Raw genomic sequence first — 278661 nt, forward strand, 5'->3', positions numbered from 1 at the left:
CCATTTAACTCAAGTGTGTAGGACAAGGGACATGTCTAGAAGTTGCAGGACTCTGCCCCTCAAGGAATGCAGTTTGACACCACAGATTTAGAACATGTATGACGATCAAGTAAATTGTTGTTCTTCAGCTCAAAGTTATTTTCATCATTAATGAGGACCTTCAATCCTGAAGAATGCCAGCTGAACCTTCCAGATAATGATAGATTCTCCTTTACTGGGCTGTGTAGAAAACCCCTGCAATGGAATTTCCTTTGTGACATTGAGCCATCAGGACCATCAATTTTAAACTTTTGCATCCATCCATCCATTTTCTGTACATCCTTGTCCTTAGTGTGGTCGGGAAGGGTGCTGGTGCCTATTTCCAGCAAACGTGTCAGGTGAGAGGCGGGGTCACCCTGGGCAGGTCGCTAGTCTGTCGCAGGGCAACACAGAGACAGACAGGACAAACAACCATGCACACACTCACCTAGGGAGAATTTAGGGATACCAATTAACCTAACAGTCATGTTTTTTGGACTGTGGGAGGAAGCCGGAGTACCCGGAGAGAACCCACGCATGCACAGGGAGAACATGTAAACTCCATGCAGAAAGACCCCAGGCTGGGAATCAAACAAAGGACGCCCTTGCTGCCTGCAGCCTAAAGTCTAAAATCTCAGACTTTTCCTGTCTTTCTCACCTTCTTTGATGAGACAAATTTAACATTAAATAAGGGACATGTTGCTGCAATATGGCTGAATATTATTGATTATTCAGCAGTTTCGACTCTCTTCCTTTTGACAGAAACATCTTTTTATGTCTGTCACCACAGAGAGATAAAATGATATAACCTGGCACAACCCACTGTCTGTGCCAAATTATGTGTGTAATTTGAACACGTTAGGTTGGAGATTTTTCATTCATGTCAACTTTAACATTCAATTTAACCACTTGGAGGCATGCTATAAAATGGTTTATAATGCTTTGTGTAACAGGAAAAGATCTCAAGAAGCCAAAAGAAAAATTCCTCTTGGTCCAATGCAAAAAATTAGCAACAAAAAAAGAAAATGTGCTGTGCTTAGACCCTTTGCACAAATAGCAGTGTGGGAGGCAGGCACTCTGCGTGATAGAACATCTAGCTGGGAAGAAGCTCCAACATGCTAATTTAATGAGCTTGTTGGGAGAGCAAGTTCTAAGGTCTTTCGGCTGCACTTCAAATATAAAATGTAATTGCCTTGCGGTCAAAGTGTCTTGGCATTTTGTTTAGCGATGATTAGTGAAAAGTCCACAACAAAACACAGTTTTGGAGCCAAATTTATTCAAGTTGATGAGTCTTAGTAAATGTAACAGGAATACCCCTCCTCCAAGCCCACAAAGACACACATGCACACACACCCCTGCAAACACATGCACACCCCTTTCCCACTGCAGTAATCTGGAGGCTAAATCTGTCTCCAAGGTTGACTCAAAAATGGACAAATCTGTATGAGCCTTTTTTTCTTGGATTTTGAAGCAGATCCATGAATTATGACTATGTGTCATTCCTTACTTAGACTTTAGATTTTGAACAACAAACTGTGCTCCGTCTGTACTGTTACAATCAAATGAGTTGCAGAAATGGCAGGTTGATATTAGATTTAGCTTGTTAGCAGTAAAAAACAGTTTTAGAGAATAAACTTAACTACTGTTCATTTCTACAGTTGTCTACACTACTGTACCTTAAATCACTTCTTCTGTAAGATATGTTAGTGTTTTATTTTTGGAGGATAAAAATAAATATTTAGAAAAAAATGCTAAAACATTAATATGAGCTGAAGTGGTAAATGGCCTGCATTTTACACTACATTCACTTATTCACACACGGATGGTGGTAAGCTACACTGTGGTCACATTTGCCTTGGAGCAGAGTGACAAAAGCGAGGCTGCCACCGGCCCCTCTGACCAGGGGAGAGTGGACGCCCTGGAACAGCGTCCACTCTCATCTCAAACCCCACCCACCATTTCAAGGGTTTTCAACCAACCATACCACATCATTTACATTTTCACCAGAAACTTTGAAAAATATGGAAGTTATGATGTAGCACAGGTTTATGGGGTGTTAAACTGAAGCAGAAAATAAAGGTGCCGTGGTTGCTGTTACACAGTGTTGAAAGGTTAAGGAAATATTTTAAATCTGTATGACATTGGTAAATATCGGCTATCGACCCAGAAACCACATTTTCATATCGTTGCATTCATATTTAACACTTTAATACTTAAATTTCAAATTTCCGCCTGGATATTTTTGCTTATTTTAATTGTATGCAGTTCTTTAAATGTCCTGTGAGTAATTATATTTGCCTATTTATCCATAACAACAGGAACTTTCAATATCTAGCTAGTTATTTTCGTAATTTACCTGTCTATTAAGAGTGCCCCTCAGATTAGTTTCACTTCCTGCTGCAGTGGGCTGAAATTACCGTAATAGCCCAATATTTGCTGGAAAGCACAACATCTCCCCTTTCCCAAACCCTTGGAATTTTTCAGAAGTGTGGCGAAATTAAGATACTGCAAATTTGGCTGGATTGGCCTTTTTCCTAGATATTTGTAACATTTCAAATAACTGCATCTTTAATTAACTTCATATAGCTTATAGTTATAAGACACCTTTGCATGTCCACTTTCCTCAGATTGTTTCTGTTTTTGGGAGTGGTCACAAGTAGGTTTTGCAGAAATTTTTGGTTTTTTTTACATGACACATTTTTTTAAAATCAGTTTCTTGATGTGGTTCATCAGCACCTTCCTGATCACAACTGGCTCCTTGTTCCTGAGTTAACAAGTCTTCATGCAGAGTATGTGCAAACTGAAATGTCTCAGAGTTTAGTGCAGCCACATATGTCTAATTGTAGTCATACTGGTTTCGTCTATATGTGCCTGCATGGCCCAGTGTGCTCATACAGGGCAGGTAAGTTTCCCTGTGTGACGCAGCTCTGCAGAAACGACCCAGAGACCCACAGCCTCACATAGCTTCACATAGCTTCACACACTCCAGGGAGCAGCTTGCTTACTGACGCACTGCCTCTCCATGCCTTTGACTGTGTTACACAGAGATTATTTTTTTTATTGTTCAAAGAGATCTATTATTGCCATCAGGGTTTCTGTCTCATCACAGAAAGATATCAAAGGGAACAAAAGCATCTTACTTCTGGAGGAAACCAGCAATGTCTCTTGGGCCACTTTGAGAAAATTTTCCTGATCTTGTTTTTAAAGGTTTTGTGTGGGTGTGAGCTTGTGTGTGTGTGATGCCAAAGGGTGTGTGCTCACAATAGAAAAAAAGGAGCATGCATTTCTTTGACAATGGGTGTAGTAATGGTGTTTCACCAGTAGGTGGCGCATGGAGGCTCTGAGCTGCCTGTTGCTCTACTGTTTCTCATAAGCTGAGAGAAATCGGAGTAACACAGACTGCGTCTCCCGTGTGCTCATTTACATTTACGTTTTTCAGGTGAGAATAAACTTCAAGTTCGTTTTAATAAAGTACTTTTTTATTATTTGGTACCGTTCGAGAAATGTTTAAGGAAATGCGTCAAAGTGTAAAGATATCGTTGTATTTCGGAGCCAGCAGTGGCTAGAGGGAGTAGCTAACATGCCGTGATGCTAGTTGGTTAGCACACTGTAGCGGCAGGTAATAGCAGGATATGTAGATCAGGCTCCAGGGTTTATTTGTGTTCTAAACAATGTTGAACGGTTAAATTGTGATGTAATGCATTCACTTAATTAAAGTAGTTTGAATCCTAATATAATTATGCCAGTTTACAATAACTTTAAGATACATGCCCATTAAATATGTCACTGTGTGTGATTAAATATGCATATAAAGTGCAGTGAATTGAAGGTACATGTTACCTGAGGGAATTGGGACAAAATATGAGGTTTTTTGATTATTTCTGGTTTAAGGAAAGCGAATGTTGATGTTTATGTCAATGATGGAATATGTCTAATATGTACAGTAAATTTCTGAGTTATAAATTGGGCTGTATTGACAGTTAAATGAGCTGGTTTGTTCAATAAATAAGCTGAGAGAAATTGGAGTAACACAGACTGCGTCTCCCATGTGCTCATTTCCATTTCCATTTTTCAGCTTCATCTGCTGCTGACGGGTCCGGAACCCTGGTACCCTTACATGTGCTTTTGATGGGTGTGGGCACATGCCTGGAGTTGTTGTGTACTACAAAAATAACTGTACAAACAAATGACCAATTCCCATACAGCAGCTGTGATGGGGTCAGTCTTCCAACAGAATTCTGTTGATTCCAGGAAACACCATTTTCTAGGTGTTTCTGGAATCATGCTAAGGAAACAGAACAGGTGTGTTGGAGCAGGGACATCTAAAACATGATGGCCCATCACCAGCTACAAAGTACATGAGTTGGATACCTCTGTTCCACAGAAACTATTTTTTGCATTTATTTCCAGGAAACCTCAAGTGTAGCTTTGCTAATCCCAATAACTGTAACCAAACGTTCCATGCAGCACCAGCCTAAAGACGGATATTCATTTTCAGAAGCTTCTCATGAAGCATTTCATGAAAATGAACCACAATCTTCAATCATGATAATCATGAGGTTTGTAACTCTTTCTCTTACTGCAAAACATAAAATCATTGTATCTATCAACTTTATTTCTACAGCGCATTTAAATAACAAGGCAGTTCAAATTGCTTTACACCATAAAAAAACACAAAAATAAAATCTCATACAAGCAGCATACAGTCAACAATTGAGAAACCAGTGACAAACATTATATTTTGTTGAGTGTCATCATCAAAACACATCAAATATATTTGTCAATGTTTGATTTATTATGGTTCAAAAGGAACTCTAAACAGGTGGGTCTTAGCCTTAATTTAAAAGGAACTGTGTTTCAGGTGTTTTGCAGTTTTTTGGAAGTTGTTCCAGAAGCTGAAAGCTGTTTGGTTCTGGTTCTGGGGATGCAGAGCAGACCAGAACTAGAAGACCTGAGAGGTCTTAAAAGTTGAGACAACACCAGCAGATCTTCAATGTATTCTGGTGCTAAGCCATTCAGTGATTTATAAACTAACAACAATATTTTAGTAAACTTTCTGATCTCCAGGGAGCAAATGGAAGGACTTTAAAACTGGGTGATCTGCTCTGTCTTCATGGTTTTAATCAGAACATCAGCAGCAGAATTCTGGATCAGCTGCAAATGGAGGACTGATTATTTTAGACAAACCTGTGAAGGCACTGTTGCAGTAATCAATGCAACTAACAAAAGCATGGAAGAGTTTCTCTAGATCTTGCTGAGACATTATTCCTAAAATCCTGGAAATGTTCTTCAGGTGATAAACTTTGACTTTGTAACTGTCTTTATGTGGCTCTGAATGTTCAGATTAGAGTTCAGCCTGATCTCTAGTTGCCAGTTGTAATAACTGAAGCTGTGCGTTGTCTCTAGATCTGTAACTCTAGATTGTTCCTTGTTAGGTCTAAAGATAATAACTTCAGTTTTGTTTCTGTTCAGCTGGAGAAAGTTGTGGCACATCCACACATTGATTTGTTCTAAGCATCTATTCTGTGCATGTATGGGTTCAGTCACCTGGTATTGCAATGTAGAGCTGGCTATCATTCTCATAGTTATGGTAACTAATCTTATTTTCTGAGCTAGTGGGAGCATATAGTAATTGAATAAGAGGGGTCCTTAAAGTTCCAAAGATAATTTCTCTCATAAATCCTGCCTCTGAAGGTTTAGGACATCTGGAAAACCATTTATGTTGAGGCAAAGGATGAGAGCCATGAGTCATGTATTATGAACAGTAGAGCTCCTGATACCATCCTTGTGTGGGGTTGCTCCCAATCCAAAGAACTGGATGTATTCCCAATTCTGTCCAAGAACACTGTTGTGAATAAAGAGGGAGATTAAAATGTCTTCTGTCTCTTCTTCAACAAACCAGGAGCATTTGATGATTAGCTCTGTGTTTTCCAGCATATTTGAGCGCCACGTCTCAGGACAAAAAGCACAATGAGGCTCAAGGATCAAAATATTGAGAACCTGGACTGACAAACTATAGTCAGTTGTCTAAAAGCAGATGGAGAAAAAATGTTAGCAAACTATGATCAACTCTGAGCATCAAGAAAGAACACAGAGCATTCCTGTTTGAGCCCAGATTAACAGCTTTATGACACTTATGACACTCAAAGCAAGTTTCTGCTGTCTTGCATCTTCTATGCCAACAACAAGCTACAGTAAAATTTGCCTAGTGCAGCACATCATATAGAATAAAACAGAGTCCAAAATGTTTTCACCATCCAACAACTCTGAACAGTGTGAGACAGAATAAGTCTGACAGCAGATCTTAGTTTTTAAGCAGAAAATGCACTGGTCAGATCAAACAAAAAATCAATCACCTGCTCTGTGCATAAAATAGGTCAGCAGATCAGATGTATGTATGTGAATTAAGCTCATCGGTTATTGTCATGGCCTAAAAAGCATTTCAACACCTGACAATTTCTTGCATCAGTTCTTTCAGTCTGAATTGTGACTTTATTGCTCCTCTATTATAGAGGAGCAATAACAAATACAACCTGCTTTCCTATGAATGATCAATGTTCTTTTTTTAAGTATTTGTATTTTTAATTCATTTCTTATTTTAAAACTAATGTCCTCTAAACCAGTGGTCCCCAACATTTTTAGTACCGCGAACCGGTCAAGTCTTCGAAAATTCGCTGTGGACGGGGGGGGGTGGCGCGCAACAAGACTTCACACATTTGCTGCAGCCCGGAGTGGGGGCGAGGGGTTGCGCGCCGAGACGGAAGTATTTCATTATTTTTTCAGCGGCCCGGTACCAATTGGTCCACGGACCGGTACCGGTCCGCGGCCCGGGGGTTTTGGACCACTGCTCTAAACTATAGAAGCATCAAATGACATGTGCCATCATGTGAATGCAGAGCCTGGCCACACAGGAATGATACCTGCTGTGATATAGCTGTTATCTCCAGGTGGAGTTTTAGTTCCAGTAAGCCAGTCTATCCAATAACCTTTCTTTGCAATATATCCCTCTGGAGAAACAAATCAAGACGGCTCGACTAGAACAGTATTTGCTCACTTTCATTCTCTGAATGCACAAACAGCCACTGAATTCAACAAAATGAAATGAAAGAACTAAAATACAGAGTGTATTTAAGAGATTCCAGGCCCAAATCAAACATGGGGTTTCTGCACAGGAGACACTTTGAAACTTTCACTATGAACAAAAACATCTATTCTAAGTTTCAAATTACTGTCATTATGTGTATTAAGTTCACATGTGCCATTGCACTTTATTACATATAACCTATTCTATGGACTGTGGTTTAATCTGTTTGCACATGTGGATTTCTTGGATTTTTACCAACATCTGTTGCTGTTCTTTTCAGTTTTATCTCCTCGCTGCATATGACTACAAACAAGTCCATGTTTTTCTACTTTGTTTATTTCTTTTTATGCCAGAGATGATCAAACCTGTTTGTGTAGTTCCCACACAGTTTCACACTTGCCTTTGATTTGTTTTGTGCTTTTGGTGTGTAGGGTGAAATTGTAGCTGACGGTCGTCTCTGTGAAGGTGTAAACACCTGAGAAAAGCAAACATGTTTGTGAATAAGAACAGTAGCTGTTATAGATTGGCTGTATAGAGAAAAGTATCTGATTCATACCTGTAGATGGATGTCAGAAATGCATCATAAATAACACAGAAGAGATTTGATGCTCTGACATTTTTACCAACAGCGTTAATCTGTTAACACACTGCTCAAAGCAAACCTGTGGCGGTAAATTAAATTAAGCCTCATCTTGAGCAAATGCTACTTTGCAAACAACCTGTGCTTGACTCACTGAATGTTTCATTGTCTTACTACTGACTGTGTGATGATATTCTATAGCAAAGGTGCATTTGCCCTAATGAAAACAGGCATCTATTTAGACAACTCGTCAGTGTTGTATAAAGTACTGAAATCTCAGAGTCAAGTAAAAGTACAAGTACCTCTCCAAAATACGACTTTGGTAAAAGTCGAAGTCACTGACTGAAATGTTACTTGAGTAAAAGTCTTAAAGTATCTGAAACTTCTTGTACTTAAGTATGGAAAGTACTGTAAAAATGGATGTACTCAAGTAATGTAATGAAAAGTACAAGTAAAAAGTAAAACAAAGCAAATGCAGGTTGAATGACATTTTTTATATTTTGGTAAACTTGTCAAATACACTTAAAATAATGTACCCAACCAAGTGCAGGCAAAATCAAACCTGCTAATAGATATACCTGCAGGCATCATTTAGTTAGGAAAAGGGGGGGGGGGGAAGAAATGCTGCCCACTGACGCGGCTCAGGGATTACGTGATACGCAGCGCCGTGCGCAGTGCCCTACAATGCACTGTAAGCTATGTAATGTGTTTTGAGGCAATTGACCAAAATCCCGGACAATTTTTAAATTCCCCCCGGACATCTTTTTAGGTCTGAAGAGTAGGACATGTCCGGGAAAAAGAGGACGTCTGGTCACCCTATCACCAGCTGGTGGTTCCCCTGGAGCCGTGTCCGACGTAGTTGCAGTCGTTGTGGTCTCCGTCTCCTCCTCCATGTGGCTGTTCCTGATTGCGAGACTTGCTTTGTGTTTAATGGTTGAAGCGAAACAGGTGTATCCTATTGGTGGTGATGAACAAGCCCAGGCTAGTAGGCTACCGACTTTGTTCGGTAGCCTGCTTGCTACTTGCTAATCAGTAGGTGGGGTCAAAACACTTCGTTTCTCTCTCTCGCTTTTTTGTAACGAGTAACTAAACCACACATTGAAAATGTATCGGAGTAAAAGTACGCAATTAAGTTCGGAAATATAGTGAAGTAAAAGTGAAAGTCATCAAAAATTTTCATACTCCAGGAAAGTATGAAGTACTCCAAAATATACTTAAGTAAAGTAGTGAAGTATTTTTACTTCGTTACTATACAACACTGCAACTCGTATAGGCATCACTGATGATTTGGTAGTAGATAATTACACTCAGGTTAAAGCCATTTGTCTGCACAGAGCTTTTATTGGCAAAATCACACTTTTAGACATTTACAGTCACAACCACGCCTTGTGGGAATGAGATTTTGCTTTCTGCAGCATTAACAGATTGTAGGTGGTGATATATCAGATTAGAGATGTCCTCAGGCAGCCAGAACACACATTAATCCTGTAATGACCCCCGTGCTAAGCTGAACATCATTATTTTTCACATGACATGGAGCAAAAGTTGGCACTGTGTCGGATTGCTCTATCAGGTGTTCACATCTAAAGTGTTATGCCTCAGTATGGCGGCTTGGAACACTGAGATCTGAGGGAGTTTTTGTAGTTGCATAACCTCAAAGTCACGACTTTAAAAATATTTTACACAAAGTGGACAACAGGGCTGAGAACAGAGACCAGATAATAATTTTCACTTTTAAACATTAGAATTTAGAGTAAATCTTATGTTAAATAAAAAATTTTAACAATACATCTGATGAAGAGTAATTATATTCTTAAAAGCAAAGTAATTTAATTAGCGAGGGAAAGAATGAAGAAAGCACAGCAAAGCTTTAAACTGACATCACAAAATCTTGTGCCAGATAAATACATCCATCTTCCATATCTGCTTAATCTTTTTAGTGCCATAGAGGGGCTGCTATTTGTTTCCTGCAGTAAGAGGCTGAGAGGCGAAACACCCTGTGGACGGATAACAGGTCCACTGCAGAAACACAACCATGCATCCACACCAAGCATAAAAAGCATCAAAAGTAAAAAAAAAACAAAGTCAATTCACTCTAATCACAAAAATACTTATCAACTAATCCCAGTTATCAAACAATGAAGTCAAGTTCAGTTTATTGTTAAAAGTGATTGAGCAGCTTTCTATCCCAAGGAAAAGATACAATTATAGTAAAATCTAGACTTATTCAGTATAATCAGCCATCTGCTACAATCAACTGAACATTTGAGAAGACAGAGCATACACGCAAAAAAGAAACAGTGACACTGATCCAGGAGTGCTGTCTATGTTTGAGAAAGAGAAGAAGTTAATGACTGGAGGAGCTCCTTTAGCAGCATTGTCTGGGAGAAAAAAAAAACACATCTTCACAGATAAACTAGGATGTAGGATGAATGAGAGCAAATACTGTACAGTTAGTTAAAGAAAAGGCTCAGCTATTATGTGTCTATGTGAGAGTCAGGTTTGAACTCTGTAAGAAAACGCCAAGTGCATCACCTATAGAACGACAATATTAAGTTATTAGCAGCAGTAGCTCAGCTGATACCTCTCTCTAGGGAGGTGTCACAACTAAATAGAACACCAGAGCAGATGAAAATGCATACTTCACAGATGTGAAACATAATTCTCATGCTTAGGCCCACAGATTGTGTGTTTGTTTTTAAATGGCACCATTCAAGGCAACGTAGGATCAATGTATGACTGTAGCTTTAGATTTGAGTAAGAGAGGGCAGGAAGGAAGGCAGAAAGGAAAATAATAAGATTTTAAATGTATAACTACTGTCATCTCTCTTACAAACAAACAAAACTCATTCTACATTTTTATTATTATTTAAGTATAATTTCATTGTTCAGAATTCAACTTCTTCATTTAAGACATACAACACAGGTAAAGCATAGCCGACAACTATTTTTCTAACCCCCCACCCAAAAAAATGCAATGTTATTACAGAAAGCTGATTATGTGACTTGATTTTAAATATCATGTATGAAAAAAGATTTTTTTATCAATCCCTGTAAAAAAGTCTTGGAGGATTTATGCCATCAAGAGAAAATCTATGAATTCTTCAAAGACGGTTTGGAAATTGCATATTTTCATATTTCCATATGTTTTCCTCTGCATAATGCCATCATATCAGTCAAGGAATCTGCAAGAATTTCAATGTGCAAAGAGCAAGAGAGGCAGACACATTCTCTAATCCTGACACAACTTCATGTCCCATTCAACAGTGTTTGATGTATTTGTAGGAAGAACTCATCAAAATAACATCTGGAACATTCTCATCCATAATCATAAGCTATGGCAAGTGACTAAAACAATAAAATGTCACGATACCACAACAGGCTTCTCTGACTGGCGGCAAGAATATAAAACTATGAATGCAGAAAAGAAATCTGAGAATCTGCAATTTCACAACATGTTGACACTATCTTGATTCTTGTCTGACTTGGGTTATAAAAACTTCTTCCATACAGCCAGCAAATATTACAGAGCTGGTTTATTTATGCTGCTTCACTGCATTTTAATGAGAGTTCACTCCTCATCTTGTCTGCACAGTTTTACAGGCGTTGACATGTCTGATAGGTGGAGCTACTGACAGGAGCTTTTGCCAGGGGCAGCTGTACAGGATCATTACACTGAGTGAAGTCTCAAGAAATATCTTTCATGGCTGCTGGATTGTTGCAGAACTCTGAACACTGCCAATGCCTGTGGTAAATCTGCTCCCAGAAAGAATTGGTGAAGGCCACTCATAAAGACTTTGCAAGCCCTTCTTGATGAAAGTGACAGACTTTGGATAAAAAAGCATCTTTGTCAGAGGAAAAATTCAAGCTGATGGAGAAGGAAAATGATGAAACAAGAGCATCTTGAGAGATGTGTGAACTGAGTCATTGAGCTGGCACCATGAAGATATGAAACTCCATGGCTACTTCCATGAATCATTTTTTTAACAGTTGCCCATCTGACCTGTGTGCTTGAGGAACCACCACTTTCACAACTTTCATTTCCCTGTTGCGTTTATCTGTGGCATTTAAAATAAGAAAATATGTAGTTCAGGTAACATATATCAAAACTGCAATGTCAGATGTTAAAACCATTCTAGTCTAGATTGCCTGTTGTATGACGTTTAATTTGTCTCCTTGGGATATCATAGAGTTTGACTGCATATTTCAGTTCAGGTTCATGCATAGTCCTTCAACTAGGTCAGCAACTGGTAGTTATTTAATTTTAAGTTTAGTTTAATTTGATTAAATCTTGTTATTCATGCTAAATTAAACAGATTAATAAATAGTGTCATGAAGTAATCATTTTCTAATTTATTTGGCTTTTATTTATTGGCCTGCTGGGCAGAGGAACTGCTGGCTAGCTGGATTTTATTAATTTTATGCCCTGTGATGGACTGCTGACCTGTCCATGGTCTACCTCACCTCTCACCCAATCAATCCTTGACATAGATCCGACTCCTCCCCGACCTTCATAAATTATGAGCAAGGAACCTGGGAGATGATGGATAGATGGATGAATTGTTTTTTGATTTGAAAACAAGAAATCAACAACAATATTTTCATTACAGATGTAGACTATGAAACTGACATGGACCCAAAGGTTTGCTGAAACTAATCACCACAATTTATCAGTTCTGATAGTTAGATGATATTGTTAAGTTTAAAGTGAAGACATCTGGGGATAGATAGTTAATAATAGGTACCCATAAGTGTCTGACTGCCTGAATTGTGCCCATGTACACCTGAACACTGCAGTCAACAAGCTCTTGCTCTTTAGTCAGAGTTACAACTGAGAGGTCCAAAACTGCTTTCTATGAGAGAAGTCCAAAAACTAGAACGTGAGGATTTTCAAGTCTCTGTATTATATGTTCAACCTTATTTACTATCTAACACCCCAGAATGCTGAAGATGAACAGTTCTAGTTGTTTGAAACAAGAAACAAGTGTAAATATTGTATATAAATATATAATAGATAAATACATAAATATTTATATAATATAAGTATTTAAGGGGAAATGTTGTACATCTTTGCTGCAGATATGTCTTCAGTTCTTTTTCATTGTATCAATCAGAATTACTGTCTGAGTGTCAAGGACAAGCTAACAGGAACCTCCAGAGTCTGCTATGCTCCCCTTGTCCTGTTTCAGTTCAGGTAGAGAGAAATACTTTCAAAGTTTGTAGTTCTGCTTTTTTCCTTCCTTTCCTCTTTAATACCCAAATAATAAAACTCATGATAATATAACTTTACAACATAGACTTGCTTGCAACAGCGGAGCCTACGAGCTTCACCACCACAGAGATCGACTGTGTCATTGTGAAGTCCATCAAACAGACATGACAAACAGACAAACCAAAACAACAAATATATCAGAGTAAAAGTATTACTGATTAAGCTTTAAAAATTATGTAGCTTTATGTTATTAAAGCTATAGTTTAATCAGTAATACTTTTATAACAAATTTATGTCAGATCATAATTTCTTGGTTAATGTCAAGTTGTCATAACAAAGACATTTTGAATAATGTCAACTTTGCATTAAAAGTGTCATGATTTACTGATCATTTCACACTTTATGACAACAGTCATAAATATTCATGAACACTTACTCATGTTCATGACAGGTGTTATGTCATGTTTATGACGGTGTCATGACAGTCTTATTCACAACCCGTCAAATAAAGTGTTACTGTAATATTTCACAGACTGTGAACTCTCACACCGACTCTGCTTAGATCTGCAGTAACTTAAAAACAAAAGATTTTACATAGGTATTAAAATTTTTGCTGTCCTAACATAAGACAGATAATCTCTGAAATTTTTTTTTTACTCCTCTGCCTCCTCCTGGCATTCTGCAGAATTACTCCGCTCAGTCTGAAATATCTGAGCCAGCACAAAATAATGCCAGGCTCTGTTTTGTGCTGGCTCAAAACAGAGCCTGGCTCTAAACAAATATAGGATTGTTTATTTTGATGCAACCTGTATTTGACTTTGAATGAATGTTTCCTTTTTTTCTTGACATTATTTGATATATGCAGTGTTGTGAGATTTATTTGACTCAAGTATAATTTAGGGTACAGGCAACCTTACTGTTAAATATTATTTTACTGATTGCAGGTTTTTAGTAGTCCTTTTGACTGAATAGCTGCTGTATTTTGCCTGCAAGTATTTTGCATGTTTTGTCTAAATTAGGTGAATTTATTACCAGATCATTTCTTAAATTCTGCCAGTTCACATAGTAGCATTTGTACCTAAATCTAAAAATTAACAGCCAATCCAGGTGATTGGCAAAGATTTCTGATCGGCAGTGATCAGCCCTCATGGGTGATCGGTATCGGAATCGACATCAAAAAACCTGATCGGACCATCCCTAGTCTATATTTTTTTATCAGTAAACAGAGTTTTTCACATAACAGACTGGTTCAGGAAAGCATCAAGCTCAAAACTAAAAAAGGAAAAAACAAAAGCACAATTTTATGGACTGTGGAAACTAGAAGACATGACAGGACCTGAATTTCAGGTAACACAAAAAATATTGCGGGTAAAATTTGACAAGAATGGGGAAGGAGATGTAAACTCTTCTCGAGGGAAAGAAAGCAATATTTAAATAATCAAAGCAGTGATTTTACCTGTGTTTTTACTGACCAGTTCTGTTTTTATTCCTTCTAGAAGAGTGATTTTAGAGCTGCAACAGGCCATTTTTTACTTCTTGTGGGGAACCAAATGGGAAAGACTGAGAGGAAACGTCTTAACACAACCAAAGTAGAAGGGAGGCAGGATTTCCCTGAGAAAACTTGCTAAGCCCGGTGGTCGGGGCGCCGAGAATTTCCACTGGCGGTTCACCGTGTTTTTGTATTAAAAGACGTTAAGTAAACAGGAAATGTAAAAATATTACTGGATAATGATATGTTATGGGAAAACATTGCCAGCGAGATGCTATTTAAACCTACAACTAGTCTTAAAACAACAAATCAAAAAATCCAATTAAAATGAATATTAATTATTTGCACTTCTGTTTAATCCAGATTAAGTCAACTCCATAAAGCCCCAGAAATGCTCATATTGTAACACAGATATATAAATGTAGCATTTGTTTATTGAAATTATCAATGCTGCTAAATTTAATTTTATGGTCTCAGCATACATAAATTAAAAGATTTTAAATTGTTTAACATTTTAATGTAAGATTTTTAAGGAGCTGGAAAGTTTACTTTGTAAAAGTTCAAAGAACAATATTCATAGTTAGACTGTTTTGTTACCATAACTACAATCTGATGCTATGAGTTTAATCTTTGAGTTTGAGCTCTGTTCATTCACATATACAAATTAGTAAACTGCAGTAATAACTGATTGCTTTTTAGGCTGGCCATTTAAACTACTCCCCCTCTGTCAGATTTCACTAAATCTAACACAGAAGCTGTTAGAGGTGCTGATGTTTTTAGCAGCAAGAGGGGCCCCTAAGTCAGATTCTGCTCAAGGCGTTAAACAGCCTTGGACCGGCCCTACATGATGAGTTAAATCCGCTGCACTGCACAGAAATGTGCAACAAACGGGAGATTTAATTTAATGCTGCTGATGTGGCTTTAGTAGCTCTTCCATTTTGTGACTGTTGAGTTTTTAATATGAGTCACAGAAACTGTTTTGGTTGCTGAAGTTTATGGGAGAAGATTTTCAGATATACGCGTAGTCACGCTCATTACCTCTGGCTGACTAAGTGGAAAAAGCATTTCATATGGTTTGTTGCATCGTGTAACCGGAAAAATAATACCAAAAAAATTATAAAATAATATAAAACTAGCATGAAGCATGACTACGAGGAGAGCGTGAAAGCTCCTCAACAGGCTGAAGCTGAATGGTGAGTCGCAGTTAGCGCTGGTTCATTAACCACCAACGCACCGGCCAACCGGGAACACATGTAACTTTACAGGGAAGTCAGAGCCACACTCTGGGCAGCGTGTTGATATGTAAATGCCCCACATAATTCTTTGTTCACAAAGATAAGTCATTCTCCCAGCTCCCTCAACGCACCTCTGAAAGCGCAACTACAAGTTATTACTGCGGTTCACATAGAGCTGCGCAACCAGAGCTAACGAGGTAGATTTTAAACGCTTACCTTGATTTCTCCAAAGAAACATAATTTCTCACAGGAAATTGATGTAAATGTCTATACAGGTGAGCCTGTGTCCAGTTTGAGTGAAAGGAGGGATCCGCGCTGAGTGTGAATGCCTTTGCAATTAACTAAATGGTTTAATTTGCAAGGAGGCCAAACATCTAGGTGTTGCAGTATTTGACATGTTCTAAGGAATTATGTAATTTTCACAATAAAGCATAGAGACAGCTTCCTGATAATGAAATCACTGGGCATGTCAGCTCATAGAACTCTGAGACTGTGTGGCTCTAAGGACAGTCTGCATGCTGAGGAACAGCTTTGTAAAACCACGACCTGACCTCTGCTTTAACACACTGGATTCAGATGAATGTAGTGCAGCAAAAGCCTGTTAATCAGCAACAGCTTTTACACTGTAAACAAGATAAGATAATAATTCCTTCAAAGAGTAGGAGGATGACCTCATGAAATGGAGCCTGACTATATATGCATATTACACATGATATGACAAATCAGTGGGTGAATGTGCTCTTTGAGATTTCAATATAATGAGCATTATTAACAAAATTGATTATTATTATTATATGTTAGCATATTTAGCTACTTTGTCAATTGCTACGGAGAGAGAATAGAGATAGAAACATAACTAAATTTTTTTACATGGGAATTACGCTATAAGTTCCAAATAGAACTAATTCTACAGCTGCAGTCTCAGAAAAAGGTGGATAAATTAGGATCCTGCATTTAAAATACATGGCAACTAAAAGTTAATAGTGTTTATATGAACCATTAAAACAGTTTAGCTGATATAAAGGAAACAAAATAGCCCACTGTAGTATTCACATGTGACTCCATAGAAGAGCAGTTTGTAGCAGTCTGTAGGTTGAAGAAGTTTCTCATTCTGAGGCATTCAGTAGGGAATAATTACAGTGGGGATGATAGTGAGAATGTAATTGTAAGGAAAGAGCTTTTGTTTTGTCTCAGCAGAAAGAGAGCTTTGGTTATGAGGAGGATGTTTGATATGCCAGTGTCAGCTGGCTGTGGTGAAGAATCCCCAGTTGGGAGCTTAGCTCTCAATTAAATCCACAGCCGAGCACTTTGATGGTGGAGGGCTGCACTGTGAATTAGCCTCTGTGTGAAGCTTATGTAGCTCTGCCACTGGCTAAGTGCACTTCCAATGACCTCCCTTCTGTCCTTAAACAGAGACGGAGAAAATTAGAATGAAAAGCAGCAGTGTCAGTTTTTAAAACTATCATAGAAGTCTGCAAAAGTGCAGAAAATTACAGGATCCTTCATTCCTTTATCAAGTCTTAATACCGTACATCTGAAAACTTGTCATCAGTGAGTCAGCCTGACGGACCATTTCCTGCTGTGATGAGATTGAGACTCTCTCCCTGTAAAGTCATGGCAACATAACATAGCATCCTAGTCACAGTCACACATTATCTGTGTGTGTACTGTATTTCTACTTTCAGAGCCAATCCTTTACCTCTGTGGGAATAAACATCGCCATACATAACCTTGTAGTCCTTGACCGAAATGTATTCTATCACAGCCAAGCTTTTGAAAACAGCATAGCACAATAATAGCTGCTATCAAAGCAATAAATGCTTTATTAAGACACTGCTATTGATTTGTGGAAGACTTTGACTGTGTTGGTTCTTTATTGTTGGCCTTTGCTGGGGATCTGAGTTGGTTTTCAAATTACTTTTCAGCAGGAAGAGCCCACCTCTCTCTTTCCCTCCCTGTATGAAAAGACATGCCAAATGCTTCCAGCCTTAAATTACACCTGCTTGAACCTGGTTTGACAGGAAAGTCTTAGGCAGACTAAAACACAAATACTTTTCACAATTCTTGTATTTGGTTTGAGCTGCCTTTGTGTCAGGTCCAGTGTGACTTTCAAAAACATGAATTTCTCAGCAGTCAATGTGCTGAAAGAAAAATGATTCTTAACATAAAACAGATATTGAGACAGTATCCCCCAATACTTTTCCCAATTAATATATCTTCAAACTATGCAGAACAAAAAAGGAGAGAGTAAAATCTAAACCAGAGGGATTTGTGCCATTTGGTTTTTTGCCATTAAAAGGTGTCTTGTTATTGGATTGTTTTTAGAACTTGTTTTAAAAACAAGTTAATAAGATTGCTTCTGTAATCACATAAAAATAAACTTAAAGGTTCTTAGATCTTGTTCACATAAAAATAATGGTGACTTTTCTGGAACACCTCCAAAAGTCTTCTTAAGAAACAGAACATTGTTTTTTGAAATATCTTGATTTATACAAAGGAAAGAACCCAAAACTGTAATGTAACAATGTCTGGCCTGTATGCCGTGGTATATAGCAATCACTAAAATAAATCAAAAACAACAGATGAACCATGAAGCTTGCCATTCAGGGTGAATTCAAACCTACTAATACCACTCACCCATGAAGCCAAACCATGTTTTGTTTCAATGTCCACTTTAGGGTTGATTTTCATTGTGTTCTTGTCGTTGTACGTCCAAAACTTTTGATTTTACAAACAAATAAATTGTTTCGTTTTTAAAAAAAAAGAGGAATCAATGTAGGCCATGGACACAATATCACCGAAGTTAAGTTAGAAAAACACCAGAAAAAATCATTATAATTTTTTTTAAAATCAAATATCAATATTTGACACATTGTGCATTTAAATAAACTGGTTAATTATAATATCAGCAAATGAACATTATTGATTCAAATTCTAATGATGTGCAGCAATTTCTACCTTGACATAGAGAGAATCAGAATGTTGGACTGTAGATCCCACATTGGTGAAATATTACAGCAGCATACAAAAGGAATAAAGTGCCTCTGAATGACACATGGTAAAATTCCATAAATGAGAGTGCAGAGTAACGGCTTTCCTTTCATGCTTTGCTTCATCTATTCATGCAGATCAAGATGCTACCACATTTACCATGTAAGCAAATCAGTAGCTCTATGAATATTACTCTTCCACAGCATGTACCTACACTATATTCCCAAAAGTACAGTATTGGCTCACCTGCCTTGACTCACACATGAGCTTAAGTGACATCCCATTCCTAATCCATTGGGTTCAATGACATTGGTCCACCCTTTGTAGCTAGAACAGCTTCAACTCTTCTGGGAATGATGTCAACAAGGTTTAGGATTGCGTTTATGAGGATTTTTGACCATTCCTCCAGAAGCGCATAGTGAGGTCACATGATAACATTGGACAAGAAAACCTGGCTCTCAGTCTCCGTTCTAATTCATCCCAAAGGTGTTTTATCAGGGTAAGGTCAGAACCCTGTGCAGGCCAGTCCAATTCATCCACCCCAGTCTTTGTCATCCATGTCTTTATAGACCTTGTTTTGTGCACTGGTGCACAGTCATGTTGAAAGAGGAAGGGGTCAGCTCCAAACTGTTCTCACAAAGTTGAGAACATGGAATTGTCCTAAATGTCTTGGTATGTTGAAGCATTCAGAGTTCCTTTTACTGGCATTAAGGGGTCAAGCCCAGCTCATGAAAAACAATCTCACACCTTAATCCACCCTCTACCAAACTTTACACTCGGTACAATGCAGTCAGACTGGTACCGTTCTCCTGACAACCGCCAAACCCAGACTCATCAGATGGAGAAGCACAATTCATTACTCCAGAGAATGTGCCTCCACTGCTCTAGAGTCCAGTGGTGGCTTGCTTTACTCCACGCTCTGCATTGCACTTTGTGATGTATGACTTGGATGCAGCTGCTCTACCATAGAAACCCATTCCATGAAGCTCTCTGCGCAATTTTAAAAATTATGCGACATTTTTGTTTGAGCTGCATTTGTAAAAAGATGTTTGAAATAGCAGACATACAAAATTAAACATAAAAAAATAATAAAAAATAATTCAGGCATTTAAAAGAAATGATGTGAAATAAAAAATAACATTATAAACATCCTACAAGGCATGTTGGGGGTTTTATGGGATTTTCTTCTGGAATCAGAATGTTTGTGAGTGAAATCGGTTTGTGTGTGGTGTGTTGTAGTGATGGGATTTTCGGCTCCTTTTCGAGATGCGGCTCTAATGGCTCTTCTTACTGTGGAGAGCCGGCTCTTTCGGCTCCCAAACGGCTCCCGCCACATTATTAATTGAAACTATGTGTGATTGGTCAGATGTGTGGAGCACACGCTTGACATGAGGGCAGTGGACCGACCGAGGGAAAAAAACTCTCCGCTCTAGCACTGGCAGAAGAGCAAAACGCGAAGGAGAGGGAGAAGGAGGGGAGAGACAGCGAGGCACCGCAGGACAAAAAAAAAACGATGTGGGGAAAAACTATCGGCTCTGGCACTTGCAGGGCACAAGCACAACGACAGGGAGGCGGAGAGACAACGATATACTGTAGAAAAAAACCCGGCTCCCAAATAGGATCCTAAAACGGCTCCCATTCTTAGAGCCGGATCGTTCGCGAACCTACCGGGATAAATCCATTCTCCTGTCTCTTCTCTGGGCCTTTTCCCTTCCCAAAGAAACTTTCCAAAGAATCTGATCCGTTTTTTACTCATTTTGCTACTTGTGGGCTCAATGTTGGCGTGCAAGACGTAACCCATAGAATCCGGCTAAAATATTTTCAAAATAAAAGATTCTCCAGACCCAGATAATACATAATGGAAATATTGAATTATTTCTTGTGCGGCCCTATACCAATTGGTCCATGGACCGGTACCGGTCCGTAGCCCAGGGATTGGGGACAACTGGTATAAATGGTGTCTGGACCACCAGGGAAGCATTTGTCCTAACACCCTCTGTGGAGAGGACACAGAAAAGACAGGTTAGTCACTTCATCTCAGCACTTAACATATTAGGCCCAAACATTTGCTCAAGTTTTACAAACCAGTAGCTCCTTGCCCTGAGTAACAATTCTCCTCCTCTTCACTGGCCACCACCTCATGTGCAGAGCTCAGAACAAAAGGCTACATGCTAATCACTAAAAATACTCAATAAATATAGTTAAAACTTATTGTGTGCAAATTGTTATTGATGTGCAAATCTATGCTTAAAGTGCAGTGCTAAAAAAGTACTTATTAATAAAATGCAAAAATGCTCTTAAAGTGCTATGCAGTGGCTTAAGTAAAAGTAGTTCCAGTAATGAAGATCTTTTCATTACAGCACTACATATGATTCCATGTAATACATGAGTTTCACTTCCTGAAATGACTGGAAATAAATATTGCCCTTTCACTTCATATTATTTTTATATATAATAATGATGATAATACATAAAATTTTAATAATGCTTTTTACTGAACTTCTGGCTGTGGGAATGCGGCCGTGTTATTTACTGAGGGAGTTTACATCCGCCATTTTGATCGCTGTTTACATTCCCCCATCAGCTGATGCAGCGGTGGCCTGTGACGTCATCAGCTCTACCACAGCCAAACTCCAGACTCAACACCCGGACGTTGTTATTGTGTCTTGTCTCTTGTCTTGTCTTGTCTCTATGCTGTAACTGCGAAGTAATTTCCCTGCTGGGATGAATAAAGTACTTCTATTCTATTCTATTCTATTCTATTCTATTCTATTCTATTTTTAGGACACTCAAAGCCATTTACTGTAGTATAGTGTAAATAAAATTGATTTAAAAAGCGACAATGTGCAGTTCAAACATAAATATCACCATTTGATGCACTGTACCGCATTAAAGCAAAAATTAATTTACAACTACAGTCCCTTGACAAGTTACTAAAATTACTATACAATAATAAAATAAGACAGAAAATGTGTTTCCTTCTAATCATAGTACACAAACACACTGTCATACAGTTATGTTCCCTCCAATATATTCAAGTTAGACTTGAACATTTTCAGAGAGATGCACATTAATAAATTACAGCAATATAGCAATATTATACAGCACATTATATAATTTACTTTGTACTTGGATGCCTGGCTGTTCCCCAGATAAGTTCTTGCTAAAGCCTTGATTCCATACATCAACAACACTAATGTATCCAAGGAAAGAAACATTAATATTTTCTCTCAATTTTAAATTTTTAAGGTGCTCTTTATTTTCCAAACTCATGCATTTTAGTGTAGTTACTGAATCAAACCTGGCTTTATGATAGAATGGTTGTTTGTTTTACCACTGCTCTACTGGCTATCTGTCCTGCTTGCACCCCACCTCTCCCTTTGTGACTTCAGGGACATGCTCCTGTTCTCCTCTGACCATGAACAGGACAAAGTGGGTATGGAAAATGGATGGAAGGATGAATTACCTGACATAAAAGCTGACATTTTACAATATTGTGTTTTCTATTTTATTACTAGCTTTGAGAATCTCACACATGACTGTTGTTTCACTGCTGCCATACAGACTGCTTTTAAGCTGTGCTTTTTTCATCATGTTGAAAGCTCTCAACATTTTCCAGTAAAAAGCCCATTCACACAGTCTCACCTACATTTTTTTATGCCTTGAGTGCATTTTTTATGGTACACACAGATACCAATTATCCTGTTCAGCATGTAGGCCAAGGTCACTTTTACATGTGAACTGAAAAGCTGAGAATTGAAACAGTAAGCTTCTGATAGGTGGATAGCTTTCATACCCCATAACCTCCAGCTGCTTATAAAAAATGCAATCTCTACATGTCAGTAGACTTGTGACATGTTGGAGTAGGTATGTCTGTCCAAATGTGTCCTTAAAATTGTCCAGTCTTATCTCGATAAATGTTTGTAACAGTCCTGATAATTTGATTTTACTCCTATGCAATTCTACAAATGTTTGTTCTCAGAGTTAGTTAAGGGACAGTTAGAGATTCTTTACATATGGTGCATTTTCTTCCTGATGGGAAGTAGAGATGAGAAGAAATGTAAGTGGAAGGTCAAGTTCAAATGAGGAAGAAAATTGAAGCTTTTGTGAGAAAGTCTACTCCTCTGCTGGCACCTTTTTGAAAGTGTAATTGATCTCTTCCTCATTCCAAGGGCTGCAGAAAGTACTTTCAAATTCTCTGGTGCCTCTGAGATGAAAAATGTGTCTTTTGACCCCCAAACGCCAAACATTTCAGCAATCATAATAAAAAACAAGTAGATAACATGCTTGAAATGTCACATAATGAACCTTTTTTACCAATACTTGTAAGAAAGACAAAATAATACGTACAATATAGTAATCATTTCAGTTATGCCAAAAAATTTTTTTACTGAGATGCTAAAAGACAAAAATATGTCTCTGCTTTAAAAAAAAACCCTGTGCTGCTCTTTTTTAACAAAATATTGTTTTGTCAACACTACTTACTCAAATATTCTACCTTGATCTGGTTACTGATTTAAAACTAGATCTTTTCATCCACTACTTAATAGGCTTTGTTTTTTTCTGAGATGAAATCAAACTAAATGTTTTCAGTTTTAGGTCAGTTAGGATAAACAGAATTATTTTACTGCCAAAGAGACAGACATGTCTTAATGTTTCTTTTACTTATTTTTATTGAATAGTTTCCATACACTATTTTAGTATTTGGCAAAATTCGTTCTAAAACTTGTCAAATGTTTCCTTAGAGTTTTGCCAAAACTTTACCAGGCTGAACAGATCTGTTTGTATTATTTTAAAGCTTCAGTTATTTCAGCTAGAAATTAGATATCATACACAAAACTGGGTGTGTTGATGGATCAGACCTGAACCCTAAGAGCCACATAAAGACAGTAAGAGAGTCGGCCTTCTATCACCTGAAGAACATTTCCAGGATTAAGAACTAATGTCTTAGTTTATCTTTAATCACTTTGATTACTGCAACAGTGTCTTTACAGGTCTTCCTGAAAAGATCAATCGTCCAGCTGCAGCTGATCCAGAATGCTGATGCTGGTGTTCTGACTAAAACCAGGAAGATAGAGCACATCAGCCAGTTCTGAAGTCCTTCCACTGCCTCCCTGAAGATCAGAGACTTTAAAATGCTTCTGTTATAAAATAAATATTTATCAATAAAGTTAATGTATATTTGTTGATAATTAATCTTGATGATTTTGACAATATATATGTTTTGCTTGTTTTGTAATTGATTGGTGTATTCTTTAAAGGTGTAAAGCACTTTATTGTCATTAAAGCCCATTTGCTGAAATGTCCTATATAAATCAACAACCTGACTTGACTTTCACCAGCTTCTCAGAGCAGTTTGGTGAAATTTTCCAAACCTGCTGGGGGAACTGATTACATTTGGAGTTGGTTATTCTGAAAATGTAACTGGTTTCGATCACAGCATTTACAATGTAAAACCATGACATGGTTACCATTTGACTATCTTTAATGACTTTATCAATGTAAAGCAACCAGTTATATATAGTTATATATAGTTACTTAACATTTTTCCAGCAATGTGGCTCTTACAGAATAGCTGTAAGGGCTTGTAGGCTAAGCAGGCAACAGGGTGGCACTATGAGAATGTGTTGGATAGGCAGATGACAGGAAGAGATGTGATTTTCAGGTCTTGTAAATTAATATCTAAGGGTTGTTCAAAAGCCTAGCTTATTTTTACATGTTTGTTTTAAAGAAGTATATCATTTTATTTTTGAAATTATCACTTTTCTGAATTATTTTACAATGTACACTTCAAGGACATGTTTTTCATTGCATTGTGAGTTTTTCAAGCATCCATACAATTCAAGTTTAAAACAAAGAATTTATAGAACAAATTTAGAAAACAAAAATAATACATGTAATCAGACATGTATTATTTTTGTTTTTTGTTTATTAAATGTGTTCATTTTGCAAAGGAACAGCTAAGAACAATCTTAGAATTCCTTCCCCAATTAAAACAAAAATTTTTAGATGTTTAGAGAAACTGTTGTATTTCTGTTAATTATTACTTTCTGCTTATAGCAAATGAAAACACAACATTTAAGATTAGAATATTATGTCAGACCAATAAAAATATTTCTAATACAGAAAGACTGGCATAAGAAAAAGTGTGTTTAACACTTTCTTGTATAGACTATGACTGTACGCTGTGAGTTGAAATGATTTTAACATGTATCACAAATAAAATAGTGTGAGGTTTAGGTCTATAAAGAGAGTAGGGATTTAATACTTTCAAAGTATGAAATTATTTGTTCTTTTGTCTACATCTTCATACATTTAGCCACTATTGTTTGCCACTGCGTCTCAGTGTTTATCTAATCAGTGTTGTAGCTAGACAAATGTAATTATGCTGCAATAATGCACATTGACTTTCAATAGAATGTATTGATCTTCATTTTTTTTACTCGTGTTGAGTGTGAATAATAGAATAGAATAGAATAGAATTCAACTTTATTGTCATTGCTCTGTCACAAGTACAAGCAACGAGATGTAGCTCTGAACTCAGCACTGTTCCACAGTCTTCATTATATTTGCTTTCTTTAGGTTTCATTTTAAAAGAAGACTGTGGTTTTGTGTGAGCAAACACTGCCATCCGCTCAGCCACCCACAGTTAATTGCAGCAGATGAACCTCAGCTCTGGCTTGTTCAGCTTTGTGATTTTCAGCCAAGGTCGTTCCATTTCCTCTCTCTCTCTCTCTCTCTTAGTAATCTAAGATGGTGAAAGCCCAAGTATGACACACTGTGCATTTCTCTCTGTTTGACAGGATGACCCTGTGGGCAAGGAAAAGCTTCTCTGACTGGGGGAAGGATGTGACCAACGTGATATTATGACAAATCTCCCTTAAAAACCGGAGCATGCTTGCAATATATTACACTGCCAGGATGAAGCCTTGTGGCCCTAAATGGTTGCAGCACCTGCGTCCCCCTACTATCTCCATTACGTGCCTCAGGAACTGACTCGTTCTTCAACAACTACTTGTGAATATGATGCTGTATGAGTAACAAAACCGCTATCATTATCTTTAGTTTTAAGATAACAGACAGAGGTAGAAACAGTTCAGTCATTCTAATTATGAAATATGAACAAGAATTATTTTGTCCTACTTTATTTGAAATATTGATTTAGTTAATTTTCTCATAGTTATTCTCTTCATCAGTTGCAACTTAATATCAGTACTGCCTACAATTTACATAAAGCCAATCAGAAGTATGATATTAATTTAGAGATTAATTAATTACCGGGTTGGTAAAAACCAAAGATGATAACAGGGGATATTTTACATCCATATTGGTTAGAAGTGGGTTGAAAAGAATGCACTTTATGTGATTACATAAAGTGCATTCTTTTCAATAAGTGCATTCTTTTCAATAATACAACCAGGTGACTTAGTCAAGGATTACATTTTTAATTTTCACTTTTTAATATTTCCAGTAACTAATTTCTTCTGTTCCATAAGAGGAGGTGATGGTGGTTTTCCTGAGAAATGACTGAATTACCTCCAGAGTCCTGCTAATGATCTGATTATTTGACTCAGATGTTCAAGCAGAGACACATCTGAAACCCAGCAGGACAACAGCCCTCAGGCCTGGATCTGAGAACCCCTGCTCTACAGCAAGCAGTCAGGTCTGCAGAAAGCATTATCAGGGTGACCATCCCTCCATTCAGGACATGCACAGAACTAGACTCAGGAAAGGAGAAGCTAACGTCTCTGCAGATCCCAAACATCCTGGACACAGCTTGTTGGGATTTTTAGTTTGAGGTTGGTGCCTCTGAGCACTATTTGCAAACACCGACTGCAATGGAGGAGGTTCCTTCCGCCATGCCGTCTCTCTGATGAACACTTACAGTAACAGTCAGAATGTCCACGGCCTCATGTATAAAAGAGTGAGCAGCTCTAATACTAAAAATTGATGCACGGACAAATTTAGAAAAGTGCAGCACACAAACAAATTCAGATGTACAGTATAAAACTATTCGCATGTACGTACCTGCACACCTTTCCTTTGTTTGTGGGAAATAGAGCACAGCTGCTGGTCTATGGGGGAACTTCCATACTGGTCCGCCATGTCACCACCCATATATACATCTTAGTGTAAATTAGTATAAATACCCAGAAGGCTGCCAATAACTATGAAACGGTCCTTGCTTGTATCAGTATAAGTATTCATGATAATAATTCTTATATATCTTATTTAGGGGCGTGCTGTGGTGGCGCAGGGGGTTAGCACGCCCCACATTTGGAGGCCTTAGACCCGCGGACGTCGCGGGTTCGACTCCCGGTCTCGATGACCTTTACCGCATGTCCTCCTTCAAAAATGGTGCCGGCTCAGCTGGCTGCCTGCAGACGCAGCTCCTGTCGTGTGTGTGTTAATCTGTGTATAAAAAAATTCTTGCTGTAACTGTGAAATAATTTCCCTGCTGGGATGAATAAAGTAATTCTTCTTCTTCAGTGGTGCTTTCAGGGCACGTAAGGTCACCTCACAAAAAATAATAAATTTTACAGAAAAAATCCGTAAAGAAAAAAAAGAATAAAGAGGTCCAAGTGCAAATGCCTATTTGAACAGCATTAGCAGTTGAAAGTGAATAGTGTGCATAAGTTGCACATTTACAGAATAGCTGCTCTCGATTCATGAAAGTGCAGTTACAAAACTGGCGTGGCTCGACTGAAGGATGAATGTCTAACCTGTCAGCAGCTTCAGTTCAACTGGTAATGCATGGCTCCTTTTTTAAGTTCTGCACAGAGCTAAGCGCTAATAAACCATCATCAACATGTGCTAGCAGATCAATATGGTCTCTGATCAAATTATCCCTCCGAATCCTTCTATTGACGATGTTCTCCATCAGTTCCAAAAGGTTCCACAATTACACACCTTTGTTTAGCTATTCATATACATGTGTGATTGTCTACACACCTTGACCATCTTAACAATAATACAACCTGACCTGTTTGGAGTTAGTCTGCTGATATGACCCTGTTTTCTTTTTCAATGAGAATGAAAGGGTATCACAGATAACATGCATTGCTTGCTCTTCAGTGCAATTACATTTTATATGACACAAACTCAGGAAATGTACCACTTACATTTGTGTGAGGTTTTCCCATCCATTTATTTTTGAGATTTGCCTCTTTGTAGTTAGTTATTGTCCACAAAAAAGTTTGAGTGCCTGCCGCACATTTTCATGGCAGGTTAAACGTTTACCTATATTTATGCAAACCTTCAAGTCACATTTATTTTTATGCATGCAGACTTGTACTTAAAATATGGCTGCGCACATATTTTGTGCTCACGCATGCTTTAGACTTGAGTCCCCAGATCTATACCATGCATATTAGCACCAATTTAAACTTGACTTCGTCTTTTGTAAAAACACCGTATATATACATGTTTTTTTTAAAAAGGGAAAAACCATAAAAAATAAAACTAAGTGAAATTGTTTATGAATGTGATAAATAAAGCTGACTGATAAAGCTGGGAAAAGTTGAGTTACTAGTTCATAGCAGGGGAAACAGAAAAGCACACTAAACACACACACATCTGGTCACCAGTAAAGCTCTGGACCAGAACATTTCAGTCCATTTTTAAAACCCATGGAGGAACAGATATGAAGGTCAGCTAGGATAAACAAAAGGCCGATTAAAAACAAAGCTGCCCTGCCTCCTCACTGATTGGAGGGGAAGTCATATAAAAGTCCAATCACAACACAGAAGATACGTTTTCATTTCATAGTCCTCAGTAGAGGGTGCCAATCATGCATGAGAACCTCAGCCTGATAATCAGCAGCTTATGATGGCCCAGTCCTCCACCTGCAGCTGACAGCAGCATGGAGCAAAAAACCTGGACCTACTTCGTTGCAAGCAGGGCACAAAGTTACCAAAATGAACAGATAAATGGAAACACAAGGCAACTTTACTTATATAGCACCTTTCAGCCAGAGACAATTCAAAATGTTTGTACAAAAATATTAAAAACAACGTACAAGAAGATAAAAAAAGAAGAAAAAATCAAACAGATTAAACATAGAGTAAATATTAAAACTGTTAAATATAATTAGTGAATAGAATTAAAAATGTTAACACTAGGCAGCTGCAAAAAAAAAGAAAAGAAAGGTTTTTAAATTTGTTTTAAATAAACTCAATGTAGGGGCAGTCTTACAGTGAGCAGGAAGCTTATTCCAGAGTGTTGGAGTATAAAAATTAAAAGCTGCTTCACCATGTTTAGTTCTGACTCTCGAAATAATTAGTAGGTTTGACTCTGACGATGTTAAAGGTCTGAGTGGTATATGGGGTGGAAGAAGATCAAAAATATAGTCTGGGTTTTATTATGAAGTGCTTTATAAACCATTAATGACATTTTAAATTATATTCTTTGAGCAACAGGCAGTCAGTGCAAGGATCTCAGAACTGGACTGATGTGCTGATCTCTTTTTGTTTTAGTAAGGGCTCTTACAGCGGCATTCTGCAGAAGATGGAGCTGTCTTATTGTTTTTTATGATAATCCAGTAAAAATGACGTTGCAATAATCGAGTCTACTTAAAACAGAGGCATGAACTAATTTTTCAGAGTCTTGTGGGGATATCAGTTGTCTAATTTTAGCAAGATTTTTTAGATGATAATATGCTGTTTTTATGATAGATTTGATGTGATTATCAAAGTTCAGATCAGGATCCATGTTCACCCCCAGATTCCTGGCTTTCTCAGAGCATTTTAAACCAACAGATTGAAGGTGGGTGATCATTTTTAATCTATACTCTTTTGGTCCAAACACTAATACTTCGGTTTTGTTTTTATTTAGTTGGAGAAAATGTTGGCACATCCAGACAGTAATATGTTCAATACATTTTGTGATTATTTGAACCTGACTGTAATCTATTTGTGGCAGGAAATAAAATGTTCATTAATGTAAGTGAAAATATTATTTTCTACAAAATAATGGTTTGAGATTAACAATACTTATAATGCAAAAACATTGTAGACATAAGTAGGGAAACTGCCCCTATTATCTTTTGTTTTTTCTTATTTTTTTTAAGTTTGGAAACTGTTTTTGTTGGTATTAGGCTGCTAAAATAAATGAAACATTTTATGTAAAAAATTCTAATCTATAGCGGCTTGAGAGATTTATCACATTATAATTTGTTATGGTTTGTTAGTATATGGATTTTGATCCATATACGAACAACTTCAACTAATAACTAACTTCTGGCCTACAGGTCAACTGAAGGCCAGAAAGGAAAGAGCAAAAAACCTCACAACAGCTTCATTCATCCCTTAAAGCAGGGGTCTCAAACTCCAGGCCTCGAGGGCCGCAGTCCTGCAGTTTTTAGATGTGCCACAGGTACAAAACACTGGAATGAAATGACTTAATGACCTCCTCCTTGTGTAGATCAGTTCTCCAGAGCCTTAATGACCTAATTATTCTGTTCAGGTGTGGTGCAGCAAAGGCACATCTAAATGTTGCAGGACTGCGGCCCTCGAGGACTGGAGTTTGAGACCCCTGCCTTAAATGAACCAATGCTGTTGATTCTCACTGACAGGCCTGACACACATGTGGGCTTGTCATCACAATATTAATAGTGCTATTTACTTTAAAAATTTGATCCTGAGAATGTGTAGATATAGGGGAAAAATTATGGGGTTTTTTTTTAAGAAAAAGGATAGCCCCCCGCCCCCTGGCTTTTTCTGTTTTACTCATCTGCCACAAAGGCAGTGAATAGAGAGAAGCTGCAGAGCTTACTGCAGATGTTTCTGGTTAAACTTTCAGTCAGAACTTTTTCTACATGTCATGGCTCTCTCTATGAAAAAACAAAAACTTGATAGAACAACTAGATACAAAGAGATTGTAACCATTATAAGAATATCACAAAACACTTACTATTAACCATTATTGGCTCTGCAGTTAAAATCTACTCTGAAGCTCCTTATTGGTACTAAAGGACTACTTCAGTTTATGAATCTGTACAGTGCTCAGAACTTCAAATAATTACATAGAATTTGAATTAGATAACTCTATGCTCCACGTGGGATATATGTGTAAAAAGAGCACTTTTTAGCACAAAGTTACTGTTGCACAAAATAAATGTGCTGGTCAACCATGGAAAGGGGTGTTCTACACTGCCTACAGGTCTTCTGACGCATGGTCAAATTTGAACTCCCATTTATGAAAAGAAAAGTCTTATTAAAATATAATTTTATTCTCAAAATCACAATATCAGATACTGTTTTAGTCCCCTTTAAATGTACTAACCCAATAAAGCTTAAAGCTAAGAATGAATTTTGCTGTGGGTCCATTTAATAGCTGTTCTGTAAGTTCACTGCTGTTCTGTGCTTTAGACTGCACTCGATGAGACTCAAATAAACTGATTTCATTTTTACTGGACATAATTTCTTTTAAAGGTTCTGTGTGAGAAGTGGAAGTCAATGCAGACAGAGATGAGGAATGAAAAGGAAAGAATAACTGCAGTCAGTTCATCTATTATTAAATATGTCAAATGAAACTATGGGATTGTGATTAGGTATGAGTGCAGTGTATTAGAAAAGCCCTCACACTTTGTGATCCTGTGAGATGAAAGAGTGGAGCAGGCATCAGGTGGAAGTGTAATGGTTTTAATGTTTGTTTTATGGCGCAGAAGAAAAAGTGTGAGCTGACAGCTCCACACTGTGCTCTCAGCAGAGGGAGGCCATGAAGATGCTGATCCGCTTGCTCTCGTGTCTAATTCAGCTGCTCCATCCTGGAGAGCCCGATTGCTGTCGAGGAGCTGTGCAGATGTGACATGATTACTGAGATCTGGAAGAGCAAACAGTTGATGCTGCTGCAGAAAATTGTTGTTTTTTTGTTTTGTCTTTGGAAATAATTGGATAGCTGGAGGGTGCTTTGTGCCTGCAACAATATTTAGACTCATGTAGGAAGTGAAAATCCACCCAAGGTTTAACATATGCAGCTTGTTATAAGGTGTTGCTGTGATTTATGAGGTCACAGTCCAGAGAGATGTAGAAACACTCACCCATAGCAGGAATAGCTGACTGATGTAGTATTTTATTTTTTGCCTATTTTCTTAAGTTGAACAGAACGACAGGCCTCTGGATGTCTTCTTGCTTCCTTCTATGTGTTCAATTCTTTGATTAGTTGATTTTCCCTTGAGTTGATTTCACAACGGTAGAGCAAGTCTGAACTTTTCCAAAGGCTCTCTGTTAGAACCTAGTGGCCATTGTCAGCCAGAGAATGAAGTGAAAAGATTAATCAGGTCACAGCAGAAAAGGAGGGAACTTTTGTGAATACAAGATCTTTATTTTTCTAAAGTAATGTCATCTTGGCTTTTGAGAGGATAAAAGAGTGTTCTGACTACCTCAGTGGATTCCACTCTGTAATGACTACCACTTTCTTGTTCTCCATGAGGACATATTTCTTGAGCGAACTGAAATAGCCACATGATTAGAATAAAAGCATGAAAGAACTGAATTATATTTTCAGGAGAACAATAAAGCAGAGAAGAACAGGATCAGCAGAGAACGAAGAAACACTGGTTTCTTCTTTCTGCATGATTATGAGATCATAATCCATGCAATTAAAATGAAGTGGCTGACAATGTCATCAGAATGCTTTCTTTTCCTATTGTGAGCTTGCTGGTGTGCAACTTCTTGCAGTGTGAGCTGCTTTGATCCTTTCATGACTTTCAACTCAGATGAAGAGAACATTTAGGAACACTTGTTCCAATGAAGACAGCTGTAGATAATTTGAAAAGTCAATTTGCATATTATCTGGGTAGGATAAAAATATTAAAGCACATTTAATTTCTTTTGTGGCATTGGAATTCAGAGGCTTTTGTCCACTCCTCACTTCTTAAATGTCCCATTGGACGAAGTCTGTGCTTCTGTTTTCAAATCACCTGAATCTGTGACAACTTCCTCAGGACAGTTGTTCTGGAATCCTCTCTCTTCTATCAAACTACAGAGAGAATCGTCCTCTGATGCAGACGGTGTGGAGAATTTAATTTGGGAAACACAGGCACAGCTGAGAGTTTCTTTCTTGCAGATGATGGATGAGCGGGACTTTTCCAATGCAAAGAACTCTCACATTTAGGCCTCAGCACCTCTGCTGATAACGTCCTTGAGGGAAAAGTTCTCCTTCACAATCAGTGTCCAACTAGGCAGAAAGCAGAAGGAAGTAAGTTACAGTTCCATTTCATGGCTGTAAAGATATCTCCCCCTGAATTCAAGCATGGATGCTGTCATTAGATAGCCGTCTGAGGGACCATCTTGTTGCAAATATTTATGCAGCCTTCATTATCCTGGTTAAATCATGAAATCTCTTTCTGCGAAAAACACAAGAGGCAAATTAAAACAGCTTTTTGAAATCTCAAATCGGTATTATTGTGATGTCCTTCAGTAGACTGTTAATCTCTGTGCTACAGAGGAGGACAAATTATGTTTTATTCCCTGCTTCATGTAAGAATATTAAACCAATTTAAAGCTGCAGTGTGTCAGAGGATGCTGCCAGACACTTCAAAGAAACAACACACAGGGAGATACTTTTTAAATCAGCTTATACAATACTTTCTATTTTTAAAATGCTTGCAGTGAATTGTTTTGCACCCTTTAATACTTGCACTGTTGAACATCACACTTTTATATCAGCTATTCTTCATTTTTAAAGATTATAGCTACAAATCCCTGTCTTACTTCTAACCTGTGATAAAAGGAGCTCTGACTCCTGTATGATTCAGTTCTTTTAATGGCTGTAGTGTTTAGAAGATGAGATGAGAAAGCTTCCAGAGGTGGTTGTCTGGTGATTTTTTCTGATACTTTTTGCAAAACAAATGGAACTCTGGCTGTTTTAATTTTAATTCTTCTGATTAGATTAGTTCAGACATTTTAGCTTTTCTTTTTGAAAAGTGGTAAACTGCACACCATGCAGAGTCCTTCTGGCAGCACCGCAGGGGGTTCTCTAATGCTCACTTTGAGTGTAATGCTGTCTGAGTGCCAATCAGCATCTCTAAATCTCAGCCTTTGCTTCTGGTGTGAACAGAATAAAGTGTTTCCTTCAGATCATAGAGGAGTGTTTTACATGTGCAAGAGTCTAGAACTGAAAGGTGCAGCTACTTTCTCAGACGATGGAGGAGAAGAAAGAACATTTAGTGAATGGTCTGTGGCCCTTCGTTAAAAGGACCCAGGATTAGTTGAACATGTTGGCCTAAATATGTTGTATTTTCCTAGTAATTAAAGAATTGCTGTTTGTGACACTCCAAAACCCATAATTACTTCAAAAATGTACATCTTTTGTTAGATTTTTCACCCATGGAGGTGACCATTCTTTCACTTGATGGGTTGATGATGCATAGTGGCCCATTCTGTACTGGAATCTACAGATTAACACAGGAAGGCTAACTTCACTTGAGTTTTTGCTTATAGTATTGCGTTTCACTGGCATAATGTTAGATAATGCCACACTGTGTCACTGTTGGATGTAATTTAAAAAAAAAAGAAAAAGAAGAGGTTATCTTGGATATTTTCCTACATGAAAGAAAGATTGCAGTGCCAGAGCCGGAGTGGAAAACAACTCCCGAAGGACTTAATCTGTACATTTATCTCCATAATTGTTTATGGAGATAAACTTTGAGTCAATTGTAACAGCAAAACTAAGATGGCTCTAACAGGTGATCGTTACTTTAGCGAGCTAAAAGTAAATGCCATACAGCTGCTGAGACAGGCAGCACTCGAAGCTCTTCAAAATGCTAACAGAGCTATATTGCCTTCTGAACTAAATCTACAGATCTGACTGGATCTGTAAACTGTAAACTGTCATGATTCTGGCCATCTGCCTGCTTTGTCTTCCTCCTCACGTTTCATCTCTCCAATCAAGCTCATCTGGTTCACCTGGTTCTCATGTCATCCATCTGTTCACCAGCAGTTATAGTACAGACAGTGCCAGATTTTGAAAGCCTTCAGTGTGAGTAGATATCCAGCGTTGTCTCCTTTGTCTGACCACAATCATGACCACGATTCTTGTCTCCTGGATTGCCCTGTTTTGCCTAGCCCACACACATCGGATACTTCACTGGCTTCTGATTTCTGGACACGACCCTGTTTCTGCCTCTCAACTGCTGCCGCCTGCTTCGTCCCTGGATTTGCCTGCCTGAGAATGTCTTCACGTGCCTGACCTGTTTCTGTTAGTGATGGGCAGATGAGGCGTCACTGGGTGTGTGGCACATTTCCCAAACTGTGTCGACACTGTGCTGAGACTGTGTTGCTTTGTTACTCACAGTGACATCTGCTGGATTTAGAAAATCATTGCAGGCAAATTCAATAAAGACAGGAGAGTTAACCGGTTCCTCCCCCTCATGCCGGGAACATTGATGCCTCAGCATTGTGAAAGTGCTCCTGTTACAGTAAGACAAAACCTGGGAGCAAATACTACATTTTTCACCTGCAATATAAATACAAGTTTTCCCATGTAAGCCAGAGGTCTCAAACTCCAGTCCTCGAGGGCCGCAGTCCTGCAACTTTTAGATGTGTCTCTGCTGCACCACACCTGAATAGAATAATTAGGTCATTAGCAAGGCTCTGGAGAACTGATCTACACAAGGAGGAGGTAATTAAGCCATTTCATTCCAGTGTTTTGTACCTGTGGCACATCTAAAAACTGTAGGACAGCAGCCCTTGAGGACTGGAGTTTGAGACCCCTGATGTAAACTAACTCAAATATCACATGGAAAGGAATTTGAGTAATCCGAATGAAAAATGATCAAAAGTGGAAATGAGAATGGAATAATTATTTTCCATTATAAGATCAAAATGATCCCAGATGGGAGAAAACATCCTTTTCTTTGGTTGATCCATGCTGGTAGTCAAAAACCAATGCAAACCGAAGAACGCAAAGTATCTCCAACAAAACCCACAAATGTGTCGACAGTTGCTCCCTCATCAATACAATTTGGCGTGCTCACATCCAAACGAAACTGGAACAGTATTGGTCACGTGGTTTTCCCTAAAGTGATACACGTACCGACACAGGGTTTCATCTTGTTTGCTCGGTGCATGTGCCAAGGTTTCGGTGTCGTCTGTCCCATCACCAGTTTCTGTCCCCTGACCTCCGAATTCTGATTTCCCCAGGGCACATAACCTGCTACCAGTATTTACTCCCTGGATCAGACTGTATCTTGCAGAGGTGTTCTGTTCTCTACAACCAACCCCTGAGATGACTTTTCACCACCACTTCGCTGAGGAAGCAAGAACCTTCCCCTGTTCTCCTCAGCACTTTGAGAAAGTTAGTGGCTTTTCTTATCGGGCCTTTTGACCCCAAGAATATGAGCCACTAACCTGCTTCTCTGTCCTCGGTGGTTCCAGTCCCATCCCTGGTGGTTGCCTGTCCCATACACTCATTCTTAATAAGCCATTTGCTTTTCTATTGTGTCTAGTTGAAATTCCAGGTCCTCTGTTCTGAGCATTACATAAACAGCTGTTTCCGGACCTACACTAGACCCTATACAACACAGCTGTAGCCGAACCGGATACAGCTCTACAGAAGCTGGGAAAAACATCAAAGACAAGCAGCGCTAATGAAACTATTACAACTGGAAATGCTACAAACAACAAGATCCAGGTTTTACTTCTCCATGCTACACTGGGATGGAATGGGATGTGATCACAGAAGCGATCATGGATCTTATACATTGCACGGCAGTCGTTTATAACACATCTGAGTTACATTATGCTCAACTTTTAAATACTCTTGCACTATACAGTAAATAGGTTAACATCTGTCAATTTCAGATGTTAACCTATTTGCTCCTATTAGCTTTTTCCTGTTCAATAGTCTTATAACTTAACTTTGTAAAGTCAAATGAGCAGAATGAATGTGGAATGCTATGGACCCACTATTATGTAATTAAAGTTTAATGTTGCTATGCTCCTCTTGCAAAAGATCATCTACCAATGATCAGAGATGCTTTCAGGCAACAATTAAACAGAGACCTTCAGTACGCTTTTCCCACTGTACAGTAATTAGAGCTATGGGCATGTTTTTGATTTTTAGGACAGTAAGTCCAGTTGTACAAGCTGCTTTCCTCTATAGAACATGAAAGCCAGACAGGGCCATGGCAGAGGTAGAGAGAAAAGTCCATTTTTCTCTCCTATAAGAGACACAAAGGGTGATGTTAACAGCAGCAGTAGAGGAATGGGACTTGGATACAGCAGACTATTGGATACAGGGACTATTGGATACATAACAAAGACAATAATCATAGGAAATAAAAAATATTTTTCAATCATCAAATTACATTTATAAGAACTGGACAGTGGTTGTGATGCTGTCTGCTTCGTCTAATCGCAAGAAGGTCCAGGTTTTAGATCCTGATCCAGATGGATCTGGGTCCTCCTGCAGAACCCCAGGGGTTATTTTCAGTTAACTTGCATGACTCAAACAGCTGCTAAAAAAAGAAATTATGTAAACTTTCAGAATGATCCAAACTTTGTGGTGGGATTGTTTATATAATAGAAAGTTGTGAGATGCCTCACACTGGATACGGCATCAGCCCAAATCTAAATTCAGCAAGTGCAGAGGGAATAAAGCGTCTGAAAGCAAAGGAACAATATGTGTCGCAGCCTGAGGGAAAAGCAGCTCAACAACACATGGAATTCCACTGAGCTGCTTGGAAATCTGTCTCGTCTTCTTGCTCCTATTAACTTTTCCCTGTTCATGACACAGTGTGAAATCTAATTTTAACTGACTATATGTTATGTATTTCTGTATTTGCCTTGAAGGGTGTGTTCTGCTGAAATGATGTTCCTCTGTATAATGCTGTAATAGTTTTACAACATGTCTTAACGGCTCTTAGTGAAAACCTGTGCTGACGAAGAAAATGTCTGCTGAAGTTCAGAAGGCTTAAAGGTCATCCGTTCATCCGTCCATCCGTCCATCCAATCAGCAAATGAACCAAACAGAAATATTAAACCAATCAATAAGCCCAACTGACCAATAAACAAAAAGAACAGCAAACTTGATTAACTCACCAGCAAATCTAAATTTACAGTTGAAACCACAAATGTACACACAATGAATAAAAAGGAAAAAAAATTGTCCAGTTATATACTTGTTACTCTAGTTTATTTATATTTCTTAGCTCCAATTATTCTTTAGTGTTAGATTCTTTTCCTAGTCTCTCGTGTACTCTCCCTCACACCCTGTGGGCCATTTTCTCTCTCTCACAATTCATGACACTTTTTATCATTGTTGAATTGAACAAATGTAACTATTTGTAATAATTCTAACTGATGTAAAAAGAAGAGAATTGGGTGTGATTTAACTTCAGACAGTAAGAAAAAGGTATATGTTTCTTTTTATTCAGTGTATGTAAGCTTCTGTTTTCCAGTGTAATAAGAATTAACAAAAGAACAGACATTTGTACTGATGTCTACAATTTTATAGAAAATAAAAATAAAAATTTATAAAAAAAACATTTCTGCTTCTGAAAGATACCAAAAAAAGACCATGAGGCTCATGAATCATGAACGATTCAGGTCTTCAGGTCTGTAGCTGTGAAGTTTTTCATAAAATGAAAAGAATTTTAAAACTGAGTGGTGAACAGAGAATGCAAATGAATTTTGGCATAACTGTATGTGTACATGAGCAATAAAGCAGCAACGTGGGTGTACAGATAGAATAAGTGATCATGTTTACATTGTAGTAAAGGGAGTGTGTTAGATGAGTTTACCCCTCCAGTCATGAAAAGACCCATTAAGCACACATAAGAAATAATTATGGTAAAATAGTTTTACATCACCCACAATATTCTCACCAGGTGTTAAGTTTAAAAATCATCTTGTGCTTGTTATTCTGTTATTATGAATAACTTATCATGATGTGAGTGATTTATTTTAGACAAATGGCTCATGTTTGATGTTCCAAAGCTGTGTTTTATAGTCCTTAAAGTATCTGATTCTGTAGTTTTATCTAAACCTCACCAGTAAGCAGAAATGCTTTCAGGCTATGAATTTTGTGGCCTGCTTCACCAGTTCCTGGTAATTGTTCCCATAAATCCCTATTAATCTGTGTTTAGGTGTGAAGTTTTTTAGAAGAAGAAGATTAGATTTTCCAGCAGCACAAATCTGTTCGGTGCAAAGAGAGGAAGACATTCAGAACTGAAGTTAAACCAGCTGATCAGTCAGGACACTCAGCTGATGGCCTGTGACCAACCGGTTTAGAGCTGACAAAAAAGGGAAGTGCATCAGTCAGCTGTTAAACACAACACACAGAGCAGCACATTATTTGGGCAGTATGAGCAATCACAGACATCACTCCAAAAAGGACTGAGTGACCACAAATTGGCCATTGACACGGCTTGTCACAGCAAATCTTGGCAAGTCTGATAGAACAGACTGAGAGGAGTCTGCCAACACAGCCGGCATGCACAATGAAGGACTTTAGAAAAACAAAACTCCAAGAAAACAACATACTGTCACAGCAAAAATAAAGTTGGTTGAAACTCTTGTTGCTATGGAAGCAAAAGATAAACCAACTTATCTATTCATGGAGCAGTAATGACCAAGATTCTCAAATCTGTCTGCTGAGTTAATTAATTCTGTGCTCCTCCACTGTGGGGTCCTACCACACACACTTTGTATAAACACACAGATCATTTAGCTCTCACCATCAAAGCTTTTTTGTTTCAGGTCAGAATAAGTTTAGATTTACCTAAATTTTTTCTATTCTCTAAATACCAGGAAAATTACAGAATTCAACTTTTTAGATGCTGTATTATATAAAATCCACTTTTTTGAGCTACACATCATGTCATAATGTTATTCCCTCATCAAAGACACACCTGGAGTGTTAATGTGATTCTTTTATGCATGTTTGAGAAATCTTTTGATCTCTATGGCAATCATTCAGCTGTGCAAAATGCCTGGGTGGACCTACCACCATCTTTAAGGCCCAGCTCCTCTTCAGAGCTGCAGATTCCAAGCGTCAGAGCTCCCACCCCGCCCCCACCGACTCCCCTACTCAGTTTCTTCAGACTAGCCAGCAGCAATTAGCAAACACTTGGTGGAAATTAGACTCTGCTGATAGGAGCTACTTATCAGAGCAATGTTGGTAAAAATGTTATTAAAGGGTTAATAAAGGAGCCAAGTTGTGATGACTTCCTGAAGGCAGAGTTTCAGAAAGAGCAGGAGTTTTTAAATAGACAGAGGTCCAATTTCAAGGCATTAAATTACAGTCATTCAACTGATGGTAACATAGTTACTTGGTTATACTATAAAAGGGCTCTATGTACCTGCTAAACACACAATATCCCCTCTTGACAATGTATTCTTTCGGTTCACTTTTACAATCCAGAATTTCCCATAAAAGTATCTGATTTAAATGGAAGCACACCTGTGAATGTAGTTTGAGACAAAATCTCAAAAGCACTGCTTTTTTTAGTGACATCAAGAAAAAATAAATGTAAAGGAAATCAGCCTAGATGGTAGGAAGACCTCCACAAGTCCAGTTCATTGTATGGACCAGATGGATGAAGGTGTCATGTGAATGTGTTAAAGCAGCAAGGGAAGGTCTAACGCCCACTGTCTTTAGTAAGGAGACAGGTTCTGTGTCTCAGAGATGAGTGTGTATTGGTGCGAATCAACTCCCAGAAGCAAAAGACCTTGTAAAGAGGCTAGCTGAAGGGATTCTAAATACACAGAGAAATAAATCCTGTTTGGAAAGACAGCTAGAAAGAAAACCACCAGAAAGGCATTCAGCGAATGCCTTTCTGGTGGTTTTAGAAGAAGAGGATTAGATTTTCCAGCATCACAAATCTGTTCGGTGCAAAGAGAGGAATCTCTAGAGTCATCTCTAGAGAGGAAGACACTGGTTTGTAAATTAATTACAAACCAGCTTAATATAATAAGGTTTTAAAAGAATAAGCTGAGTGGCCATCACACAGCTCTGATCTTAATCCATAGAAAATATGTGAGAACGGGTGAAAAGGAATGTGTGAGGGAAATCTGACCCTGTCCACCAGATGTGACAGGAATGGGACAAAACTCCAACAAACTGTAGTGAGGGTTGTTGAAGGAAACCTAAAAAACATTATTTAAATTATAAAAATGTCTGGTTTTACCTATATATTGTCTAGCTCTATATTGTTCTTTTTATTTCAACTACACGTCAAATGCTCTCCTTTTGACATGTTGGACAGCACTGCCTGAGACACATTCAGTCATTGGTGGAATCACTCCTCTACCTCCAAGTTACTGGTTTCTCAGCCAATCGCTAAAACTTACCTCAATAATCTTTTGTTCAAAGTGAATTTTAGAAAACACTTACACACACACGCATATATATATATATATATATATATATATATATATATATATATATATATTGCAGAACATTTTACTCGTGGTTCAAACTAGGTTGTCAGAGAAGAAGATTTTGAAGCAAAGATTAAATAATCTACATGCCTATTATGTTTTGTTGTGTTCTTCCTCACTGAGTTATTGCAAAAGGAGATGATGTTGAAACTAAAGGTGAAATGAAAATGGATGGATGCAGCATCTAAACCAAAAGCATATGTATTTTTAATTTAGAATTGTACAACTTCCCCAATAGAATCAGGTCACTATGTATAATTCACAAGTCATAACTGTGTTGTCAGATGGAGTCTCTGTTTTTAATGATGCCGGTGGTGCCCCCCCCCCCCCCCCCCCAAAAAAAAAACAACACAAAACAAAACAAACAAAACAGAAAAATCCTCAGTAAGTGTCAGATTTTAGGCCTCAAAATGTTTTTTTCAAGGTTTTAATTTTTGCAGTTCAAATATTATTACCAAATATGTGAATATTTACTCATATTCAGGTACCTGTATCTCTCCTGGGTATTATCAAATAGCTTACAGGTTTTTACGTTAGTTTTATCCATATCTATAAACAAAAAGTGATTTCCATTCAGATTGGTGAAATAAGCATCGTACAATAGCTGGATGGGACCAAACTTTACATTTAAATACAAAGATACATTTGTGGTTTGTATTTATTTGTATTTTGAGCCTTAAAGACAGACATAAAAAGAATAGTAGTTTTTTTCTCAGCTCATAAATGCTCATATTGATATGCATTTATTGCTGTTATGTGCCTTTTATTAAAAGTGCCTTTTTGCCAATAAATACCAATGATCCTATCCCACATTTTGCTTCTGTTGTGATATGTTGCCATAGTTACAATCCATAATTAAGAACTGACAGTCACTGAAATGTTGAAGGTTAGCAATAGTAGTAAATGGTTTTGCTTCAGTTTTTGTGGTAACAATGTCTTTGGTTGAAACCAGGAGAGCCTATATGTTTTGTTTTTCCAGCCCAAAACACAGTAAATAGGTTGCATTCATGTACTTCAAAATAAAATCACCAGGTACTTCACTGTAAAATAATAAAACAGATCTGTCAGATAGGCTACAGGATAGTCATATTCAAAAAACTAGAATACTTGCTACATCCAATATTAATACTGCTGTTATGCCAGTACTTACCAGTATTTTACTTTATCAAATTATAAATTTGATTACTCGATTAATTGTCAGAAAAATCAATAGATTATTTAATGACTAAAATAATTGTTTACGGCCGCTCTACTTTGAATGAATCAGATGAACTACATGTGACAGGTCACAAGAAAAGGAGGAACAAGTCAGCAGAGGACTAACAGAGATAAAGAAGAAAAATCCTCACTTTCTGAAAAGTGAAAAAATAGTTTTTGTTTACAGCAAAATATACTTGTTCAAGATGAAGAAACCACATTATGCTTTAAATAGCAGTTTCAGAAGTTTTAAAATGGTAAACTTTGTATTGATGGCAGGGTATACAGGACAAACTATGTTTCATAAAATGTGTTGAAGTTTTAAAACCAATTTCTTCTGAACATATTTTAGAGGTGTGTTGAGAGCCATTTTACTGCAAAAACAGATCCACATCTGAGCAGTTTAACTGACCTTTCCTCAGCCATTCAAATGTCAAACCAGAGTCAGAAATGGTTCGAATATGTTTGATCTTTAAATAAAGCCTGAAGAATTAAGAAAGAACCTGACTTTGAGGTGCTACTTGTCAGGATGAACGAATGTATGTCCAGGCTGTTACACCCAGTTTGCTATCTCCTGATAGGTTTTCTTAATGCAATGCCTCAGGAGGAAGCGCTGCTGTTCTCTGTGGATCTTTGCCGTTGTTCTGTTTTTACAGCAGCAATGATTGGGCAGCCCGGTTCTCTTGTTCTGCCAATAAACCCTGAAACAGACACAGACGGGGGGAGGCAGTCAGGCAGGGAGGGAGGGGAGAAGGAGAGGGAGGTGGGCTGTACCTCACAGGGAGGAGGGAGGGCGTGCCATCGTGGGAGAGGTCTGCTTCTCCACACTAGACTCCCATCATCCCTCCGAGCTGGAGGAACAAGCAGGACCCTGTGTGCGGATTCTTGGATAGATAACAGCGCAGCACAGCCGGGAAGATGGATGTTCTGTTTCCTGTAGTTCTTCTTTGCACTGCGAATGTCCTCAGCGGAGCATCAGCCGCGTCTCACTGTGAGTATGGCACCTGTCAGCGCCGCGGCTACGCGGCTGGAGCTGCCGATGCTGCCGCTGGCGGGGCTTCACGCCCGGCTGGAGGGGCGCCGTGACCGTGGCTGATGCTGCTGGTTGTCATCTCTAGTTTTTGTTGTACATGTGAAAAAGTTGATGAGCAGTAGCGAGTGGATGAAGGTCAAGCAAACAGGTTTCATTCTGTTCCGCTGCTTGCTGCTCTCTGGGCTGAACAAAGTGCCGAGTGGCCGCAAAACATCCAGCTGGATGTTTTGCCGAGGTTCGGCTCCATGAGAGCGTCATCTCCAGACAGCCTGCAGCCCATTGAACACTCACCCAACACGGGCTGGCGGGCTGTTGAACTGCGCTAAGGCCTGTCTGCGCTGTGTTGTCCTGCTGAGGACGCAAATTTAACATGTTAAAAACAAACATTTTTTTTTTTAGCAAGCTTCAGTCCCTGCTCTGGTTACTTGTATGTTCTAATTGGTATGTTTCTGTTGCTTGAAGTCTAATTTGCAGTTATTGTTGGAAATACATTTAGGATCAAATTTGGTTGATGAGTTCTTGTTGAAAAGTAGGTCTGTTTTTTAAATGAATCATTTTATTGAGCTGGTTTTATAGCTAAAGTACATAGGAGCACAAACCTTCAGAAACTTCAAGTCACACAAAGTAGTCATCTTTCAAAATGTCATTCCATCTTAAAACCAGACTTCTGAGGCTTTGTCAGCTTTTTTCTTTATTTTATTGTTAAATCAAAGACTGGCTTGATTTAACAGAAAGGGGTAAACTAAGCTCAAACTTTTAGTTTCACAGTCAGCCACACCTTAGACCCTTTTTCAAAGTGGTAAATGCAGCATTTTGCTAATCAGCTGGTTAGCAAAATCACACAATGTTGTCCCGACAGATGTGATGTTTATACATTTTTTAAGACAACAGTATATTGAACATGTTATAAAAATGTTGGGGTGTGTGCTTCTACAAGATGTTTCTAGGAGGCTGTAATGAGAGTGAGTGTCTGCTTAAATATAAAATAAGACATTGTGTTGCCCACAGCCATATCATGTGGAAATTACAACATCTAGCTTTGGATCGTCAGATCCAGAGAGACAGCTTAGTGGAAAACGGTCAACAGAGATGAGAACTATGTTTATATTATATTTAGGATGTTGCTTTGGACAGTATGATAATGTCCAACATTTCCAGACTCAAAATCAAGAGTAAATAAAAACTTTTTGCCACCAAAGTCTGACTGCTCAAAGCAGCATGTTCACAAGTCCTGGTCAAATATGGACCAAAAGTTCCACTTCAGTTAGTGGAACAAATATATTTTTAGTCCTGTGCTGAGTTATTTATTTAAACATAAATGCTACTCTTTTGTCAGGAGTATTCTCAGATTTTGTCTTAAATTTCACTTTTTTTTTTTTTAATATTTTATTTGTATGTGGTTTATTTAGGCTTGTCACAATAATTAATAAATCAATTATTCACATGATAAATTAAAACAAGCTGAATATTTTCCTCCCTTTCTGTCATAAACTGGGTGACTTCAGTCTTCAGTCTGCTTTGATTTCATCCAGCCCATTTTTTGAAGGACAATATTGTTTACAGAGACTCCACTGTCCATTTCATTTGCTGTTTCTCTTGTTTTGTTTATTTATCTCTGATATTTAAAATGTCTTCCAGTTCCAGTGTTAAATGTTTACTAGAATTTAAAGTTTGTTGATATTTGAGTAGGCATTCTTGCATTATTTTACCATTACTATTATATTACTTAAAACGGTCTTAAAACAACTATCGCTTGTCGCAATAACAAATTATCATCCAGCAAAATTTGTTATTGTGACAGGCCTAAGCTTATTACAACCACTCACAACAAATCCTGTCAGAACTTGTCCTTTCTCAGAAACCCAGTGTGCCTAAAACCTCACGTAATCTAGAACATCCAAGATATGCTTAAAGCATTGAAAAGAAAAATGCATTCCAATGCCAAACATGTAATTTAATTTTTGTCCCTGCTCTAAACTAGAATTTTATTGTTTCACCATCAATTCATTTGTTGTATTGTTGAGCCTTGTACCAGTGTAATGGTGGGGTTACTCTGAGACCAGTTCCATGTTCACTAGTCCGGTAATCATTCCCTGTTTGAGTTCTTGATTAAAGTCATGTGTTTATGATTGAACAGACTATTTTCTATCAGCCGGAGTATTAATGGAAGCTGTAGAGGAGTTTGAGGAGTAGCTCTAGAGATGGACTGGAAACAGAAAAGATCTCATGATGAGTTGTCGATATGCAATGATAGGAAGAGAGTGTTGTATAGGGCATGGGAGATGGACATGTCATGATGTCCATGTTTTGACTATGTAGAACCTGGCTTGTCCTACGAATAGGGTAGTGCAACATGGTAGACACCATAACACAAGCCTACCAAAAATAAGCAGTTTTCAACTGCAAAGCATAATTTGTTATTGACTAAACCTGAACTTGCAAGGAGTTTGATTAAAAAAATATGGCAGTGGCAGTATCATGCTGAAGGGATGGTCCCTGTTATTCTTGTAGTAACACAGTTGAAACCAGTAAGCAGTATATCTTCTAAGTAGCAGAAGAATGTTTATTCTATCTTCCTATCTGTATCAATAGTACAATAAATGCAATAGATGGCATTATTAGAACTATAATAATCAGTGGACCTTTTTGGCAAAAGTTAAGGTTATTCCAGTTTTTCAGTATTATTACAATTCTTTTTTGTCATGGGTTAGACTTTTTTTTTTAAAATTGTGAATTTCATGGCTAAAAACTTTCTGTCAACCACTTTTCTCCATATGAGCACTATTGGTATGATAACAAACATCAACATGGTCACATGCTTATAGACATGTTTGTGAAACTAACATGTTGGGTTGTTGTTTTGAACTTTCAAGGCTGAAGTTGTAAATCTCAAACAATTGAAACATTTGTAATGCTTTGAATTACAGAATATAAAATATTGTCTAGTCGTGACTGTCTTTGTCCTTGACAGTCATCAAATGTTGGCTCAGCAGTGATCAGACTTGATGTGTACACAAATCAATGTAAAACACCACAGAAAAATTCTTACCATATTAAATAAAATAAACTGGATTGAGTTGAAATTTTGAATATGTTTAGATAGATTAACTCTGTAAAGAATGATACTAAATATAATTATCAAAATATTATCCGTTTTGCATGGTTTCATCAATACAAATAACAGAAATTTAAAACATTGTTTGCATTTGTTTTGTATCATAATTGCTACAATAGGCTTTTACCTTTCATTTAAATATTATAATCATCTTTCTGATTATAATCCATGACAATTTAAACAGAATATTGGCTCGTTGCATTATTTTTTTGTAAAAGGTACTTACCTTCTGAAATAGCAGCTTGCAGGACAAATAATACATATGCACTGTGTGGTTAAATGTGATGGAACTGGAGAAAACATAATCAGCTTTGCTGTGACAAAGTCACTTTTTGGCTGAGTGTTTACGAGAATAAATAAAACAAGTAAATTTTACATAACATTTTTACGTAAAAACTTTTTCTTCCCTTTGTTGGCCATTCTATAGAATGCATAATGTGGTGTATGGCATTTGAGCATTGGGTGCCCTGATAACTAATATATTTATATTTTTAATACATCATTTACCTCTAGCCCCATTAACAAGACTAACACGTTGAGCTGAGTTTTCTCAATGATAACAGTGAATGCTTAGGAATGAAGGAGAATTGACTCAACTTACGTTGCTGCCCTTTCATGTCATGTTAAAAGGTAAAAGGGGCTTGCAGCAGTAAATCCACCAGAGGCGTTGCCACCATTTGATCTGTTTGCCTCCCTGAACTATATGGTGGGTGTGACATCAGTGTTTAAGCTGGTCATGTTCAGGTGAGGAGCAGAGCTGAGCTGACAGCTACATTCTTCATCCTTGACAGTCATGTGCTTCTCAAATGTTGGCAGTGATCAGGCTTGACATACAGTGCTGCGATGTAATGCTGAGATACTCCTGGAGGTCAAAGTGCTGCTCTCATATTTACCGCTGGGAAAAAGAAGGAGGCGATAGAAGCGGTGTCACAGCTGCTCTGTTGGGAGGCTCAGACAGTGGCAGCCATTTCCTCTCTGAGGACAGCCCTTTGACTTTTTTATGAGATGATGACAGGTCTGTCATTGGATTTTAATGTTCAATGGGTCAGTCTTCAGCAGGAGTTAATTGGTGCTGTATTGGCATGGTTTCTCCAATTGCACGAAAAGAGTTATTTACAATTAAATCAGAATAACACTTTTCTTTGAATTATTGCATAATGACCATACAATCCGACCTTATTAGCCACTGTTGAAATGTATCTTGACAACAGCAAACCATGAGGTGCACTCCAGCAGCCGCAACAATAATAAGAAGTGATTATGTACTGCATGGGGTGAAAGTGCTTTTCTTTCAAATGTATTGAGTTCTACACAGCTGCTTCCGAGGCGTTTAATGACCCTGCTGCTATTGTTTTATACTGAATATTACTGAGACTACTGGATGGAGAACTGTAATTTTTTCATCAGTCACTAGACTAAAACCAGTGTAGGTTCTGTTTTAGATCTACCCCATCACACTTTCCAGTTACAGGACCACAGAGAGTCCAGGACTGTTCGGAGGCAGAAAACATCTGCACTCAATGTCCCAGTGCCACTCTCCTCCCTCTGGCCTGCAGTTCAAGCCTGTAAGGATCAGAGCTGTGTCTTCACTCTTCACCCATTCTTAAATTGTCTTTTTGTGGAATTATTTTTGAAAGAAGGTTTTGGTGTTTCTCTGAGAAGGGCGCTTAGAGAGAGTGATTGGGATGTATTACATCATCATAGAAATTCTGTCACGCTTGGGGTTTGTCGCAGTATTGTATGAGCATTGATTAGTGTGTTTAATGAGATAGACTAAGCTTGCATGATGTTGATTTGCTCTTCACAGCTCAGGCTGCTTTTTGTGGTGCCAGTAGGAAGTGGGAGCAGCTATTAATGGGAGCCTTCTTTCAGAGTTTTAATTTTGATTTTATGTTCAAATAGTGGCTGCTGATTTTGTTAATCCCATTTGATGAACTGTTTGCTGATGAGCTTGAAAATCATGTTTGAGTATAGATTAAAGTACCCAGGCAGTGGAACCCCGCGGGGCTCAGCAGACGAAGTGGCTGCAGGATGTACGGTGGCCATGTACAGCAGTCTTGAGTTTGATTCCCGGTCCGAACCAATTAAAGCATGCAGTGCTTCTACAGTGGTATTTTGGATGGACATTTAATGTACAATTTCTGTTATACAATTCAGCTGAAAAACCCAAAACAAATTTGTTATAGGTGGAATGTGAACAACTAAAAAGGTGCAAGGTTTTGTTGCATAAATATGAGCCCCCTCTAATGAATACTTTGACTCATCTTTTCATTCAGTTTATGCATCCGGTCTCTTCTGGTAGGATTATGTCAACTCCTAAAAATACAAAGTTATTACTTATTTACCATAGGCAAAAATTTTTGAGATGGAAACCTGGGGACAGTGTGTTCCATCATGATGTCTTTGTGTAGGATAAGTACCAGTAGTACTACAAGTTCTCCATAGAAAAAAAGGACAGTTGATCCTTTGTCTTTTATACTTTTGCTATAATATATTACAAAGCAGAACTCATGTTTGTACTATAGCATCACTTGTAGTCGACAGACTTTGCTTGCCTCGCTAAGCTTCTGTTGTTTATTTGTTTTACATAGTTTTTGTATAAACAATACACAAATAGACAGTGGTGACGGCGGTAGGAGTTCACCCTGCAATGGATCGCTGGTTAGATTCCCGGTGAGTCTGCCCTCATCGTTTGTGTCCCTGGGCAAAACCCTCCACCTGCTTTGCCTGCTGGTGTTGTTTAGAAGAGCTGATACAAAATGGCAGCCAGACTTCTGTCTGGCTGCCCAGGGCAGCTGTAGCTACAATCCAGTAGCTTGCTATCATCAATGAGCCCTTTGAGATTTCAATTGGAGACATAAAGGGCATTATAATTAAAGATGATTATTATTGTAGCAAAGATGCATTGAACTGGATGCACCAATCGTGCTGTCCCCAAGACATTTGCCTCGCACACTGGTCATATATCTCAACAGCTTTCACTCAACAGGGTCTACTAGCATTTAGATGCAAAACTGTCTTTTTGGAGAATACTTCATCAAGTATCACATGTCAGTTATAAAAGCCTCATCGCTCGCTCAACACAGACCTCTAAAATCACAATTATAGAGTTATAATTGGACATTTAGAGATTTATGTTGAGCTCATATATGTTTGTGAACAAGTAATAATGTGTGGCACATCCATATACATCCAATACACTTTTGCTAAACATGTCTTCTGACATGCATTTGGCCCTGTGTGTCCGCCCTTTCAACTTGACAAATTGTATCTGAATGAACCACACCACCAGTCAATCACAGACAGCTTGTTTGTCCAATCAGAGTATTGGTCCTTCCAAATGCTGCATTTGCTTGGATAAATAATAACCAATCACAACCAGCAAATCAAAAAAACTGCACCAAAGCAGACATTACTAAACAAGTCTAGATTTTAAGAAAACGCAACAAAACTTAAAAGAAAAACTAGCGCAGTTTTGCAGTTTTGTGAATATTAAGTGAAGAATAGCAATATTCATTGTTGTCCATTTTAGAAATGCTTATTTCAATTTATTCTACTCTTAAATGTGACCAACATTACACAGTTGATTAATTTTTTAGGATTTAACTAAAAGTTAATCAAGATTTAACTAAAGTTAAAGGGAAAAACTGTTTTATTTCATTTATTTGTATGTGTTTGCCTTTTTTAAGATTCCTGGTGTTTAAGTATTCTCAATAATGTCTCCCAAAAATACAAAATTATCACATCATATTTTAAAATTTCCTGTCAGCAGAAAACCACAGTGCCTTGCTAGTGAGCCTACAGCACACAGCCCACCGGCCGTGTACTGGCCACCCTACCAGCAGACCATTTATGTGGGGGAAACCTGCTGCAGTATATTTAACTGTTGGATGTGAGCATCTATCAGTGCTGCTTTAGATTTTACTGTAGTTTGATGCAGTTTCAGTTTACACTGTTTTATTAACTCTCTGCTTGGCAATAATTCAGACCCAGCAATATATTAAACTTTCATCTGGATTGTGTTGCATTTATGTGAAATCAAATGACAACATTTATATGTAAAAATACTATTTGAAACAACTTTGGCCTCGTAAGAGTGAGAACTTATCTACACCTAATGTTTGGGAGAGACATATCAAAGACTTTCTTTATTTAATCCATTATGTGAAGATTTCCTCTCATTACTGCCAAAATCAAGTCCCTTTAGTTTTGCAAACTTTGTCAAATGATTTTGGAGTTTTGTTTTTTGTAATCTTTTCAAAAACAAACTAAATTTTCACATCTCTAGTTCATAACTCTCATGTCACCTCCTTGAAAAAAATGCTTGAGCTTCGCTATATTTGGTAATATTGCAACTTAAAACCAACAAGGATTTAATCCGAAAAACACAAAGTAGTGTGTAATTCTAAAGAGAAAGGAAGATGTTTTTAATTTATTTTCTTTAACGATATCAACCCCCCTTACTCTGATAACCCTCACCAATTCTAAAGGGAACCAATAGCTTCTAGCCTCTGATTTGTAAGTACGTAGATTCAGACTTTAAACATCCAACAGATTAGTAAGGGCCTTGGCGTTACAGGCGGTCCTAGCCAATTTGGCACCATGAGTGAACCATTCTACCACCAACCCCCCCAACTCCATCAACAAAGTTGTAGACGGGGGAGAGAGGAGGAGGATGGGTGTTTTTCATAGGCACCGTTGACATTCAGAGTTTTTGTTACGGAGTTGCGGGGGATAAAACAATTAGAGGACAGGGGTAAGGAGGGAGGACACACTCATATTCTCCCACAAGATGCCGCCCTGGGCAGTTGCCTAATGTCGCCCATGTCATAAACCACCACTGCTTAGAGGTGTTTTAGAGCAGTGGTCCCCAACCACCGGGCCCAATTGGTACCCGGCCACGCAAGAAATAATGAACTACTTCCGGATCTTTTATTTTGAAAATGTTAAACCGGATTTTACCGGTTATGTCTTGCGCGTCAAAATTGAGCCAACTTGCAGCAGAATGAGTAACAAAACAACATCGGAGTACAGTGAACCCTCGCTATTTCGTGGTTCACCTTTCGCGATCTCGCTGCTTCGCGGATCTGCATCGTGCATTGTGTTCTGCATTCTGATTGGCTAAACAGTCTCTCCGCTTCTTCTCTACCTGTGTGTCAATAACCTTGTGGTATAATATGTACACATACATAAAACAGCTTGCCAAATTTAACATAATCGATGGTGGCATGTCGGTTTATAAGAATCTTTTTGCCCAGAAGAAAAAAGAGCGGCAACAACTACCGATAACTATGTTTTTCTCTCGAAAAAACACACCTGCACCGCGGGCTTTAGAAGAAAAACAAAAAAACGCTACAGAGTGCAGTCAGGATGCAGCGGCTCAGTCAGAAGAGCAGTGAAATACACGTGAGTCACTATTTGTCCTACTGTACTTTGTTTTGTTTTTTTTCATAATCTTTTTTTATTTTCTCCCATTCTAATCCAATGACTCAGGTCGCAGTGGGGCGGCGCTGATCTCCACAATTCGGGCACGGGAATCCACTTTCAGTTCATATTAAAATTATTATTTTACAGTACAGTAGTTATTTGTAAAAAAAAAAAAAAAAAAAAAAATTGTTTATACAGTACTTTTTATTTGTTAAACAAATGTTTGGGCCTGTAAAAAGGTTTTGTTCTTTGGTTTCAATGTATTATGGAGTATTTTATTGTATAATAATTGTAAAAAAATAAAGGTTAGTACTTCGCAGATTTCACCTATCGCAGGTTCTTTTTGGAACGTAACCCCCGCAAAAAATGAGGGGGTTAGCCCTAACCCCCCCCGCCCCCGACTCGATACTTACGGCACGTGCACCCCCCCCACTGTTTTAGAGGACATTAGTGACCAAACATTATCATGATCTTTAAGGAGCAGGAAAAATGTTTAAGATATTGTTTTCTGTAGGTCATAAAACAATATCCTAAACCTTGAACTTCTCACAGAGCTCTGTTCAATTCACCATCTGAATGTCAAAAGGGAAAAGCACAACTGGGACCTAAACTTCTAACCTTAAAACCCTGGAATTCATTATTTGAGATAAATCCCTAAAATACCAGAAGAAACAAGCAAAAAAAACTCCTCAGCACTTATCATAATGTTTGGTTTGATTGCTCCATTTTCCATTGAGCAAAAGTCTTGGTTGAATGCAAATATTTAGGGGTATGAACACATTCTCTGCTTGTGCAAAGCTGGTAGAGACCTAAGCCAAATTACTTTCAGCTATGATTTAATATACATGCATGCCACACTTTTTAGATGTTGATAATTTTTTTCTTCGTTTAACAATAGTATTCTACCTCGTGATGGTCTTTCACACAAAATATAAATCACTATTTTTGTGGCACTAATTTGAAAGTTCAGGTGACATAAATTATTTATGGTAGAAATCAATGTGAAGTCCAGACCTATTTTTTTCCACAAATAGATCATTTTCTAAGATATCAAATTATCCAAATAGATAATTTGATAATTAGTAGTACTTAACAAATATAGCAGATTATCTATTTGAAGATAAGATAGCAAATAAATAATTTGCTACCTTTTCACAGAAGCTAAAATGTTTTCTATTGAACATAAATATTTGTAGGAAACGTCTAGAAACATTGAGTTCTGTTTTAAAAATACTAAAATATAATTTTCCTTGACCCCGATAAATGACACAATCTCCTCTCAGTAATAAAAGATGCTAAAGGATTTGAAACCCATTAACACTTTCACATTTGAATTCAGTTAAGTACCAGCGACCCATGAAGTTACATTCATTTTTTGCAGCAGTTTGATGCAGGAAGGGAATTGAGCAGGTCAGTTTTATTCATGTGTCTTTTGTAAAAAGACACATGAATTCTAGTGGATTGTGTTCTGGGAAGTTTGGTGGCCGGTGGTGTCTGTTAGGAAGCGATGAGCTGCCTGTCGGGGTCAGAGGATCCATTCTGCCACAGCTCTGACTGCCTGTTTACCCACCGAATGTCACTCAGTGTCTGCTGTTGGAGCAGAGCTGGAACTTCCCTAATTAATAATGCCATTAATAATGTCTTTTTCATCTTTTGGAAAGTTTTTTTGTGTTAAATTTAAGATTATTTGATCAACAAAAGATGGCCAAAATATTGTGACAAAAAGTTGAAGCAACAAACTGTGGAACAACTTAGGTTATTTATATCGTGCTGGTTACATGTGATTTTAATATATTTATGGATTTGTAACCTGTTTATTGCACATTTATCAGCAACATTCCAAATCTCCTTCATTAATAAGGCCAGTGAAGGCACGGTGCTCAACCCACTTGAGGCCTGATTCGGGAGAATAGAAAGAAAAAGGCTTTCATTAGTGGCTGATGTGACACTCTTCAGCATGAGTCTGTGGGAGGAATGCTGCCTCGCTTCCAGTGATCTCCTCACTGGAGACCGCTTCACCAGCCATCTATTTTTTATGAGATGGAATCGGTTTCCGGGGTGGCAACGCACCCCCCCACCACACACATACATACACACTTATTTAAATTTTTATGCTTCAAGTTAGCTCAGTGAGCATATACTTCACTACTAATTATTTTCCATCTGAAGCACCGGGAAGGTGTTGAAGCAGAGCATGCATGCAGTTTCATAGGCGCAGCGGTGGGGTGTGTGCGCGTGTGTGTGTGAGATGGAGACGATGCAGCTGCAGATTCACTCACTAATGAATGTGAAGCAACCACTCAGTGAACTCCTGCAGCTGTACACTTTCAGGGCCTGATGAATTTATCAGATGGTAAATGAGGCAAAGCGGCGTGGCGTGGCGCTGCCTCTCCTCACGCTCACCGTTCCTTTGAGAGACAAAACCAACCGGAAGCAGCGTGCCATCGAAGGGAGACTGTGAATCCTGAAATGGGGAATGTTAAAATGCATGTTCACGTCACAGTAGGCTCATCAAATCATGAAGTGAGAGTTGTTTCGTTTCATGTGCTTGAAATGTGAATCTCTTGTTTAACTTTCTGCTCCTTAATCATTTAATAATTCTTCCCATTTCAACATTTCCTTAGATGTAGAAGGCAGGGAAAAAAACACTGGATACGACATTTTGCAGGATTTTGGTTACAGCTACAGAGCCAGGGGGCGGAAATAAAGTTTGAAGTATAAAATATTGAACCAGTAAAAGCCTTGAATCCAGGGGGAAGGAAAGGTTGAAAAATAAGCCCTCAGATGGGGACCTGTGGTGAATTGTACAGAAACAAATAGATAAACTGAGAGCAGAATGTAACATAAGTCACAGCTGAAAAATGACGGGCTTTGCAGGAATCCTGATATATTTTCAATAAAAAAATGGCTCTACTTTTAACTCCACAGCTTTGATTTGTATACAATTTGGATGAACAATACAAATAAAATAAATTACTATTTTTGTTTAATTTCACTATAGACTGAAAAATTACATAATCAAATATAAGAATATGTGATGTTTCAAGTAAAATAGGTACATAAGAAACTAAATTAATTTGTCCATTGACTTTTCTATAAATTAGTTTTCTAATGGTAATCACATTTTATGGTCAAAATTGCTACATGTATGTATTTCCTGTTTTAATTGCTGGGTTTCAGATGATGTAGCATCGACGTCACCCAATGCAGATGGAGGGCAAGAAGTAAATGCAGCCCTTTACTTCTGTTGATCCAGCATCAAAATACCTAAAGTCTGAAACATGTACAGTTATTCCAACCGTTCTAATAGAGAGAAAGATAAACGTCATTTTTGTGTTTCGAAGGTAGTTGGTCACAAGGGAGTTAATTTTAAGAAACTTACCAGAAAAGAGGATAAAAGTGGATCAACAATCTACGACTAAAAACAGGAGGTGCGGAAACTAACCATGCCAGAGTTTGCAGTGCCCACTTTCTAACAGGTAACGATCCCGTTGCTTAAATCGTATTTCCATACATTTTATTGGACAGTTACTTTGAAGGACAAGCATTCATATGTAAGGTAAATATATTATTTTTACGCCCTAGCTTTGTAGTCGCCAGAGTGCTAATGTTGTAAGCAGCTAATTCAGTGCCAAGTCATGGACGGAAAATATGTTTATTCCATTCGGCTTTCATGCGAACACTAACAAAAACTAAGTAAATTAAATATAACCTACCCAGCCATACAGTCACAGTAACCTGTGACTATTCCCCCACATGGTTCGTGTCTGGCCAGACACAGTCAGAATTGAACCATCCAAGGGCACTCACTCTCTTTGGCGTTAATCCACCTTCAAGCTGCCCGGTTTTTAAAACGAAAGGAAAATGAGAGACAAGAATGTTTCTTATACAGAATGAAAGAGATATTCATAGAGGACAGATGCATTAACATAATATGAAAATAAAGGTTAGCTCATACACAATTTTAAATTTTTCATCGGAAGAGAGAATTCAGCCAAAGAAAACATTTAAATTAAACAAACAAAAAAATTATCAAATGTTACCTTATAAATTATTTTTGTAATTTAGAAAAAAATTATGTTTTTATTTTTTCTTCTATCATATGTTTGTAAATACTAGTGTAACTTGTGCTTCAAAACCTTATGTACACATATGTATGTGTAAGCTAACAGACTGTAAACAGCATCATTCACACTTTGACCAACTCTGTTCAAAGCTCAGTTAGGTTCAGCTCTAATCTGTGAATCACCGCAGCCTTAGTCTATATGATTATCATTTTATTTTTATGTCTTCTCCTGTCTGTTTTTGTTTGCACATTGTTTTTTCAATCAAATCAATAAATCTAAAAAAAAGGTTTGATTGATTGATTAATATTGCTGAATTTCATAGAATCAGTTAAGATGTAGAAGGATTATTCTGCTCTGACCCCACATTTTATTTATGTTTTTAACAGCTTTCACAAATCAGTGAAATGTATTTTAAAATATATGTGTGTAGGGTTGAATAATTCAGACTCGCTTTGATCAGTTTGTTTGTTGTTTTAGATTGAAAACTTAAGTTTATCATATATAGTACAGATTCCTTGAAATAGTCTTTTAATCAAGTGCTGAATCTGGTGGCAACCTCAGCATTATCTCATTCACTTTTCTGTTATTGCTTAACTTAGTTGAAATGATACTGGCTTAGCAACTGCCATTCAATAAGCCTTCAAATATACTCCATGGTGAAACACATGGGCATTGTGTGAGGGTGTTATTGTTTGATTACTGAGCATTGCTGCATGAAGTCCTTCTCACCAATTATTCTCAGCTTTCTAGAAGGATCTATCCAAGGTGGAGGTCCATCAAGCTGTTCTTTTTCAGTTCACTTAAGCCTGATGTTTGAAGTGTGTTGGACCAGCACAGCAACCAACTGTGTAGTTTACCTGTCCAGGGGTTTGACTAGAGCTCCAAAGTGCCTGGCTTTAGGCGGCAGCTTGATGAAAACTTTTCAGAGGTATGGATAAGAAACCAGAGGTCAAAATAAAATTTTGACTGTGATCTGGAATGTGAGGATATGTGACTTAGAATGTTACGAATTAGGCTGTTGCTCATAAAAAAATCTGACTGACGTCAGTGATCTTAATTAATCCACAGCATGACTAAGGCAACCTTAAAAATACAATGCTGAAGTTTTCCAGCCGTGGTGTGGCGTTCACATGGCTGACTGCGGTCATCAGTGCTGGGAATCTCTGTGGTAAAACCCTGTTTGGCCTGCTTGACTTCCTCCTTCAGCTCTGCAGATAAAAACACACACAATTCTTTGTTGGGTCAGAGAAAGATGAGATGGAGCCTTTAGTGAATTTGTGCCCCTTTTTAACTTAAAATTGTTTTTAAAAGTTTCATTACAGTAAAATCCAGCATGTTTAAATCTTTAAATCTCCTTAACCTCTGTAAGCCTTTGCAACTGTTAATGCTCGTGTCCCATGCAGTAAGGGTGATTATCTCTGGTGGTTCTGGTGATATTGAAATGCTGCTGCTTGTTTTAGTGTAGACATAAAACATTGAGTCTTTTTCATAGCTGCTTAAGTGTTTTTTTTCCCTTTTCATTATTTCTACTAGTGACCAAACATAAAACCGGGTCATGTCATATCAATACTGTCATGTGGTGCAAAACCAAAGTTTGAAGTAAAAAATGCTCAAACAGAAGTGGACATGATGATGTCCACAGAAGAGAACCTGAGAGATTCCACCAACCTCTCAGGTTCAGTGCATTCAGCACAGCTGAGTTGGCAATTTTATTATACAGAAAGTATTAGTATGTCCTTTCTAAGGACATATTCTGATATGATCTTCCATGGTGTGATACACTTAGTAATACTCAGGTTATTAGATTAAGCAGAAGATATTACCTAATTTTTCAGGTGTTACATCTGTGAAAACATCTGCCTAACAGATGTTCATAAACAATGTGAATCAATCACCCTGCAGTGTCTGCTACATTATATGCCTGCTAAATGTTTTGCATGTTTCAGAAAATTCTTTACTATCTTTGCACCTCTTTCTGCTTGATAATTTCTCAGAAGGTTTTTGTTTTTCCACCTCAGCTTGTTTTTCCATCAGAGCCACCTGATCTTCACAGCTGACTCTGCTGACGGTTATGTGTTTAATGCGGTTTAATGGGTCAATATGCCAACTCACAGCTGCAACACCCTTTAGAGTAATGAGGATACTCCCACAGATCACTGATGCATAGAGATGAAGTGTAAACATTCTTATCATGGTTCTCTACCTTCAGCAAGATGTTGTGGAATTTTTTTATATTTAATTAAAAGCTGTGAAACAGCAATAAATTGAACTCTGGTTTGATTTGCCTTCAAAATGTTAAAAGATGAGAGAAAATGTGAAATTTGTCAGGGTTCCTGTGTGCGTGTGTGAGTGCGAGTAACACACCTCTTCGAGCGAGGATCTTGGAGGAGAGCCTGCCTTCACAGGTGGAGCTCATCTGCCTCATCAGAGTGCTGGGGATAAAGGAGCAGCAGAGCCTTCACTCAGTGCTGGATGATCAACGTCTACTGGTAGTCACTCTGGCCACCTCTTGTTGTCAGGCTATTTTAAGCTTTTTGATCAGTCTCTTGAGTGATCTTGATGACCTGAAGCTCATAGTCTTTGTGTTTGCTCCCTTAGGATTTGTCACTGGATCTTTCTAGAGGTATCAGTTCAACCATTTTCTCCTCCTGTGGAACCCACCAGCAAGTACCTGCCTGCCTGCTCCACTGTTTCCCCCCCACCCCCATCTCCACTCCGCTCAATCAGACCTCTGGCTATCGGTCACCACCTACCTCGCACTTTCCTCAGGAAGCACCATCACCACTCTGGACACAGGACCCTTGGGCACCTCTCTCCCACGCTTCACCAAACCCATTCGAAAGTAAGCTTTTTCTTACTTCATCTGATCAACTCATTACAGGCCACCAATAACCCCAACTCTCATTCCAGGTGCCACAGATTGCGTGACACTAACCACTCCCAGAAACATCAAGAAAACCTGTCAATTGTTTGTTCCTTTGAAAGAAAATAAAACCTATTCCTTACTTGGACTTGTTGATTCTGCATGTGGGTCAGAAGGTTAAATCCGAACATGTCAGAATCATCCAGCCAACCTGACCCAGCAAAACCATCTCTGGACCCTAATCAGGATCATGCTGTACTCGTCCGTCATGACTCTATGCTAAAATCTTTATATGAGCAACAAATAAATACAAACCTACGATTAGAGCAATTTTCTGAGATTCTCAAATATCTTCACCAAAAACTTGTTTCTGCAGGTTCCCCTCCCACAGGTCTGCATCCTGGCGCAGTTCTGCCTCCATCTCAAGCCAGTGCCTCCGCCAGTCCTGCACCAACACCCCCTGTCTCCGTACGTTTCAGAGAAGTCTCGCCACCTACTTCCGAGCCCTATTCAGGAGAGATAGGTAAATGTGGGGGTCAATGCTCCTTAGTTTTTTCTTTTTCACCCCAAAGCTTCCAAACAGATGCAGCAAAGATCTATTATGTCATTGGCTTATTAAGGGGAAAAGCACTAAAATGGGCGGAGGCCAAACTGGGACAGCAAGTCCTTTTTCAGGGCACTTATGATTCGTTTGTGTCCGCATTTAACCAGACATTTGGGTATACTGAATCACAGTCAGATATTACCCGCAAGCTGTGGAATTTAAGGCAGGGTCGTCAAGCAGTAGCAGATTTTGCCATTGACTTTAGAACCCTGGCCGCCTCTTCTGGTTGGAATACAGAGGCATTAAAAGGAGCTTTTCTACAAGCTTTGAATGAGAACATAAAAGATGAACTGGCTTATCGAGATGAACCAGTGTCATTGGAAGATCTCAGTATTTTAGCTATTAGGATTGACAATGGGATCAGAGATAGAACCCGATCCAAGAAATAACTGAGTTTTTACCCAAACAAGGTCGAATCCTATACCACCCCTGCAGATCAGAGCCCAGAGGAGCCTATGCAAATAGGAAGAACCAGACTCACCCCCGAAGAATGACAGCGTTGCATGAGATCTGGAGCCTGCCTTTACTGTGGTCAAACAGGACATTACATTGCTAACTGTCAAAACCTGCCAAAAGACAATGCCCATCATTAGTGACGGGAGGAGTGGTGGGCAACTCAAAGAAAAATTCCCGTCTTACTCTACCTTGTTCCTTGATTACAAGTAACCGTTCCTTTCAGACATTTGTTTTAATTGATTCAGGATGTGAACAAAACCTCATTGATGACAACCTGGTTAATCAACTCCAAATACCCACTGTTCCTCTTCCAGCCCCAGTCTTGGTCTCTGCACTGGATGGTAAATCCTTACCTGTCATTACTCATCGCACTATTCCCATTGAACTTTTAGTTTCAAGAAATTATCGTGAGATAATAACATTTTTGTATTTCCTTTACCTCAGTCTCCAGTGGTTCTAGGCTACCCATGGCTCATTCTCCATAATCCACACCTAGATTGGAAGAGCAGTCGGGTAGAGTCCTGGAGTACATACTGTTTATCATCATGTCTTCACTCTGCCCTTCCCCCAGTGGTTTCTCATCCTGCAGATGAACCTTCTCCAGCTGACTTGGCCAGTGTAACATCTGAATACCATGACCTTCACATGGTTTTCAGTAAGTCTCTCGTGCTCTCTCTTCCTCCTCACCGTCCATATGATTGTGCTATTGACCTTTTTCCAGGAGCACCACTACCCACCAGTCGTTTGTACAGTATATCCAAACCGGATAGGGAGAGCATGGAGAAATACATCAGCGAGTCCCTGGCTGCTGGCATAATTCATTTATCAACTTCACCTGTGGGAGCCAGGTTTTTCTTCATTGGTAAGGATGGAACACTCAGACCATGCATCGACAACCGGGCCTTAAACCAGATCACTGTAAAGAATAAATATCCACTGCCATTACTTGCCTCTGCTTTTGAACTCGTACAGGGAGCCACTATATTCACCAAACTTGATCTCCGTAATGCTTACCACTTGATCAGAATGCGAGAGGGGGACGAGTGGAAAATGGCGTTTAGGACACCACTCGGCCATTTTGAGTATTTGGTTATGCCTTTTGGCCTCATGAATGCACCAGCCGTATTCCAGTCACTAGTCAATGATGTCTTAATCAGTTTGTCTTTGTTTATCTTGACGACATTCTCATTTTTTCAAGATCTCTATAGGAACACAAGAGACATGTCCGCCTGGTTCTTCAGCGTCTTTTGGAGAATCAGCTGTTTGTCAAGGCAGAAAAATGCGAGTTCCACGCCTCATCAGTTACATTTCTTGGCTTTGTGTTGGGGAGCGGGCAGGTGAAGACGGATCCAGCGAAGGTTCAAACAGTCTTGGACTGGCCAACTCCCACATCTCGCAAGCAACTTCAACGGTTTCTGGGGTTTGCAAATTTCTACTGCCATTTCATTAAGAACTATAGCCAAGCTGTTTATCCCCTCACCAGCCTCATATCCACCAAAGCTAGTTTCAGTTGGTCACCTGAGCTGAACAAAGTTTTTTTAGAATTAAAGAGGAAGTTTGCCGCTGCCCCCATCCTCATGCAACAAGATTAATTAAAACAGTTTATTATTGAAGTGGATGCCTCTGATTCAGGGGTAGGGGCAGTTCTGTCACAGATTTCTTCCACTGATAACAAACTGCACCCCTGGGTGTTTTTCTCATAGTTTCTCTCATCAGCAGAGAGAAACTATGATGTAGGTGATGGAGAACTTCTGGCCATGATGAATGGCGTCACTGGTTAGAGGGGGCCGAGCATCCCATTGTTGTCTGGACAGATCATAAAAATCTTGCCTACCTTCAACAGGCCAAGAGATTGAATCCCAGACAGTCTTGCTGGTCCCTCTTTTTCTCCAGGTTCAACTTTACAATTTCTTACCGGCCAGGGTCCAAAAACACCAAACCAGATGCGCTTTCAAAACAGTTTTCTCCCGATCATGATACAGCTGCTTCCACCATCATGTGTTGTCGGAGCCCTTTCTTGGGAGATTAGAGACCAGGTACTGGCAACTCATCAGACCGAACCCGGTCCCGTTAATAGACCACCCAACCGTCTCTATGTCCCTTCATTCGTTAGAGCTTGTCTCATTCATTGGGGGCATACAGCAAAATTTTCTTGTCATCCCGGCATTAACAGAACAGTCTCTCTGATCAGACAAAACTTTTGGTGGCCATCTTTATATAAAGATGTCAAAGACTATGTGCTAGCCTGTCCCATTTGTGCTTGCAATAAGACCCACAATCAACCCCCCAGTTGGTTACTTCAGCCTCTTCCAGTTCCCAAACATCCTTGGTCACATATAGCTCTAGACTTTGTTACTGGACTACCACCTTCAAAGGGCTTCACCACCATTTTAACTATCATTGACCGTGTCTCTAAGGCTTGCCATCTTGTTCCCTTACGTAAACTTCCCACCGCCATGCAGACTGCTCATCTTCTAACCAAACGTGTTTCGTCTGCATGGTATCCCCACTGAGATCCTGTCAGACAGAGGTCCAGTTTGTTTCTAGAGTCTGGAAGGAGTTTGGAGCTAAGGTAACCCTCAGTTCTGGGTTTCATCCTGAAACTAATGGTCAGACTGAGCGTCTGAACAAGGAGCTTGATGCCACCCTTCGTTGTCTTTGTTCATCACACCCTTCATCCTGGAGTGTACACTTTGCTTGGGTGGAGTACGCCCACAACAGTCCCACATCAACAGGTACTGGCCTATCACCTTTTGAATCTTCCCTTGGTTATCAGTTGCCTCTGTTCCCGTCTGATGAACAACAAACACCCGTCACCTCTGTCCACAATCACCTCTGCCATTGCAGACACATCTGGACACAAACCCATGCTGCTCTCAACCAGGCAGCCGAAGGGAACCGCAGATGGGCTGATCGTAAGAGAACCCCTGCACCTTCATACTCACCTGGACAAGAGGTTTGGCTTTCCACTCGAGACATCAATCTCAAATCATCTAATTGTAAACTATCCCCTCGCTTTGTTGGTCCCTTTGAAATAACCTCTGTTCTCAGTCTTTCAGCCATACGCCTCAAACTTCCTGATGGGTTAAAGATCCACCCCGTATTCCATGTCTCTCTCCTTAAACCAGTCCGTTACAGTCCTTTTTGCCCTCCATCCAGACCCCCGCCACCCGCCCAGGATATTGATGGTCACCCTGCTTATGATGTCACAAGGATTCTGGCTATTTGTCGTCGGGGAAAAGGGTTCCAGTACTTGGTGGACTGGCAGGGTTATGGACCTGAGTAACGGTCCTGGGTTTGCCGCTCCTTCATCCTGGACCCTGACCTCATTAGAAATTTTGAGGCTTCTCGTGGGTCGTCTTCATCCCGACTGCCAGGGGGCGGTCTTTAATGGGGGGTAGTGTCAGGGTTCCTGTGTGTATGTGGGTGTGAGTAACACATCTCTTCCAGCGAGGATCTTGGTGGAGAGCCTGGGCAGCCTTCACAGGTGGAGCTCATCTGCCTCATCAGAGTGCTGGGGATAAAGGAGCAGCAGAGCCTTCACTCAGTGCTGGATGATCAACGTCTACTGGTAGTCACTCTGGCCACCTCTTGTTGTCAGGCTATTTTAAGCTTTTTGATCAGTCTCTTGAGTGATCTTGATGACCTGAAGCTCATAGTCTTTGTGTTTGCTCCCTTAGGATTTGTCACTGGATCTGTCTAGAGCAGGGGTGGGCACTCCTGGTCCTCGAGGGCCGGTGTCCTGCAACTTTTAGATGCATCTCTACTTCAACACACCTGAGTCAAATAATGAGGTCGTTAACAGGACTCTGGAGAACTTGACTGCACTTAGGAGGAGATTCAGCTGTTGGATTCAGGTGTGTTGGACCAGGGAGACATCTAAGAGTTGCAGGACACCGGCCCTCGAGGACCAGGAGTGCCCACCCCTGGTCTAGAGGTATCAGTTCAACCATTTTCTCCTCCTGTGGAACCCACCAGCAAGTACCTGCCTGCCTGCTCCACTGTTTCCCCCCCACCCCCATCTCCACTCCGCTCAATCAGACCTCTGGCTATCGGTCACCACCTACCTCGCACTTTCCTCAGGAAGCACCATCACCACTCTGGACACCCCTGGACACCTCTCTCCCACCCTTCACCAAACCCATTCGAAAGTAAGCTTTTTCTTACTTCATCTGATCAACTCATTACAGGCCACCAATAACCCCAACTCCCGTTCCTGGCGCCACAGATTGCGTGACACTAACCACTCCCAGAAACGTCAAGGAAACCTGTCAATTGTTTGTTCCTTTGAAAGAAAATAAAACCTATTCCTTACTTGGACTTGTTGATTCTGCAGGTGGGTCAGAAGGTTAAATCCGAACTTGTCAGAATTATGACTAAGAATTCATGTGTTGACAGTTCTTAAACACCAACTATTGAGTCTTCAAAAAATTAAACACAAAAATATAATTAAAGTAAATAATAATTTGCAATTCAATTTAATCTTTAAGTAATTAGCCAGAAGATCTTAAAACAAGTTCTGTAATAGTCACATTTAAAAGTAAAAAGAATTAAAAGAAATATGAACAAAAACGGGCAATGATGAGTAAGTATTTGCTCCGCATGCTTAACTAATCATACAACTTAAAGTATGGAGTTTTCTTGTTTCCTAAATCATGCCATGTTTTACTTCTGCAGCTTGGTGCAGTGTTTTGACAACAAGACTATTTAGAGAAATAATTTCTGGCTCATCCCTTAGGAACTGAAAAAAATCTATCATGATGAATGCGGCGCCAGTGGAGGCCTTTCCCTTTCCAGCTCCACTGGTCACATAGTGACGCTGCACCAGCTCCTAATCTATAGAGTGTGCTGCAAATAGCTGTATAACCTGTAAGTTTCTCTATTTATTTCACTGTTACTGGCAGACTTTTGAAAGGATTATAAACACCCACTTTGTATTGACTATGCCAATAAGATGCAGACAAAAATGTGTGGGGGCACATATAGTGATGGGAAAATTAGACCAAAAACTGGAAATGAGAAAATACTAATTGGGTGATAAATTTAGACCAAAAATTGTGGGAAAACTCTGTGATATACTGGATTTCACAGTTTATACATTTATATAATTAGATGTTATGCTTAGAGCTGCATGTTGGCACTGCATGGTTTGATATTGATTGGGATGCAATCAATGAATTCTAAAACGCATTTTATCCAACTTCTCTCAAATCCCAGCCTGTTATCTGAACAATCTCAGTGTCTTTGTTGCCTAAAGATAACTGGCAGCATCTGTAAGCGGAGCTACTTAATGTGGCTCTTTACACTGTGTTATTAGGCTATAACCACCTGCTGCTGGGCTGATTGAGGGCGGCTGTAGCTGTGATTAAGAGTGGAGCCCGGCCTGTGCTTTACTTGTTAGGATTATTGCTTTGACTGTGTGTTTAGCACGATATGGCTGTGTTGTCTGAGGGTTGTGACTGAGCTGTGTGCTTCTGAGCTCCTGCAGGGTTGTGCTTTAATGTGGTGTATGTACGGCAGGTTAAACTGTGTTTTTCCATGCAATTATGACTGTCAGAGTTATTATATAATCATATATATTTTACATATTCTGTCAAAAAAAAAAAAATCTGTTAAAGCAGCTAGAGGAAATGTCAGGCCTCAGTCTCCAACTGGCCTGACATAAGCTGTTGTTGTCAATAATATCTCTACTTGAAATGCTTTTTAAAAGCTTTTGTGTATCTTTACAATCTAAGATTACATAACAGTTGGAAAAATCTATCTATTACATCTTTTATGTAACAAATATTGCAATATCAATTGTGTTCTAAACTATTTGCTGTTTACTTTAGCTCATATTGTTTACTTTACTGTGAGCTCATATTGATGATGGCCACTATCCAAAACTCAAAAGCTCACGATGTGGTTGGAACATTTTGTTTTCCTTTGTTAATTCAAAAAGAACATAAATCAATTTTGAATATGACTCAATATTACATGTCTGGTTTACCTAAGTAACTAATGTGATAGTATGTAATTTAATTTTCAGAGGAACGGTTGTGTTGTGATTTAACATGTGCCCACCATACGTACACAGCCATATCCTGGGGACATTTCTACAGAAAACAGAGAGTAACTGTCTCAGAGAAAACATGGTGATGGCGATAATACAAGAGAGGGTTTTGGATCGCTGCACATTCTGAATGAACAATCAGCTGACCTTATTCATAGGTGAATAAGATCAAAATCTTTTCTACCTCACCTGGATCTAAAACTAAATTCTCATTACATGCCAGTTCTCTGGTGCTTTTTATAAAACCTATTTATATTTAGCTATGAGTGACTTTCTTTCATTGATTTTATTTGGTGCCACCAGCACAACAATTGACACACATCATAAAATGTGCAGTTTAGATGAAATGTGATTCTCTGGCAAAAGCTGTTCATGTTCAAATTGGAACTATTTTGCATGCTTGTGATCCAATCACTGTGTTTTGATGGCATTGTAATATGTGTGTGTAGTATGTATTCATTTTCACTGTGATAAGGGTGCAGTGTATCTGACCTTATGTTTTCATCATAGAATATCCTGGTGCTGTACTTACACACATCAAAGTTCCATTTTTGCTTTCGTTCAAATCAGGTCATAGTTGAACAAAAAAGTAACATTTTGGTATTTATTTGTGAAGTCTGAATCGACCGTATCGGCATCTGGGCATAATTTTTTGTTCATCTTTAATGTGGAGGGAGGACGAGATTAGGATGAAATCAAAGAAGCCTTCCTACTTCAAACTCCTTGAAGCTCGTTAGAACACATTAGTTTTTTGCAATTCCTTTAAAAATTTGATCACACAATATAAGAAGGGTTTATTTGATGTAATGCCAGCAAAGAGTTTTTCGCTGATTACAGAGAAAGCTATGAATATTTCCATATACCACTCCATCCATCCATCCATCTTCTTCCGCTTATCTGGGGTCAGGTTTTTAAGGTACACTTATGTTCACTCTAATGCAACTATCAGTTTACAAAGTTTCAGGATAATGTTCTGGCTGTACTAAGTTTTTTGGAGCAGAATTCATTGTGATGTTTAATAAAATTCATGATAAGATCAGAGATTTTGTTTGTGTAATTTAAAGCAAAATATTAAGTAAGTAGTTAATATAACTTGATAATGTAAGTGAAAATAATAGAAAAATGTGTGCTGTTTGACTAGATGAGGGAAGTTTTTTCTTGCATATTGTGAAAAAAATATTTGGCTTAAATTACAGAGTTAAGTTAAAACTCAATTCAAGATTAATGGACTTGTCAAGTTGTCTAAACAGTGTTTTTCACAACTTCATGAACTTTAATTTCTGAGTTAAAACCAAAACAATTTTCTTTAAATAGCATTTTCATGGCAGCAGGTGAACTTTCATTTTCAAGTTAAATCACCGTCAAATGTTTTACAGTGTGTTTGTTAAAAAATTATGTTTCTTTAACATTGTTTATCTATTGCTAGAGCAGAGATTTTGACTAAATGAAGATCAATTTTAATCTAAATCTCAGAGGTACATAAATAATTTTGGACGTAAATGGTTAATAGAAAAAATTGTATTGGTTTTAGCATTATTTTTATCATCACTTTTATTGTTATAATAAATGCCACAAAATATTTACATAAAAAAATTGCCTGCCTTTGTATTGAGAAACAGTTTTCTCAAGTTCTGATTCAGTAGAAGTCAGAAATCACACAGAGATCACATAATCATAGCATGACGGAGTGAAACAGAAGTGCATGAATGGACTTCACAGCTTTAACTGTGGACTAAAAGAGCATCTGCAGCTTCAGCTGTGCTAATAGCCTGTTTGTGCTGTTCTATAGTTTGGCCTTCTGAACATAGAAGTGTGCACAGTGTCACTCTGTAGTATCTGTCCACTAATTCTGTTAGCTGTGTCATGTTTGCTCAGGACAAATGGAACATTTTCTTACATCTCATTAAAAAGGTCTTCACCATCTTCAATCTCTTGAAGTTGGTGAAGAGCTCTCAGTGAATCTCCTCCTTATATTTTGTTAGGTTTGGTTTTGTGGTACTTTATTAATCCCAAGAAAATTGAGTATAGTCTGTTGTTCACACACATAGATAACCATCCATAAAAATACTAGATTAAAATGCTTCAAACATTATGAAATGCATAATAAAATAGTATAAAAATGACAACAATAATCTGAAAAATCCAGGTTTCTGAGATTAGCTAATCATCCTAGGTTTTATACTCCTTGTTAAAACCAAACCCTGCATTTAATCAAAAAGGTTGTTATGCATAAACATTAAGCCCAGTGCTGTAAGAAGCGCTTCATCACATAATTAAAACAACCAGATATTTGTAAAGCGAGCTTAAACCTCCACAGCAGTTCTTTATCCATGCTCTGTGTCTGAATGCAGTTCTGTTCAGGTTTCTTTGTGCTTTTAGCTGAGAGAATAATGTGCCTTTTAAAGAAACACTTTGGGATAGATGCTTCTTTCATATTTTAACAAAGCTCGTCCAGCCAGCTGATGCAGAGCTCTGATCGTGACAACCCACAGGCAGACGTAACATGAAGGTCACCTACACAAAAAGGCAGACATTCTTTAGATCAGCATAAATGTTGAAAATGGTTACGTGTTTAATTGTTGGAACCGATGCTGAACGTACAGCAGGGGTCAAAGGATGCTGCCACTGACTGCAATGAGAAATAGGACTTTTTGGAATAAGGAATGCAGAGGCATTGTAAAAAAGGCAGTTGTTGCATATTTTAATACAAGTGTGTGACCAAATTATTCTCTATCCTGTTTTGGTCTTTATTCGTAGCTAAGTTTATTTTGGACTGGCAAATGTACCTTAAATAATTAGAAGAACCTCACTTACCAATTTTTATCACGTAGACTTCAGCAGTAAGCAGTAAGTGTTTATTTGTGATTTAGATCATATTAAAATAAAGAGACCTGCTGAATCATTTTTTTCCTGGTTTGATCTGAAGTTCAACTTCACAACCAAATAGAGCAGATCAGGAAGATATGATTCATGTTTTGGATTCGATCATTTCGTAAATATCACAGATGTTTAACCTTAAGATCAGTTCTCAAATTATCGAAGATTTTGACATCCATGCAATTACAACATTTTAATGCTCAACTTGTCCAGGGTGGACTCCGCCTCTCATCTGAAGACCGCTGGACACCAGGACCCCTGCAACTCTGCAAGGACAAGCATGTATGGATGGATGGATGTTTTTTTTCCCAGTTACAAACCATCAGACTTTAGTTTAGTACTGAGATTTCTGACAGTGATCAGCATGATGTTCTGACAAATAGGAAAACAGCTAAGTCTTGTGGGAAACATCTTAAAACTCCACAGCAGTTCTTAATCCTTGCTCTGTATCTGAATGCAGTTCTGTCACAGATGTACAACTGTGTTGTAAATTGTTAATGCAAAAAAACAGATCATCTTAAGATCACAATTACAATCACATGTGGACAATTATTGACAGACTGGACACATTAAGAAAGGGGATTTTGGTTTCAACATGTTGGGTAAATCTGATTTTTTTTTCCATTTTTCAAGTTATTTTACTCTGTTTCACTGAAGTCGGAATATGTTGTTTGCATGTTATTCCCATTCACTTTCAACTGTGTTGCATTAATGTTAAAAGATTGTCTTGTATTGGGCAGAAAACCCCCATCTGTGAGAAACACTGCTCATCACTGCCAGTGATGAGTATCTAGGCGACATCTTCAACATATCCTGAAAACGCATGTTAACTTAACTTGAATGTCTACAAAAAAGTATTAACTTTGATGACCAATTAAAGAAACAAACAATATCCCAGTTTACCTCATCCAGATTATGTTTATGACACAAGCCGAGGAGAACCCAGAGAAGGGGTCTCTAACCATGAAAACTCGTTGATGCACGTAACAATATGTAACTGATTTTGCTATGCAGATTTGACCGAAGCACAATTTGTGATTCGTCTCAGTGTTTAACGCTGTGTCTAATTTCTGCAGCAGAGCTGTTCCCACAACTGCAGAGTTAATGACCACTCTGCAGTTTTATTCTTGCAGATCTTTCCACTCAGGTATTTACAAGCCATTTTATATTCCCAAGTCAGCAGTGTGCTGCATCACTCATAGCCGCTCCTACCAGTCTGCGATGAAGTTCAGTCTAACTGATTAAGGCTGACACGTTATGAAATGTTACGACAAATAAATAGCTAACAATTACACAAGATTACCATTTATTTATTTTTACTGGGTTCATATTCATGACAACTCTATTTAATAATCCTATTAATCATTTCATATTGAGATAATTTGACAAAAAATGAGCTCTAATGAGCAGAATAGTGTCATGTTTTATGTGTTTGCCTGTTGCTTTCTTGAAAAAGAAATTCTGTCCTTTACATATACAGTGCTCAAAAAAATAAAGGGAACGCTTGAACAACACAATATAACTCCAAGTAAATCAAACTTCTGTGAAATCAAACTGTCCACTTAGGAAGCAACACTGATTGACAATCAATTTCACCTGCTATTGTGCAAATGGAATAGACAACAGGTGGAAATTATTGGCAATTAGCAAGACACACTCAATAAAGGAGTGGTTCTGCAGTTGGGACCACAGACCACTTCTCAGTACTATGCTGTCTGGCTGATGTTTTGGTCAGTTTTGAATGTTGGTGGTGCTTTCACACTCGTGGTAGCATGAGACGGACTCCACAACCCACACAAGTGGCTCAGGTAGTGCAGCTCATCCAGGATGGCACATCAATGCGAGCTGTGGCAAGAAGGTTTGCTGTGTCTGTCAGCGTAGTGTCCAGAGGCTGGAGGCGCTACCAGGAGACAGGCCAGTACATCAGGAGACGTGGAGGAGGCCGTAGGAGGGCAACAACCCAGCAGCAGGACCGCTACCTCCGCCTTTGTGCAAGAAGGAACAGGAGGAGCACTGCCAGAGCCCTGCAAAATGACCTCCAGCAGGCCACAAATGTGCATGTGTCTGCACAAACGGTTAGAAACCAACTCCACAAGGATGGTATGAGGGCCCGACATCCACAGATGGGGGTTGTGCTCACAGCCCAACACCGTGCAGGACGCTTGGCATTTGCCAGAGAACACCAGGATTGGCAAATTCGCCACTGGCACCTTGTGCTCTTCACAGATGAAAGCAGGTTCACACTGAGCACATGTGACAGACGTGACAGAGTCTGGAGACGCCGTGGAGAGCGGTCTGCTGCCTGCAACATCTTTCAGCATGACCGGTTTGGCAGTGGGTCAGTAATGGTGTGGGGTGGCATTTCTTTGGAGGGCCGCACAGCCCTCCATGTGCTCGCCAGAGGTAGCCTGACTGCCATTAGGTACCGAGATGAGATCCTCAGACCCCTTGTGAGACCATATGCTGGTGCGGTTGGCCCTGGGTTCCTCCTAATGCAGGACAATGTTAGGCCTCATGTGGCTGGAGTGTGTCAGCAGTTCCTGCAAGATGAAGGCATTGAAGCTATGGACTGGCCAGCCCGTTCCCCAGACCTGAATCCGATTGAGCACATCTGGGACATCATGTCTCTCTCCATCCACCAACGTCACGTTGCACCACAGACTGTCCAGGAGTTGGCGGATGCTTTAGTCCAGGTCTGGGAGGAGATCCCTCAGGAGACCATCTGCCACCTCATCAGGAGCATGAACAGGCGTTGTAGGGAGGTCATACAGGCACGTGGAGGCCACACACAATACTGAGCCTCATTTTGACTTGTTTTAAGGACATTACATTAAAGTTGGATTGGCGTGTAGTGTTATTTCACTTTAATTTTGTGTGTGGCTCCAAATCCAGGCCTCCATTGGTTAATACATTTGATTTCCATTGATGATTTTTGTGTGATTTTGTTGTCAGCACATTCAACTTTGTACAGAACAAAGTATTCAATGAGAATATTTCTTTCATTCAGATCTAGGATGTGTTATTTGAGTGTTCCCTCTATTTTTTTTAGCAGTGTATTTTATAATCGACATATGATGCAAAATCCACTTTCTTAGCCCTTATACATTTTTTTGTGTACTTTGAGTGTCTAGGAGTGAAAAAAAAATGTATTTCTTCCTGGTGCTGCAGATGTCTTTAGATTTGTTTTCTGTTGTATTTTTCAGTCTGTTAATTTTTCTGTATTAGTAAGACCAGGTGATTGACGTCAGAAGGAAGACTATACCTTCACGGCCACTGAAGATCAAAGGGGAAGTGGTGGAGGAGGTGGAGGATTACAAATACCTGGGAGTTGTAATCGGCAACAGACTGGACTGGGCATCTAACACTGACGCTGTGTGCAAGAAGGGGATGAGCAGACTCTATTTTTTAAGGAAGCTGAGATCCTTCAATGTGTGCAGCAAGATGTTGGAGACCTTTTATTACAGTGTTGTAGCCGGTGCCATCTTCTTTGCTGCTGTGTGTTGGGGAAGCAGCATCAGAGCCAGCGACTCTAATAGACTGGACAAAATCATCAGGAAAGCTGGCTCTGTACTGGGACTAAGGCTGGAGTCCCTGGAAACTGTGGTGGAGAGGAGGACACTGAAGAAGGTTCTGTCTATTATGGACAATAAACAGCACCCTCTCCACCACATAGTGGACAGACAGCGGAGCACCTTCTCACATAGGCTGCTCCAGCTCCGCTGTCGTAGTGACAGATACAGGAAATCCTTCCTGCCACATGCCATCTCACTGTACAATAAAAGCTAAATCATTGTTCTGCACTAATCAGTCCAATTTTGCACAACTGCACTGTGGCACACTTGCTGTACATATATTTACATATACATACTGTATCTGCATTTTTTGAATTTTTGGAAGGACTGCTCTAAGCTGCTTTTTATATTGACAGCATGTTATATTTTATTTTGTCTACAATTGCTACTCAGTGGTGGTTGTTGTGTGTCTTGTCTCTATGCTGCTGTAACTGCGAAATAATTTCCCTGCTGGGATGAATAAAGTAACATTAGTTTTAGTAGTATTACTACTTAGTACTACAAAGTAGTAATACTACTAAGTAGTAGTACTACTTAGTAGTAACACTAAGTAGTATTCTATTCTATTATTCTATTCTATTAGCTGTGATGTTTTCTTGTCTGTTATGTCACTGTAATTGCTGTTTAACAGCTAAATAAGATCATGACTTCCAGACAAATCCGCCACAAAACCAAGTTTTGTGAATCTGCCATTTTTTGTCTTACAACAATAAGTTTGGAAACTCTCCCTTGCTTGTGTGAAGCTTTTAAGGGCGAGTGCTTCAGCAACGTCCATCAGTATCGAGTGGCATTTTCTAAAAAACTATGTTTGATAGTCACTTCTCTCTACTGAAACCAGGTACACAACAAACTGGTAACCTGCTAATAACATTAAAATGACAGCAAAACGTATTTCAGATATGAATTTTGTGTGTCAATAACATTCTGGCCATTGGTTTTATCGCAGGATTGAGCCTTCTGCTTCTGTTAGCACTGTATGCTAGCTTTTATCTGCTTCCTTGAGGATATAACTGTACTGCATGTTTTGGATATAATTATCTGGCTTTGTTTTTAATTTTTTTTTTCTTTGGAAACACAGAGAAAAATATGTTCAGTTATTAGGAAGTTGCAAGTAGACAAGTCAAAATGTTCAGTTCTAGCATGTATTAATGCACAGGATTTTCCTTACATCGTCCCCCGGCATCAGAGCCTCTTTGAAGATAAATTTTGTTTTCCTTGGTAATGCTTCCACATCAGTGTAGAAACTCTCCCTTATTTGAGTGTAACTTTCACTCAAACAAGGGAGTATCTCTCCGATGCTGATAGTGAAATGCATTCAGTGATCTTCTTGACACTCCCTTTAGCTAGCTCCTTAATTATATCAAAGATTTGTTTACTTCTTTCATATAGAATAGAATAGAATACAATATAAGTACTTTATTCATCCCAGCAGGGAAATTACTTCGCAGTTACAGCATAGAGACAAGACACAATAACAACTACCACTGGGTAGTAGTTGTAGATAAAATAAAAAAAAATACAAATAAAATATAAAATGCTGTTAATATAAAAAGCAGCTTAGAGCAGTCCTTGCAAAGATTCAAAAAATGCAGATACAGTATGTATATGTAAATATATGTACAGCAAGTGTGCCACAGTGCAGTTGTGCAAAATTGGACTGATTAGTGCAGAACAATGATTTAGCTTTTATTGTACAGTGAGATGGCATGTGGCAGGAAGGATTTCCTGCATCTGTCACTACGACAGCGGAGCTGGAGCAGCCTATGTGAGAAGGTGCTCCGCTGTCTGTCCACTATGTGGTGGAGAGGGTGCTGTTTATTGTCCATAATAGACAGAATCTTCTTCAGTGTCCTCCTCTCCACCACAGTTTCCAGGGACTCCAGCCTTAGTCTCAGTACAGAGCCAGCTTTCCTGATGATTTTGTCTAGTCTATTAGAGTCGCTGGCTCTGATGCTGCTTCCCCAACACACAGCAACAAAGAAGATGGCACCGGCTACAACACTGTGATAGAAGGTCTCCAACATCTTGCTGCACACATTGAAGGATCTCAGCTTCCTTAAAAAATAGAGTCTGCTCATCCCCTTCTTTCACATAGCGTCAGTGTTAGATGCCCAGTCCAGTCTGTTGCCGATTACAACTCCCAGGTATTTGTAATCCTCCACCTCCTCCACCACTTCCCCTTTGATCTTCAGTGGCCGTGAAGGTATCTTCTTCCTTCTGAAGTCAATCACCATCTCTCTGGTCTTACTAATGTTGAGCCTCAGGTGATTCTGGTCAGACCATTCCACAAAGCTGTCCACCAGTGTCCTGTACTCCCCCTCCCCTCCATCCCCTATACACCCGACAACCGCTGAGTCATCAGAAAACTTCTGTAGGTGACATGACTCAGAAGTGTGCTGGAAATCAGTGGTGTACAGGGTGAAGAGAAAGGGAGAAAGCACAGTTCCCTGTGGAGCTCCTACGTCACTGACCACCACATCAGACAGGACACTGCCCAGACAGACAAACTGTGGCCTGCCTGTCAAGTAGTCAGTAACCCAGGAGATCACTGAGTCGTTGACACCCATCCTCCGCAGCTTCTCACCCAGTAGCAAAGGCTGGATGGTGTTGAAGGCACTGGAGAAATCAAAGAATGTGATTCTCACAGTGTTGTGAGATATTGTGGTAGCATTAACATTTTAATAAATATCTGACATGCATGGACACTATAGTTAAATTCATATTTTAGGTAGTTGGTATGACTACCTACGTACAATAGGTAGGTAGTCATACCTACCTATTGTAGGTACCACAGTGTTACATAATAACATGGTGGTGTTATTATGTACAGTAATAACACCATTGAGATACGTTCATTTCAAATTAAGTTAATGTGTTAACTAGGGCTGAAACAATTCCTTGAATGATTCAAGTACCTCAATTATTAAAATTCCTCAAGGAAAATTTACCTGCCTTGAAGCTTCGTTAATTTTTGGCTTATTATTTAGCCACCGTGTTCCGGCTCACTTATTACTTGTGTTGCGCAGAGCTCTCACTTCCGCCTCTGAGTTGTTGACGAAAGCTAAGTGTTAGTGGCATAACGTCCAATTTTCAAGTTCGGCCCGTGGAGATTTTATTGATTAATGAAAATGCCTGGGTTGTCATCATTTTGGGGGTACCAATAAGAATCCTTAAAATGCTAACGCGATGCGTGGTGTACGGCAGCTTTTCTCCTTACGGAGCTGGTGGTTCAAAGCAAAATGCAAGAAGAGTGCTGCGGGAGTATTTATATAGGTGAGAAGATAGACTGAACACCACGGGCGGCAGAGTAGTTGATGCCTACAGTGTAAGTGTAACTTTACGGATGAACTACACAATAAATTTCATATATCCTAGTCTGAACAAACGGTTGGCGGAGCGCATTGTGGCGGTACATAGCTGGTAGATGAGTTTCTGAGTGTGACGAACGAAGGTGCTGTAAAAATCCCATATTGCTCCCCCTCGTTCTTACGTTTGTCCCCTGGTCTACCGGTTGTGTCTCCTTGGTGACCCTGTAATATGACCCCATCTTTCTGATGCTGATAATGAAAATCTGCTAACAGAAGCTGGTGAATGTATTTGCCCCCAGCCCACTCCCTTTCCTACTCCCAAAGATGAGTATGTAGAATATTCTTTGTAAGAGCATGATTCAGAGCACAAGCCAAACCACAGAGCCCCTCCTGCCACTTAGAGGTGGTCCTAGCCTGTTTGGCGCCCTGGGCAACCACCCCCAGCAGCGACTTCGCTGACTGGGTCAAAGTCTGGAGACAGAGTTAAGAGACGGCTACTTCTCTGGTTAGCAGTAGACTAACCAGAGTTAGTCTAAAGCCAGTGGTTTGATTTGAAGGATTACTAGAGTAATGATTAGCCTTTTGCATAGGTGCTCCACTAAATGTACTTACTTACTGTGTGAAACGTAATCCTTCTTCAAATCAAACCACTGGCTATGCCACCAGTTGCCATGAAGTGTTGGAGTTGTCTTACAATAACACTTAAGTGTTCTTGAGCTCATAGTCACAAAATTAAGGCCAAACATCTGCAGAGGGGTCAGGCGACCAGTGTCACATTGGTGGCATTTTGCTTGTTTTCTGAAAGTTTTATACCAGATGAAATGAAAACTATACTTTCTAAAATTTATTTTTCTCATGTTGATCTGGAAAATATTTTTCCACAAATGTATGGGGACCATCAAGATATTTTTGGACAATGTCAGTTGGACTTTGTATTCTTTTGGGTCAGCAGTGCCAAAAGAATGCAAACTCCATGGGAGTTCTGCTTCAGAACTCCCATGGAAGCCTGGTGCCCAGTCTGTTCTTGTTGTTAAATCTTGAAGGCTAAAGTTGAGGCCTGCTGTTCTTCAGATATAGATCTGGATTGTTTGTGAACTAATGAAATTGTCATCACAGTTCACCTAGAATAATTTTGATAGGCCAGACACTCTTTAGAAGTTGCTCTGCTTTCCGTGTAGTCCCAAACTCTTAGAAAAGGCCTCAATACATTTTCTATCCTGATGGATATCAATCGCTTTCACCAATTTATTTACTTCTAATTTGAATTGAACCCTTTTCAACTATTCTTAACTTGCTTTCAGAACCAGGCATAATGTATTGCCTTTTGAAGTCCTTCTTCATGTTGCCAGGCCGCTTCTGTTGAAGCAATTTCTTTTCTTATCATTCTTAACCCTGAAGTGAAACTGAACCAGAGATGTGGTTAATTGAAGTTAATTAATGAATCGTGATTTTTTTTACTCTGGCTATCTTTGTGTAATTTAAGAAGAAAATCTGAACCACTTAGATTATAAAATTAATCTGAAAGTGACACATTTCCACAGCACCAAATAACTAGAATTGTGTAAATGTTGGAAGAGATTAACCTGACCTGCTTAGAATTTCAGTCAGACACCTTTGCGTATGCAGATCATTACCTTGTCAAATAATGTTGATTGCATGGCTAAATGCTAATTGAGACAGACTTAATCAAGACAGGGGAGAGAACAACAGCAATATCGATTTAGTAATTATATATTCTGTCCGTGTATACTTAGATTTAAAAAAAAATGAAATATGTCATTTATGTTTATTCTGAACAGATTCTGATACCGTGTCTCCTGAACTACATGGCTTCTGTTGCTGCTTGTAAAATCATTTAAGGGCTGTTACAGATCCCAGAGAGGTAGCTGAAGGATGGCTTAGAAGTTAATCAGCACAGACCACAATAGTCAATATGAAAGAGAACAGTGGCAGAGTTCCACTAGTCTCAGAGGCAGCTGGCTGCTTAAACACACAGAAGATGTAGAGATGGAAAGATTCAGCAGAACCTGAGACAGAAAAAAGTGAAGTTATCAAGTTTAATTGTAAAAGCTGGAGATGTTAAAAATGACATCATGGACAGGATCTTACAGCATAAATTGCATAGTGTATTATTTTGGATTTGAAAGTCTGAAATTTGTGTAGTTAACTAGGAAGTGTGCGATACTAGGCATAAACAGAGTAAATATAAATTAAAATATTATAAAAGATTATATCTTAAAAAGAAACATTTTAGTAAATGTTCTGCTCCACCTTTAAATATAGGTGGAGCAGATAGTCATAGCATCTAAACTAATTTTGGCTTTTGATCTTATTTCACACCAAGGGTAACAGTTGTGAGCTCCATGTTCTTAAGCTGTGGCAAAGTCCCACTAGGGGCTCCTGCATCTTCTCAAGTGGATTGATCTTTGCTTCAGACAGAAGCTGCTGAAGAGAAGTACGTTAGAGAACATTTCCACTATAAACTGAAGCAAACATCAATCATCAAAAGGAAGCTACATTTGGACCATTGGATTGGAAATGACATCAGTCCAAACTCACCCATGTTCCAGTTGCAAGTTGAAACCAGTGGGATACACTAATTAACGTGACAAGCCAACTGCTACTAGTGGTATAAGTGGTATATGAGACATTACTGAGTTGATATAAGGCAGTTCTTTAATTGATCTTAAAGGTGATAAACGTGGAGCATTCTTCTATAGTGAATGGATATTGTTCCAGATGTTACAACCCCCACCTGAAAGAACTGCCCACAGGTGGCACATCTAAGCTTGTAATGCTGTTTCTTTAATCAGTCATTATTGTTTAATCTTTCTTTGTCTTTCTTGTCTGCACTGAGCTGTAAAACATTAAGAATTTTCCAGTGATTCAGTAGTCCAGAGGAAAATAAACCTGTTTTCTATTTTAGCGGCTTCCTGAACGAGGGCTAAATAATTCACATTTTTATCATCATTAAAGTCATTGATGAATTACGCTGCAGGCTGCCTGTAAATGCTGGCAGGTCCCTTCAGATTAGTTTCTAGCTTCAGAGAAATAAAGTGCTACAGTAAAGTGCCCCATGTTTCTCAATCATTTGTATTGATGTGCACTTCCTGAATTCCGCCGACGTTCAGAGCTAATTGTGAACTGATACCTCTGCTCCACTTGGACTATCGCTAAGCAGAGGTCACCAAGCTGCATAGCCTGTTAGTCCAAGCAGGGTATCATATGAAGCTTTGTCAATACCACACAGAGGTCTGAGGCTACTCTGATACCAGATACTATCTCTGTACCCTTTGATATTATTGACTCTGTGGTCTCTGTGTTGATTAACTTCTGCACCCTCTTTCAGCAGACTGCCTCTCTAGGCTCTGTCGCAGCTCTCAAACAACAACGCATTTAAACTTTAAACCAAGTTCAAAGTGGCGTGTCTCAGCTTTAATAATAATAATAATTCGTCTGTTTTATGTGGTTGGTAGTGTGATTTAGTTTCTGGTACTTTATTTTTATTTACTTTTAATTTACTTATGCAGCTACGGGTGGTAACGAGTAGTGGAACTTTAAGAGAGATGTTCTTCACATGCCTGAAGACATGCAGAATATATTTAGTTATGACTGCAACATGGGGTTTGACATGCTCTTAACATGCGGGTGCACTTAGTTTTTCACAAATTGCTGACTAGCCATGCATTTTTTAAAATTGAAAGTTGTGTTCCACTAATTTTTCACTTTCTTAAGGTCAGTGTACTTCAAGTTTTCAGATGCTCTCTATGGTTGACTGTTCTTGCTTTTTACCATAGTTTGTGACTTTAACATAAAAGTTTGTTGCTGTTTGTTTTGAGGGCCATTTTCAAACTCTATCTTTAAAAGCAGTTTAAAGATCCACATGTTTTGACATGTGGATAGCAGTAATGGCAGCTCCCATCTTAATTCAGCAATGGAGATAAAGGAAGATACAGATAAACAAAAAAACCCAGAAGAATCCACAACTTTTATTTTGAACAGTGAGGCAATAAGCATGGCAGCAAAGAGGGAAGCTCACATGAGAGACAATTGTAACAGCGGTGAAATAGACAATATGCCTCATATTTTAAGCCTTCAAATGCTGAAGAAAATCATGCGTATAGCTTGCACAAATATAAAATTTGAAGAAGACACATGTAGCTGAATAGACCTACAGTACATTCAATGTAAAACTATGGTAACAGTATCAAAAAAGAGAGCAATAGGTGTGGCTAAAAGTATTTTCACATTCTGTGAAAACATTTCTTTTCAAGGAATTACAAAAGCCTGTTTATCAGGAGCACAAACACGTTAACAAATTACAAGTACACAACGCTTAACACCAGCTTTATTCTACATGAATTAGAGCTTTTATAAACATCACATTTCATCAACATCACATAATGACATTAGACTTTTAAAATGCTTTTCAGGGCGCTTAAAGACATCAATGAAATCAGTCATTTCCGTTCACACGCTGATGATGGCAAGCTACCAAAGCTATTAAATATTACATAAGTGATATTTATTTTTTTCTTGTTATTGTAAAATAAATATTGTGTTTTCATTTTGGCAACAATTACCTTGCAGTAATTACCTTTCCATTATTATATATATATATAGTTTTTTTTAACTATGTAAAAAGGAAGGTGAAAACTACATACTAGGTTTAAAAGACAATATGAATGTCGTAAATGTAAAAGATGTCTGGATATACTTGGTTTCTAATGTTATTCAACAGAATATATTGAATAGTTGCAGAAGAAACAAATTCATGTTTTTGACATACGGTGTAATTCTGCTGAGTCAGCAACTACTGTGGGAGCTAAATGAAATCACAGAGCTGCTCTTTGTTATTCTGGAGGAAAACCATTAGAAGAGTCTAGCATGTGAAACACCTGCAGGTAGATTTACCCACAGCCTTAGAGCACGCTGGTTTGTATATAGAGCAGGGGTTCACCGATTTTTCTGCACCAAATTCCTTAATTTTATAAGATTGGTGATCGGCTGACACTTACACATGAAGCCGATCTTTACCACTAATCTTTATCTACCTAAGCAAAGGTCTAAAAATCAGCTACTGTGCTCTTCTGCGTTGCAGTGAAAGGTTTGACTGACCAACCCTCCACCACGTCATGTCTGCAGGTAACAATAGTGACTGAATAGTTAGTCACTTTCAGTCACTTTCTTGTTATATTTAGCAACATTTTAAACAAAAAAAATGGTATCTGCCAAAATTGGAATTGGCATGTCAGGCTTTTTAAAGAATCCGCGATGAGCAGATTACATATCAGGGCTGCAATCAGCCCTAAAACACAATAAAACTGTTTCTAATTATCTGTTGTAAAAATCTACAATTTGTTGATTTACAAGTTAGTAATCATAATGATGAACTTTTAAAAACAAAACAAATAAAACAATGTACAGCTCAAACATAGATGTCACCATTTGATGACGTTTTGTCATCAAATGGTGATGACATAGATGACATGCCTGTAAAAACATGTCATCTATGCAGATTACAGCAAAAGCAGATTACATCAAAAGCTGATTCACATCTCCTTGTTATAAAAGTGTAATGTTTTATTATGTATAATAAAACATTAAAATAAGACAGAAAAACACTGAGTTGCTTTATAATCACAATGCACACACATACACAATCATACAGTCAATGCATGCATACCTGAGCAGTTTCTAGTTATTTTGTAACACGAGGCATGAGTTTCAACAACTAGAGTTTAAGAAAAAATAAAATTACTTAACCCTTGCTGATTTGGTTTCTTGAGAAAATTCTAGAAAAACATGTGGCGACAGAACATATAGAGCAGTGGCCCCCAAACCCCGGGCCGCGGACCAGTACCGGTCCATGGACCAATTGGTACCGGGCCGCGCAAGAAATAATTAAATACTTCCATTTTTTGTATTGAGTCTGGAGGATCTTTTATTTTGAAAATCCTTTAACCGGATTCTATCGGTTACGTCTTGAGTGCCAACATTGAGCCCACAAGCAGCAGAATGATTTAGAAACAGCAGCAACAGCATCAGTGTTGATGCCCCCCCCCCCCCCCCATCCCCCCTCCGGTCTACAGCAAATTTGTGAAGTCTTGACCGGTCCGCGGTACTAAAAAGGCTGGGACCACTGATATAGAGTATTTGTCTCCTTGCAGATATATCTCTGTGTTTTTTTTTTTAGATGATCAGGTTTTTTTTTTTTTAGACAAAAAAACTGCTGGAATAGATACAAAGTGCAGTTAACAAATTATTTCATTAATTTACAGAAAATGTAAATAAATGAATGGCACTCTAATTAAATAATAAACTAAGTTGGATTAAACACACTTATAGAAAATCTGATTTCAATTTCACCTGTCCCACCTGGGCCTCATGTGGAATAAAAAGTTACTTAAATGGAACCTGTTTGACAACATGAAGTAGGCTAAACGATCTTAAAAAAGCAACATATCATGCCCCGGGTAATTCAAAAACAGATGAGAAAGAAAGTTATGCATGTCTGTCAGTTAGGGAGGAGTTACAATGCCACTTTAAGGCTTTTGGATTCTACCAATCCACATTGGGAACCATCAATGACATTGATTGACAAAAAGAGAAAACTTTGGACTATAGAGAGCCTTCAGACCTCTAAGTGAGGTCTCTTGTACTTTAGATATTTTTTAGAGCTGCTCTCAGACCAGTTGTTGGTGGAATCCTGTTTTGTCCACTTTTCCAAAAATACTCCAGGAGTGAATCAGCAAGTCATCCAGGAGGCCAGTGAAGGGCTCTAAAAACATCTAGCACACAGCCGGCCTCATCTTCCTCAATAACAGAGCTCCTGATTCAACAATAAGAAAGAGACTAGAAAATATGGACTTCATGGGAGAGTCTCAAGCTCAAACCACTGATGACAAAGAGTCTCACATTTCTCATAACCATCTTCATGACTCCAAGAGTTTAATCTTGGGATTTCCTTAATTTCTTTGTGTTAGATCAGTCTTGTTTCTGTTTTACTTTAGATCAGTTCGTCCTTAGTAATTCTAGTTTAATATATTTATTTTTTGTGTCTATTAATTTTTGTTGCCTGTATTTAATTATGTTTCTAGGTCTAGTTATTCTTTAGTGTTAGATTTTTTTGCTGGTTCCTCCTGTTAAATCCCGTTTCTTTGTTTTCCTGGGTTCCTGTGATTTTCTTTTTGCTTTTTCCCTGCTCTGGCTTCCTGCATTTCACAGTTCATGAAATGCAAGTTCAAGAAAATGCATCGGACCACTATAGTACAACTAGTTATTGAACAGAGAACAATACATTTACATTTTACAATATAACCAAGAACAAAAATTAGACTTTTTTATGGCCTACTTCTTTCTTTGTATTTTTTCCCTTTCAATCTGCTGGTGAATACAAATATTTTAATTAAATGTTTAAACCAAACACCATTAACTACCAGTGCTTAAAAGAACAGCCAATTTGAGACAATTTCTAAGTTAAATATATTAGAAATTGTATTGAATGTAGCATTTTGGTCTTCATTAAATAAGTTGAAAACTTTTTAGAAGGTCGAACTGCACTGATTGGTTAAATTAACAGGAAGTTTGTATAGAACTTACAGTGTTAATTGTTGGCAGCTGTGTTTGCATGATTAGAAGCTGTGATCTTTTACTAACTAGCTAACTTGTGATCAACCCCAGCTGCTGTCTGAAGAAACCCTTCCCCTGTTGGGCTTCCTCAAAGCTACCACTGAGAGCTCAACTCTAATTGGTCAGTAGTAACTTTAGATGGGTTTCATCCTTCCACTGAAGAGGATCAGGGCAGACTGTTCATTCTAACACTTCCTTTTGCCTACAACTATTACTTGTTCTACTTTTAGAACAATCCCTTTGGCATGTGTTTTTTTCATTTTCAACTGTTTTGAAGTCCAAGTGAAAACTCAAACTTCATGAGTTTCAGATGTAGAATAATCTTTCTGACTGTGGTGCCTAAAATATTCAATTATGTGCTACAAAAATTACTTTGTTGTGACATATTTGCTGCCTTTTTATGCAACAACATCACTTTGTATTGTTGGTAGAAGGTCTAAGTCTGGCAGATAAGAAACAGGATGCTTCTCTTCTTATTCCAACCTAAAGTGAAACCTGTCACTGCAGGCTTTCCTCTCTCTCTGCAATGTGTCCTTGAAGATAATTTGGACAAAGTTAATTACAGATTTTCATTCCATGTGACTGGTATCGATTAAATGATAAAGAAGAACACAATAAGGAGCCTGGATTTTCTCTAAATCTAAACATAATTGCAATCATTGATTTGGGAAATAATGACAGAAACCTTGTTTCATTTCCAAAACGAAAGCAGCAAACGATGAAAAGCTTCTTACTGACATGAAAGATAATCTTTGAAATGTTTCATGTTTTTCTATTGTCAGAAAATCCAACAGTGAGCAGGAATTGATCCTATTATCAAGGATTGCGTGTGTAGCCGAGTCTGATGTTTCAAGCTTATTGCTCTGTGCCGTTGAGCTCTGGTGTTATCATGGCAGATAACCAAGAATATACCCACAGACACACCCGTATTCAAGCACACACACTGCTCTATAAATATCAGAAGTGCAGAGGTACACAATTAATTTTTTTCTGTGCCTTATATATTTGCTTTAAAATTACATAAAAGAATGATTTATTTAGAAAACTCACTCTAGAATTAGTCTACTTAAATCTGATTTAAGTCCTGCAGTATTTTGAAAATAAAACACTAAAATAATTACATGAAATAATTTTATGGATATAGTTCTCTCCACTGGGCTGGACTTTAGGTTTAACAAAATGTAATGCACAGTGCTGGTTATCAACTGGATAAATTAGTTGAGGGTTTTCCATATATGGACCTGTCAGTCAATTCTGTCCTCTCTGAGCCAAATTCAGAGTTGGGGAAGGGGACGCAGTAAACATTTAGGCAATGGGTCAATGAGATTTATCCAACTCTGGGAACATTTTCATTAGATTAAACTGAGAGATTCTTTGGAAAAGGCTCTTCTCCTCTTTTTTTTACTTGCACTTTACTGTAGTGCCAGAATTTTCATAATCATGATTGAATGATGAAAACAAAAGAAGAGATCCTGTGAGGTCTAAATAAACAAAAAGAGAGAAAAAAAAGAACTTAAGCAAATTGTCTCATCTAAATTAGAAACCATTTTGGCCTTTTTTAAAATTAAGAATAAAACCATAAAATTGTATTATAATTATTATTATTGTAATTGGAATATGCTCAGACACGTCTCGTGTAAAAAGATTCCAAATATTATTATTATTGCTTTAAAGAAGCTGTGTCTGTATTGGGAAACATGGGACCAGTGTGGAGGGGCAAGGAGTGCACACAGTGAGCACAGTGTAATAGATAAAAAGGCCCTTTTTAATCAAACAAGTGTTTTTACACAATACATCTACATGACAGCATGATATTTGTATAGGCTATGTATAATATTCCACTGTTTTATCCACATGAATGTAGCATTAACATTCGTCCTCACCAACTTAAGAACCATTCAGAATTTTGAATTTCTTAACAATAAGCTCTAGCGTGTAGTCTTAGAAGAATTAGAAATCAAATTACAGTAGCTTGTACTAAATGTACATTTTCAATGGGAGACAATCGTAGTAAAAAGCAAAAGGACATACAGTAGATTGTCTATTTGATTTAAAATGTTAAAGATTTGAAGACATAAAAAAAATCAGACTTTTAAGAATTCAACCAATGCACAACCTTAAAGTCAAAGCTATTTAAAAACAAAGTCACAAAAGTGAAAGAAAAAATAGAGAAAACATCAAGAAAATTCTAAGGGATGAAGGAGGGCTTTGTCTTATACTAAGATACAAAAGGGAAAATCAAACTATTTTAAACACTAACCATTTCTGCCAGTGCTGTTTTCATAGCTAAAAAGAGAACACAAGGTGATTAGTAAAATAGCAGGAAATTGTTCCCATCTGCTGGACTTGATGGAAGCAGTAACACTTCTGTACAACAAAAAAAGCAAATAGCAAAATGAATAAATAATAATGAAGAGTGCTGCTTTGTGAATTCTTCCCTCAGTGTTTATTTCTTACAGCTGGATTCATCGTCTTCTAAGATGATAAATAACTCTGCCAAAGCTGAATAAATAAATTTCTGAGTCCAGATTCCAATGAAATACATAATCAGAAGTTTGTCATTTGTAAATTTTTGACTTTTGCTGCTTAAAAAAAGAAACAAGACATAAATACTCTGAGTCCCAGAGTGACAGATTATGTTTTCTTTTTCCCCCTCATGGTCACATAATGTTCTTTTCCAACAAACCCCTTCTGTACAATGAATTGAACATAATATGGAAAAGAAAATGATAAATTCTTAGAAATAGTGTTAATAATACTGAACTAATAAGGGACAACATTGCATTATACATAATGAACTGCAGTAGATGAGTTTTGTCAGGCTTAATGAAATTAGGGTGTTTCTGTTCTTGACTTTCATCATCTTTCATGAACCAAACATCTAAGACCTGGGTGCCACAAAATCAGCTAGTTTTAGATATACCGTGCTCATATCAAAATATTCCAAATGTAATTCAGACAAGCTTCCCCAGTTTCTCTGTTCCTTGGAAACATTGTTTTCCCTGAGCCAGAAGAGTGAGCAAACATCTTCAGCAGGAAACCAATCAGTTGCCTGACTACAGTTGACACGTTTCAGATTTCAAGAGCAATGAAGTGTTCTTCCTCCTCAACCTCTGTGCATGTATTATATCTGTCCACCCGGATATGCGCATGTGTCTTCATTAAGAAAAAAGAAAAAAAAAAGCCCCCCAAGATCAGAGCACAGATCTAGAATCAGCTTCAGAGGATTTGGAGTCGTTCCACAGGCTTTGGACCGTTGTGCAGACAAATCATCCTGCATCCATAAGTCATCCTGAGTGTCACAAGCTGGCCTTAGGCTTGGGAACAAATCTGTGATAACAACAGAGTCTGTTAACTTACTCCACTTACACACTGTTTTTAACCTATGGCGGAACATGAGAATGTTGTTGCTTGAGTTCTGCACCTTAAAGCTGTCAAAGCCCAACAATGTCTGATGTCTGACTGAAAGAAAGCTCACTTCAAAGGGAAGAGAAACTTAAAAAGATGGCTGCAGATTGAAAGGTGGGAGAAATGACTGAGAGTGTTTGAAGCAAACATTGGATCAAGGAGGCTAAGGTGCTGTGCCAGCACTTTCATTTTCCACATGAACACGTGCAACTGCACTTCAGCTTCAGTTGTAATTTGAGAAGAGGAAAAAACGGCATGATCCACTTTAGTCACACTTGAAATCAGGATTAGAAAAATCTCTTGGCAAAGGACGTGAGAGGAGTCAAGTCAGGTCGGCTGAGATTCAGCGAGACATTCTAAAAGCGCACCAGATCACGCTGTCACTTCTGCTGAGCTCTTGTCTGCCAAATGGATGTCCAATCGCAGCTCCAGATGTGCCCAGAATCCGCCTGAGCTCCAAGCAGAGAGACGCCCAAAAACAAAGGGTTGCCCCTCACTCAGCTACACGACTGATTGAGAAAGCTGAGGGATAATTGTAATCAGGCTGCTGCCAGTTTTCATTATGATCTCAGATCCAGGCCTTAATGCCGCTCAGACAAACTGGAGAAGGTTGTTATAGGATAGAAGGATCAGAGCGCAATAAAAGTGACGGCTTTAGATCACACTACTCCTAATCTGCTGCTGGTTGGATGTGATGTAATCGTACAATCTTGGATTAAGTACACACATTAACAGTAGAGGAGGCGGCATGTTTGTGCTGCAGTCTGTGAGGAACTGTAGGGGTTAACAGACTGTTGCAGGCGCCTGGGAACAGAGGAACGAAACAAAGCTGTTATTTTCCTTGTTTTCTGCATTTAAACTCCTCCACTGACAGGTAGAGGAACACTTTGAACTAATGTGTAACAACGCCTGGAACATTTTCCATAATTACTCTCTGCAGAGCAAGTCCCAGTTTGGCAAGTTACATATGCAACAATATTCAAACCGCTCACATCTGACAATAACAGGTTCTGAAATGCAGTGTTTGTTTTGTTTTCCAGATAATTGCAATGGTCCTCTCGCATCAGCATTACCACACTCATCGTTTCAGAGCTCATCTCAGTCCTCGGCCAGTTATTCTGCCTTCTACGCCAAGCTCAACAGGAGAGATGGTGAGTTCACACTGCTTTATTTAGAAAAAAAACAGTACTCTGAGAAATATCTGTCTATCCTAAATTTATTCTGGTGTCTTATAGCAACATTGTTTGAGAACTTAGGACTTATGTGCTCTATGAGATTTCAGTCCATTTCTCCTTGATCTATTTGTTTGTTCTAAATGTTTTTTATAGAAGAATATCTCTGCAGGTAAAAAGCCTTTGCACAGTATATTTTAAACATGTGTTCACTTGCAAACAAACTTTTTGATGACTCAGTTTTCCTGATTATTTTTGCTTCCCAGTTAGGCTTGTTTTAATCAGAAAACATGGATAAATGTTATTTTTTTCATGGTCTGCACATGTTCAGTGTTGCTCAGAGATTACTGGAACAGTGAGAGTCAGAGATCAGCATGGACAGACTGAAAGCACACACACATGCACCTCAGCTCAGTTTATTATTTAGGATAAGGCATCAGCACTAAACATAAAACTGTGAAGCCATCCGAGTCGAAAAGTAAAAACAACATAAAGTATCACCTGACTAGTCTTGAACTGATGTGTGCTTCTGGAACTCTGTGAGGCTCAACCAGGCTTGGTTCCTATAGGACAACCATCCACCTCATTGTCAGGTCAAACCACAATGCTGCTTAAATCATGATCCAGAGACAGTTTTATGTCAGGAGATGGACTGACCACCTGTCTGGATTGACCACCTCTCCCATGTACTACTGCTAGTCTCATTTGATAATCTTACCAAAAAAAAAAAAACTCTTCACTGGTGCCACATTTACTGGGATTCTCTTGCACTTATTAAAATGTATGTTCCACTCTTTTATGTTAAAACACCCACAGACTTTTTGCATTAAAGTGTTGTGGAAAGTGCCTCCACTGTATGTGATGATAGCTCAGTAAGTGGTGTGTATGTTGAGTGTAGGTGAGCGAGATGTGTGGCAACTGTCCTCCGGTCCGAAGGGGGGCGCTGTGTGCTGTAAACAAGAAGAACCAGGATGCTGGGGGAGCGAAGAAGAGACAGTATGTGGGAGGGGTGAGCGTAGCCGACGACCGGAGCAGTGGCTAAAGGAAAAAAACGTCTGTTAACTTTCAACTGTAAGCTGGCGCTATTAAAAGTAAACTTCCAGCCACCTTCGTGCCCCCGTGTGGTTCCTGTTCAAGGCGTATGAAGGAGTTAACCCCGAAGTAGACTTCACATCGGCCCTGGAGGAAGAACTCCCCTGTGTCCTCCGACCACGGTCAGAAGACTGAGCAGGAAAGGTTAACACTGGCGACCACGAAGGGACACGAAGGTGGCTGGAAGTTTACTTTTAATAGCGCCAGCTTACAGTTGAAAGTTAACAGACATTGTTTTCCTTTAGCCACTGTTCCCAAGTACACCTTGCTGCAGCAAACAGAATGGGGCGGTGGCGGACAACTGTCAGTCTCATACCTTATATGGAAATGGTGGGGACGGACCACTGTCAGTCTCATACCTTATATGGAAATGGGACTATTTCATTCCGGAAATGAAGGGGGCGCTAGTGACACTATTTCCTGTACCGATCGTATTATAATAATTATACTAATAATAACGTATTTTATTTGACAACGCCTTTTAAAACACCCAAGAACACTTTCAACATTAAAAATACAAATTAAATAGCAAAGAAATGGCTACAAAACGTGATATGTCACGTGGTATGTCTGTCACGTGGTAAGTCACTTTTTTATTTCCAAATCTTTATTAAATCTTTATTTAAAATTATATTAGTAACAAACAATCTAGAATAAGCAACAGTAAGGAAACATTATGGAGATGTATTTATCTATCCTTACACCCAATCTATCTCAAACAAAAGTAATAAAACATAAATCAATTTTTTGGAGACAAATGTACATTACATTAAGAGCACATTTATCCATCCATTAATTATCATGAATTATCCCTATAGTTGGGTCATGAGGGCTGCTGACCCTGGACAGATCGCCTGTCCATCGCAGATTAAGAAAACAGATATAAACAAATGAAGTTCAAATAATATATTTTGATGTTGTGAATGGTACTCTTAAAATAAATAAGTTACAATCTAAACTATAATAGCCTCTGGCTTATTAAATAAGAACTAGATGGAAAAGAGGTTTGGTTGGTAAAACATTTAGTCAACAATTTTGGCCAACTTAGTACGTCCATTCACAGCGCACCTTTATTGTTTACTTGCCAAATATTTTTCTTATTATTCACATTGTGAATATAATTTACAAACAAACCAAAGGACTTCTGCTTAATAGGATTTTATTGTTATTATTTTTGTTTTTGCAGAATTTGAATCAGGTGAAGCTAAAACTATTCCACTTGAGGAGAACAAAAAGTTGTTTTTTTTATCTTAAGTGTAAAATGTACTTTTTTTGGTACAGTTTTGGTTTAATTACTGCCCTGACCTTGTTCTTTCAACAGAATGTCCTTTTTAAGTCTTCATACTCCAGTTAGCGATTCATTGATTATTAAAATAATTGTCAGGTAATTTAATAATCTATACATCAGGATTGAATTGATTAATCAATTTAAGCAGTAATACCTTATAATCTGTTAAAACATAACTTTCATATATCAAACAAAGCCATCTTGAACCATCAGCATTGTACATAATTGTAATATGCATTACAATTCCAATATAATTCAAACGTTTATAACCAGAAGTAGACATGATGGTCATTTCATTTAGTTTTTGATCAGTAGTTCTGTAGGTTATTGAAGGTTTTATCTTTGGACAGTGCTGCATATGTGGCAGTTAGTGGTTGAAAGGCAAAAGATAATAAAAATTAAACCAAATTCCACTTTTATTTATAGTAGTCCAGATAAGGTCAACAAAACACAAAAACTACAACAGAAGTTTTCCTAAAACAAAATTTATAATAAGTGGAAGTTATAATAAATTTACTTGCTGAGGTTTTAGCAGCAGGCTTGTGGCTTTATGCCATTGTGTTATGTCTTTTGTCGTTTCATTGTAGTTTCTGCATTTGTCGATCCATCTGGGCCTCATTCATGAAAGGCAGATATGGGATTTTCATTATTCAGAAAATAACATAAAGAACATACAGCTGACAATGGTATATATTCATCTGTTCTAACAGTATTTTCTTGTGCAAATCCATTAGTATATGAAAAGCAATCATACATACGGCTTCATCAAAGTGAAACATCATCTTTGTTTTCCTCACATTAGGACTCCAGATGCAAATCTCACTGCTCTATGTAGGATTTAGTTGAAGGGCCCAGAACAGCTTCAGCGAGCGTAACATCAAATGATTTCAGGGAAGTTGCCAAAAGTGACAAACTCTGTTAAATAATGTTCTACAACAGGGAAATGCTCCATGGTTCATAAAACCTTTCTTTATTTAGCATCCCTTTGGGTGCAGTCAAACAGTCATTTCATTAACTGAGTAAAATGGCAGAAAGGTGTCTCAGTGACAGACATTATAAGAGCTCATGGAATTCCTTAAAACACTGAGGAAACGTTTCCTTTGACATAAAAGGAGGTCATGCTAGGCTGCCCTGTGTAAGAAGGAAACCGATTCTATAGCATGCATTACAACCTGACATTGAATGTTTGTGTGACAGGACTAAATTTACTATTTTTTTGTAAGGTGCCTTTAAATAATATGTGTTCTAAATTTGTGCATAAAAAATAAATTGAACTGGAAACTGAATCGTTATTCCTTAAATAGTAAAAAATAAAGACCTTCCTGTCTAGTAAACCAGGGAGTTGTGGTTGTTTTCATTGTTCAAACTGCCACAGTCTGCTGTTAAAGAGTTACTATGGCTGCCATCACCAACCCTGCACACTTTTTTTTTGTACCCAGATTTTGAGTGAGACATTACCTCAACAATCTAAGATAGTGCTGCTGTATCGACAGGCTGTTTCATTTGCTTTATCTTATGCTAGTGTTTGTATTTTTTGGGGACTCTTAACCAAACCAAAACTGTTTTCTTCATTGTTTGGATGTGCAGAGTTATTCTCTGTCCAGCAGTTTTTGTGACCAGTAACTGTATTAGCTGGAGAGTACAGATAAAAGCAGGAGCAGATGGCAGAGGTTTGTGATGCTCAAGTGCCTGAAATAAAGTGTGTTCAGGTAAAAATACTGACTTGGGCTGCTCTTATTAGTACTGTGTGCATTTAGTGACACTGTTCTTGGTATACTGTATATGTACTGGGTGTACTTCTTCTATTTTCTTCCCTCCTCTGATCTAATTCTCTCTCTATGTTAAATTATTCCCTGTCCTCTTTACCTTCCTTTTCTCTTTCCTTTCCATCTCCATGTCCATTGTTAATGAAATAAACCAAACTAAATTGTTTTTTGAAAGATGTATATCTTTCAAACCTGTTAGGCTTGTTTTTGGTGGACAACAATAACAATAATGTAAAAATGAAAATAATGCAATAAAAACCTAACTGCATGATGAGCTGAACAGGAGACAGAAACTGAATGCTTAACTTTTTGCCTCCCTCGATTATCATGGAGAGTGTTAAATTCTTAGAAAACGTCCACACAGCTCACTTTATTCTTACGTATAGCAAATAGAAATAATTTTGGCAATTCTAAATCAACGGCAGTGGAGCCCTTATTTGTGAGGGTTAGGGACCACAGATGCGCACAAATGGCTAAAATCTGCAATAATTTGAGAGATCCTCTATAAACTCTTAGAACTGCCTATTTTAATACCAAATACACGTTAATATGTGCGAGCATGCACAGTGGAGACGGTTTTAGTACTGCAGATGGCAGTAGGGCCACAGGGAGAAGTCAGAGGAGCTTATCTTTTTCTGCCTCATAATATACTGTCAGGATACAGTGACAGTTTTAATAAAGATGTAAAAAAAAAAACATTGTTTATAGAAGATACACACTGCAGTTCTAATAAAAAAAAACTGAATATAATGGTGGGATTTTCAAATTGTTTCACTGATCTGCTGATTTCCCCACATTCCCTTCATTCAAGCACAACATAAAATGCTAACTGTGTGTTCTTTCTTACTCCAGAAGCAGGAGGTTGGTCTCCAATGGTGACAGACCAAGACCCCTGGCTCCAAGTGGACCTCCGGGAGCAGATGGAGGTGATGGCTGTGGCTACACAGGGACGCTACGACAGCTCGGACTGGGTCAGCAGTTACCTACTGCTCTACAGCGACACGGGTCGCATCTGGAAGCAGTATAGGCATGAAGATGGATTGGAGGTGAGTCCACACTCTGACATTCCAGTTGAGATGAGTTGCCAATTTGGTTTTTCAAACTGAATATACCCAAAATAAATGCTGTTTTTTTTCTTGGGTCTGCTTAAACAGTTTGAGACTGATTCTGGGCTTTTTGCTGTTGATGGACGAGGTTAATGTTTTGGATAAAATGCCTCTGCTTCTTTGTCGAGTGTTAGTAAAAAAAGGTCAGTAGCACTTGTGCGTGTGTTCAGTACTTGTGGAGCTGCAGAGTTGATTAGAATAAATTAGCATAAACTCTGGGAGCAGGGAGCGAAGGGAGCTGGGCTCAAAAGGTCACTAACTGTTTGTATAATCTATAGAGGAATAGAAATGAGGAAATGTCAAGCTGGGGTTTGCAGGGAGCCGGTACTCGAACTACGCATGCCTTCACTGCTGAGCTAATCTCAGCACACAGGTCTAATTCCTTTGAGAAGGTAAATAACGTATTTCAAGCATGCCGGATAATTACTGTAGAAAAGGAGAAAAATAATAATATTCAACACTGGAGGTATTATACAGTGCTTTGAAGTATTCATACTGCTCAGACTTTACCTTGTTGTCAGGTTGTCAAATCTTTATGTGTCTTATTAGGATTATATAGGTTAGCCCAACACAAGCCAGTAAATAGTACATGCAAGTTAGGAACATTTTCAGGCAACCCCATAAGAGACACATTTGTGTGTGATGTTAAAGTGCAAATCTTCATTAAAGTATCCCAAAAGCAACACAAGCCAAAGATTTAACATTGACAGGAGCCTGTGAAGAGGGAGTGGCACGTGAAGTTACCAGACAGAGTGTATAGAAATTATCACAGAGATCTTTCAAGACAAGATGTACCAAATGTAGAAGGACCTGAAAGTAATATTATAATTGTGCTGGAGGGAAAAAATACTGGATAATTGCTGCTTTAAGAACCTAGAATGCCGTGCATGTTGGAGAAACAGCAAAACACGTAGTTCTCAATCTGAGGGGAGAAGCATTTTTCTCAGATAGAAAATGAAGTTGTTGGCTTTGAAGTTGGTATAATGAAATTCCACAGGTATTTATATGGTCACAAGTTCACCTTAATGGATCACAAACCTCATTTTAGTTCCCTAAATAGGAGTGTCACCTGTTGGTGTTTGATTTTAGCTGCGTTTGCAATCCAGTACAAACCATCTCTAAACATCAGCAAGGGAATGCTGATGCTTTATCCACACTACCAGTATCTAACAACAGTCTGTCTGACCCAGCACAAGGTTTAGTAAAGATAAAAGTGTTCTCCTGAAGCCTATTCTAGTAGTCAGCCCTGGATCAGAGTCTTGAGCGTGAGGTTAAGTGGTGTGGCATGTGTAAACACCCAGCCTAACATACCTGCAGCCCCTGTAGCTTCTGCTCTCAGTCCTTGGACAAGACACTCCACACACCTTGGTTGTATGCGCATGTGAATGTGTGTGGTTTGGAGTCCTCTGGACTAGATAAAGAAACATAATTTCTTCTAAGCTTTTATGATTGAGTTGGTAGGACTGTGTCATTTTTTGTATTTCTTTGGATCAGACATAGCATTGATTCTGGATTTTGTCATAATTTCGCTAGTTGAGAAGAATGTCACCACTCAGATAACTGGTAGAGGTGAGGAAACTCAGCATTTTTAATACTTCCAGTGGGATCTTGAACAAACATAGACTCGATAACAGATAGCTCTGGTAACTCAAATTACAGTAAACATTGACAAGGAACCTGCAACTCAGGATAAGGAAATGAAAGACTAAATACCTATGGAACATTATCAGAGAATGAGGCACAGCCGGTACCATCAAGAAGACTACAGTGGAATCAATTAACCAATAAACGAGAAAACACAACACACAAGAGGACTAAAAGTAACAAACAAGCAACACAAATCCAAGTCACCACAGATTTGATGTTCATATGCAGATTAAAACTCTATTTTTTGAATTTTCTCTGAATACGTTTGCTAATTCATTTCAAGCAGAGTGCAGTTGTGAGCGTTTGTTAATCTGTCAACTGTGGTATGGCATGCTGGCTGATTCTATGGTCTCCAAGAAGAATAGACCAAAAATTACACTTGGTCTTGTGTTGCCTGATATTGCATTTGTTTTTGTGCTCTTAGGGCCCCCTGCAGTATTGACAGCAGGGTAGGTCAGTGTCAGATAACATCCTCTCACTTTTTCCAACACTGTTCAAGGTGTGGGAAGTGTCTGCTGTCAACACAATTATTATGCTGCCTCTTTTTGTCCTCCATGTAAACTCCCAGCAGCCTGTTCATGGATGCAGTAGCTAAGAAAATAGCCTTATGTTGGCACATGTCATTAATTCTTTATTGTGTTTGCCCCAGTTATGTCAAAGGCTGCCAACAGGATGTTAAATTGTAATTCAGAGTGTTTTTCTACTTGGCAGTCCAATTAGCAGAATTGTAGTTGCCTACTGGCATGTCACTGCTGCACAGTGATTTTTTTTTCATTGTTCTGAAATTAAAAAAGCACAGAGATGGAATGGGGAACAATATGTGTAGTTCTGGTCTGGTCTGAATTATTTATTTTCCTCACCTATTTAAAAATAGATTATCTGAAATGCATTAAAATGTAAGAATCAGAAAGCAGGAGGCTAAAATAAGAAAGTTCTCACTTGCACCCAGGCTGGAGTTTTTTCCACGATCATAGTAAGATTAAAAACTATGCTATGTTCAGCTATACCTTTAAGATTAAACATGTCTGCTTAGCAGACATAAAGCTGTCACAGGTCAAGGGTGAACCAAAGGTAAATATATAGCCTCCGTCCTGAAAATATTCAGGAAAAACCTTTGGAGTTGACAACTGCAAGGTTTTTATAAGATATAGCATGAAGCTGTCAGACAAGGAACTATATGTCTTTAAAGGATGCCAGTCCTGAAAAACATTTTCATCATCCTTTTACCACTGCCTTTTTTAAATAATCTGTTAATTGTGTTCTTCAGCTGTAGCATTGTCTAAGAGAGCCACACAACACAAATCTGTGCAGCAATCTGGGCTCTATTTACAAGTGCGATGGTAACTCAGACAGAAAGTGACAGACTGTGTCACATCGGTCCACACTGCTCTGTGGCACCACAAGGGCAACACTGCAGGAGGTGTTGGTGCGTTTCTGCAGCTCTGTGTCAGAATAGAAGGAAGCACAGACAAGTGTTCCTGAATAAGGGGAAGGACATCACACGTGCGGGACAGTGACAGTAATAAGTAGCTTGAGTTCTTCTGCTAAAATAGAAGTTGATGTGTGAGTTGTTATCACCTGCTAAACTTAGAGATAAAGTTGCTCAGTAAGCAACAACTTTGTTTTTTTTCTCCTAATAATTACATGCTTGGAACAGATCTGGAAACATTTATTGGAAATCATGTCAAGCTATTGACTGGATGCAAAATTTATATTTGACCACAAAACTTGAATTTAAGCAAAACAAAACAAAAAATAGAAATCTGCATTGTCAAATCTACACTGCTTTAAAAATAAGTCTGTTATTAATTTTAATTACCGAAGTATGGTGCTGCTACTGGATTTGAGAATTTATTCCCACATTTCATTACTGGCTGTTATTATTGTACTACTTTCCTCCTGTAGTTGTAAAGATTAGTTTATGTTTCATGTACTTTACAATTCCTTACCAGTTTATTACTACATATCACATATTATTAACCCTTTGGAGTCTTGGGTCTAAATGGCCGTTTTGGTCTAATTTTGAATTTACCCTTATATTTTCACCATAAAAACTATTTACCTTACCTTGTTTGGTATCATTATTTTCAGAACATCCTAAACTTTGTGATTTTACAGTGTTTGTTTCATTTTGACAAAATTTATTATCACATTGGAGCAAAAAACACACACAGAAACATGGCGTCATGCCCGCCACAGGGCGGGCGTCGACCTCAAAAGGTTAAGTATATCAATAATAATAAAAATGTCAAGATACCACACTACTTATTTTACAGAAAAGAAAAAAGATTTTTTTTAAATTATGCCCATTTTCCATTGATTGTGTTGTTTTTTTCCTGTTTGGACCAGTTGACCCATATATGAAAAATTATATTGTAACCCACAATTGAATCAAAATAACCTGGAGCAGCCTTCTGTGGGTAGGCTCCTGCTTAAGTTACATGATTCCTTGCCATATGTAAGCCTGAGAATTTTTTAGGAAAATAATCTAAATCATCAACCACTGAAGTGAGTATAAAATAATCTAGATGTGTGTATCTAAAGGCAAGGTGTAAATTGAACAATGTAAAGGTCATTCAGTCCAAGTTAAATGTAACCAAAGAAATACATTGTGTAATGAAATATCAGTGAGTCATATGAAAACAGAGTGGAAGCAAGCTAAAGTTAGCCTAGTCTATCAGCAAGCATCTATCTGAGGAAAGATCCTCAGAAAAATTACATACTAATTTACTAAAGATTATTTTTGGCCTGATTCATCCCCTACAACTGTGGTTTTGTAGTTTCATATCGCAGCTCTATGCCTGGGGCGTGACATGAGGAACACGTCACATAATTGAGCAGCATTTACAAGTTCAAATATGTGCAGAAATTAATCAAATGATGAACTTAACAATTTAAACCAAAATCAAGTTCTGAATATGATCCATATGATCGCCACTTTTTTCAGCCTTTTGCTTCACATTGGCATCCATCATGGCTGCTTAGATTCATGTTGATGATCTGAAAAAATAAAGGTAACTATAACACTGCCTCTGTCTGAGCTGTGGTTTGTCAACGCTGAGATATTTGTAACATAAGCAAATTTGCATTGCTTGCTCCATTATGTATTTTTTCACATAAAATTATTATAAGAAACATGTTTTAGTGAAATCCTTTTGAATCTTGGTGTTTTATCAAATAATTGTATATTTGCTGAAAAGAAAATGCACTTCTGGCTATTTACTTTGATAATAAATACCTTTAATATTGAGATAACTGCAGAAACCAACTTTGAACGTTTCCCTTTGGGAAGACATTAGCAAGCTCATCTTATCTTTCAGTGTTCAGCAAGTAAAGGCAAACTCTTTGAAACATTATTAATATTATCCCGAATATTTTATTATGAGATGATAGATCTTTTTAAATTTTGGTGAAAAGTAAAGAACACGTTGACATTTCTCATATTGTGTGAAAATGTATTAAAATTCTTATGCAAAGACAAGATGAGGCAACATGTTTACACATTAGTGGTGTGACCTGGAGCTGTTGCCCTTTGTTACTGACTTCATGAGAGAGGTGAACTTCCTGTCATTTACTCTGCACTCATCCCGGCCAAGTGGTTCAGCAACCAAAGAAAGGCAAACATTTAAATCAGGTATGAGCAGCCTTCATATTTCCTGTAGTAAGTCAATGTTTTTACATTCACATGAGGGATGGCTGGCAGTGATATAAGCCAGTCTGTGTGCAGCCCCTGACGTGGCCTGACTTCGGCTCACACTAAGACCTTTTGACAGATTCCACCTCACAGTCGACTAAAGCTCAAAGGTAACAGCTAACCGTCAGCAACCGATCAGAAAGGAACTAATGAGATACCAGAAGCTGCTGACATTACTCTGAGATCTAAGGGTCCTGGTGCTGAGCCAAACAAGCCACATGAAGTATTTGGGAAAATGCTGCTTTATAATTATAATGATTATGCTTTAAAGCACTAATTAAATTAGTGATGGCAATTCATTTCCAATATCTGTTGAGTGTCTTAGACAAGTTAGGTTTACATTGATTTGAGATCGTTCTTCATAATGACAGCAATAATACTGATACACTACTACTGCTAACAAAAATAATATTAATAATGTTAATAACATTAGCAGTATTATTCTTAGTAATGATAATAATAGTGGCACAGTTCTACCTAGGAAGACCAGAACCAGGAGGCTTAGCAACACAATGGGTTCTGGTGCTAAGCTGTTCAGTGATTTATAAAGTAACAGCAGTATTTTAAAGTCTATTCTTTGAGTCAGTGGAAGGTCTTTAGAACTGGGTCGATGTGCTCTTTCTTCCTGGCTTTAGTTTAGTTAAGAGAACACCAGCAACAGCGTCCTGGATCAGCTACAGTTGGAGGATTAATTTTTTAGGCAAACCTGTGAAGCCACTGCTGCAGTAATCAATGCGACTAACGATAATCGCGAGTTTTTCTACAGTGAACAAACATACAAACGCCCCATGTCAAATATATGTAAGAGTTTTATGAACATTTGGGTTATGCAATATATAGAGAAACTGTATTTTCAGTAATTACTGATCTTCATATCGGCATTGATGACATCGTGGTATAGCCATTTGTAGCGGATTGACAGTCCTTTGACCATGATAAGGGTCAGGTTGAGGAATTTGCAGAGCATGCAAGTTGGCTTCTCGTAGGCAGTTATGGACAGCCTGATGTGTGATGAGTCTGTTGTGCAGACCAATAGTCTCATTAGCCGTGTGTGTTGCTGGTCTTAGCCGATCCCACAGATGGACGAGCCGGATGTGGCGATCCTGTGCTGGAGTGGTCACAGTGGCCGACGAGGATGAGGTCAGTTTGCAGTAATGCCAGTCTGTTGGAGAGAAACTCTTAAAAGGTCTATGGTCTGATAAGGGACATTGAGTCGTGCAGTTCCTGCTCTGGTGGACATCAGTGCATTAAACATGCGAATGGCATGCTCACGCATAACTTGAGACATCTGAGGCATTATGACTTGTGACAAAATTTGACATTTTGGGGTGGTCTTTTTTTGTCTCCAGTCCAAGGATTGTCCAGTTGTTGCTCATTTTGTCTGATCACCCACTGGACATGTCCCACCCATGCACTGGATAAAAGAAAACAACTCACCGAGTAATGCTCAGTGACAGGAAATTGGATTAAAAACTATACACAAATCAAGAGAAATATTACTTTTGTAAAATAAAATGTCAGCAAATGCTCATTTACAGTTGTTAACTCCACATGGCAACAATATTTAACATGAGGTGTTTATATTTTTGTTAAGTATAGATCTTATGGAGATAGTAGTCCTCTAATCCTTGGCTTTCTCTCCAGGTGATAGAAGGCCTACTCTGTAACTGTCTTTATGTGACATGTGATAACCCTAATCTAGAAGATAAAATGTTTAAACTGATGTAATGTCAGAAAGTAAAATAACCAGCTCTATTTATAATTAAAAATCTGGTTTCAACTTTACTTGAAAAAATCATTTTATGCAGGATAAAGGTTTGATTTGAGCTTGTTTATACTCTCAGTTGTAACTCTCGTTGCTGATAACTGTGACACCCACTGATCATGTGTTGTGCTATTAAAATGATTGTTTCACAAACAACTTACTTGCTTGTTTTGTCTGTTAAATCCAGAACAGTGTTAATATATTAATACTTTTCACCACAGTTCATTTTGAAAGGAATATCTTTAGAAAACAAAACTGAATGTAGTTTTGTCTGAATGGGAACATGCATAGTGTGCACCAGGATGCATGGGGAACTATATTTAACTATTTGATTTCTAATAGTGCTGTACAGCTTAAGTACATTTTTTGAAAATAGCAGTGCCCCAGTTTTAAACAATGCTTTAACCTAAAATCCTGTATAATATTTGCAATATCCTTCAGAGTTCATTAACTGTATGGTCTTTGCATATATTCATAGTTAGGAAGGGGGGTTGTGTTTCAGCAGGGAGTCCATATTATCCTTCATTATCCTAACAAAGTCTTATTTAAAAATCTCTTTTTAATGCAGCGGTGAATAAATGTGTGAAACAAATTCTCCTTCTTGAGGGGAATATTTAAACATTAATTTGCCTGCATGTTAACGATTCAGGTAGATGGGGATCTAACAAGGATTAAAATGTGTTTGCATGAGCACCAAAGAGTGATTTTATGCTGCTAATTTCCTTTATCCTTCTAACACAGTGGTAATGGTGCTCCTGACTGGACTACTGCTGCACAGCTTACAGGAAATTTGAGCAACCTTTTGGTCACTATATCTGATAAACACCTGATGTTGGCAAAATGAAGAGTTTGCCTGTCATCAATAAGCAGCATTATTCCAAAAGCCTATTCCGACAGAATTAGCCATTGTGAGTAGGATTGTTGGAACATGTTACTGGGTTTTTGAAGGATGAGTCACACCGATGTTTTTTATTCAGTGGTTTTTGGCAAGATCCTCATCTGATTCAGGGCTGCTAAATTTGATCATGAAGACCATTATGTAGTCTAGTTTAATAAAACTGAATCTGCAAAACACATGCAGTTCTTAGAAAGTGTATGTTTTTCATATGCTTCATTTTTTGCTTTTTCATAAACACAACCTGTAGGTTTCAAATTCTGATTTCATTTATCAAGGATAAGAAAAGCTATCCAAATCAACCTGAATAAGTAACTGCCATCCAGACTTTAAGACTTAATTTTAAATTACATTTAAGTTAATAAAAACACATACCTGGGGAGGAGATTAAAACAAATTAATCTTCTCTTCACCTCTCTCCCTGCACTCCAGTCCTGAACAAAAAAACAAAAAACAGTGTTGAAACAAACTGCGCTGGACCGGCATAGACTGGGGACATGTTTGCACCAAAAAGAATGACAATAAAACTATTCATAAAACCCACAATAACAGTTAAAACTGTTCAAAACTGCTACACAACACACAAACAAACAATAATGAACAACATGTGCCAGAGACCTCGACATGAACGACTACTTCCACACAGAAAACAAACATATATCGCAGCAGCAAACTTTCCCTTGACTTACCCTCAGCAGCGCAGAACAACGCTGTGAGGGTAAAGCATGAAAATCATTTGTTCCAAGCTTCCATCTACAACCCAGCACATTCACAGCATGATAGTCAATAATCATCTACTATAAAAATGTCAAAGCAATTTTCTGTAAAATAATAATGAAACCGTAACTAAAGACAATATACATTTATTGGGACAACCACTTGATTGAGAGATGTTTGCTGGTACCTGTCACCTCTTTGCTTGCCAGGTACCAGACAGTGAATAAAAGGCCACAATTACACTGCCTGGCTAAAAAAAAAGTCGCCACCTGGATTTAACTAAGCAAATAGGTACAAGCCTCCTATTGGATAAGTGCTGCATAGGCGATTATCTTTCAGCTGGCAACAAGTTATTTAACCCCAGCTGATGCAATGAGTAACTCCTCATTTCTTAAACAACCCTGGCAAAAGACACATCCTGTGGTCGTGGAAAAGACGTTAGTCTGTTTAAGAAGGGTCAAATCATTGGCATGCATCAAGCAGAGAAAACATCTAAGGAGATTGCAGAAACTACTAGAATTTGGTTAAGAACTGTCCAACGCATCATTAAAAACTGGAAGGATGGTGGGGAACCATCGTCTTCCAGGAAGAAATGTGGTCAGAAAAAAAACCTGAATGATCGTGATCGGCGATTACTTAAATGTTTGGTCAAATCAAATCGAAGAAAAACAACAGCAGAACTCAGGAGTATGTTTAATTGTGAACGCAAAAGCATTTCCACACGCACAATGCGAAGGGAACTCAAGGGGTTGGGATTGAACAGCTGTGTAGCTGTAAGAAAACCTCTAATCAGTAAGGCTAACCAGAAAAAAAGGCTTCAGTTTGCTAGGGAGCATGAAGATTGGACTCTGGAGGAATGGAAGAGGGTCATGTGGTCTGATGAGTCCAGATTTACCCTGTTCCAGAGTGATGGGCGCATCAGGGTAAGAAGAGAGGCAGGTGAAGTGATGCACCCATCATGCCTAGTGCCTACTGTACAAGCCTGTGGGGGCAGTGCTATGATCTGGGGTTGCTGCAGTTGGTCAGGTCTAGGTTCAGCAACATTGTGTGCCCAAAGAATGAGGTCAGCTGACTACCTGAATATACTGAATGACCAGGTTATTCCATCAATGGATTTTGTCTTCCCAAATGGAACGGGCATATTCCAAGATGACAATGCCAGGATTCATCGGGCTCACATTGTGAAAGAGTGGTTCAGGGAGCATGAGACATCTTTTTCACACATGGATTGGCCACCACAGAGTCCAGACCTTAACCCCATTGAGAATCTTTGGGATGTGCTGGAGAAGGCTTTACGCAGTGGTCAGACTCTCCCATCATCAATACAAGATATTGGTGAAAGATTAATGCAACACTGGATGGAAATAAATCTTGTGACACTGCAGAAGCTTATTGAAACAATGCCACAGCGAATGCGGGCTGTAATCAAAGCTAAAGGCGGTCCAACAAAATATTAGAGTGTGACCATTTTTTGGTGGTGACTTTTTTTTTGGCCAGGCAGTGTATGTTGCCGTCCACTAAGGCTGAGCTTATGTTGACAATGCTCCTTTAGTATCTTCACACAATCATGTGTTACCTATGACTGCACTTTGCACTATCCAACAAAACCTGGCATAAATTAAACAAATTTATCATCCAGCCCACCTTTAATACCAAGCAAAGAGTGCCACATTTCGAGCTGTGAGTGGGATGCATTGACTAATGACAAGTGGTGCTGTATCATAATCAGTGTCATTACTGCAAAGGACAAATCATGTATGTATTTGGTGCTAATGAGGGGAATGTGGTGGAGAGACATCCTGATATCTTGTTGTGGTCATGACGTCGGTAGCCACAAGGTCTGACACCAGTTCATCTCTTGGTTGTGACAACACAGTGCTATGCCAGTCACATGTCTTACTTCTCCTATCCATCACTCTGGCAAGAGAATGCATATTAACAAGAGAATGCATGTCCATGAATATGTGCCTGCGGATCACCTGCATCACGGTGAGGTCCTGCCAGGTCTAGAATAGTGAACCGACTTTCGTCATCGGAAGATGCTGTGACTGTATGACTCCATTCTGGACCAAGTCAGTGAAAGGCAAAATACAAGACTAAATAACACTTTATTAGGAAGGATGGATGAATGAATGTATGAATGAATAGATATTTACAAAAAGATTCCTTTTTTTGGCATTTTGTTTTGGCACTATTTTTAGAATACAGCCACAGCGTTTCCCCGGTGTATCATAAGCTTTAACCAGGCTTTACCTGCACCACCACCAGGCTAAGCATTGTTTGTTTATTTATACAATAATTTATACAATTTATACAATGGCCCTGAGTCCAAACTGACGACTCTGATGGGTCAAATTAGCATTCTTCTTCAATTGTAAATGTGGCCGTTGACCGTCAGGCCAGAAGGTAGGAGTGTTAATAGTCCATGTTGGGGGTGGGTATCTATGATACCTACAACTAGTCAGTTTAGTTTTGAAGCATACATGAAGTGTTTTTGGAGAGATGTGACCGTATGCAACGAAATTTCGTTCTGTATACACCCTGTGCATGCAAAATGACAACAAAGTCAGTCGAAGTCTAAGTCTAAGGAACAATTATGCAACTGTGAGATGCGTTGAGGCCATTACCAGAGTACTTATAAGGTAATGGCCTTATTTACAGAACAAAAGCAATCCTTCAGGTCATTTGGCCTATCTCTAGACTGCATAGGTAAATGTCAAAATGGACTAACTCCAGTACTTCCAGTAGTGCTGACTCTGTACTGTGACAGTTTTTAAAACTAGAACACCTCAAAGATGCTGTTTCCATGTAAGAATGATTTCAATTGACAGTATTTAATATTCTTCCAAGATTTTAGAAAGAAAAGGGAGCTTATGGATCGGCCTAAAATGATCAAGTATAAACGAGTGTAGACCAGGCTTCTTAATCTGTGTTGTCACGATGGCATGTTTAAAGTTTACTGGCACTATCCCATTTTCCAAACTGGAGTTTAGAATTTGGGGTATTGAAGACCTCTTTAAAAAGACAAGGTTGGACTGGATGATCGATGGGAGACCCAGAAGGCTTCACGTGACTCACTATTTCATGCAAAAAAGATAAACTCATAAGTTCAAACTGGCTAGAAACAACAAAACATGTAGTAGAGATTGAAGGGTCATTTTCACTCAGCTTGTCTGTGTTGGAACCTGGCAGCACGCATAACCTCAACTAGCTAGTTTTCAGTGGAGCCACAGAAGTACTTCAATATCTGATTTAAAACACAACGTTACTTTGTTACTATTCTCTGTTTTCTACCATTTCTAACTGACACTGCATTCCAAATGTGGTACACAAATAGACTTATTTTTCTTATGGATCTGTTTACTAAAAGGCCATTTCTGGCAACTCTGTCTACATAATATTCAAAAATCATCTTTTTGTATTAGACACCTCAGAGAAGTTCAACCAGTCCCGCTATTAGACTTGTAAAAATGTATCCAGCAAGATTCCATCAAGATGTGGCCAAATAAAGGCGTATGCTCTGTGCTTACTTCTCTGTTTACATACATATGTAATAACACAATATTATGCGTTAATGAGTTACTGGGCACATATCTCGTTTTCCTGGAGTGAAAACAAGATATATTGACACCCTCCTCCAGGTGTCATCATTTTGTCGTCACATTTAAGAGCGATATCACTTGTTTTACAGAAAATTGCTTCCACTTCAGTAATATGAACTACTTTATGTTGCTTTGTCCCATCAGACTCCAAAGAAATATGTCAAAGTTTGTGTTCAATAGTGCCAAAAAGTTGAAAACTTCAAAGCATGTGAATAATTTTTCAAAGTGAAATAAAACAAATAAAACAGCTTTAAGCTAAACATTATGAGGAAAACAGAATAAGTTCCCTGCTATGTGCATAGGCTGAAGAAAAATATGAGACTGTCAATTGAGACGTACAGCTGACTGACAACCAGGGATCACTCCAGAGTTTCCTCTCCCAGCGTGGTTCTGCTTTTGTTACGTTCCCTTAACGTGGTGATGCCTCAGGCTGTTTAACTTCCCACTAACCTTCTAGAACATACTGTAGCATCTTCAGCGCCAGGAGCAAAATCTGTCCCCTAGTGAATTGATTAAAATAAACGTATGTGCTTGTTCTCTATGCAGAAAAAGAGGAAAAGTGACACAAGGGAGCTCATCACGGGAGAAGAAGCATAAAGAGTCTTAATTAACAGGGAGGAACTGTTCCACAGTGACAGCAACATAAATAGAAATAATGAAGTCACCATAGGGTGAGGCTGTTTTGGTGGATAGGGGCCGAACCTGCTGCTCTGGCCCTTTGGAACAGCTTTTGGACCCTCAGGCCCTTCTTCACAGACTAGACTTGATCTCCCACTTGGAACACATGGCATGCTCTCTGCTGCAACATTTTCCACACAGACGTCAGAGTGGCCTGAGCTGCTCTGAGGTGGGATTTCTTTAGAATACGAATAACTCAAGATGACGTACATCTGAGTGTTGTTATTGAGTGAGTGAGTGCAGTCCAGAGTCAATTAGAGGGCATGTGGCTCAGATCCAGACACCGTGAGTTTAATAATGATGATCAAATAACAATAATGTAGACCATACAGAATGTAGTGAACTATGTAAAAGGTATTTTGGAACACTAGTGCTTGTCTTAAGTTTAGTGTAATGGACTCCCTGTGTGTCTTATGTGCGGTGTCGACATCCATAAAAACTTTTTTCTTTGCAAAAAGAAAAAATTGTTTCAGAAGGAATTCTTGGCATCATCCCATACTGTAAAAAAAAGGAAAAAAAAAGAAATATCTTCCCGTTTCAAAAATAGCTCTGTATGACAGGAAATCTGCATTCCAACTGAACTGGCCCACGACTATCCAGACACACAAACTTCTGCACTGCCTGGATTCACAAAAATCACATATAGATCTTGGAGAGCTAGAAGCTGCATAATATTAACAGGACACTTAGATCCTCCTCATGGCGAGCTGCATCAGATTGTGGAAGAAATTTGGTGCCCAGCTGAAGCCAGTTGCTCAAGTTAAAATAAATTGTGGCATATGCCAAGGTACTGCTTATCTCTGCAACTGTTCTGTCCATTTATCACAGATGATTACTGGCCCAGAAAACATGGGCCCTCTGATCAACCAATATATTGAACTCTACAGCTTGGCTTTTAAGTCAAATGTAAGAAATGTAAGCTTTTCAATATCTCAATAAAGGTTACCTAAAACGACTTGTCCAAAACAAATGCAATCATTCAAAAAATATTTTCTAACTAAAAGTGTTGTCAGGTAGTGGGAAGTTGACTAAAAGTTTGGCTTTATTGAAGAGCCTCCCACCTGTTCAATTCACTTCATGTCACTCTTTGTCTTCCTGGTTACTTCTGTGGTTCCTATGTAACACTGATTCATTCCTGAAAATGCCTGAAGTGCTCCAAGTGTTAGTAGATCAAATCACAGGCTTCTTCCTACCCAACTCTAGTTCATCACCATGTTTGAATCTATGATGGGTGTATCTGCCCTTGTATCTGTGCATCTCACCACATTTCTGTCAAATGTTGGTGAGATGGTTATGCCTGTTTCTATTTGTCCTAGTCTAGACCTTTCACATGTATCAACAAAGAAAAAGACTTTCATTACTTTTAGATGGTCAAAAAACAATAAACAGAAAAACTCACATCACATCTGGTTTAATACTGTGAACCCGGTTATTTTAGAGTTCGTTTTAAAAACCTGACTTTAAATTTCAATGTCCTTCTTGCTCCAGTTCCAGAAATGTTGAAGCCACATTCTCTAACTTGATTTCCCACATCCGTCAACCAAAATATACTTGTAGTCCCAAGATCCAAGTATGAAATTTGAGGAGATCAATCTTCCCAGATGGTTGAACTTTATCTGTGGAAAAAATTAGAGAACTTTTCAGATGGTTCTTGCAATAAACAATTCACCCATGTAATATATGCAAAAGCCAATTCTACTAAATACAATGTAAATGTGTGTAACTTCTGACTTTATAGTAAGCAGAAAAAAAATGCCCTTACTGACCACAAACGGGAAAAGATTAGCCCTTTTTAACCTCTGACCTTGAGAAAAAGGTAAAGATTTTATTATGTATTCATATATTTTCTTCAACTTTTAGCTGAAAGTTTCCTGTATTATTAAGAATTGGTTTGTGGCCAAGCCACTCCATTATCTTACTGTACTTCAACTTAAGATCATTTGTTGTTACCTTAGAAATGCTTTTCATGCCATTATTATGCAGTAAAATAAAATCAATGAGCCATATTTCTGGTTCTCTTTGAGGACCATACCCACTACACGGACACATGCACACCCCAATGCACGCACCCCCCCCCCCCCACACACACACACACAAGCACCGACTCCTGAAAAGAGTCCTTGTCTCTTAGCAGGAAAACAATCCCAAAGCATACTTTTTACCAGTCTGTTCTTGTCTGTGTGGTGTCAAATTCCACATTTATCTTCCTTCAACATTAAATTCTAAATTGATGCCAAAAATGTGGAGTTTTATCATATCACAGCATTTTTTCTCAAGGCTACCCTGAATTATTTACATGTTCCCTGGCAAATGTTTGCCATCCACCCCATACCTAGCAGCTATAATTGATGACAACATAAATTATTACCAGTGATTCTTGTGTTGTCACATGGATTATTATCGAACTTTCTGGTGTAGTTGTAGGAGAATTGTTCACTTTTCGCATAATCATCCTTACCCTAAATCAGTGGTTCTTAACCTTTTTTGAGGTACCGAACCCATCTGTTTCATATGCGCATTCACCGAACCCTTCTTTAGTGATAAATAAAATATATATTTTTTCCTAATTCAAGACGTAGGTATATGTTTTTTTGTGCACAAAATGAGCCGTGCATGAACGTCATATTTGCTCAAAGAACAAAACCACGAACTCACAGCAAGTTACAGTATTACTTTATTCTGGCCCCCCAAAAATATTTCGGCCCCATAAAAGAATTTCAGCCCCCCAAAATATCTTTTTACTATTTTACTAATTAAAAATAAATTTGGATTTTTTTCAAAGAATTAAAACAATTTTAATAACTTAATTTTTTTTATTTTAAATTTAATTTGTTTTTTGTCATTTTGAATCCACAAAATACTTTTTTGGGGCCAGAATAAAGTATTGCACAAATTACATACCTGCAAATCAGTGTGACTTCTGCTGATGTCTTTGGGAGACCAGTTCAGAGAGGCGTGGCTTCACCTTGGCAAGTGCATCTTCAGAGCAAAGTCTGTTCATTTCCTTCTTTTTTGCTCGACATATTTAGTATGGATTAAAATATTAAGAAAGAAACCACGTGACGTACAACTACAACAGCCGCTGACACTGCGTGCACTAAATTCCCCGCAGCACTGATTGGCCGAGCAATGTAACATGATCCTCTGCAGCAAGTGATGGCCAAGCGGGGCGTGTCATCATGACTTTACACAAGTGTGTCTTTACCTCCGTGGCAGAGGCTCCTCCGAACCCCTGAGACCGACTTATCGAACCCCTGGGGTTCAATCGAACCCAGGTTAAAAAATACTGACCTAAATTAATAAACATTTCACATTTATTTCAGTTTCTCGCCATCATTGGCCTTCCTAATCCCCGATATCCTAAAGAGAAAGGCGTAAAAAGAAAACGTCACTCCCAGTATTTGCAGTTAAACACCAGCAGCACCTGGTTAGTAGGAGGCAATCCAAGGCTGAGATCCTTTTTAAAGCTCTGCTCTGATGGAGCATCATCATTACTGAATTAAACAAAGTGGATGTCACTACCAGTTCCTGCTATCCTACTGCACTGCTCAGGCAGTTCTTCTGTTGTATTGTAATACCCTTTGCTGTACAAATATGGTCCTAACTGGACAAGTAAGAAAGAATTTCTGAGATTGAAAAAAATATATATTTATATCAATTTCAGTTCAAAAATACCTTTTTGATCCCAGAGGAAAATTAAATTGGGGTGCACACATATTGGAACATTGTGGGACAATTTCTTAGTTTTTAATGTTGGAGATGTTAACGATCCCAACTGCCACTCAATGACTATCAAGATAAATTGCATCACTATTTTCAGGTATTTTTCCACATATGGGTACACCTTAATGTTTATGATTGTTTTCACTTGATTTCATCAGGATTACTCTTGTTGAAAAATTAGATTTTTCTCACTCTTTCCTGTTAAAGTCTCTTCAACATTAAAATCCTACACTTTGTTTATCTTTCTCTTCTTCTGAAAGAGGATCTATGTGATTTTAATGTTGGAAAACTAGACCACTCCTCTGTGTAAAAAGACCTGCTGTTCAAATTTATATAGGTATAACTGATTCATTGTAGTGAAATTGAAAGATAATTTATTCAGCAACATATCTGAATACTAATTAAACTAAATCTGGTCTGACAGTTGTCATTCATTCTTATATATCACTATTTTTATGCACTGTAATTCTGAGACCAGAATTTCTGTGATCTGCAGTAAATCTGTGTGACCAGGGATGCTCTCTGTTCAGCTAAATGTTATGAAACAGATACACGCTCATTACTATTTTCATATATGACATTGTACATATATATATATATATTTCTCAAATGACAAAATTTCATACTCAATACAGATACTACAGAAAATGTTGTTCTTACTAGAATAGCACAATACCTGGAATTGTAATTATAAACAGAATACCAGTGTGTGTAATATCACAGCTACAAAAGCTTCAATGCAATACTTATATGTATTTAGTAAGGTTCATACATTCCTAATCTGGGCGTTAGTACTGTGTTTTGTATTAGTGTGAGCACTCACTGGCTCTGATGCCCACACCCAATCCCACAAGGAGAAAGTTTGGTCTACCTTTAAAGAGCTAAATTTTAAGCTTTTTTTAAGCTTAAAATCTTAAGCTTAAAAAAAAAACAGGATTTGAAACCGAAAAAACCCTAAAACCCTACTCTTCAGATTCAAGGGTGATTTTCAGTTTCAGATGTTTTTTTTTAGTTTAGTTTACATTTTTTTGTTTCTTTTGAACAAACTTTATGACCCCAATTTAGCTCCATGTAATTTTTCTTCCAGGACAAAATACACACCACTAGAAAAGACTGAGAGACATGGTCCCTCAGTGTTTTGACAACATTGAAGAAACAATGTTGTTTCTTCAACAACATTGTTGAAGAAACAATGTTGTTGTTACTTCAACAACAACATTGTTGTCTAACGTCTGGACTGAATTTCATCACCCTTGTCAACCTCCACTGGACGACACAGGAGGCTCATCCTATGACCATACACTGATAAATATACGTAGTTATTAAGCTCTGGTGTCCTGCATGTCTGTGAGTCCTGAATAACTGGTTCATTAGAAGGTCTCTTCAGAGATAGGCAATTCAGCCATTTGAATCACCCGTGAAGGAGTAAAAATACATGTAAAACTTTCAGGTTTACTCCATATTTTCTCCATCCTTGTGCTGTATGGTCATATCACACCCAGTGGTCCAGAGATGCCAAACTCCAGCCCTCCTGGGCCAGCGCCCAGCAACTTCTACACGTGTCTCTAACTAAATCAAATAATTAGATCATTAGCATTACTCTGTAGAATTTGACTACATGCTGAGGAGGCATTGCAGCCAATTGATTCAATGAGGTTGGATCTGCAGTAAGTCCTCACAGAAAATCAGCCTCATCCTTTTCCTGCCTCACAAAATTTCACTCATGAATTATTGCTAAGAATGCATCTTTTCCTTCAACTTTTCATTTTACTTATCCTTACGGCTGAATATTTGATCTGAAAATACTTTGTTTTCAATTTTAGTGGTTCAATGCAAGCTTTTAAATACCTAACAGCAGTTAAATGAAATTAATGCTGGAACTGCAGCTGAGTGTAGTATCCAGAGCAGACTGTTTTAATCGAAACACTGATGTGGAGTTTCCAGCCTTCACACTGAACATCTTAACACGCTCTTTGGCCTGGTTCATTTCCTTCAGAAGCATTCCACAGCAGAACTGAGGTAATGCACACACATTAACCACATAAGTAAAGCCCAGTGGCATTAGTTAATCCCTCCTGTGCTGATGTGACATATAGCGCATGTTGTAATAATGCCAGCTCTTCCTGTTTTAAGACTCTGCCACCAGGCTCCACTCAGCCCATGGCTCAAAATGGTGAAAGCAGTGGCATAAATCAGCGACAGCACTCTGCTGCTGCGTTGATTATCCAGTAAGAAGCTGGGTCCTGCTCTATTTAATGATGCCTCTGTTCCACAGCGCTCCACAAGCGTCTCACGGTCATTCCAGTTCCTTCCCGTTGTGTTCTTGTTGCCAAAAGCAAGCTGAATGATTTTTCCTGTCTGACTGTGTTGAACTATTCTATAAAAGCCTGAAGCCTCTCTGTCAAAGATCTATCATCTTGGTTCTTTCTTGTGCTTATTGATTTGATATGTCACCTGCCCAGAAATCGGTTATGGTGGAGCTAGTAATCAGTCATTTTAGAGGAGAGGCTGTTTGTCTCCGTTTTAGCCTCCATCTTTCACTGTGTTTCACTGTTTATGTCCTCTGGCGTTATCTGGTGAAGACTGGAAGTCAGCGAGGGGTGGAAAAAAGCAAAAGAAGAATGACATCTCATAGTTGTACTCAGAGGTCTTTGCTTTTAGCTCTGCAGGGAGAAAAACACAATATGAGAGCCCTTATTTTGCCTCAGGCTGCCTCAGCGGTCATTTCTCCTCCACCTCTCATGGTGCTGTTAGAACGAATGTTCTCACGTTTCTTCAGCACACCATCATTTTTATCACTTTACATCAAATAGTTTAGTCAAGAAGCAGAATCAGACATTGGCCTTGCCTTGGTCCTGTCATAATTATGTTTTATTTTTTGTTTTGGCTGGAGAAAGATTTAAATTTTCATTCTGCTTTTGTTTAGGATGCTCAGGAGATATACATTTCTTCACTCTTCTGAGACTTTTACTGTGCTCACCAGATCTAAGTAGACCATTGGTGGCTTGTTCTCTGTTAATACTACTCTATCCTCCCTCTTCCTGCAGAGGTTTGATGGGAATGTGAATTCAGAGACTGTTGTCCAGAACAAGCTGTCCCACCCGGTGAAGACACGTTTCCTGCGTTTTGTCCCTCTTGACTGGAACCCCAGCGGGTGGATGGGCCTGAGAGTGGAGGTGTTCGGATGTTCCTACAGTAAGTATCCAACACCCCATGGCTTGGCCTGTTCTCTGAAAGCACTCAGCACTGTGGAGCGTCCACTCCTGCTTAGATCATTTACCAGTGATGGCTTGTAATGAACATTTTCTCACCTCTTCCTTTTTAAAAGGCTTGATTCTGTAGAAAAGGAGATTTTTATTTTATTTCACTAAGGCTTACCACATCAACCGCAGGCAAGCACTGGAACATTTTTAAAGTGACTACCCAGATAGCACAATAGGAGTGAAACAACATTGAAACAATGTCAGGCAGAAATATTGAATCTACCTTGAATCTACGTTGAAGCCTGAAATTGAAATGAAATTGAAAGTGATCGGTAACTTACATATTGAATCAACGTTAGGGTTTCAATCATAGCTGATGGTTGAGTCAATGTTGATTCAACCATCATCTGATTGTGGATCTGCATGCACATTTGGGTCGATTTATATTGAATGAAAGCTAATTAATCAATGTTGATTCATGTACATTTTTTGGTCTGAAATGTCTTCATCATAACATACCATTAAAAGTTTCATCACTGGTATTAAACACACAATTTTATTGGCAGATGAGTATTATCTAGTTCATAATTAACTTAAATTAACATATTTCCAGAAATGTGTGTACACAAGCTTAAAAAAGACAGCATGGCATTAATATAACTGTCGTGATCTGTGTTTTCTGTGTGTTAATTTTGAGTTTTCTGTGTCTCTGTGTCTCCGTGTTGTCCTGTTCTCCCCTCGATTACTCCCAGGTGTTTCTCATTCCCTAATTGCCCCGTGTGTATTTAGTGTCACCTGTGTCTCTGCATCTCTGTCGGGTCCTTGTCTTGCAGTCGTCTTATGTGCGTTCAGTCCTTTGTGTTGTCCATTCTATTTACCAGTTGCTACCGGCATTGAGCCCTGGCTTCTGCTCAGTCGTGCTGCCTGGTTGTTTGTGGACTTTTTGGGGACATTCATCATTGAAATCATTTATTCATCCTACCTGGGTCTGCTGCTTCTGCCTCACCACCCCTCACCGCCGAACTTCATGACAATAACATTTTATTTAAGAAAACAGGGATAGATCTGTAAACATATTTGACTGGTTTTTGACTATCAGAAGTCTATTGTATGTGGAAGAACAGCATCAGTGAGGTTAAGCCTTGTACTGTATGAACCAGGGAAACGGTATGTGTTGGGGTAACCCAAGTTTGACTCTAGTTGGCATCACTTTGGTTCCTTGCGATGCCTTCCTCCCATTCTATAATGAAGCCACTTCTTGACAGTTTTGATGCAGTACTCTACAATCAACTTTGGGTCAAACTGCTGAGCAGCAGCTGAAAAACACAAAAATAAGAGAGAGGAAGGCACTGGTTAGAAAGATGATAAACATTAGAAAAGTTCTGAAAGACATTGAAATATTAAACAATGTTCTGGTTATATTTCTGAGAACAAACACGGACCGTATGGTTCCCCATTTACACTCACAGGTAAATTAATAAGGTTATGCTAATGAATATTCATGAATATTTATCTTAATATTTAATATATACAATTACATTTTCCTATCAAGCTGCAGCATAGTGTAACATTTATGATGCTGAATGTTAAAATGAGGGAATCAATATTCAAAGTAAAGGACTTTTTATCAGAAGACCCAAAGATAAAACTCAGGGACGATCAGGGTTGATTTAAGTCACAGACAGAAAAATAGTGCATTAGGTGATTTTCATTGTAGTTGGAAAAATGATTGACAATATGTACAGGATAAACTTCCATCAAATAACTGGTTCAATCTTCCATTAACCACAAACATTTCCAAATAAGTCGATGATTAAAAACTATGTGTTCCTCTGCAACCCTCGACAGGACCATTTCTTAAATATCAGTGTGGGGTATGAAAATATTGAACCCTGGGTGTGTTGGAAACTGTTTGTTGCAGGATTTTATTTAACTACATTTATACCTGCTATGCCCATTGACTTGATTTTCTATGTTTATGCTAATCACCATGTTTAGGCATTTAATATTCTCATTTTGCAAGTTGATTTTTATAAATATTCTCCTGCAACAGTGGACTTATTTTTTCCTGTCTGCTCCTGGGTCTGATTTCATAACAATTTATGCCATCATTATACTCCTCTGAGAATATTTTCAGATGGAAAAAAATATATATACTTAAACAGCAAATATGGGTTTATAGGGTATTAAGTTCACTGCTAGTTTTTCAATATTTTTGAAAACTGAGAGCAGAACAGGAATAAACATACCATGCATTCTAATAAAATACAGTCATTTCACTCTTGTAAAACACAACTGCAAAAGAGTCAAAATAAAAATAACAGTGTCTTAGTATTAGTAAGACTGCGCATTAGTGATTCCCTAATCCGTGATGTTGAGTCAAAAATGAAATCTAACCTGCTGTACATTTAGAATTTTTTTCTAAATAAATGAGGTTCAAAGAACCTCATTTATTTTCATAGGTTAAAACACTAAGCAGGTCTTCGCTAAGGTAGATTCAGGTTCAGATTCAGGCTCTGCATCAGAATACAGTCATATTCAGTGGATGTCCTTTATTAACCAGTTGATAAACATGTATATTGCTGCCTGGTTTGCCCCTTAATGCACTCAACACTCACTGCAGATTTGTGTTTAAACTACAGATGTTGCTATGAAGAAAAACTGCCTTTGTTTAACAAGGAAGCACATTTCTCATAAATAATTTAACTACAACTCATGGCCTTAAAAAAGGGGTCGCCTTAACCCAATACTTCCTGTCTTTGACAGTTTTTTTTAAAGGTGATGGAGAAATCTGAAGATCATCTATCATTTTGAAGGATTACAATTCACACTCTTTACCACTTATAGACATACAGACATTTTCAACTTTATGCCACTTCGGGTCACAGACCAGTGCAGCTGAACCACTGGTTTACATTCAACTGAATCTAGAATATAGCCTGTGCAGCAATCCCGGGTGAGACATTTGATTATGCACAAGTGGATGCACAGTTCAGGTCCATGAAGGACCAGGAGGAAGTTGTGGGCCTGTGCGCTCAGACCACAGCAGGTGAATCGTTCCCAATGGGAGTTTAATCTCAGTGTTTGTGTGCTGTTACTGAGGCCACAGTCAGTGTTTCTCTCACTGCAGAGAAAAACGTTTCATGTGTTCATTCAGTTGGATAGCACAATGTGGACTTGTTTGAACTGAATGGTAATTAAACTGAATCAAATTTAAATATCACAGAATATGTCAGTTTTATTTTAAAATTTGATGGATAAAAACGGCCATATGACTGGATTTTTTTTACTTCTTCAGTCAAATTAGTAAACAATAAAGTCTAGCCTAACCTCTGCCTTATACATAAGTATTACACTTCTGTCGCACAGTTTCCTATCTTTCCATAATGGAAATCTAAAAAGCATTTTTTCATAGGTGTAATCCAGGAAATGAGGGATTTTATTTAGCACATTGAGTCTTATACAAATACTTAAATATTTAAGTATATGTGCCTCTGTTGAGGCATTCCTATAATTAGTCTGTGTACAATGAGAACAATTTGGTGAAAGTCACTGCTATACGCTTCATCATGACTAGGTATATTACTTCCAGTGTTTCTGTTTTGTTTAATTTGTGTTTCCCAATTAAAGGAATAACTTACTGTAGGGATGATATTTCAATGCCTCTTAAATAGTCAGATCATTATTTATATTGACTTGCTTTTTAATATTATTTATTTTGTGTGTGGTCAGATTATTATTATCAGAATTAATCAGGCAGTAAGAGAGGTCTTTATTTTCTCTTTCCTTTTTCAGCCTCTTGCCTCAAGTGGGTAAACATTTTGGACAGTAAAACTTGACATTATGTAACGTTATCATTGGGTCATTGCTGTGGTGCTTCCATAGTGACGGCATGTGAGTGCTGCAGTGCTGATGTTGGTGCATCTGGTGGTCAAACACATCATATTTTCTCAAAGCAATGAAATTTAAAAGCTGTTGTGCAATCATGTGACAGAGGAATTACGTATAGATGTTTTGACTGATGTAACATTTTGCAAAAACATTTAATTGATAACTATATGAAATCATGCTATCACATTCTTTAATACTGCTCTTCCTGTCTGGAGAACATCTCCATCAACCTTTTCTTGGGAAAAATAACTCACTTTGTGACGTTCGGTTTGAACCTTTTCATGCGTACACACAGTAAAACTGCTGCAGATGTAAACAGTAAGATCCTTCTGTGATCTCTTTAATGTCTCTTTATCATATCTTCACATGCTTTCACACTGTGTTGTGCATACCTGATGTGTTAAAGACATAAAATCCACAAATGGAAGTTTCACACACTTGCGACCCTCAGTGAGTTGATGAATGTAATTTGAAACTGTTACACACTCCAGAGGTGCCACACAGGAAGTAGAAGCAGCAACACAGTACAGTAGCAGCGGCGTGCTGCTCCTGGAAGCAAATATGCAAATTGCTGCTTTTCTTGTGCACCAGCCTGTCTCCTGACTCATGCCCAGACAGAACACTGAACCCTGAAAGCAATCTGTGCATGTGTTTATAAGTGCTCAGCATGCTGGTTCCATGTCTTGCCCTTCATACTTTGCTTTATACAACTGCTTTTAAATGGAAAAAGTTACTGTAATTCTTTGAATATGATGGGTAACACTCATTTGTCATAATGTTTGTTTTATGTTGGTAAAGAATTCACTAAGATAACCCTCAACCTCTGACTGTAATGAAGTAAAAAGCGGTCTTCTGTGGCTGTGGACATTTATAAAGGGCAAGCGTACTTCCATTTATATTCTGAGCAGTTCTCAATAAGACATTTAATGGGGATTTACTGGCACACCTCTCCCACGCATTGTGAGGCGGCACTAACTAGATGAGCCAGAGAATTACTGCGCTGTGGAACAGTGTCAGAACACACCACAGTGAGCAGTTTTATGATAGCCAAGCGCCACATGGTACGGCACAGCATAGTTGAGGCAGACGGTTACTCTCTTGAGTGCAATTTTGTCTGCGTTTCTTTCAGGCTGCTGTTCCAAGCTGAGGTTTTTTCTGTTTCAACCTTACTATGAGAGGATGGCATGTCCTGTGGTTCATAAAGACAATAAACCAAGTTCAAGTTTGATAAGCTGCTGCCCTCTTGTTAGACTTCACTTCAATACATCTATCTGCTTCCACACTCAAACCTGTCACAATTTTCTCACTCAGTGTTTTTCTCCAAAAACATCACCTTGTGCATCACTCCTACTCAATGGAAAGGTGAAACAAAAACTAGGATTGTTCATATTTTTACAGTTGAGGGATTTTAAGTGATAGAAAAACATTTTATACAAAAAACACCAGCACAGTTATGTGTATGAGAAATGATAGACCTGTGCAGACTCTGCAATTAACTGGTGTACTATGACTTATGAAAGCTGAAAAATGGTATAAATAATTAACTATAGTTTCTTTCCATGAGTAATATAAAAGCCCTGGAATTTAAATGGAGTCAGAGAACCTGCTGCAGAAAGGAGCCTCATCAAATGCATTTTACAGTTAGGCCTGGTCCTGCCTAAAGTATTCATACCTTTTGAACTTTACATGAGAGTACATGGAAGTTGAGTGAAAGAAAAATAATTCATTTCATTCTTTTACAACTGAAAATTTAAAGGTTGTGGTGTTCACATGTTTTCAGCTCCTCCTACTCTGATGCCCCTAGGTGAAATCAATGGAAACCAACTGCTTTCTTGAATCCCTTATTTAAGAAACAGAGACCACTCAACATGTCTCAACGTATCTTCTATGTCACGATTTCAGAGAACAAACAGTTATGATTGCTGAGATAAAAAATAATCTGCCTTATCGACTTAGAAGAACTAAGGGAACTATTTTTTAAAACAGCAATTAAACATCTTCAAATTTGTAAGACACACGTTGTATTAATTGAGTTACACCTTAAATACGCTTAATTTTATAGTTTTGCCCCAAATGATTTAAAACAAATGGTGCAAAACAAATTCACATACCTGTCAGAAAAAAATAATGTGAAATGTTGGTGTTGGTTTGCTCTTTCTTTGTTGTTAAGTAATGTCATAAGTAGCTAACTGCAGTATTAATGTGAGAGTGAATAAATATACTTTTCGTACCAATTTGCTCTTTAGTGAACATTGTTTAGCATTGTGAAGACCAATGAAGACAATGGAAAATGTTTATTAATATGGTAATTGAAACCAGAGTTCTTATATTTGCATTTTTCTGCTGTGTTTGGCATATGAATTCAGTGAGGGATTATGGGTAAGATTTATGCTCATTGTTAATCATTTCAGTGAATTGCTTAGTGATGTTCTTTTAGTGATTACTCTGTTCCTGTTAGTCTAGTTTATGTGTCCATTAAGTGTTAGTTTGTGTTAAAGCATCCAGCAGAGTAACTAGAAGTGAGAGAGGTAGTCATCAGGAACACGGTGGGTTTCACTCCATTAGGTTTTTGAAAATGTAGCCTGAAAAATGCTATCTGATGGTTGATTCCTGGGTTGTAACAAGGGCTTCGCTTTCTCTCTGTAGCTGTGATGTGCTACAATGCCTTACCATCCATCCATCCATCCATCCATCCATCCATCCATCCATCCATCTTCTTCCGCTTATCCGAGGTCGGGTCACGGGGGTAGCAGCTTCAGAAGGGAGGCCCAGACTTCCCTCTCCCCGGCCACTTCTTCTAGCTCTTCCGGGGGAATCCCGAGGCGTTCCCAGGCCAGCTGAGAGACATAGTCCCTCCAGCGTGTCCTGGGTCTTCCCCGGGGCCTCCTCCCGGTGGGATGTGCCTGGAACACCTCACCAGGGAGGCGTCCAGGAGGCATCCTGACCAGATGCCTGAGCCACCTCAACTGGCTCCTCTCGATGTGAAGGAGCAGCGGCTCTACTCTGAGTCCCTCCCGGATGACTGAGCTTCTCACCCTATCTCTCAGGGAGAGCCCAGCCACCCTACGGAGAAAACCCATTTCGGCCGCTTTTATCCGTGATCTCGTTCTTTCGGTCATGAACCAAAGCTCATGACCATAGATGAGGGTGGGAACGTAGATCGACCGGTAAATCGAGAGCTTCGCACAGCGCCCACTTGACGGCAGACGCTGCAGCAATCCGCCTGTCGATCTCCCACTCTCTTCTTCCCCCATTCGTGAACAAGATCCCGAGATACTTGAACTCCTCCACCTGGGGCAGGACACCCCCGCTGAACTGGAGAAGGCACTCTACCCTTTTCCGGCTCAAGACCATGGCCTCGGATTTGGAGGCACTGATCCCCATCCCGGCCGCTTCACACTCGGCTGCAAACCGCTCCAGCGAGAGCTGCCTTACAATGCCTTACCATAGAATGGTAATAAGTATTTGTTCCATGAAACAAAACTGTTGCAACCAGAATTTCTTTAACTATACTGTGTGGAAATTGTTGAAAATCTAAGACTACTACTGCTAATTTGATTGAAACAAGTTAAGTAAAGCAAAATTCAGAGATTGCCTCTAACTTAAGTCAGCTAAATTGGAGTGACAAGGTAGGGAGACATAACTCCAAACTTCGGTCACTGCAGAACTTCAATCCATAAAAGCGGCATGTTGTACATTTTTTTAAAGGTTTTATTGGCTCTAGTGGCCTTTATTTGATAGTGAATTGACAGGAATGTGGGTAATGAGAGAAGGGGGAAGACATGCTGCAAAGGTCGCCAGGCATGGAATCGAACCTGAGACAGCCGCATCGAGGACTACGGCCTCCATACATGGGTTGTTACTTAACCTTCAGGCCTGGGTACCTGAAGGTGGAAGAATCTCTTTGGACTGCTCTGCGCTGAACCCCACAAATGTGGCTTGTATAGAAAAGTGGCAAAAAAAACCCAAAAAACTGTTCTTTCTGGAAGAAAATAATAAGAACTTCTGTTTGCATTTTGCAACAAACCATGAAGGGAGCACAGCAAAACGGTGAAAGCAAGTCAGATGAGAATAAACAGTGAACTGCAAAGCTAGCAGGTAGTGATTGCTTGTTAACTTGAGTTTTTGTGTGCATCCAAATGTAGATATGCCACAAAAGTTGTTTCATAGAGCAAACAGCATCTCTCTGCTCTGATGCATACATTAAAAGGAAAAACATGTCTATATTTACCTAATTATGTACATTGCAGCCAAAGCATAGTAACTCACAGATGTATAAACATTTCTGATTTGTAGTCCTGGTTGTAGAATACTTCAGTTTTGTTCTAACCTTAACAATTTGCTTCTAGTTAACAGAGCACACCCCTTCATACTGGTTCTGATTTTTCCACAGAATCGTATGTGGCCGATTTTGATGGCAGAAGCTCTCTTCTGTATCGGTTCAACCAGAAGTCCATGTCAACAGTGAAGGATGTTATTTCTCTGCGCTTTAAGAGCCACCAGGCTGAGGGGGTCTTACTGCATGGAGAGGGGCAGAGAGGAGACTACATCACACTGGAGCTGCACCGAGGAAGACTGGACCTCTATCTCAACTTAGGTGAGCTACGCCTTCTTGATATCGCTCCTGAAAATCACTTGTTTTCTTTCCTTTTTGAGTCCTTGTGGTGATTGTGGGAATCATTCCCTGAGATTGAGCTAGAGATTAGAAGTGATTGAGAGGATATGAGAACTTTATTTTCCAGGATGCCTCGGTGATTGAGTTGATGCTTTTTTCCAGCTTTTACTCAACATATAGAAGACCTAAAATATTCATTCAAACTGTTTAATCTAAAGACAGGAATGCAGAGATAAATTGTATTTTATTTTTCTTAAAATCTTCCAAAGGATTAAGAAAATAAACTGTATAACAGCAACGGTCTGTTTAGTTGAATAACTCTCAAACACTATATACAGTAAGTACACCCTGGAAAATTTCATGTATTGTAAATTTAAACCTTCAACATTTCTTGTCAGTGACAACTTCTCACTGATTTCATAAAGTGAAACTCAACTTTTCAGATAATGAAAACCTCAACAGTGTCTCAGAAAATTTTATTTTGCCAAAAAGCTATAGCCAAAGGCACCAATAGTTGGTTCAATGAACATGGTGTTACTGTACTTGATTGGCCAGCAGCCTGGCCTGACCTTTAACCCCATAGAGAATATGTGGATTCTCAAGAGAAAGATGAGAGACAGTGAAGGCAGCCATCACAGCAACCTGGGCTTTAATTACGCCTCAGCAGAACTACAGAATAATCTCCTCCATGCCACGACGCATTGCAGTAATTCATGCAAAAGGAGCCCCAACCAAGTATTGAGTGCTGAGAAATGAATTGACTTTCCAGAAGTTTGACATTACTGCTTAAAATTTCATGTCTTTATTACCTTATGTGATAATCTGGATGAAATATAGCCTCTGATAACACTGAGCAAAACAAAAAGAACAAGAAAAACAGTTGTAGCTTTAGCAGGTTCAGATTGAATTAAAAGTAACCATCAGTTAGTATGATTTGGTCTATACAACATTATTGTTGTATATTCATATAGGTATGCAATAAAGTCCAAAATTATTCATACACCCGGCAAACAACAATCAAGCTTCTTTCTGATGAGAAATAGGACTGGCATCTGTCCAAGATAATATAACAAAAATCTAATATTATTGTTCATTTACGTTCTATAAAATATTTATTTACATCCTAATAAATGTAAATAAATGGTGCTGACAGTTACTCAGTAAAAGTAAATGTCTTCATTTGCATTACAGCAGTTAGAAGCCTTGTTGTGTGAGCTGGGCACCTTTTCACATGTTTCCATCAGAGTTTAAAATGTTCAGCTGGCAATGAACTCCTGTTCTTTGAGGTTGGAATGCCTCCCTGCCATCACCATAATCTTTAGTTTATGGGGTGGATTTGTTGAACAGTGAGAAAGATATGCTAGTACAAAACTGATGAAAAATTCAGATTAAAAAATTAATGAGAGATTCTGTTGAGTACAATGTGGAGATTTGGATCAGATTCCCTTTAGGTAATTTGGCAGCCATACTGCAAGTTAAATATTATTTATTGTGTAGAATACATGAAATACAGTGTACATACTTTACTACATTACATTTACTGTACATTTTATATTGAGTATAGCTAGTTAATAGTACATAGAACTAAATGGACTGTGTATAAGTTTAACTCTTTAAATTGTATTGAGTATAACATGCTGGGTAATCAGGATTTAAGAAGCATTCACTCCCTCCTGCAGCTTTTGGATTGATCGCAGTGCATGATCTTAATTATGTAGATTGAATGACAGGGTTTCTTTATTACATTAATAGAATGGTTTATGATATATTTGCTGATCTTTTCTCCTATGTTTAACAGCTGTTGCTTAACTTTGAGAGGAATTTTGCATAAGTTGAAGCTGCTTTCCCACCAGACCCACTGAGCTCCTGCTGCTGTCGTCCTTTTTGTGCAGATGATATCAGGTCAAGGTTCAGCAGCCGCCGTGTTCCAGTTACTGTGGGCAGCCTGCTGGATGACCAGCACTGGCACTCTGCTCACATCGAGCGCTTCAACAGGCAGGTCAACCTCACTGTAGACGCCCACACACAGCACTTCCAAACCAAAGGGGAAGGACAGTCTCTGGAGGTGGACTACGAGGTGAGTTCTCAGCCAGATTGAATAACCTGACGAAAAGATGGAACAGCTGTGTAAATATTTCTCCACAGAGGCTCAGACGACCTTATCATGAACACAGACTGATGAGCAGCATTAGGGTGAGCCTTGCAGCATTGGAGCAAACAAAGTGTGCTCCACGAAATTGCTGGAAGCACTCCTTTAAATATAAAATTAGAAAAACGACATTTTGTTGTTATCGAACAATACTGCAAGCCTCCAAAGACTTTCCCATTGTATTTCGACCTTGTAAACAGAAGCACTTTTGTTGCAGAGCTTGAAGTCGCTGTCTGTCTCTGTCATCTCTGCACCCGTAGTCTGTCAGTACAGGCTGCACATCTGTGTTGGAAACAACAAACGCTAACCTTCAGACTATCGGTTACAGTCGCCGTGTAGAGTGAGATCTGAAGACAAAAACAACAGCAAGATTTCAAAGTTTACCATGTCAAAGTAAAGAGTGTGAACAACAGCTTGATCAGAGAATAAACAGGAACATTAGTGCTGTCAAACCCACTGAAAAACTCCAGGCAACTATGGAAAAAAAATTCATACAAAAGAAATGGTGCAATAATTCTGTTCAGTAACACAATCACTTATTAATAACAAGCAAACTGTGAAGAATGACTTTGAAACAGGCCTACTGCAACTTTCAGAAAATTACATTTAATCCTCTTTGGGCTTTTTTCCCCTCAAGATAATTAAAATTGGAATGTAAGACCTTAACTAATAATGACAGATAATTTCCATAATAAACTTAACTGCTTAATGGTAGAAGAAAGCTAAACATAGATTTGTGCAATTATTTTGGTGATTTTACAACTCTGACAAATGATCAAAGTTCTTTGTTGTGCACATTTCTTTTTTATAAAGTTGACCATTTTTCTGGTTGACCTGAACTGGTCTGCTCCCAGTCTGCCGTTCACACAAATAAATTCCACTGAGGAAACGAGGCCGTGGCACTGGTGGGACAAACAGAGGGGTTTCTTTCACCGCTCTAGCTCAGAGATGTGGGATCATACCCAATGTGTGAAAGTATGTATTCTGTCTGTGGCTTGACTCAGCTGATGCACACTGAACCATGAAATCAGGCTCAGAGCAGCACACCTTCAGATGCTGTGGTAAGAGGTGATGTTTTCTCACATCACCTCTCACTTGCTGAATAACTGGCTCAGTTGTTAAAGCACAACCTGTTAAGAATGTGTGTGTTCAGCATTCAGGTTACACTCATGTCACCTGAACATCACACACACTGTGGAGCAGAAAGAGTTTCATTTCAGCTCATTTTTGTTCTAAAAGTGTGAGCAGCTTAGTTTGTTCTTGTGGTGTAATCAATCTGCTGTTCTCCATCCTCAGCTGAGCTTTGGAGGAATTCCTCTGCCTGGGAAACCGGGCACCTTCCTCAGGAAGAACTTCCATGGCTGCATAGAGAACCTCTACTATAACGGAATCAACATCATAGACCTGGCTAAGAGACGCAAGCCACAGATACACAGTGTGGTGAGTTACACTTTAGTTTTCTTATGTGTTACACTATCATAAATAATGATCAATTCCTCTCTTTGAAGAGTTTTCCCGTTTTGAAGTCTTGTAGTAGAACTCAAGATCTGTAGCTAAAATCAGACCAATTTATGGAGCTGTTTTTGACTTTGTTGATGATCAGATATCAGTCCCTAGGTAAGTTCTTTATAAATAATGTTTTTAAGCTCACTGTCAATTTTATATCTGATTGCTGCTTCTCTTCAAAGAACTTATAAATGCCTTTAAAATGTCAGAAATATGAAATATCACTTTGCCATGTAAAGCTTATCTTGCAGTGCAGTTTTCAAGGATGGAAAACTGATGGTATGATATGAGAGACAGAGAGAGAGGACAAGAAAGAGAAAGAGAGAGAGAGCGAATGAGCTCATGTGTAGGCGAGAGGCAGAGAGTGGGCGGTTTTACTGGAGGAAAAAAAAAATCTGTTAACGATTTATTTTGGTAATCATATATAGCTCTCCAGTATAATTCCACAGGATGATGTTTCACGGCCACAGAACGGAGTCAGTTCTGAACGAACGTTTAGAGATGAACCCAAAGAGAAGTGGTGAATATTTACATGCACTGGCAAAAGATAATGATTATTATTTTTAGTTCATACCCTCACTTGGTGTAGGGGATATAAAAAAAATATATAAGGAAATGATCTTCAGTCGCAGCTTGTGACACAGGTAACATTTTACTACATGAGATGATAGTAGACTTATGCCATTTAGGTAAGGAGCAAACATGACAGAAACACAGCCCAAAATCTAGAGTAAGGCAAGTTGAGGCTTTTAATGTAGCACTATTCAAAAGACAATCCAAAGTGATTTAGAGGCCAGTAGAAAACATTATAAATGTATCTGTTTTCTATTATGAAGCCAGTAAGTATTTAACTGGTTATGTGATCCATTTTTCTGGTGCTGGTCAGAACTCTGGCAGCAGCACAGACTACATCAGCAGTGCTTCATAAAAGTCCTTTAGTTGGGCGTGCTGTGGTGGCGGAGGGGTTAGTGCGACCCACATTCAGGCAAAAACGTAGCCTCGACGCGGCTGTCGCGGGTTCGACTCCCGGACCCAACGACGTTTACCGCATGTCTTCCCCCTTTCCTGTCAGACTACTTTGAAAAAAAGGGACACTAGAACCCACAAAAAGACCCCTTGCGGGGCGATAAAATAAATAAAATAAAAGTCCTTTAGTCAACCAATGGAAAAAAAAGGATAAACCTTAGAGGAATAGTAAAGAGAGGACTCAATAAACTCACAGATTTACAAGCTGAAAAAAATCTCACTTTAATGAAGTACATTTGAAACTCGAATGCCACTGAACATTTCCAAGCTCAGTATCCTATTATTGAAGTTTTAAATACACTCTTAGCTCACACTCTGTTAACTCTACGTTGCACCTCCAGAATGGTTTGTAAACAGATATTAAAATGCAGTCAGACAAAATATAAAAAAATAAAAAAATAAACGGTTTTATATCTGTTGGACCTAAGAATCAACATGACATTTTAATGCCTCAAACATCAATAATCCTTTAGACGGCATGAATCCTCCCACAGCTTCTGCTGTATCACTATTTATGATACTCGTTCCTGAGTGTTTCTGAAAAACGCTGTCGGTGAGGAGTTTAATAGTCTCACTAAATTACAACTACCAGCACAAGCTACTGTCTTCTGATGAAGCACATTACCAATGCTGACTAAAGCAATGTCTGCATTTTAACAGATGAAGGAACAAAAGTGAAATTCTTTTCGGTCATGCTGAAACATCTGCATCAAAGCAAGTATGGATTTACAGCTTTTTTCAAGGCCATTACAGTTGCTTAATATGACTCCCCCTTTCTTTTCTTCACAGTCTGCCTCTTTTGAGACTGGAAACTCCAGAAAATAAATTATGAGTCCATGAGCGAGTATCAGGCTTTCCCAGTGGCATACATCAAACTAATTATTCAACCTTCAGTTTTAGTATCCAGGCCTACCATTGATCCGATCTGTGTTACGACCAGAGTCAGGTGGAATAATTTATGCAGATGTGAACATCTGACTAGTTAGCAAAGCTACAGTTTAAAAATCCTCCAATCAACAAATAGTGAATCACTGCTGATCTCTATTTTTTTGGAAAGCTTTGACCTGGCGATGCTTATTTTGATAATTGATATTGGAGCAGCAGCTAAACATTTATTTCTAACCTTGCTACCATGAGCTTTTATTTTAATTATAAGAGGAAAGGTGAGTTTACACATTTTAAAGTAAACACAGAATAACATAGTTGACATTTAAAAACTATTTGTATCTTGCTAGAATTATTTTAAAGAGCAGTCCCTGTGTGTATCTTGTAGAATATCTAGTTGTCAAACTTAGTCTGAAACTTCCAGAAGGCTGCCTACATTTCCAAACCAGCATGTTCCAGAACGGAAGTTTAAATCACTTCACCATCTACTCAAAACCTCAAACTCTCGGCATATGGGTCCACTTCAACCACAACAAATCATGACAGTCTGAATAAAAAAAGCAACTTATACTTTGAATTTGGTGTTGTAATGGACCTACATTAATGTGCTGAGGAGAACAAAATGAACATTAAACCAACTGATTATATGAACTTACATCAAACTTAAACTGTGAGCAGGTACCATGTCTTATATTTGAGCCATTGTCTTCTTTTGTTTTAAATTATTTCTGTTCCTACCCTTTAATTTTAATTGGTAGTATTTTACGTTGATTTCCACCATTATAGAACTCTCTAAAAGTTTGAATATATAAATTAAACTCCAAGCACACAGGGCTATCTAGGGATTGTGGAGTCTCTAACCATTCACATTATAACTGTAACTTCAGCGGTCATACTCTACTAGCTGGGGTCTGATCAGGACGGCTACTGGACACAAACGACCAGGAATTCAAAAATGACAAAACTCATTCATTATACAGTTAGTGAACACACCATAGTTTGGCTTAATAACACTGGTTTTTGTCTACAATGTTACTAGCTGAAGAAGACTATTGCTTCTTTCATTATCAGTAAAGTCAGAAGAAACTTCAAAGGAAATTGTATAACATGTTCAGACATAAAACCCATAATTATCAATTGCACTATCATGCATACCTGCAGTCAGAAGAAATGAAGCAAAATTGAAAGATTGCTTCTGACCTACAATGCCTATAAAAATATTCACACTTTGGATGTTTTGCCATTTCATTGTACAACTCGGATTAAAATTGGGCTTCTTTGTAAAAATCAAAACAAAAAAAAACCTTCTCTTAATAGAATATTGACAATTAAATGAAAATATGTTACATAATTAAGTGACTATATAAATATTCACTTCTTGCAGTCAGTATTTATTTGCCCCTCTTGCTCCATCCCAGCAGGGAGTCGGCGTGGACCGGTCTCAGTCAGGTTGCACTTTTCCTCCATTCTTGCTGCTAAACTCTTGCAGCTCTCTGAGGTTGGCAGAACTGTTTAAGTCCTACCACTAATTCTGTATTGGATTGAGGTCTGGGGTTTGACTGAGCCATTCCAGAGCCTCCGCCTTACTGTCTTAAAACCATCCCTGTGTAGCTTTAGCTGCCTGCTTCAGGTTGTTGTCTTGTTCTCTGAAGCCGTAGTTCTGTGGCTCTGGTGGTAAAGGCTCCCCATAAGCTGGTTGCCGGTTCAATCAGAAAAAAGGGTGAATGATCCAAAGGGGTTGAAATATACTTTTATGGTTGTCTGTAATATGACTTTGTGGGATACAAACTCTGTAAGACAGACTTGTGTTTGTTTCTGAGGCACAGCAATGATGTCCCTGGGTCAATTTGACCCATGCAGTGTTTAAACATGCAGTAGTGTCAGAAACCAAAAGATTCCTCCAAAACATTTTTGTATCTGATTATTAACTCCAATACTAACAATTTTAATCAATATTTGTGCAATAATGTTTTTTTTATTTCTCACAAATAAAGGATCAATGATGGCAACTTACTCATTTACTCATTTGGACATAAAAAAATAGAATTAACTTTTTTTATGTCCACTGGAAAAATCCTACACACAAAAAAACAATAATTTCCTTGAAAATGATCATTGTAAAATTCTTTATATTACATTTAGATTTATTTTTCAATGGGTGATGTTTATAATTGGACTTGAGACACATATTCTGTTCTGGGTCAAATTGACCTGCTGATTAAAATCAAGACAAATTAGTCATGCAGAGAGTATTTATGTTTTCCTCCAATTCTGCTGAGTGTCCACTCAGTGTGGGTGGAGTTTGCCTACGGGAACAGAGAAGACTCCCGTCAAAAGTTGTATGAACACCTGCTTTCTCGCAGTTTCCTAGTGAAGTAAAGCGGATAGAAAGTGGGCTTGCGTGTGGTTGGGTGTGCGTATATGTGGTGAAATATGGTTCAGAGCTGCAAGGAAAGTATACGTAGGGGGGTTTGCAAATGTGTAAAATGAACAAATGTTCAATTTATATGTAGAGTTCACCTATTAAGACAATTAGAAAAAGTTTCATGCAAAAAAATACTTAATTTTTTTAAAAAACTTTTAAACGGGTCATTTTGACCCGCAACATAACAGGAGGGTTAAATAAATAAGAACATTTATTAAGTTATCCAAATACATTTAAAGATTAAGCAAACCCAAAATTTAGACATTGATGTCTGTCAAAATGAGGAGTTAGAGTCCAATCTTCATGCTCCCTAGCAAACTGAAGCCTTTTTTCTGGTTAGCCTTACTGATTAGAGGTTTTCTTATGGCTACACAGCTGTTCAATCCCAACCCCTTGAGTTCCCTTCGCATTGTGCGTGTGGAAATGCTTTTGCGTTCACAATTAAACACACTCCTGAGTTCTGCTGTTGTTTTTCTTCGATTTGATTTGACCAAACATTTAAGTAATCGCCGATCACGATCATTCAGGATTTTTTTCCGACCACATTTCTTTCTGGAAGATGATGGTTCCCCACCATCCTTCCAGTTTTTAATGATGCGTTGGACAGTTCTTAACCCAATTCTAGTAGTTTCTGCAATCTCCTTAGATGTTTTCTCTGCTTGATGCATGCCAATGATTTGACCCTTCTTAAACAGACTAACGTCTTTTCCACGACCACAGGATGTGTCTTTTGCCAGGGTTGTTTAAGAAATGAGGAGTTACTCATTGCATCAGCTGGGGTTAAATAACTTGTTGCCAGCTGAAAGATAATCGCCTATGCAATACTTATCCAATAGGAGGCTTGTACCTATTTGCTTAGTTAAATCCAGGTGGCGACTTTTTTTTTGGCCAGGCAGTGTAATTGATAGAGTACTCGATTACTGAAATATTCTTTTTCAATACCCCTACAATAAAGTACCCTCTGATCTCTGGACAGCATTCTTTTTATACAGCTCTGTCCAACATATTTTACAGCATGAGCATATGATCACATTCACATGTTCCTCATTGACGCCTTATTTGGGTCCTGGGCTGTATCGCCTCTGGATTCTTCCTTGTGCCTTCAGGAAGACAGTATCCATACATGAACTTGTTTTCAAACCCAGTGTGTTTTGTGTGAGACCTGTTTCGCCGATCATTTCAAAATATCCTTTTGTGTGTCCAGACACTACATCACTCATAGCATGGAGACCTCAGGTTGGGTGTGTTACTGAGACATACAGACATAACCTGTTTTCAGACACTACAGGATGAATAGTATTTATATGCACTGTAAATCAGGAAGTGTGATTATTTTTTTTAACAAATATCTCTGCTGTTCATTCAAACTGAGACAAAAAAGCAGAGTAAGAGTTATATAACGAAGGCTCAACAGAGAGCAGCAAACATTCTTTTTCACTCTTGTAGACTTTAATGACAAAAATCATGATGAACAAAACTTACAAGTAGCCAGGAAAACTCAAATAGCAGGAAGGTCCAGGGACCGGGTATGTAGGATCAAACTGGAGGAACAGTGAGGAATGAGAAGAGAAAAGGTGTATGAATACTGGGAGAGTGAACGCTGGAACACAGAACCTGGGCTAATTAGCTAACGGGCTGCAAGTGTGTGAGAGAGGATGGCACCAGGGTGCAAGGGAGAGCAAACAGAGGGAATGAATCTGCCACGGAATAATGAGGGACAAACAAAAGCAAAAAGGAATCAAGGCTGATCTAATCAAGGAATAGAAGCAAACACAGAAACAACCACCAAAACTACTCCCTGACACAAACAGTTAAGATGTTGGCCTGGTGGTGGCACTATATTCAAATTCTGACTGGTATTTGCTGTTGTTTTCACATTTTCCCTTCTTCTGATGATTTGTGATTATCCAGACATTGAATAAAGATTGTCAGAGGCACAAATGGAGAATAAACAATCATTACAGCCATTGTAATCCTGGCTACTCTGTGATTAAGTTTGAGTGCATTTTGAGAGTCTCCTCCCACACCAATCAGACGGGTCGGTCGAAGAGCTACAAGCCACATCTCAAATGAGACACCCACAGCCTTTAACTGTTGCATTAAAGGCCTTTGCTGACTAGAAAGGCAGAGGTGGAGGAGACGGGAATGATGGAAGCTGTAATGGAATTTCAATGGGACCATTTCCCCGGGGCTGATGGGAGGGAATCACATTGAGAGTGAGAGAGTTGTGATTGCTGTGTGCTGCCCTGCGGGGTTGTGGGACTGATAGGAGTCTGACCTCAGCAGTCATGACTGGTTGGGTTTTGACTGCAGCCCGACACACAATTAAGATTATATGTATAGTGGGATTGGATGAAAAGCTGCAGCCCAGAGGGATGGTTTTGATTTCACAAGTGGACGATTCAGTATCCACGTCAGGATGGCACTGCATGAAAAGTATCAACCTCATCTGCATTCACATTTTGGTACTCTGTTGATGATTGTCTAATATTGTTAGACATTAGGGTAATGTTATGCACAACTCTGAATGTTTTTATTAAAACAATGTTTTATTTATGGATTCATCCTTTCAAAATCTGGGTCAAAACAACCACTGTGCATATTCATTCACATATTTTATTAGGAGGAACTTTAGTTTCAATCTTGTCTAAAAATGTCAAATAATCCATATAATTATCTCAGTTCCCACTTGTTGTTATTTTAATTTCTGTATCTCATATTGTGGTAGCCATTTTCTGTAATTATGTTAAACTGATCCCAAGTAATTGGACCTGGAAAAGATGTTTCCTATAATTAATAAAAGGTCATAGTTTTACAAGACATTTGCAGCCTTCGTCCTCGGCTGACACGTTGCTAAAGATGCATGTAATTCTCCTTTTCGTTTTTTCTGCAGGGCAACGTGACCTTCTCATGTTCGCCGCCCCAGCTGGTGGCCTGCACCTTCCTGAGCTCCAGCAGCAGCTTCCTGTCGCTCCCGTCTGCTGCTCCCCCCACCGGGGAATTCACTGTTCGCTTCCAGTTCAGGACCTGGAACCCCGACGGGCTTCTGCTCTCGGTGCAGCTAAACCCCAGCCCACAGAAACTAGAGCTGCAGATCAGCAACAGCTGGCTTCATTTGACCCTCCACAGCACAGGGCGACAGAGATCAGAGGTTTCTGCTGGTGAGTGTGAACACCAAACCCTCTCTAAATATCACCTGGTCCTTTGTCCTACAGTTTTAGGAATGTGTTCATAATTACTGAGAACAATTCTAATGAAATCCCCCTTAGAAGTTTGGGTTGTGTAATTAGTTAGATTTATGAAACATGTCTCTCAGGACTTAAAGGAAAACCTCTCTGAACAACTAATAAATAGAACATATTAAAATTCAGTAATATTTGATGTGCATAGAAAGTTGAAGTCATGCAAGTATTTTATTTGTTGAGATTTCTGTTGAAAAAGAAAAGATTCAGTGGGCTTATTGTTTAGAGTGAAATCATGCATTGATGACTCACTTTTATGATAACCAATCTGTGATATAATGTTCTACTGAATCCGTGTTACACACAGTAACATGGAGATGCGTTTTTCTGTATGAATTTATCACTGGGGAGGAATCTGGAAACACTCTGGATGTGTGTTGCTTCAGTTCATTTGAGCCTCTCAGACATGCTTTCTGCTCTCCCAATGTCCCACTGTAGCCTTTCTATCTGGCTGAACTTTAACTAGGCCATTGAAATACACTGTGATTCTGTATGTTTTCATTTATTCTCTGGTAGAGTTGCTGTTGTGTTTGGCATGATTGGACCAAGCTGTAAGTTGGCCTAAAATACTTAAATTCATTATAGATTTAGTGGTTTACTTAGTGTCTGTCAGTTCACCCCAAGCTCAATTACATTACTCAGAATTGCTTAAGAATTGGTTTAGTAGATTTCTGTCTAATGTTCATTGTTGTACAAAGTTTTTTGGTTCATTCAGGATCTGCTGTCATGTGCCTTTAAAGACAAAAAGCTGTCTGTCTTCTGGCAATCCAAACAAAGCCATACTTTTTATCATTCTGTCAGAAACTTGAACCTTTAAAATGCTAACTGAGATATGTAGTGTCTGACTGAACTGTTTGATTTTCCAAGGATCTGAAATTGACATGAATGTGACGAAATTAACTTTTCAGTTATTAAAATTATAATGCAAAAAAGTGGAAGGCTCCAGCTTTTGTTGGTTTGTTAACACATCCACAAACAGCCCCTTCTTTGGTGCATTTTGTTTAAAGCTTACTAAGAGCTTAAAACAAAAGTTTTTTGTTTTAAGCCATTTATTATGAGGGAATTCTGAGGGAATAAATATGTCCCTGAGATTTTTCTTTTAATCTGAGGGACATATGTTTGTAGGCATAAAGAAATATTATTCTGTAATCCCTTTGTTTTCTGTTGGATTCTAAGCTACCATCTCAAGAAACCGGCAAATTTTCCCTTTAAATCTAGTATTTGTTTTATGTAAATAGTTGCATTAACGTTTGCTGAAATGATCTGTCTGTTTCATGAATTAGAATTTATATAGCAGAAATTTAAAGATGACATAACATGCAAAATCCACTTTTTTAATCCCTTTAATAGTTTTTTTGCACTTTGTCTATGTGTGCAAATACTATACTTTCATTTATTCTCTCCTAGCCTAGGTTTCTTTATATTTTTGTAATGTTTTCTTGTCTATGATGTCACAGATTTGCTGTGGAAGTGCTAAACAAGTTTGTAACTTCCAGCTAAACAGTTTTGTGAATCCACCATTTTACTTCTCACAGCAATTTTGTGGTCTAAGTTAAGCTATGCCAAAGTTGCAAGTAGACAAGTCAAAATATTTGGTTCTGGCATGTATTAATGCATACATTTCTTTACATCATTCCCTCAGCATCACAGTCTCTTCGAAGTGTCTGGTTAAATTTTTGTTTTCGACAGAAATATACCCACATCAGAGTGAAAACTCTCCCGTGTTTGTGTGAAGCTTTTAAGGGTGAGTGCTTCAGCAACTTCCACCAGTATTGAGAGGGATTAAGTTGCAAGCTGCTAATAATACTAAAATGACAGCAAACTTTACTTTAGACATGAATATTGTGGGTTGATAATGATGTCCTGGCCATTGAGTTTGATAGTAGAGTTCTGCTTCTGTTAGCTCTGTATGCCAGCTTTTAGCTCCTTCCTTTAGGATATAACTGTATTTTTTGAATATAATTATTTGGCTTTGTTTTTGCCTTGGGAACACATGATCCAAATGCATTCAGTGATGTTCTTGATGCTCCCGTTAGCTAACTCCTTAGTTATACTGAGGCTTTGTTTGCTTCTTTCATATTGTAGCAGCATTAATATTTAAATAAGTATCGGACATGCATGGACATGCATGGATAGCTAAACTATAGTTACACTCCATGTTATAGGAGTTTAGCTCCTATAACGTGAGTTAAACTATCTACTATATTTAGAGAGTATAAATACACTAATAACACCATTATGATGCATTCATTGAATGTGTGGTTCTGCAGGTTGGTTGTTTTCTATCAGACTCTGGCTCCAACATGAACAAGTCCTCTGTTGTTGATGTGTTTAATAAACTTTGGAATAAAATGTTTCTCTGCTGGTAGATAATTGTATTGCAGCTATCAAACCACAAAAATGGGTGAACTGGATGGAGTGGAAGGTTCTGTTACCTGGACCTGTGACATAGAGTGAAATGTCTCATTACCATTTAAAAAGACAGTAGCAAAACAAGTAGCTGTAAATACCTCAGAACAGATAAACAAGAGTCTGTGGAGCTACAATGACCAGGAATTCAAACTAAAGCTCTGCAGTTCTACTTTAATATAGGCCATTAGAGAATTATTTACATGTAAGGAATGATTTAAAAGCATGATATATGCCTATTTTAATTAAAAAATGACTGATTTAGTATTAGTAGTGGGTTATAGGTTACATTTGTGGTCTCCAGTCTTGCTGAAATAAACTGTGAATCTTCTAAACTAAAGGTAATTTAACACAAGCACACATTGTTAATAAAAGTAATATGATGCAAATATTGATTCAATAATGTTTGCATCGCCTTAAATTATCACTGAACCTGATTTGTTTTACAACTCCATGCAGAGTTAAATGGATTTCATTCAGTAGTTTCATAAATATATTTATTTTAATTTTTTTTTCATGAAAAGTCTAAATCAGGTAAACAACTAAAATGAAGCTTCATAATGAATGCAATAAAACAACTGCTGCTGCTTGTATTTTTGAAGATCTGTTGTTACTGTAGATTGAATCTTGTTTGCCTGCATGGGATGGTGAGAATATGCAAAGCGAAGCTTTTGTAGCTGCCAGATGAATGCGTGGCTGAGATGTTAGGGAAGGTTGGAGCGTGCTGTCTCTTTGCTTTCCATGCTCATTATGAACAGAAGAGGTAACTATATCATAAAATGAAGAGGAACTAATGAGCCTTTCAGGTAGCCAAATGCTGGCTTTCACATTAACCGAGGCGTGTAGAAAAATAATGCTGTTTTTTTTTTTAACAGCTGCAGTTTTACAATGAGAGTGTTTGTTGTGGCTGCTGCAGCTTGACTCATGCATTCCAGTTCAAATATTTTCTTTTATATACAGCTTGTTGAAAATATTATTCAACTTTTAGTATTGCAATAAGATCCAACAATACTTGGTTAGCTTCAAAGGGAAATTAAATTCTGTCGTAATTCATATTATCCAGCATGGTCCACCCTGGTCAGCAGTCCAACACAGGGTAACATGGGCACAGACAGGATAAAACGCCAATATCCTAAAAGTCTTGGTTTGAGATCTTACCAGAGTACCTAGAGAAAACCAAAGCAGGCAAAAGGAAATCATGAAACTCCATGCAGGAAGATCCCAGGCTGAGATTAGGGCAGCACAGCCCTAAAATGATCATTAATCCACCCCTCACCCCTGGTTACAACATCTGACTTAAAATCAGAAGGTGATACTATTGGCAACCGGTATCTTATATGAGTGGATCTGGTCTGGGAACACTTTAGAATGAGCCGGAGAAAGAATATATGGGTTTCTCTCCAGGACCTGTTGCCCCAATCCATGGATGGGTGGTAGTGGTGGTGGGTGCACAATATATCATAAATTTATTATCACACTGTGATAACAATGCAATTGGACTCTCTATATTACTAAACTATTTGGAGATTCTTGTTTTTCAAAATGCAGCCAAATATTGTTTTAACAGTCCAGATATTTAATTTGAAACGACATCTTAAGAATGAAATGAATGGAAAGAGGAAAACTATTAGAGAGATTTTTTTTCCAAAATTAGGACAATGTTGAACTTTTCTTCAAATCCTCAACATCATCTGCTGAACAGTTATAGAAGCTCCTTCATTTTTCTCTACAAATGTTTTATATCAATGTAAATTATGAAGTTAGATGTTTTGTGATGGTTAAAGGTCAAAATGTGTTGGTGTGCGTTGGTCAGGTGACTCATGGTCAAGCTTTTTTGTACCATTGTACAAACGTACCACTGCAGAGAGAATGGGGAGGGCAGCAAAAAATGTATTAAGAAATTATGAGGAAGAAAACATTTTGAGTAAAATTATTTGCAATAAAGATCGCATATACAGTGACCTAGAGGAGGTTTTTCAGATATGCTGCAATCCGGCCATGTGTTGAAACATAGAGAGTATGGCATGAGGTGTGCATAAACTGAAGGAGGAATAGCTAATGTGAACTCAGGTTCAGGTAAAATATATATCTTATAAAGATTGGAGAAAGTAATTTATTGTATACATCTGACTTGTTTATATAGTGGATATATTGACATTCATTCTCAAGACTTGAGCTCAAAATGCAGCTTCAATTGGTTTCAATCCCAGCTGTGAGGATTGCATGCACATCCATATGAACATATTATCACAGTAAAGTCCTTTTTTACTGGTGCTTGACTCTGAGCTTCATTTTACTGAAGCAGACAAGGAGAGACAGCCTGATTCACAATCTGGAGACAATACAGTGCATTAGGAAATTTCACCTGGGGTCCATTATCATCTCTGCCCTCAAAGATTCAACAAAAGAAAAGCTTTTCTTACAATTACAAGGGAAAACATACCATCCAATCTTCTGTCTGGGGCTTCATGGTGCAGATAACATAGATAAGTGGGATCGTTTCAGGTAGTCTGACTTTCCGTAGGTCCCGGGCTGCCGGGAAATCTAGATTGAGAGGACATGCACAGCAGAGGAGCGGCAGCTTTTTTCTGTCATTTACCTGAAGCTGCATTAGAATAGCTGCCTGCACTGGGACACATCCATCTCCAAGCTGCAGCATGTCAGGACCCAGAGTTTAATAATTAGTCAAACTTTCACTGCAAATGAATTCAGAAAAGCTAATCTGATATAGGTTCGATATAAACTGCCTTGCTTGGAATTTGTCAATTATTTTTATTGGGACTGCTTAGGTACATTCTTGGAGGTCACAGCTGAAATCATTATTGAGCTGAAGCTGTGATAGCATCTTGGTTACAAATTCATTATCATATCAAACACACGTAGAGAAATCCCCTGAATCAGAATCAGCCTGACTGAGTGAGAGTGTGCTGCACAGACTTGGGGGGTAAATTCCTTAATTACAGCAGGATATTGACGATATGCTGCTGTGAGAAACGTGCAGGACTTGCAGCAGCTGGAAGTCTTCTCTGTGTGATGAATGTCCTGAAACATAACCTAACTGAGCTTTCAACAGATAAAACTGGACTCACAACCAGAATCCTACAGAGCATAAATGCTCAGTTAAACTGAGCAGACTGTCTGCTCAGTAACATTAAAAAATAAAATGTATAATCACTTCTACTTATAGCTTAGAGCTTCTAAAATGAGTGAAACTCTAGTTCTATCTGGTCTATGAAGTTGTGATATTTAGTCCTGGAAAAGTGTTTTTTTTCTTTCAGGTTCTGCTAGAGCTTAGAAAACAGAGATGTGAAAAATGTAATTCTCACCCTTTTCCCCACCTTTCCTTTGGATTTATGACTAGAGCACAAACAGCAATATCTGTCGAGATCATTAAACTGAGCCCCAGGGCTCACAGCGATCTTACATTTCATGTATGTTCCTTTCTAAAATTAAACTCTGTCTTCCGTTTGATCGCACCGCTTTTTCTCCAGTTTGATGGTGGGAGAAGTTGGCTCTCATGTGATATTTGTGAAGGCACAAAGGAAAGAATTTGACCAAAAATAGTGTTTATGCAAGAAATGATTTTTGCAGAAGAAATTATCTTTCAGCTAAATGAGGAGAAGCATAGAAAGATGGCATCCAAACAAGCTTTTGTTTTCTTCACTTTTTTCTGTCTGTTGTCAAGGACATCTTCCAGCTTCCTCTGCAGAGTCAACAATGAAAACTGGCATTAAAAAATGTCTGGACAGAAGGAAAGCTCTGAGATTAGGAGCTGATAAAAAAAAGCCCAAATGGTGGATTCTTCTTTTAGTGGGGGAGTAGCAGTCTGATTAGATCTGTGTCTTACACTGACCCTGCAGGGCTGGCTAGCAGCAGATGAAATGTATATGACCTGAGAGTGTGACAGGAAGCTCACCAGCAGTCCGTCATGGCTGCATGGCTTATTCACTGAAACATTGAATGGAGATAGGAGGAAACGCCTGTGGCGCTCACAGGCTTCCAGGATAAAAGGCTGTGCCGTTAGCGACAGGCATCACTGGAAATTCTCAAGTTCCTCAAGAGCCTGGACAGATGTTATTTTAGAGTAACTGAAAACAACTCCCAGGATGCATTTCTCCTAATCATCTGTCCCTGTTGAGCTTACAGGCAGGAGGGAAAGATAAATAAATAAATAATAAAGTGATTGGACCATAAAATAGTTTCATATAGAACTCTGCTCCTCAAGGCTTCAGCAACATGGAGCTGAAACCCACATTTCTGAAACATTGAGGTACTAACATCATGCATGTGATAAAAATTCATATTTATGCAAAGCATTGCCCCATAGTTCTGTATAATTTCTTTAATGCTACAAAAACAATGAGATCTTAACATCGTTTCAACTTGACAACAGCTTTAAATGTAAGTTTAGAACATGTTTTCCAAACATCATTAACAAGTTTTCAGATTCAGTATGAGAAAAAGAGAAAGTTTAAGTTCTTCTTGAATGTATATTGTATTTATTTATTGATATAACTGTGTAGTTAATGATTGGACACTATGAAGACTAGGAACTTAATAAAGAAAACAAACTTTACAGTAATCTGGTAATGGATATGTCAACACTTTTTTAGTTTTCATTAGTAGTTTATATTGGTGCAGTTTACTAAACCAGAGCACAGAGTTGCCTACACTCAGTGAAATATTAAATTATTAAAAATATCACGTTTGTTGTCAGTCTTCATCAAAATGTCATTAACTAGTAAATCTGTATTTCACTTTTTTTCATGGTGAAAATGAGTGAAAGTCTGTAATAGAAACCAAAGCTTTTTTCCAGAGGATACAGCGACTGCTGAAAGACCCTGAAATCCTGATTTCAGGAGAACAGGGTCAATCAAACAGGAGGAGAAAACTCTCTGAGATAAGTTCCGTAGTTTTCCCTGGACAGAGAATAGTAAAGTACAGATCTGTGCTGTTCTTTAGTTGCTACGCAGGAGTTGTTGTGTGGGAGTGGGGCTTTGGGGAGGGAATGGATGCATCATTGTGCACATAGAATAATCTGACCAAAATAGTTTGAGAAACTGAAAATATAACAATGTGACGCATGAATGACTGTGGTCTAAAAACCAGTCACTCTGAATTGGGTGTGATAAAAGCTGGGAACAATGAAATCTCCAATTGCTGTCTGCTTGTGGACCAGCTGGAAGAATTAAAATGTTAGAAACAGGAGAACAAGAATGCGCCATCAATATGAAAATCAAAAGGCTGTGAAAGCAACATTAGATGAGAACAGACTTATGTTGTGTCACCTCCGAATATTCAAGTTGCCCGTCCAAATTTCTTTCCATTTCAGTTAGATAGTTTTAATCTTCACGATTCTTCCTGATGTGTTTGTTTTTGTATCCTAGATATTGCAAATTCTAGATTACTTTGGACATTTACCCCTTCAGATGAAATCTGAGCAGCATTGTCCAAAGCTTCTTATGCATTTGGTGGCCAACAAGTTCTGTATAAACAGAACATCTGCTCTTCATTCTACATGAAAACTGTTGAATGAAAGACAAGAAAGAACTACAAATTAATTTTCAGTTGTTTGTGGGATGAGATTAGGAGTCTAAAAGATTTAGTTTGCTTTGGATTTTTTTTGTCTGTTTGAGTTTGATAGCTGGTTTAATTTGCCATAAAACATATGTAAAATTATTCATTTAGGTTATTGAGCAAAGTAGTGGATAAACATTTTACATTATACAGTTGAATTCACAAAACTGTGCTTTTTGCTAAATTTTCTTGCCAATATTTTATGTGTACTATCCACTTCATCTCCTCACCCAACGCAGCAGCATCATTGCACAATGAGTCCAAGTCTTGCTTACAGTGTTAATTCATTTCAACTTAATTTAAGAACAATTACATTTGCACAATTTATTATTTAACTTAGAGAAACATTTTGCAGCTGTTTTGTGTATAAATTGTTAGTGAAGATGAATTATAGCTCCTATTAGCAAGCAACAGGTTGCAATTTTACTGCTACCACCAGATTTCAGCAGATATATTTTTTTTTATGCAACCTGCTTGCATAAAAAGCAGGTTGCATAAAATCCAATCCTAATTTTGTCATTCACTGCTCTGTTTAGTGCGGCTGCGGCTTCCTACTTCAGGCTAAAAATCCTGATGACACAATCTGTAAATATACTTGATGGCAGAGTTGGTCAATGTTGTTTTTACAAATAACAACAGAAAGTTTTTTATGCTTTTATGTCTGAGAAGAGTGTAAAAATAAATGCAGTTGAAGATGTGGAAAGTACTGTGCTAACAAAGTCTGCATGTGGCGGTAGAGGCCCAGCACAATTTAGCTCTTGCTGTTCTACAGTTTGTTTATTGGTGAAAAATTGAGCCCAATAAAGAAAAGAGCAGCCAGCTTTCTGTTACCAACAGTGAAGGTACGGAATGCTGTGGGAATGCTTTGCTGCAGTGCTGGAGGCACTGTATGCATCAAAGAGGAAAGCCATGGGAGTACAAGACATTTCTGAGAAAATTGTGGTACAAAGAGTGGAGAAAAGGGGCACAGAACAAAAGATGACTGTATTAAAGTGAAATCTTTTTGAGAAAAACAAAACCCAAGCTGCTTTAGAAGAAAAACTATAGAAGCTGCCATCAAACATGAAAGAGCAGGTTGGGAGGTAGGGGTGCTCTCGCAGGTGCATCAAGATTTTACACAGCTGTAGCAGATGTTTAGAAAATGTCACTTTATGCCCGGATTTTCACCAGACAAATATGTTACTGGGCTCTAAACTAATGTCTTCCAGTGGTTGCACTGGTGGGCTGTTTCTGAGGTGCACCAGTAAGGTGAACCCAAATGTTTGATCGCATGGCATAGCAGTTTTACAGATTCCCGGTTTTAAATCACCATTTTGTTAATGATTAATCAACAATCTAGTAAACAAAGTTCTTTATTTGAATCAGAATTACTGAAAAAAATGTTTGACATTCTATGAGCTGAAATTTAAACATCTTGATAAATTAAATAACACTAACAAAGATAGAAATGCAAGTATTTTAATGGCTGAACATCTCAATCTAAACATACAGTATATGCTTTTTGATTGAATGACTTTGAGTCTAGATGTGCGAGAGTTAAGAATAATCTTGGTTTCACTTTATTCAGTTTTAATTTTATTACATTTTGGGATATTTACCATGACTCATTCATGTGGTCTATCTAGATACAAAAATCACAGAAATAGAAATATGCAGACGTTTTCAGTGGTGAACTCCTGCTCCTCTTAAAATTTGATTGGGTCACTCTGCCTGGCCACGTCCACCAAAGCTGTCAGTCACTTTGTTCATGGTGCACATATGAAGGTTAGCATTTCAAATTAGAACCTCCAGACTGAAGACCAATTAACACAACACATTTTCCTCTTTTTTAACTTCAGATGTTCATTGCAATTTAAGACTGCTTTTAGATAAAACTGCAAATTCAATATGCCACCCTTGTACTATCTGAGCCCCTGCCTGGCCCTGTAGGAAAAAAAATTCTGGACATAAGCTGGGATGTTTGTTGCTCTATGTTGACATAATTTGCATCTGATCAGTATCCCTTGAAACTGATTATACTCTGTTTTTAGGTCGCAGAGTCAACGACGGATTGTGGCACACAGTGAGTCTTGCCAGTAGGAATCTGCAGATCACTCTGAGTGTGGATGGTGAGCCTTCATCCAACGTTGAGCTTTGGGAACCGGTGGAATCAAGAGGCAGCTTCTACGTTGGAGGTTAGTGAGATTCCCTTTGTGTCGTCTTTCTCTTGAAATTCCAACATTGTCACTTACAGTTTTCTGTGACTAAAGAGGAGTAAAACTAAAGGCTGTTTCTTTCTTGTGTCACTTTCGTCAAGGCTGTCCGCCCACAGAGTGTCACATCCAAGCTCCTGCCTTCCAGGGGTGCATGCAGCTTATATCCATCAACAATCACCTGGTGAATCTCAGTCATGTGCAGCAAGGATTGCTAGGAAATTATAATGAGCTCCAGTTTGACACATGCAATATGAAAGACAGGTAAAGTAGTCTGAGTTTCTTTTCTAGACTTTAATTAATTGTGAGGACAGTTCTCAGAGGGAGCAGACAAAAACTTCCTCTCAATTGATGGCTGAATGTCAAACATTATCCAAGTTGGCAGAGCAGAGTCATTCATGCCCCCAATGTTAATTTGTGGATGGCAGTGTGTTGTTTGCAGCAAAGCCTGAAAGTGGCTGACATTCTGTCCTGTAGAGACAAACAAGCTGACTGGATCTTCCAATTAAAGTGCAACAGAAACCCGGCTGCACCTTCTCTGGCAGAGGACTATGCTAACAAGCTGCTCCCCACTGTCCTGTGTGGCATGCTCTCCCTCATTATCCTGCACAGCTGTGGGCCCTGGCAGACCTACGAGCTCCATAAATGTCTGCATGTGGAGGGGAACATTTATAGGAGCGAGGCAAACATGCAAACTGCCACTTTCCCTTGTGCATGCCCTGGGGAGAATTACCCCTTTGTCAAATTTCAGACTACCTACTTTTTAGACCAGATTGTTCGCAGTTGGAAGATATGCAAACATACCGGCAATGCCAGTCTGTCATGTCAGTACGTAAAGAGATGCACTGTAGGAAAAGACAGAATGATAGAGAGAGATGTTTTATTTTCCCAGGCTTAGCAAGACGGATGTTGTTTTCGGTCTTGTTTCTTCACACCTAATGTACCTTGGGATTAGAGAAAACAGAGAGTCAGGATTGGTGCTCCTACCTGAAACTTCAACTGTGACTCTGAGGGGATTACCTCTCTGGGGGATGTGCACAGTTTTCCTCTGAGCTGGAATGTTAGTGAATGACTGGCCCTTCAAATGATCAGTACCTGCAGCCCTCGGGAAAAGGTAGCAAACGTAAATACTGGAAAGAAATTGGGGGGGGGGAAATTCCACAATGGTTGTTTAGAAAAAAAACTCAGTTATTACAGTTCATGTTAAAATAAAATTATACATGTAACAGATGTATCATATTATAACTTATTTAAATAACAGATTCATCAGATGTATTTATTTAAGCCTTTAAATGACATGATTATGTTACAGTACAATGCTCTATAAAATATTCTTTCTTACAGATGTTTTCAGATCAAACCAATTTTAACATCAGACAATACCATAAGTAAAGAGTAAAAGAAAATCAGTTTTCAAATAGATATGTTAATTTAATGGGAACAGCTATTTACGTAAATTAATGTGACCCTTCATAATCATGATATACCGGATTTCTGGAAAGCTGAGTTCAGTTTCTCCAGGCACAACGGGTTCATACCAGTTCACCTGATCACTGCCTGACATCATCAAGTGAGCCATATGATCCCAAGAAACATGTCTTTCCCCAATCTAAAGAAATGAATGAACTGGAAATGAATGGGCATCAGTGAGGTAAGGATTACTAAACCATTCCAGATGCCCTTAGACTACAGCCAGTGACAGTGAGAACCAATATCCAAAAATGGATTAAATATGGAATCATGATGTACTGTATCTCCTAGGAATGGCCAATCTACCAGAATTACCCCCAGGGCGCCTCCACGATTATTCCAGGAGTTGGCAAAACATTAAGCAGAAGTTTTTGGACATGTTCATCTTATTACATCTGGCAGGAAACTTACACAGCATCTAAAACATAACATCATGTTGATGGTAAAACATGGTGGTGGTGGTGGTGTGCTTCGCTGTGAATTGCAGTAATTGCAGTAATTATTAGAACCAGGAATTATGTTCTCTATAAAATAATCTTGCAGCAAAAATTCCAGACATCAGACATTTGATCAGAAGTTTTTTTACCTTCTGATCAAAAACTGATTTCTGGAATCAGTACATTTGCGTTGTGGAGCGGGACAATGATCCAAAGCCCACTAGTGATCACCTCTGAATGGTTCAAAGAAAAACTATGCATATACTGTAGGTCTATTCAATGCTGAACTTAAATCTGATTGAGATGCTGTGGCAAGACCTTATCATTGCACAGGCTGTTCAATGCTCAAAACTCCCCAATGTTGCTGAATTAAAACTATTCTGCAAAATTCCGAAATGACCCCAATTAGCCTACAGGCTTGACAACAGTTGTTGCCAGCAAGTGTGATAGAACCAGCTTTTAGCTTTGGGGGGGATTTCACTTGGGGCCAAGTTAGTTTGGAAGGTTTTCTTTCCTTGAATAAGTCAAATCCTATTTCAAAGTTGTTATATTTATTTATTATTATTTATATATTTATTTAGTCTTTGATCCAAGGAATTTAGTAACGTCCAATTAAATGCTTGTAAAAACAATGCTATTCATCTACTTGAAAACTTAGTACCTTTAAGTCCGTCTATCAGTGTCTACCGTACTTGTTGGTGAAGGATTGTGTTGGAGCTGGTGACTATCTCCAGCAGTCATTGGGTGAGAGGCGGGGTATACCTTACACAGGTCACCAGTCCATCACAGGACATAGTCATACACCCACACTCAGAGCTCAGGGCAATTTTAAAATGACAGCTTAACCTAACAGTCATGTTTTGGACTGTGGAAAGAAGGCCAGAGTACCCAGAGGAAACTCACACATCTATAAGGAAAACATGCAAACATCATCCAGAAAGACCACAGACCAGTATTTGAACTCAGGAGCTTCTTTCTGTAAGATCTGACTCAAATTCAGCAAAAGTAAAAATATCTTTTCATCACGTTCAGAGCTCATGTACCAAAAATAGCTACATTTCCATTAACCATAGAATGACGCTAATTGAAATTATGAAAATAAATTTGCTTGATGGAAACATGGCAATTTTCCATCAAGTCTCATTTTTCATAAAACATTTTTGCGTTGGGATGAGGTGGTTTTTCAGATCAGTTTAGCAAAATAATGTATTTTGCTAAACTGCAATGGAAACACTTATTTTATATCACAGCCTTTTGGCATCATGACGACAACATGAGGAAATATGAGGGTGATGTTTTGTTGTTGTTTTTTTCAGACAATGTGTAGTCCACCACACCACAGAGTGTGCTAACATTTGATAACAAAAATTAAAACTTCTTATGTGAAACTTCTCCTATTAAAATTATTTGAAAGCACAAAAGCACTCCAGTACCTGTCCACATTCTCAGGCACGAATGACTCGTTCAGTATAAATTAAAATGTTAGCTATTGGAATTACACCTAAGAGAAATAAATATAATCAATGTCATGAATATGTTTGTATGTATTACATCTTAAGTAGGTGTGCACCGATTGCAGACTGACAGAGCTGATGGACTGCTCTATCAATCAAACCTCTTTCACTGGAGAGTAGAAGAGCACTGCGGTTGATTTATTTTAGAACTTTTCTGAGGTAGATAAGATTGGTGGATGAGATCAGCTTCACATGAGAGTATTGGCCGATCACCCAAAATTAAGGAAATCCGCACCAACAAAACGGTGCACCCCTAATAGTGCGTCAAAATAGTGCATACAATGTTTTTTGTTGCTTTTACTAACACTAGATGGTACATGCATATAGGATATAAACAGCACTGTCAGTTTATAGCCGGTGTGTGAATGATCTAATAAGATAAGATACGATAAGATTTATTGTCATTGTCATCAACAGATTACAACGAGATTGAGATTTGCTCAACTCGAGTTAAGATGCAGGTTATGTGTATATACATGATATACAAAGATAAAGAAATAAGTAATACAAAATGAGAAATAAATTTTAACAAAGTGGTGTCAAGAGCAGAAGTTCTTATGCCTTTGAATTTAGTGCCATGATTGCCATCGGGTAAAAACTGTTTTTTAGGCGATTTGTCCTGGTTTTTATTGCTCTGTATCTCTTGCCTGATGGCAGCAGCTGGAAGAGACCATGGCCAGGGTGTGAAGAGTCATTTAAAATGTCCAAAACTTTCTTGTGGAGCCTGGAAGTGTAAATCTGTTCCATAGTGGGGAGGGGGCAGCCTATGGTTCTCTCTACTGCCCTAACAACCCTCTGGAGCGCCTTCTTGTCCGCGGATGTGCTACTGCCGTACCAGACACACAGACTGTACGTGAGCACACTCTCTATGGAGCAGTGATAGAAGGCCTGCAGCAGGTCTGAGGGGAGACGGTTCTTCTTGAGTATTCTCAGAAAGTACAGTCTCTGCTGTGCCTTCTTCAACAGCTCCTTGGTGTTGGTGCTCCAGGTTAACTTGTCCTCCAACTCCATGCCCAGAAACCTGAACACTGGGACCCTCTCTATACAGGTCCCACTGATGGTGAGAGGCTGGATGTCCGTTTTGTTCTTCCAGAAGTCGATCACCAGCTCCTTTGTTTTGGAGATGTTGAGGAGCAGGTTATTGACTTTGCACCACTCTGACAGCCGCTTCACCTCATCCCTGTACTCCAGCTCCCCCTTCCCGCCTGAGATGAGACCAACAACAGTCGTGTCATCTACAAACTTTATGATCTTGTTGCTGAGGTGATTGGAGACACAGTCATGAGTGTAGAGGGTGTAGAGAAGTGGGCTGAGCACGCAACCCTGTGGCGATCTGGTGATCAGACTCAGAGCAGTGGAGGTGTGGGGGCCCAGTGTGACCCTCTGGGAGCGACCTGTTAGGAAGTCCAGCATCCAACTGCAGGTGGATGATGGGAGCCCAAGGTTTGCTAGCTTGGACACCAGACGTTGGGGAAGTATAGTATTAAATGCTGAGCTGAAGTCCACGAAGAGCATTCTGACGTAGCTCCCCTGCTTCTCTAATTGGGTCAGGGCAGCATGAAGTGCTGTGGATACAGCGTCCTCTGTGGACCTCTTTGCTTTGTAGGCGAATTAGAGAGGGTCCAGCTCAGCAGGCAGGCCAGCGAGGATGTGACTCTGCACCAGTCTCTCGAAGCACTCTCCCGAAGTTCAGGGTGTTGATGTTGGTTCTTTTCGGCAGGTGGACAATGGTAGAGGACTTTAGGCAGGGAGGGACAGTGGCTTGAGACAGGGACTGGTTAAAAATCTTTGTGAAGATTCCAGCCAGTTGGTCTGCACAGTCTTTAAGCACCCATCCCGACACACCGTCAGGTGCCGCAGCCTTCCTTGGGTTCACCTTCCTCATCACCTGCCTCACCTCACACTCCTCTACTGTGAGAGCAGAGCTGCTGTGGACAGGCAGCTGCGATGGAGCTGTGGTAGGTGTCTCCTCAAAGCGGGCAAAGAAGATATTCATCTCCTCTGCCAGGGAAGTGGTTCCCTCCGTGCATGGCTGGTTGCTGGATCTGTAGCTTGTAATGTGCTGAACACCCTGCCACACCTGCCTGGTGTTGTTGCTCCTGAGCTGCTTCTCTATTCTCCCTCTGTATGATGCCTTAGCTTGGCAGATGCCTCTTCTCAGGTTGGCTCTGGCAGAACTGTAGAGTGCTTTGTCCCCAGACCTGAAAGCAGCGTTCCTGGCTTTCAAGAGGCCCTGGTATGCTTGTCTGATGTTTGTGTACAGCTTGTCCAGAGTTTTATCACCCCTGGTTGTGCACTTTACGTGTTGATGGAATTTGGGGAGGACTGATTTCAGATCAGCATGATTAAAGTCCCTAGAGACGATGTGAACAGCCTTGTTGCTGATAGTATCATGCAGGAGTCCCACGGCCGAGCTAGCGTTAGCATCCGGTGCTATGTAAACCGCAGTGAATGGCGTTAAACTCACATGGGAGGTATCGGGGTCTGCATTTAATTGTGATGAACTCCACGCCACAACAGTGGCTAACAACTACTGTGGAGTTCGTACACCAGCTGTTATTTACATAAACGCATAGTCCACCTCCTCTTTTCTTACCGGAGCTCACTGATTGGTCCTGTCGGTGTGCTGTGTAGCCTGCTAGCTCGATCTCCCGGTATGGTTGGATTTAACCACGTCTACGTGATCAACAGAATGCAGCATTCCCAGATGAGGCTGTCATTTGCAATTCACAGCTTCCATTCGTCCAGTTTGTTAGCGAGAGACCTCACGTTGGAGACAAAAATGCTTGGTAGCGGTGGTTTGTGTGGCTGTTTCCTGAGCCTCGCTAACACGCCGCTGCGACGCCCCCTCTTTTGTTTACGATCTCTGCGCCGTCGCCTTGTCGTAGTTACTGGGATTGTAATCCAGGGAGAGCCCGGTGTCCGAGCAATATCGACCGGAATGTTGTTGTGGACACGGAAAAGCTCCTGTGACAGACTTCCCCCGATTGCTTGACCAATGGCCAGTAAATTTTGTCGATTGTATGTGTTTTTAACCGAGCAAAGTGGAAAAGACAAACTTCGAGTCGGTGAGCACAAAACCGCTGCGTCTACTCGCTGCATCAGCTGTCTGTTGATTGTAGCAATCCACATTACTAGCTGAAATAGAGGGCCTCAAAACCAAGTTATGGCTGATAGCTGATGGCTGATAGATGATTAGCACCACCATTATGAATATGTCTCATGTAGCTTTTTACATCCATCGCTGTCATGATTTTCAATGGGCTATCACGTCAACCAGCCTGTTCACATGTGATTTTAATTTAATGTCTTATTTAATGGAAACACCTCAAATGCAAAATTGTGTGTTTTCAACATTAGCAGAATGTAGACTAAGATTTGTGCACATTGTAATGGAAATGCAGCAAATATTTTAGAAGCTGCAGTTTATGAGGAAAGTTGTTTGTCTAATAACAGCAACTAAATTGATTCTTTGTTTTATCTGACAGTACACATGATGTTTGCATTTAGTGCAGGTTGTTAGCAAACTTTATTTTGGCATAATTTGATAAGACATGTATCATTGATAACTGGGCCTATAACATGTTTCACTTTAGCTCTAGTCAATCAAGTGAGAAACAAAATTTTCGTTCCCCGTTTCAGATCCTCAGTAATGGTGGAAAAAAATGAAGGCCTTGTCTGTTTCTTTCTTTCTGAGGAGTGAGCTCATGACACACAGACATCAGGCTGCAGCAGCCCTGACTCACTAGGAATGCCCTTGTGAAGGGTAAAGAAGGCTGAGGATCTAAGCAGGAAACCCAGAATCAATTAACAATATAATGTGCATAAACTACAGTTTTGAAAGCTTTATAAATGAAACGGATTGCAATGTAAGATGTTGTTGGGATCAGATTGACAAGTATGGAATTATGGCGTCCATATCTAAAAAATGAGTTTTTATTCAGTTAGTACTATAAATTTGAGAAAAAGCTAAACGTCACCTGCTATACCAACCTAAAGATCATTAATGTATCTGCTTATTACAACAGAATGTATACCACAACTGTGTTCACGCCAAGCTGCACAATGTTGTTCCTTATTAGATTCAATAAAAATGTGAAATAAGGTTTTCCTAATGGCTTACTTTAGTTGTGCTGCAGCTTAATCTACAGCCTCATTAATGTCTAATACGATGTTATTTGTCGACAGAAACTTTAAGTTGTTCGCTCTCAAGGGATCCCGAGCCATGATGAGAACGGACAAGGGAGAGTTGAGCCAGTAATTGTTTAAATCCACAGGGTAACCATTGTTAATCTGAGAACCACTGAGCTTCTGAACAAAGTAGATTTCTTGACAATAAAAATATTGAATATATTTTAATGGGTTATACAGAATTGTATGAAAACAAAGACCTGCTACAAAATATTTATATTCTATATAATGCTAAAATGATAAATTTGGGATCACAAATCGCCTAATGAAAATATGGACTGAGGGGAAAAGATTTACTTGACTTGAATTTACTGCATTCCAAATAATGGGTTAGAATAATGGATAAACTCTGACATTGTTCAGATGTAACATTCCTTAAACCAAACTCCAAGATTGTTACTTTCAGATCCTTACTTTTGAAAGCCTGATCGTATCTACTTACTTGTTGGACTGAAACTGAACTTAAAACCTTTAATATCTCTATCTTACTCTTTAGAATCATACAAAGTAAGATCAGCAGATATTCACGTCTAACATTTTACCAACTTTTTTAGTCAAGTTAAAAAATTTTCAAGATTTACTTTATTTGACTGCTAAATCAATGCTCCAACAAAAAACTTCCTTTTATTCAGCTTTAAGCCTTAGGCTTATGCAAGCAGACCACAAAAAACCTCCCACTCCTTCTGGATTTCTTGCTCTGTTTCTGTCTGTAGCTATCTAACAAACTGAACAGTCTGTTATTAAAATGTTACTGTGGCAGAAGAAGAAGGAAGAAGAACCTTGCATGAAACTCACTTCATTAGGATCATTGCTGTCACACTTTGAACATCTGCATTTGAAGTTTTCAAAATACAATTTTTAGAAGCACAGACATTTTGGGGGCAAATAGAAAAATTCTGCCACCTTAAAGTGATGGCTTCCTCACACACACCATTACACACCACAAATATACAGTACATCACTGCTACAACAATGCAACTACAAAACTTAACTGAATCAAAAACAATCTCAATCTATGCTATTCAAGCAATTCATTCACCTTGGGAGACTGAATGGTCGAACTTAAAGCCTCCCTTCCTGTTTTCACTATTAATTATTTCCTAATCATCTCCTTAAAGCTGCAATATGGAACGTTTATAAAAAGGTGTGTTCTTTACATATTTGTAAACTATTAGTATGTTGTGACTGTAAGGTATGAGACAGATAATCTGTGAAATATTACTCAAAATATATATTACCTCAATTCACGAAGAGAAACACATCATGTAGATCAATTACTGGTTATTTTAAGCCTTTGCCGTTCTTCTCTTAAGTGTGGAGATTTTCTGCTTACAGTTAATGAAAACGCTAACTTCAAGAATAGAATATTACATTGGACCGATTCAAAAATATTTTTAATACAGAAATGTGGGCTTAATCAAAAGTATATTTATTACCTGCTTGAAAGTTATTTTCCAAAGATTAGGTTTTTTTTGAACAAAGACTTTATTTTATCAGATCAATATTCAAAATCAATGATTAATACAATAAGTCAGAAACAACAATTTCCAATACAACCAGACAAACAGTTGAACAACAACAACCAAACAAGTCGGCGAGCTGAAGATCCAGGATTTTTTACATGGGGGATGAAATAAAGGAAAAATCTTTCTCGAGTGACTTTTGTCTTTATCATAACGGGGATATGTGTTAAATCTACCTATAAAATATGTGCCTGTGTGTTTACATTTATCTTACTTACTACAATATTAATTGGAAATATGTCTTCAAAGGGTTCCATCTTTTCTTAAATAAGTCAGTGGACAAGTTTATTTTTGCTGTTATTTTCTCCATCGTATAAGCGTTCACTAGTTTCTCTTTCCATTGATTTACAGTAGGGGGTAAAAGTTTATACCAACATACTGTTATCATTTTTTTGGCTACGAGAACAAGGATTCCAAACAAGTACTGTTCTTCTTTACTTAAATTATTTGGGGGAATTCCCAGAACAAAGATCCGGGGGTTCCAATTAATATAAGTCTGCAAAATATTTGAAATTTCCTCTCTAATTCCCTCCCAAAATTTCTTAATCTTTGGGCAATCCCAAAAGACATGAGTGTGATCTCCAATTAGTCCACACTGTCTCCAGCACAAATTTGATTTACCTTGATCAAATTTGGAAATAATATATGGAGTTTTAAAAATCTAACGATTATTTTCCAATAAAATTCTTTCCATGTTGGACTGTTAGTCAGTTTATGTCCAGTTACACACACTTGCTCTCACTCTTCATCTTCAATCAAAACGTTCATTTCTAGTTCCCATCTTTCTTTTATCCCAGGAGATCCCATCGACAGACATGATTGTAAGCATTTGTATAAATTCGACACAGTGTTATTAGATTTCTTTTCTTTGGTGATCTTTATAAAGAATAATTCTAAATCAGTAGGTCGTGACATAAGAAGGGACCATTCGGTGTCGGACATCAGGTAACTTCGCAACTGTAAATATCTATAAAAATCAGATGTGCTCAATCCATACTTCTCCTTAATCTGGCTTAAAGATTTCAGAATCTCCCCTTCAAACAAGTCATCAATAAAAATTAAGTTCTTGCTTTGCCAGGTTCGAAATCCTGGATCTTGTCGCCCTGGTTTAAAGTCTATTATATCCAAAATTTTTGAAGATCTGGATATAGATTGAGGAGCTTTCATATTTTTTCTAATCATGTTTAAAGTCCTTTGAGTGCTTTTCATCCATAAATTTGTAATTTTGTACTTGTGCCAGATTTCAGTCGAGCAGAATACAAGGGCCTGTAAAGAAAATTTAGGGCTTGCGCTCTGTTCCAATGTCAGCCACGTTGTTTCTTTATTCTGTGTTAGCCAGCCTACACTTGCATGTAGTTGTGCTGCCCGGTAATATAATTTTAAGTTTGGTACATTAAGACCAGCATAAGGTTTACCTCTGGTCAATTGAGTAAGTTTTATTCTGGCCTTTCTCTTCTGCCAAATAAATGTAGAAATCATTTTTTGCATTTTATTTAATTTTGTCATTGGAACCCAAATAGGAAGGGCCATAAACAAATACAACAATCTAGGGAGAATATTCATTCTGATTGATTCAATCCTTCCAAAAAAGGAAAGCGGTAAAATATCCTATCTATCTAAGTCTTTTTGAATTTGGTCCAATAGCTTCCCAAAATTTGCCTTATATAATTGGAAACATCCGTGGTAATATTGATTCCCAAATATCGAAATCCGTTAGGTGACCAGTTGAAATTCACTGATTTGGATAGTTCTGCGGGCCAGGAGCCTCTTAGCATCATGGCCTCTGACTTTGATTCATTAACCTTATATCCTGAGACCACACCAAAGTCCTTCAAACATTTTAAAATATTTGGTATAGAAGTTATTGGGTCTCTTATATACAGAATGACGTCATCAGCATACAGTGATAGTTTGTGAGTCCTGATTTTATCTGGTATGCCTAGAATTGATGAGTCTGTTCTTATTAATTCTGCTAGGGGTTCTATACTGATAGCAAATAGGATCGGTGAAAGGCAGCAACCCTGACGAGTTTCTCTTTTTAAGGGGAAACTTTCTGACATATAACCATTAGCGCGTACTCTAGAGGTTGGACTGGAGTACAGCACCCCAAACCAACTGATAAAGTTTTCATTAAAGCCCATCTTCAATAGAACCTGCTTCAGGAACAATTAATCCACCCGATCGAATGCCTTCTCGGCGTCTAGGCCGAGAAGCATGGATGTGTGAGGGCTTTGTTGACCAATTGAAATTATATTTAGGGTACGTCTGATATTATTTATTCCGAGTCTATTGGGTATAAAGCCTGTCTGATCAGGATTGATAAGTTTATTAATAATCTTTTGTAGTCACTTTTGGCCGAAATGGCACTTAAAATCTTAACGTCATTATACAGCAGACTTATTGGTCTGTAAGAGGCGCATTGTGTGGGGTCTTTACCTTCTTTGTATATGTAGAGCCCTGGAAATATGTTGAGAACGTGATAATGTTAAATTAGACTACTTTATTATTTTTTATTTCATAGATTTCTGTTATGATAATACCCCTTTAAGAAAGACACAATGCATGATGGGAGTAAAAAGTTCATGACCCGTGAATAGACGAGAAGACAGAAAACTACACACGCTGTATGCTGAACCGTGGATTTTGTTTTAATAAAGTTGCACAAAAGCGAAGACCTTTGAGTTTTTTTAGTTCTTTTTAAGGGTGCAACATATATGACCGAGATAATTGCTTCTGCCCATGTTTTAGGTGGATCTTTGGAACCTAAAGCATAATTAAACACTCTGTATAAGAGTGGGATAAGCTCAGCCTGGAAGCATTTATAGAATTCTCCTGGAAATCTGTCCGCTCCAGGTGATTTATTATTTTTAAGCTTTCCTATAACAGATTTTATCTCTTCTTCGGTAATTGTCCCCACTAATGATTTAGCCTCCTCCTCGTCAAGTTTATTAAGATTAATTCGTTGCAAAAATTGCCTAATTTTATTTAATTTGTTAGGATTAGTCTCCGAATTATATAGTTGTCTATAGTATTTTGAAAATGCATTTGCGATTTCTTTGGGATGAGATACTAGTTTTTTGGATACTGGGCACGTAATTTTTTGAACGGTTCGACTTGCCTGCGATTTTCTAAGTTGAAATGCTAATAGTCTACTTGCTTTATTTCCCTGCTCATAGTAATTTTGGTTTGTGAAACGTAAAGCACCCTCTGCTTTATAAGTTAGTAACTCATTCAAATCTTGTCTACATTTTCTAAGTTCCTGTAATACATTATCTTCATTTGTTCTTTTATGTTTAGTCTCAAGTTTCTTAATCTGTTCTTGTAAGTTTTCTTGTTTTTTCTCACGTTCCTTTTTAACTTTTGAAGAGAATGAAATAATTTTACCCCTCAAGTATGCTTTGGCTGTGTCCCATAGAATAGATGGTGAAATCTCGTCCTTATCATTAATATCTAAAAAGAACTTTAATTTGTCTTTTATATATCGGATTGTCTCCGGATTATTTAAAAGTGATACATTCAATCTCCATAACTTAAAAGGTTTCTCCAGGTCGACATTTAAAGACATTATCACAGGTCCATGATCTGAGATAGTTTGAGGTTCAATATGACAGTCCACCACTCTGTGGGTTGCTTGTTTGGGAACGCAAAGAAGTCTATTCTGGAATGGCTTCTATGAACCTTTGAGAAGTGAGTATAATCTCTGATCTTTGGATGTTTTGCACGCCATATATCAACCAGCCCCAACTCCTCCAATAGGCTCTTTAACACTTTTGTTTTTGATAATTGATATTTTTGTTCTAATGGAAATTTGTCCATGTAATGATTCAAGACACAATTAAAGTCTCCACCTAAAATAATCGTTCCTTTTGAATGACCTGCTAAAATTTGGGCTAGCTCTTTAAAAAAACCTGGATTATCCTCATTTGGGGCATAAATATTCATAATTGTAAGAGTGGTTCCTCCAACTGAACCAACAACCATTATCCAGCGGCCTTCTTTATCTTTGACTACGTTTTCTGCTACAAAGCATAAAGAATTATGAAACAGTATTGCTACTCCTCTTTTTTTGTAGTTTCCATAGGATGCGCTAAATGTCTGTCCCATCCAGTCTCTCTTTAATTTAGCATGTTTTATCTCATTTAAATGAGTTTCTTGTAAAAGCCCAATTGTACAATTCAACCTTTTTAATTGCGTTAGAATTTTTTTCCTTTTTATAACGTGATTTACTCCATTAATATTGTAAGTAACAATTTTCAAAGTCGTCATATTTATATGAAAACAAAAAAAAAGTTACATCCCTCCAGTAATATATTGATCTCTATGCAAATATCTCTAACAATCAAAATCAGCTCGCCGAAAAACAATGAACAGAATGAACAAGTAGTCAGATCTTCATCTTCACAGAACTTCCAAGTATTCCATGTGCTGCTCTTTTGGAAAACATAGGCAGCACACTCCTGATGTAAAATGGACAGGGATAATGGTCTCCCTGGGCGGAGTACACCTTGTGTGTAAGCAGTAGACCATATAGTCTCCTATTCTACTGCACTAAATGCCCAATAAAAAAAAAGGGAAAAAAAGCAAAAAAAGTAAAACACTCACTGCGAATACGCCAACCAATAGTCCATAAGTATTAATGTAATATTATACCTGCATGTCCTTATTTATACTTTTAACAAGATCCACCTTTAAATAAAATGTCGGCTAAATCAGGATAGAATCAGGTAAAACGGTACCGTCTCAACCCTGCTTGTGCTGATCCACCGAGTTTAGTATGACCCTGATGTCCATGTTATCCAGACCTGGATCGGCCCTTCCACGTCTCCCCTGGTCTGCCAATTGTTGTTTAGCAAATCTCTCTCCAGGACGTCCCGCTCATCCACCTCCACCGGGATCCCGAGTTCCTTCAGAGTGGATTGGGCCTCCAAAAGAGAGGAGAAGGTCTTGACACCCTTATCCAAAAACAGTGCAAGTTGAGCCGGGTATGGTGACTGTGCCTTTATGTTGCGTTCCTTCAGCTTTTTAACGACTTCACGCACTTGTTTTCTTTTTCTCTGTACCTTGGTGGAGTAATCTTGGTCAAAGAAAATGTTGTTTCCCCGAAACTCCACGTCCCGCTGCTTCCACGCAGACTGTAGTACCAGCTGCTTAACATTGGAATCCAGAAAGCGAACTACTATGGATCTCGGTGGAGAACTGTAGCTCTATGGGCTCTTTCAATGCAAATGTCCATGCCTTCAGGCAGCTTCAGCGCAGATTTTAAAAAATCTTTAATAAACGGGATCATCTCTTTTCCTTCTGAATCTTCCTTTATCCCATACACTCTTATATTGTTCCTGCGCATCCTATTCTCTATATCATCCAATTTTGCAGCTACTTTGGCGTCTTTTTTGAGTAAGTAAGCTAGCACCCTTTCCTGCTGTAGGCCACGATCTTCTGCGTTACTCACTCTCTCTTCCGCTGTGTTCAGTCTCTCTTCCAGTGAATCGATTCTCTTTTTTATTTCTGCAATCGATGCCTCCATCTGGGATTGGGATTCTAAAATGTCTCGTTGCGCCGTTCCAGATTCTTCTCGAAATTTGCGGAGCTCTGTTAGCATTAACAAGTCGGTCCCTGTTTCATTCTGAGTTAAGCTAGCATCAAGTGTTAGCTGTTTCTGTGTCGTCTTCACATCATCATTTTTCCCCATCTTCTGTTCTCTTCTTGTAGACTTTTGTGATGAGGTCATTGTAGTAGCGTCTTCTGGAAATGTAGGTGGAATTAAATTCTAATAAGAGGTAAATTAAGAGATATTTCGGTCAGTGCGTCGTCAGCAAGCGTCTCTACTCAGGCATGCCGGAAGCGGAAGTCCAAAGATTAGTTTTAAATGGAAATCTGACAAATGAGTCTCATCAGAACCCATATTTTAATTTATTGAATATGACAAGATATAGTCAAATCGGTTGTAGCAGTTGACACTTGCACTGAGCCAGGATCTGGTTCTGACTCTAGTTCTGGTTCTGCTGGAGGTATATTCATAGTCAATTCTAATTCACTCCATGTTACAATACAATGCATGTGAGTTCTCCTGGAAGGCGTGACAGCACCTATATAACTGGAGAGCAGTAGAAGAAAGTAGCAGATGGAATCTTAAAATGGGCAGATTGGGACTGATGTGCATAACTACAGAAATAACTTAGGATAGCTTAAGCCAGTCTAACTATCAGCTTTATTAAAAAGAAAGTTTTAAGCCTAGTCTTCAAAATAGACCAGGAGTCTCCCTCACACACTAAAACTGGGCGCTGGTTCCACTGGAGAGAAGCCTGTGAACTAAAGGATATGCCTCCCTTTCTACTTTAGAAACTCTAGGAACCAGCACTAAAGCTGCAGTCTGACAGCAAAGTGTTTCGTTAGGCACATCTGGAACAATCAAATCTGTGACATATGATGGAACTGATTATCAAGGGCTTTATGTGAGGAGGAGAATGTTAAATTCTATTCTGGATTAAACAAGGAGCCAGTGAAGGGAAGCTTAAAAAAAGGAAATATCAAATCTCTCGTTTTAATTCTCGTCACAGCTCTAGCTGCAGCATTCTGGATAGGCACGTTAGGCAGGCCTCCACAATATATCACAAGTATATGGCTATTACAATAGGACTATGAGCAAAATTATCACCACAAATGACTTTTTGGAATGCAGTAATTGTTGACTATAAAACTCCAATTACATTTACAGTAATTTATTCAGCTAGCTAGATATGATTTCAGGCTACTTTTACACAGCATGTGGAGGTGCTGAGCACCTCATGGAAACCAAGTATATTGTGTATTTATAGCCAGTCTTGGTCAGTCTGTCCTTATTGTAGAACATTCAATCTGAAATAAGACAAACAAAATGTATGTCTGCACCAACAATGGAAACCTGAAGGTAGTTTTTGGAATTGAGAGTGCTGTGAGTGGCTGCCACACAGTTCTTCATCCTCTTCCAAATTAATGAGAAGTGGACATTGTTTATGACCGACAGCTGAGCAAACTAAAACTCTTGCAACTGGCTGATATCGTTGCTGTTTGTAAACAATGAATGAATCTGAACTATTCATGGTCCTGGAAAGTTTTAGTTTAAAATGATTTCTATGTAATTAAGAAGTCTGCTTCTAAAAAAAAAAATAAAACAAACATCTGTAAAGTGGGCATTCATTTTGGAAATAAAACCTTTTTATTTAGATTATTTAAAAATTGCTTGTCAAAAGTCATTCATATCATTCACAATAATCTATGGGAATGTCTTCATATTCATTACAACAATCAAACCCGTCTTACAAAATCCCTCTCTGTCCTCTAAATCCACTAATCGGTCGTAACAGTTGATGCTTGCACTGAGCCAGGTTCTGGTTCTGATTCTAGTTCTGGTTCTGCTGGAGGTTTCTTCCTGTTAAAGGAAGGCATCAATGCTGCAAGGCAATTGATGCAATCTGCTGAGTTTCCTTAGATGCAAACCTTTTAATCTACTTTGACTAATTAATTGAGCATTCTGTACTGTTTGATAACTAATATGGAATTGGAATGTGTGACAGAATTGAAATTATTTTTTGTAAAATGCCTTGAAATGACATTTGTTGACACAATATAAATAAACTGAGCTGAACTGAATGTAACACAAAACCACCTTGCTGCATGTTTCTTTGCCATCACCCTAATCTTTATCTTCCTCTACAAATTCTCATTAGATTCACATTAGTTGCTCCAAAATTGCAATATTACTTCCAGTCAGAAGAAACATGTCAATCAAAGTTCTACACAGACATGTCCACGCCTTACAGGCAAAGTGAATCATGTAATCATGTGATTGCTGAAGCAGTAAAAAAATTAACTTAGCCAAACTGGAAACCAGTTGCTTCAAAACTGCAGTTCATCACCTCTGATTTGAAACACAACATAAATTGGATTCTGTAATTACACAGCATGGTTCAACATCACATCTAGCTTCCAAATCTATGCCTCCATTTTACATCATCCCCTGAACATGCAAAGATTTCAATCAATTAAGCGTGGTGTACCAATGATTAAAGACCCTTTTACATGGCAAAAGTTGTGATTTAAGAAAAGTGTAGATGTCGTCAGGAGACCAATAATGAACCCAAAACACTGCTGCAAAACTAATTCCTTTGACATTAAGCAGGTGTCTCAGTCTGGCTTTGTTTCTCATTTATTTGTCTGTCTGCACATGGCTGAATGAGCACCCTGCTGCTTCTCTCAAATGGTGTGCAGCAGCAGTCTGTACTCACTCTCATCAGTCTGTCCTTCTTCAGGTTCTAAAAGTAAAAAGTCATTTTTTGAATTCAGACCTTTAATTGATTTAGGACCATGACCTTACTTTAATTTTTGTGTTGATTCATTCATGTATGTGTGTGAAATCCTTGAATCTCCTGTGGCAAACATTCAGGGTTGCCCATATTTGTTCAAACTGTCGCCCTGTTGTGACATTATATGATGAGACAGATAATCTGTGAAAAGATTGAGCTCTTCCACCTCCTTGCTGGACCACTGATACGCTGTTCTGCATCAGAAACAACCAATCAGAGACTGGAGGCGGGTCTTAGCGCTATCAGTCACCATCGTTTGGCTTTTTTTTTTCTCCGAGGAGTTTTTGCGGAGCTAGTGGCTTGTATTTTTTTGACAGTAGGCAGACAGGAAGGAGGGTGAGGAGAGGGACCGGGAGTCGAGCCCGCGACGTCCATGACGAGGACTAAGGCCTCCAAACGTGGGGCGTGCTAACCCCCTGCGCCACCACAGCACGCCCCCGTTTGGCAATTTTTGTGTCAAACATGTTTGGTTTCTTTGTACAAATTTCTGACTTCACAATGAGTATCACATTTTTTCATCAGGAATATATGCTTTTAATCATGCCAGTTGTCCCTGCTTTTGCAAATTTGTCAGATTCATTAGAAAATGTCCCATTGTTTCTTGCAAATGTGTGGAAGTTTTTGAAGAGTTGCTTGACACTAATTTACTCCACTGTGGCAACATTATTTTTTTCTTTTATCTAACTATATCCCTAATACTCTATTGGATTAGATTATTAGGAAGGGGTGAAAGGATTCTGACACTAACAAGGTGAAATGTAATTTTTTTCCCTGTTTTAGTTCAGCCAAATGTTTTCACAACAGTAATTTCTGTGAGTTTATATCTCCATTTGATCTTTCAATACAAGGGACATAAAAACTCATGGTATTTGGGCTGCAATATGCTAATATCTCCTGATAAAAACACAAGCTGTTAAAATATGATAATTTTATATGCATTTGATTAGTACTTCTTAAAATGTAGCAATGTTTAACATCTTTTCACATTGGTGTCTGCCATTGCTCCTATACAAATGAAAACTCAATTGATAAATATTTAAGCACACAACTCTTATCTTAAAGTTGAATGTATGTGGCCCTGCAGTGTCCAGAGGGCCACATACATAGTTATGGCGGGCAGGATTTGGCCCACATGCCTTGTGTTTGAAAGCTGTGCTTTAAAAGAGATTAAATCAGGTTGTTTCTCTACCTCTCCAATGTCTCTTATTCCAAAATTAAGTGTGATACAATGTAGAAAAGCTGAGCTTCATCAGTTGTTTATAATAAAATCTACTGAATGTTGACTTAGACTTAGACTTAGACTGACTTTATTGTCATTTTGCATGCACAGGGTGTATACAGAACGAAATTTCGTTGCATACGGCTCAGGACAATGTTTTGAGGTTCCAATGTTGTGAGGTTACTCCAGAATAAAATAAAAATTAAATAATATGACGTGAAGAAAAGGACTACCTTCTGCACACAAAGCAGACAAGTAAAATATTCTCATGTTGGAATGTGCTTGTGTGTTGCTCAGTCTGATGTCCTGATGCTTTTTGCGTTGCTTGACTTTTGTTTAGAGACATAAATCACACTAAATTTTGAATCTAGTCTTTAAAAAATATGTTGAAAAACATTCAAGAAAAAACAAATGGTTTTACACTTTGGCCAAATTCACTGCACCAGAAATGTTGCATCCATTTTAATCACTGCTGCACCAGGAGGCCTCTTCAGTGATTGTGCCATGCTCAGCAACATTCTCAAAATGGCAGCGGGTTGCATTTTAATAACAGATGCAGCCTGGTGGTCCCAGCATACAAGACCTTCAGACTGACGAGGGATTAATCTTAAAAAATGTTAATAGTTTTTCAAACAAATGAGAGCACAAATACATTCCTGTGTGTGTGTGAGCAGAGCAGCAGGCTAAAGACAGCATAGCAGAGGCTGTTTTTTTCCTGTTGCCTCGTGTCTTTGCAACCTTCTGTGCCGCTGTGAGGACATGACATGTGAGAGTGATTACATCCCTGATATTAGCTGTCATTTCTCTTCTGTGTCCTACTTAATGACCCCTGAGTGCATGAGGAAAATTAACTTTTACCAGAGCTAATCTGCTCTTCTCTGATTCTAATTACACCTCAGTTTACAGCTAGCGTGTGCTTAAGTGTGCTGCCTACTGTAATTTTACGTCCTGTAAGGGCAGCCACGGACATAACAACAGAAAATAGCTTGATGGTAATTAAAGCGATTGTTGCAACCCTATCCATGTTGCGGCTGGCCCACTGTGCTGCAGTTAATAGGTGAGAGATAAAGTGTATGAAATTATAGATGCATGCTTGAAAGGCTGGCAATTATGTGAAACTCAAGGAGGCTTGAGGAAGGGACTATTAATCAGAAGAGTGCGGTGTAAATTTTTCTGCGGCAAAATCCCATTAACAGGCATTCTTTGAAGGTGACAGTGATGCTTTTGTGCTCAGAGAAATCGGCTTTTTCAAATTTCAAGGAAGCTGCAGGACCCGACACTCTTCACTCGTTTGGGATTTTTAATTTCAGCTCACAAAACATGAGTCATCAGCAAATTAACTTTTGGATATGTTCCAAGGCTCATATTCGTAGCAACAAAGAAGACAATAAAGAAGAGAATGAAATGGATTTTTCTTACCTGTCAGGCAGAGTGCTTCAATGGCCTGTGCTTCATTGTGTTGTCTGAAACAAACACCTGACATAGTCACTTTCAGGTTAATCGTAATCAGTTAGAGCTGATCCCCCCAAAGCATGAAAGCTGGGCAAACAAAGATCAAAGCAAATTAGGAGGAACCTGGAGATTTTTCAATTAGTCAGCTCAAAAGATATATATAATTACAAACTAGTCTGATAATCAATTAATTACAAGCAATAAAGCCAAGCTTTCTGCGGCTGCAGTTTTAAATGTGATAATTGAAGCTTCTTTGGTTTTTATGGCGTGCTAATTAAGATTTCTCTTCATTTTCAGGACTAATTAGGCAAAAACAAGGTCTCATTAGGATTGTATTTTTTCTTGTGCTCTGAAAGTAAAAGAGCTGTGAAGTGAGTGTGAAGTGTGGAATTAGTTTTGGTGCATTAAGATGTGGCGCTGCTCCTGTTTTCCCAGGTGCCTGCCCAACCTCTGCGAACATGGCGCCCGCTGCTCCCAGACGTGGAGTTCTTTCTCCTGCGACTGTTCGGGAACTGGATATTCCGGAGCCACGTGTCACAACTGTGAGCACTTTCATGTTTTCAGCACCGTCTCGAAGCCACCATTTCACTCCCCTCTCACTCCAGGTCTGCCAAGCCTTCTCACATTCAATTCAGTACACACATCCACCTGCCTGTCTCACCTGGAGCTTTCCTCGCTTTGTGTAGCTGAGAGGCGAAGCAGAAAGTTGTCCTGTTTCAGCTTGACATGACCTCACAATTCCTATCTGCACTTTTTTTCCTGCTCCATCCTTAAATAGCTCCCCACTTCAGACTGGCTGTGATTGTAGGAGTTTTTCCTTCCAGGTGTCATTTTTGACATTCCCTTGATATATACTGTGGAGTGTTGTTGGAGAGAGTGTGGATCCCCCCTCCCTGCACCTCCATCCTCTGCCCCAGAATGTTGATATCTTGTTTGTATGCAGACAGACAGTTATGGAGGAAACATGGCAGATAAGAGCATCTGCTGCAGTAACAATAGTTCCTTTCATCAAATTCAGCTTTTCTATCTTAAAATCAAAGCTGTAGCCTGGAAACCAGTGTACTTTAAACAGACCACCAGTTGGTTTTAGAGGAATGCTTTATTATCAGCCTGTTATTATTAGTCTGTTGAGTCTGTATTTTAATCCAACTGAAAGGTGAAGCAGCCATGCAGCTAACCAGGAATGTATTTGTTGCAGTTTTATCTCCAGTGTTGCGTTTCCCTTTTGCTAGGAGGCAGACAGTTGAACTGCATTCAGAGTTTCTCCTCTTTTTAATTTACACAACATACATGTTTTCTGGCACTGTGGACATTTATGGACAAATTATTTTAACTGCTTTAGGAGGAATCAAATCTGGTCAGTTGAATGTTTCAGAATGAATAAAACAGCTAGGACTGGATGTATCCTTCACTACATATAGATCATTTAAAGCAGTTTGTGAGCAATGACACATTCCTGAAAATACAGAAAATTCAACCTAATTTTAGAGTTCACTAATCAGGTAGTGGTGTAACATTATCTTTTTTAGATTTTTTAATAAATGCATAAAGCAGATAGGTCAAAAGACATGATATAGCAAATCATACATAAATCGTGCGATTTTAAACAAAAATTAACTACACCTTTTGAAAATAAAATACAATGTAATCTATTTCATTTTATTTTCCCTAACTATTTATAAATATATATATTTTTTTGTGCTAAAAGTTAGTTAAGATGAAAACATATAAGTAATAAATGCATGTGTGTTTTAAGTCTGTAATAAGCCAAGGGGTAAAATAAAGAAACCACAAATAAATTATTCTCAACATCAGCACAATTTGAAAAGATTAGCTTCTGACTTTGTTCCTCATTGCTAAAATCATAAAATATGATTAGCTGGGAAAGCAGAAGTGTCTTATACCCAGAGCAGACATCCCAGTATAGAGAAGCCGTATGAAATATGAATCTGATCTAGCGATTTTTCTTTCCCATGACCGTGATAGAGGTTGTACCTAACTCTACTGTGAAACACAGAGCCATTTTTTCTGTGAGCCGTTCACTGCAGCATTGTCAGGGTCAACTAAAAACATGAATAACTCAACTGGAGGCCTAATTTTTCAGCTGGTCTGCCATACTTACTGGCCCCATGTCTCACTGTGAGGAGCCTTTACGACTAAACTAAAAGGATCAGAGCCACACTACTTGTGTTTTACAACAAGGGTTTTTATTTAGCTTGTCTAGTTTATTCATCAGTATGGACAGTTGATTTTCCAGCATCCAGATTAAAGCTCCATGAGAGTCACATTTTAATTCTCTTCCATTAGAGTATTGAATGACCACTAGTCTGCTCTTTTTGTCCTTACTTCTGAATTATTGTCATTCTGTAATTCTGAGTTATTTGTTTATCTTAAACATTTGCTCTTGTTTGCATCCAGTTTAATGTATCTAGATATTTTCAAAGTTCAAAAATTTCAAAGGTTCAGAAGCCTTGTATTGTCATTGAGCAAACAGCACAAGATCCACAATGCATCACAATACAATAAGCATAAAAACATGATAAAAAGGAAAAAATATTTCTTTTTTATCAGACACCAATCTAACTGAACACCAACCGAAGTTGAAAGAAAACCAAGAATATCATTAGCTGTACAAAGAAATTCTGTCTTCAAAAATGTCTAAGGGGTCTGAATACTTTTTAAAGTCACCAATCAATCCTGATTTCATTAAAAGATAATGCGTTGCTGCTCTCTTGATTGCTGTGGATGATACTGTCTCCTAATTATTCATCATGTGTTTTGATAACTAGCAGTAGATAACAGTCTGTGTTCCATGGTTTGGCCAGCTTTGTTCATTCAGCCCATAAATGTGACCTGATCCCTTCACATAAAACACATTTCTGTCCTGCCTGTCAGTTCAAACATTTTAACTGCTGAAATTTGAAATAATTTTCAGCTGAAGTTGACACTGGATCCTATAGATTGACCAGAAAGCTTCTTGAGAGCTTAGAACCCAATCAGTTGAGTGCATTGTATAAATACAGATAGAGTTTGTGTGTTTGTGACTCATACAGTTCAGACTGAGGAGAGAGTGGGCTGATTCTTGGAGAAATGACTATTTTTGTTCTACTGTTCTTCCAGCTATCCACGAGTCATCCTGCGAGGCCTACAAGCTGAGCGGCAGCTCCTCAGGCTTCTACTTCATCGATCCAGATGGGAGTGGTCCCCTGGGGCCCACACAGGTATACTGCAACATGACAGGTGAGATCATGGTAGCTCTTGTCTTGTTAAGTATGCATTGTTCACACACAGAAAAGGTTAAAAAAATAAAAATAAAAAACTCAAAGAGGGCAGGAAAGATAAGAGCATCTCCTGGTAGAAACCTGCATTTGTCATTTGTGGTTTTATCTTTTCCTGCCATCTAAACTCTTCAGATCATCATGGCTTAAAGATTAATTAAACAACTTATCTTGCTCTGCATCCAATAACGTAAACTTGCTTCTGCTAAAAGAGCATCTTGTACAGTCAAGTGTCACTAAGTGTAACCATGTAGAAAAAGGTTACAGTTGCAGAAGCTTACAGATGAAAAGACTGCAGAGGCTGGGAACTGGAGTCGTTAAAGATGAAATATTTGACCTGCACAAAAGGATCAATCAGTTCTGGGAACTTCTTCTCCAGTATGATTATTTGTGTTCAAAATTACATTTTCAACTAATGATGACATAAATATACTGATGACAATCCAAACTGCCTACATTGTTACAGGCCTCATACATTTTTGTGATGCAAGCTGTGAAAGTAACCTGGTGACAAGTGAACTAAAGTATTCCTCATCAATATGAAGAATTGCTGTAAATTCATGACTCGTTGCAATCAGCTGGGTTTCTTTGGAGAGAAAACTTTTTTAGCTAATTTAAATAAGGAACTGAACTTGAAGCACATTTTGACGAGGAGCTATTGAAAATGTGACTGAACTGACCTTAAAATGATGCATTATGAATCAATGTCATATAAACCAACTGAACAGTATTAAATTACAAAGTACTTCTGCTTAGGGAAAAATAACCACCACATCTTAGTGACAGTTTAGGTCTCCTCTGGTTTTGGTCTTTGCTTTCTTGGTTCAAAACTACACATGGCTATTCTCTCTACGCATCAGCCTGGATTTTTTAGATTGAAAAAATTAAATATTATTGTTTAGTTATGTGGAATTATTGTCAAGTCATTTGAAAAATGAATTAAGTTGTGGTAATGGGACTAAAACTTGTTTCAACCTCCTTTTACCCATACTTGCTTTTGTTGCCTTACTTCATTCAGTTTTCTGAACTTGTGGAACCACTTTTATTTCTAGCACTTTTAGAAGTTTGAACATTTTACTTTGTGATCCCATCAACCAAATTATGTAATCCCTTTTATGGTCTCTGCATATATAGCATACTGTGCCTTTTTCCATATTTTGTCTTGTTATGTCCAACAGAGTTCATGATATTTAGTGGTGATTTTATGTGAAAGACCAACACAAAGCAGAACAAGTGGAAATAAAATCTAACACAGTTTTCTAAATGATTTAAAGTGTGAAAGCCATACCAATGAAGAAAGAAATAGTTGTTTTTATCTGCATTTATCAAAGCAAAGTTATGTAAAAAGTATTTACACTCTCCTCAGAGGTTAGTTGGATTTTTTTTTTATTGATATAATAGCAATCAAACCATTTTTATAATGGACGCGCAGGAGTTTGCAGATGTCCTCTGGTATTTTGATACTTTGTCTTTATTGATGAGCTCCAAGTCTTTGAGGATGAAAGGCTCCTGCTGCCATCAGTGTAGACTAATCTTTACTGCCTCCACAGACTCACTTTGACTCTGGCTGTTAATAAAAATACCAGTAAGAAGAAACATGTTGAAAACCTAAAAGACGAATAAGATTAATATAGTCAAAAATGTTCAGGGTTATGAATAATTTGGGCCTTAACTGATGGTGCACATCTACAGACAGACATTTTTGCCCTTTGCTCTTTAATAAATGGCTGTCTCAGTCAGAATGAATGGAGAAAGAACATTATCATCTCTGGCAAAGTCACTAATGATAAAGGAAGATAAAAGTGAACCTGGAGTCTTAAATCTTTGTATCGAAAACATAGTTTTACAGGAATGCCCTAACTGTAGTGTATGGGGTTTGCAGCTAATAGTTGCTATTTCAACATTTTCCCACCTGATTTGTGGTTCTTCAAAATAACCAAGAAATACCTGAGTGAAGTTGACCCCCCCCCCTCTACAAATCAAACAAAATTGGTGTCAAACCAATATGACAATATGTGCTACGTTTGTCCCGGTTTGTGCAGCAAAATTTTTTGTTTGTGCCGCTATCATTTTAAAGATATAAAGAAATGTTTCTAGAGGTTATGAAAGGTCAACCAGCCCCTGCTCATAAAAGTGGGGGGCCTGGTTGACCTTTTGACCTTTAACCATTCCATTAATCCATTAATATCTTCAAAGCCAAAGTGAAAACATAGCACAAATGTTTGACACCAATTTTGTCTGATTTGAAGACGGTCTGCGAAACTCTTGACAGCTTCTGTTATTACTGATCTTGATCAGTCTGTCAGTATAGATGGACGGTCATGGCTTGATAGATTTATAGGTTTGGCATACTCTTTGTTGAGAAGAGGTCTGTAAGATTGGCATATTGAAATATTTTGTTTTAGCCTAAACCTGTTTTAAAATTCTACCCAGCCCTCTCTCTGAGCTGTCTGCTGTCTTCCTTCATTATCATGATGCTGTCTCTTCTGATTAAAACATGAAATCCAGTTACTAAACTGGTTAGTTGTGAAGGCAGATTGTTTCACTGGGAGTAATTGAAGGAGATAATATTAAAGGGGGACAAAATACAAATAATTTTCAGAATTTTATCTGTGAAATTCTTGAAAACCATGTGTTGTTTCTTCCACCTTACAATTGTTCACTACATTATGATGGCAAAACATAGCACCAAGTTTATGCTACTACTGTCAAAAATTATGAGAAGTTTTAAGGGATATGAAAACTTTTCCAACATCATCTGACATCATCTGAGCTGTGACAGATGACAGACAGGGAAGCGCTGGTCTGTGGGACACATAGGACAGAATAGTGTGTCTAGTTCTGACACTCTGGTGACACTATTCATCACTTGACTGTCACAGCTTTCCCAGCTGCTTTGTCCTTTACAAGGTTAATGTACTGATGATGTCATCACAGAAAGAGCGTTATCATATACTTTGTGCTTTCAGTCTTCTCCTTATGAGTCAGAATCAGCCGACAGCAGATATGCCTCAACTTGACCTCAATTAAGAAATCCATTATACATGTAAATAGCTATAAGCCATACAACCTGATGGGAATAATTGCGAGAGGAGAGGGATTTTCTCTAAAGCAGAGCAAACACTGAATCCAAATAATGAAGTGATCTGTTGTGGGAACAGGACACCATCCTTATCAGCTTTTATCAGACAAACTTTCTATTGCATCCAAATGTACACCCCTTTAGTCACAGAAAGTCAAAGGGAATAAGTCTGCTGTCCAGGTTCTATTCTAAAGGTTATGTTCAGGGGATTAGATGTTTGCAGATTGAGGACAAAGAAGGTGGTCTGATTGTTGCCTGGAAACGAGTATTCATTTGATTTTCATTGACGTAAAGCAACAGATTTGTGAAATGTCACCATCAACACTAACAGCTCAGCCACAACACTTCACAGACACCAAATTCTAAACTTTGCAGCAATTACAACACACTGAACCAAAGAAATGTAATGATACAATGATAAAGGTTAAAATGAAAAACAGCTGCATGTTGCTAACAGTTTGGTAGATGTTTATTCAGGTTTTTTCACTTGAAAACAAATAAAATGAGGTGTTTATATAAACTGTGCAAACGTACACAAAACCTTGTACTCCTCACTCTCTGAACTTAAGTCAGGTTTAAATCTTCTTGTTCTGACATTATGCCTGTGTGCTAAATGTCAGAACAATGAGTGGGAGAATCCTTTTAAACAATTTGGGAAAGTCCAGATGATGATGTTATTGTGTTGTAAGCTTCTGATAGGTTAGTTCACAACATCTGAGTTAATTTCAGGCATAAAAGGAAGTGTGTTCTAAGGCACCATCACTCTGCTGCCTTGTGTGACAGCAAGAAACAATCAAAGGAAATCAGAAAAGAAATCAGGAATTGGACTGCTATAAGTCTGGTTCATCCTTTGGTGCACTCTGCAGATGACTGAAGGAACTATGTTTATCTTTCAAATAATTTTATGGAAGTTTCAACAGCACAGGAATATTTAGTTGTCATTGTGTTCAGAGAGAAGGAGACAGATTCTGTGTTTTCAATTTAGTGTAATTAAAAAGCGAAATGTGGACTGGGGCCTAAGGGTTAAGAATGACTGGTCTAACAATGAGAAATACATTGTTACATTACATTTAAATGTTTGGTTTCAACTTTGAGAAGGGTGTGTTTACTTCAGGGTGAAAGATTCCTATGTTTCCTACAGAAAAGAAAGTATGGACGGTGTTGTCCCACAACAACTCAGCTCCAGTAAAAGTTCAGAACTCCTCTCCCCAGAAGCCTCACATCATGAGGTTCAGCTACAACGCATCAGCCGACCAACTTCGCGCCATTGTGACTGGAGCAGAACAGTGCCAACAGGAAGTAGTTTACAACTGCAGGAAGTCACGTCTCTTCAATACAAAGGGTGAGTTAATTACAAAAGCAATTTGTTTACCTTTAAATCTTTGCATATCTACAATATGTGATTATCATATAGTTACATAAAATAATACAATTGTAAAATAATTCATTATTTTAGAATTAATACATGTTTTAAATTACATAATTATTATAAATTATGTATGGGAGATATATGTGTACTTTTCTGACGGAAAACACACTTTAGCCAATTCAAATATTTAAACATCGCCTGTAAAGACTAGTTGTTAAGTTGGGACACCAGAATAATTTGCTACACAAACAATTCAGCTAAATTAATATGGAAACATAGAAGTTTGGTTGCCATTTCAACTCTTTGCCAAGTCTCTGGAGACTCTTCCTCAGCAGTTGTTTCAGCAGACAGGATGTAATATTTCACGGAAGGAGCCCTGTTACATTATGTAGAATCATCAACATCCAGGGGGTGTGTGTAGGTGCTGAAATTGATTGAGCAAGTTCTGCTTGTGCTTTAGTGGAGCTGGAGAACGCCCATGCAAATTCAGAGGACATACAGACTCCTCACAGAAATCTATTTACCACATTTCAGTACAGAAACATGTTGACCCCAGCTATTTTCATTCTCTGTTCAAGTTCCACATCACTTTAGAAACAGAACTTACAAAATATTCTAAGTTCTGTTATCACTTGGTTTGACAAGACTTGAACTTTATATTTGATGTATAATTTTTTAAAACCAAGAACAAAGGGAAAGAGCTTTATCTATTCTTACTGCCTGTTTGGTCAATGCATTGTTATTGACTGAATTCAGCAGTTAAAATTGCCAAGTTTCAAATGGGCAAAAAGAGCCAACAGCAGTGAAAACATCAATTCTGAACATCTGGGCTTTCCAACTAATCCAGTCGACCTGTAATTACATTAAAATGTATTAGTAGCTGCAGAAACTCTGTACCAAACAATATCTAAACAAAATTTTGTCCAACCTCTGTTAGTGATGTACTTGTGCTTAGATACATAAAATACAAAGAAAAAACATTGTTCTTAACTGACTTCAGTAATAGTTAGCCTTCTGGATGAAGCTTAACTGAAGGCTAAAGCCAGCTACCCAATTTCAGCGCAACCCATTATTAAACATAATGCTCATGTCGGACAAAGATAACCTTTGAGTAGTAAATGAAGTTTCCAATTGTATTAAGGGAAAAGTGTGAACAGTTAATTGCCATCTTGAGTTAGGGTTTGGCCTAACTTGCCTCTGTTAAGAGAGTGGACAAAAACGGCTTCTATGCATGAATTCCACAGTCAGAAACCACTGCCAACCAAATACAAGACAAAGACCAATACTACACTTCATGAAAAACATATTGATGATCCAGAAGAGTTTTGGAAAATATTTTGTGAATATTCTGTGACAAAAGTTGATCTTTTTGGAATGTCTACATCCCGTTATATCTGATGTAAAATTAATAATTGATGTTAGTTTTTTGTCTGGCAGCTCTTCTGTTTAGGGCAATTACGTTTTCTCATGGTGTTGATTGGTTTGGATAGCTTTCTTGTCCATGTGACTAAAATTGCAATTTAAAAACTGTATTTTATACAGTACTTACATTATACAGTACAATACTGTACTTCTGAAAAAAGCTTAGGTTAGTTTTGTCTGATATTAAATTGTGTTTAGTAATCAAAAGTAAAAGAAGAATAAATCTATAAGGGGAATTGCTTTGTCATGGCACTGGAGCATTTAAAATTTGCAGGATAGCAGCTCTCAGGGACTGGTTTTAACTACTGCCTCCTGACCCCCTTCACACACACACACCTGCACACCCACCCCTACACACACGCACCCCCACACACGCCTGCACACAAACACCACTGATGGTAGAGCTTTTATGGAGTAGCTGTTTGGGTGCTGTTTATGGCCCTGCTCTCCTATCTGTGGTTGTAAACTGAGAGCAGTTGAATTCTAAGGCCTTTCATGTTTTCTTTGCAACTTTCAGTTACATAAGAAAATTATTTACATTAAGTACTTAACTTATGACTATGTCTCAAAGAAAACGATCCTGCCAGGGTTTAGCCTAAACCAGAGAAGGAGCTAACTAAAAGGCAAAGAAACAATGTAACAGATCAGGTCCAACAGAAGACCCAGTGTAAGTCTCTTCCACATTTATATCATTTTATGCTGATATACAACATAAAGAAAAAAGCAGCATTTTCATCTGCCAATAACATGACAAACGATGTGTTTCTTTTTCTGCTTTTGCATTACTGACTCTCATTTCTTACTTTGCAATGGTGAACCCAAGAATTTCATTCAGAGATAGAAGAGTGCCACATGCAGAGCCAAAGTCAGCATCGACATCACTTCGGAGTGAAAACGATGTCTCTTTTTTCCAGCTATTGTGCTTTTTGAGTTTTCAGACAGTCTGTAGTTCACTGCTGGGAGTTGTTGTCTTTTCAGAGGCCCTCCCACACGCTTGTTCTCTCCTCTCGTTACATTTCAATAATATATTGAGAAGCTAGCTGCAGTCTTTTTGTACTCATTCATCTGGAACAGCGCCGGCACCTTTGCTCCCAAACATCTAAACATTTTCTCTTAAATCATAAAACATTCATGAAGTCCCAGTTTCTGCCGTCCCTGTGTGCCATGTGTATGGAAATAAACAAGTTCATTATTGCATCGAACATCAAAGAGAGATTTGAAACAGCCTATTTTACAGCTGCATGAACACTTTCAGACATAGCCTGAATTTTTAATGCTTCTCTTTGGTGGTGGAATATCCACTGTGGATAAAGTCAAGTGAACCTTTGTTCCTAACTTTTCTGAGTGTCTGGATACAAACAATCACCCTTTTGATGAGAAGCAGAATCTGCAACATGTTCTAATAATTTCTTGACAAAATGGCACCTTTCATGCAAATTCAAAAGATAATGACAACAACAGCAGCTGTTCAAAAAAACCCTGTGGGATTGCAGATGTAGGCGTGTGCCAAGAACATCTGAAGTTCACCTCTGGTTGTGGAGTTTAGCTGTAGAGCATGTCTTTCCTGATTCCAGTCTTCTCTTAAACCTTCAGCGAAGTCATTTACATTCAAATCAGTCATTTTAAGCTCATTGCTCTTTGTCCTTATGCAGGAGCTACAATAAGCTGTGTTTGCTTAGAAGTAACTGGCTTTCATCATGACAACAAGAAAAAAGCCCATTGCTAACAGGGATAATTGCTTCTTGTCTTGGTGTCCCCTTCTTGTGTTGCTTGTTGTTTTCACACGTTTCCAGGAATAGTTTTCTTATGGTGATACATTCCCTGATCACAGCTAGCTGCATAGTTGGGCAAGTGGTACACTCTAAAAATGTATTAATTAATTTTAATAATTAATTATAAAATATCTGAATTAATTTTAAAAAATACAGTAATTAATAATATCAAATTCATCAGTGAATTTGGGGGTATGAAGGAGTTCTCAGTTGATAACTAAGGTCATCATTTATCCTACAAGAAGGGACGGAATAGACTATTAGAGAACAGGAAGCTTAGTGTTTGAAGCAAAATGCTGCAGATCTTCTGTATTTCTGATGTTGAGTGTGTCATCTCTTCTGCTGGCCTCAGCTGAAAGGCAACTACATGAAGTATAGGGTTAGGGCCCCTACCCAGGGCCAGCCCAAACCTTCGCGGGGACCTAAGCAAAATTTGCTTTTGAGGCCCTCTATTTCAGCTAATAAAGTGAATTGCTGCAATCAACAGTCAGACAATTAGATCAGTCGCAGGCCTGGTATGAATTCACTGCATCTCTGATAGTGCTGTTTACATTCTGTTCTATCTGCATGTATCATCTAGTGGTAGGAAATGTAACAAAAAAAATGTATGCTCTGGACTTAAGATGTAATACATATTCATGACATACTTTAATTAAATTCATTTCTCTTAGGTGTAATTTCAATAGCTTACAATTACATTTATACTAGGTGAGTCTTTCTTACCTGAGAATGTGAACCAGCACTGGGCTGATTCTGTGCCTTCAAATAATTTTAACATGAGAAGTTTCAAATAACTTCTAAGGTACAAGTTATGTAGCTTATAAGTTATGTCTTTGTTTTAGCCACATAAATGATTATGCTCAGCAGCAAACAGCATACTGCCAACTACAGCTTAGAGTAGTTCATTCATTTATTAATGCAGTAGACATGTGACCTGATGTAAAAACATTTTTGCTAGACAATGTCAAACATTGAGAAGTTTCAATTATTGTTATCACACACCCTGTCTTGAAGCCACAAAAACCTCAGAAATATTTAGGGCTAACCACGAGAATCAACTCATTTAAAGTTAAAACTCAATTTCACACAAAGACCATAGCCTAAATGTTTGGCTGTTGAACTGGACCGTTCAAGGTCACTATCAACCTACGTTTTTATTTAAGCAGCTCTACAAATCATTTTGATAAACCTTAAATTACCAAGAGACATACCTTTATCTTGGACTTTTTCTATTCTTCCCTCTTCTTTGCGTTACTTTTTTTTGCATTTTGCTTTAGATGGTGTTCTGTTGTAACCTGCTTCATGTTGTCACAAAGGTTTTATTTAAGAGATTTCTTGAATTACATGTCTGGCAATAAACAGCCAAGGTAGAATTTGTGAAATCAAACAAACTGAAGTCAGTCTATAATTTCTCTTGGAAGCAGATATGTCCAGAATTGTGTAATTCAGTGTAGTTATAATCTCTCCTAAAAGTTTAAAATAAATAATTTTAATACATCATCTTAATAATTAGTTACAATTTAATTAATTTGGTGAAATGAGTTCATTTTAAAAATTTGGTGAAATTGAATATTTTAAAGTATCTCTTGACCTATAAACTTAAAGAATCTTAAAGAAAATTGAGGTATTTTTTTTTTACTAATTGAATTGACTGAATTGTAAAAGTTTGTTTTGTTGGTGCATTGTCTGATGTCTGGGGTGAATGAAGTAAGCGTGTTTAGAAAGCTGCTTGTAGTAGTTACAGCATCTCTGCAGAAAATGGGGTCACGCAGCAGGAGGGTGACGTTAGTCTCACCATCCAGCAGTGCCTCTAGTACATATTTCTGAAATAATCTATTTCTTCTGCAGGTCTCTGAACATGCCCATGTTTTGAGTGTATTGCCATTTTCAAGCAGCTAAGATTCTGGTCCAGGTGAAATGAAGAAGAATGCAATGTTTTGTTTGTCATTGGCTTTCCAGAATAAGAGCCTCTCTTGTGCTGTGTATTCTCACCTTGTTGGTGCTGTGGTTGTGCTGAATGTTGATGCTGCCTGTGAGGCATCATGCATCAGTGAAACAGGAAGATGCATTTGCCTTCTTGATGAGAATAAGCTGTGTCAATATGAGCCAATTTGAGCAAGAGGTCGACCTGCCCTACAGGAACTATTGATTGTTGCCTTTTCTTATTTGCAGATCTGTCCGGGGTTTGAATTTTGTTTGGAAGCAAACAGAAGGACATGTGTTTGCAAAGGCAGGGGTTGGGGGTTGGGGGTTTTGTGATGCAAATGCTGCTGGTTAATCAGAGTTACTGCGGTAGCTCTAGATTTGAGTCTCTACTTTGCTTCTAATATAGACCTTAAAAAGCAACTCAAAGAGACATAGAAAATTATTTGGAGCCTCTGACTCTTCCATGACGTGTGCATCCCTACACAAAGCTTTGCTTAATGGAGCTGTAATATCTGCAGGAGGTGGGCACTGCAGCGGGTGACACCTGGTTATGTATTGTGACATGCAGCTTAATGGGCCTCTCTCTGCTGGCTGGCCTCTTTGAAATGCAGGGTCACATTGTGTGATGGATGATTGAAGCTGAACCCCGTAACACACAAGTAAGCGTGATAAGTTATAATTTAATAGCACAGGTGAAGCTTTACTGTCAATTGGCTGAGAGTTGAGGGAAATGGCTCATTTGGTTAATAGATAAAATCATAGAAAGGTAGTTCAGTTTCTCATATCTCCTGAGAAATGTTTGTCATTTTATGTAGATTCATGCTGTGTGTGTGTTAACACTGTTGTATAGGTAAAAGAGAAGTTTGTATTTAAGATCTTTTTGTCCCTAAATGACAAAATGCGACATGCCCAAGATGAACCAGATCACTGATGGAGACACTCATAAAACTAACAGATTAGATTTAAGAAATCTTATGTGTTTCTTATGGTAAACTAGCATTTACCATAAAGTTTGAGTCAAAACTTACATGTGGTTTTGTTAGACTGGATTTAAAAGTAACATCTCTATGTAGAAATTACAGTAAAAGGCAGGTTTGAAGAAATTTTTTAAACTCAAAAACATAAAAAATAAAGATTGTTCCAGTTTTATTATTTTTTTAGAATTTAGAAAAACACATCTATACGATCTATCAGACTTTACATGTTCTATCATCTAGTGGAACTTTCCTTTTCTATTGACATTTACAAAACAGCCCACAAAGAGTTTTGATATAAATTCACTTCAGTTGAGTTAATTTATTTAGCACCAGTTCCCCACCAATATTGTCTCCAGGCACTTTACAGAAAAGAGAATTTATTTAAAAGTTTATCCAACTCAATATATTTCGGTTTTATTTAACTAAATTCATTAAGTGTGTTTAAAATGACAAATTTAAGTCAGTCTTACTCAATTCATTAATTTACTTCAGATAAAGAAGTAAACTAATAAAGGATCTATCTTTCAAAAGTTTTTATTTCATTAACTCAGTCAGCCTTTATTTGAGAGAAATCAGAATGGAAAGTGGGTAATGAAAGAGAGGGAAAACATGCAACTAAGGTTATCATGGTGGGAATTGAACCAGCGATGGCCACATCAAAGACTAAGGTCCCCTGCACCACCACAGCACCTTGGTTGATACAGGCTCTGTCCCTGGTGAGGCCTGCGTCATAACGTAGGATACAAATGCGGCCTTGAGCTATATTGTTTCAAGAAAAGTCAAAGTAAAAAGTTCCTTTAAGTTAAAGATTTAATTAATTTTAAGTTAATTGAACACATGAATGTAAGCTGTCATAACTAAAGCAAAGGAATTGAGATTAATGTAAATAAGTCTATAACATGAATTACAACCCAAATACACTTTTGAGAGTACACTTTTTAGTTTAGAATGCACTTTTTAGTGGGTGTATAGGTGTGTATGTATTAGAGAGAGTTTGTGTGTGACCTTTGACCTGTTTTCTGGTATTTAAATGATTTTATAATTCAAGGGTCAAAAAAGACCCATAAGACAGTCTTTGTACACTAGTGGTGTACAGCCCACATGGAAACATAAACAAAAATAAAGTATCACTTTTTCTAATGATGGGGTTAATTTAGAAAAAGTCATAAAATTTTAAGTTGGAAAAAGTTAGTTTAAGGTATTTGTTCTGCAGCTAAAAATGGTATTGCTTCACTTTTGACCTGCAAGACAACACAAGGGATAAGCATAGTCTTAAAAGTAGACAGGTTGTCTGCCTACATTTAAATAACACTGTAACAATATTTTTTAACACTAACCATGTCTATATTTCTCTCGATAAAACACCTATAAAAAGTGTTCACTTCCTTGGATTTTTACCCTTTATTGTTCTTACAGATCATGACAAACAAAATTAGCTTTTTTAACAAATCCATTAATGTCCAAGTGAAAACAAGTTTCTAGAAAAATTATGACAATTAAATAAAACTATGTAGCATGAAATAAGTGATTAGATAAATGTTTACCTTCAACAGAAGTCCAGCAATGCAATGAATGTGTCTACAGTGATTGTAATATTGAGTAAAATAAAAATTAAGGTAGGTAAGGTAAAGTAAGGTAATCTTATTTATATAGCACATTTTCAGCAACAAGGCAGTTCATAGTGCTTAATATAGAAAATGTTACAAAGACATATGGAGGGTGTGCTCTAATTATAGAGGGGTCACGCTCTTAAGCCTCCCTGGCAAGGTCTATTCAGGGGTCCTGGAGAGGAGGGTCCGTCGGATAGTCAAACCTCGGATTCAGGAAGAGCAGTGTGGTTTTCGTTCTGGTCGTGGAACACTGGACCAGCTCTACACCCTTGGTAGGGTCCTGGAGGGTGCATGGGAGTTCGCCCAACCAGTCTACATGTGTTTTGTGGACTTGTAGAAGGCGTTCGACCGTGTCCCTCGGGGAGCCCTGTGGGGGGTTCTCCGGGAGTATGGGGTACCGGGCCCTTTGATACAGGCTGTCAGGTCCCTGTATGACCGGTGTCAGAGTCTGGTCCGCATTGCCGGCAGTAAGTCGGGCTCATTTCCGGTTAGAGTTGGACTCCGCCAGGGCTGCCCTTTGTCACCGATTCTGTTCATCACTTTCATGGACAGAATTTCTAGGCGCAGCCAAGGTGTTGAGGGGATTCGATTTGGTGGCCTTAGGATCTCATCTCTGCTTTTTGCAGACGATGTGGTCCTACTGGCCTCATCAGGTCATGATCTGCAGCTCTCGCTGGAGCAGTTCGCAGCCGAGTGTGAAGCGGCCGGGATGGGGATCAGTGCCTCCAAATCCGAGGCCATGGTATTGAGCCGGAAAAGGGTAGAGTGCCTTCTCCGGGTCAGGGGGGGTGTCCTACCCCAGGTGGAGGAGTTCAAGTATCTCGGGACCTTGTTCACGAATGGGGGAAGAAGGGAGCGGGAGATCGACAGGCGGATTGGCGCAGCGTCTGCTGTCAAGCAGGCGCTGTACCGGTCCGTCATGGTGAAGAGAGAGCTGAGCCATAAAGCGAAGCTCTCGATTTACCGGTCGATCTACGTTCCCACCCTCATCTATGGTCATGAGCTTTTGGTCATGACCGAAAGAACGAGATCGCGGATAAAAGCGGCCGAAATGGGTTTTCTCCGTAGGGTGGCTGGGCTCTCCCTGAGAGATAGGGTGAGAAGCTCAGTCATCCGGGAGGGACTCAGAGTAGAGCCGCTGCTCCTTCACATCGAGAGGAGCCAGTTGAGGTGGCTCGGGCATCTGGTCAGGATGCCTCCTGGACGCCTCCCTGGTGAGGTGTTCCGGGCACGTCCCACCGGGAGGAGGCCCCGAGGAAGACCCAGGACACGCTGGAGGGACTATGTCTCTCGGCTGGCCTGGGAACGCCTAGGGATTCCCCCGGAAGAGCTAGAAGAAGTGGCCGGGGAGAAGGAAGTGTGGGCCTCCCTTCTGAAGCTGCTACCCCCGCGACCTGACCCCGGATAAGCGGAAGAAAATGGATGGATGGATGGATGGATGGATGGATGGATGGATGGATGGATGGATGGATGGATGGATGGATGGATGGATGGATGGATATATGGTTCTGGAAGGTATACTCACTGTTTCATAAGTACTCCCGGGTATCATTACAGTATAAAGACTAAAGTACAAGCAATCATAGAAAAGGTTATTAAAAAAGTACTAGTCAGGAAATGGAGACTAAAAAGTCTCCAGAGGACGTTAAGAACCTGAAATTCTCTAGAGTTCAGTTGAATCATCATCAAGAAATGGAAGGAATCTGGTCCATGTGTAAATTTGATAAGATCAGGTCGTCCTCACAACCTGACTGACTGAAAAGACAGGACACCAGGTTACCATGGCTACGCTGAAGGAGCTACAAGCTTCAACAGTTGAGATGGAGAAACTTTTCAGACAACAACTGCTGGTTCTTCACCAGTCAGAACTTTATGGGAGAAAACGATTGCTGAAGAGAACTCAGATCAAGACTCAACTAGAGACTCCATGGTCAAGTGGAAGAAAGTTCTTTGGTTTGATGAGAGCAAAATGGAGCTTCTGGGCCATCAGATAAGAGGTGATATGTGGTGGACACATATATCACCTCTGACTTCACATCACCACAAACACACCATGACTGTGAACCTTGGTGGTGGCAGTATTAGTCTGTGGGGATGCTTCTCTGAAACTGGCCCTGGAAGGCTTGTAAAGCAGCAATATAGAGAAATCCTGGAGAACATTTAATGTTCATCAGCCAAAGAAGCACGACGTCAGAGAACTTTCATTTTTCAGCAAGACAACGACCTGAAGCATGCATCTGAAGCTACACAGAGATGGTGTGAGGATAACAAAATGAAGGTTCCAGAGTGGCTAAGACTTCAGTCTGAAAAAGAATTTGTGTCTGGAGTTGAACAGTTCTGTTCACAGCTGGAAGAGTTTAGCAGAAAGAATGGAGGAAAAGTGCAACCTGACGGAGACCAGTTCACACCGACTGCCTGCTGTGATAGAGCCAGAGGGGTAAATACTTAATGGTGACTGGAAGTGGGTGAATAATTATGCAGTTACTTGATTATGTTACATATTTTAATTTAATTGTCATTATTTAGTAGAAATCAGGTTTCACTCCGACATTAATATTTTGGCAGTTTTTTGGTCCTAATTTTGTTAATCATGATTAATTTGTAAAATGAGTGAAAGGGTGAAGCATCCAAGGGAGTGAATATGTTTATAGGAACTGTGTGTATTTCAATTAAACAATGTTGATAGTTTAATCAATATTAAAGAATGTTGACTGTTTAATCGAAACAACATGAAGCAGGCTCTTTTTGCAGACATATTAGCAAAGATGTATTGAGGTTAAAAACCAAAGATAGTTACATCATTTTAAAAGCCAAAGAAGAGGTTTTAGGATCGCTGATGTTTCTAAGTTAATGTTAAGAGCAGATAAATGTTGTGACCTATGTCACCAAATATGCAACTTTTTTTAAAATGTTGTTATTATTCCTCCAGAATGTTTGTTGTTCTCCTGCACAACTAGCATATTGGACATTGAGTCTGGTTCCTCCCTGGTGCCCATCGGCTATAAAGTCAGAATTCTGAATTATAAGAAATGTCAAAATTATAAGAAAAACAGTCAAAATTCTGAAATTAAAATGAGAATTCTTCTTTTTCCTCTGTGACCCTAATCTTCTTTCGTATGATAATCATAGCATTAATTGCAGCAAAAGAAAGTATTAATGGTTTTCAGAACTAAACCATTATTGAACGTTTAAATTAACCACTCTATTTTCTTGGAAATGTGTGATTTTTTTTGTGACAACCTCAAACATTTCTTTGGCTGTGTTTGTGCTGCAGATGGAAGCCCGCTGTCCTGGTGGCTGGATCGCCAAGGAGACAAAAGGAGTTACTGGGGGGGCTTCCTGCCTGGAGTGCAGCAGTGCTCCTGCAGCCTGGAGGAGAACTGCATGGACATGAATTACTTCTGCAACTGTGACGCTGACACAGACACATGGTATGCACACTACATTTAATATTTGCAGAATAAAGTCTTTTCTATTTTATTTTGATTTAAAATTAAATTTATTATTTTATTCTCTCATGTCAGACACGTTTTGAAAAAATATTTCATAAAAGCAGGTCTCACCCTCTCAGAAAGGAAACGTGTGACGACTGTCTTGTTTACAATCCATGGCTCCAGTCTTGTTTCTCTTGCAAGTTATCCTGACTGAATAAAACAGTATGGCTGTGTGTAAACGGCCACCATGATCAAAGCTGGGAGAATTCACTAAGTGACAGGGAAAAAGCTGCAGTGTCTCTTTGTCATGTTTAACATGGTAACACTAGACTATTCTTTATGAAGGAACAGAACTGTGTCTCCCAGTGGCTTCTGGCTGCAGCACTGTTATGTTCATACATTTCTGATAACTGGGATTTATGTAAATAAATTGGAGCAGAGAAAGGAGGCTTTGTGAACAGCATCTTTCACTGATGTGGCTCATTACCTATTTATCAGATTCTTAATGAATTTATTTATTAACTTCCATAATTATTAATATATGATTCTCATTCTAAACATGATAATAAACTCATATTTTATGTCATGGTCCATTATATTTAACACAGCAATTTGACAACAGCCTCTCTAATACAGCATCTTTGGTCTGAGTTTTCTTCTTGTTTAATTACTTTTTTTATTTATTTATTTTTTTTTTTTCAGTTTTAAGCTGACCAGTAAGTTAGCACAGTTTTGTTTGGAAATGTGTTTATTTGGCTGTTTCTTTAGACCTACCAGCTTTTCTTAATACCATGACATTTTCAAACAGCTCAGAAAAAATCCCTAAAAAGCAAAGAATGTCATCTTTTCCTGTTCAGTGGTATCCCAGGTTGTTGACATTATCCTGAACCACATTTCAAATAAAGCATCATGATAGCTATTTGGCTGATCTAAAAACTATGCCAGCCATAGCAGAATAGACTGGGACAAGATAAAAACAGAGAGTCGCTAACAGAAGAAACTGAGCAGCTGCTACAGTGAAAACCAGTCTGGTGTTGCAGCATTGAAGGATGTCCATGCTGGCTCAGGAAAAGTTTGCTGTTAATCATTGGATGCAAACAGCTGGGCTACATTACACACATCCTCCCTTACATATTGCTTTATATGATCAGCTCTGCTTGACTGTATTATATTGTAATTGCCTGTGTGTACGATTGGAATATATTTACAGATGTGCTAATAATCACATATCCTGGCAGAATTATTTTATTTTATTTTATTTTTCATTATTCTGATGCCTTTTCCTTTACTCATGGTTAGTTGTTGTGGGGAGTCATTTCTAATAAAATAATACTGTTTATAATCAAATAACAAGAATGAAACCTGATCACACCAAGATGATCCTTGTCAAGAGTGTACACAACGTAAAGTTTAACATCGAGTAATGCCCACTCTAACTTCCATACTAAAGTGTTGTGAGGAAGTTGTTGGAGAGTTTATTTTTGGGGATGGGAAAACTCTTCTTGGCAAAAAGCTTCCCGTTCCTGTAGGTCTCTCATGAGCTGCAGGTCTGACAGGACAGTGAGAGAGTAGGAACCTTCACTCCACCTGCTGTAGCCAAGGACAGGTTGACTGGGTCTTCTGTTTTGGGACCAATGTCTAGCTGGACAGTCCAAGAAAGTCCATGATAAGGCAAGATCATTTATTTGTCTCCCATGGGAGAAATTTGTCTTAGAAGAAGTCACATAGCTGCAGTACAACAAGGACAAAACAGTACTACAAAGTCAATAACAATAAATACAATAACAAGCACAAATGATTAAATAGACATATATTAACTTTACCTGAGTGAAGGTGGCACCCCCACCTTCTTCAAATCAGACAAAATTGGTATCAAACGTTTGTTCTACGTTTGTGCTGGTTTGTGCAGCAATTTTGTTTTTCCTTTGTGTCACTATCATTTTAAAAATATTAAGAAATGTTTCTAGAGGTCATGAAAGGTCAACCACCCTCCCAACCTTCTTCAAATCAGACAAAATTGGTGCCAATCAACTCGACTACATTTGTGCAGGTTTGTGCAGCAACATGTTTTGTTTGTGGTGCTTTGGCTTTGAAGACATTGGTCAAAAGGTCAAATCAACCAGCCCTCTGACGACTAGTTGACCTCTGACCTCTATCATCAGAGGGCAACCAGAATCAGGCTACTTTCAGAGCAGTAGAGCACTTATTAGCTAGTTTAAGCATTTACTATTGCTTACATGAAACCGCGCCATGAGAGAGTGGTATGCTCATTTTCATGACCATCCGCTGCTTGATGGTGCAGCCTTGCATATGATTGTGTTTGTTCTACTAAAAAGTGAACAAACTATCCATGTTTTCTGTCAAAGTTTGAGCAACAAAAAACAGGAGTCAGGAACTGTTTCAATAAAGTATTTTATTCGAGTAGTTTACTTTAAAAAAAGGCTTTGGGTGTTGGTTAATAACATTTTACAGTGTAAATGTAAAATATTACATTTTACATTTACACTGTAAATGTAAAATACACTGTGAATTATTGCGTGTATTATGTGTATGAATTATTAAAAAGTCTAATAATTCATACAAAGTTCAGTTTTGCTTAATCTACTTGACAAAATTAAATTCACTTTACTTGAATTTTCTTTTTCATGTAATGAAATAAGTACCTTAAACAAAGAACAGTCTTGCTTGATAAACATAAATTAATTATGCAAATAGTTGCCTTCATTTTTTAAGTAGATAGGACAGAATATTTTTTATCATATCGTTCTTAGATTTACATGATTATATATTTCTATAGCCAATTCATCGCGATATAAATTTAATCTGTTTGTCTTGTAAAGTGTGTTGAAATTACATCTTTTGTATATCTTAAGTGAACGGAACTGCACTGAATCACAGTATAGATTCTCAAAATAATAAATATGACCTTAATAATGACCTCCATATTGACTCTTTTGGATATGTGATGTTGTTCTAGTAATCAAAATGAACATCCGGATGAAGCATTTCATAATGTTCCACAGTCTGAGCTTGGTAGCAGTACCAAAAAGCAAATTAGCAAACATAAAGCACAAAAATGAAAGAGTGGAAAGATAAATCTCGCGCTCTCTTTCTGTCTGTGGTGTGGTCATGAACTGCTGCCCAGAAAAAATATATTGCATCAGTGAAACTTTCACCATTTGGCTAATTAGGCATTTAAATGCTGACTTGCTCAACAAATATCACAGTAAAAGCAGCCATGTTTCCCCACAGCCACTGAACATTTGCATTTTCTTTCTGGAAAGGTACCCGTGTCATGCTGCATTTGGGTTGAATCCTCTATTCACTCATAGCAGCTCATTTAGTCTTTTGATATGAGAAAATTCATTAACATTTTCATTTGACAGCGTTTCCTTTAAAATAATTAATTGCAGCACAAGTCAGATATAATGCATTACATTTATGAATTACATTCATTATGTTATGAAGGAATGGAAGTGAATAATTATTTCTGTGTTGATTGGAATGAAAGGTTAATTTAAGGTGCTGGGCGGTTGGAGCTGTTGTTTACAGCAGGGTAATCCTCTCCAAAGCCTCCCTGATTCCCTAGTGCTCATATTTTCACTGGCACTTGTTTACATTATGAAAGATTCATTTCTTTAACTATAGACTGTACATTCTATGACTGTTGAAAACAGTTGACAGTGTCTGAAGACATTGTTGAGCTAATATTTCTTCTGTTTCCCTGTCTGTCTCAGGACTAATGACACAGGCATCCTCTCCTACAAAGACCACCTTCCAGTGAGTCAGATTGTGATCGGAGACACCAACAGGACTGGATCGCAGGCTGTCTACCATGTCGGCTCTCTGCGTTGTTATGGAGACAGTAGGTGACCACCTCAGCGCTGCAGCTGCCGTGCCAGATTTGGTTGCAGATGGAGACAGATTTGAGACAAACAATGTTCAGACCGCGTCTCAGACTCGTGCTTTTGTGTTTGTCAGTGGATAAAGAGTTAAGAGTCCTTCTGCCGTTCTAACAAATCTAACAACAGACAGAGGAATATACCGTCTGAATCCCTTCTGATATATATATATTTATATACCGTCTGAATACATGTACATTCAGACGGTATACTCCTGTGTCTGTTGTTAGATTTTATATATATATATAAAATCACAATTTTAATGTTGAGTATCTTGACACTGAAGCAGGTTTTCTAAGTGCACTGTTATCCAATCATGTCCTTTCATGGGTTATGCAGGTCATGAAGGGCTTAGCACACTCTTAATTCTGTGTCTCACCACTGCTTTAAAACCAAGGATTAAAAATCTCCTAGTTCAAGAACATAACGCTAGATAGTTTTCAGTGAACACAGTTCACTGAACAGGAAGTTACGCTACAAAGTCAGGTCTGTGTAGGTTTTGCTAATATGGAAGGATATATGAGTAGCATATGCAGCAAACTGGAAAAAGTATGAAGTGTCTTGTTATGTCCAAAACACAAACCACATTTTCCACGGATTACAACAGCATGGCTGTGTCTTAAAAACTGGCCTGCCTGCATTTCACATCTGTCACTCAGGGAAAACATCTGGAGCATTATGGAAAAAATAAAATACCACAAACTGTTCAGCTGCTTAAATCCTGAAAACATTTTACTTGTAAACCTTCGACAGCTGGTCTTCTCATTTCTAAAACACTCTAAAAATGAGCTGATGGAAAACAGGGGTAAACATTATCCTGTCACAGTTTTAATAAAATGCTGGTGTGGATTCTCAGTCATCCAGGACACAACAATGCGAAGTGTTTACATAGAAGGCAGCAGGAGAAGCAGTTGCCTTCTACTCAAGCACTCAGAACATGCTGCTGGCATCTAAATCGAGGTTTGGAAAAACACTCGTCTTTGCAATAAAAATAAAAAAAATTCACAAACAGGTTTTTTTTAAATATATTTTCCATTAAGTATCATTTGAAAATAGAACATCTTGCATATAAATAATATGCACAGGATCACCTGAACATATTTAATCAGCTGATCAGGACTTGTTCTTTTAGAAGTTTGAGATGTAAAGTCATTTGCTCAGTGAGCGCTGATGGAACCAAACGATAAAGAAGTCTTTTCTTTGGCTGAACACGGCTCAAGGGAGAAGTTTGTACTGTTTTACTGTGAAGTATTTTTTAGATGACTATGTTTTACTTTTTTTCTGAGTAAAAATGTTAGTGCTGCTCTTACTTGAGTAGTCATTGTGAGTACTTTATCCACTTCTGCCATCAGCATTACAAGTTACAATCATTTAATCATTTATTTAACTTGGTTTGTTTACAAGAATAATAATACAGCACACAAATGGAGTGAATAAAAACAAGAACTGAACACATATTGAAATATATTGTAGATTATCTCTAAGGTTCAATTTTATGTATGCATCAAATATACACACACACACCTGCCCCCCCCCCCCACACACACACACACACACACACACACACGCACACACACACACACCTACACAGACCTCTATGTCTGTGAGTGAATTACACCTAAATTATGCAATCTCTGTAACCGTCAGCATGCATCTAACATAATCCTGGCTGCAGATTTATTAGAGCTTATCTCAGTGACAGTTTCCTGGCACTTTAATGTACAGACCACAAATCTAAAATAAGGAGCTACCTACTAACTACTACAGCACAGACCTGTCATGAATTGGACCCTGCTGAAACATCAGTATCACTACCTACAGTTAAATATATTTTACATCTCAACAGACTAACACACTGCTGCTTCAAAATCTCCTTGGAATTAGTCTTAAATTTCAGCTGCCTGCATAAACAGCAAAATAAGCAGACAAGCATTTATTTATTTATTTTACCAGAAGGATAAGGAGGATGTTTGTTGGAACCAGGGTCAGTATGGTGTGCCTGCATCCCGCTGTGGAAGTATTAAAATCATTTATCTGCCAGGCAGTTAGTAGTTCTGGTTAACTGCACAGCAGGTGAGTACTTGTGTAGATGTTAATGTACAATATATGGTTTGCTTGTACATACTCATTTATTATCGTTTGCCAAATATTCTGTAGAAAACGTTCAGTAATTTCAAACTTTTATTCACCGTCCATGTTTTAAAGATCACTGATATAAAATTTAACCCACCAGAAATGTGGTTTAACATACAGACAAGCTAATAAGTGATAGGAAGTTGACATCGGCTAAGTGTGTGTACCAAATTGTGAGTGTTTCAAAATGACTTACATATCTTATGTTCATGGATGAATGGATGGATGAATTGATTGATTGATTGATTGATTGATTGATTGATTGATTGATTGATTGATTGATTGATTGATTGATTGATTGATTGATTTGGACTCCCGTTTCATCTATTGTTTTTCTTCTCTTTCTTCTTCCAGAGTCTATATGGAACGCAGCGTCTTTCTACCAGGAGTCCTCCTACCTGTACTTCCCCACCCTACAGGCGGAGCTAGCCTCAGACATCTCCTTTTACTTCAAGACTAGCTCTCCCTCAGGAGTGTTTCTGGAAAACCAGGGCCTGAAGGACTTCATCAGGGTGGAGCTGAGCTGTGAGTGAATACTTACACCACAATGAGAGTGATGCAGTACATCATGAGACATCAGCCTGCATGCCAGAGTGTCCACATGTAAAGAATGGCCACAAAAGCCATCAGCAGTATACTTTGCTCTTCCTGGGGAGTACTGTAGTTGACAGTTCAATTTCCCAGAGACGCAGCCTGTCAGGTTTGCACAGCATGATGTAATCCCAGTGGCACAGTCAACAGCAATAGCTTGCTCTCATGCACATATAAAAGCTTAACGAATTCGTCTGATGGGTAAAGTGGAAATAAATTTAAAAAAAAAACTCTTTCAGATTTATTGCAACAAAACATTAAATAACATTATATGCTTACACAAAAGGTTTGAGCTCAACAGTAGAAATGTGCAAACACAAGTTAGAAGACAGCAGATGTGTTTAGCTCAAAACCATAGACAGTGCACTCAGGTGACTGTGGACTTCCTATTATTATAATCTGTTTTGTTCTCAAAACTGAGAGGGATGTTGTGTGGATATTTGGAGTCATTATGTATTGCTGCAGCATCAGACACATTGTAAAATATTGACAAGCTGTCAGCTAAGCCCCTTTGTAAATGTATGCGGGTCATCAAGTTTTCAGCAGCATTGTATCACGTTGCATCAGAAAGGCAGGATGGAGGAGAACATATAAAACCTCATATCACATTCAGTCTGATCTGACTTTGTGTCTCCCAGCTCCAACAGTGGTGACTTTCTCTTTTGATGTGGGCAACGGTCCGGCAGTCCTGTCCGTAAAGTCCCACCTCCCTCTGAATGACAGACAATGGCACTATGTGAGGGCAGAGCGGAATGTGAAGGAGGCCTCCCTGCAGGTTGACCAGCTGCCCCTTCGCCTCCTGCAGGCTCCAGCTGATGGACACCTCCGCCTCCGGCTCAGCAGCCAGCTGTTTGTTGGTAGGCTTTCCATCAAACTGATTTTTTTATTGCTACATTGGGGAAAAGCATTGTGTGAATGGCTAAAAGTTAGTATTATCAGCATTCTTATTTTGTAGGCTTCAGACATTCAGTTGAACATTTAGTTTTAGTCTAGCTGTGCTTTGTGACATGAAAATGTTCTCCTTTAGAACATTATCAGGAACTCGTACTAACAGCTAATATGCTATATTTGTTTTAAGTCACTTTTCTATCATCTATTTCTTTTGCATTACAAATGATGCAAGTAAAAAATTATTTTTTTTACTATGTATTTAAAATTTTCAGGGTTTGTTTTTATGTTAAATTATATGGTGATCTTGAGTGTCAAGAAAGGTGCCTACAAATAAAATTTATTATTATTATTATTATTATTATTATTATTATTATTATTATTATTATTATTATTATTATTATTATTATTATTATTATTAAGAGAGAAGGTAAAAAAAACTGCCAGAAACAATTTATACACTCTCACTAAAGGTGGGTTAGCTATTTTCAGAAAAGAGTCGTCCATCAGCTATTTTAGGGAAAATATTTGTTGATTGTCATGTGGTGCAGCAAGGGGACAACATAGCTTGCTCCACAAAGTTGTACAGTCATGGCCAAATGTTTTGAGAATGATTCAAGTGTTAATATTTACAAAGTCTACTGCTTCAGTTTTTATAACGGCAATTTGCATATACTCCAGAATGTTATAAAGAGTGATCAGCGTAACAGCAATTAATTGCAAAGTCAATATTTGCCTAGAAAATGAACTTTATCCCCCAAAACACATTTCAACTTCATTGCAGCCCTGCCTTAAAAGGACCAGCTAACATTGCTTCAGTGATTGCTCCATTAACACAGGTGTGGGTGGTGATGAGGACAGGGCTGGAGATCAATCTGTCATGATTAAGTAAGAATGACACCACTGGACACTTTAAAAAGAGGCTGGTGCTTGACATCATTGTTTCTCTTCTGTGAACCATGGTTATCTCGAAAGAAACACGTGCAGTCATCATTGCACTGCACAAAAATGGCCTAACAGGAAAGAAAATCGCAGCTAGAAAGATTGCACCTCAGTCAACAATCTATCGCATCATCAAGAACTTCAAGGAGAGAGGTTCCATTGCTGCCAAAAAGGCTCCAGGGCGCCCAAGAAAGACCAGCAAGCGCCAGGACCGTCTCTTAAAAGTGTTTCAGCTGTGGGATCGGGCTACCAGCAGTTCAGAGCTTGCTCAGGAATGGCAGCAGGCAGGTGTGAGTGCATCTGCACACACTGTGAGGCGGAGACTCTTGGAGCAAGGCCTGGTCTCAAGGAGGGCAGCAAAGAAGCCACTTCTCTCCAGGAAAAACATCAGGGACAGACTGATATTCTGCAAAAGGTACAGGGAGTGGACTGCTGAGGACTGGGGTAAAGTCATTTTCTCTGATGAATCCCCTTTCCGATTGTTTGGGACATCTGGAAAACAGCTTGTTCGGAGAAGACAAGGTGAGCGCTACCACCAGTCTTGTCTCATGCCAACTGTAAAGCATCCTGAAACCATTCATGTGTGGGGTTGCTTCTCAGCCAAGGGAGTCGGCTCTCTCACAGTCTTACCTAAAAACACAGCCATGAATAAAGAATGGTACCAGAATGTCCTCCGAGAGCAACTTCTCCCAACCATCCAAGAGCAGTTTGGTGATGAACAATGCCTTTTCCAGCATGATGGAGCACCTTGCCATAAAGCAAAGGTGATATCTAACTGGCTCAGGGAACAAAACATAGAGATTTTGGGTCCATGGCCTGGAAACTCCCCTGATCTTAATCCCATTGAAAACATGTGGTCAATCATCAAGAGACGGGTGGACAAACGAAAACCTAGGAATTCTGACAAAATGCAAGCATTGATTGTGCAAGAATGGACTGCTATCAGTCAGGATTTGGTCCAGAAATTGATTGAGAGCATGCCAGGGAGAATTGCAGAGGTCCTGAAGAAGAGGGGTCAACACTGCAAATATTGACTTGCTGCATTAACTCATTCTGTCATTAAAAGCTTTTGTTACTCATAATATGATTGCAATTGTATTTCTGTATGTGATGACAACATCTGACATACACACATGAAAACCAGAGGGCAGCAGATCATGTGAAAATATAATATTTGTGTCATTCTCAATACTTTTGGTCATGACTGTAAAGTTCAGAGTAGTAGTCGCCATTTATTTTAGAAAACTTGACAAAATCAGGAGCAATGACCACATGGTAAAGAATATTTAAACCCATGGAAGTGTTTCACTGCCCTCAGCTTGTTGGTTGCAGTAAACTGAAAGTGAAACTGATGGCTACACGTACTGTCTGACTTAGAGCATTAAATCGTAATTCCATAGTGATTAGACTTATTGTCCGCCACTCATTTGCTGTTGCTACTGTATTTTTATATTGGTGGTTGGAAAAATGACACAATCATGCAAAAATTCTGGAAAAATGAAATGTTTTCTATATATTGTCAACACTAAGACATGTGCTGTGCAGTTTGGTGTGTTTCAATTCAGTTAGCACTAAAATAAGGTGATCCACTCACCTACACTCTGACACACAATTAGTAGAGCCAGTGTTTATGTGACCCTGTCCGTGTGAGACGACACCTCGCTGATCCTTAGACTCTGCGTTGTGTTTTCTTTAATGGTGGTTGTCGAAAGGAAACTTGAGGCAGAAATCGGACACACATGGCGGTTGAGATCGTGGTTCAGACCGTTTATTCGGACCAACTGACAGCGCAGCGGCTTCGCCTTCAGAATTCACAGCAAATACTGCGTGTCAATATAAGTCTCATTAACGCAGTTATTATTATTATTATTTTTTGTTTAACAGATACAGCATATATTAAAAAAAGAAGAAAAAGACAAAACGATACAAAACTAACTACTTGGACATTAAAAGTAACATTTGGCTACATTGAGGAGCTGGCGGTCAGCATTGCTTACCTTCAGAATTCACAGCAAATACTGACCGTTGTACTGCCAGCGCACCGTAACAGTCGCCAAGTACGGTGTTCTTCAACGGACACACTTTACCAACTTCCACAACTCAAAGAACAAATCTAACATTTTGGTGGCATCCGCTGACATATTTAAGCCACTGCCCTACATCTACATGAGCTAATCAACCACCACTGTGTTCAGACGATCACTAATGATCACAATATAAACATCAAGATTGAAAACATAATAATGTAACAGGCTGAATGTTCTGTTTTGGGGGTTTACCTACTTTTTGTGTGGAAAATGTTTTTGTGTATTTTGGTGGTTATTCCTCTTGATACACTTGAAGGTAATATCTGCTCTATGGGCTCGTTGATCTGTTATCTGTTGGTTGCCATGGCAATGGGACTGCTTGTAGAGTAAAGCTGACACAGCCAGGAAAAGTGGAATAGAAGTAGTTTTGAGATGTTCTTCATTTGTTCTCGGTGTTATTTTACATTTTCTGTGGCACACTGCAGCTGCTGTAATATGGAGGACCAAACTAACACAATTATAAATAAAAGCAGAAATATATATATTGTGGTGGACACAAATGTTGCAGATTTTGTGTGTGCTTTCACATTATTAGTGCATGTTGCTAGCTGCTACATTGATGATGTGTATTTTGCTACCTACCACTGTAAACTTGAAGGTCCTGACCTTCAACCTCTTGCCAACATGCTTGCCACAGAAATGAACTAGCACAACTTTTTCTTAAATTGAAGTTATTTCAAATTATTTTTGTTATTAAGATTTACCGTCAGTAGTAAAAACAAATGAATAAATAATTCAGACATACAAGCATGCATGCAATTAGTTATTGCACTGATTACTTCAGAAAGGTGACAAGACTGCTCCCAAAATTGCCTAGATTTTCCGACATCTAGATCCACATAACATATATTTTTCAAATTACCGTCTGTTTGACAACAGCAATTTAAATGTGTTATTTAAATTAATTAATAATTTCTCAAAAGCAGTCCAAATCTACAGAAAATTAAGAAAAAATGTTAAAATCATCCAGGTCATGTTACAGATGTGTCTATTCATCTAAAGGCTAACTACAGAGAATTACAGCAGATCACCTTTTCACCTTTTAATCTTTAATAAAAAAAAAAATAAACATACCTTGAAAATCAATACCAGTGATGTCCAATGTAACATCTGAGACAAAAATACTCTGATTTGCAGTTATCTATATAGTTCAGGTAACCCTCAGCACGGCAGCAAACACTGCAGATACAATTTTGTTTTTCTGCAGGAATCCTCTCAGCCAGCCCCCCTCCTCCGATTGTCTTAAATAGAATACTCTGTGTGTTAAAAAGGGTCACCCAGACCACTAAAACAGACATCAAGGGTGCTCTACATGCGTTAAGTGTCAGCATTTGAGAAGTTGGAAATGAGAAAATGTTGGCATCCATTAACCTCTGTAACCCTGGAACTGCGGTATCTTTGTTACAAATTAACCTATTTCAATGCAACACATCAAGGTAGGCATAAAGTATTTAAGAGCACAAAATAGCTCAGAGAGGTGAATGTAATAAGTATCAGGTGTGATGCTGGAGGTCAAACAGGAGGTAGGAGAGAAGAAGAAAAAGTCCAGTTATTGCTCCAACCTGGAGAAAGAAGCAATAAATCAGAGGTTTTAGAGTTTGAGACTTATCAGCACAGTCTGCCACACTGAGGATGGTGCTAAGGAAAATGATTATTTAATGCTAAAATACACTTAATCTTACGACATCTGTAAAGGGATAGCCAACACTTTATTTGGAACAGTTTTCTGTGGAGCATGGGGGAAGCAGGGCCTTTTCTTCCCCATTGACACAACAGAGCAATAAATTTGCATTCCAATGGGAGTGGGGGCTACGCAGGTGTCTGTGAAATCTCATCTTAGGACGTTTGGCGCCAGGGATCTTCCGTATCAGGCAGAGATGACCACGGGGTAGTCCGCCCTCTGCTTAGATAAAAAACAGGCACCTTTGCTATAAATCAGGAAGTCCCAACTTTCTTTGGGGGCCTGAGGGAGTTCTAATTGGACGAAGAGCAGAACGCCTTTTTTGCATATATTAAATAGGGAAACACCCTTTTGGTTTATAGTTTCAGGTCATCACCGGAGAGAGAGAGTTTTTTTTTTTTTCATCTTTTCTCCACGTGGGCGCCTTTGTCTGTCTTATGTGTTTTCGTGTTGTCTGTTTCATGTTGTCTGTATAAAATGTATATCTCTGTACCTCTGCAGCTCTGTTAACGGATTCATGCGGTGCTTAGTATGAATTAAACTATGTGATCTGTGACGTCATTGTGCCTGCCGTTTCCTTGCCAGCTGTGACGAGATCCGCTCGACCCGGCTAACAGGAGGAAAAGGAGAGCCATGCTTTTCCAAAATTTAAGCTAACATAATAACTTTTCTCCTTAACAATGGACAGAAGAAACCCGATGAAGGCCGACCCAGTGTTTGGGTGAAGTTCCTGGTATTCTACTCAATCAGTGGATCTGGCTCTATAATTAATGATAAGTACAACAGAAGAAAGAAGCCGTCCAACTGCCTTCCGGCACTTAGTAATACGCACTGCAGCTAGTCTCTGACTTTGTCCATCTGCTGTTTGTTGCTGCTGATGAACAGTGGACAGATTGTGTTTTACTAGCAACAGCTGCTGCAACTGAGAAAGATGAGCTTTTAGAGGAATTACAACAACAAATCTGTAAGTCAAAACCACAACAGTTAGGACAAACATAACTGCAAGTAAAATACAGACTATTAGGAAGAAAACTATTAGTATTTTTGAATTTAAATCTGAATAAAAACTTCAGAAAGATTATTTGGAAGTGAATTAAATTACTCTGGTGAGCCTGCTTTCTTATTAATCAGAGAGAGAGAAAGAAGAGAACCAAAACTAGAGTTCTTACAAAGTTCATGATGCTTTTTAAGAACTTTCAGTTGAGAATCTGGGGGCCAGCGACAGAGGAACAGGAACCCTGGATCTGTAGGTTGACCGTGAGGCTGAAGGTACCAACGAAGAGGATTTGGTGGCTGTGTTTTGGTGTCCACAGGGTTGAAGTGCCAGACTTAGAGCTTGACGCCCGCAGAGCTGTGGCACTAGGAGAGCTTAACACTTGATAGCTGGCCTTAAAATGTCCCCCTTAAGACTGAGGTATGTCTTGAACCCATGTAGAGGCTTGGGAGCTGAGGTGAGTCTTGCTTGAGCCCCTCAGAGCTCTAGAGACTGGAGAGCACTGTGGAGCTCAGGAGCTAGCAATGCAGCTTGGAACCCTAGAACCAGTTCTACATAAGCAGCCACTGGAGAAACCTAGTAAAATTAAGTAGCAAAAAATAACGAATAAATAAACATAATTAGAAACACTAAGTACTGAACTAAAGAAAAAAGGAACAAAATCTAAAACCAAGTCAAACCCCAGATATGACACATAGGCCAACTGCATTTATGAAGGAGCGCTGATGTTTTAAAAAGCTACAGATTTTAATTAAAAGCAGTTAGATTATGTTACACAGTTTCTCTTTAATTTGTTGTGTAAATGCCTTAATGTTGTGCAACATTCGTCGAGGACTAAGACCTCCATACATGGGTTGTGCTTTATACCTGTGTCACCTCAGCACCCCTCTCTTATACTTCACAGAATGACTAATTATGTCACATATTTGAGAAACATAATATATCCAAAAAATATTATCTGATCAAATTAATATTACAATAAAGATAAATTCACTCTCGACCTTCATTGTGGTCTGCAGGTGTTGCTTGTGCATCAGAGTCACAGGAATACGAGAAACACAGTACAAAGGGACCAACTTGGGACTTTTGCTTGTAGAACAAAATGCATTTAATTGCATTAATGCCCCCCCAAAAAACCAAAACTTTAAGTCAGTTAACTGTAGACTAGCTTAAGATAAAATGGAGACTTGTTCTGATGTGAATGTGGTTCTGTTCATAGAAACGCTATGATTATCTCTTTGTCATGAGTCAGATGAGATAAATTATTGGTTCCAGCAAAGTAAAAGAATCCTCAAATAAAGCATTTGTACTTGGATGCATGCGGTATTGAATCAAAGTATGTTCCAACACAGAAGGAAAAGCACAATTATCAAAAACTTACTTTTCATAAATGAATCCAGAGTAAGTAAAGTGAGTTGTTGAGACTTTTCATTCACAAAGTCCAAGTAACTTAGTAAAAGTGAGTGTTGATAGCAATTAGATGATAAAACAATGTATTTAATTTTTAATTAAAAACAATGTTTGCATTTACAGTGTACTAGGAGAAAATAATTTTACATTATGCATTCAAAAGCCCCCCAAAAATTTACATTTAGAGACTAAAATACATTTAAAATTATAATAGCATGGAATTATAAATATGTAAATATCTAATTTGACAGTTGGAAGATGTAATATTGGATTTTATTTAGATGAGTAATAAGATATTAAAGTTACAGTAGGTGTAAGTCAATACACTTCATGCTAGGTGTGTCTTGTTTTAGCTATGAATTCTTCTGTATTATAAATGTTGAAGGTCACATCCACATCTGATTAGGTCCTGGCAATCCCTTCTAGTTTTATGTGGCCCCCTAACAGGCTGTGTAAATCAGGTGCCCCCTCCCCCTTTATTAAAAGGATGTAAAATTGATAATGATGTTCCATGGCTCTGATATTTGAGACATGATCTATATAAGTAAGAGAGAAACAAAAAGCAAGGTGGATAAGGTAGCTGTCTTTCTGTATTCCTCATGTGTCTCAGAAAAACGTAGCTCCTTTTATCTGTATGGGTGTGGTGGGAAACAAGAGGCTTGTAATGATATACCAATTTCACAAAATCTAATTTGTTTTATCGTCTTTTTTGTTTTCTTTTTCATTACTCCACTGGTTAAGATGCATGGCTATTGTCATTGATTTGTCACATATCTGCTGCGTTGTCTCCTCTGACATTTAAATGTGTCCTATTTAAGTGACACTCTTATAGGATGTCATAAAAATCATTCCCTTTCTTTTTAATAAAATCTCAATATAGGGAAGCTGCCCAAGGATCTAATAGCTCATTTACTTTAAAAATAATTTACTAAATATGTGAAAGGACAGATAGAGGTGACAGTCCTCTGTGGGTCTTAAAGATAATTTCCATAAAGCACAAAGGGGCCATTTCATTTTTATCTAAGAAAACAAAGATATAGTGCACAGAGCCATTGATCTTACAATATTTTTGCACTTGTATTTCAGTATGTGCATTTTGATATGGAAGATAGTGCAAACACAACCTGGAAGTAATATTGTAAAGCATCTGAGATTTATTTCATGGCTAATCAAACAAACTGAATGCTAGCTAAATAACTACTTCATGTGTGTGGTGGTAAATATGAAAAGACTAAGGAGATATGTGGAACACAAACCAGGAAGGCTGGTGGTGTAGCTCTACAGTCCCCTTGGGATGCCAGCGCATACTGTCTCAGACATGGTTCAGAATACAGAAGTGATGGAGAATAAAACGAGCGGCGCCAAGGAAAATAAACAAACAAACCAACTGGCTTCGTCAGTTTTTACAAGAACCCAAAAGAATCCCAGGTAACGGGCCAATGCCCCGAGTTTTCTGTTAACAGAGCGTGGACTCAAATGTTCTACACAGCAAGTCACCTTCCAGATCATTCCACAGTCCCTGACAGCTGTGATAAATCTAGCGTCACATTTGGTGTCGAAAAGGTACAAAAGTTAATGTTACAAACAAACCAGAATAAAGTGGGGATTCTATTATATGCAGTCATAATCATTAAATTCCATTCCTACTAGGCTTGATTGTCAGATTAAATGTAGGTGCTGAAAGTAAAACGCTTGAGGCAGGAAGTAAACATAATTATGATTGAGCCAACATGTCTGCACCGAAATTGCTATTCTATTGGACTGATGTAATGTTCTGTCATGTAATGGACCTGTGCAGGGTTTACCCCACCTTTCACCTTGTGACTAATAGCGATAGGCACCAACCTCCTCACTCCCACATGACTCATAAGGATCAGCAGGTACACTGTTGACCTGAAAGCAGCATCATTCATTATCAAGCAAAGTCATAAAAAACATAGAACAATTCTGACTAACAGGAGTGATTCCTACCACTAATTGTTCAAAGGAATCCAATTGCTAGTGAAAAACACATCAACACTCAGCAGCTATAACTTAGTTTCCTCTGATCATATAATGTTGCTGGAGTTGTTTTCTTTCCACTGGTATCTGCAGCTTTTCTTTTGAGTGACTAGGTTTTAAACCGCTTTCCCATCATTATTTTTAACACGATCCTTTGGTAAGCTAGCTGTAGCATCGCACTTTGAGCTCACATCTCGGCAAATAAATGGTTGTTTACTTGCAGTACCTCAAGGACCACTAGGGGCCGCCTCCCAGACCACCTGTTGTTCCGAGGTCCACAGATTGAGAAAGACTGGTCCAAAGTAATACCGCAATTTTCTGAGACATAGAAGTTTGGGTATGATTTACATAAGCCATAATCATAAAAATGCAGAAAAAAGGTTGAAATATTTTACTCTGTGTTTTTATTTCTAAACAAAATGGCTGTTTCACCTTTTGAGAAGACTAGCAAGAAATACTGCACCTTAATGCAATATTCTCTTTTTTAGATGTACTAAAATAGATCGATGTAATATTCTAATCTTAAAGGTTGTGTTTTCACTAATATAAGTCGAAGGCATCATATAATTTTTTAAGGTTTTACTGGCTCTAGTGGCCTTTATTTTGACAGTGAATCAACAGGAAAGTAGGTAATGAGAGAGGGGGAAGACACAGGGTAAATGTCATCAGGCTGGGACTTGAACTTGTGATGGACTCATCAAAGACTAAGTTGTGCTTTACCCCTGCACCGCCACAGCACCCCAACAAGATATGATAATAAACAGAAATAAAACTTTGAAGACATCCATTACTGCAAATTTAACCTATAATGTATTTCACTTAGTCATTGAGTAAATGAAATTAGCTTTTAAGTTACATTATAATCTATTGAATATGACTGTATATCTACATGATGATCAGTCAATATTTTACATACAGTGGATATTTCTTAGCATATTTGATCACTTTCAGAGGAGTTAGTAACAATGAGGGACCAGACCTTAAAATAAACTCCAATCTCAACAATCTCATAGCATTTGATCCTAGCTTTTTTATATAAATGTATTTATTTATTTATAAAAAAAAGACTTACATCACCATCTCATTCTGATTTACAAACAAACCTAAAGTTGTTTATACTGAAGTCACCACTAAGAATAGAAAACACATATAAATAGGTACAGAAACAGATGAACACATACTTAAGATTTAAGACTTTGTAGCAAGGTGAATAACAGGCCTGGAGGCAAACACATAGCAAAGTGGCTTTCCACTATCAAGTATGGGAGAATGATTAATACAGTAGCTGTAATTCTGGATATACCACAAGGGACTATATCGAGATTTGGTAGGCAGTGATGACCAGAATGTGATTACTGTTGTCAGGACATGTGAGAGGGAGCAGCAACAACAATGTAAAGATGAGCTGCTGAGTGGGCTGCTCATCCCATACAGAGGGACTAACAGCCTCGGCAAGAAAGAATCATATCATTTGTTTCATATTACACTTTCATCTTGAGCTATCCAAGAATGTTTGCTTACCTTTTATAAATCATTGTCCATACCAAAAGTAAAGAGGATGTGTTTTAAAAAGATACGTCTTCATTCAGATGGATGAAAATTTTACAATTGTGTTTTTCATTTATTTCTGTTAATTTATGTTTGGATAGTAGTGAAGAATACTTTAGAATACTTTTGACTTTCATCAGACCACAGAAAAGAGTACAACACATTTAAGGTACTTTATTGGTGTCAAAATGTATCAACATTGTTAACTTAGCTGTACCAGTCTTTTCCTGCAGCTGCTGACCCCAACAGCTGCTCCGAAACACATTCATGAGAAGTGGCGCAGAAAGCTGGGACATTTTTTCTTTGTTATGTTTCCTTTTTCTTTATTTGTTTTTGTGGGGCTTTGATTGTATATCAAGTCAAATTTTTAGGTTGGGTCTGCACCCAACCTAAAATTCTATTCCCAAAATGGCATTATCCATATTTTTGGATAAACGCATATCTTGTTAACCATCACAGAGTTTTTAGCAAATTCATAATAGTCTATGAAAGTACATGTTATTTTTTCATGTGTTTGTACAATAAAAATGGTGATGAAGAGGACAAAAGGTTTATACGAGTCACCGAAACAGCTGAGACTTAAATGTTCTAAAAATTCCCAACAGTTGCATCAAACTCCGTAGATTTGATGCAAGAGAAATGAAACAAAACATCCATTTGTCTCTCAGTAGTATCAGAAGCCTTTTTATCCATTCAGCCCGTGAAAAATGACAACTGTGGGTCATGCTGTAATAAGAATTCTGCTACAGGGACCTCAGTGGGGAGAAGGGTTAATAGCACTAAAAACAGCACAGACACACTGCAGCACAACCTGTAACACTGGTAGGTAGGATTCTACTTGAAAGAGTTTGAATTCAGATGAGGGAATGTATAATGAATGCATGCTGCAAATACAGGCAGAGCTTCTCTTCATCTGAAACAATACAGCATTTAACAAGCTTCATTTATCAGCCTTAAGGGATTGTGAAAGGAGATTATGCCTTTAGGTTTGTAATTTTTTTTCCCTCTCTCAGATAAATTACTATCACAACTGTATGATTTATTTTCCATCCAAAGTCATCAGTCTTCCATCTCTGGGAGGGAAAACCTGGAGTGAAGAAGTACAGTTTGAGTTTCTCTCTAAAACTGATGAAGGAAAATAGTCTGTACCATTAGTCTAGATGAGGTTTTTTTCCTTAAATGCCTAAAATGTTTCTCTAGTTTCATACTGGTTGTTTATGGTATGGAAGCTTTATAAATAGCCATAGCTATAAAGTTACTGCAGAATCATTTTTGTCATCTAAATGGTAATATGTTTTCAGGGGGAACAGCGTCCCAGCAGAGAGGCTTCTTGGGCTGCATCAGGTCTCTTATGGTCAACGGCATGACCTTTGACCTGGAGGAGAGGGCTAAAATGACCCCTGGGGTGAGCTCTGGCTGTCCAGGGTACTGCAGCGGCTCCAGCAATCTTTGTCACAACCGAGGCCGCTGCGTCGAGAAGAGCAACGGTTACATCTGCGACTGCTCACAGTCTGCATATGGAGGAGCCACCTGCAACCAAGGTGAGTCCCACTCTGTGAGTGTGTAAACAAAAGATACACAGTGTAATTCTTTTAATCAATTAAGGTTGATTGTAGCAAACAGAAAATCAATCACTGTCAAGGTTATTCCATTACAGAGAACCAATAGGAATACGAGCAATGCAAGAGACAATTAATACCTGTCCCTACTGCAGCGTGTGAAGGCATTTAAAATGCATTAGAACAAATTATCTCCTGCAGTATGGGCACAGCCTGCACAGACTGGAGAGGAGTAGGCTGAGCAACCTGCAATCTGACCAAGTGACAAAGAAAGAAAGTGAACACTCTGTGAGAACACAGATGAAAACTCCGCCTGAAGCTGTGGCGAACCACTCTGCACAGTTCCACTGTTTACTGCTGCTTATGAACCGAGATCTGAAAACAGCAGGAGCTTCAGCTTTTTTCAAAAACCTGCTTCTACCTCCATTTTTATAATACAGAGTCATAAAAAGAAGTAAATTAGAACCTTATTCTCTTTCCTTTTGGAGGGAACAGAAGATCAGGGCGATGGCATCAAAGAGAGTATCAATTTTGTAAAACAAACAAAAAAAAACCTGCTTGTGGTATGAACAATTTTAGCCCAAAACTTTACATTCTGTTTAGGAAATCCATGCCAAAACCTGTTTACAGCTCTGTTAATCACTAAGATATGATGCTTTTAAATGTCTTTCTAAATATACTAAAGATCAGACCTTCGCACAAACCAGAAGAAGGAAGATACAGATACAGAAATCTGATTAGTGCACTTCAAAAACTTATTTTGATATGTAGAATATAGGATGGCATTTTCTTGATTATAAATGACCAATGGTTTTCCTGTTGGGATGCATTGGGACCCCTCCTGGTAATCTAGAGAGTGTCATTACAGAGAGGGTTGTTTGAGTCTTTCTGTTACCTCGTCTGATAAGGGAAAGACAATGGTGATTATTGATTAATGCAGTAATGAAAATGAAGCACCATTGATCGTTTTGCATTAAATTTGAGCATACCATTAAAATGTATTTAGATCTAGATGGTATTTTTAGAGAAATCTAGTATGTATAATTTCCTTTGGTTCTTCATTGTACTCACCCTCCTCAGGGTACACTGAATTAGTCATAAAAAACTATTTAATAGGCAGGGAGTGTGTGGTCAAAATTCACCAGCACAGCAGATGGAATTGTGCCTTTCTGTGGGGCAATCTATGTAGATCTAAAAACAGGCACAGCCAAACTATTTCACTAGTGAACAAAGCAGTCAACATTGAACAGAGCAAATGAAGTATTGAGTCACCTGAACACCTTCCTCATCAACACAGGCTGTAGACAAACCTCACCAGCTGGTTCTGTTGGACCCAGCTGAGGTAATACAAGGATGTATTTGTTTATGGACTGCTGCTACTCTAGCTGTTTGGCTTACAATCAGACAATCATTTATTTTATTGAGATAAGTTTGAGTCAGGGGGTGGTGCACATTAATCAACATCATACAATATAAATTTGCCCAAGTTAGCTTAAGTAAGCTCATTTTCATCTGTGTGAATGAGACAGAATCATTAAAACCCAAAATAAGACTCCCAGCTGTACACTGTAAAAAAAAACGGCCTCATTTTACGGTATAAAACTGGCAGCTGAGTTGCCAGAAGTTTACCGTCTTTATACGGTAAAAGTCTGGCAACCAAAACTGCCAGTTTTTTACCGTATTTCTAAAATACGGTAAAATTCTGGCAACCAAAGCTGCCAGTTTTTTACCGTAATTCTAAAATACGGTAAAATTCTGGCAACCACAGCTGCCAGTTTTTTACCGTATTTGCTAAATGCAGGATTTTACCGTATTTTTGAAATACGGTAAAATTCTGGCAACCACAGCTGCCAGTTTTTTACCGTATTTGCTAAATGCAGGATTTTACCGTATTTTTAATATACGGTAAAATTCTGGCAACCACAGCTGCCAGTTTGTCACCGTATTTTGTAAATGCAGGATTTTACCGTATTTTTAATATACGGTAAAATTCTGGCAACCACAGCTGCCAGTTTTTCACCGTATTTTGTACATGCAGGATTTTACCGTATTTTTAATATACGGTAAAATACCGTACTTCCTAAAATATTTTAAAAAAAATAAAATGTGGTTTTGCCGTAGTAAATACGGTCATGCTGACTGAGGCATAATATCTACATGAGTGAAAAACACATCCAGACTGTATGATATATTGACATTTTATTGTAAACCCTCCCCCCCAAAAAAAACTTATGGTAAATTACTGGTCTCTGTTCCTACCAGAATTTTACCATACAAATTATAGTACAACAACCAAGGAAGTGTAACTTGTCAAGCATTTCTATACAGAAAGTTATAAAGAAAATAATTTCTAATTAAACAAAAATACAGATTACGAGTAATCCACTTAAAGAAACAATTTCTATTTAAAAAGTCAAGTTAAAAAAAGAACTGATTCTATTTTATGTCCAGTTTCCTCACGGTATTACTGAGATCTGGAAAACAAAAACAAAACAAACAGTATGTGTCCACATAAGAGATAACATATTGTAGAAGACAAAATGGTGATAAAAGGATTCTTGTTCTGGGTTGAGAGTCACAAGTCGCTGAGATCAGACGTTGCTCAGGATGGTTGTAGTCTTCCCAGTCACAGGTTGAAATTGAGACTCGCATGTTGTCAATCGGGTGTTTCCTCTCTGCTGGAAAACAAAAAGAAAAAGTTAGAAAGATGCACTACATGAACATCTTATTCGCTTAAATGTTTGTTTCACCTTTGTTGACTTGCATATGGACACAGGTACTTCAACCAGGTGGTGTGATCATTTCTGACTGAAAATTCAGTAGTTAAACCTTTGTTTGTTGTCAACAGGTGTGATCCTCTGGTCTGCAACCAGACAAAATACACAAACAAAAAACAAATAAAAACAAATATAACTGTTTTAGGCAATTTATGAAATAGATACTCACCATTTATCTGAGTCTCATGAAGGCCAATAGGTTGTCTTCAACCATTTATGTAAGTTACATTTCCTGCAAGCTAGCAGAAACAAAGCTGTAAATGTGAACACTTTTCATACAGGCAAACAAATTGATACAGCTGAGACAATTTATGCTAGGTTAGTTTTTCTCAGTCACTTTTGGTGCATTTCTCGAGTCATTGTTGGCATTTACAAAACAGTAAGCGCATTTCTCAAAACAATTTGTAGAAACAGGAAAAATAGCATTTGTTTGCTTTCAAAATCCTTAGTTCAGCTCTTAAAATCCTGTCTGTTAACATATCAGTGACTCAAAATAATAAGTTATAGTCTCTCTATGTACAGATAAGACAGTCAAATCGATTAGTCATGAGAAGAGACTACAAAAGGATCATTTACGCCAGTGTTTCTCAACCCTGGTCCTCAACGCCCCCCTGCTCTGCATGTTTTAGATGTGCCTCTACTCCAGAACAGCTGATTCAAATGATTGGATGACAATCAAGTACTGCAGAAGCTTGTTAATCATCCAGAGATACAATTCAGGTGTGTGGCAGAAGGGAAATACCTAAACCTGCAGGACAGGGTGACGCTGAAGACCAGGATTGAGAAACACTGATTTACGCTTTTGCTATAATTTATTCATGGACCATGCCATGGTGATTCAGAAAGAAAAAGACAGAAATGCAGAGAACAAAAAAAGTAGAAAAGGAGCCACAGGACAATCTCCTCAAGGAAAACTGTACAGTGCTGTAGAAATTACATTACATTTTAATTTCCATAGTCACTTTGTTCCTTAACTCCACTGAGGAATCTTTTTTCCTCAGTGGGGTTAAGGAATGAACAGTAGGGTGGGAGGACCTCCATCAGCATCATGTTGTGGGTCTCAGCCATGTCCTGATGTTGGACTGATGGAAACTGGCAGATGTCCTCAGCCTCTTCTGACTCTTCTTCTGCTTTCCTCCCAACTATTTCCTCCTCAGCCTCACTCCTCTTCTTCTCTCTGGCTGTTCACTCTGCCCAGATACTTGTTCATCAGTTCTCAGACATGTAACATTGTGTTGTGTTCTGACTATATAGAGCATAATGTTGCCAACTGATGGTTCACAAGATGCACCTCCAATCTGTTTCAGAAAACTGGTTGATCGTTGGTTGAGCTAATGGTTCATACACTGACCTGTTAGAGAAACTCAGGACTCACTTGGGAGCAATTTACCAATTCAGGACAGATTTAGAAAATAATAGAATATAAATTAATTAATATATGATTCACATTATGACAACTTTAAGACTTATGCATGTTAAGACTTACACAATGAACTGATGCTATTTTGGAAGTTGAGAATTCAACACAGACACGTTGTTGTCCTGTTGTCCTCATTTTCTGTATACACCCTTTATCCTCCGGGTCAAAATGACCCGTCTTCAATAAACCCCCAATATAAGCAGCTTAATTGAATTTTAAACACCAAATTCTATCTTGTATATTGTCACTCACCACAAAATGTGTGAATACTTGACTTTTCCCTCTCCACTTGAATTTCTATAGCTTAAGAAAAAAAATGTGCAAAATGAGTTTCGAATGCATTTTTATTCATCACAGTGACTAATTTTCTTTTACTTTTCTCCAGTGAACAAGAGGATGTACAATACAAAAATATGAAAAATAACATAACCCATTCAACTAATTGGCACATGTAGGGCAGTATGCAAGTGCACAGCCTTTGCAGATATATTTCTTACACCTGCAGCACACAGTATGTGTTTTACAGTCTGAGGGCAGAACTGACATCTCTTCCTCTTACTTGGCTTAGCTGAGGAAGTGGCTGTGGTAGATGGATCCTCAGGTTGATCAGGAGCTGCTGCACTCTGAATAGCTTTCACAACTGCTGCTGAGGCTTCTGTGTGGGGGACATGCTTCCTTCTTTCAATGAGTGGAGTTACAAGTGCCTTTCCTAGCTGCTCCAGGAACACCCTCTTCTTGTTGTGCTTATGAGACATCCAGGTTGGGTTGATCTCTATCCAAATCACAAAGGCATTGTAGGAGGACACATCAATGATGTTGTGGAAGATGACCAGGGGCCAGCGGGCAGTCATTCTTCTGCAGCTATATGCTCCAATCACCTTATCTAGGTTGTCCACACCTCCTTTGTTTCGGTTTTATTCCAGGATGATGATTGGCTTCCTGTCCTCACGGTCACTAATGTCGCCGTCTTTGTGCAGTGTGCTCAGAAGAACTACATTCTTGTTTTTCTTTGGGAGGTAGGAAACTAGAGTGGTGGTGGGTGTGAAGGCAAACTTTGAGGAGAAGACCTCTCTCTCCTTTGACCCAAGCAGTGCAGGTGGGAGCTCAGGCTTGTTCTTTTGAACTGTACCAACCATGGTGATCTTCCTCTTCAGGAGCTGCTGTCCGAGTTCATAAGAGTTGAAGAAATTGTCACATGTCACATTGTGACCCCTCAGTCCCTCTGTCACATCAAGCACAACTCGCAACCCCTGGTTCTTCTCTGGGCATCCACTGGTTGACTTCCCAGTATAGACTTGCATTTTCCAAGCATAGCTTGATTCAGAAGCCACCCATGACTTGATCCCATATTTTGCTGGCTTGCTGGGCATATACTGCCGGAAAGGACAACAACCTTTGGACAAAAGACATTAGCATCAGTGATTAGTATCAGTGTCACAGAAAACAGTCAAAGAAATCAATAGTGAAAATCACTTTTATTACAAATATGAAAACAGATTACCTCTAAATGGAACCAGTTGCTCATCCACTGTTACATCAGGCTCTGGATTGTAGAGGTAGGGCAACCGCTCCACCCACTTGTCCCATACCTCTCTTATGGCTGCAAGTTTGTCTGTCATACGTCTTGCTGGTCTTGATTCACGGTCATCAAATCGCATCAGTCTTGAGTAGGTGTGAAAGAGTTTGACTGGCATTGTGGCTCGGAAAATTGGCCTTCCACTCTCTGCTCACTTCTGCTACTGATTGATCTGAGACACAACTAAAACTTTGTAACATTTTATGGTTTGTAAATAACTCTGTGACCTTGATTTCAACTCCATTTGCCTCACGGGTCATTTTGACCTGAAGACCATCTTTGTACCTTTTTTTGTACAGCTTACATGGAAATGAGAATAAAAGCAACACTGAACTTTTTCTATTGTCTGGGCCAATCTAGGAAAAGTCTTAAAATCTCAAGTTAAAAAAATTACATTTAGGGGATTGTTTGGGGGGGGGGGGGTTTAACACAGTGGCGGGTCATTTTGACCCGAGGACAACAGGAGGGTTAACATATTTTGATCAAGACGATAAAAGCAAATTACAATTATAAAAGCATAGAAGTGTACATAACCAGCTACATGATGTACAAAAGCAAAACTTGCAAAACTAATTTTTTTGATGTGCAGAAGTGACACAGTAATTTGAAGATTGAACAGGTAGTTTTAAGAATTTCAATTCTGTTCTGAGAGATGCACCCAAACTGAGAAAAGCTGTAAAATATTAATATTTAAATTCTCTTATCTTCAAATCCTTCAACTGTCATGGACCCAGTGACTTTAGTGCAAGTATTTTGGGTGTGAGAGTCAAGAGGTCAAAGGAAAATATTAAATAATATCTCTGATGCCAAGCTTTATACTTCTAAGTATTACCAAAGTATTGAAACAAAAGCTAACATGTTCTTCAGAGATTTAACTTGCATGCATGAACATTTCACACTCAAAGTAATTCAAATTAATTATTGAACCAAACTTGGAAAAAGTTGCTTCTGCCATTAACAATAACTTTAAGCACATGTAGTCTGAAGTAGACCAGAAATATAATCTATGCAGCCGTTCCTACAGAAACATTAATGGAAGTGTTGCATCTGTGAAGATTAAATGTTCCATATAGTAAAAATATCTAGCTGCAGTGCATGTACATAAACAGCATGGCTCAGAAACTACACATTTCTTTGTCAGTTGGTTAAAGTTAGCTAACTTCAGTTGAAACCGTGAAAGGGACTCACCTGTGATGTGTTGCCCTTCTCCTCCTGAACGTGCAAAAATAGCAGAAATTTGATTTCAAAGACAGTAGCAGCATCTTGACAAGGACCAGGCCTACTGGGCTCTCAGCACCCTAGTTAGCAACCTTAGTTAGCACAGTGACTTTACTGTGTTGAGTTCAGGACACCACTACAGGAACAGAGTTAAAAGAATCTTGCTGCTGATGCTGAAGGATCAAGCAGCAATGCAAACTAGATAATTATTTGTTTACATGACAAATAACAGTCTCCATTTACTGTAAACCCTACTATTTATCACAATTACAAAATGAAAAACTCTCTAGACCAGGGGTCCCCAAACTACGGCCTGCGTCATTTGGTCTGGCAATGCCGGATCTGGCCCGCCTCCTCATACCAGAGAGCATTCAGTGTATTTTTTCATATATTGTATTTTCTGGTTTGTGGATTTCTCTTCAACCACCAGGGGGCTCTTGAGCAGATGTTAAACTAACTTTCCCTCAAATATATACTAGTCAGTCCCAGTCACCGTTTCACTCACGGTTTTTTCCATTTCCATTCTGGGTAAAAATCTATCTAAAAGCGACCGCGAATGTGTCGTAGTCAGCAACCCCCCCCCCCCCCCCCCCCCCCCCCCCCCCCCCCCCCGTCGACAGTTTCAAAAACAAAACACCCCCCCCCCCCCCCCCCCCCCCGCCGACAATAAGTTTCTAAGGTATCTTTCTCCAAAAACTAAGACCGGCCCCCGAGCAGAGAAAGGAACAGCTATGTGGCCCTCGCAGGAAAAAGTTTGGGGACCCCTGCTCTAGACTATTCTCTACTAATAGCACAATATTCAAAACCAAGTGTGGGATTTGTGAAACTTCAATGATGGGTGACTTTACAACTTGTATGATTTTGGATAACACTAGAATTGTTCTTTATTGAAGTTTCACAAATCAGATAAAGGTTTTACAAATCCCACACTTGGTTTTAAATATTCTGATATGAGTTGAGAATAATCTAGTCCAGATTTGAAGAGTCTAGGTGTTGTAGTTTTTTAGCTAGAGTAAATTAAAGATGCTGATTGCAGTGAAAAATTAGGTGGAATTGCCCTTTAGCCATTTCCCAAATTGGAAGCAGCAATTGGAAACCAACTTCAGCTTCATTCAAGCAAGAGGGGCTAACATACAGTTCTCTTAATGTTAATGATCAAATGCTCTCATAAATGATGGTGGCGTTGGCTGTAGGAGTTTGCTTTGCAATCGGTGGATCGCCAGATCGATGCCTGGTCTACTGCTGAGATTTCAGTTTGGTGTATTAAAGGCATTATTAAAAAAGAAACCAAAATATCACACCAGCATTCTGTTCTTTGTAAAAAATTATTTTGCAGTCTTGTTTACGCTTTTACATTGTAGATCTAAACATCAGCAAAATTTGTAATTTTGGCTGATTGCTACTGTTAAGTTTAGGGTAATTAACTGCTGGCAATATTACAATTTTTTAAGAACTTTACAATTACTTATATTTTTACACTATATTTCTGTATTTTCTACATTCGTGACTGTCACAATTATTTAGGATATATGTTTATTCAGTTATGATAATGCCATGTATTTTCTACGGCAGTATAATGCTGTGAATATTCTGGTCAGTAACTGCTGGCATTTTACAATTTCTTACCGTAAATTTACTGACTTTCTTTGCAGTTTCGACTTACGGTAGTTCCATGTAATTTCTACGGTAATGCCATGTTTTTGGATACGACGGTCAAACACTGTTGGTTTTTTACAGTTTTTTACCGTAAATTTACTGACTTTTTTTACAGTGTAGGATCAGTTCCTAGTGTGTACAGAAGATTTGTTGATTTGTTGCATCTCATCATGGAACTCCAGCTGAAGAATGGAAGACAGGAAATGTTCATTCACAACTCTGATTCAGGGGCTGAAAAAACCACAGTGACCAGCTAAACCACAATTGCACTTGGAATCACTATTGTATCACACCATTGTGTGGCATTGGGAATAACACTTCCCAAAGCTCTAATCAGATTTCAGTTTTTCCTTTCTTTCTGTCCTTACAGCAATCATCTGAAATTCATCTGAAATGCTGGTGAAATACTATGATGGCTGGTTACAGGAAGCCAGATATGAATGACTCCTAGATTAATACTTTTCTGCATCTGTACAATAAATACTAAACTACACAGATATTTTTAGATTACAGATATTTTAATCATATCATAACAGATTAATATTATATTAAACTAGGGTTGTCAGTGTTAACACGTTAAGTCATGCTATTCAATCTGTTAATATTACTATTATTAATAAAAACTTAATATTACATTACGTTACGTTACATGTTTGATTTGAGACCATGAAACATTTTTAGAAAACGTTCATACAGTGGTGGTTTTTGATATGGACTTCATGGGCAATCTGATTCAGGGGCTGAAAATTGCCCAGGATGACGTCATAAAGGGGTGGGGTACCAAGATCTAGAAAATGAACTGTCTTTCATCTCTCAGTTGACCTCTTAACAAGTTTGGTATTACTTGTTTGTATGTGTAGTGGAGTAAATTTACCTTAGTTGCTGTAGCGTACAGGGAGACTACATTACTTGATTGACAAAAATGTTTTAGAATTGTTTGCATTTGAATTGGTCGGAGTGAAGCAGGAGGGGCTTGCACAGCTGTGTGCTCATTTGTATTTCAAGCTTGCAAAGTTAGGCACAGCAATTAATCATGATTAATCACAGTGCCAATGTGGTTAATCTGATTACATTTTTTAATGGATTGACAGTACCAATTTAAACTTGAAATTAAATTATATCAGAATTATGTAGTGCTTTTGAAGACACTCAAAGATGCTTTATAATGAAACCTGTCATCATCATGATGATGGCAAGCTACTGTATTGTAGCCACAGTTGCCCTGTTTTTTTTTTTTAAGAATCCATGACAGTACTACTGTGTCATAAGTGAACTATTTTTAATTTACTTTAAATCAAGCAAACTAATATTGAATGAAGACATTCAAAGGGTAATGACCTTTAAAAATTTGATTCTTAAAAGTGATCTCAAGTCACTGTATGCTTTTATTTTACTGAGCTTTCCTTATTATTTTGCACACGCACACACACCCGCACACACGCATACATCAGACATCAGAGCTGCGGTTGCGGTAAAATCCCCCTTTCTTCATTTTGTTTCAGTAGTTTTGTGTGTATGTAAGGGTAGTGGTGTGTGTACAGCTGTGGCAGCCATCAGTGATGTGCAATGGGGACGCAGTCGCCTCATCTTTATCCATTTTACCGCTGTGTGCTGGCAGCAGGGACTATGGCACTACCCAGCCACTCTCAATGCAAATATGTTGTTGCAGCAATGTAAAGACAGCTGTGAGCAGAGTGTACCACCATACTCTCACTCCTACTCACCCCCACCATCCTTTATTCTGGAGAAAATACTTGGATTTGAAGATGGCATTTGATCTTATGCTTGAAAAACAAAAGAAATCAGTCACTCTGCAGCAGTACCTGCTTATTTTAGTGCAGCACAATGGCTCTGTGGCGAAGTCCTCATTATCATCTGTTTGAAGAAACTCTCTTATATGTGTGGAATCATAAAGTTTTAGGAGAACTTTGGGTTTCCTCTGTTTTTCAACCCTCCATCACAGTGGTTATATAACATCAACACAAGGAAGGCTGATCCTGCATGCTCTACTTTCAAGGCTTGTTTTAACGTGCCATGCTTGTCTGGGAGGACAGGCTCTAGAACTGTGCCAATTTTACACATCAAAGTTGTTTGTAGGTCTCAGAAAGTAGCACTGGATGAGGGAGAAAGAAGCTGTGTAAAGGCTTCTGGGCCCTCAGAGAGATCCGTCTGATAAATTGCCCCAAGTGATGAGACATGAAATACGGCAACTCTTTTGGATGTAACCAGGCTCTGCACGATGGACACTAATGTTGGCTATTTTAAGATTGTGAAATTCCCTCCAGTCATTGTGTGCTTTGTTTTTATAGCACTATGTCTTTCAAGAAATTTGTTGTTTGGGGTCTGTTGATTTATCCTTTGATGTAATTTAAATGGCCTGTTGTTTTTTATTTCAACTGTAGGTGCAAATTAACCTAGACTTTTGAACTCTGTGCTGATAACATTGCTGAGGTTTTTCTTCTTGTGTCCCTGCAGAGGTGTCTGTGTCCTTTGACAGAGATTCTTCAGTGACCTACACCTTCCAGGAGCCCTTCTCAGTGATGCAGAACAGAAGCTCTCAAGCTTCTAGTGCATTCACCGAGAGCAGGGCCAGAGAGGACATGGCCTTCAGTTTCGTTACCTCCCAGAGGCCGGCCATGCTGCTGACCGTCAGCACCTTCACTCAGCAGTACATTACAACCATCCTGGCCAGAAATGGTAAGAATGGATATAAAGAAACAAATTTACATCTGAGATAAATAATAGCAATGAACTATGGCGTATGAAAAAGTGAAAATGACAGTTTGGCAGTGCTATATCTTACAGATTTAAAGTCTGGACAATGTCTATATTTGTGTTTATCTGTCTGTGTTTCATTTTTTCTTCATAATCCAAAATGATACAGACACATCTAAATAATCTCTCTGAAAACACAAAAAAGTTCCCAGAAGGGATTGTTGGATTTGGATGTTTAATGCACAACTTCAGCAGGTCTGAGTCTCGCAGAACCTGCTGGGTTTTTACCCACAGTAATCTTATGAAAAACAGGAAATATTTAATGAGCGCTCTGCACCAGAGCATTATGTTTTTTTATTATTTGCCCAATTTTTTAATCATTCTGGAGAGTAAGGTTACTCCTGACTGAGTTTTCAGGGTGGTAAACAGCAATCTGCAGTGACTGTTGCTGGGAACACATTGTGTTTGTAGCCCTAATATCAATGGAATAAAACCCTTCTGTTCTTAGGTAAAGCATCCAATACTTTGCCAGGTGGCAAGATGTTAAGTGACCTGTGGAAGGGATGTCTCAGAATGTAGAGGGTGTTCTTTCAGAATTTTCTTTAAAAATTATTTAGTATATCCTTACTGAGTGATATAGGTGCTTTGGATGCTGTCAGTAGTACTTCATGTATTTACTAATCTGGTCCTGTTCAGAGATGGTAGTAACATGTTTTCTGATTCTGATAAAACTCTTTATCTCTGTTCAGTTCCCCACTTTATATACACACAAATACACCTGACAGAGTGAGCTATCAACTCAGATGTCATATGGGAGAAGGAGAATTAAAACTGTGTGACTTCTCAGAGTGCATTGCCAGTGCACATACACAACAGATTGTAACCCAATAAGCGTCACCACAGTGAAATAATTTGACAGCTTGCTGACACGGATCATCTGCTCTACACACCTGAATCTTGCACAGAGGGCTGCTTAATTGAGTAAACATGCATCACTGCTCAAGAGTTTCTATTGATACAGGGAAGACTGTACATTTTGGTTACCAAACTGGGTAACTTCCACTCAGAACTTGACCTGACCCTGCAGAGAAAGTTACCTGTGTCCTGTTAGTTAGTGATAAAGCTAGTCCCAAGTTGTCCTTCCTCATCTTTTTCCACTGAATTACAATTCCAACAAGTTTATAATAATTTCCTACATGAAACAGAAAAAACAAATGTATTGAATATTTTCTCAGAGAAGATTGATATTTTTTTACCAAGCGGAAGAATATGATTTTAGAAATGGTATATACAGATTTTATATTTTCTTAACTGGTAGACATTGGGTAGTAAATCTGCTCATGGTAAACGGACTGAACTAACTTGGTGCTTCTCTAGTCAATATCTAAAGTCTAACAGAGACTGCAAGAGGCAAAGCAGTTACACTAACACATCTGAGCAAGTGGAAGTGGAGCTGAAACATTAAATTCAGTGGTTGCCATGTTGGTGTACTTACAGTAGATGTCTAATGAGTTCAGGAAGAGTGGAAGGTATCAGCTGTCACGTCTTCCGTTAATCAATTGAAAAATGATGCCAAAGGCGGCTACATATTTCTTAATTTCAACAAAGATCCAAAGAATACCGGATCTGGCCAGGGTGGTGTGGGTCAGACAAACATTAGACCACAACCAGAAACGTCCATATTGGGGATCAAAATTACAGATCCATAACTGTTGCTTCCCTCCTAATCCTTCCCTTCTAACTCTTGTCATTTTTTCTCATTTTATCCATCTATACTTTACACTAATAACGCATAATCAACACAGACCACTGCTGATTGTCAACACTCATGCAGCTTCATCATGAAAATGATGTGAAAGCAGGAGTCTATTTATTGAAACTAGGATACAGTCTGTGCTGATGCAATATTGTCAGGAAGTGATAGAATCACTGTCATGTTAACTGGCTGTTATGTTGTGACTGAAATAAGCTGCATCTACATGAATAGTGACTAATCTACACTTCTCTTCGTTGATTTCTTAATTACTGAAGTGAGTAGTGTCTGTGTTTATATATCTTCAGCGTTCTGCTCCTGTGTGCACTGCAGCCTCTCACAGATGAGAAAACAAATCGACAGATGCAAAGCTGCCCAACATTTATCTCCTGCTGTCATATAAAGACCAGCAGCTCTCTGACCACAGACATTTCAATTCAAGTCAAGTGAAATAAAATACTATAATCACAGGGCAGAAAAGATAAACAGGTTGTTTGACATTTAAAAAGCTTCATGCAGTCGGTACATTATTGTGAAAGGTTAATGGTAAAGACAGTGGAGTCCTGCCTATATGATGTGCAGCAGGATTTAGCTCCTCACATTTCTCTAATGTATTTGCTGTTTTTTTTAACATGTTTAACATTAATCATTAAACATGATCCTAGTACAAAAAGATATTTTCAAATAATGACTTCATAAATTCATTTAAAAAAGCTATCTACATATTTCTAGACCTGTGTAAAAATGTAACTCTCCTGCTCCATTTGTTAAAGGGGCAGTATTTAAAATGGACTTTTTTGAGCTTTACATGATAATGTTATTTGTTCATCAAACACATACCTGGAGTGTTGCCTTGATTCTGTCAGGCACGTTTGAGAAATCCTTGAATCTCTCGTGGCAACCAGTCAGTCTCAAAACCAAGCATTTCCCTCTCCCATCCACGTCCCACATGGAGCTAAATTGGGACCATAAAGTGTTAACAAAAAAAGGTTTGAAACTGAAAAAAAAAGTTTTGAAACTAAAACAAAATTGCAACTGAAAATAGAAACTTGAAACTGAAAAAAATGTCAAAACTTCTTTTCAGATTCAAAGTTTTCTTTTTTAGTTTCAAACTTTTGGCCCTGGTTTTGCCTTAAGACATGATCTCGAATGACGAGGGAGCTCACTACAACAGATAGACAATGGCAGTTGCATTCAGGGACCATGGGAACTGGAAATGTCTTTCACACATCTTCCATATTCTATGTCACAGGTGTCAAACTCCAGTCCTCAAGGGCCGCAGTCCTGCAGTTTTTAGATGTGCCACAGCTACAAAACACTGAAATGAAATGGCTTAATTACCTCCTCCTTGTGTAGATCAGTTCTCCAGAGCCTTAATGACCTAATTATTCTATTCAGGTGTGGTGCAGCAGAGGCACATCTAAAAGTTGCAGGACAGTGGGCCTCGAGGACTGGAGTTTGACACCCCTGTTCTATGTGGACTAGGAATGCTCCGATCAGGTTGTTTCTGCCGATTCCGATACTGATGGCCCATGAGGGCCTCCTGTGATGATGGAATCATCATTGTGAATTCTGCTGTCTAGTTCAAGGGGAGAATATCCAAATATCAGTTTGTGATCTTAATCTGAAACAGGTCTACCCAGGAATGAGTCAAAAACATTCATTTGGATTTGGATTAGATGTATCAGAATCTGAACTTAAATCAATGCTGTGGGTTGGCCTGATATAGGTATGTAATACCAGAAAAGTCTCTAGCAGATAAAATGAATTAATTCTTTAAAGGGAAGTGGGCCATAATGTGTCCATAGTGATGTTAAAGACGCACTGCCAGTTATCAAAGTGCTTGGTGGCTTTTTTGAAATCACCAATTGTAGCATAACCAGTTACTAGATTTGGGAGGCAATACATTTTCCAAAAGGAACAGATTAGTTTGCATTAGTTTTCCTCTTAACATTAAAATCCTTATTTTTTATTTACTAATGTTTTCTTTGTCTAATATTAATTCTTGTTTGATGGTCAAAAGCATTTAGTTGAAACAGAAAGCAACATTAGAAATCTGAAAGGGAGAAAATCCTTTTTTTCCTACAGAACTTTTTTCATTTAAAAGCGAAAGTATACATTCATGGATCCTTTTATCAGGAGGATATCTGGAAGTGTGTGTAAACAAGACAATTTCCTCACAGAGATTATTCCAAGTCAGTATGTAAAGCTGTATACACCGCACTGCTGGGATTTCTAATCAGCCTCGTTGCTCCCGGTTCTCTGATTCTGTGTTCCAGGTTGCACATAATTCAGGATGCTGCTTCGGCTTCTTGATCCACAAGGAAAGCTGTTTAATCAAACATGCTTATGTCCATGGTTCATTAATTTTTAAAAGCATACTTTAAATTTAACACAAACAGTTTTGATAAGGCAGAGTGGCAAATATTCAGAAAGAAGTTACAAGAAGATTGTTACTGACTCCAGAAAATGTTTATCTCTGATGTGAGTTACAAACATGACGAAACTCTATTTTCTCTAGTCCAGCACAGCACAGCCAACCATGATGATCTAAAAGGTAAAAATAAAGCTGAATTACAGTGACTGGAACAGGTTGATGCTTTGGTCGAACAGAACAACTGCAGAGCTTTTGTGTTTGATGCCATTAAACTGTGCAGGTGTTTTTGATAGAGATGACAGAGAGTTCAACCCTGCTGTGACAGCTGGACCAGCATCCAGTCAGTCATTACGCTCACCCTAACCAACCCACAGCTTGTTGGTGCACCCTTTGGAAAGATGTACTTTAATTATGTTGCATTGACAAAACTATTAAAAATAATATAGCTGTATCTGGAAATGCCTGTGTCATGAAGGCCGTGTCTCATGCTGCTCAGAGCACACATCTTTTCTTTGATTTTGTCTCCCTGATTTTGAATTTTTACTCGTTGCTTATCACAAAAAATACCTTCACTCTCAAACTCAGACAAATGTGTCGTCATGGTAACCAAATGATCTTGCATAATTACACTGGAGATAGCTTCTTTGACTGTGAATTGGTCCACTTAACACTCAGAGAGTTCACTTGGAGGCGGATGGAGATAGTGGGGAAAATAGAATCCACTCAGTGTGGAAGGATCCAGCTGTAATCCTCCTGAACTCCAGTTAACACGATGGATAATCAACAAACAGAAGCCCATTCAAGGACACATGCAGAAGCCCAGAACCCATTCTAATCTTTATGTAATAAGTCAATACTGAAAGAAAAACATTTCTATGCTATCATAAAATGGAGGTGGTTTACATGCGCCATAAAGATGTTTGATGAGAAAACGGAGCTGTGGGAGAAGAGGGAGGTTGGCAGATTAAAAAACCTCTCTGGATTCATTTATGCCGCATTTCGTAGCATTGATATGTGAACAATCCCACCATGTTCAAAGACACAAAGAACTTTTTAATTTTCCATGAAGGGGTCATGAAGGGTTCTGTCATGACTGACAGAAAATAACAGAAGACCCAGATGATTTTAAAATGACCAGCTGACCAGCCTGTTTGTGTTTAAATACAGTTTTTAAATCATGTGTCCTCAGTTCTTTGTCTGTTCCTTCTCCTGTGTCTTCTTTTGAGATAAATAAATATGAATAATGAAATCAACTCTAGAATAACAAATGTGACTGGCAACTTGCTAATTATAAGCTGAAGCAAATACAACTTTTTCAACACGCACACACACCCATATAATATCTATCTATCTATCTATCTATCTATCTATCTATCTATCTATCTATCTATCTATCTATCTATCTATCTATCTATCTATCTACCTACCTACCTACCTACCTACCTACCTACCTACCTACCTACCTACCTACCTACCTACCTACCTATCTATCTATCTATCTATCTATCTATCTATCTATCTATCTATCTATCTATCTATCTATCTATCTATCTATCTATCTATCTATCTATATATATATATATATATATATATATATATATATATATATATATATATATATATATACACACATACATACATATATATATATATATATATATATATATATATATATATATATATATATATATATACACACATACATACATATATATATATATATATTTAATTCCCTTCTCACCCACCGCGGGTGGTTCTTATCCTCTGAGCTCGGGTCCTCTACCAGAGGCCTGGGAGCTTGAGGGTTCTGCGCAGTATCTTGGCTGTGCCAAGGACTGCACATTTCTGGACTGAGATGTCTGATGTTGTTCCTGGGATCTGTTGTAGCCATTGGTCCAGTTTGGGGGTGACTGCCCCGAGGGCCCCGATGACCACAGGCACCACTGTGGTCTTCACCTTCCAGGCCCTCTCCAGTTCCTCCCTGAGGCCCTGGTATTTCTCTAGTTTCTCGTGCTCCTTTTTCCTGATGTTGCAGTCGCTTGGTATTGCTACATCTATCACAACGGCTTTCCTCTGTTGTTTATCCACTACGACAATGTCTGGTTGGTTCGCCATTACCATTTTGTCTGTCTGGATCTGGAAGTCCCACAGGATCTTAGCTCTGGCGTTCTCCGCCACCTTTGGGGGTGTTTCCCACTTTGATCCCGGGGTTTCCAGTCCATATTCTGCACAGATGTTTCTGTACACTATGCCTGCAACTTGGTTATGTCGTTCCATGTACGCTTTCCCTGCCAGTATCTTGCACCCTGCTGTTATGTGCTGGACTGTCTCAGGGGCCTCCTTGCACAACCTACACCTTGGGTCTTGTCTGGTGTGGTATATCTGGGCCTCTATTGCTCTGGTGTTTAGGGCCTGTTCCTGGGCGGCCAGGATGAGGGCCTCTGTGCTGTCCTTGAGTCCAGCTTTTTCCAGCCATTGGTAGGATTTACTGATATCAGCCACTTGGGTTATTTGCTGGTGGTACATCCCATGTAGGGGCTTGTCCTGCCATGATGGTATCTCTGGCACCTCAACCTCCGTTCCCTGTTGTCTGAGATATTCACTGAGCACATTGTCTGTTGAGGCTTTGTCCCTGATGTATTTATGGATCTTAGTTGTTTCGTCCTGGACTGTGGTTCTCACACTCACTAGTCCTCTGCCTCCTTCCTTGCGGCTCGTGTACAGTCTCAGGGTGCTGGATTTGGGATGGAATCCTCCATGCATTGTTAGTAGTTTTCTAGTCTTAATATCAGTGGCTTTTATCTCCTCCTTTGGCCAGCTAATTATTCCAGCAGGGTATCTGATTACTGGCAGGGCATAGCTGTTTATTGCGCGGATTTTGTTCTTGCCATTGAGCTGGCTTCTCAGGACTTGCCTTATTCGTTGGAGGTATTTAGCTGTGGCTCCTTTCCTTGTGACCTCATCGAGGTTGCCATTTGCTTGTGGTATACCTAGGTACTTGTAACTGTCCTCTATGTCTGCTATTGTTCCTTCTGGGAGTGAGACCCCTTCTGTGCGGATGACCTTCCCCCTCTTTGTGATCAGCCGACCACACTTCTCTAGTCCGAATGACATCCCAATGTCCGTGCTGTAGATCCTGGTGGTGTGGATCAGTGAGTCGATGTCTCGCTCACTCTTGGCATACAGCTTGATGTCATCCATATAGAGAAGGTGGCTGATGTTGGCCCCATTTTTGAGTCGGTATCCGTAGCCAGTCTTGTTGATAATTTGGCTGAGGGGGTTCAGGCCTATGCAGAACAGTAGCGGGGACAGAGCATCTCCTTGGTATATGCCACATTTGATGGACACTTGTGCAAGTGGTTTGCAGTTGGCTTCAAGGGTGGTTTTCCACAGCTTCATCGAGTTTGCAATGAAGGCTCTCAGAGTCCTGTTGATGTTATACATCTCTAAGCATTCAATGATCCAAGTATGCGGCATTGAGTCATAGGCTTTCTTGTAATCAATCCAAGCCATGCACAGGTTGGTGTGTCGGGTTTTGCAGTCTCGGGCAACTGTGCGGTCTACGAGGAGTTGGTGTTTGGCTCCTCTGCTATTTACACCGATACCTTTCTGTGCCGTGCTCATGTGTTTATCCATGTGTTTGCTTATCTTGGCCGCTATGATGCCTGACATGAGCTTCCATGTTGTGGAGAGGCAGGTTATTGGTCGGTAGTTGGGTGGGACTGGACCCTTTGATGGATCCTTCTGGATTAGGATTGTCCGCCCTTCAGTTAACCATTCAGGGTGAGTCCCACTTTGTAGCAGCTGGTTCATTTGGTCTGCCAGTCGCTCATGGAGGGCAGTGAGTTTCTTTAGCCAGTAGGCATGGATCATGTCAGGCCCTGGTGCTGTCCAGTTTTTCATACCTGAGACTCTTTCTTGGACATCTGTCACAGTGATGGTTACCAAGGCTTGCTCAGGGAGGTTATTATGGTCCTCTCGTAGAGAGATCAACCACTGTGCATTGCTATTGTGGGACGCCTCCCTTTCCCATATGCCTTTCCAGTATTGTTCAGTCTCCAGCCTTGGTGGGTCTACTCTGTTGTTATTACCCTGCCATTGAGAGTACACCTTAGCTGGTTGAGTGGAGAAGAGCCGGTTAATCCTTCTGGATTCATTCTCCCTTGTGTATCTCTTTAGGCGGCTGGCCAAGGCTTGGAGCCTCTGTTTGGCAGTTTCGAGTGCTTCAGGTATGGGCATCTGCCTGTACTTTCTGGGTACTGGTCTTTTCATTGTACCCTTGTGGAGCTCTGACAGTTGGCTCACTTCCCTCCTTGATACCTTGATTTTAGCCTCTAACCGTCTTTTCCATATATATATATATATATATATATATATATATATATATATATATATATATATATATGACAGATGAGACACAGGTGCTCCAGTGGCCAAGAGCAGGAAGCTGATCTTCCATCTGCTGCCTGAACAATGCTGCAGTCTCCCCCGCAGGTTTGTGTTCATAGGCAAATGAAAAGATTTGACCTCTATGCTTTCGCTCCTCTTCTGCATCTCTTCCTTCATTGGATTTCTCATGGCCTTCAAATTCTTTAGCAAAAAAAAAGAGTGGGAAAAACCACTCTACTGTGCTTCACCAGAGCTATCACACTGTGCAGCACTTTTCAGAGGTAGGCTGTTGTATTTGTGATGCTAGTTACTTGCTGTCAGCCTAGTGTCCCAGCATTTTCTGTTTCTGACACATGACAGCCCTCGAAGCATTAAGCCGCCACTGTTTAAGCTGTATCCACACTCGACAGCATGATATTGAGTGACATATGTAGCACCTTTGTGCAGTTTTTAGCCACCCTCCTAATCCACTCTTGTGTGTTAAAGCAGAACACCCGTGTCCCTCAGGCCTCCGTAAACAGTGAAGGGCAAGAAGACACTTTATCCACGGTGACCTTCATCTGGTGGAGCACTCTCAGTTTCTGAAATGAATCACAACACAAAGCCCTTCACTTACACTCTGGGAATTGTAATATTGACCCAGCTCCACTTGACAATGCATAGCTTTCTGACTCTTTGATCTGGCAGCAGCTGTCTGAGTGTGTGCGTGTTAAAACCAGGAACACTGAGCACATATCGACTTGTTCAGTTCTGAAGTGAGAAGCTATGAGAAAAATATTTGTTGACTTCAAAATAGGTGGAAAGTATGATATTTTGCTTGAAGGAACACAAACTTATTCTGAACTCTATAAGTAGACAGTTCATAATAACACAGTACATGCTAAGGAGTTTTGGAAACAAGTCACTACTTTCTGTGGACATGTAGTCTGTAAGTTTAAAAAGCTAATAAGTTCATTATTAATGCATCTTTTATAAACAAGACAAATCAAAAGACTTTGCAAATGCACATAAGGCCAAAGGTCATATCAATAGGGGTTCATATTTCATTCTTCAACCTGTCTACTTTGATGCCAAGGGAAACCTTGATATAAATCAATCTCACAAAAAGAATGCCATCCTCATATAACATTTCTGTAAGAAATTTAAAGCTAAGTTTAAAATAAATGAGTTTTTATATGCAAAAGTCCCAAGCTGAAACCTTTAAATCGTGTTTCTGGTACACCCATAAATCTGATTCAATGGATGACAAAGCTGCTTCTCTAGGCCCACTGCAGAAAATCTTAGGAATTTTCTGCTGCTCACTAACCTCCTATTCTTTCAATGCTGTTTCAGAATGGTGAATCCTCAATTCCAAAGCCACCAAAAATCTCGATATTAGATATTGTAGAAATGGCTCTTACTGACTTCTGACAGATTTAAATTAATGAGACTCTAGCTTAGCCTGCCCATTTGTCCTTCAAAGGGTTAAGAATATTCTGAACTTCAGAGAGGAAGTTTTGTACCTTTCATAAGTATTTGTTAACGAACAGCAGATGCCTGTTTCCTGCATCTCAAAGGGTTTGAGTTTGGTGACAAATGAGGAACAAACCTGTTTGAAAGAAGTGTTTGAGAATCTAATTCTCTGAAGTTCAAAATAACACATTGCAGTTAGCACACTGAGTAAGATGATAAGTCAATTATGACAAGGTGCTAATGATTTCTGCAAAGATGTGCAACATGTTCATACATGTTTTTTTTCTGTTTTCTGTCTAGGAAGCCTTCAGATCTGGTATCATCTTCAGACAGAGAGAAGTCCAGATGTGTTCAATCCTACCCCCAAAAATCTGGCAGATGGGCGTCTCCATCGAATCAGAATCCACAGAGTTGGCAAAAACCTCTATGTGCAGGTGAGTAATGAGCATCTGTGTAGTTAAACTGCAGAGCTATAAAATAGAATCTCTCCTACTCAAACACTTCCTTCTCTTTTTACTGTTTCACTAGCAAAGACCACACCACAAAGATATATGTTTAAAGATTTATTGATGGATGAGGAATCAAGGGATGTATGGATGAAGGGATAGAAGGGAGTAATGATGAGGGGATGAAGAAATGAATTGTTAATTTGGTTATCTGGGGAGAATGATGGAGGGTTTAGGAGGTGAAGACTCTATATAGGGGTTTGGCCTTCGGGAAACGGTTCCTCTTATTTCCCCAAGCCTGCATAGGACCCCTCAGAGGAGACCTGCAGCAAAAAAGGTAGCAAAGCATTTTTTTATGAATGAAGAAGGATGAAATGAAAGAGACAAAGGGTAAGGGAGGGCGGGGTTGATGAAACGTAACAGACTGAAATGAGTGGGTGAGCAGATTATAAATAGGCTGACTGGAAAATTAGAGGTGCGGTTTGGGCATGGCCCAGCTCCCGAACTTAAGTTAACACATTAACTCTATTTGTCACACTTAAATGTTTCAGATCATCAAACCCATTTTAATATCACACAAAGATAACATGACTAAAAAAGCAGTTATAAATTCTGATGTCACAAATTATTGAAAAAAATAAAAACTGATTGCATTGCCAACAAGAACTGTTATCTTCAACTTTGCGATAGCCAGAAGTGAATCTTTTATGTCGCTGTGGAGAAATTTAATATAACTCTTCTTTGGGGAAGTAGCCAAAGAAGACTGTCAGCCAGACTGTCACACTGCCCTCAATAAGTTTGACTTCCAGTATGGTGTTCTTTTTTTGAAATGCTGTATCAGTTATGTAAGGTGTTATGGAATACCAACACATTCTCACTGCCAACTCGTCATATATTGACGAGTTGGGACGATTTCTAACCATGCGTCACATATTGACGTGAAGGGTACCCCCTTTGTGTCAATATGTGACGACCTGGGCAGGGTCTTTCAGCGTCACATGTTGAAGATTTGGGTAGGTCACATGTTTTACGTGGATTATTGAAGCGAAGGATTCTCGCAACCGCTGCCGACACTTCAAAACCCGACGATTTGGTTAGGTTTAGGGCAAAAATTACGGTAAGGCATAGGGTAAAACACCTCGCGTCACATATTGATGCAAAAGGGGTACCCTGCGCGTCAATATGCGACGAGGACGGACCGTCCCATGCGTAAATATATGACGAGTAGGGAGTGAGAATGGGCTGGGAATACACACTCTCCAAAACTTTCCACTTTTATCTTTATAGAGTTTTGGAAACTATTCTTTGCCGAAATTCTCCCAAAACTATTGGGGGTCATCAAGCTGTTTTTTTTTTTTTTTTTTGGAAAATACAACATGGGCCTTGGTGTTATAGAATTTTCCCATTGGTGCCATTTTTGCTTTCTCTTTGACCATAACACTGGCTTTATCTGGCCTTAACTGAAATCAGGCTTGTGATGCTTCAGATGTTCTGGGTTCTTCTATGACCTCCTGAATGAATCGTTGATGCACTCTTGGAGTTATTTTGATAGGTTTGTCCCTCCTGGAAAAGTTCTCCATGCCTTTTCCTTTTGTAAGTAATGAGTCTCAGTGCTGTCTGCTGGAGTCCTAAAGCCTTAGAAACAGTTTGCAACCCTTAGAGATTGAGAAATTTAAGATACCTTGATTATCATCTATTTTTATATATCTTAAGTTTGGTTTATGAACTTAAACCTCAAACTCGAACTTAAAGTTGTACTTAACTTAAGGCTAAAAGATCCTTTGTAGGATCTTTGCTGTCAGATCTGTTTTTAGTGGTTCTACTATAACGATTGTCTGGTTCTATGGGTTAGATAGTATTTAGGTCTTGGTGTGGCTAGAATGCAACAAAAATAGACAGTTTTTTCTTCATTAAATAAACTAAATAATAATAGCTTTTTAAATACATTATATTTTCCAGAAAAATGAAAATGAATTCATATTATGATGATCTGATATATTAAGGTAAATAAGTGAGAAAATACTAGTGGCCTTTATTTTACAGCAGTTTGACATTAATAAATGTGAAGAAAAAGGGGAAGCAAATGGCCTTTGTTACTGAGTTTTGAGAACGTAGCCTCAGTTTGTGGTGCTGCTTCTCCACCACTGACTCATGTGGTGCCTGGATGTAAAATCGACTTAGTTGAGAGTTCTACTATCTTTTTTTGTCATTCTCTCATCAAAAACTTACTGGCAGCGTTCCCCTGAATCTTTCATGCATGTTTGAGAATTATTTAATCCTCCATGGCAACCATTCAGAGGTGTCTAAACACTTGCTGATAACATGTGTTGCCTATTTATCCAAAGCCTCACCTAAGCTGCAGTCTCCAGTCAAGTTTCTGCCCCACAGAGCACCACTATCACACGATTCCCCCATTCAGCTCCTCCAGACTAGTGACAGCAGCAATTACCAAACACCTGGTGGAACTGCGAGTCTGCTGAGCTTGTCATGTTAACTACTTCTCAGCCCAATGCTCCTAAGAACAGTTGTAAACAGAATAATGTTGGAACATTGTTATGATTATGTGCTATGGGGGCGTGCTGTGGTGGGGCAGGGGGTTAGCACGCCCCACATTTGGAGGCCTTAGACCCGAGGACATCGCGGGTTCGACTCCCGGTCCCGATGACCTTTGCCGCATGTTCTCCTTCAAAAATGGCGCCGGCTCAGCTGGCTGCCTGCAGACGCAGCTCCTGTCGTGTGTGTGTGTTAATCTGTGTATAAAAAATTCTTGCTGTAACTGCGAAATAATTTCCCTGCTGGGATGAATAAAGTAATTCTTCTTCTTCTATAGAAGGAGTGTGTAAAGCTTCTTAAAGAGACAGAGGCCCAATTTCAAGGTGTTAAATTGCAAAGTCAAATTTCTTTTAAATCCTGTTTGATTTAAAAGAAATCAAACAGGATTTGAAGCTAACATGGTTACGTGGCTGTGCTAAAAAATGGCACTATGTGCCTGGAGAATACATAATACCGCCCTTTCAAGGTAGATGAGGTGTTGTAAAAATTACATGGGACCATAATCACACAATACAGAAAAAAAAAAATTCTGATTCAAGGCATTCAATATTCTTTGAAAAGTACTTCACCAAACTATTGTAACTTTACAAAGAAAACACAAATGGGGTTTACGTCATGTGGCTTTGAAGTCTTTATGTGTTTTACTACAGTCATTCTTCCACTCCAGGACACTCAAGAAAGTTTCACATTTGATTTTGCCCCTACGCCACAGGTTGCCCACTCGATGAATGGTCCTAGATTGGCTTTACAGGATGAATAGTCTGGTTGTCTTGTTCCTCACAGCTGGTGTCCTCCAGTGGGGTGTGTTGGCTAAATAACTCCACATTTGCGGATGTTATTGTAAATGTATATTCCCCAAGGAGATGTAACTCCTCATTCTGTCCCCAATCTTTCTGTCTCAGTCACCTCATGCTTAAAAATCACCTGTTCACAATAACTCATAGAATCTATAAAAAGCACAAATATGAATGAGCTGCCACCACTTAAAGAAAAACCTTAAAAGACCATCAGCAAGCTTGCAGAAATTTTGATTTGGACAAGAATGTGAGAAATTTCAAGAAATTCACAAACATTAGACATATCTTTATAAATGTACATTTAAATAGCAGAAGTGTCTGCTGTAGTTTTGTTCTGTTTTGTTCATTTGAAACTGATTCCCACAACATCAAATAGGACTAAGGTGGTAAATGAATGGCTAGGGTCCTTTCAACAGAATCTAATTGTATTGCTGTTGTTGAGAATTAATAATTCTGTTTTCCTTTATCTCTTTTAGCTATTTACATGCTCATACATACCTACATGCACTCACATATCAGACACATGCAAAGCTGGAAATGACACACCAGAGAACGCCCTCTTTAGGGTGTAGCTTAAATAGAGGCTAACAAAGGGAATTACAAACTGCTGTTTGATGCCATTTTGCTCTGCTAGCCCATAAGGATAGCATGAAAAATGGATCAGCTGTATTTTGGAATTAATAAATGGAATTCATGAATTCAACTCACTGACTCTTCTTCAGCCTCATGCATCAAGAACCTAATGGAGAAAAGATAATTGTCCACACCATGTTGTTTGTTAAGAGATTTCCTGATGATATCCAGGAGTAGCTGGACTTTGAGACTCACTAAGAATGTTTTCAGTTACTGTCTGCTGAATGAGAAGCAACACAGAATCCAAAAATGACTCAAGTGATTCTGCATAGGCCTACAAGATCAAAGTTGTACAGTAGCTTGCAGTAAAAGAAACGAAATAAATAAAATAAGTGCTGACGCAATTTAAACAGAGTGCTCAGTTTGAGTTTTTTCTGGTAGTTCTGTCATGATAGCAACTTTTGCTGTGAAATAAATTGACCCAGAAGTTATTACAATAAATAATAACCTTTTCAAGTAATATAATGGTAATGGCATAATAGTGCCATTCTCAAAAGATCAATAACCTTTAAATCTTAATGAACATTTAACACTGGAACTGGGAGACATTTTAAATAGCCAAAATAAATAAACCAAACAGCAGAAACAGCAAATAAAAAAATTTATAAAGTTTCTGTAAACAAAATTGTCCTTCAAAAATGGGCTGGTTAATACCAATATTTGCTGGTTCAATTCCCCACTCTGTCCGCCTCTGTTGTGTCCTTGGGCAACACACTTCACTCTCCTCTTCTGCTGGTGGTGGTCAGAGAGCCCAACAGGTGGCACAGGTGCATGGCAGCCTTGCCTCTGTCAGACTGCCCCAGGGCAGCTGTAGCTACTATCCAGTAGCTTAAGGTGTGTGTGAGTGGTGAGTTACTGAATGTAGTGCGAAGTGCTTCAAAGTCCTTTGGACTTGATAAAGCGCTATACAATACAGGTCAATTACCCTTTAATTTATCATGCGATTAGTTGATTTATTACTTATTGCGAAAGACTTAGTTGTTGCTTTGTTTTTACGGGACAATAAATGATCATTACCTTATTTAACCAGAGATTATAGCCAATTGGGTGGGTCACCAATATACAAAGACACTACAAACAGAATAATATCAATAATATGGTTATAATATATAATTAAAAATAATCAATTTAGACTTTCCAAAAACAATGTTTGGAGATGTTTGCTAAAAGAAATAAAAGGAAATTGTAAATTGTAAAAAATGTAAAAATTTTTCTTGGAATCAAATTCCAGGTCTGAGAACCTAAAAACAAGACAGTTTGACCTAAAACACCTTTCCTAAATTGTCTGACTGTCCGCTGTATTGCATGCAGTGTTTCATTCACTGGTCTCCTTCTTAGGGTGCACTGAAAGGGGAGCTGCAGCCCAACAACGTAATGTTTTCAAACCAATAATCACGATGTCAATAATATCTAAATTTATTTATTCATCTTTTTAACATTGTTTTACACAAGCTGAGTTTCAACATGTTTTTATAATATGTCATATGTGACGTAATGATTGGATCTAAATGTAACCTGACTGACTACAGAATCAAGTTGTTCCTAATAAATCTGAACTTGGACAATTTCTGAGTGTCTTTAAATCTAAGTTTACTCTGGACTCATTTATAGATTGATTTTTATTTTTTTTAACATATTTATTTTATATTTAGGTCATATTAAATTACTTAGAATATTACACTCATCTATGTAAAGAATATAAAAAATGTCAAATACATTTTATATCACGTATGATTACATTTGTATTTACTAATGTAAATACTTCAGAAATAACACTTTGGAATTTCCCCTAGGAACTTACTATTTAAATAGAATAGTCAATTCTATTCTGTTTAAACTTCAGTCTTTTTTAATCCATTTCACATGTTCTGGAAGTGTGTACCTAATATTAGCTTTGCACAAGGGAAACAAAAATAAGCTCGTGGGGACTGAAGTTCACTCATTAGCTTACCTGAACACACACAGTCCTGTAGCTGAGTGTGGTACAAAAGTATCTCTCGTCACACACTCTTTGCAAAGATAGACAGAATGAGTCCAAGTTGGATTTAAACTCACCACAAGCTCTTGTCATCTGCCTGAGGATAATGCTTTATCACAAGTTTTCTTTAAGCGTGTTTTCACCGTGTTTAGCTATAACCTTGCTGCTCCTGTCTGATCAACAGACTCCTCACAACATGACTGACCCAGACAGTGAAGATGCATTTGTCCTAAATTATTCATTCATCAGCTTATCATCGATTGTTGAAAGGAATTTTCTTCATAGCAGTTATCAAGATTGTTTTACCACCAACCCCAAGACAAGTACTCTGCAGCCGGATGACAAGATAAGCCACTGAAGGTCAGCTAAAGGTTTCCAGTGGGTGTCATGTTGCTTTGTAACCACATTTCCTGTGACCTTTGCTAAGTGGTTTTAGTGGCCTGATGCCCAGATGTTGTAAGAATACCAAATGTAGAAACACTGTCTGACATTTTCTATCAGCAAAGCAAAAAGCATAACTTTTTGAACCAGCCAAACAAAGAGAGCTATAATGAAATTATTTTAAGTTCTAACATCTTGCAACATCTTTAGTTTAAACCAGATAAAATGTCTTTAAAACGTTTACTTGTTTCCATGCTAATGCATTCATACCCATAAACATTTAATTTAGGCTTTTGAAGAAGTTTAAAGCAGGGGTAGGTTCATTTTCAAGCTTTTTATAGGTCACTGTTTAATCCTTCACCTGGAAGAAAGAGTCTGACACAATTACAAACCTACCAAGACATTGCTGGAGACCTAAACTGACAGGCCACACATGGTGAGCATGGTAACTCTTCTGTTGGTCCAGTCTTCTCTCACTAAAGAGAAGACTCAGGTGAGAGGATCTAATGGGAAGACTTGAATAATTTGTCATTTACATTTGAATGGCAAGAAGAAAGTCACTGTTGATAGGCTATAATACAAATCATGTTTGTACTTCACCATAAGCACATTGGGGACACATTCTGAGATCATACAGTATATTACACTGAAGATTTGTTCAGGTGTTAAAATGATCAAAATCCAAATCTAAATCCAGTTGAGAATATGAGGCAAAATTTGACAACTGATGTTTGCAGATGCCCTTTCCAAGGTTCCTGGAATCAATCATTGGGGGAGAGGTGAACTCCCCCAATGTTCACCTCTGAACATGTCTCTAAGGCAGAAGGTCAAATCTGCCTCCAACAATGAAACCTTCACACTTTCACCCCTTAACTGTCATGATGACACCGGTGTCCTCATGGACCACTGGACAACATAAAAGTGTTTTTAAGGTGAATGTTAAGGAGTTAAACTAAAAGGCTCACAGAAGGATCTGAACAAGACCAAATCTTGCTAAAATGCATTATGTGTCACATTCAGACCAGCAGGTCTTCAGAGTGTCTATTATAGCTGGCTGGTAGATGGACTGCTAATTTTAACATTCCCAGAGTCATCTGCTGTCGTAGTGGTGTGTCTGTAAACTTTTATATTATTCTTATTAATTTCCCCAAATATAGAAGTTTACACTTTAAAACAAAACCTGACAGAATTCAGACAGGATATCAGGAGGATAGCGAACCTTCACAGGCTTGGTTGAACAATTTTTAGATCATATCAAGCATAGAACTCCAAAACATTTGAATAAAATTATTAATAAATCATTGCTGATAGATTTGACTTAGTTTTCAGACAGCTATATAGTTCTTTAGCTTATTCAATGACTGTCTAGCTTCATGCAGATGAAGCCACTCTCACTGTCTAAAGCTCTGTTGTGTTCCTATCTGATTTATTTGCTTTACAGAGCCTAGTTGCTGCTTACTGGCTAATTCCTATGGGTTGGGGGAGGTGATCTATTCTTTCCTCCTACATTTTGGATCAGAAGGATAAATAAGTGATAATTTATCACTTACACACAATTATTAGAATAATTAGAAGTGGCTAAGCTTGCAGCCTTCCAACAACTTTATCAGCTGCAGTGAAAACATGTTAAAACCTGTTTTCTTTGTAAAGAACCCTGGTACGTTGATGGCAGTGGACAGAAAATTCTGCAGTGTTTCAATCCATGTCATTGTGTTAAGTATTGCATCTGAGTCAGCATGGCAGAGCAGAGAAGAGAGGTCAAAATCACTCAGCTGTGGGCAGAGAAGGTTTTATGTGAAACTGCAGAGAACACAAATATCAATCTATAAAATATTATAGTGAGCTGCTGATTCTGCAGCCGTTAGATCGGTTTACATTTCGTGTAATTGCCTTGTTATTTGATTTCTCTCCACTCAACCAGATCGACCAGGACATCCACAGAAAGTACACACTGTCATCTGATGCAGAGCTGATCTTAATCAGATCCTTGACGCTGGGCAAAGTCATCAGTAAGTTGTCCAATCTAAGGAGAAGTGTTGAGAAACCACACACCATGATACTTGTGTTGCAACCATTCATCATTTCCTGTCACCATTCCTCTGTCATTGCTGATGGTATTTTAATCAGAAATTAATGTGATTCACAGAAATGAATCATACAGCAGCTCGTCTTTTCTCCTCTAACCCGTGTCTCTGCAGGGATGGACAGCTTTGGTGAAGAGGTGATGAAAGCTGCTTCCAAAGGTTTCGTCGGCTGTCTCTCCTCAGTGCAGTTCAACCATGTTGCTCCACTCAAGGCAGCACTGACCAATCGGGGAAGCTCCCTCATCACTATTCGTGGCCCTTTGGTCCAATCAAATTGTGGAGCTTTGGCTGAATCCACCTCACACGTTCTGCAAGGTTAAACTCTAACACAAACAAGTGTGGTCTGCACAAAGTTTAAATTGCGTAGACAAATTGACAAATTGAAGTTATGCTCATGCACCCAAAGCCAAGCCTGTGTACATTATAACAAACAGAGTAAGGTTGTTTCAGTGCTAAGCAGTCCTTAAATGATGGCATAAAGTCAGTGAAGCAGCTAAATATGATGCCTTCTAGGCTGCCCATCAGCCAGCAGGTGTTTGCTGATGTTTTTTTTCCTCTGGTGCACATTTATCTTGTCATCAATTAATGACACAATAAACCTCGACAGCTCAGACGGATTGTCCTTGTTTTAAGGTGACACCGTCTCCTGCTGACAACATTTTGTTTCCCTCTATTCAAGAGATAAACTTGCATGTCATCTCCTCTGGAGGACTTTTGTGATTTGATAGAAAATGTGGTGGGCCCTTTATATATTAGCTCTTTATGCTACTGAGAAATTTCAAGCAATACAATTCCATCCAAAGCAATTGAACAAAAGGCATGAGCATGTATATATACATAATGTGGACAGCTTGGCTTTTAATCACATTTTTACACTCCTTTAATTTTTATAAAAATTACAGGGAAATCTTTCAGGAAACAAAAGCATCTAAATAATCCTGGCATTTCAGATATATCATCATGAGAATCATTTTAATTAAGTCTATTTATTAAGCCCCTATTCACAACTTTACAAAAATCCTGTTCATAGACATAACACTGTATTTCCAATAATATTGCTTATCTGGCATCTGACCCACATTAACAGTGACATCACATTTTTAATGCAGTTTAATATAATATCAGCTCAGCCTTTCACTCTCACTGTTCTGGCAAGAATTTCTGCAGGGTTTAGGAGTGTGTGTAGGATATTTCTGAGCAGTTCATCAAAGGAGCATGTTGAGGTCTGATAGTGATGTTTGACAACAAGGCCTGTCTCAAAGTCTTCACACCCAAAGATTCTTTCAGGTTGAGGGCAGGACTCTGTGCAAGCCAGTCCAATTCTTCCGCTCCTAGCTCGACCATTTTTCTTTTTATAGAACTTGCTTTGTGCACTAGTTTGCAGTCATGTTAGAACAGGATGGGAGAATTCCTAAACTATTCCAAGGTGGGATCATAATATTGCCCAAAATGTTCTGGCATTAAGAGTTCATTGCCCTGGAACTAACAGAGTCAAAAACAGCTCCTGAAAAACATCCACACACCATAATCCCCCGAGGACCAAACTTTACTATTAAAATTGTGCGGCCAGGCAAGCGCTGTTGTCCTGGTAACTGTCAAAGCCAGACTTGTTAACTTGGTGGTCCCTGTCTCCAGCAGCTACTGGGTAAGAGGAAGGAAACACCCTCAACAGGAAGCCAGGTCATCACAAAGCAACACAAAGGCACACACCCTTTCACACACACACACACACACACCCCTACTTATTAGAGCAGTCAATTTAAACACATTTCTTTGGCATTTAAAAAGGCTAATTACAAAAGACTAACCTTGATGAGAGCTCATCATGATGCAGCCTTAGTGTTGTAATCTGACTAAATCTTTTTGGTCCCTGAAGTGTCCTTTGCTGGACAAGTATGGACCAATGGGGAGGTTCTGTTGTTCAGAACTGCAGATCTGACATAAATAAAATAAATCTTTTCTCATGTTTAGTAGTTTGTACGTCATGTATCGGTGAGAGGGTGTAATTTGTGCATTTACTCATAAAATCCATAAAACTCCATTGCTTTGTGAATGGTTTGAGAGATTAAAATAGAATAGACTAGAATATATTTTATTGGTATATTATATGGCACATTTTTTATGCATACGCTTTTATAAAAGCTTGGCTTAGGGACGAATTTAGAAAAGTGAGTTACACAAAAACTAATCAGATGTACAGTATGCACGCACATACCTGCACAGCTTTCCTTTAGAAATTTGAGGGGAAATAGAGCGCAGTTGCTGGTCGGCCCTGTTACCACCCATAAGTACATATGTAAATTAGTACAAATACCTGTAAGTCTGCCACCACATGTCCTAGTAACCTTGGCAATGGTCCTTGTTTGTGGTAGTCTAAGTATTTATAATACTAATAATTAGATACTTTAAAAATGTGAAAATTTCCTTTAAGACTGTTAAATTCATTGTTAGTACATTCTAATGTGTATTTTTTGACAAAATTGTCATGTGATAAAATGTTTCCATTGGAAATCTGGCAACATACACCAAGTAAGCTGTGTCTGTTGCAAAAAACTGTTTTCAAATGTATTGAAATCATTTTTGTTTCACTGTACATTTGTGAATATTATCTAATTTTGCTCTGTATTCAACAAGTCATAACAAAACACAGAACAGCCAAATAGCTTCATTAGTGACTTTGGAAAACAGTAATACCTACATTGTACATTAGAATAATGTTTTTGTTGTTGTAGCTGTCTGTGATCTGTCCACCATTTAAGATGTCAAAGTTGCATTGCAGGGGCATACTGTCCCAATTCTCAAGTTTTTGCACGCTTGTAACCTGCGCACTCAAACCTTTATGTTCATTTGACTGAGTCCACACTTGATAGAGGGGCATAGGATGCAGTGTGTTGGGACCGGACCATTATGTCGATGGTGGGTTTGGCAGACGTTTGTAAATAGGGACCAAAGGGGGTGGGACTTAAAATGTATGTGGAAAATTGGGACACACTAAGTCATGCACTATACACTCAAACCCTTCAACATGAAACACGCATTTGAAGGACACATGGACGGAACAAGGATAGCAGTGCGGGTATTAGGACTTCACATGATGTAAGCCACTTATCACAATACATTTAAACATCTTTTACCCAGTGTTGATAAATCCGCAAGTTTTAAGTGACTTTGGGCTCTTTTTTTTTTTTTTTTTTTACAGTCACTTGCAAATTGAATGAGTCAGGGATTGTGGTTTTTTGGACTTGTCTTTGAGCATGAAGTTGCTTATTTGGGCTTGACTTTCTTTTCAGCTCTTAAGCAAAACTCTAAAGGTAGGTAGTTTGCTGCGGAGTAGTATCATATGCAAGTATACTCTGTAAAACTACACCATTTTGACTTTTTTGGTTGAGCTGGTTTCTTGTTTCTCTCACAAGACCTGGCAGCACCGCTTCCACTCTATTTCAAAGATTAGTTGTGATAATACTTGTATTTTATCCTTTTGTTTGTTTTGTTAACAGCACAGGTCATCATCAGTACAAAAGAAACTGCCTAACATTCACAAACTAAGAATAAAATATTTCAAGCAGTTTGTACTTGTAATTCTTTCATTTAAAATATTCTATCAGCATTTTGTGAACCAGAAAAAAAAGGAAAGCTTGAAAGGAAAGGAAAGCATCATCCTTCATCAGCTTTACTAAAACCAACCTATGAAAGACAGTAGTGATGGATCCTCTAGCCCCCTCTGTTGGAGGGTAAGAGACTTTTATACATGTTTTTTGGGACTTCCTGGTTTTCAAGCCTTTCTGGCAAAAAATATAACAGTGTATAATGGGATTATTAAAGTTGAAAACGTCACTTGAACATTAGTGTGATCCCCAAGTATTAGAGAAAATGTGATTGTATATGCTATGATGCTGTGAAAGCACCCTCAACCACCAGCTCCTGAACAATGGCTTCAGAGTCCAGGGTGTGAAAGGATGGAAAACATAAATGCAAGCCTACAAGTTAGCCTGGATATTTAGCTAGAAAATGAAATTTATTTGGGAACGCAAACAGATTGTAAAGCTTTTGTATGTACTGCAGATAATTTATTTTTCTCAGATAGTGGCTTAGAATGTGTATGTCTAAAGGCTGTGATGGATCTAATGTCAAGGCAAATGTTCTGAAAAATATTCAAAAAACAGCTTTATTCACTCGAAACCTAAAACAATGTATTTGTCAAACATGACTAAACAGAAATTAGGACAATAAATTTAACTCTTTTCTAGGATTCCTGACATCTTCACTCTCTCATCTGTCTTTATGGCAATAATTAATGAATCTGTTCCTCATTCATGCTTCTTCAGATCAAGCTGCAAATGAAGATAAGGAGCAGCACGACAGCAACGCCCAGAAGGATTTGGCTGTAATAGCAGGTCTGTTTCCCCTCCTTTCTGCAGCTTTTCTTCTTGTGGTTAATTGAAAATGAGCCCCAGCTGTTTGTTTGTTATTCTCCTCATTTTTCCACTGTCTTAATGTTCCTGTCTCGTCTCCTGATAACTCAGCTCCAGCTCATTTTCAATCCGGCTGCTTAGCGTGTTTTGTTTCATGGCGTAATGTCTGCTTTGTGATTAGGAAATAAAAAGAGCTCTCCTCAGATTTTAACAGTAGAAAGCAATCAGAAAAAACAAGTTAGATATAAATGTAACCACAGTCTGTGAGGTAATGAACAGGAGTCTAAAAAAGCCTCATTGGCAAATGCTATCATCACTGAAGTATTCAAAACAAACACAAGTTGAACTTTATCTTGGCATCTGCCACCCTGAGACGAAACTTGTTTGGTTTAGATAAAAGCCACAGTTTATCATCTGCCAGACGTTCAACAGGAAGATTGAATTCACCTTAATGCTACTAGAGAACAGTCAGTCAGGCTGAACACAAAGACAAGCAGCAGGAAAATAGTAATTCCTTCATCTTTACAACTTTACTCATTTACACATCACACAGCATCCACACACATTAGTCTAACTTTACTGTTCAGATCTAATTTTACTATTTAGATAATCCAGCTCTCAAAATCAAACCAAACTGTTAGAGCATTAAGATCTGCAAGAAAACAAAAATGACATATTGCCAGAAAAACCACAAGCATACAGGTGTGATGATGATTTGAGCAGTGTTGTATAAAGTACTGAAATCTCAGAGTCAAGTAAAAGTATAAGTACCTCTCCAAAATATGACTTTGGTAAAAGTCGAAGTCACTGACTGAAATGTTACTTGAGTAAAAGTCTTAAAGTATCTGAAACTTCTTGTACTTAAGTATGGAAATTACTGTAAAAATGGATGTACTCAAGTAATGCAATGAAAAGTACAAGTAAAAAGTAAAACAAAGCAAATGCAGGTTGAATGACATTTTTTATATTTTGGTAAACTTGTCAAATACACTTAAAATAATGTACCCAACCAAGTGCAGGCAAAATTAAACCTGCTAATAGATATACCTGCAGGCATCATTTAGTTAAGAAAATTAGGTGCTTTACCTATAGCACAAGGTTAACTTAACCTGCTTTACAACTGAACCAGCTTCTTAGTAAACCCTCCAGGACAGAAAATACAAAGTTTTTTGTAAGCCTTAAGTTTTCCCTTCAAGTAAGGTCAGTGCTGAAAATGAGAAAAATAAATAGTACAGAAAATGCGGCCAACATGAAGAAAAAGAGCTGTTACGATTACTCTACTTCACAAATCAGTGAATCAGTCAATAGGTGGTGCACACAACTGGTCATTATGCAAAAAAAAAAAAAAAACAGAAAACTTTGGAGCGGGGGGGTGCTGCCCACTGACGCGGCTCAGGGATTACGTGATACGCAGCGCCGTGCGCAGTGCCCTACAATGCACTGTAAGCTATGTAATGTGTTTTGAGGCAATTGACCAAAATCCCGGACAATTTTTAAATTCCCCCCGGACATCTTTTTAGGTCTGAAAAGTAGGACATGTCCGGGAAAAAGAGGACGTCTGGTCACCCTATCACCAGCTGGTGGTTCCCCTGGAGCCGTGTCCGACGTAGTTGCAGTCGTTGTGGTCTCCGTCTCCTCCTCCATGTGGCTGTTCCTGATTGTGAGACTTGCTTTGTGTTTAATGGTTGAAGCGAAACAGGTGTATCCTATTGGTGGTGATGAACAAGCCCAGGCTAGTAGGCTACGGACTTTGTTCGGTAGCCTGCTTGCTACTTGCTAATCAGTAGGTGGGGTCAAAACACTTGCGTTTCTCTCTCTCGCTTTTTTGTAACGAGTAACTAAACCACACGTTGAAAATGTATCGGAGTAAAAGTACGCAATTAAGTTCGGAAAAATAGTGAAGTAAAAGTGAAAGTCATCAAAAATTTTCATACTCGAGGAAAGTATGAAGTACTCCAAAATATACTTAAGTAAAGTAGTGAAGTATTTTTACTTCGTTACTATACAACACTGGATTTGAGCAGCATGAGCACTCAGCAACAAAAGCATGTGTTCTATAGCTTACTGACATATTCACTTAGTAATGACTTGGCAGTCTACTACACGGTGTGAATACCATAGGACAATATAGCTGAGTAATGGCAATAACGTTTTTATGTGAATGTATTCATTGGGGACCTCTTGGTATTCACAGGGGACCACAAGCATCACTGAATGGATGAAATATCCAAATACCTCCCTCAAAACAATTATTATTGCCTATTTCATTAGTTCAAACATCAAATATACAGTATCTTCACATCTATTAGGACACACAGTGGAAGCCATATTGACACCACCACAGAACCTAGCATCCACAGCCTGCCTTATCCTTGCTGTTTAGAGCTCAGCAAATCAGCAGCAAGGAAAATGAATGGCCAATTCTAGATTGGCTGCTTTGCAAATGGTAACCAATAGTGTGTCAAATAGCATTGCTCCAAGATATTTCTGCTTTCTATCGCATTTTTTTCAAATATCTTTCATAGGCTAAGATACTGTACTTAATAATAATAATTTAGAGTTATGCTCCACAGATAAATCCACCTCAGTGGTTTGGTTCAGGTAGATCTACAACAAAATGACTGCAACAAGTCAAAGTGAAAATATCAGACTAGTGAATATAAACATTCATCTCACAGGCAAGAAGTTTAGAACTGCTTTCTTTGGTGAACATCCTTAAAAACACAGTGGTTTTAGCACAGTGGTATACTAACACACCTAACAAACTCAGATCAATAGCTGCTGTTTGACCCAGATCACTGGCAGCCATGTTGGTGGCCAAGAGAGGTCTATGTCATTGCCTTGAAAATAAATGCAAACACACACAAGCAAAAGGAGGCACCTCAAACTTGTTGACATCCTAACCTCATCAACTCAGGAGGGAGATCTGGAAAAACATGGCTGATGACTGAGGTCACCGAGGTCACAAACACAACAACAGAACAGCCACAAACAAGCTGAGATGTGTGTGTGTGTGTGTGTGGGGGGGGGGTGTCTGCCGCCCAGTGCAAGGACAGCTCTGACTTTTCAGAGTCACAGTGCAGCACATCAGTGACACAGTTGACCTTTACTTCAATGACTGCAGTCTGGACAAAAAAAAAAACACAAACTAACTGAACAGAGAGGGTTACATCACCCATCTAACAGGTGAAACATCCTGATTGAAGATCTGTGGTCTGTAAACAGCAGGTTTAACTCTGATACTGAGTTTAACTTCAAAATCCACAGATGTACTGTAGGATTGAGTTCTGGAGTGGAGGCCAACTGGACCGCTCCATGGCCTGTCCTCTTTGACCACTCTATTGTTGTCAACAGTGTAACGTGCGTTATCCTTGCTTCAGCCAGCTGACAGGCACATCGTCTATTAGGGTGAATAGACAATTGGAAAAGTCTCCCAGTCCTCCTGACTCTTTATCTGTTTTCTCCTTAAACCATAGGAACAGTATGATGAATCACTTTTGCAGTTTTTCTTTTGTAGTTGTTTAAAACTGGTATAGAAACTGAAATAATCATAAATTTAAATTTTTCTGATGCACAAAATCTCACAAGTTACATGAGTTACAGCAAATTTTCAAACAAGAGGTAATGGAATCTGTAGCCACACTGTGCAACACACTTTCCTAACCGATGGAACTGATGAAACTGAAGTAGTCGGTGAAGGGAGCTGTCTGATTCTTCAACAGACAAAAGTCAAGTGCTTCAAAGATTCCTTTTTCAAAGAAAGAAGATGATTATTTAAGGTAGTCCCTTCCATATGTCAAACAGCAACACTCACTTGTACTAATTAGAAAGCATTTTAATAAATATGGCATAAGATCAATGATGTGAGAGCCTAAGATGATCAAAACTATTCAGTAGGTGTTTAAAATTTGCAACTAGTATTCATAATAGCTGAGAAATATTCTGCATAAAATCTTTTTTTAATTAGTTGGTATAAAAAGTGCAAGCACTGTAATAACCATAGATTAACTGAGGAGCTTACTGTGATGGAATTCTTATTGCTCTGCAGAGAGCTTAAGGATGCCTCTCTCATCTCTCCTTGGCCTTATAACCTTTTCAGACAAGCACAAGGAAAATTGCTTTGGCAAAGACAAAGGAAGCTTTTCTCCCCTGTTCATCAATGCCCTTTGTAAGGATTCCTGCATATCAGTTTTCCACTTCTCAGCACACAGTGAGCTGCTTTAAAGCTGCATTTTACTGCTCTGCCTCCAGCAGCACTAACCAACTTCACATGAAGCATCATTTTAAGAGGCGTGCTTGTCTTAAATTAAAGATGGAGAAGGCAGAGCTGGGCAACCGGGATGGTCACCTGACTCCAAAATTTTGGCTTCATTTTTTATTTTCTATTAGTTCTTCTGGTCTTTATTTCCACTTACTTTTCTTCACAAGAGTACCACTTTATTCCTTTTGGAGAGACTTTGTTAAATTTCACAAAACAAGAGAGTAAGGTCACACTGTATGTTTGCTTATTAAATGGAAACTGATTTCACAATTATCAGCTGAAAAAGGTTAAAACAAGCAAACAGTCAGTTCTACCTGTTTAAGTTAGGAATATACATAAAGATGATAAGAGTCAGAATGCTTACATATTTGATGAGTGTGTAGACATTGGATGTTTTCTTTTTTACTTCAAATAGAGCTGAGAAAATGATCATTTCCTCTTTCACACAGTGCTTCTTGAGCCCAGTTTCCAGGCAACAAACCGTGAGTCCATGTTACAAATCTGCCTCATGTTTATCAAAAAGACATGAAAGTGTGACTAACCTGCTCACTGAACTTGCCCAGAAGGACAAAACAATGTTTCTCACTCATTTCTAAAGTTCCCTTTAAACAGGGGATAAGATAAAGGCAAGATTAATTTAAGGAAGTTTAGCATGAGGTTTTATTTCAGGCGCCTGCTGAGTCTGATGCTTTATTGTCTCTACCTGCTAAAAGGTGGTGTTCCTAAATGTGTGACATGTTAACATTAAGTTGCTCTTTTTCCCTTATTAGCTCAAAAAGAAGCAAATTCACGATGTATCCTGAACTTCATCAGTCCTCATCAGTTATTTACATGTTTAGAATGAAGTGAAATAGAAACTGAAAAACTGTTCAGACCTACTGTGTGGCCAGGTTGGGATTGCCTGTCACCTGATGTGGTTAAATAATCTTCAGAGCTCCATGCAGCAACAGACTTCAGAGAGCAACAAAGTTGCTCCTGCTAACCTCTAAAATCCAGACCTGACCAGTTTGTTTCTCTAAATCTAAAGTGAAATCACAGCAAAAATAAATAGCACAGTATTTAAAGGATGTGAATACTTTCAGAATCAACAATAATTCGATCAGTGATGCATGAAAAAAGTGTCAGTCCATATCTGATCAACATTCCTTGTAAAAAAGAAAGAGAACTGGACACTTTCATTTCTGGTGGATAATTCTGTTTGTCGTGTGGAGAGTATAAAACACAGCAGGCTGGGAACAGTAGATTCCTTTTGTTCAAACCGAACCACAGTGAAGAAAATCATCCTCACAAAAACATAGAAGACATAGAAATAGCTTTTTTCCATCCAAACTCTATTGCTTACATCAAAAGTAAATGGAATGAAAATATGCTGCATTCATTCACTCACTCATTCATGCATTCATTTATTCTGAATGCCTTCTTTGGGATGTAGTGGTTGACCTACATTGTTACTGTAGATTTATGTTGTGTCACATTAGTGTAGTTCATTCACAATAACAACTTCAGACCTTTTATTAAATTGTAAAAGTAATAATAATTTTGATAACTCTGGATTATGCAGAGATTAAGCACCATGTAGAACATTTGTACTCTGGTTCACCCTCTACAGAGAAATCAATAATTGATGTTTATGCTGTTTCTGTAAATCTGTGGGCTTAAAGCTGCTGCCCTGTATTTCTATGGTGTAGACCCAAAGCTCTGCATTTAAAAATAAACTAACTTTGCTAACTGGACTAAGTGACCTTGTGAAGCTTCAGGACATTGGAAATATTAACTTTTACAGAACTAGTTTCCATTAAAAACACACTCCACATCAGTCACTTTTTAGCCTGAAATGCCAATAGCAAATGCATAAGGATGCTAATGTTGCTATCATAGAAATGCTGCATTGGTTGCATTCTGAATAAAAGCAAACGTTTCAAAAATAAAACCAGCATGTTCTGGTTTACATGTAGAAGTGATACTTGGTTCATTATGCAGGACATCTAAAGAGCCAGATGTGACCCAGATCTGATTTAGAACAGTTCAAGCCTTTCAGGTACAATATCTAAAATATGACACTTCCTGGAATCAAATCAATTGAAAGGCTTGCTCTGTTTATCCTAAAATACTGTAGTTTATATAACTTAGTTATTTACGTCAATTTTAAAAAGATGAAATGCTACTTTTCATCTATTGGTAGATCTGTTCTGAGAGGTTTCTTTGGCTCAGGATCAGACTGCTGCAGGTCACAGACTACATGGCTCTTAATCCATATCTCCACAACTGAAAAGACCAAAATTCCCTTTGATATATGGAGTCTGGTTTGTTTTGTTTAAACAGCCTTTGAGTTTCAAAGAGAAAAATGTCCGAGCATTTCCAGTAGAGCAAAACCCTGATCATCAAACTTGCCTTCATTGGCATTTCATCTAAAACAGAACCTAAACACAGAACAGCACATATCTGAGTCTCTTTTATAGGATCTGGAAAGAGATGAAACAGAAAACAAAGGTATTGATAAGCAGCCACAGCTTTAGGGATCCAGGTGGTTCCTTTATGAATGATTTACTGTGTTCAGTGGTGAACATGGGAATGTGGGAATGCTGCTACTGTCTGAGTTCTGAGTGCTGGATGTTTTTGTTCTGGAAGCTGAAAGTCTTCCTGCCTCCAGGCATGACTTTCAACCTCCTGTCATCATCCTCTAATGCTCCCTCCCTGCTGTGTTCTCAGGTGTGGTCACAGCGGTCGTCTTCATTGCCGTGTGTGCTCTGGCTGTGATAAGCCGCCTCCTGTATCAGCAGCGGCGGGCGAAGAGGAGCAGCAGCATGAAAGAGGAGCACAGACACAGCACGTACACAGACTACAGGACTGAGCTGCACCTCCACAACTCTGTCAGGGACAACGTGAAGGAGTACTACATATGAGTGCAGCGTGCAGCCTGTACCACAAACGTACCTCTCTCTGACAAAGGACTTCATAGGTGGACACACTGCTGCAGGATTGACCCATCCCGGTGCCCTGGAAGCTCCCAGGAACACTGCAAACACCTGCAGCCTGCCGTCCACCCCCTCAATGCTCCTCTACAAGCTAGTGGCTGAATCTTTGCAGCTGTTAGTGTATTTGATGTTGGTGAAATTGTCAGAATCAAACTGCTGTGATTTCTGTCATTGAAACTGTGTAAAGCATAAGATGAATGTCCTTCAGGGCTTGACAGAAGGATGGTGTGAACACAGGAAGCAGAAGCTGCTGTCCATCCTAAACGAACACAACTCGACCTGTTCCGCGTGAAAGTCTGGCCTTCTCCCAGGACGGGCAACGCACTGAGCTGGACATGCAGATGAGAAGCTGGAGATCAGGCCTGTATGATATGCGTGCATTCGCTGCTGTAATTGTTTTTCTTTTTTTCCCAGTGGTGGTGAATGTTGTAGAAAAAACAGGGACAAAACTGCCTAAACAGTATGAGTGCCTAATTTGCATATACCTTTTTGTTTTTCAATATTTTAGAGATTTTCTTTTCATAGATATGCACCAATGCAGTCACATTTGCATTTAATAGGAGCCTATTGTCATTTAGGTGTGCGACCAACACAGTAAAAGCTGAATCTCCCAGCTGTAAGCATCCTCTGTTTCCTGAACCCAAGCCGGGGGAGACTGTTTCTCTTACCGAGAGGTTTTCCATTTCACCAGAGAAACGACACAGGAGCTAACAAACCAGAAAAGTTCTAAATCTGTAACTGGACGGAGACCCGATGCCTCATTTATCAAATTCTGAAAGGGCTAATACTGCAGAGATGTGGGAGCAAGCAAGTCTTTGTGAAACTTTCTTCTATTGAATATTAAATGGATAGACAACCTCACTCTCCAATTTTACATTTATTTATAAAGAAACAAAATTAATCTCATTGCACCTTATGTTAGAAAAGCCTTCCAATCCTTCCACAGATGGAGAAGTTATTTTGCTCACACTTGGGTTGCAAGTAAAACTACATCCATTTATTAGTTTTATTAGAGCAAATTTTTCAATCATTCAATTTTAAAGACACATAATACAGCTTTATGTGACTTTCAGAGTTAAGTAAAGGTAAAACAAACTGATCCAGATACTGGACTTTGTGCAGTACCACAATTGACTGGTGTAGGAGAAACGATTCACATAATCAAACTGTTATGCGTATTTAACCATTCTAGTTCTGATAAATGATCAAGTCTGGTTGAAACACTTTGATTTTAGAAATAACTTAAAGTTGCTCCACATAGCAAAAGGAAATAACAAAACCTGGTTGTCAGTCGGATTCTGATTGGTTTGGGATGCAAACTTCCACATGAGAAGCGTTAAAGCTGCTGACTTAACGCGCTGACAGTGTGAGCTGCAGCATGTAGAGAGTGCCATCCCTGTGCGGAACGTTCCGGCGCTCCTGTCAGGATCCCACAGCACCATGAAGCTGCACTCTCTGACCTTCAGGTGGCGTGCTGAGCTGTCACATTGGACACTAAAGCTGGAGTTTGTAATTAGCCCTGCACTGGACAGGTAGTCAGAATAATGATGAAACCTTTTCACAGGTTCATGTAGCAGTCAGGAGTCTGGAGGCAGCACTGCCAATTGAAAGCAATCCTTCACCACGGCATGGAATGGATGATGTAATTCAGTCCAGGAGCAATGAACATGTTAGAGGTCTTCTGACAATTATTACCAGAAACAAAAGTGATGACCTTTACTTTCAGGTTACACACAGTCACCAAGTGCTCAAGTGGGACATGGATTCACTGTGGAGGGAAGACAAGCCAGTGGCCAGAAGAGGATGTTCTGTGAACTGTTCCACAAAGAAACCTGCAATTCAGGAAGATGTTCCTTTGGCAGGACCTACCAGAACATAGTAGCATATTTAATGGAGAAGCCATTTCCTAAAATCAATAACATCTTTCTGCAGAATGTAATACAAATCCTGAGTCGGAAGCAAAGTAGTGCAGGAAGTTAAAAACAGCCAACAAGGGCTTGAAAAAACTTCTACCTTCATACATCTTATTGTAATTAGCAGCCTACCTGTTGTCAGGAGCCCTGGAGCCCCGTTAAATGAGCAAACCTCCATTCACATTGGAACACATGAATCCTGATCTGTGTCTGGAAACCTGGGACAGTTTCCATGCTGTGCACAGGGATGTTTGATAAATGAGGCTTCATTATTCTCTGCAAGTTCTAAGGCTCGTCTGTAGGAACTGTAGCACAATCATTCTAAAACTAACTGTTTAAAGTTGCAGAAATAAGATGTGAATGTAAAGTGGCATTGTATTAATAATAAGTATAGTCATGTGATGTGCACAGAACAAGTAGTAAGCTCTGCAGGCAACCAGGAGCTTCTCACAGCCTCTAAGCGTGGTGGATGTGGTGACGGATCCTTTGGGTGACACAAATGATTGGAATTTAAAATAACCAGCAGCAAAAATAACAACATCCAACTTTTGTAATGACTTGCATTTGAGGGAGATGGCCCACTGCAGTTTATCTGGGAGTTTCTGGCTGTGCACAGGTTTAATTTGTCTCTTACTTCACAATGCAAATCAGCAAAGCCAGAGCTTTCTGCAACCTGCAAAACAGCCAATCTGCTAGTTTTTCCATGCCCTGAGTGACCTACACCAAGTGGTAGAATATGTTTCTGGTTTTCCAGTGTGTCTCAAGTATAATCATTCTTTTTCCCTAAATGATACACTGGTAGAATATGTGCACACAATCTAAAAAAAAGCCCATCTGCACCAGGACATGTGATGCACAGGGCACATTTAAAGCAACATTAAAACTTGGATGGTAACTGCATTACTTTTTATAGATGTATGCTTTGGGAGGGCAGGAGAAAGTTCTGATGCCAGAGGAAAAGGATGTTACCCAAATATTAAAACTCAGCTTGTCTGGTTCCTCTCATTACCGCACTGCTCTTTGGGAGTATGACTGTCTTTGTCAGCGTCAGCTATGCTTTCAGCTCACCAGGCTAAATAAAGGTTAATCCCAAAGAAAAGCTAACTTTACATGCTGACAAATGCAACAACCTCTGTTATTTTAGCATCTTTAAGACATTTTAAAACATCTTCTGGGGATTCTAAATATTGGTACAAACACTTGGGGAGGATGTGTTCCTCTGATTTAAGTTTTTGGACCAATGCACTGGTGGACTGGAGCTCCATAATGGCTTAGGTTGAAGTAAATGGGGTTGAGAAAAACAAGACAAGCATGATGAGTCTGCAGCCACTGGATCTCCCTGTGCATGTCCCACAAGTATCCCTCAAAGATGTGATAGTGTGCAGATTTCCTGTAACAGTGAATGAACACATACCTCTGAGTGTTTAGGTTATATTGCAATGGGTAATACATGTGGTCACTTCTTAATGATTTGTATAGCTGCAGTTTTATTAAGGATCTACTGTATAGATGTATAATTTAATAATAAAAATGAGTATATTACTAAACTTTTCTGCTTGGGTTCTTGCAAACATATTTCTGTTGCTGCAGTCTTTTATCCAAGAGTCCAACACTGTCTTGCCAGGATCATATAAACCTCTTATAAACACAACTCAGCCCTTTGTAAAATCCACATCCTTAACTATTTTACACAAACTTACTACTAAGGACATTATTTTAATGTTTTAAATAAATTCTTTCAAAGCAGTAATTGTTATTCGTAGATACTGTAGTTTACATTACTTGATGAATTTTAACACTAATCTGGAATATGAGGCCTGCAGAGTCTGAGACAGAGCTTCTAATATCTCTTAGAATCTACAGACATCAAGCTGAATTCACAAGTGGCCTGACTTCCACTTGTACATAATCTTTCTCACTGTAGGTTGATAGATTTCACAATGTTTAGACATAACCTTAAAATCCTCCCCACTCTGATGGGCAGTAAGATTTTCTTCATTGCTGATGTATTTCCTGCTTGGCATTGTGCTAACCTAAGCTTTTAGAAGAACAGCAAGCTGTTAAGACATTTGCTTATATAACTACCCTCATTCTTGCTGCTGATGAGGTAATCAGGTAATGTTGGCTGCTCTTTGCCGTCTTCATATTTCAGTAGCAGCACAAGGGAAAACAAAACCTCTGCAATTAGGTTTCAACTTGCCTGGTTGCCTGATTCTCGTGTAGGTCTGTGTTGGTAAATTGCTCAGGCTGTACCTCGTTTAGTGTCTGCTGACAACAGCCTTGAAAAGGACACAGTGGAACATTATTAGATGAATAGAGCTCAACCATCTTGATTAACAGTCTCCCTGTCATGTCAGTAAAAATATTACTGTGCTGTGAGACACAACTATTGTTGCCACAGTTGTTAAAGACATAACAGCCATATATTTTCTGCTGCATCCACTTTAGCAGTTATAATGAATGACATGTAGTGAAGTTAAAATGCATGAAATTATATTCATATTCATAGATGAATTAAATTTAATGTGATAATTATATTTTCTTTTGAGGCAGCTGTCTTGATCGCATGAGGAATCAGCATGTTGCTCAGGATTCAGGATTTATTTGAAAATCATCTCAAAGATTAGCACTTTAATCACTGAATATCCAAAAGCTAATTAATTATCAATTAAAATTGTAGTAGGTAACTTGTAAACAATATGCATTATTTCTAAAATAAATATTTGTTAAAACAGTCATTTTGTGAGACAAATAATCTGTGGGACAAAATGAGCCTCCTCTTCCTTCTCCCTTAAGTCCTATTGTTATCTACAATACATCACTTTGACACAAACAACCAACCAGAGCAAGGAAGAGCATTCTAGTGCTGGAAGTCACCAGCTTGTGCTGGAAACACCAACTCTTGTTTCTGATACGCTACAGCTAGTTCACCACAAGAACCCTGCCATGAATGGCAGGCTACTTAACATGGCCACAGATGAATGCGAATATACAGTTTTCCTTTAAAGGTTAAGTTGTTTCTCTGTAATTAGCACATTGAGCAGCAAATACACAAGCTTGACTGATAATGCTAGGACCCTCTCCCTGGCTGTGATTGGTTGTTTCTGACCAAATGGGATATTTCTGCGAATGGCAGTAGGACCATGGGGAGGAAACAGACAACCTCAATTCTTCACAGATTTTCAGTGTCATTTTTTATGGTACAGTGATAGTTTTAAAGGGAACATATCATGCAAAATTCACTTTTAAGCCCTACTTTGTGTACTTTGAGTGTCTAAGAATGAAAAAAAATGTAAAAAAAAAATTCTATCCCGGTGCTGCATAGTTATCTTTGTGTTCGTTTTGAGTCATATTTGTTAATTTTTCTCTGTTCACTGTAACGTTTTTCTTGTTTATGATGTCACACATTTGCTGTGAAACTGCTAAACAAGGTCATGACTTCCAGCTAATCAGTTTTATCACTTTTTTTTCCTGGTAGCGATTTTGTAGTACATGTTCAGTTATGCCTCTATTACAAGTAGACAAATCAAAATATTTGGTAAGTGCATGTATTAACCCACACAAATCAGAGCCTCTTCAAACTGTCTGGTAAAATTGTATTTTTTCAGGAATGTACCTACATTCATCACTTATAGACCTCCACCAGTATTAAGAGGGATTGTCTGAAAAACTTCATCTGAGGATCAGTTAGTTCTCTTTACTAATAAACTAATAAACTGCTAATAACGCTAAAATGACAGCAAACTTTACTTTAGACATGAATGTTGTGTGTTGATAATGACGTCCTGGCCATTGGTTTATAGCAGCATTGAGCCTTCTGCTTCTGTTAGCTCTGTATGCTAGCTTTTAGCTGCTTCCTTGTGCTGTGCTGCATGTTTTGAATATAATTATTTGGCTTTGTTTTTCTCTTGGGGGACACATGATCCAAATGCATTCACTGATGTTCTTGACACTTGTGTTATCTGCCTCCATAATTATATCGAGGCTTTGTTTGCTTCTTTCATATTGTAGTAGCATTAATATTTTAATATAAAAAGACAGCAGCAAAATGAGTTGCTGTAAAATGCCTCACAACAGATAAACAAGGGTCTGTGGAACTGCAGTAACCAGGAATTCAAACCAAAGCTCTGCAGTTCTACTTTATATAGACCATTAGATAATTATTTACATGTAAGGAAAGATTTAAAAGCATATGTCCACTCTATGCAATTTGTAAAAAAAAAGAAAGAAAAGAAATAAGAAAAAACAATTTTTACAAAAGTTACATACTGCTGCTTTAACAGGAAATGAACTCACTAAAAGAAACAACACACACACAAGCAACTGACACAAAGTCATTAACGTTGATTCAAACTGGTAAAGCAATTCAAATAAAATTTTTAAACAATACTTTTAAAAACATCTCTTGACCAAAGAGCTGTAGATCTCTGAACTCCTTTTGGAGAAAAAGGGCACATCAATTGTTAAAGATAGATTTCAGGTTTTTTATAGTGAAGATTTTCTGAAGCCTTATGGATATTGCTCCTTTTAAAAGAGTAAAACTGCTGGAAAACAAAGAACTGTATGAAGATGGAGGGAAGAGCTCCGTCTCTGCTGCAGTTAATGTGCAGCGGGCACTCTGGTGGTGTTGGGTGAATAAACAGTGCTTTGGTCGATTTTAAGCAAATGATGCAGGAGAAGAATCGATGGAAGTCATTCTGCTGATGAGGAAACTTGAAAGCTGCAGAACCACCAAGTGAGCTGAGATCGTTTTCTCGTTTGCCACCCCTGTCGGCTGGACACCATCAATCGCTGGTGCCTCTCGAAACCTCACAAATCAGCACTGACAAATAAATCTGTAACTCACCACAGAGTTTGGCATGACTGAGTTCAAACACACAGCGTTTAGGGGGGTCAGCGTGGGCCCAGCATTGTGTGGGCAACAGCTTTCTATAATATCATGCGCCGGTAAGACACTGAATACTTTGACATGCAGTGGCGAGGCAGTGCATGGAAAATATTTGTCGACCCATTGGTCTGAATCACCTTGCACAGATGTTGCTTTTGTTCGCTGAAGGCTACAGGTTGTTTGGGTTAAAGAAAACTGCAATGGTTTAATTCCTGAAAGAATAAAACAAAACACTGCTAAACAAAAACCTTAGACTGCTTTTCTGTTCCCATGTCCTCAAGGCTAAGCTTCATTATAACCTCAAGATTTTAATTTGTGCGAGTAACATGGTTTGACTAAAATTGCTAACATTCTTTTCTGATACACTGCTAAGCACCAGTTACAAACTCAGCACTGTAGCATAACAGGAAACTGATCCTATAGGAGCTCCTGACCTGACAACTAGAAGGGAAAAGTTCAGTTTCTTTATGGGGTAAAGTCATGACATTTTGTCAGGAGGTAGACTGGCCATTGCCTTCCTGTGCAATTCCTCTCAAAACAAATTTGCTTGCAGCAGTTTGGGCTTTCTCCCATTAACCTGGATTCTCTCCAGTGGTGGGAAGTAACGAAGTACAAGTACTTGTTACCGTACTTAAGTACAATTTTCTTGTATCTGTACTTTACTTAAGTAGATTTAATGGTGGATACGTGCGACTCTTACTCCACTACATTTTACAGTAAGTATCTGTACTTTCTACTTCACTGCATTTTTGCAAAAGCATTGCGTTGCGTTACTCCTTACATCCAAGTGGCATTGCGCTTTTTTGATTTGTTTGTTAAAATGTGAAGTTCAGGGACTTAACTTGGTACTGTAAAATCCAAGCAATAACGTGACTTACTAATTATGTGTTTCTGTTGTCACCCATCGTCTCCCCCTTTCACCTTCAGGCGGCCCTCCAAGACATGCTCAGTGTTTCCCTCTGTCTAATCGTCAGTAATAGAAATCTGCTACATAAATCATGCGATATTTCACAGAACGTGGGGACTGCGTCCAACTTTTATCGTCACTTTGAAAGGAAGCTTAAAGAAAGATAAGCTATGTGATGATTGTTAGAATAATTATGTTTTGTTATCATTCTTACATAAGTAGTTACCTGTTTGCTTTTCATTCATAGGTTTAGTATTCACACCCCAGAGAGGAGGAACTTGTTAAACCGTGTGAAAGACAAAACTTGCTTTTTCCCTAAACCTTGAAGGTGCAGCTGCTTCTTATCTTGGGATACTCCTTAAACTGCTTGTGTGTAGAATGTAGTTCTTCCTTGTTTCAGAATAGCTATTCTTTGATTTATCACTCTCCCACATTTCACTCTTGACTCCCTTCTTTCTCCTGCTTAATAAAAAGACAGGCTCTGCTGCAGGGAGTCAGAACGCATGGTAAACACCTTGAAGAAGTGGTTTGCTATGTTTTCTCCTTCTGCAGAAGCTTGGTTGAAAACTCATAAACGTTGTCTGTGGTTCTTTCTTTGTATTTAGGTAAACAAAATACCTATCAATGATGTTAGCAAAGCTCGCTGTACACATATGTTACAGCAGTTATGGTTTTGGAAATGTAATAAATTGTATTCCGCCCTCTAAATGTTCTGGGTAAGGGCTGTCGGGATGGCACATTCCTCACTGACAGCTTGGATCTTGATTATTTATTATTTTCCTGAAAATCTCTCAGACTGCAGCGTGTTTGCGATGATAAACACCGTCAATATTGTGAGGTCAGTTCATCCAGATATCAGCAATGTACTTTCAGACAAATTGCGACCGCCAGTTGGTCAGTTGCTGACAAATGCCCTGGAATGATTGGAGGAGGATAGCTCTACATGCGCATGGAGGCAGAGCCAGCATTATGTCAATTGCTTCCCGGAAGTGATAATAGCAAAGTTCAAATCCTGTTGCGTGTTAATGGTTGAATATAATTATTCAAACATTAATGTTCCATCTAAATTAATATTTAGATGGAACATTAATGTCCCTGAACTTCACATTTTAACAAACAAATCAAGAAAGTGCAATGGGACTTGGATGTAACGAGTAACGCAACGCTTTTGTAGAAATGTAGTGAAGTAAAAAGTACAGATACTTACTGTAAATGTAGTGGAGTAAAAACTGAAATTATCCACCATTAAATCTACTTAAGTAATGTACAAATACATGAAAATTATACTTAAGTACAGTAACAAAGTATCATGTTTCCATGTTTTTGTAGTTATCATGTAATTAAATCTGAGTTTCAGCTACCTGCTAAAACATTCTACACCTTGACTACAGGTCGACTAAAGAGCAGTCCACGGTTTGCATCAGGCCCAATAAAGAATTTCATGTTGGGGCCCACACTCAGTTCAGCCCACCAGGAACCACATCAAAACCACATCTATTTTTGCATTCTTTATCAGATGCAGTTTGCTTTGTGATATACAAGTAAGCAATTATTCTTTAATTGATTCATCAATGTTTTTCTTGGTATGTAAAAACAAGTTAACAATATCTCCTTTCAGATTTTACTTGAGACCCCCAGGGCCAACAGAGGGTCCAAGCAGCAAAGGGTCCATTCATACTTGAGCCAGGCCCTGACTGTAACTACTTAAAATAAAGTTGACTGAAAAAGCTTGATGAAATTGAGACCTTCTTGTAGAGCCAGCCCAAGGCATCAACAAACTTAGGGCCCCCAAACTTTGACAGTTTCAGCACAGATACACTGACCAGAAATATACAGAAAGTGTTTTTATTCCCATTTTTCATGAGCTGAACTCAAAGATCTAAAACATTTTCTATACACAAAAAATAAACATTTCTCTCAAATATTGCTCACAAATTTGTGATTGTGATCATAGTACATAATGTGGCAAAAAGTATTTAGTCAGGATCAGAGTAGCTAGCATAGAGAGCTCAGCAGAAGCATAGTTAAACCTAACCCTGTCATCTGATTTAAAAAAGTGTGGATCTGTCGTAATTGAATCATTCATTGATGTGTTCCATAGATTATGGTCAAAATTTGTAGCATCTTTGACTTTGAAATGTTAGCCTGTATATATTTTATAGCCTTCATTGGCTGCTATAATAATGAAATAGAAAGCGTCTATCTGAGGAGTGATCTTTCTCTACATTTCTGAAGACTGTGGGTTTACAGGTAGGATGCCAGCAGAACAAAGTAAGCCATATTTCCATCCTCATTATAGAAAACATCTATTGATACAGATTTGGATGATTTAATATAATTCACCCATTACCTTGGTTAAGGAATTTGTTTATTACAAACAACATTTATGTTAATTTTTTCACTGTTGAATGTGAGAAATATATTGGCTTGACCTCAAAACCTTGAAATGCTTTGAAAGATGAAAAATTGAAAAGCTTTTGAGCATTTGAGAGCATCATGACGTCTTTGTCATCATCAAGAACATGTTTTAAATCAGACCAGGTATGCTGTGCGGGATTCTTCACTTCTTGGAGTAGGAGGATAACCTGAAGAAGACAAGACGGCGACGCAGTGCGGCATGTCACAAGATCACAAGCAGATGCCTGCAGGCGCTGAGATCTGTCACTAAGAACTTTTTCCAACAATCCCACAGAACATTCAAAGACATTGCTTAGTCTCTGAATCAGGATTGCTTAATGTACTGCATACTACAGAGCTGCATATCTGTGAAGTCATTGAAATAATGTAGAGCTTTTATAGCTCACGTTTGAACATTTGAAAATATATTGAAAGACAGAAACTTCCATTTGTTCTCTTCTGAGGGACATATAAATGCAGATGACTATTAATGATTCCGTTCTGTTGGATGACCTTCTTAATGAAGGGACGAAGTGAAAATCCCCATTTCCATTCTGGGGGAATTCTCCTTGGAAATAAGGAAATTATGCATGCATCACTCCTGGGTAATAGCTTTAAAAATAAAGTCCAATAAATCAGAAATGGAAATAAAACTGGCACATTTGTGTTTGTCTTTTTGTTTTAAAGTGTATTAATTCCTTGTTCTTCATTTCCTACAAATGATTGAGCTGCTCACTCTCCATCATTGTTTTCCAGATTTATTTGTTTCCGGGGCACTTAATATCATTTCATAACTTCTTATCTCCAAAAAATAGAATGTGTTTCCAGCTTCATAAGCCAGAGTTTGCCTCCAGCATCAAATATCACAACAGCCACAGCATCGTGGCTCCAATACCAATTGGCAGCTTTGTGCATATCTCTGAAAAACTGCTGTTCCCTGACAGAACAAAGGTATCTGATACTCTGGAAATAAGAACTGACTTGCTGGTCAAAACACAGAGGAAGTGCATCAGTTTTACATTTCAGAGTACACAGAAAATCGGGAAATGCACCTAAAATTAGATTTCTCCACAGCTACCTGTCAACGAAGGAGCCTCTTAACAGCAACTCATTTTATTCCCTAATCCATTTCCTCAAAATCTGGGTACAATTTTAAATTCTTTCCAGCTGTACAAAAGAAGAACTTTGCATGTGCTGTAGTCTTCTTGAGAATTGTGGTAATCTCAAACAGTTCTGCAGTGCTTCTGTTTTGAGGGATTACAGGAGTGGGGAGTGATTCAAAGTCTGTTTTTTTTATATGTACTTCCCATCAATCACTTCTTTTCAAGTACGCCTGCACTAGCTTAATAGCAAATCTGCACTTGGCTGCAATTTTACGCTGCTAAATTTTCCGGCTGCTCTTATCAGAAGGTATAGTCATTTTCTTTGAGTATTTACTGTCTGAAAACTTGTCTGCAACATGAAAGGCACTTTGTAACTCAGCAGGGGGAGCAGCAGAGTATAGGTGGCTGAAGAAATTACACTCCACAACTTACTGTGATCACTCAAGTTGGACTGGCGGCTGATCTTATGGTCACTTTGGAAGCACTGATGAAGGCAAAACTGGAGAGCGGATTAAAGCAAGCAAATCTTAGACTGCAATTTCTCTGGAATCCAAGTGGATTTTCTAAATGTGAGCTATGTAAGGGTAAAGACCCGAATCAATGAGTGAGGCTTAATATGCCTCCCATCACAGCAGGAGAAGAAAGGTCTGGACATGGGAGCCTAAAGCATGCAGGTAGGAGGACCATAATCCTAAATGCTTAAATAGAAGCTGTTCGCCTCTCTTTGATTTAAACTTGGTTATGAGTCAAGAAAGTCAACCTCGCATGTGGCTCAGAAAGGTAAACAGCTGGGGAATAACCCAAATTACTCCTGTTTGAAAGTACTAGTCTAACTTATGGGAAATATTTTTTGAACCAAAGAAGAACATTAAACTGGTGACTGACATGAGGAAATACAGAGACCTAAAGTAGATTTATTTATATGATGAAAAATGACTAAACACACACAAATGAAATCCAATTAGTATAATTTATTTGATTTGATCCAGCTCATTTCAAACACAAATCACTTCAGTTGTGTCATTATCATTCACTCCTATTGTAGAGCTCAATTTAATATATTTATAATTTAAATTATAAATAATATTTAAATCATAAATTGTCCCAGATAAGATCATGGAAGCAGCAGCTCCATAGGGAAAGTCCCAATCACCAGCTCAAATGGGGACCAAGCAATTCTCCCAAACAGGTCTCTATTGTATTAATAATCAGTTTTATTTTTAAAGCCCTTTATATCTTCAATTGAAATCTCAAAGGGCTCATTCACATGCTAATGATGGTAAGCTACTGGATCACAGATACAGCTGCCCAAGGCAGGCTGACAAATGTTGCACTAAAAGCCCTTCTGAGCAACACCAGCAGGCAGGGTGGGTGAAGTGTCTTGCCCAGGCACACAAACAATGAGGGCGGGCAGACCAGGAATCAGGCCGGCAATCAACCAATAGCAGGGCAAACTCACTGCCGTGGCCATGACTAATGCAAGTGTAAATGAGATTTTGGATCTTAAAGAGAACATAAAAGTAAGGACACAATTCCAAAAGACATGTGACACTGAAATTACATCACAGATCGGTAAAAAAGATCAATGAATCCAAGTTTTGGCTTTATCAGCAACTTAACATTACAGTAAATTAATTAATAAACAAAAGAAAATGGTGTAAACAGCCAAAGACAAATAGGGATTTAAATACCCACTGAACAGACCAATTTGGCACAACAGTTAGAAACTTCTTACCAAAATAAACCAAAGAACAGCTTTAATTTATAATATATAAAGTATCTAGTAGTCCTGATGATGAGTATAATGAACAACTCAAAGAGAGCGCTTCTAACCAGTTCAGTCCTGGTCCGCCTCGACCAGTTCCATTTTCCATTAGAGGATCCAGCATGGCTCTGCCCATTTGTGTACCTACTTCAGGGACAGTACCAGCAGCACCAAGCCAGATACGACACTGAAGTGATTTGATTAACAGTTGACCGCATTCACTGATTGGCTTATGATTTATGTCACTGAAACTTCCAATGATATTCAAGTCAAGAATAAAATAGGGGAAAGAAGGCATACATCGCATCAGGTTTGTAAGCAGTATAACAGGCATGCTTCAGCTCTAATGATCACAGTAGACTGTAGACAACTGATGTATCTGTTGATTTTGAATTTCTTCCTACATGCAAGAAAAGTCTGACGGATTTGCAGGTCTTACGATAAACAAAATGAAATTCTGTCAGTTCAGTTAAATTCAGACTATTACTTTTTGAAATACAGAACACAAAGCTCATGGCTATGAGATGCATCACATGCAGGTATGAAGAAACAGAACGTAAATAAAGTAGCTCTCCAATACATAGTTTAGATGAGGCAAACTCAGCAACTTAAATCTCACTGATGAGGGACATGGACGAATAGAAAGGTTAATATTACATACCCTGAACATGTTGACCTGAAACAGGCCAGGAGGTCGAATGGGGAAATTGAGGGACAGATATCGGTATAGGGTATTCAAGCAGTTGCAGTAGTTGTGGAAAGGTTGAAGAAAACATGTTTCATTTTACTGAAGTTCTTTCTGTAATATAATGAGTTGATGATGCCTTGATGGAGAATGCCAATGATTAGCTGGTAAAAGTAGCTAATTTCAGCCAGATATGTCAGATTTGTGAGGTAGTAATAGAGGAGGTGAGGGGTTGCAAGATCATCTGAAGGAAATTAAATGGAATCTGAGAAGTAAAAGTGCTGAAAACTTTTCCAAGAAGCTGAGCCTTTAAAGAGCTAGTTGTTCTTCAAGAAGAACAAGAAGAATCAGAGCAGACGAAAGAATTTCCAGTTGTTCCAGGGTTGCTTCTTACAAATCTGGACTGTTGAGAATGACTGAGGCATGAAGGGAGGAGATAGAAGGCATGTCAGCGAGCTGGGAAATGATTACGCAGCCCTCTGGGATTATACACATTTCAAAATTTTTGTGACTAACAAGGGAGAGTAACAGTTGCTTGGAATCGATAACATTAGAAAGGATAAACAGACAGAGAAGCAAGTTACAAGGGTAAAAATACCAAATCTTTTTGGAGGGCAGGGAAGATTGTGAAAAAGAAAATAGGACAAAAAGTAGATGGTATTTGGTGTGAGAAATCCAACAGAAAGCTTCTGTAAGTTTATTGAAGATTTTGGGACTGCTTTTACAGCCAGAGGCAAGACACATTTTTCTTCCTAATAGATGAAACAAACAAATAAAAGATACACTTTGAAAGATGAAGTAATGTCTGCTGTTTTAGCCTGCTGCTAGACTGAATAAAGATAAGGCATGGTCAGCAGAGGCAGAGTTCTGCAGGGTTTATAGCTGGGTGTCAGACTGTCAGTGGAGGTTTTTATAAATGGTGTGAAGTTGATAGATAAAATACTTATTGCCAGTACTTGCAAATAGCAATACCTAAAGGGTTTATTCAAATGATGGAAAGGATGGTGAAGGAAAAGGACCAATTATAGAATTTTACATAACATCTTTAACTTGGAGAGAAGGGGGAGCAGTTTGTTTAGCTAAAACAGATTGAAGGCTGAGACACAGCAAGCAGCCTGAGAGGAAATAGAGAAGGTCAGAAAGAGGAACTACGTTGGAAGGATCTGTCCTGTCTGATGCGGTGATGTGCAGTCAGGGAGGCAGGTGAGGCACTGCCTCCACTGTCATCATGACAAGTAAAATAGGTAAGAAAAAATCTGTTTATTCATCTGACTGTCCTGCAAATTCATTTCATGTATGGTATCAATATTTCTATGTTCAAAATTGCTGAATTTTGCAAAATATAATATTGAGTTTAAGCACCTGCATGTTGAAATAATTGGGAGGTGAAGCAGTGCTGTGCCTCACTGCTGGTGCCACTGTTACACAGTCTGACTGAAGCAGGCAGTTGCCACCTGCCCATTTCTCACTCTATACATAGTCAACATACATGCTCGATTTCACATGTCCTATGTTGACATTCCACAGTGTATCTGATACATCTAATGAATGTGTGTGATATACTTGAAACATGCAGGGTGAGGACAGAGCTGAACCCCATCCACACAAAGAGCAATAGGTGCTTTTCTTCTACAGACTACAAAAGAATTTGGAAAAAGCACAAAAGTGCAGTTGGAATAGAACTGTTCCAGGATGACTCTCCTCCTTGTTGAACATATTTTTTGAAAGACCTGGACTTTCAAAACTGAAAGAAAAATGAGACAAACTGGAACAAATTTTGTAACAGTGACAGAGATATTTGTCACCTGGAAAAGGGCAGATGCATGGACTGCATATACAAATGAGGTTAAGATCATGCATCATTTTCAGTTTTATTAAAAAAAAAAAAACTTCAAAAGACAAAAATAATAAAATGTGTTAAAATATTTTATCTTTCTATTGAACCATATAGATTTAATGAGAGCATAACTGAAAACATTTAAAACAACTAAATGTTTTAATCAAGGTCACAATTAAAATACATGAGCTTCTAGTTTGGACTTTGTACATACAACTCCAGAGGAGTCAAGAAACCCACCACACATCACTGGTTCTGTCAGGATCTGTGTTTTTCTGTGTTTATTTAGAGTTTTCTGTGTCCTTTAGTCTCTTCGTTGTCCTGTCCTCCCCTTGATTGTTCCCAGGTGTGTCTCGTCTCTGTGATTACCCTCCCGTGTATTTAACTCCACCTGTGTTCTTTGTTCCTCGTCGGGTCCTCGTCTACGTCTAGTCTATTCGTTGTCAGTGTTTCCTTGTGCCTGCTGCTTGTTCCTGGACTTATTCACCATTAAAATCATCATTTTCATCCCACCTGGGTCTACAGCGTCTGCCTCACCACTCTCACCACCCGCACCCCATGACAGAAGGACCCGACCATACCGAACGGTGAGGCTGCTATTATGGACCCAGCAGGAGTGGGGTTACCGCCTAAAGGGCAGAGCGGCCCGTGGCGGAGGTCCGGCAGGGAGGACAGGGAGCTGGCGGAGGCTCTCGCCGACCTGCAGCGGGAGCTTTTCCGGGGAACAAGGCTGGTGTTAGCACCCCCCGGATATGGCCCCCGTCGATTCCTTCATCCGGGAAGCCAGCGATGTGAGCCGCCGGTGAACCCGGCCCCTCGTCGCTTTCCGGAGCCGCCACCTCCACGGTCAGCCCGGAGACAGCGACGTGAGCCGCCGGCAGACCCGGCCCCTCGTCGCTTTCCGGAGCCGCCACCTCCACGGTCAGCCCGGAGACAGCGACATGAGCCGCCGGTGGACCCGGCCCCTCGTCGCCTTCCGGAGCTGTCACCCCCGCGGCCGGTTCCAAGGCTTCGCTGCGGCTCGCCTCCGCGGCCGGTTCCAAGGCTTCGCTGCGGCTCGCCCCCGCGGCCGGTTCCAAGGTTTCGCTGCGGCTCGCCCCCGCGGCCGGTTCCAAGGCTTCGCTGCGGCTCGCCCCCGCGGCCGGTTCCAAGGCTTCGCTGCGGCTCGCCCCCGCGGCCGGTTCCAAGGCTTCGCTGCGGCTCGCCCCCGCGGCCGGTTCCAAGGCTTCGCTGCGGCTCGCCCCCGCGGCCGGTTCCAAGGCTTCGCTGCGGCTCGCCCCCGCGGCCGGTTCCAAGGCTTCGCTGCGGCTCGCCCCCGCGGCCGGTTCCCAGGCTTCGCTGCGGCTCGCCCCCGCGGCCGGTTCCCAGGCTCCGCTCCGGCTCGCCCCCGCAGCCGGCCCCGAGGCTCCGCTCCGGCTCACCTCCAGCCGGCGCACCCGAGGCCGAATCAGCCGGCGTTCCAGCCGGCGCACCCGAGGCCGAATCAGCCGGCGTTCCAGCCGGCGCACCCGAGGCCGAATCAGCCGGCGTTCCAGCCGGCGCACCCGAGGCCGAATCAGCCGGCGTTCCAGCCGGCGCACCTTCCGAGACTCCCAGTGTTCCTTCCGAGACTCCCAGTGTTCCTTCCGAGACCCAGACCCCCAGCGTTCCTTCCGAGACTCCCTGCGTTCCGACCCTGACCTCCAGCGTTCCTCCTGAGACCCTGACCTCCAGCGTTCCTCCTGAGACCCTGACCTCCAGCGTTCCTCCTGAGACCCTGACCTCCAGCGTTCCACCCGAGACCCTGACCTCCAGCGTTCCACCCGAGACCCTGACCTCCAGCGTTCCACCCGAGACTCCCTGCGTTCCACCCGAGACTCCCTGCGTTCCACCCGAGACTCCCTGCGTTCCACCCGAGACTCCCTGCGTTCCACCCGAGACCGAGACTCCCTGCGCTCCACCCGAGACCGAGACTCCCTGCGTTCCACCCGAGACCGAGACTCCCTGCGTTCCACCCGAGACCGAGACTCCCAGTGTTCCACCCGAGACCCCCAGCGTTCCGACCGAGACCCCCTGTGCTCCACCAGAGACCCTGCCTCGGGGGGCTCGTCGTCGCCGTCTGTGGGCGGTCCCCGGGACTCATCGCCACCTCCAGCGCCGCGGACGGCCGCCGGACCGCCTCCGTGGTTCCCGCCTCCAGCGCCGCGGACGGCCACCGGACCGCCTCCGTGGTTCCCGCCTCCATGGTTCCCGCCTCCAGCGCCACGGACGGCCGCCGGACCGCCTCCGTGGTTCCCGCCTCCAGCGTCGCGGTCGGCCGCCGGACCGCCTCTGTGGTTCCCGCCTCCAGCGCCGCGGTCGGCCGCCGGACCGCCTCCGTGGTTCCCGCCTCCAGCGCCGCGGTCGACCGCCGGACCGCCTCTGTGGTTCCCGCCTCCAGCGCCGCGGACGGCCGCCGGACCGCCTCTGTGGTTCCCGCCTCCAGCGCCGCGGACGGCCGCCAGACCGCCTCCGTGGTTCCCGCCTCCAGCGCCGCGGACGGCCGCCGGACCGCCTCCGTGGTTCCCGCCGCCGCGGTCGACCGCCGGACCGCCTCCGTGGTTCCCGCCTCCAGCGCCGCGGACGGCCGCCGGACCGCCTCTGTGGTTCCCGCCTCCTTTGCCTCCGCCCACCCTGTGGGTAGTTTTTTGTTGTTTTTGGACTCTTGGCCCTCCCTGTGTTTCCGCCCACGATGGTGGGTTGTTTTTTGTTTTTCTGGACTCTGGCCCCCCGTCCAGCGCCCCTCCGCCCACCCTTGTTGTGTTTTTGTTTTGTGGGCGTCTGGTAGCCGCCCTTGAGGGGGGGGTACTGTCAGGATCTGTGTTTTTCTGTGTTTATTTAGAGTTTTCTGTGTCCTTTAGTCTCTTCGTTGTCCTGTCCTCCCCTTGATTGTTCCCAGGTGTGTCTCGTCTCTGTGATTACCCTCCCGTGTATTTAACTCCACCTGTGTTCTTTGTTCCTCGTCGGGTCCTCGTCTACGTCTAGTCTATTCGTTGTCAGTGTTTCCTTGTGCCTGCTGCTTGTTCCTGGACTTATTCACCATTAAAATCATCATTTTCATCCCACCTGGGTCTACAGCGTCTGCCTCACCACTCTCACCACCCGCACCCCATGACAGGTTCGATGTTTGCTGATAGTCTCTGGAGGATTCAACACATTATGCTGGAATGAACTGCTTGCGTAATGTCATGTTAGGCCTGATCTTCCTCCAATAAACTATAATCATCTAACAATTCCAAGAAAAATAAAATTTGGTCCAAATAAATAAAATAATATTTGGTCCAAATAAAGAACCAAATTGCTGATAACATCCAGCCCATGTTATCGGCTGGATGAGTGTGTTTGAATTTGCTATAAGTGTAATCTGCTTTGTGAATCTGGTGCAGAGATAAAGCAGTTTTGCAAAGCAAGCAGCTTACGCAAAACTTGTAGAAAATGGAGGAGGAACTCCCTCATCTGTACTAGTCAGGAGAACGGACTGTGTAGAGGGTCAAAAAGTCAGAACTATGCCATGAAACAAATGAGAGCACAGCAGTTAAGTAGTTTATGTGCATTGTACCATTCACTAAAGGGTCACAGAATAAATTACAGGGTTGTGATACTTAATCACTATCCTCTCAGCCAGTCTATTAATCAGTGTAATAATCTCTGTGTATGGGTGATATATTCATTCTAATGGTCAATGAGAGGAAGAACTAAAAAAAACGAGGGTTAGCTTGAGCCACAAGTGCTCATTTATTTGTTGTCACGTTGCTCCATTTATCAACTTACATTCACACTAGGTGCACATGATTGATTCTAACACAGATGTTTTTGCTCTTGATCAGGGTTATAATGTGTCTTTTTTCTTCTTAAATGTACAATTGGAGGCTCAGCCATGTCTCTGTACAGAGTTTTAATTTCTTCATGATGATCACATCGTATTAATTTATTGGCAAAACATGTCCTAACTAAGAACAAGCAGCATTTTATGTTTCAACATCCATGGAGGAATGATTCATGTGTTAGTTATAAGTTGCTTCACCATAAACAGGACATGTCTTATCTGAAAAACTGCACTGGAAGTGAATAAAAATACTCATCCAAAACTTTGAAAGAACTTCAGAAAGTTGATAGACTCAAACATCAATCTAATGATTGATGGTTTCATGTCTGAGGATATGAGAACATCATTAGTGACTTTTACCAGTGCTGTTTCTCTGGAGCGATGAGCTCGGAAACCTGACTGAAACTCTTCAAACATGTTATTAAAGTGGACGTGTGCAAAAATGATTTTCAGTTCCTATTTCAAGAACTGAAAGATTATTTTTGTTACTCAAATCTAATTTCTTTGGTCCTGTAACAGTAGATCCATCCATCCTCTTCTGACATGCCCAAAGCTCCCAACCAGTCATGATATTTTTACATGACCTTGATTATATAAGTCATTATGAAAGCATATCACTATTTTCACAACATTTTTTTTAGTTTTGTTTAAGCTTGTAGCTTACATTAGTTGTATATTTATTTCAAGAAATGACTTCAAATATTGGGCTGCACAGTTGGTAGCACTGTTGCCTGTCAGCAAGAAGGTCCTGGGTTCAATTCTCAGCCCAGGTTCTTTCTACATGCAGTTTGCATGTTCTCCCTGTGCATGCGTGGGTTGTCTCTGGGTACTCCGGCTTCCTCCCACAGTACAAAGACATGACTGTCAGGTTAATTGGTTTCTCTAAATTCTCCTTAAGGGTGTGTGCTGTGTTGCATTGCAATGACTGTGTTGCCATTGCAAGGCAACACAGTCTGTCTCTGTGTGACTGGTGACTTGTCCAGGGTGACCCTGCCTCTCACCCTTTGACCGCTGGAGATAGACACCAACACCCCCCTTGCCTTTAAACTTACATTAACATTAATAGTATATATATAATATAATAGTGGCTGAAATTGACATTTGTTTTGCTATAAAAGTCAGCAAAAGTGCAAATGTTTTGTTCCACCTAAACTCAGTGGGGTGGAGGAACGTCCCTCAGGTTTCTGACCCATCTCTCCTTCCCCCCACTCACATCTTCAATCTGACTGTGTTCTTGGTTGGATGATCCCTTGTGGACCGTTTAGTGCCTGCTGTTGTTCTGCTGCTGCTCCAGCTGTTCTTTTGAATTCAACCTTAAATAAAAACTGCTCCTGCCTGCTCTCACATCTGCAAGCCAGGGGCCAGTGCTTGTGTCCTGAGGCCACATATATCACAGCGGCCATGGCTGTTATGCAGCCTGGGTTGAGCTCTGCAGACTACAGAGTCGTGTGACAGGATGCCATCTGTGTTTATGCAGGTTTCTGCACATAATCATCTATACCAATCATGGTAAATTGGGCACAGAGTAGCAGACACACATTGTGACGAGTGAACGTCTATCAGTTTGATAAAGTAATGTAATGACTCCATGCTGGGGAGAGTTTCACAGCTGGTGCTCATTTTAAATCCTCCCAGATGGGTTCACATGTGTCCCATTTACCAACTGTTGTCCTCTGAGTGTGTGAATTTCTTCCTTCCATCCAGTTTATCACATACACATACACACACATGCCTAATATCCATGAGAAATGTGTTCATTACAATCCCTTCCACTGCATCTTTATTAGATTCACAGCTTTCTGTTGTGGCTTCAGGGCCACCTACACACACACCAGGGAGTACAGGGGCTGTTTTTAGTATCAAGTAAAGTTGCAGGTAACTTTCACTGAACCTCAGAGTTAATGAGCTGTGGCATAGAGGAAGCTCTTTTAAGCACACCCCTATCTACCTGTGTGAAAGCTGCTTGACAAAGTTTGCAGACTAAATAATTCGACTATTCAAAGCTAAGATGTTCATACCGACTGCAGCGCTGTGCTGTGTCTCCTCAGCTTTAACCTCCTGCATGTCTAACACATCTGGAGCAGGGCTCAACTCCAGAGGTGCCTCTGTTCAACACTTCTATTTTTCTGTTGACATCCCATTACAGAAATGACCAGCACAGGGGGAGACTGACGATAATTAATGACACCCTTTTAAAAAACATGCAACAGATGGAACTGTCAGCAGACATGGGAGGAAGTGAAATGGGAAAAGTGACAGAGTGGGTCCTCTCAGTAGGGATATCTATCTATCTATCTATCTATCTATCTATCTATCTATCTATCTATCTATCTATCTATCTATCTATCTATCTATCTATCTATCTATCTATCTATCTATCTATCTATCTATCTATCTATCTATCTATCTATCTATCTATCTATCTATCTATCTATCTATCTATCTATCTATCTATCTATCTATCTATCTATCTATCTATCTATCTATCTATCTATCTATCTATCCATCCATCTCTCTCTCTCTCTCTCTCTATATATATATATATATATATATATATATATATATATATGTCTGGTTGGCGAACCAACCAGACATTGTCGTAGTGGATAAACAACAGAGGAAAGCCGTTGTGGTAGATGTAGCAATACCAAGCAACTGCAACATCAGGAAAAAGGAGCACGAGAAACTAGAGAAATGCCAGGGCCTCAGGGAGGAACTGGAGAGGGCCTGGAAGGTGAAGACCACAGTGGTGCCTGTGGTCATCGGGGCCCTCGGGGCAGTCACCCCCAAACTGGACCAATGGCTACAACAGATCCCAGGAACAACATCAGACATCTCAGTCCAAAAATGTGCAGTCCTTGGCACAGCCAAGATACTGCGCAGAACCCTCAAGCTCCCAGGCCTCTGGTAGAGGACCCGAGCTCAGAGGATAAGAACCACCCGCGGTGGGTGAGAAGGGAATTATATATATATATATATGTACAGACCAAAAGTTTGGACACACCTTCTAATTCAATGGGTTTTCTTTATTTTCATGACTATTTATAAGGCAAGAAATCCCACTTATTAACCTGACAGGGCAGGTTGACCTATGAAGTGAAACCATTTCAGGTGACGACCTCTTGAAGCTCATCAAGAAAATGCAGAGTGTGTGTAAAGCAGTAATCACAGTAAAAGGTTGCTACTTTGAAGAAACTAGAATATAAGGGCTATTTTCAGTTGTTTTACACTTTCTTGTTTAGTGCATATTTCCACATGTGTTATTCATAGTTTTGATGCCTTCAGTGTGAATCTACAATGTCAATAGTCATGAAAATAAAGGAAACTCATTGAATTAAAAGGTGTGTCCAAACTTTTGGTCTGTATTGTATGTATATATATATATATGTGTGTGGGCAGGAGGGTGGGGGGGGGGGGGTGAAGATAGATATATTATGTATAAATATGAAGCCCAGTAGGAAGCTGTGAAACTTGGCTGCCTGTATGGAGATGCAACAAGCTGTCAATGCAAATATGCGAAACGACTGCTGATTATTTCCTATGTCTTTATGTTCTTACCCTCCATTACAGATATTTATTTCAACTAGTGAAACAAGATGTCCCAATTTACTCATGGGTGAATTTAATTGTAGATCCTTGCAGTGTAATTAACCAGTCATAACTGTTTCTACTGCTGTTAGAACTGCCTTAGCTTGTTAGAAAAAAAACTTTCACCTTAGCCAGAAAACAACTTGAATATTTTTTTTCTGCACAGTGTTTGGTGTAGTTGATGCTCAAATGGAGGTAATTAAAAACAAGCTGGTTCAGTGACACAAAATGGTCATGAAAACTAATTATGAGTGTTCAGCGTTTTCTATATTCAGACCTGAAAGAATAAGAAGTCCTATTATTTTAATTGTCCTAATTAAATTTGTCCTGTTATTTTAATAGGACAAAATTACATTCTGAAAACTCCATCTTTTATACACCACCTTGTACATATAGGAATCCCAAGTGAACCTTTTCACATTTTGTCACAATAAAACCTAATATAAATTCAGTTTATCTTATTGGGGTTTTATGAGACAGAGTAACACAAATTGGTGAGGTACTGTGAAGAGGATTTTTATATATATTGGGAAAAAATGAAAGATCTGATTTGCATTTATTTCTAATATTCAAAAAAATCTCTCAATTACCTTCACAATCCAGCCTGAACAGACTCAACACAAATTTATGACAAATTTTTCAGCTTTTTATCTCCAAAAAAATTTATTGTTTTCCTTCTTCACAGTTATGTCTTTTTTATCATAAAATCCCAGTATAATAATGATCTATTTCTGGTTGTAACATGAAAAAAGAAAAAAACCCACTGGAAGTGGCATCGACACCCTTGCAAAGCTGTGTAAAAGAAAATGGTTTTATTATTGGTTCTACTTTTGTCCAAATACAACTAAGCTAAAATGTAGCAGTAATGCGTTCAATAATGCTTCAACAGTAATAGAAAGACTTTTGGTATAAGCAACATGTGGCATCACAATGGAATAAAATGGTGTTTTAAAATAACATTCAACACAGACAGCTCTGGGTTGGACATATTATCTGATATCTATTTACACTGAAAAACTCAGTGAGAGCCAGGCAACAGAGAGTAGGTGCTACATACGTTACCTCCTGTGAAACATCTCAGATTGCCTCTCAAAAAGATTTCCCACACGAACAGATTATTAATTGCAGAACAGTAGTGGATGGAAATGTTCATAGCACGTCTCTGCAGGCCTATCTGAAAAAAGCCAGAATAAAGGCAGAGAAACTGAAAGAAAAATGTGCTTTGTTTCCTTGTAATGTTACTAATTGTTCCTGTAATGTCACCAGACATTACAGGACCTGATAGACAGATGCTGTGCAGGACAAAAGCAAAAGAAACACACTGAAGCTGAAAGTAATGAGGGTAAAATTGTTTATTTGTATTTTTGAGCTGAAGGGTTTTTTGTTTGTTATAACCCACATGTTAAGTTCTTTAAAATCTGATTATACCCTAAATGTGCTTTACCCCTAAATTCACTTGACTAAAGGTTTTTTAAAAGAAGTGAAAACACATTTTCAACAAGCGACAAATTAAGTCATAATGGGTGAGGATGTCAGGTTTGGGTGTATTTTCTTCTTAAAATATCCATTTATTCTGATAAAGTTCTGAATTTCTTTTTGGATTTTCTTTAACTGAAAGACAAATTACAAGAAACAAAGGCTTAAAATATTTTACTCTATTTGTAAGCAATCTATATGACAAATGAGTTTCTGAAAGAAGGGACAAAAATATTGAATGTTTTCACAATTTTCTATTTTTATAGATTAACCTGTATGTGAAATTCTGATTTGATCCTGATTAAAGGGAACAGGTTAACCTAACAGACTGTGGGAGAAAGCTGGACTACATGAGGAGATCAGACAAACCCATACAGAGACTCCAAACCAGAACACAGGACCTTCTGAAAGGCAACAGAGCTACCAACTGTTCCAACATGCAGTCCATCCTGGGAAAACCTTCTTTACTCCACTCTTACTGAATCCAAACATAGAACTGAAAACAACATAAAATTATATATAAACTTGTCATACAGAGGTGGAAAGTTGACACGGGTGATCAAATAATGTATGAAGGATTCCCTGAGTAACCTAGTGATAATGTGAGATGAAGCCCAGCGGTCTCTGACAAGACAAATGATGGGCTGATGGGAAGAGAAGCAGCCAGCAGACATCCTGACAGGCTGGTGACGAGGCAGCAGAGGACTGACAAGGGTTAGTATAAACACTGATACAACGCTTCACTGCGATCGAGGCTTACTGTTATGATTGTCAATAAACAGTAATCTGAGAAAGACGCACACACACACACACGCCCCCACACACACAACCAGAGAGACAAGATGTAGCACAATACAAATAGCAGAAAGTTGAGGTAAGAAATAGGAACAGCTAGATTTAAAGGAGCTCCAGTTCCATCAGGAAAAAATTAACTTCTATTTATGACCATGAGAGGTATGTCATCAGAAAAGGGTTGAAGGAGGCCAGTCCCCATGATGGCATGGAGGTGCATTATTAGCTAACCTGCTGGTGGGCATGCCACTGGTGTGTGAGATGTGTGCTATCACTGAGGCAGCTTCTTTTCTCTTCATGTTGTTTCAGCAGGACAATGCCAGACCTGATTTTCCACAGCTTCATATGAGTGATGTGAGCGATGAAGTAGCCCGCCTGCAAGTCCAGATCTGTCTACAGACAAAAAGGAATAGAACGTCACAGAAAGCAGAGTGAGACAAAGACTAGGATCTGTAGAAAAGCTGAAATCTTTTATTCAGAAAAATTCAACACTGTTTCTTTTACAGAACTGAAAAATGTTCACCTCATAATAAACACAAAATGGCTAGAAATGAAAAGCATTACTGTAATTTTTTCACATATTTTAAATTGTGTGTTTAAATATTTTTGTGCCAAGAAGTTAACTTCATGATTAATTTTTAATTCTTTAAAAATGAAGACAGTAATCACATTGAACTAAAAAAAATACCTATAAAAATCTATGTATATACAGTCTGGGTAAAGAGACAGTACAACCCATTTCAGCTGTAGCATGTTGTTTATGAGGTCATCATGATGATCATCAGCTCGTTATTTAAATCTAAAAATGTGCTGAAATATAGAACAGATTTCACATTACCTTTCTTCAATCAATAAAGTGAACAAAAAAGGCATTTGCAAAAACAATGTACAAATTTGCTGTTTTATATGAGATTTTATGGAGAATGTTGCTAATTAAAGCAGCTAATTCATTTGTTTTGAGAGTTTGCCAGTCTGGATCATTCTGTGTGCAACCTAACACAATGCCAACAATAAGAGATATCTTCAATGACCTTAGAGAAGCAATTATTGCTGTTTATCAATCTGGGAAGTGTTTTAGGGACATTTATAAACTATTTAAAGTCCCTCATTATACAATGAGAGAGTATTCCCAAAGGAAAAACATTTTAAACACCAGCCAATCTTCCCATTACTGTACATCCCATCTAATTCATCCCAAGGTCACACTGTGCAAAGCTCAAATAAAATACAAAAAAAAAATACATCCAAAGACTTTTCAGTCACACAGTGTGGCTAGTTTGGAGAGAATGAGGAAGCAAAGTATTTGAGAGTTAAATGTTTGGTAATCTGTCAGACAGATGGCCTAAAGCAGAGCTGTGCATAAAAATGCCTGCAACCCCACATGAACTGAAGCAGTAATGCGAGAGGCTGATAAAGTCATTCAGAAACTATTTTCAGTTAATGCTGCCATAACTGCATAAGCTAATAATTTATAGAGTTCACATAAGCTTCCACATGCAGCCTTTGGCTTTGTTTAGATTTTTTTTTTAAACAAGGGACATTTACAAATGATTTTGTGCACTTTATATTAGATTTAAAGTTTATTACAAGTAAAATCCAGTAAGACCAGTTCATATTTAATTAAAACTAAAATAGTGATAGAACATTTTTTCCATGACCTGGATCTTAAAATTATACATTGCCTGGCCAAAAGAAGAAAAAACCCGAAAGCGACCCGATTACTCTAATATTTCATTGGACTGCCTTTAGCTTAAATTACAGCACACATTTCTTGTGGCATTGTTTCACTAAGCTTCTGCAATATTAGGAAATTTGTTTCTATCCAGTGCTAAGTTAATTCTTCAACAAAATTCTTTACTGATGATGGGGAGAGTCTGACTACTTCCTGAAGCCCTCTACAAGGGTTTAAGGTTTGTATCCTGGAGCTGGCATCTCAAAATGTGTCTGTCACCAGGAGAGAAAAAAATCAATGTGTGAAATAACCTGGTTATTCAGTATATCCAGGAATTCAGTTGATCTCATTCTTTGGACTCATAATGTTGCTGGTCCTTCTGTAACAACCCCAGAACAAAGCCCTGACCTCAGGCTGGTGCAGAAAGCCCTGCAGACATGATCTCCTCACCCTGATGCATCCAGACTGGAGCAGAGTTGGTTTGGACTCATGACCTGCTTCCAGTCTTTATGCTTCCTTGCAACTTGAAGCTTTTTTTCTCTTGTTAGTCTGATTAGTAGTTTTCTTATGGCTCCACAGCTGTTCAGTTCCAATCCATTGACTACTCTTTGCATTGTTGTTGTGGAAATGATTTTACTTTCACTATTAAACGTGGGTGAATTTGTGTGTGAATGGTTGAATGACTGAATTGAGTGTGCAGTGCTTTGGGGCCTCTGGACTAGACAAAACACTATAGAAATTCATTTACTATTTACTAACATAACCCTGAGTTCCACCGCCGGCCAGTGTGCAAAAGACGATGGGAGAAACATCAGAAACAGGCAACACTGGAAGTTCTTTTAAATGATAATAAATCCAAAACAGCTGGCACTGAATGTGAAGCTATGGACCCAACACCGGACCAAAGACCCATGAATGGGTTTTAAAGGACCGAAGACTGGATCAGACACAGAGCACGTCAACTACTGTGTGCTTTACCGGGTCACACAGTCCAACCAGAGGTACATGAAGCTGAAGGCTTCATAAATGAAACATTTATGAAGAGCCAACTCCGTGCTCTTCCTCCTTTTGGTTCTCCTCATTTTCATTACCTCTTATGATCTGGTTCAAATTGAAAAGACTTTACGTTACTCATTTCTGTTTTGGTTGGAAAGAGCCAGCTCAATAGGAACTACCATACATCATTTACCCAGGATACATTGTCGAGTGAAAGTCAAACAGCCTACAGTAATTGTATTGTATTGTTCTTATATCTAAACCGAATATTTATTAAATGAAGTATATTGTTAGAGCTAATCATGGATCCCTTTAAAGAGACTAACGTCTTTTCCCTGTGTGCCTTTTGACATGAGAAGCTACTAGATTAGTATGGGTTAAACAACCTGTAGCCAGTTGAGAGTTAATCGCCCTGCAGTAATTACCTATTTGCTTAGTTAAACTCAGGTGACATAAAGTGTAGTTCTTTATTTCACAAAACTTGAACACTGATGCTGCCATACACTAGAAAACCTCTGTGACCCCAAACTGCCGTTGCATTCAGTTTTTCTCCCAAAGGGATTTTGTCAGAGAATAATAGAAGAATGTAACTTAAATTTACACGCACACGTTCCACCTGGATGACAGTTTCAGAAAAGGTGACATTAGAATAACCCTTCTTCTTCCATACACATCCAGCCTGGATGAACAGGGCTTCAAGCTGACAAACTGTGACAGTGTGGTTGCTGCTAGCAACAAGAACCAGATGCCAGTAGTATGATTTTCCCAGTTGGTCTCTGAGCTGATTTACTTGGAACCAGCACTGATACCCACTGTGTTTGAAAGAGAAGTTTGAAATTCAGACCTCAGGAAAACCTTTAGTATATTCATAGCTGCAGGACTGTGTTTCAACATGTGTAACACGCAGGGCAGAGAGCATGTCTGAGTATGAAACAATAAAAGAAAAATCTTAGAATTTTAACACACTGCACTGTTTTTACTCCTCTAATGTATTTTCCTGATCATGCTTTGTTAAATCACACTTATGAAGCATGTTTTAAAATCAAGTAAAACGTAAAAAATAAAATAAGGAAAAAGCTACCCAAACAAATAGATCTTGAGTGAAAAAGTAAAGCCTAATGGCTGGGTTTTGTGTGTTTCTTTATAACTGTCGTCAATCATTTGTAACAACTGAACTGTAAAACATTTGAAGATGGTTTAACTTAAAAACAAAAGTTCACCTGCTGCCTTGAAAATGCAATTTAAGTCAACAAGAAAATTGTTTTGGTTTTAACTCAGAAATTAAAGTTCATGAAGTTAATTTAGCAGAAGACAAGTTGTCTAAACCTTGTTTTTTAAGTTCATTAGTCTTGAATTATGACTTTTAACTTACTGCTGCAATTTAAACCAAGTAATTACTGTATTTCAAAATGTGCAGGGCAAAAACTTCCCTAAACTAGTCAAACAGCACACATTTCTCTATTATTATTACTTATTATCAAGTTAAAATAATTACTTATATTACGTTAGAAAAGTTAAAATTATTGTTTCAGATTGCATTAACAAAATTTCTGATCTAATTTTATTAAATATCACAATGAATTCTGCTCCAAACATTTTAGTGTAAACAGAAAATTATCTTCAAACTTTCCAAACTATCAGTTGTATTACAATGAACCTTTACCTTAATAACACACATAAGTCAGATCAATGTAACACACTTCTAGTTCCCGCTGCTGACTTTTTCTTCTTTCAGTTTTTTAAGTGGTAACCGAAAATCTTGTTTATTCAACTCTTTCAGAGCAAGTTTGACAAAATGAATAAATTGAAAACTTGTTAAATGTATTTAGCGTAAAGAGTGGAAGATTATAGACACAACTTAATGTGACTCACATGTTTTACAGTGTGTTGCAAGTGTAAAAAAATATTCTTCTGTTCATCCAGTTCTTTTTGCGTTGCTAGACAACTCCAATCTAACTGCCTGTATGTTTGACTACTGTAGTTTTGAACTGTCCCATTAGCATGTTACAGGTACAGCTAATCGAAACAAACAGAGCAGTGGACCTCTGACTACAACCTCCTTGGATGCCCTTCAGACCTCCTACAGCCCCATACAGAAAGTGTGAGTAGCTCAACTTGGAAGTACTCGGTGTCGTGTGTTCTATTGTGTTGTTCCCCTATTCATTAGCTGTAAAATAATAAAAATATTAATTAGAATTCAAAGAAAGAGAGCAAGAGCTTTGGGTTTGTAAAACCACACCCAGCATGGTAAAATGTTATTGAATTAACTGTTCAAAATCATTAATGTAAAAGAAATGCAAGTAACAAGTGAGGAGGGTTTAGTGTAATTTGTCTTGTATTATGAAACACTGTAGTAATCCTTCTTTTAATCCCTGTGCTCAATGAAGACCTTAAACCTTGTTCTGTTCTAAAACTCTAATGCTTAGGCAGTAATTATAGACTGTGAAGAAAGGAGGCTGAAACATGCTGAGACTTCATTACACACACTTTAAAAGTAACTGGCTTATTGCAACTCTTACTTGGTTTACTGGGCCTGTAGGCAGAGTCACCCAGGGGGCATTCAGCTCAAAAGCTGTGCTTGCTTGTTGTCAAATCATAAAAAATCAAATTAAGTAACTATGGCTTTACTCTCTGTAGTCATACCATTTTGCGTATTTACTGCTTAAGTTGTCTGATTTTTTGTTGTTTTTAAAGATGTTAAAGAAAAATATGGCAGTTCATTGTCTCAGTCACAGTGTTTTCTAAAGGGGACATAACATACAAAACCCACCTTCTTAGCTCTAGAATACATTTTTTGTGTACTTTGAGTATTTAGGAGTGCAACAAATCTAAACTGTCACTGACACAATGAAACCACTTCACCCTCTTGTTATGTTCCGGGTCAAATTGACCAGTTTTAAAGTTTTTTTTTTATTTTAGATAGTTGGAAGTATTTTTTTTGCATGAAACTTTTTCTATTTGTCTTAATAGGTGCACTCTACATAGAAATTGAAAATGTATTCATTTTACACATTTGTAACCCCCCGCATCTACTTTTTACATAGATACTGTTTGGGTCAATTTGACCCAAGGTTGAATGTTAAAAAAGATTTAAAAAATGTCCAATTCTATATGTTTCCTTGCAGCTTTGAACCATATTTCACCACACACACATACACACACACACACCCACCACACACATACATGCACACCCCGACACACCCCAGCCCACCAACTCACTATTCTTTTTACTTCACTAGGAAACTGCGAGAAAGCAGGTGTTCATACAACGTTTGATGGGGATCTTTTCTGTTCCCGTGGACAAACTCCACCCACACTGAGTGACACTCAGCAGAAGTGGAGGAAAACATAAATACTCTCTGCATGACTCATTTATCTTGATTTTAATCAGCGGGTCAATTTGACCCTGAACAGTATGTGTGTCTCAAGTTCAATTATAAAAATCACCCATTGAAAAAAAAAATAAAGTGTAGTATAAAAAAATTTACCAAAGATCAATTTCAAGGGAATTGTTTTTTTGTGTCTGGGTTTTTTTCAGTCTACATAAAAAATGTAAATTCCATTTTTATGTCCAAATGAGTAAATGAGTAGGTTGTCGTCATTGAGCCTTAATTTCTGAAAAATAAAAAAACATCATTGCACAAATATTGATTGAAATGGTTAGCAATTGAGTTAATAAGCAGATACAAAAATGTTTTGAAGGAATGTTTTGGTTTCTGATACTGCTGCATGATTAAACACTCCCCGGGTCAAATTGACCCACGAACATTATTGCTGTACCTCAGAAATGAACATAACAGGAGGGTTAAATGATTTAAAAAGATGAACTACTGTACTTTCATTCTGTGCACAAGCTGTCATAATAAATATTTCTCACAGAATGCTTTGCTGTTTTTATCTGTAGTAATTGGGTCAAACACCAGCGCCATCTTGTGACATAACGAAGGTAAACAACAACCGTAAACAACTAAGCTGAGAATAGAGAAGCAGAGGAAGATGTGAGGATTTCATCAAAGATTTTGCCAATTTATCTGCAGTTTTTGACAAAGAAGCTAGTTGGAGTCTGTGATGGACTGGTGACCTGTCCAGGGTGACCTATCCGGGGTGATCCCGCCTCTCACCCGTTGACCGCTGCAGATAGGCACCAACACACCTCATGACCCCACTATGGGTAAGTGTGTAAGATAAAGAAGGACGGCACTCCTATTTATTGAGCCATATAGTCCAGGAAGCGATGATGACTCCAACGTTTCTGGAGAGGAAGGATCCAACAATAAAGGGCTGGAGCTGGACATCTGTCGCCTCTGAATGGCAATAAACAGATCCACTTTTTTTTTTGTTTATTACAAACAAACTTTTTGGTTGAATCTGAAATTGAACTTGAAATATAATTATTGGTAAAACAAAAAAAGAAACAAAAACAAGCATAAAAGTTTCAACTTCAGGTAGAATTTCTCGATTAAAGGTTTTACACATCATCCAAGTCAAGTTTTGCTATAAGTGTAAAGGCTTGGCTGAGGAAATTTGTGTCCATCCCAACACAACTGCTGTGTAGCTTTACCTTATAGGACCTTTTAGGAGGTTAGGAAGTTACTGGCATGTCATTTTCTCAGACTGCTAGCCAGCCACACCATATGATGTAGAATGAAAAGTGTTAAAGAAGTTTTGCTTCTTTCATCCCAGTCTGTAAACTCAGGCTGACACCTTCACTGCTGCTGTGGTGTTATGACTGGAACCATTTCAAAATGTAAGAAGTGAAATGAAACCAGTCAATGTGACTCATTACTACACCACTCTAACAGTGTTTAAATGCTGTATGAGTCTGACATTAAACATGGTGACTCTTTAAAATATGAAGATTACAGATTCACAAGTTTTGGAAATAAATTTTCTGAAGAAGTTTTATGTGAACAAAAGGTATAACCTGTCTTCTTCATTTACTTGAAGCAAATGCAACTATAAGTATTGCTGCACCCTAAGGACTGATTGACACTTTATTTATTTATTGGGGCCTGCCATAGCAATGCATAGGGAGAACAGTGACTGACTTGCGTCGCAATTGTTCTACACCTCAAAATAACTGCCGCTTCCTACTACCGTTAATGCGGCTCGTACTGCTGCGTGCCCCCTCACAATATATATGGGGAGATGGGGAGCAACAAGTATGCCCACTCCTGCCTGACGTCGCTCACCGCGGGCAACTCCAGAGTGGAAGTATGTCCAGACCCTCTCAAGGAGACTTGTTTCAGAACCAGAGCCATGCGTCGAGGTGAGACAGACTATTTCTAGCCGGAACCTCTCAACCCCACACACTAGCTCCGGCTCCTTCCCCACCAGAGAGGTGATATTCCACATCCCAAGAGCCAGCTTCTGCAACCGAGGATTGGACCGCCAGGGCCCCCTCCCTCGGCCTCCACCCATCTCACAATGCACCCGACCTCTTTGGCACAAGTCCAAGTCCATGGGAGGGGAGACCCATGTTTCCTCTTCGGGCTGAGCCCGGCCGGGAAAAGCCATGGGAAATAGCCCGGCCACCAGGCGCTCGCCATTGTGCCCCCCCTCCAGGCCTGGCTCCAGAGTGGGGCCCCGGTGACCCGCGTCTGGGCGAGAGAACACCAAGTCCAATGTTTTAGATCATCATCGGGGTCTTCGGGCTGTGCTTTGTCTGGTCCCTCACCTATGACCTGTCTGCCTTGGGTGACCCTACCAGGGGCATAAAGTCCCAGACAGCATAGCTCCTAGGATCTTTGGGGCACTCAAACCCCTCCACCACAATAAGGTGGCAGCCCAAGGAGAGGTGCAGCATAGTAAAGTTTTAATAATGTTTCTTATACTGTTTTGAACTCTGAGACTTATCTTGTGTTTTCTCCATTTATTTTGAAGTCAGGAATTTTATTTGAGTTGAGGCCTGTGTCTGTTTTTAATTCCCAAATTTGTGTAAAGCCTCAAATTTCCATAATGCCCAGTTTTAGCAAAACCTGGGTTTGGATAGTGACCTAGGTTAGTGCCATGTGGGTGTGGGTCGGCGTAAAGGCCGAGCCGGGCATAGATTGGCCTTCACGCCAATGCCAACATGAAGGCCCTCCATACAACCAGTGGAGGTTGGTGGCATGGACGACTGTCTTTCCTCGGACCTACAAGTTTGTGTGCAGGTTTGGCTTTGCATGGACTCCTCTGGTTGCAACCTGGATGTGGGTCGGCTCAAAGGCTGAGCCAGGCTATGCATGGCGACCCCTCATTGATTCAAGATCTGTCTTTCCTCGGAGCTCCCTGGTTGATTGGAGCTCTGTCTTTGCTTGGACTTCTCTGTTTGTAGGGAGCCTTCTATTTGCAACCTGGGAGTGGGTCGGTGCAAAGGCCGAGCCAGGCTATGCATGGAGACCACTCATTGATTCAAGGTTTGTATTTGATTGGACTCCTCTGTTTGTACGGAGCCTTCTGTTTGCACTGGGGTCTCTGGTTGGGTGGAGACTCTAGAATGGTTATTTTCCAGAGCAAGTTTCAACTTCACCTTTAGATCTGCAACCTGACCCTGCAGAGATTTCATTGTTTCCTCCTGTGTTTTGAATTTGGAAACTTGCTCAATGTGACTTTTGAGCTGCTCCTCATATTTAAGTCTCACTCTGTATTCTTCAACCATTACTTCTATCAGACCTTAATTGCGGGAGGCGTATTTTTCAGCCTCCCTCTTGAAGTATTCCAGCTGTTGAAGAATTCTCTTGTCGGCTGTAACTTTGGAAGAGCAAGAAATCTTTGATACATCTTTAATCTCTGGCACGTTTCTTCCATGTTCACATTTGACTTGCATGTGACGTTCTTTTTCTAACATTTTTTGCAGTTTTTGAATCTCCTCCTGCTGTGATTTGACTTCAGCCTGATATGCAATCCTTGGTTCTCTTTCCTCATGGAGATCAAAAATCTTGCTCTGCATTTCTTTTTTAAGGTTATCTACCTGCTTTGTGAGATCAATGACGTGTTGGCTTGTCTTTTCCACAACTTCCACTGAGGGGATAATCTCGAAGCCAGCAGAGGCAGTTTTTTCCTGTTCAACTTCCAATGATGTTGGACTCTCAAAGTCGTCGGAAGGACCTGATTTCCCCTGGATCTCTGCTGATTCATCTACCAGCTTAATGGGGCTGTCTATGTCATCTTCAAAAGGGAAAATGACAGGATTGTCGTCGACTTGGATGTTGAGGTCCATCATGTTGACCCATGAAAGCTTAACTGGAAAAGCTTCATGTTCACAAGCAATCTGCTGTTGCTTTATGTCTATATTCTGGTAAATTCTTGCTTCTCTGAAAAGCGTGTAATATCTGGAATC

At 38.8% G+C, this 278661-nt stretch overlaps 2 protein-coding genes and 1 long non-coding RNA gene across 4 annotated transcripts; 1 reads left to right on the forward strand and 2 right to left on the reverse strand.

Moving 5' to 3' along the window:
- The first annotated feature begins 43002 nt into the window (after window positions 1-43002).
- Window positions 43003-243425, forward strand: LOC102224173 (contactin-associated protein-like 5). 2 transcript variants are annotated; one of them, XM_023336600.1, is made up of 24 exons: window positions 43003-43182; window positions 87646-87756; window positions 92776-92969; window positions 112798-112945; window positions 121238-121441; window positions 123352-123536; window positions 124905-125048; window positions 132344-132611; window positions 142709-142852; window positions 142975-143134; window positions 163454-163560; window positions 166139-166258; window positions 170520-170720; window positions 181729-181885; window positions 185626-185753; window positions 188278-188448; window positions 189153-189371; window positions 201367-201606; window positions 212747-212968; window positions 223258-223391; window positions 231667-231754; window positions 231944-232144; window positions 236155-236223; window positions 243212-243425. In XM_023336600.1, the coding sequence occupies exons 1-24, from the start codon at window positions 43110-43112 to the stop codon at window positions 243403-243405; spliced, it is 3882 nt and encodes a 1293-aa protein (XP_023192368.1). In that variant the 5' UTR covers window positions 43003-43109; the 3' UTR covers window positions 243406-243425. The 2 variants fall into 2 exon arrangements, with proteins under 2 accessions (XP_023192368.1, XP_023192369.1); XM_023336601.1 differs by lacking the exon at window positions 243212-243425 and adding an exon at window positions 240952-243205.
- Window positions 204120-204718, reverse strand: LOC111609274. Its single transcript, XR_002753028.1, has 3 exons — window positions 204571-204718; window positions 204375-204487; window positions 204120-204302 (listed from the first exon to the last, which is right to left on the reverse strand). It is a non-coding gene; the product is annotated as an uncharacterized LOC111609274 (long non-coding RNA).
- Window positions 206174-207657, reverse strand: LOC111609273 (piggyBac transposable element-derived protein 3-like). Its single transcript, XM_023336602.1, has 2 exons — window positions 207323-207657; window positions 206174-207214 (listed from the first exon to the last, which is right to left on the reverse strand). The coding sequence occupies exons 1-2, from the start codon at window positions 207513-207515 to the stop codon at window positions 206736-206738; spliced, it is 672 nt and encodes a 223-aa protein (XP_023192370.1). The 5' UTR covers window positions 207516-207657; the 3' UTR covers window positions 206174-206735.
- Window positions 243426-278661: the final 35236 nt, after the last annotated feature.

This window comes from Xiphophorus maculatus, chromosome 7, assembly GCF_002775205.1.
Source record: "Xiphophorus maculatus strain JP 163 A chromosome 7, X_maculatus-5.0-male, whole genome shotgun sequence".
Classification (NCBI taxonomy): domain Eukaryota; kingdom Metazoa; phylum Chordata; class Actinopteri; order Cyprinodontiformes; family Poeciliidae; genus Xiphophorus; species Xiphophorus maculatus.

Coding starts and splice junctions, on each gene's coding strand:
- LOC111609273 (XM_023336602.1), bottom strand. CDS start 207,515: ATGCCAGTCAAACTCTTTCACACCTACTCAAGACTGATGCGATTTGAT. Junction 207,215..207,322: donor GCAACTGGTTCCATTTAGAG/GTAATCTGTTTT, acceptor TTTTGTCCAAAG/GTTGTTGTCCTTTCCGGCAG.
- LOC102224173 (XM_023336600.1), top strand. CDS start 43,110: ATGGATGTTCTGTTTCCTGTAGTTCTTCTTTGCACTGCGAATGTCCTC. Junction 43,183..87,645: donor AGCATCAGCCGCGTCTCACT/GTGAGTATGGCA, acceptor TTTGTTTTCCAG/ATAATTGCAATGGTCCTCTC. Junction 189,372..201,366: donor CAGCAGCCAGCTGTTTGTTG/GTAGGCTTTCCA, acceptor ATATGTTTTCAG/GGGGAACAGCGTCCCAGCAG.